The following is a 288358-nucleotide window of genomic DNA, read 5'->3' on the forward strand; positions in this document are numbered from 1 at the left end:
TGGGTAGTGAGATCTTCGAAAAGTTTGTCCCCTACTTTATATTTTTCTTTACTTTCCAAGTCTTCTACAATTAATAAGTACTGCTTTACTGCTTTCAAGGTAAAAAAATTTTTTTTGAAGTTTTTTCTTTTTTACCAAAAAATGTGCTTTGAAGTTAAGTGACTGTCTTCAAAAAGCTCTTGGTAAAATGCAAATCTATTACCTGAAAGGGACTGTCCATCACTAATTCTGCATAGTTTAGTTTGTCATCTTGGTGACTGTCATCCTGGAAAGCTGGATCGGGGGCTGAGAATTGTATTTCATTCATCTTTGCATCCTGTGAGCTCAGTACAGATCAAGGCACAGGGAGAGGCATCAAATGTGTATTGAATTGTACCAAGAACAGAGGAAACAACAGATGTCAGAGGAAATGGAACCCAGGATGAGCTTTGAAAGAACAAGGGTGATTTGGAAAGGCTCGGGGCAGAGTAAGCCCCAGGGGACGATGTACAGCGGGAGTCGCAGTGGCAAAAAAAGCAACATGATGGCCTTAAGCGCTGGTCTGGGGAGGGGAGCAGAGTCCAAACAGGGTGTGACAGGGGACCCTCACAGTTTAACCACTAGCCAGGCCAGTCTTGTAACACAGTAGTTTAACAACTTTGTACATCCTTCTGCTGAGCTCTGGTTTCAAAGTTCCTCCATTCACAGAGACACCAAAAGGAAAATGGAAGTTAAATGATGGAAAACATGCAAAACTTCTTCAAAGTTGGCTGGGTCTGCCCCTCCAGGCCTGATGACATGGCGCTGAGTGCTAAAGAAATCTCCAGGGAAATGTCAATCGCTTTCAAGTTTGAACAGAATCCCACAACAAGACTCGGGAATCTAGGGAGGCAACAGAAGGCACAGACAGGCAATCAGAGGCACAGAATGGAAGAAGGACTTTGACAAAACATAGTGACATGATGTGGTCGGGTTCACTGCCACCACACACGTACCCTGAGGAAATGACTTACATCAAATAAATGGAAAAGATACTTCCTTGATTTTCTCATTTGGGACAAGCTGCTTACACATATCATTATACATACTCATTTAATAAATATTTATTGAGTGCCTACCGTGTGTTAGGAGCTGGAAATCGGTAATGAATAAAGCAATACTCCCTGCTCTCCTGGAATATGTGAGCTGGAAGGAACATTCACTATCTAGTTCAACAGCTGCAGGTTACAGATCCAGAGAACGCAGCCTACGATGGAGAAGGGGTCTGACCAAGAGCACCCAGCTAGGGCACTTTCACCATCTTTTATACCAGGAGGTTTTGTATGCAACTCTCAGGGTTTTCTCTGCCTACTGTGATCCTTGTGCCCTATACTCCATTGATGAAAATTCTACTGACCCTCTAAGGCTTATTAAAATGTCAGCTAGTTTCTGTGAAGCTTTTTCTATGCCTTCCTTTGGGTTCCCATTGCCCTCTCTGCCTCTGTTATAGCATTTGTCAAGTCTGCCTTGAACTTTCAAGAGGATACACCTGTCCCGTCCACTCGATGCTGAGCCCCCTGAGGGCAGAGATGACCTCTCATTCATCACCCTACTCGCAGCGCCTAGCACCGCTGGGGGGGATACTGTTTATGCAGGAGCCACCAAAACCCAGACACTGAGCTAAACACTTCACACACACTGTTGCATTTAATCCTCACCCAACTCTCCAAAGCGGATATGACTTTGCTTGATTGAAAGATGAGGAAGCCAAGGCTCAGAGAGATTAACTAACTTGCTCGAAGTCACAATGCCTAGTGGAGAAGCCGAGATCCAGCCAGTTCTCTCTAGCTCCAAAGTCCATATTCTCCTCATTACGTACTGCAAGGTCCCTAAGCTCAAGGTCAAAGACTCTGCTGTCCTGTCTGTAGCACCTGGCACGGTGGTGTCCGACTGGTCACACAGACCAACCCTGAGTCAGTGTGGGAGGGGACCACAAGAGAACATGAGTAACGGGGGGTAGGGGCCACTGGGGGCACCATGGAGGCTACCTGCCAACAGAGGGCATGGAGTCGAGATACTGTCAGATACCCCTTACGCAGTTCTGCCGTTATAACAACCGTATCATGTTCAAGGGCAGAAAGCAAAGTAAACACATGGTAACCTGAAAACAAAAAGCAAAAGACAAAATGAACCCTACTATGACCATGACATAATTCCCAGGAGATAAAGTATAAAGACGAACCATATGGACAAGCAATGAAGCCAAGTAGGGGCTGGGAAAATGATGATGTGACTGAGATCCAGGGATAGTCAAGGACAAGGATGCTGGGACTGTTCCAGTAGCAGAATATGTAGAAGCGATCTCAGGGGGCAGTCTGGCACCCACCAAAAGGCTGAGTGGGACTGCTAAGAGTTGTCTCCCAGCTTTAGACATTTATTTCACTTCCTAATTCCCCAACCAAACCTCCTAGGGGACTGGTTTTAGTTCTAGGTCACTGCCAGCTCCCATCCCCCACCTCCTCCCATCCCCCACCCTACCCCACCCACCCCGGCTTTGCCTTGGCCTCACACACCAGATCCAGGTTCTCAGAAGCTCCAGAGCAAACCAGGGAAGGCTCAATGGATCCACATTTTCATCTCCAGCTAAGAAACGACCACATCTCTGGGAAATTCATAAAAACACGTGAGATTTTTTTCCTACCGGGTCCCTTCAATATTTCTTCAGTATTTACAAAAAGGAAAAAAAAATCTACCTCCCCATGTACGCTGAGAACCAGATAAGCCATGTGATTTCTCTGTGCATTGCCTTCTAAGAAGCTCTGAACTAAATCCAGTGTTTGTGTTTCACCCCAGGTTATAAGTTCCTTACAGGTGAAGAAGGGTGGATTTTTCCTTTCACTCTTACAGGGTCTAGCTCAGTGTTTAGTGAAAGGACTCAGGGAAGATTTGTGGGAGTTAGATGTTCAAAAGCACAGCGCTCCCACCTCCATCCTAAGATTTCCAACCTTCCTTTCGAGTTTTTAAAAATCTCTCTTAGGATATATGTGTGTTTATTGTGACCTACCTTAAATCCTTTTTGTAGGCAGGCAGGGAATGAATGAATAAACAAACAAATAAATGAATAACAGACTCCCTCCTGCCTGGGGGTACTTGCACAGGGCTTTGTCAGCTCTGCTTCCAGAAAATCCTCCCCAACAGAGACTGAGCTGAGAAACAACAGTTTGGGAGCTCAGCGGGTTTCCTTTTCTTTTTTTTTTTTAAACCTAGATAAGCTTGGGTGTCTCAAGTAAATTCCCCTTTGATTGGTATGTTTCATCAGTTGAACTCTAATTGGTGCAAACAGGTAATTTGGAGATTACGAGATTTATTCTTCTATAACAGTGATTACTGATTGCTAATGATAGTGCTGATTTTTAGGTATTTAAAACCTTGACAGTTACAATGTGATTTACTACAGTGTCTCCGAGACAGCCTTCTACGGATCCCTGAGGACAGAGACTGTGTCCCTAGTGAGCTCTGGCCAGTGCCCCATGGGCGTGTGTGCGTGTGTGTGTGTGTGTGTGTGTGTATGAATAAATGCTTATTAATATTAATAATCATAATAACCACAGACTGTAAAGTACACACTCAGAATACTGAGTCACTTAATCTGCTTGTAATTTCATGGATTTTAAAATATATACCTTCTCTTACCGATGAGATATTAGGATTATTAGCTTTGGAAATAATTGGCCTTAAAGGCACATCGTAGAATGACAAAGTCAACAACTCTCCTCCCTGACATTTGGAGACAGTTTGTTTTGGAAGCACTCAGAGGAGGTAGAACTACGAAGTAGCTGCCTTCCTGCCACCCCAGAGAAAGGAGCTAACCCAGACTGCCCTGGCCCAGTGCCAGCTCAGGAGCTGGGCGCTGCCTATGCATGCGCTCTCTTGTTATCCCGTGGTAACAGGCCAGGCACTGAAATGTCGAAACACCAGTGTGTGAGTGGATGGAAAGTGGCGGTGCCCAGACAGGAAAGTTACGTCCACCCAGAGAGCCATGCGTCTGATCGTACAGGACGAAGCTTGGCACACAAGCCCACTTGCCAACAAAGAGAGCAGAAGGGATCAAGTCAGGCCAACTCATTCAGAAATGTGCACCAATTACCTCTGGGTCAGGCATTGGACCCAGAACATAATAGCAACGTCCCAGCTTCAGTAATTATGTGATTTTCCTTTTTGTTAACACTTTAGGTGAATAACAGAATATGCCACCTCCCATTTCCTGCCTCTAAGCTGCTGCACAAGCTGTCCACTATGTAAGTTATACTGCACGTGCAAGACCTCCTCGTCAGGTAAGGGCCAGCTCAATGCCACTTCCTTCCCTGCTTCTTCCTTCCCTCTCCCTTCCACGCTGGGTGATGCCTCCCTTCTCTGAACTCCCATGAAATTCTGTGGGCACTCTGAAGTGGTGGGTGCACCCTCTCAGAGCAGCGCCAGTCACCTGGGCATGGGTACCCTCACTAGATTGTGAGCTCCAGCTCTAGACAACCAAAGACTGTTGTCCTCCCAACATGCTCAGCACACTTCCTTGGATGTAACTTGTGTTTCATAAAGCTAGTGATATTTTGACTCAATCAAAAGCTTTCCTCTAGGTTGATAGAATCATACATCTTTAGAGCAGAAATGGATCATTGAGGAAATCTATTTGACCCCTTCATTTCAGGGATGAAGAAACAAAGGCTCAGATGAATGGGCAGAGTCACTCCAGGAATTTCAGTAGATGGCAATGTAAGACAGAAGAAGACTTTTTAGCTAGAAGGGCCTGAGAAAAAGTATCCCCAGTCACCTACAAGTAAAAAATACTCCTCAACCTTTGCTCTCAGAAAAGAGCAGATCTTTCCATTAAACCCAATGCTCATGGCCACCCAGGTTTCTTGACTGTGAAGTGAACTCAACAACTGCCCTTTTGCATCCCATGTTCAGGGCCACAATGGGAATCTCAACGCCCCATCCCTGAATAGCAGTATACAACACTCAAAGTGCTTTCAAATGCATCGTTTGATCCTTGTAACATTTTTTAATGGAGTTATTACTTTTTACCTGAGAGGAAATTTTGGTGAAATGCCTTTCCCAAGGTCACACAGCTAGTAGTACATAGAAGAGCTGGAACTTGAACCCCGGACTTTTGATTTCAAGCCCAATGTTTGTGTTCTCTGTCCCAAAGCTGCCTCTCCCAGCTTGTCTCCATGGAAACAAGCTTCCCATACCTCCCTTTGGCCTGTAGCTTCTGGAGACATGTGCTTTAAGCAGGTTTTACCTTTTACCTTCCTCATGTAACCCTAAAACTTGTCCATCAGATTGTTCTCATTCTGCTTTTAAAAGTCTCTAAAAGCCTTGATATGTGAGACTTCCTGAGGTGTCAGCTAGAAATACAGGGCTATGATTTGGCCTGGATGGCATCAATACCTTGTCCCCTCAGACTGAATTCTAATCTACCACAATATGTTTTTTCCTGAAAAATTGGGAAAAGTTTACTCTTGCTTGGGAGGGCCCATCACCATCAACATGAAGTCACAACATTATCTTCATTTTTGATAGAAAAGAAACATGGAACGATTTGGCCCACTTCCACATCTGACTCATGCTTTCCCCCAAAGGAGAAAGGAACAAGGTTACAAACTAAACTGTCTGACTCTGCTTGGTCCCCTCAGCTTTTGCAACAAGAGGCAATATGGTCTTGAAACAAAAAGAATCCAGCTGTCATTGGCTGGAGTGGCTCTCAGTACAAAACAGCACTGGTGGTCCTGAAACATCTTCTAACAGATCAATCACATGGTCATCCTCTGGAGTTTTTGAACTAGGAGCAAAAAGGCATTTGACACTGCACTAACCCCTTACCAAGCAGGGGGAAGCAGCAGGAACCAGGCCAGATTGCTGTCCCTCCTTCCTCTTTTGAGAGGAGTTCTGGGTCTAACTGGTTCATGTTGGCTTTGACAGCTTTATTATGCTGTATTTGATCATTACATAAAGCTGAGGTAAGTCTCTCTTACTTTCTCTCCCTAAAGAACTTTTAAAATAACGAAGTGTTTTACAGAGGATCTGAAGGCAAAATCAACCATGACCACAAATCTTCATTCTCTAGAAAGTTCCTTAGTATTAAAAATTCCTTTTAGTATTAAAATTGCAATTACATTTTGCCTCCCCTGCCACCCTCCCCTCTCCCACACGGAGAGGCTTTGATATAATCAGCAGCACCCCAATCTACCTGATTTTGAGTGATTTCCATTCACACTCACACCCAGAGTCTTGCTTAAATATGATATAAGTCATCATTTTGCATCCATTATCAGGCATCTTCAGTGATCCCAAGAGAAGCTTGGTCTGATAGTCGTAAAGGTGAGGAGTCTGGGTTTGCTAATTACAAGTAGAACCCAGTAGAACTTCCCAGATGAGCAGCTGGGCATCAGCCCACTGGGCTGGTCCCCCGACTTTGCCGCTGTGTGGCCTTGGGTAGTCACAAGCCCAGCTGCCAAGAACATGTGCCAATCTCTGCCACCCTGGTGGCAGGGAAGATGAAGAGGGCAATGGGCCAGATGACTTCATGAATCTCTTACACCCCGAATGCGCTGCTCTCTTCTGTGACATCATAATCACAGGAGTGGGTGGGCCATGGAGCTTGTTCCAATTTGAGGGAAAGACTCTTAGCTACATGTTCTCCCCTTCTCCTTCCCTTCCCCACTTCTCCTCTCTAACTCCCACAAGCCAGGGCTAAGGCAGTGACATGCACCCAAATGCCATTTCCCCAGAGAAGACAGGCAAGGGGCCAGTGGCCCAAAAGGACACCTTGGGGTGTGTAGCACCTTCCCTGCATCAGGGAAGAGCCGCCCCAGTGAAGACATGCCTTGGCAGTGAAGAGGAGGCATTCAGATCACAGATGCAGTATCTCCTTCAGCGTCAAATGGCACCAGCAGGCACAGGCCCCAAACTCGAGACACCGCCTAGTAACCAAGCCAAGCCCTTGAGGCCATGACAAACCCTCCCAATGCTCAGTGAGCTCACAAACTAAAGCTGCCGACGGAACTATCCGTGGAGCCCATCCTGATATATGGGGCTCCAAGGTGGGGAGCTCTGGCTCTGTACACCCTTACTCAGAACATTCCCCCTGAGACTATGGAGGAAAGATGGGCCAACCAGAGCCCTTCCTTCCCTGTCTCCAACAGGACTATAACCCACACAGGGGGTTAGAAGGCACAGGAGGGCACCGAGTGCCCTCAGCGACCTAGTTCCACCCCTTCTCACCTCCACTCATCTGGTGCTTCAACTCCAGTAGGAAGGTTCTTCTCACATAAGTGTCATGGAGGTGGAGAGGAGAAAGTCACTGCATTTGTGTCCTAGGGCTGCCCTAACAAACTGGGTGGCTGAAAACCACAGAAATGTATTCTCTCACATTTCTAGAGGCTAGAAGTCCAAAGGAAAGGTGTCAGCAGGGCCATGTTCCCTCTAAAGTCTCCAGGGAAGATCCTTCCTTGCCTGTTCCTAGTTTTTGGTGGTGGCTGTCAATCCTTAGTGCCCTTTGGCTTGTAGCTGCGTCACTCCAATCTCTGCCTGTGTCGTCACATGACCTTCATCCCTGCGTGTGTTCACATGGCCTTCATATAAGGGCAGCAGTCATTAGATTTAGATTTACCCTAAATAATCCAGTATGACCTCATCTTAACTTAAAACTCAATCTGCAAAGACCCTATTTCCACATAAGGCCACATTTCTGAGATTCGAGGTGGACATGAATTTTGGAGCAACGCTATCCGATCCACTATAGTTATCCCAGCTTCCGAAGCCTATACCAGCTCCTGGTCTCTGTGCTTCATGTGCCAAACCCAGTGATTTTAGCATCTCAGGTGGAGCAAGAGCCCTGGGGTATATCTGGGGTACAGCAGCCCAGTAATCCTAACAGACCTGAAACTAAGAACATTCCCAGCAAGCAGACCATATTGCCTCTGGGATAACATCACCACTTCAAAACATTTTTGCACTCATCTTCTCATTTGATCTACCCACCATCCCAGCAAGGTAGGCAGAGCAAGAAAAATTAATCTCAAAATACAGAAGAAACTAAAATTCACAAAGATGGAATAACTTGCCCCAGGCTACCCTGATGGTTAGAAACATAACTGGGATTAGGATTGGGGTCTTCTCATGCTCAGTGCCATGTATGCTCCACCATCTCAGCCAGTTTACTGTCATAGGAGGAGACACCATCAAATAAGAAAAGTGTCACCACAAACCTAGAGTTCCCAATGTCCAGGCTATTCCTTAGGTGCTCAGTACTGAATTCATTTAGATAATAGACACTGGAGAAACTAGTATTAATAAAATAAGGCCTTTGTTCTCAAGGGGTTTCCAATCTGGAGAGGAAGACCAAAACACCTGAACAAGCACATAAAGTAAAATGTTATGCACATTATGATGGAAGACTGAAGAGGTCAAGTGGGGAACAAAGGAGGGAGAGGTCAGCACCGTCAGGAAAAGGGCAATTAGGAAAGGTTTCAAGGAAGAGAGAGCATCTGGCTAGTCTTTCCAAAGACATTGATGGTTCTAGATCAGAAAAAAATATTTGCTATAAAGAATAGTATTCAGACAATTGCAAATATGGATACGAACTCTTTATTAGATAATGAATTGTTATCAACGTTAAATGTCCAGAATGTGACTGTTATATCATGGATGTGTTAAAAAAAAAAAATCCAGGTTATCCTTTATTGAAGTCTTTAGGAGTAAAAAAAGGGTACTGGTGTCTACAATTTACTTTCAATGGTTAAGAAAATAATAACAAGATGAGTGTGCGTACATAAAAAGGCATACACGTAATACAGAGAGAGAGAAAAAGACGGAGGCAAATGTAGCAAAATGCTAATAATTGGTGAAGCCAGATGAAGGATATTGGAAGGTTATTGCAGCTTTCCAATACGCTTAAATTTTTTTCAAAATGAATAGCTAAAAAAGATCAGGATTGAGTGTGAACAGGAATGAGTCACTTAAGAAATAGGCTGAGGGCTTCCCTGGTGGCGCAGTGGTTGAGAGTCCGCCTGCCGACGCAGGGGACACGGGTTCGTGCCCTGGTCCGGGAAGATCCCACATGCCACGGAGCGGCTGGGCCCGTGAGCCATGGCCGCTGAGCCTGCGCGTCCGGAGCCTGTGCTCCGCAACAGGAGAGGCCGCAACAGTGAGAAGCCCGCGTACCACAAAGAAAAAAAAAAAAAGAAAAGAAATAGGCTGAAAAATTATTAGATTAAGGTGGACTAAATATCTTTGCTGCTTCGCAAGAAAGGAAAAAGAGGTTGATAGACCACCTGGGTGGCAGTTACTACGAGAAATGAAACTATTTCATCTAAAAAAAAAATTATTTGGAGTTGGACATGCAAGCTGAAGGGAGAGAAGGGGAGAAGCAGTGATGGGCAAAAACCCAGAAGCCCAGCCAGTCTGGATATGTGCTGGGTGGGCATGGGGGGGCCATTGGAGAATTGGAGCAAGAGCAGCAGCTGGAAAGGTTAGCAAGGACCAGATCACAGCCAAACTTGCCAGCCACATGAAGGAGCTTAAAACCCACCTGAGAACCAATTGGAAGTCACTGAAGGGCGTCAGGCAAGAGAGTGACTGAGATTTCCCACGTGTGGAGGGCGGCAGCAGTGTGGAGAGTGGGTTAGAGCAGAGTGGAGACCATATGTGAGATGTGTTACAAGTTATTTATCACAGATAATAAGTAAAGACAAAAGAGGATTTACTTACTTTAATAAATTACAGTGGATTCAAGGTTACGCTTATAATAATAGCACCTCGTTCATTCACCTGCATTCTAACTGCTTTATTGTACATCAGGTATTTATACCTAAAACAGAAAGTATGCCCAGCATGAGAGCATCACCCTTCGCGTGCATCACAGTCAAGACAAGATTAAGAACCACTGGACTAGATGGATGAAAGAACAGAGAGCATGATCCTCTGCACCCCTGCAAAAATCCAGGAAAGAAATGATATGGCTTGAAGACCAATGGTTTTCAAACCTTTGGCCATTGAATGCTCCTCAAACAATATGTAAAACAGATAAACATGCAATTGCTCTGGTTGAATCAGGGATGAGAAGCCCCAAGTCTTGCTTGATACCCTCCTCCATTCCAACCTCGGAAGCACCTAAAAGGACTCGAGTGAAACAGTTAGAAAGCCACTGGCCTAGACTGTTCAGGAGAGGATAGTAATGAGAGTCTAGAGAGGAGATGAGATATGCAGAAAGTTAGGAATCAGCTTCTCAGTTGAGTGCAAATAACAGAAAGTTATTAGACTAGTTGCTAGTGTTCTAGGTTTCTCGTTTGAGGGCCTGGGAGGAAGAGGATGAAGACAGGAGAAACAGGCTTTGGAGAAAAATGAAGTCTTCCATAGGCTGAATTGCAAGTGCATGTGGACACACCCTAGGTAGGCAGGGGAACAGAGGGCAGAGGAAGCTTAGGGGAGAGTCTACCTGGAGAAATAGATGGAGAGTTCATCAGTGATTGTGGGTAACTGAAGTCTGGGGGAAAAAAAATCCAGAAAACAACACCAACAAAAAAAAGATATGACAAGAGAAAAGGAGAGAACCTAGGATCGAATGATGATTAATACCAACATTTAATAGTTGGCTAGAGAGGCAGGAAGGTAAGCAGGTTCATGTCTTAAAAGCAAAGGAGGAGAAAGAGAGAACAGGGGTCATGGCTATACATTCTCTATGTCCCCAAAACACCAAGATTATACTCATAACGTAAGAACCATCACAAGGAATTAGGTGAAGAGAGCTGAAAACCTGTTTCTTCATTTCAACTGAATTCTAGGCTAGGGATTTTCTCATTTATAAATGTATCCTGTGCTTAACAGAGGCCCTGGAACATAAGAGCTTTATAAACATTTGTTGAATGAGTGAACTAATTAATGAATCTTTAAGAGCTATTTGGAGAAAGCATTACAATAGCTTTAAGAGCTAGCAGAACTAGGGAGAGGATCAGGGTAAACTTGAGGACCATCTGGAACGTTCCCCAGGGGAAGACACATACCAAACTGTGTGTTGGCTTCTGGAAGACCAAGCAGCCTGGTCATGTCCCACACAGGGCAAGATTTAAGGACAAGCAATGGAAACAAAGGAAAGTCAGCCCAAGTAGGCCTCATGGCCCAGGAGCACAGGTGGACAAAACTCCATGGAATGGAGCCAAAGGGCCAAGAGGAAATGTAAAGTAGTGGAGGTGCTTAAGAAAACCTAAGATAATAAAAATAGAAATTCTGGATTTGGGTTATCACTGTATTACCAAAACATATATTTGAGAAGTAAAACAGACAGCCCTGGAGGGAATAATGCCAACGCAGCAGGCTTGCCCCTAGAAACCAGGTTGACTTTCACTCCTCCTGACCCTATAAGCAAAATTGAAACTCCAGTGGTGTTTCCTTCTTCCCAACAACCAAATGGAGCAAAAGAATCTAGGACCATGGGGGGCAAAGCTTCCTGAAAGGAACCAGGTCCAGAGCCTGCCTATCTTTGCTGATCCTCTGAAGCTCAACAGGAAGGGCACCTCCTACTAAGCAGAAGCTTATTTGCTCCTTAAACAGGAAGCCATCAATTTCCCTCTTATATTATGGTAACTAGAAAATAACAGAAATTCACACTCTGCAATTTGCTGGCTAGAACTTGTGCATAATCTGAAAGGTGAGAGTAGCGTTAGGGCATGTTCCTGCTTGGGAGGATGAGGAACTGACATTTCTGCCAATAAATAATCTGTTGACCAAGAACACTGCTCAGCAGTTTTTGCCTCTGCCCTGTGACCCAATAAAGAGCACGGAATGGAGGACAGGTAGGAACTGAAATTCTTTTCTTATTATTTCTTCTGCGGTAGAGAATACGTTGACATTGCAGGTTATTCCTTTGGGCACACGTCTTCAGAGACTTCTGGGCATAGTGTTTTGAAAGTTGTCCTTTCCGATGCAACTTCCAAATGGTCTCAGCAGGAATTGGAGCATTTTGATCACACATCTCTTGGCTTCTCTTCAGTGTTTTATCACTTTGCTTGGTTTTAGAGAGTGTTTTTCTACCCATTGGACGAGTAAGACCAAACTTTGATCTAGATGAGAACTCACAAATGAAAGTGACCTCAAAGTTCCTGGAGAATGGAAGGGTGCAGAACTGCCTCAAAAGGGGAAAAAAGAAGGAAAATGAGACATGGAGAGAGGGGGTGAGGGACAGTTTGGAAGGATGCTAAGATTTTAATGTGGCTATCTCTAGGATAAGGAATGTTTTAATTTTCCTCTTTTGGTTTAACTGCATTTTCTACTTTTGCTTCAAGGAACTTATATTTAAGTAGTGGAAAAATAAAAGTTATTTTATGACAAAGAATCAAATTAACAAGGTCTAAATATCCTAAGGTAAGATTTCTTACTGCTTTTTTTTTTTTTTTAAGTTTTGGATGTGTACTGAAATATACACGACATAAATTTTACCATTTTAACCATTGTTGAGTACAATTCAGTGGCATTAAGTACAATGTTGTACTCAATGTTGTACAGCCATCACCACCATCTTTTTCCAGAAATTTTTCATCATCTCAAACAGAAACTCTATACCCATTTGATAATAACTCCCCATTCCCCCCTCCTCCTGCCCCTATAACATCTATTCTAATTTATGTCTCTATGATTTTGCCTATTCTAAGTTCCTCATAGTAGAATCCTACAATATTTGTCCTTCTGTATCTGACTTATTTCCCTTAGCATAACATTTTCAACGTTCATCCATGGTGTGGCATGTATCAGAACATCATTCTTCTTTAAAACTGAATAATATTCCATTATATATCTATGCCACATGTACCATCTGTTGGGTTTTTTTTTTTTCCCTTGAAATATCTGGGGGGAGGTAGCTCAGTGGTTTTCTTTTTTTATTGAAGTATAGTTGATTTATATACATACCACCTGTTGACGGACAGTTAGGTTGATTCCACCTTTTGTCCATTATGAATAATGCTGCCATGAACATTGGCGTGCAAGTGTCTATTCGAATCCTTGCTTTCAATTTTTGGGGGGTATATACCTAGAAGTGGAATTGCTAGATCATATAGTAATTCTATGTTTAACTTTTTGATGAACCTCCACACTGTTTTCCATAGCAGTTGTACCATTTTATATCTCTACCAGCAATGCACCCACTGTCCAGTTTCTCAACATCCTTGTCAACTCTTGTTATTTTTCTTTTTTTTGATTATAGTCATCCCAATTTGTGTGAAGTGGGATCTCACTGTGGTTTTGATTTTCTTTCCCCTAATGATTAATGATGCTGAGTATCTTGTCATGTGCTTGTGGTCCATTTGTATATCTTGTTTGAAGAAATGTCTATTCAGGTCCTTTGCCCATTTTTTTAAACTTATTTATTTATTTATTTTTGATTGCGTTGGGTCTTCGTTGCTGCGCGCGGGCTTTCTCTAGTTGTGGCGAGCAGGGGCTACTCTTTGTTGCGGTGCACGGGCTTCTCTTGTTGTGGAGCACAGGCTTTAGAGCCCAGGCTCAGTAGTTGTGGTGCATGAGCTTAGTTGCTCTGCAGCATGTGAGATCTTCCCGGACCAGGGCTCGAACCCACGTCCCCTGCATTGGCAGGCGGATTCTTAAGCACTGCGCCACCAGGGAAGCCCCCTTTGCCCATTTTTGAATTGGATTTTTTATTGTTGTTGAGTTGTAGGAGTTCTTTACAGATTCTGGATTTTTATTCCTTATCAGATACATGATTTTCAAATATTTTCTCTCATTCTGTATGTTGCCTTTTCAATCTCTTGATATTGTCTTTTAGCAGACAAAAGTTTTAAACTTTGATGAAGTCCAGTTTATCTAATTTTTCTTTTGTTGCTATGCTTTTATACCCAAGCCATTGCCAAATCCAATGTTATGAAAGTTTTCCCCTGTATTTTCTTCAGAAATTTCTATAGTTTTAGGTCTTATGCTTAGGTCTTTAACCCATTTTGAATTAATTTTGTACATGACATAAGATAAGCATATGACTTCATTCCTTTGCACAGATATTCAGTTCTCCCAGAATCATTGTTGAAAAGACTTTCCTTTCCCCACTGGATGGTCTTGGCGCCCATGTAGAAGGTCTTACATGCTTCCTATATTGTGAAAGACAAAGATTTCAATGCACTCTGTGGGTAAATGTGAAAATAAAATAGAAACACTGTATATTTGCATAAATGATGGCCGGGGCTGGGGGGTAATATAATCCTGTATTTATACAGTACTTTATGTTGTGAGGTAGTTTTGTGTCAATTAGAAAATTCATGAGTTTGGTCGTTGTACTGTCTGGGTTTGAATCCTGGCTGCATAATTTATAATTTATAAATTATAAGCTATATAAACTTGGGCAAGTCATTTAACTTTTCTAGGCCTCAGCTTCCTCATCTGTAAAATGGGATTGTACTATTCACTTCACAGGGTTGTTATGAGGATTCAAGGGGATAATTCATATAAAGGACTTAGCACATTTCCCGACACAGAGAAACTGCCTGACGCGTGATTACTATTGCAATCACATTGTCATCATTAACAGCATACATGGAGTGGTTTATATCCATTATTTCCTGTGATTCCCACCTAAACCCTGTTAGGCAAGCAGGAGAGTAATAATAGTCTCGTTATAGAGATACGTTAGGTTCAGAATGTATTTTACTGGACTAATGTCCAGTAAAGAATGTATTTTATTGGACTAATACCATGTGGCAAGTGGCAGAATAAGTGTTTTTTCCACGACCTGTAAAAGGGACAATATCAGAAACAAAGTAACTTTTACACAGAGATCTGGTCCCTGGGCCAATGTTTCTTTTATTAAGAAATTTGTCTGTCTTCACACATCCTAAAATAGAGATGGCTTACTGTTCTCTACCTTGGACAAACAGGGAAACAATGGGAGAGAAGGTAAGAGTCCTGCGTAGGGCAGACCCAGAACTAAGGGCAAATATTTTCAAGAACCAGGAACAGATTCAGAGCTACCAGAGTCTCATCAGAATATTTCTTCAGTAATTATAAAAGCCTTAAATATGAAATAGGAAATTCATGCACCCCACCTCCTGGCCAGATAGACGGTGTAAAGCGCTGTAGACGTGAGTTGCTACAAGCACAGGGAGTTGGTGCTGTCACTCCAGGCTTTGGCAAAAAGAACCACCTGAGCTGAAACTGATGTAAAGATGGCTGCTGAAATTCACTTAGGAGATGGTTACACTCCTAAGACGGTCTCCAAAAAGAAAGTGATTAGGTACCTACTGTGGACAAGATGTTTTAGGAGATGTGCAGATATAAAGTTGGTAATCTTTGAGAAGTTTCAAGACAGAGGGTAAAATAGGAAACAAGAAAGAACTACAGTTTACGGCATCGTGTATTAAGTGCCTTAAGAGTGTCTTGTGAAACTTCTATAATGCTGCTCCTATCAGCAAAGACAAGATCCCTAAGTTTGTCCAAAACAATGTCCCATTGCTTAGTCTCCATCAAAAACCTGCCTGATGGATTTAGCCTCTCTGTACTGAGCCCTCGTTATGCAAATCCTCTTCCATATCTTAAAGGGAAACACAGACTTCCTGATGTAATAATGGGATGGATGGTGAGGCTATACATTTATTTGGATTTACGACCTGGCGCTCTCTCCTACCTCCATCTGTGCCAAACCATGCGGGGACGCTCCTGATTAATCATCTCTGAATAAAGTACGTTACTGCAAGGTGCGTGTTCTCACTCAAGTGCTTTCGGCAAGACCCTGGATGGTTAGTGCAGAGGCTTCCAGGAACAGAGCTGCTCAGAGGGCATCAAATATTTGGCTTTTCCTGTACCTCACTGTTTTCTAAACCTGGAATGCCCTCGGGATCAGGGAGAATAGAAAAGGTAGGCAGGCTTGGCAGTCTAAGCCTCAGTGTGAGGCTGGGCAGATGTCAACAAAGCCACCTGAACAGGTGACTCTGTGGGTGGGATGTCATCTTGTTTGTCCTGAGGGACTTTATCCAGCCACAGGAGGCAGCATGAGATAGTGGGAAGGGGCAGGCTTTGGAGAAAGATGGGTTCAAATTCTGGTTCTGCTACTTAGTATGTGAGCCTGAGTTTCCAATTCCTTTTCTTGAAAAGGAGAGAACCCTATTATATAGCGTGGTTGTGGGAGTGTGCAAGCTTCTAAAATGGTTCCCAACTGTTCTGCCTCTTGGTGTTCACGTCCTGTGCAATTTCCCCTTGAGTGTATGCTGTAGCTAGTGACAAACAGAATTGGGCAAAAGTGATGGAATGTCTTTTCTGAGATTAGGTTACAAGAGGCTGTGACTTCCACATTGCCCCACTCTCTCTCTGTTTCATCTCCCTTGCTGCGAAGTGCCTTATGGGTTGTCCATGTGGCCAAGAACAGAGGACAGCCTCCAGCCAATAGGCAGCATGGAACTGAGGCCCTCAGTCCAACAGCCCCCAAGGAGCTGAATCCTGCCAACAACCCTATAAAGGAGCTCGGAAGCAGATCCTTTCTCAAGTCAAGCCTGAATCTAACGGCAGCGCGGCCAACATCTTGACTGCAGCTTGTCTGAGACCTGAGTCAGGGGGCCCCGCTGAGCCACAGGCAGATTCCCAACTCACAGAAACTATGACAGGGCAAGTGGTTATCGTTTTAAACCACGAAGTTTGGGAGTAATTTGTTATGCAGCGATAGATAGCTAATACCGTGGTATCGAGGATTGATAGCCAGTCCGTAAGTGGTACTTATGCTACTGTCATTAGCATGAGATGGAATCATTGTCTTCTAATCCATTTACAGGAAAGATGGTGGTGAAGATTAGGGGATGGAGGGAAGGAAAGAGATGACATTTTCCAGGAAATCATGAACTAGGCAGAAACTAAAACAAGAAATATAGCCAATGGCAACTATTTTGTAACGTGATCATCTCCCTTCTGAATAGTCCCCAAATATTTCATTTGTGCCATGATTATAGCCCCAGCACAGCAGGCTGTATGTTGTGTGGTTGTACCCTTCTCCCTTATCCCGTCCTCAAAGATAGGGGCCATGCCTTCATTTACTTGGTCCATCATCACGCCAAACACCATACTTTGCAAATAATGATAGTGAGACTAGCCTATAATTGTTCTTCCTCCTGTGTTTTAAAAAAGTATTCTGGTAAGCTTTTTCTTTCCATTCTTTTCCTATTGAAATCCGCTTCGTCCTTCAAAGTCTGTTTCATATAAGGCAGAAAGAGAAAGATAAATGCCATATGATATCACTTACATGTGGAATCTAAAATATGACACAAATGAACCCATATACAAAACAGAAACAGGCTCACAGACATAGAGAACAGACTTGTGGTTGCCAAGAGGGAGGGGGGTGGGGGAGGGATGGAGTGGGAGTTTGGGATGAGTAGATGCAAACTATTACATATAGGATGGATAAACAACAAGGTCCTACTGTATAGCACAGGGAACTATATTCAATCTCCTGGGATAAACCATAATGGAAAAGAATATAAAAAAGAACGTATATGTGTATATAACTGAGTTACTTTACTATACAGCAGAAATTAACACAACGTAAATCAACTATACTTCAATTCTAAAAAATCAATGAAAAAATTGTAAATCAACTATATTTCAATAAAATTTCTTAAAAATAAAAAAACAAACAAAGTCCATTTCATAGTTGTCCTTTTCCACATGGTCTCCCTGACTTCTAGCTCTTTTTACAATAATATTCACTCCCTCTGCAATGCTCTTAACAAACTATTTGTTCCTGCTATTAGTGCTCGCCTTATCTGGCTCTTGGTTAGAATGAGTGTGTTATAGTCCCTCTAGGTGGCAGCCTCCAGGCCAGCAGGGGCAATCTGTCTTCTCACCCTTGTGAGCTGCAGTGCCCACCCCAAGTTTGTGGCGGGTTCTCAGAACCAGTGGCTGAAGGAATAAATTCAAACAATTCTCTGAGGTTTGAACTAACGAATCTCTGAGAACAAGATGAGAGGGAAAGTCACAAGTTGTAACAGACTTTTTCAAAGCTGCAGGGGGCCACAAGTCCCCTCCAACCCAACCAGGTTTTCCGAGCCTGTAGGATCTTGCAGGTTTCTATTCCAGGCTGTGGATCCCTGCTGGCCTCAACCTCAGGACAAAGAAAATGAAGCTGTGAACATTGCACCAACAATGAAAGGAAGATTAGGTGAGAGGACACAGATAAACATTGTTAGAAACATAATTCAAGAGGTACAATAAACAAGCACTTCTGGAATTCATTAACCAAGGCCAACCTATGCTCCCCTGCCCCACTCCCTGCTCCAATACACCCGGGGCCAACAGGAATTGTACCTCCACACAGAACACAGTTCTGTACCAAACAGGACAAAAGCCTCTGGTGATTTCACAGTTCTAGCTTCTTTCTCATGCAACAGGGGAGGGGCAGCCAAAGATGCCATAAACAAGGGGGGAATGGGGAATGTCAGCAATGCTACTCTGACAGCAGCAGGCCATTAAAGAAGATGAAGCAGGGCGAGAACTCCCACAACCCATGCTGGGTGAGAGAATGCCTGTTGCCTTGGCAACCCCTCCTCCCTGAGGGCAACCTCAGCTCGAGGATGGCCAAGCCTCAGGCTAGGGAAGGACCAGGCCTCTCCACCCCCAAGTGCTCCCAGCTCCTGGACACGGGGTCTCTGCTTCCCTGGAGGCACCAAATGAGCCACAGACAGGTCTGGGTCTGGGCCTCATGGCTTCAGGTGCCCTCATTTCAAAGGCTAGTCAGCAACCACCTGTGCCGCCGGCCAGTCAGAATAACCGATGCAGGCTGGGGATTGGTCAGCACCTGCCTGCTTGGTGGTGATTGGTCAAAACTTGCCTGCTTACCTGACCGCTCAGTGCTGTCCATGAGCAGGGCTTTGAATTAAGTAAGTACATTTGTCAGGGAGGCATGTGTCTAGAAGAAGTGTGAGGTAAGAGGGAAGGAACGTATATCTCATGCCGTACAGCGTCCTGGGGATTTTAGCATAGCATGGTTTCTTTCTTTTGATCTTCACCACAACCCTGTGGGGTAGGTATAGTCAGCTCACTTTCACAGAGGTATTCATTCACTTATTTCAGAGACGTTTTGGGAGCACATATTCTGGACCCCACTCTGGGGAATTTTGGGGGGCAGAGAGATGAATAAAATGCAGCTCCTACTCTCAGACACCAGGAGAAGAGAGGAGGACCTCGTCATGCTCATCCTAGTAACAGTTAACATTACTGAGCTCTTCTGAAGCCAGGCACCGTCCAAGCCCTTCATGAGTGATAACTCATTTAATCCTCAGCAATTCTGTGAGGTAGGCACAGTGATTATCCTTATGTTACAGATAAGAAAACAAGCCCAGAAAGGTAACTAAATTCCCCCAGGTTCTCCCAGAGAGCAAATGGCAGAAGTAGGATTTGAACCCACGGAGTCTGGCTGTAAAGTCTACCCCCCCCCCCCAGGCACTATAGATAAGCAAGCCCAATGTGACATGTTAAGCACCAACTTAGAAATGTCCACCTTTCCACTGTAGTGAAGAGGAATGGGTAAGGCAGAGGATGGGAGAATCTAAGGCAGGAGACCATTTAAACAGGGCTCACCCAGAGCCCCGGAGGCCCACATCACTTCTGTTCTGAAGACTTTGGTATATTAAAATAAACACATAAAATCAAAGTTACAGAATTTTGGTATATTTTAAATGCTTATACTTAACAGATGATTGTCATGCATATGTGTTATAATGCAAGGTAATTGTGCTAGTCACAAGGTAATTCCAAGATTGTGAAAATACACTGATTCATTGTTCATTTCAGGTAGGATGGTCCAGTAACAGGACACAGACTAAGGCTGCATGACAAACATCTTCCTCTTGCAGTCCTGTCAATGTTTCTCTGTGACCGGATAAAGGTTTTCACTTGGAGATAATGTCAAAAATTTAAATTTTTTGCTCTCTGTGATTGAAGGTCTGGGAGCCAAATGGCCTTCTGGGTCTCCCGTGACTGGCCTTGAATTTCAACAATGTCTTAAAGCCAGAGAGGCAGTGCAGTGTGGTGGCTAAAAATGATATCCTACAGCAGTGTTGCCTGGGTTTGAGCCTCAGTTCGGTTGCTCACTAGTTGTGTGATCTTGGGCAAATTACTTAAATGGTATTTACATCAGTTGCCCCATTCATAAAATAAGGATAATCATGGTACCTACCTCCTAGATTTGCTGTGACTATTAAATAATTTAACACATGTCAAGTGCTTAAAAATGAGCCTGGCATATAGCAAGTCCTCAATAAGTATTAACCATCATTATCTTGAAGAGCAGGGATTTTAGGTGTACAAAGAATAAAAGACTTTCTAGTCAAAAGAATCAGTGTATACAAAGGCACAGTGGTGTGGAAGTACGAGAAATGTTAGGGGAACTGAAAGTAACTTCTTGTGGCTAGATTACAGATTCCATTCAAGGTCGGGTAAACCTGGGCTCATATGGGGCAAAGCCTTGTACGCCCAGATAAGGAATTAGAGTGAATTCTTTAGGAAATGGGGATACTGGTGAGTGGTAAGCATTGAGAGCGGAAGGCGTTGAGGGAGGTTCAAAATTATGTGACTCATACAGGCAGTACATGGAAGAACTGGGACTGAAAGGTTGGTCTGCTGCTGCTTTTAAATCCCATGTTCTCTTCTTTCCATGAGAATGAACTTGCTTACCCACCTTACCAGTCCATCGGCCCACGCCGCTCACACAATCATTTCATCCACCTTCTAGTGAAGCCAGACTGGATTTCCTCAGTAAACAACTCCTCCTCCATTTTTAGCCCATATGGCCCAGACATTTTTACCACCTCCACTTCAGGTGCTCACAGATGAGTCTGGTTCTGCCCATCACAGTGTCACACCCCCTAGAAACAATTCAAGAATCATCATCATCACCACCATCCACATTATCTGAGCCCTTAGCAGGTGCCAGGCACGGTTCTAAAAGGTTTCCATGTATTATCTCATTTCATCTTCACAACAACCCTTGAGAGGAAGCACTACTATTTTTTTTCTGTTAGAAAACTAAAGGCATTCTCACTCCAAAGTCCATTTGCTTAACTACCCTGTTACTCTGCCTCCTGCCCATCAGTCTGGGGGAAGATTGGCACCTCCCCGAAAGGCAGCTCACTAGAAGTATTGGAATAAGCTACTGTCTTATTGACAGGGTTACTCAGTCCCATTATTTAAAATAAATACAGAAACCAAGCCCACAATCGTCCTTCTAAGCCTCAAATATATGCTTACTATAGGAAGTGATGAACACACACACATTCATTCCTCAAACATCCATCATCCCTCCTGGGCCAGGTCCCATGCATGGCCCTATGAAGTACAAAGATGGATAAGGCAAGAGGCCAGCCCAGGGGCAACAGCACAGTCTAGTGGGAAGTCAGACTCTGCAGTGGCTCGCTTGTGAGCAGCAGATCCTAACCCTACCCAAGGGACTATTGGTCAGATGCAGAATTGGGGCTCCAGCCTGGCTGCTCCCCATATTAGATTGAGGCAGCAGGAAGAGAGTGGGTAGCAGCCACATGGGCAGTGTTATCATGCCATGATATGCCACGTGACTGGGACCCTACAGATGAGCTACTTTGACACTTCTTAATTTGCACCAAAAGCATGATGTGTTTGGCTTACAAAGTACACTGTCCTTCAAATGACCTCCAAATCCATATTCTACCTTGGAAATTAAGTATTACTTAGTGAATTTTTAAAGCCACACACTTTATCAATGGCAGGAAATTTGGAGGGTGGCGGCGGGGGAAGGCAAGGAGAACATCAAAATCACCCATCACCCCACCACCCAGAGGCAAACACTGTTCACTTCCTTCCAATCCTTCCTATATACATTTTTAACACAGTTGAGATCATACTGTATAATCAATTTTGCATCTTGCTTTTCAGAAATGTGAATTTAAAAGTCAAGCGCCCAAGAACCCCAGCTATCTCATCAACACTTCAGATGCCTCAGAAATGCATTGGAATTTTTAAAAATTGATTCTACGAATCTCCCCCCTCCACTTCTCTCCTGACCACGTGGGATTTGCAGCAGGATACACACGATATAGACACATCCCCTGAAGTGTAATAGATTTGAATTGCACACAAGTTGGTGAATGAATGTCTAAATAATTAGGAGGTTAATTAATCTAAAATAGAGGAGGATGAGAGAAATTTGAAGCTACAGATTCAACAGAGAGATCTGCAAGCCTGTCTTGCCAGTGAAAATACGGAGAGGTGAGAGACTGCAGCTATTTAAGACGGTAACAGATACAGTTACGCAAAAGGGCGTCAGATTCCTCAGGACCCATCGACTGGGCTGTGCGGTGCTTGTGGTCAAGAGGCCCCTCGGTAGCAGAGATCAAGAACACAGATGCTAAAGCTGAACAATCGAGGTTCAAATTCAAGTTTTGCTGCGTCTTCACTTTGTGACCTTGGGCAAATTATTTAATCTCTCTGAACCTCAGTCTTCTTATCTATAAACCGGATGACGTTAGTAGCACCCAACCTCACAGTGTTGTTGTAATGATTAATTAAGCCCATATATATAGAACATTCCAAATACATAATGAAATCTTAGTAAATGTTAGCTATAACTAGCTGGAAAGCAGTATGTCCTAGAGAAGTAGCCCTCTCAGATTTTTTGACTACGAGTCATGGTAAGAAATATATTTTCCATCACCACTCAGAACATACAAACATACGTGTTATAGTTGTATATATGGATGTATGTGTGTGTATATATATATATGGGTGTGTGTATATATGGAAATGCATATGTATATTTCATTAAACACAAGTTATCCTTACCCAAGCAACGCAGTCGTATCTTCCATTCTATTCTATTTCATTTTTGAAAATGCTGGTTGCAGTCCAGTAAAATGATCTCATGACTCACTACTGGGTCTTAGTACTTGGCAATTTGAAAAACACTGGCCTAATGGAAAGCACACAGATTTTGACGTTAAAAAACAAAAGATTCAAATCTCACCTCTGCCACCTATAGGAAAGTTTTTTTGTTTGTTTGCTTTTAAAAAAAAATCTGACCTTCAGTTTCCTCATCTGTAAAACGAAGACATTTTTGTGGCCATCTTACCAGTATATATTCTATGGCACAGGACTTGGCACTCAGTAGGTACCCCATAAGCTGTAGCTTTTATAATTGATCTGCTTTGCGGAGCAGTCAGGACTTCCAGAGAAGCTTGCCCCCATTACCAATGCCTCTGGGAGCTCCAAATGCAATTACCATGGGGCTTTGTCTCAGGACTGTGGAAGCCGCTTCTGAGGTCCATGATACTCTCGCTTAACAGCACGTTTCCAAGCCCTGCTATTTGGATTTGATTTTTTAAAGTACTTCCTTTATTTTAATTCAGACCCCAGGGACCTGGAAAGTACACCACTGCTTTTTCCCAATAAAAATCAGACCGGCAATAAGCATATTGCATTTGAAATGGTGAAGCTGGACGCGCCTTCAAAGGACACCGCATTAGGCCTTGGCTCACTCCCAGCCTGTGTTACAGAGTCGATTTCCCTAGAGGAAACTCGGCCAGAGCCTCACAGTCTGGTGGGCTGAAAGAAACCTTGGCTCTAACTAACTCTTTTACGACTGGGCCAGTGAGATACTAAGGGGAGAGAGAAACTGTCTGGCGACATCAACTGATGGCAGCAGGCTGGGACTCACACCCTACAACCCACCCCTCCTCCTGGAAGCCCTGAGCCAGAAGGGGTCATGCACCCTCTTGGTCTCCCCAGCCTGACCCTAGGAGAGCTCTTCTCAGTTATCAGAGGCATTTTCATTCCTGGGGAGGATACCCTCAATGTTGCTATGCTTATAAAACTATTTCAGTAGTAAAAAAAAATTTTTTTTAATATATAACATTTACTAGATGTCAGTCACCATTTTGATTGCTTCACACAACTTCACTCATTGAATTTTCACAGTCCTATAAAGTAGCTTTTATTATCATTAACTCCATTTCAAGTTTTAAAAAAACTAAAGCGCAAGGGGGGTTAAGTGATTTGCGCAAGTTCTCTTAGCAGACCTGAGATTTGAACCTAGGCAGACTGGCTCCAAAGTCTGTGACCTTAACTACCTTTGCCTCCTGATCATGACATGAATAGCTAACCTTTCTTGTGGGTTCACCAGGACCCAGGCACTGTCCTAAGCCCTTTATTTTTTTAAATTTATTTATTGGTTTATAGTTGACCTACAATGTTGTGTTAATTTCTGCTGTACAGCAAAGTGATTCAGTTATACGTATATATACAGTCTTTTTCGTATTCTTTTCCATTACAGTTTATCACAGGATACTGAATACAGTTCCCTGTGCTACACCGTAGGACCTTGTTGTTTATCCGCCCTATATATTACTAAGCCCTTTATATGTATCCACTTATCTAATCTTCACAACAACCTAATGAGTAGACGTTGTTATTATGCCCACTTCCTATGCAGTTCTATACCTGTGCCCAGAGCTACCTCTTCTGGAACTTCCATGACAGAGGAGCGTGAAGGATCCTCCACTGTGAAACAGCATGGGGACCGCGTTGCCTGAGGGAGAAGGGTTTTGCTTGTCCGTGGTGCCTGCAGCCTGAGTAAGAGAGGCTGCAGCTGTTGACCTGATCGCCAGACATGCATGTGGGGTTTTTTTCTTCCAGTTTTATTGAAATATAATTGACATACAGCACTGTATGAGTTTAAGGTGTGAGCATAGTGATCTCATTTACATACATCATGAAGTGATTATCACAATAAGTTTAGGGAACATCCATCCTCTCATAGAGATACAATATTAAAGAAATTTTAAAAACCTTTTCCTTGTGATAAGAACTCATAGGATTTACTCCCTCAGCAGCTTCCATATGCAGCACACAGCAGTGTTCATCATCTTTCTCATGTTGTCCATTACAACCCTAGTACTTATTTATCCTTTAACTGGGAAGTTTGGACCTTTCGACTGCCTTCATCCAATTCCCCCTCCCTCCACCTGCCTCTGGTAACCACACATCTGACCTCTTTTTCTATGAGTTTGTTTGTTTTTGAAATATAATTGACCTACAACACTATGTTAGTTCCGGGTACACAACATAGTGATTCATTATTTCTATACATTTCAAACTGATCACCACGGTAAGTCTAGTTAGAATCTGTCACTATACAAAAATATTACATAGTTATTGACTATATTCCCCACACTATATTTCATACCCACAAACACACATTTTCTAAAGACCTACTCCAGGCCAGGCATCTGGGTGAGTTCTGAGGAGTCAAAGATGCACTCAGTCCCTGCCCTCAAGCAGGTTACAAGCTAGGAACAAAAAGGTTCATAGCTACTAGATTTAAGCTCTTGCCATTGGTCAGACACAGTGTTCAGGGATTTCCATACATAAGATCACTGTCTCCTCCTAAAAACACTTCTCAAGGTCGATACAATTACCCCTGAAGTCAAAGTTGGGTGAAACCAAGCTTCATAGGTTTTCCGGACTGCAAAGCCCATATCCTCAACCACTATATCATACCCAACCCCCATCCTGGGTGTAGAACCAAGTTAAGTGGACATCAAGGTTATGACTCCAACATCCAGCCCAGCCACCCTCCACTGTGAAATAGCCTGTGATTTGACTCCACCCTTGGCTCCAGGACGGATTGGTCTAAACCAATCTGAATGACCTCACCCTCTTCCATGACGATTGGTTCACGTACCAGACTCAAGCCAATCAGCACACGGCATGCACGCATGTGCGTTTGAATGGGTTTGACTGATCTAATTAGAGAGAAGCTCAGGACGCTCTTCTGATCGTTGTGGGAAGGATCTTTCTTCCTTTATAAATGTGAGAAAGCATGAGGCGTGGTGACTCTTGGCAGCCATCTGGCCAGAAGGAAGAAAGACAGCCTGCATGGCGTCAACAGTAGAACAGGACAGAGGTGAGGGTATAGCAAAGAAGGAGGTAGAGCCTGGAAAACAATGCCTGAAGCTTACCTACCTCTCCGTTTCTCATTTATGTGAGTCTAGGGCTCCTCATTAATGTATAAAGTTAGCATACTTACTTTCAAAGGTGAACATCCCAACTAATAATAAGGTGTTTGGGAGAGGTTGAGGTTTATGAAGGTCACAGTTATTATCCTAAACTTCTTGTCTATTCACCAAGTCAGTATGACAAAACTACGCAAAAATCCATACATGAAAAAAATGTATACATGTGGCCAATAAAATTCTTTAAAAGAATTTAAATTCTCCCAAACGTAATATAAATACAAATGAATATGCAACAAACCGGAAAACATATTTTCAACCCATTTGACAATTAAGAAGCATATATCCATAAATTCGTATATATTAATAAGAAAAATAAGCACTTCTACAGAAAAGAAATGAACTTAAGACATGGAGAAAGAGAAACAATAATGAACATAAAATTATACCAACAGTGTGATACCTTGATTTTACTTGTCAGATAGGCAAAGAATAGAAGGGATGATAGTACTTAGGGTTGGAGAGGATGTGTGAAAACTCACACTCTTATGCTTTGCTGGATTCAGTGTAGATTGCTACCATCTCTCCGGAGGATAATTTAGCAATAAGTATCACAGTTTTTAAAATATGCATACCATTTGATTCACCTACTTCTCTTCTTAAAATTTTGTCTAAGGAAATAATTTAAATAGCATGCAAAGTTGTATGTCCAAGGATATTCATTGCAAATTTTTTTTTTTTGGTAATAATGAAAATTAGAAACTATCAAGTACGCAACAGTAAGTGGTTGGTTAAATAAATGTGGCAATTCCATATAATGGAGTTCCATGCAACTATTTATAAAGACAGAATAGATATATAAAAAATTGAATGACATACTGCTTAGTTATAAAAGCAGTTTACAAAAGAAAAAGATGTAGGCATTATATATATATGACATACATATATATAGAAATGGGAAAAGATATTTTATCTGGAGTCTAAAACTAGAAGCATATAAACACTGGAACATAGGACACAGATGGAAGATCTAAAATCTTTCGAATAGAAAGTTTTATTCTAAAAGTTGTTTTTTACAATTCTTTTAAAAATCCTATTCCTTTAATAATTTATGACAAGTTACAGATGGTCCCTGACTTACAGTGATTCAACTTAAAAATTTTCAACTTTACGATGGTCTGATACACATTCAGTAGAAACCACAGTTTGAATTTTGACCTTTTCCTGGGCTAGTGATATGCGGTACCATACTCTCTAATGATGCTGGGCAGTGTCAGCCAGCTTCCAGCCAGCCTCACAATCACGAGGGTAAACAACTGATACGCTTACAACCATTCTGTACCCGATCAACCGTTCTGTTTTTCACTTTCGGTACAGTATTCAATAAATCACATGAGACAGTCAACACTTTATAGTAAAATAGGGTTTGCATTAGATGATTTTTTCCAACTGTAGGCTAATGGAAGCATTCTGAGCACTTCCAAGGTAGGCGAGGCTAAGCGATGACGTCCAGTATGGTAGGTGGATTAAATGCATTTTAGACTTATGATATTTTCAACTTATAATTGGCGTATCAGGACACAACCCCATTGTAAGCAGAGGAAGATCTATACTGTGATGGCCAGAGGTTGATGTGCAGCATCTTTGTAACAGACTTGCTTGAACAGGGTGGAGCAGGTCATCACAGGTAGATCAAATGACCATGATGGAGGTCATATATGTAGTGAGAATCCTGCCTTCTGAGAGGAAGGTCACTTACCACCCTGCTGAAGCGGTGCCCCGAGTGCTCCAGGTGCCCCGAGTTGAAGGAAATTTGAAAGGAAAAATGTGTTAAGAGCAAGGAGTTGCTGCCAGTGGAGGTTTACAAAAGAGCCGCAGTTTCTCAAAAGCTATTACAAAAAATCCTAATGACGAGTGATTTTCACCACAACCCCATCTATAGATCAGGTAGGATTTCCTTATACATAAAAATTTAGTATGCATTTTTATTATTGTATAACACTTCTTTAAAAATGTTTTCCTAAAGAAAAGTGTGAAAATTCATAAAGAAAATACTGTATTGCCTTTACATCACTAAATATATAGGTTTTGTGTAAGTTTTTTCCCCATTTTCAGGTAAAAGGAGACATTTTCAGTGAATACAATTCGATGACCTTTGTAATCCATACTTCACGACATTCACAGAGCATAATTATAGTAAATAATAGTTTTTACATTTAATTATTTCTTACCAAATACTACGTATCATATCTTCCATTCTAATGTATTTTGCCATCACTGTGCTCCTTTAAAGTTAAGAATCTAAATCCCAGAAATGTTGTCAATGTAAAATAAATCAGATTCTGGACCTTCTAGATATCTAATCTGTGTGTGTGTGTGTGTGTGTGTGTGTGTGTGTGTGTGTTGTGAAAATATTAGCAGTGGTTGTCTGTGGGTGATTTAAATTATTCTGGATTTTGGGTGATTTAATTTTTTTGACTTGCCAACATTTTCTAATTTTTTTACACTGAGCATACTGGTAATACTGGTAGTATAAATTTCAACCAACAAACCCAGGTATTTAAGCAATGTTACTTTCTTAATTTCCTCGTGAGTGACTTTAATTCTTATTTCTAGCCCTTACTCCTCTTGTGGCAGAAACATAATCTTATTCAGATCAAATCACTGGGGGCTTACACAGTACCAAGCCACCGGAGGCCTCTGGTCCACCATTGCCACCATCTGTGCACACTGGTCACTTCTACACCCGCCTTGCCTGGACGGGGTGAGCTCTGGGAGGCTCTCTCAGGCCCCCCAACCTGTCTTTCTGAGCAGCCTCTTCTTGGCAACTGCTCCCCACCCTGCGGGAAAGTTCTGCAAGACTTGCTTCCTCCCAGGCTCTGCTCAAAGCCAAGGCAAGAGAAATGTATGTCCTTGCGTCCCCCAAGCCCATCGGGAGTGGCTGTCACCCCTGCCACTGCAGCGTGCCATCTGGGGGTCTGGGTGGGGCAGAGGGCAGGGCATAGGGTTCCTTCCACCCCTTGATCAATTAACACTCACTTTCTCTCTTTTCTGTCTGTTCTACCTCCCCTTTATCTCCCATCCCCTATTGCTTTTGTCCAGCAAACTTTATCTAGTCAGGGAGGCGTATGTTTGCTGGAAAAACAAAAACAAAACTGACTTTGCTCAGTCACATATGTTTCTAAATCATTTCTGTTTTTGTAAGTATAACCTGAAGAATTTGATTCTCTTGTTCTGATGATATGCTGTGTCACATGTCCTATTATACATATATTTAGTTATTTATTTCAAATACATAAATAAGTAACCTACATAGAAAACAATGGAGTTTATTCTCAATGTATTTTTATCTTGCACAATTATTGTATTATTATTGTAATGATTATAAAATTATAAGTGGTTGCACAATAATTGTATTATTATTATAATGATTATAAAATGATGTGTGAGCCATAATTTAATACTTCTTTTCCTCCATAGCAGGCACATATCTTCTATTAACTCTGCGGATCCTCAAAACAACCCTTAAAGTAGGGGCTTCTAAAATTCCCACTCCGTAGATGGGGAAACTGAGTCAAAGAGAGGTCATGTAACCTGCCGGAGGTCACACAGCCTGTTAGTATCAGAGCCAGGATTCAGACCCAGGAGTTGAGCTTCAGGGTCTTTGCCTCTCCAGACACTGTTAAATTTAACCTAAAATTAATTAATGATATTGTGTGCCAGTGGGAGGTGAAGCATCTGGCTGAGCATTACCCAGCTAGTTTAAGAGGTTAAAGGCTGGGAGTAGAACCCAGGTCTTGGGACTCCACAGCTCACCTTTTTCCTGTGCTTCTCTGCTTTCTGAGACTGACAAAGCTGATGACTTTGCCAACTAAAGCCAGTGCAAAACTACCAGTCACCTCACAGGCTGCCTGGGAAAGCTTTGCTCTGATTTGTAAGTCTAATCCCTAGTGGGACTGTCATTGCTTAAGATTCTTAATAGACACGAGTGTAAGGTCCAGCTCTCAGGTTCAAAAAGATAACTGCTCAAGTACAAGACAGGGAAGGGGAGATTTAGCCACAGCCAGTGAGAAATTCTCAGTGGGGATTTTCACTGCAGTGGAGCTGAGAATGAGTCAGTGTTCTAGATGTGGGTTCCCAGATGCTCTGGGGCTGTATTCATGCAAGTTTCCCAGTGTCCTAAATAAGGGACCTGAGGGTCCTGTTCTTATCTGTCCCACCTGAGCCTAGGCTCACTCTACATTTCAAAGGGGGCACAACCACTGGAGCCCTCGAGGAGGACTCCAAGTCTGATGGGGAGAGGGTTGAGCCATGTCATAAGAGAATAGGGAAGGATCTGAACCGGGGCTCTTAAGAATGGAACAGTACCTCGTTCAGGAGACATGACCACTGTTTGCAAAGTTCCGAAGTGCTATCATGAGAAAGAGTGAGAAGACTTGGCCGGTGGGGTCTAAAAGAGCAAACCTGGACCCAAGAGGTGAGAGAGATAGAGAAGAACCCAAATAAGATATTTAAACGCTCAAGCTATGGAGTTAGACAACCTGAATTTGAATCACCACTTAGCTGTTACTTAACCCCTCTGTGTGTCAGCTTCCTTGTCTGTAAAATAAGAAGAACAAAATCATCTACCTCGCAGAGTTCTTCAGAGGATTATATGAGATAATCCACGTAAAGTGCTTAGCATTTGGCATATGGAAGTGCTCTATAAATGCTATCTGTAGAAATTATTATTATCATAGTGGTACTCTTACTATTATTGCCAGGGCGACTGAGCACTGCGGCATGCTGCCTTAGGTAGTAACAAGCACCCCAACCCTGGACATGTATAAACACAGGTTCAAAGACTGACCACATGGTGAAGATGCTGTAAAGTAGATGCAGGGAGAACTAAAGCATCTCCAGGGCTCTGCATTCTGCCTCTTTCTGGAGCAAGTCAGAGTGCATTTGAGAAGAATCCATCCTTAGTCCACTCAGACTGCTATAACGAAAATACTACAGACTGGGTAACTTAAAAAACAATGGAATGTATCTCTCTGGAGATACATTCTGGAGGCTGGAAGGCCAAAATCAAGGCGCTGGCAGATTCGATGTCTGGTGAAGGTCCCCTTCCTATTTCATAGACAGCTGTCTTCTTAATGTGTCCTCATATAGTGGAAGGGATAAGGGATCTCTCTGGAGTCTCTTTTATAAGGGCACTTATTCCATTCATGGAGGCTCCACCCTCATGATCTAGTCACCTCCCCAAGGCCCCACCTCCAAATACCATCACACTGGGGATTAGGTTTCAACATATGAATTTGGGGGACACAAATATCCAGTCTCTAGCACCCCCCACCCCCATTTCTGGAGTCTAGGGAGCAGCCTCATGTGCCTGATGACACTGTTTCCAATGAGAGTCGCCAAGCCAGTCACCAGGAACAGTCTGGACTTGGCCCAGCAGAGAAGGCTCATTCCCTGGCAGTGACCTCCAGAGGTGTTGAGAACAAAGCACTCAGTAAGCGCCATCGCTGTGCCCACACAAGGTGCGACAGTGAGCCCATAAACACCTTGGGAGTGCCCTGGAGCAAATGCAGACAGAGGCATCAGGCAAATGGTCTGGCTGCTAAAGACTCTGCTGCCATTGTATTCATATGTTCTGTGCGTATCTATGGAAAGCTTGGGGGTGAGCACAAACTTAATGTTGAAGGGGCTCGTTACAGAATCCTGGAGGTGGGTGACTAATAAGGAGGGGGTACTGGGGAATGGGGGAAATGTGCTCCCTGAGTGGGAGGGGCTTAGGGAGGACGGTTTCTCTGAACCACCCTTGTAGATGGTGCCCATCCAGCCCTCACCCTGCAGGTCTTGGTCCAAGAGAGACACACAGCAGAGTGCTTAAAATGTTTGCAAAGTTCATCTCAGTGAGATGGTGAGAGCCCAGGGCAGACATCTTAGGGCTCATCACAAACAGTGCAGCTGGCTACACTGTGCCAAGGGACTGTGGGGAGAAAATATTCTCTTCACTTTATCAGGGCAGCTTCCTCAGGATGTGAGGCTGACCCAGGACAATGTTAGGACCGTCGACAAGAGCCTGCACCTATGGTGATAAGCAACCTGGCAGTAATAACATTTTCACTCATTAATAAATTAACTAGTTAATTAATTAAATGATATTTACTGACTACCTATTGTGATTGTTAATTTTACATGTCAACTTGATTGGGCCACCAGCTGCCCAGACATTTGGTCAAACATGATGCCGGGTGTGTCTGTGAGGGTGTTTGGGGATGAGATTAATATTTGAATTGATAGATTAAGAAAGCAGATGGCCCTCCCTAATGTGGGAGGGCCTCATCCAATTACTTGAAGACATAATGAGAACAAAAAGGCTGAGTAAGAGGGACCTTCACCTGCCTGACTGGTTGAGCTGGGACATTGGTCTTCTGTCTCAGACTGAAATTTACACCATTGGATTTCCTGGTTCTCGGGCCTTTGGACTCAGACTGTAACTTACACCACTGTCCTTCCTGGGTCTCCAACTTGCTGACTTCAGATCTTGGGACTTCTCAGTCTCCTTAATAATGTGGGCAATTCCTTATGCTAAGGAATCTTTATACATCTATATCTCCATCCTGTTGGTTCTGGAGAACCCTAATATACTTATTATGCATCAGACACTCTGTGCTCAAAATGCTTCAGTCAGCAGCCCCTTTAGCAGTGGACATCAGAGAAGAAAGAAATAGGGAGACACCACATCCAAGTGACTAAAGTTGTTCTTGATCACCTGTAAGGCATCCAGAAATAATTTGAGGGGTAGGGAGGACCGAGAGGCTGGGGATCCTAAAATACGGGGCAAAGGCCAGAGCTAGTGAAGGACCAGTTCATTACTCCTGATGGGACTGCATTTGAAACCCCAGAGTGCTGTAGGCTGGGGAAATGTGTGTGTGTGTGTTTGTGTGGTGTTTGTATGGCCGGGGACTGAATCCAGACAATCAAATGCCAAATCCTATGCACAACCCCCAACACTGTACACCACCTTTAAGAAAAGTGAAGGGCACAGGCCTGGATATTTAGAGAAGGATGAGAAAACATGCTGACATATAACGTTTGTATACGCATGTCTTTTATATATGCACAGAATGTGTATAGATGCATTCACACAAATACACATTACATACAGAGTTTTTAGGGTTCTTTAGGATTTGAGTCTTTGACCAAAATAGAGTCCTGGGTCTCAGGCCTTCTGGGGTCCTGGTATTCATGTGACCCGTCAGACAGAGCCCATGAAAGGAGAATCCTTCTCTCGTGCCCCAAATGCACCTCTGCAGACAAGACTAGAGCTGAGCTTCCCTTCTGTTTGATAAGGGGGCTCCCCTGGAATAGACCTGAACTTAGGGCAAACCTGCCCGGGCAGGAAGAGTCAGGTCTTCATGGCTCCTTGCACACAGAGCCATCGTAAGAGCTGCTGCCTAGTTTCTTGCCAAATCTCCGAAGCCCAGGTGTCAGAATTTCTCAGGCTGCCTCATGGTTTCTGTCCGTTGTCCTGACCTGGCTTCCGGAGACAAACACGGACTTTATTTATCCTACAAACACTTTTTTTTTTTTAACATCTTTATTGGAGTATAATTGCTTTACAATGGTGCGTTAGTTTCTGCTTTATAACAAAGTGAATCAGTTATACATATACATATATCCCCATATCTCTTCCCTCTTGTGTCTCCCTCCCTCCCACCCTCCCTATCCCATCCCTCTAGGTGGTCACAAAGCACCGAGCTGATCTCCCTGTGCTATGCGGCTGCTTCTCACTAGCTGTTTTACGTTTGGTAGTGTATATATGTCCATGACACTCTCTCACTTTGTCACAGCTTACCCTTCGCCCTCCCCGTATCATTAAGTCCATTCTCTAGTAGGTCTGCGTCTTTATTCCCGTCTTGCCCCTAGGTTCTTCATGACCATTTTTTCCCCCCTTAGATTCCATATATATGTGTTAGCATACGGTATTTGTTTTCCTCTTTCTGACTTACTTCACTCGGTATGACAGACTCTAGGTCCATCCACCTCACTACAAATAACTCAATTTCATTTCTTTTTATGGCTGAGTAATATTCCATTGTATATATGTGCCACATCTTCTTTATCCATTCATCTGTTGATGGACACTTAGGTTGCTTCCATGTCCTTGCTATTGTAAATAGTGTTGCAATGGACATTGTGGTACATGATTCTTTTTGAATTATGGTTTTCTCAGGGTATATGCCCAGTAGTGGGATTGCTGGGTCATATGGTAGTTCTATTTTTAGTTTTTTAAGGAACCTCCATACTGTTCTCCATAGTGGCTGTATCAATTTACATTCCCACCAACAGTGCAAGAGGGTTCCCTTTTCTCCACACCCTCTCCAGCATTTATTGTTTGTAGATTTTTTGATGATGGCCATTCTGACCGGTGTGAGATGATATCTCATTGTGGTTTTGATTTGCATTTCTCTAATGATTAATGATGTTGAGCATTCTTTCATGTGTTTATCCTACAAACACTTTCTATGGACTTATCATGGACCAGGAACTGTATTAGGCATGAAGAATTCAGGCATAAATAAAACACAGTCCTTTTCACAGAGCCCTGGAAATAAGTCAGTGTTTTTTAATCATAAGAAAGCAAGAAAACAGAAGGGCTGCAGAATCCATCACTAACTTACATCCATTCATATGTGACCAATCATTTCGTGAAGTCAGATTTTTGGAATGATTATTGATCCCACTCTTTTCTGCCCTTCCATAAGTAAGTTTGGAACCAACCAAGATATAAGACCTAGGATACAGATGGAAATCAAAATATTATCTTCGAAGGTGGTTTGAAGAACACGGCTTCAGACCTGTGGCCACAAGTGGACTTCCCGGCACTTCACTTCAGGGGTCAGTTTACCCATCCAGTAAATGAGCTGACCACCATGTGCCTGCTGCCTAGGGCGGAGCCTGCCCTGGGAAGCTTACCACCCTGTACTAGGTCTTAAATGTGTCCTCCCTGGAAGTGGATCCAAGAAAATAGAGAGATGGCTGAGCTGAGCATGCTCAGCTCCTTTTCTGAAACTTGCCCATCAGATAAGTCACTCCTCCTCTGCAGACTAGTTTGTGAAGGTGCATAAAGGCCAGAGTGTTACTTCTGTTGACACCCCTGAACTTAAGGACATGGGACAAAGGGAATGGAGGTTCTCCAGACACCTGGTATGTGTTGAAGTTATAGGCTGTTAATAATAAGAAGGTGAGTGTCATAGTCTGCTCGGGATGCTATAAAAAAAATACCACAGACTGGGTGGCTTAAACAATGGACATTATTTCTCATAGTTCTGAAGAACCTCATAGTTCTTGGAGGTTCAGAAATCCAAGGTCAAGGTGCTGGCATATTCAGTTCCTGGAGAAAGCTCTTTCTGGCTTTTAGACAGCCATCTTCTCACAGTGTGCTCACATGGTGGACAGAGAGAGCTCTGGTCTCCCTTCTTCTTCTTATAAGGGCACTAATCCCATCATGGAGGCCCCACCTTCATGACTTCATCTAAATCTAATTACTTCCCAGAGAGCTTACCTCCTTATTACCTCCATGTTAGGGGTCAGGACTTCAAAATATGAATTTGGGGAGGACAAAAGCATTCAGCCCATACCAGTGAACTAGGGATGGGTAGGCTCCTGGCTCCCATGGAAACCACAAAGGAAAGAGCATTGAATCTGGTGTCCAGATACCTAACTTTAAATCTTGACTCTACCACTTATTAACCAGGCCACCTTGAGAAAATCGTCTTCTCTCTCCAGGCCTTAGGCCTGTCCTCTGAAAGACAGGGATAATGATGTTCAGTCTTCTGCAGAGGGTTGTTGGGAGGACTAAGTTTGAGCTTGGGTATGGACAGATGGGAGGGGTTGTATCTGTTGTTGTAATTTCTGGTGCCCTCTGACCTTGACACTCTTTGTCCTGAGAAGGGGAGTGCAGTGCATGAGCCTACCTGCCTTGAAGTCTTACCTGGACAACATCTTGAACTACTTGAAGAAAGGACTTCCACCTACAAGGTCTGTTGAGTCTTCTCTGTTTTACAAGGTCTCTCATGAGTTTGTTCAAGACCAAACCACTGGACTGGACACTGCAGATTCTCCAGCATTCCAACAACCTCTAAGCCCTTGAGTGGCTCAGGGAAGATTTTGGATGACATTAGACTAGAGCACTATTGGTCTTGTTCTTCTGGTCTGCTCCCTACACTGCACTACACTACACTATGCCACACATACACACACACACACACATACTTACACACAACAGAGAATCCATCTCAGCTCCAATGGCTTGGTTGTTTTTCAAGTACAGAGAGAATTTATAAACAATTCCTTAGAAGTTAAAGGAGAGAGAAAAAAATCTTGTATCCTGCTCACAGTGGATTTTTTAAAAAATCTGAGTCAAGCTTTCTCTTCCCCTGACATATGATTATGATTTTTCTCTTCTTTTCTCCCAGTGGTTTCAAGTGCATCAGATACTCAATATGGCACTTGGTGGTGCTGCTTACTGACATCTGGTTCTCCTTCCAAGCACATAATAGGGTTGCCTTTCCTGACTCCTGTGGCTGGATGCCACCAGGGGACCAGTCCTCATTGGCGAGTGGTCAGCAGTGGTGGCACGTGTTTCTTCTGGGCCAGAGCATTTAACTATTTACCTACCATTCAAGTCCTTCAGAGCCCTATCCTGCGGTGGTGACGGGCAGTGTTCAAGATGGTGCCTGCTCCATCATGCAGACTCAGTCTCTCAAGAGAAGACAAGGAGCAGAGCCTCCGGCTGACATATGAGCAGCATGTAGGTGAGCAAGAAAGTCACCTATTGACATAGGTCATTAGAATCTGAGAGTTGTTCCTATAGCTTAACCTAGCCTGTTTCATCTGATCCAGCCCTAACACATGAGAAACTTCAAACCAATTGTCCTGATGCTGTTCTATGCCCTAAAGGATCCAAGTTGGCCATCGATGACACCAATTCATAGGAGTCTGGAAATGTCCTAGTTCTGCGTTGCCCACTGCATGGCCTGGCTTCAAAAGAAGACCATGCTTCCCAGAGAACTGATTTAGCCTTTGCATTAAACATCAGGCTGCTTCCTCTACCGCATGGCAGGTTTTCATCTCCTCTGAATAATTTTTTAGCAACTTGAGAAACTGCAATCCAAACATATAGTATTTTTGGCTGGAAATTAAAACACGTCACTTTTAAAACATAAGCAGCATGCCCTGAATGTTTATGGTGAAAAGCTCACTCCTGGCCAGACTGCAAAACTCACATTACCGAGAGGCAAACCCTGGAGCATGCTAGCAGTTTGCCTCCCAGTTCGTCCTTCCTACACAGCGCGATGACTGTGAATCATTTCTCCTCTGGCACATGGACTCCCAGGCTTTCTCTCTGCTTCATATCCAAGGGCAACTGGCTAGAATCTCCCCTCGCTGTAAAGGGACAGCTGCAGCGATGAAGAGACAGGTTTCTGTCCCCTGCACTGCCCGTGTGATGAGCCAAAGCTACCAGATCCAACAAATTTCCAAAGACACCCCACTGAAGGCTCAGCCACCGAGGCTCCTGTCAGGGGAGCCACCTTATTCCTTTGTTTACACATCCATTTATTTAAGCATCATTAGTTAATGCCTGCCATGAGCCCGTTGCTGGAAAAGGTGTGAGGAGGGACCCAAAGAAAAAGACAATATCACTCTGCTTCTTACGAGGCTGTAGCCCAACCTTTGAGGCACTTGCTAACATAGCTCATAAGAGAGAGACAACATCGGATGGAAATTTAGAGGAAGGTGAGGTGGCAGGGGCTCCATAAAAGGAAAGAGAAAGAAAGAACATTTTTGACTGTCTGTTACCTACATTTTGTCCCTCCATTTCTACCATACCCTAATGAGCTGGTGTTTCCTGTATCAGGTGTGGACACTGAACTTCAGAGCCATTAAGGGATTTTTTTCCAAGGTCAGGAAACAGTTGGAGGACTTCCCTGGTGGTCCAGTGGTTAGGGCTCCGTGCTTCCACTGCAGAGGGTATGAGTTCAATCCCTGGTCGGAGAACTAAGGTTCTGCATGCTGCACAACATGGCCAAAAAAAAAAAAAAAAGAAAGAAAGAAAGAGAAATTTGGAAGAGTTACGTTTCACTGCACTGGTAGGTTCCTCTGACTCCAAAACTGGCCTCTGTTGAGTAATTTAACCTCTCTAAGCCACAGTTTACACATCCATGAAACGGAGATAGAATCAAAGGACCTATCTCCTAGAGTTGTGTTGAGGATTAAATGAGATATCCATGAAAATAAAGTTCTTAATCTGGCACATGGTAAGTGCCCATGAGTGTTAGAATATAACTGTATTCTATGGGCACCTACTGTGTTGCAGACACTTGCTCGATTCTCACAAATATTATTCTTATCTTCCTTTTAAGGATAAGGAGAGTGAAGTTCAGACAAAGTAAAAACTTGCTTAATGTCACCTAATTGATAAGTAATTAGGGTTAGGACTGAGGTCTGCCTGACTAGAATACTGATGCTCTTTCTGTCGCGCCAGGGTGTCTCCCAAAGCTAATTCAGATGATCAAAAGCCCCCAGGGAATGAACGGTGTCCACCACTACTTTACGCACTGGGTAGTACTCAGGAGTTGTAGTTCTTTGTGTTGCCCAGGCAGCTCCACATTTTCCCAACCCTATGACCTCGGGCAAGGTATTTAACTTCTCTGAGCCTCCCTTTTCCCCATCTGTATAGGATCTATGCCATAGGACTGTTGTGAGGACTAAACAAGATAATGCATACGAAGTGCTTAGCAAGATGCCCGACGCATAGAAGAATCTCAATGAATGTGAACATTGATGATGATGTAATGGTGATGATGATGATCTGGCATCATTGACATAGCCTGGGTGACACACCCATGGGAGCTGCCACAAAAGAGGGGAAACGGTATTTACTCCAAGACTATTGCCTGCGCCAATGCACACTTCTGGTTAAACAAAGACTGTTTACGATGCAACAAATAAAGGAACTGTGGAGGATAATGATACCTACCAGAATTAGCGTGCTAAGAACATACATTTTCAAGGCATTGCTTCTTTACGTGACTTCTTAAAATGTTGGTTGGCGACAAAGCCAGAATTCTCTTATCAAAATGAAATCTGAAGAATACAATTTTCAGCTCAAACAATGTGGTTTATACAAAGCGCCACCCTTTCAAGTCAGATGAGGAAATATAAAACTGTTCTATAATATATATATTGTTTGCACACAAAAAAACATATGAATCCATGTTTCAAGTCAGGCGTCATTTGGCATCTTCAGTAAAAGGGGAAAACTTTCTTTTTTCCAAAGGAAACCCCCAAAGGAGACCTCAGGACCATATCAACGGTCCCTGTGGCTTCTCCCGAAATGTCAGACGATCACACTTACCTCTTTACTCACTGGGATGCCAGGTTGCTGGGAGACAGAGACCTGGCATTGATCACCATTGGTCCTTTTCATTAAACTGAGATACCTATGGGGTTGTTCCCTTCAGCAGTGGATTCAGTTCTACAGAAATGTCCTGAGAGCTCATTTAATGCTCAGCACTGTCTCAGGTACCATGAGGATGCCTAGAAAAGTAAGACCCCATCTTGATCTCAATGCACTCAGCATCTACTAGCATAGGGAAAAGTCAAGTCCCTGGAGGATAGGCAAATCTTTACTGTCACAGGACAATCCTGCATACAGCCCAGTCTTTCACTGCTCCTTTCCAGAGGGCCAGCTGTGTGCCAGGTGCAGTGCTAAGCATGGAGGAAAGAAAAGCAAGAAGGCACCCTCTCTCTCCTCAGGACGATCAGAGCCCAGGTGCTTTAGAAACGCTGTGGAATGAGAGAGAGCATCTAGCTAGGAACCAGAGAAGTGATTTTGAAAAGGTCTTAAAAGAATGATAACATTCAGCACATGACAGTTCTTTCCATCTAAGGACCAGGACCCAAAGTCACGAGGCAAGTTCTAATCTGTGGGTTGTAATCACCGACTGCACAGAAATTCATCACCTACCTTTGAACTTAGAGCCACTGCAGGCCACTCTTGACATCCAGGGGCTGTCAGCATTCAGCACCCCCTTCCTTTCAGCTCCTAGGTTTCCTAAGAGAATTCTCTCTTGTATGAAAACTTGTTTGGAGAGAGAGAACACAGCTCTCTTTGAGGAGTAGGGAGACCTTCGTCACCCCTCTCCCTGCCCAGGCTCAGGCCTTCTAGAAAGACATTTGGAGGATTCCAACCAGGTTGAGAACAGAAAGAAGAATCTTCCAGAAACAGCAACTCAAAAGCCTGAGGCAGGAATGAGTTTGGCCGGTTCAGGGAACCCAGAGTACGGTATGAATAAGAGCAATGAGAACAGAAGGGTGGGCTGGAACCAGTTTCCAGGCCTTGGGGGCGTTGCAAGGGGATCGGAGTTTATTCTGAAGCCATCGTGGGTTATCAGGAGGATGGTGGGGCGCGATGGCTTATTTTTTAAAGCATCCCTCTGGCTGCCCAGGGGAGAATGGACTGTGGAAATAGAGGCAAGACAGAAAATAGGGAAACTAGTGAGGGGGCTCTTGCTGTGGCCCAGGGATGAATTGGTGACAACTGGGACCAAGGGGATGTATCCTTGACATGGGAGAGAAAGAGTCGGATTCGGGTTGTAATTTACAGGGAATGGCCATTGAACTTGCTCATTGATGTGAGAGGTGAGGGAACGAAGAATCCAGAATGACTCCTGGGTGTCTAGGTTAAGCAAGCAGATGGACAGCGCTTTTTAATGAATGACAGTGCAGAGTACTATTACTAGGGGCATCTCCGAGAAGGTCATGTTTTGATAGAGGAAAAAAAAAAAGAGTTTTACTTTGAGCATTTAAAGTTTGAGATGTCCATGAAGTATCCAAGTAGGGTACTTCAAGCAGGATTCTCTGATCGTGGAGTTGAGTGTACAGGAAAGAGGAACAAATTAAAAATCTCATGTCTTTAGCATATAGATGGCATTTAAAACCAAGGAATGGATTGTCTCCCAATGAGAGAAATAGAGGTCCGGGATAAACAACAGGGTCCTACTGTAGAGCACAGGCAACTATATTCAATATCCTGTGATAAACCATAACGGAAAAGAGTATGAGAAGAATGTAGGTATATATGTATAACTGAATCACTTTGCTGTGCAGCAGAAATTACCATAACAATGTAAATCAATTATACTTCAGTAAAATAAATTAAAGAAAAAAAGAAAAAGAGGTCCAAGGGCTGAACCTTAGGATAATCTGACATTTAGAAGTCAAGCCTCCTAGAATAAGAAAAATCCTCCACGGGCCTTCTCCCTTCTTGACGTTGAAGGACGTCTTGAACGTCTTGAACGTCTCCCTCCCTCCCTCTGCACTGCAGGATCAACCGCAGTGGGGAAAAAGCGAACCCGGAAGACCATGTTAACCTCATTTGAATACTGTGTGTACATAATTAAAAACATTTGGCCCCCAAGATTAATAACTCCTTTTACATCTTCCTTTGACAGTCACTCTGATTTGTCGGGTGGGACTGGCGGGGTGGGTGCTTTTTGAGTTGATTAACACCTCCACGTTGCTTTGAGCAAAAGTGTGGGGTGGCGACAGAAAATGCCACATTGCAGATGCCCGACTTGGGAACGGGACTCTGACTTCACGCCTCTCGCTAGAGGCAGAGACTCACTTCTGACGGAGGGAAAGTATTACAAAAATATATATGTAACACATATTCTATTCCTGATTTAGGTCTATAATCTTATGAGCCAGACTGTAATGAATAAAGTTATAATTAGCCGTAGATGAAGAACACGCAGCCGTGTTTTCTAGGGTGCACTTTAGGGCTCCGATCCAATCTGCACATTTACAAGCTGTGCTATTTGCATCGACTGCTACGGACTCCACTCAGACAGAAGAGGCTGCATTATTGATGACAGTGTGCGCATCTTGCTTATCTCTCTACTACACCCCGTGGGGTAGGGAAGTGCAGGAGGAGGGAGCAGCCAGGAAATCCGGAAAACACTACCCCATCCTCACAGAATATTTCCCCAAATAGTAGCATCCATGTCTAGTCTATGCCAGAAAACCTCTGGCATTCTCCCCCAACTAGATCTACGGGATGGAATTGACATGAATTGTTGTAACGTGGGCTGTGTGACCTTGGGCAAGTCACTTCCCCTCTCTGGGCCCTCGTTGTCCATCTGCAACATAAGAAATTAGACTTGACTCTCTCTAAGGGCCTTTCCAGCTTCAACGTCCTGAGGGTCTATGATTCTATCAAAAGAAAACCAGATAGGATCATCAGCAGGCAAGGTCCATGCTGCTGACGAGCCTTGCCACCCATACCTCCTCTGTGTTTTGATGTGGAATGAAGCAGTGTGCTGGGAAATGTTTAACAACTGGCTCTCCAGTGAAAAAGCTCTGATTTGTAGTGTTTGCCAATTTCTGTGGTGTAAATACTCCCACCATGGTGGATTTCGACCTACCCACATGATGTCCCTAAATACCAAGTTGAGAAAAGATGCACATAACCGGCCCTCAGAAGCTGGCACTCCTGCTGACTGTCGCACAGCACTCATGGTATGTGTGGGAATAACTGGCAAGTCACCCTTTCTCTCTTCTCCTCCACTTCTTCTGGTTAAAAGATTTTAAGTAAAAGCTAACACCACGTTGCAGGTAAGGAAGAGACTGACTCTTATCCTTTGACTAGTTGCCCTGCAGTGTGGCCCTTGGGGCAACTGTTGGCTGTGGCCTCAAGGTTAAGAGCACAGGCTCTTGCCAGACAACCAGGGTCCAGATTCTGGCCTTGCCGCTTACCAGCTGTGCAGCCTTGCTCAAATGACTTAACCTTTCTGTAAAAGATGTGAAATGGTGATAGCAAACACACCTACTTCAGAGGTGTCTTAGCTTGGGGCACTATAACAAAATACCATAGACTGGGAGGCTTAAACCACAGAAGTTTATTTTCTCAGTTCTGGACGCTGGAAGTCCAAGATCAGGGTGCCAGCATGGCCATGTTCTGGTGAGGACTCTCTTCGTGGCTTGCAGACGAACACTTTTTTGCTATGTCCTCATGTGTTGGAGAGAGAGCGATGGTGACTCTTCTTATAAGGGCATCATTTCTGTAGCATAAGCGCTCCACCCTTATGACCTCATCTAACCTTAATGACCTTCTTAAAGTCCCTATCTCCAACACAGTCACATGGGCGGTTAGGGCTTCAATATATGAACTTTGGGAGAACACGATTCAGTCCATAGCAATAAGGTTGATATAAGGATTGAATGAGTTCATATATATATAATGGGTCTGGTATATGGTAGGCACTCAATAGATATTAGCTGTTGTTATATATTTTTTTTCTTTTTTTTTTTTCTTTTTTAGGGATTTCCCTGGTGGACTAGTAGTCGGATTCTGGACCCTCACTGCCATGGCCCGGGTTCAATCCCTGGTCAGGAAACTAAGATCCCACAAGCTGCACGGCACGGCCAAAAAAAAAAAAATATATATATATATATATATATATATATATATATATATATATATATATATATATAAAATTATAAATTTAAGTTTGAACCAGAGAATCAAAGATAAGACCAAAAGAAGGAAAAGAAAATTAACTTCAGCACAAATTTTATAAGTCTAGAATTCGATTTTCTTGCAAGAGCCTAAGACCCACCCTGGACCAACAAATGTCTAATCTGCTGATCAGGTCAATCTAGCAGTTGGCCTAGAAGCTCTGCCTTTGAATTTACTGTTGTGCTCCGGGCAGATCATCAGCTTTGAGTTAGAAATCTGAAGAGCAACATTTAGTGTGCAATCAGTTTTATCCTCTTTTGTGAACCCATGGCTGTTAACTGAACCAGCACAAAGGCCTGGAGTACTTCCTGCTTCTCCTACCTGCGATACCAGGATGTTCCGTTCCTCACACCGATAGTCAGACTCTGCGAACCAACCCTTCCAGTCTCCAGATGAGCTCTCCTCAGATAACATCTGAGTCTGTTGCACCTTGACGTGGCTTCTCCCCAGCCAGCCCCACCGACCTCCATACGTCCACCTGGGCTCTGGTAAGGAACAAGGGGAGGAAAAGAGAAGATTGGATGAGAGGAAAAGTAAGAAAAGAGAGAAGGGAATGTCCATTTCTTGAGCATCTCCTGTCTTCCAGGCAAGGAGCCAAAACCCAACTCTGGTGGAGTCTCCCAACAACCCTGTGAAACATTCAACAGAATTTCCATAAAACCCAGCAATTCTACTCCCAGGTATATATCCAAAAGCATTGAAAACAGGCACTCAAATACTTGTGCACAAACGTTTACAGCAGCACTACGCATAATAGTGAAAGATGGAAACAACCCAAATGTCCGTCAACACACAAAGAACAAACTATGACACATACATACAATGGAATATTATTCAGTCATTAAAAGAGAATGAAGAGCTGATACATGCTACAAGGTGAATGAACCTTGAAAACATTATGCTCAGTGAATGAAGACAGACAGAAACAGTCACATACTATCTAATTCCATTTATTTGAAATACCCAGAATAATTAAATCCACAGAGGCAAAAAGCAGATTGGTGGTGGCCAGAATCTAGGGGGAAGGGAGGGATGGGAGTGACTCCTCAATGGGTCCAGGGTTTCTCTGGGGATGATAATGTTTTAGAACTTAACCTAGATGGTGGTTGCACAACATTGCAAATGCACTTGGTTGTACAGTTTTTAATTGTTAATTTTAGGTTATGTGAATTTCACCTCAACTTTTAAAAAAGTCATTCCACGCTCTGTGTATTTTTTTTTTAAACATCTTTATTGGAGTATAATTGCTTTACAATGGTGTGTCAGTTTCTACTCTACAACAAAGTGATTCAGCTATACATATACATATATCCCCATATCTCCTCCCTCTTGCATCTCCCTCCCACCCTCCCTTTCCCACTCCTCTAGGTGGTCACAAAGCACCAAGCTGATCTCCCTGTGCTATGTGGCTGCTTCCCACTAGCTATCTATTTTACATGTGGTAGTTGGGTATGTTTCAGTTTATTTATTTGTTTTAGAAAAATGACTTCAGCTGCTTATAAGAAACTCAGAGCTCCACGCAAAAGTAGAGGCAGAAAAAACCTGACCCCCAGGTTTTTTCCTAATCACAGAGGTCTAAGAGCCAGCCCTGGGGAAGGAGAGGCAGGAGGAACTTACAGTGATCACTCTTCAGATGTGCCAGGAGCAGTGATGGGTCTTTTATTGACTTATTTCATTAAGTTCTCACACTTTGCCAGGTACGATACCACTTTCCTTGTGCTTATTACAACTCTGGTTGATTCTCCCAACAACCCTGGGAAACATACAGAAGGGCCATTGTTCCCATTTTACAGATGGGGAAACTGAGTATCAGGAACTGGTTTGGAACCCAAGTCTGCCTGACTCCGGAGTCTCTGCCTCTCATATCAGCAAGTGTCCCTGAAGGGCGTCAGTGGAAATGGCAGCCGATACTCTTACAGCCACACACACACCACCAGCACGGGCCCTAGGGAGAGTAGAGAGAAAAGGGGGGGAGGTTTGTGGCTCAGCCGTGTTCATCTTTCTTGGGCTCCCCTTTCCCTGCCCTTTAATCAATAGGGTAGAAATATGGCCCTTTTGAGTATAAATGACATCCTCCATGACAGTTGGGATAACAGCTTATGTTTCTGAAGAGAGAAAACTTCCTTTGGCAGCCTAAGGCCTGGGAGGTATTTGTCAGAACTTTTAGAATACTGGGTGGTGGGACTTCCCTGGTGGTCCAGTGGTTAAGAATCCGCCTTCCAATGCAGGGGATGTGGGTTCGATCACCGGTCTGGGAACTAAGAACCCCCATGCCCTGGGGCAACTAAGCCCATGCACCACAACTACTGAGATTGCATGCTCTGGAGCCCACGCACCGCAACTAGAGAGAAGCCCACACGTGCGCCACAAGGAAGAATCCACACGCCTCAACAAAAGATCCCGCATGCCAGTGAAGATCCTGCATGCTGCAACTAAGACCCAACGCAGACAAATAAATAAATTAATATTTTTTTAAAAAAAGAATGGTTGGTGGTGCCTTGCCCCGCCGTGGTCTAGGTTCTATGTGGATTGGGGGGAATCCTTTTTATTGCATTCCCTGGGTGCCGTGGTCTTCTAAAGGATGCCCTGATTTCCCCGAACAGGGCCAGAACCAGTTTCCCAGAACCGTGGCTGGAACACAGTAGGAGTCAGAAGGGGGTGTTCTGGCTTCTGGTCTTCACTCTTCTGCTCTGTGAGCCGCCTCACCCTAGACCAGCCTCTACCCTTCTCTCCTCACATGACCTCCTTGTTTCATCAATGTGGAAAAAGGAGGGTGCACTTCTGGCTTTAAGATGTCGATGATTCTCCCTCAACACTTTAACATTTGCCGAGGAACTTGGCAACGTGACCCCGGTACAGGTGTCCTCAAAAGTTGTGCATGAATGAGATCCTTGTTGTGAAACCACATGGTGTAGAGCAGAGGTTAAGGATGGAATGTGACTAACCAGCCTATAATTCATTGTGAACTCATGGATGTTTACAAAAAGTCAGGAAGGGAGAAAGAGGGAGAGAAGGAGGAAGAAAGGGAAAAGGAAGGAAGGGAGAAAGGGAAAGAGAATGGAAGTGGTTCAAAGCAGGCATGCTGGGGTCAGAAGCTGTGAGTCTGAGTTTGCTCTCCCCTTCCCTGGCAGCATGACCTTGGACAAGTCACCTGACCTTTCTCAGTGCTGCTCAGTTGAGCACCAGAAGCAGATCATGTTCTGTTTATCAGAGAGTCCGCCAAGTCCCCTGAAAAAGGGTGGAGATGTAAATATTTTTTTCAAGGGAATCTGAGGCCTGAGTCAAGGGTGGAAAGTGATGGAGGGCACCGCTAAGGGTGGCAGGTAGAAAAAGGAAAAGGGATCATTAGCCTGGAGACCCCTTGGAGGTCGTTGGATCCTAATTGTAATAGACACAAAAATCCCAGCTTGGAGCTGGGAAGGCCACGGTGGGATCCACGCCCAGTCTGCCAGGAGAGAAGCCCTGAAGGTCGCTGCTGAGGACGGAGGCAGCTGCTCTGGATTCCAGGGAAGCTACAGAGCAGACAGAGCCAGAGGATGAAGGCCCTGGACACAGGCGCTGGCGTATCGGACAAGGTCAAGGAGGGGGTCTGAGGCCTTGAGATCGTGCATTTGGAAAGGCGCATCCTTACGTGCTCACTCATTCCTTTCAACATTCGATACGTACTTCTGAAATCTCACTGTGTGCCAGGCACGGTGCAAGGTGCAGAAGCCCAACAGACTTGGTCCTCCAAGTTCTGAAGCTGCAGGCCTAGAAGGAGAGGCAGACGCTGAGCAAATAACCGTGCACGTGCACGTGTGATGATGAGCTATGCCAAGTGCCACGCGAGAGACGGGCCCCGGGCTTTTGACAGCATGCAGCAGAGGAACTGGGGCCAGTGGTGAGGGGGTGTGGGGAGGCTGGGAGAAAATAATGCTAAGATAATCAATTCCAAGTGATAGAAGGGTAACTGCTTTTGATTCTCACAAGGAGAAGCGTTGACCTTGGCTGCTCAGGCCTCGTTGGGTATGCATGTGGCTGTGCGGGAGGGTGTGCAGGAGAGGATTTGAAAATGCCTGGAGAGGGAGCGTGCCCTGCTCTTGTGATCATGTGTCCGTGCGGGTCTCAGTTAGGCTGCAGGATGTGCCCTCCCAGAGGACGCCAGCTGATTACTTGGGGGTGTATTTTTTACTTTTTTTTGTTGTTGTTGTTTTTGCGGTACGTGGGCCTCTCACTGTTGCGGCCTCTCCCATTGCGGAGCACAGGCTCCGGACGCGCAGGCTCAGCGGCCATGGCTCACGGGCCCAGCCGCTCCGCGGCATGTGGGATCCTCCCGGCCCGGGGCACGAACCCGTGTCCCCTGCATCGGCAGGCAGACTCTCAACCACTGCGCCACCAGGGAAGCCCTTGGGAGTGTATTTTAAAGCAACGTAAGCAGCAGCAACTGGAATCTGGGGTAGCCTAAAGAGGCTCCCCATCTCTGTCTCTTCACTTCATATCTCCAAATTTGAGAAAGAAAAAGAGAAAGCAGTTCTGTCTCTCAGTTTCCATGATAAACTTTTCCGTGATTCTAGGTGTGTTCCATGTGGAAATGTCTGTGCTGAGCGGGTGTTCAATCTTATTTCCCCTCCTCCTCCCTCTCTCTGTCTCCGGCTCTCTTTCTTTCTCTCCACTTCCTGCTCTCTCCACCTTAGCTCCATCCTTTTAAAAAACTGCAAACACAGAAGTCACCGAGGAAAAGCTTTTCCTCTCCTAAAACGTAGATTCGTGCCTCCCTTACAGCGTGGAGCGGGGGTGGGGGGGTGGGGGCGGGCGACTTCACTGGCCCAACGGACCAAAGCTTTGCTCTGCCTGGAAAGCCAACGGAATGACAAATCTTTGGACAAATTACTGATTTCTCATCTAATTTACATCCAATTAGTGTGAGTGAAATGAATCATGTGGTCAGCCCCTCAGGGGAAACATTGAGATAACAAATGCCCAGGGCTTCTTTCCTGGGGAACTGACAGGCCCTCAGGGAAGTCCATGATTTACCCCTGGGTCAGAGGCCCCCTCCCTTCCCCCAGGCAGGTTACAGAGCCCATAGATCAACCCTGCCCCCTCCTTGCAGCCTGGACAGGCCCAAGGGAGTTCAAGCTGGTAAAAAGATGGGTGGGTGGGTGAGAACCACATCTTCTGTTGCTTCCCCACAGTGGAGGTCCACGTCAGGTTAGAAGGCAGCGGTGAATTTTTGGAGCAAGTGACAATTCCTGGGCTCAAGGCCCTCATGCACAGAATCTCCACCATCCCACAGGGACCTCATGAGGCAGGTGGTCCGGGGCTCTGGTGACCTTAACTGACATTTGATGCCACTCACCTTGTGCCAGGCCCTGCCTTTAGTGCTCTGCAGCATCTCAACCCTCTTAGCTGTCACAAGCAAGTACCCTAGGAGGCAGGCACTACTATGACCTCCACTTTCCAGGGAGGGAAATTGAGGGTCCGAGAGGACTTGCATCGGGCAGAGGCAGGACCGTGATTTTTGAACACCTGCGGTGTGATGCCGGAGTCCAGGCAGTTAACCATTGTGCTCCGTGGGCCCCGTCCATTTTGCAGAGGAGGGAACTGAGGCTCAGAGGGGCCAAGTCATTGCCCAAGGTCACCCCACAGTTTTGGCCAGAGTGGGCAGGTCAAGTCTAGCAGTTTCCCCTGCTCAGGGCAGGGATGGAAACCCTAGGAGTCCAGGCAGGTGACCACCGCTTCTGGGGGTGAACGTGGATGGATTATCTGAGGTTCTCCCGGCTGCTGAGAAAAAAACCAAACCAAGCACACACCTTGCTACGCCTGGGTCACCACTTGCTTCTTCATGCACGAAGAGCAGCAGACGGATTTCAGAAATGTTTTTCTAAAACAAGAAAGATTCCTCTCTGAAATCGTTTGAAGTGGGAAGGCAGGGGCGCGCGAGCGGGGCGGGGGGGGGGCACGGGTTTCTTGTCTGAACGGTGCAGGGCTGCATGTTTAGGATGAGTTTGATCTTCCTGTGTAAACTTGTTTCTAGTCTGCTATTTAAAACCTGGCATATGGATGGGATCTCAGCTTCCAGTACTGGCAGTTCTTAACATTCACAGCGACTAAATAAAAAGGGAATTTTAAAAACCAAATGCAGTTTTACCCCATAACGAGGCAAAGAAATAACTACTAAGAAGTTAACAACTTCCAAACTTGGGCCCAGCCAACCCTCTAAATGTGGAGGCTTCTCCGACACAGGGTGGGGTGAGGAGGGAAAGGACCAGCATTTTCTGAGTACCTAACATAGGCCTAGCTTTTGCGCTGGGCTTAACCTTCGGGTCGGCCTTGAGGTAAGGGCGTGGTCTTTGCGGTCAGCCAGCCGGGCTTTGAAACCCAGCTCTGCCGCTCACCACCTGAGTGACCTTGGATAAGTTACTCACCCTCTCTGAGCTTCAGTTTCCTCTGCTGTAAAACAGGCCTGAAATAGGATCCTCAGCCCAGCTCTGCCACTTAACTAGCTGTGTGACTCAGAGGTCCTTAAACTCTTGAAGCAGGCTGTTTTGAGGTCTACATGAGCTAATGCTTGTTAAGCGTGGAGCGTGAGTCCTGCCACATACTGAGTGTGCAAAGAGATTGTAATTATCTGCACACCGATGGGGGGCAAGGGTATGAATTTCCTCATTTTTCAGCTTCTGAGATTACAGACCATGCTGTACGTGGAGGTGGGTGACCAGCCCATCTCTTTCAAGGGGTTGAAGGGAGGCCTGGGGCGGATGAGGAGAGAACAGAGCCTGGAGAGAAGGAAGGGAACTCCAGGAGGTAGAGGACTTACATCACTACGGGCAGGATCCATGGGAGCGAGCAGGCAGACTCCTGTCTGGGTCCCCAGTAACAACAGCAATTAAATGCCTGCCTGCCACTGTTCTAAATGCTATGCAAGTTCGGGGTTTTTTTCCCCTCCCCATGAGCCTTCGCTCATGGAAGTGGTATTATTAATTTTGAATAGGAAACAGAGGCCCAGAGAAGTTAAGGCCCAAGGTCACACAGCTAGACAGTGAGTGACAAGGCTGGGACACCAACCCAGGGAATCAGGCTTCAGAGCCCCACTCACTTTAGTGCCTCGAACAGCACAGGTCTTGGCACCAGGGGACATCCTGTCGCAGAGAAGAAAGAATTGTACCAGGGGAGGGAAAAAGCAGAAATAGCCCCTTTAGTCCAAGTAGACTATGGAGTCAGCTGTAAGCCCCCGACCAGCTCACTAGGGGCAGAGACCCCTCAGACCCATTCGGGATTCCTGGTACCACAGAGCAACCTGGGCCACCAGCGAGAGCCCCTGACCACCCGTACAAAGCAGGCCACCATGCCCTAGAGGGGTGGCTGCTCTGAGCAGAGTGACCAAGAGCGGCCCAGCGCTTTGCATGATCTCAGTTTCCTGTTCTGTAAAATGGAAAGATCACGGCACCTACATCATATGCTTGTCCACGAGGATGAAGTGAAGCAGCTAGGGTTCCCTGTTCTATGGTTACTGTTCCCAGCGAGGAAACTGAAGTTCAGAACAGTGGGGTGACTCTCCAACCTGCAGCAGGAAATGCGGCCAGTGCCAACCATGTTGGATTTGAATGGGGCGTAGGTATGTAGGTATGGGGAGCCCCGTGGTCTGCAGAACCATGACCCCAGTGATGGTCATGGCTGACTCGAGTCTCCCCAAACACATCAAACTCCCCTGCTTCTCGAGGGCTGCTCCCAGACACATCTCATCCCAGCTCCCCATCTCTCCAGAGCATCCCTTGGGAAGAAGAACTTTGTCCTGACGCGGAGATTTGCCCCCAGCGCCGAGGACACGCCTGCTTGGAGTTCCTGCTTCAGAGCCTGCCACTGTCAAGACTTATGGCCGCTGCGTCTCTCCCCCTTGCTGGGTCTGGCTACATCACTTATCTCCCCGACGCTGACCTGCCAGCAGCTGCAGGAGGCTCTCTCCAGTAAGATTTGATTAATGAGTTTCAGCAGCAACAAATCAGTCTTGTGGAGTAGCCCTCCCTCCCTGGGACGCACTCTCACAACAGCCGCTGCATACAAACTGCCCGGCAGGTGTGGGGCTGCCTCCCAGCCTTCCTGCCAGCGGCTCTGCACCACTGGTTCCGTGGGCCAGACCTGGCTGGACTCACCGCTCTGCACCTGGCTCTGCACCGCTGGTTCCGTGGGCCAGACCTGGCTGGACTCACCGCTCACCATCAGTATGCACTGTGCCCGAGTGCAAGCAAGAGGTGCTCGCCTTTTCCCCCTTATCTTCAAGATAATAACGTAATTATTATCGTAGCGTAAGTCATGATATCTACTACTTCTGGACTTACTGGATGCAAGGCACTTTGCTAAACATTTGATGTGATTTTAGTTAATTAAGCCTCTCAATAACCCTATGAAGTGGGACTTTTACTATCCCCATTTTACAGATGAGGACAGTGAGGTGTGAATGGGCTGGTATCTTGCCCAAAGTCACAAAGTTTAAAAGGGGCAGGGCTGGGGTTTGAACCTCGGCAATCCGGCCTTTAATTATACTTCTTCACGTGTTTGAAATCTTAAAACCCTTTGGAAATATGATGAAAGCTATGGTCCTTTTCCTTGGAAAAATGCACATAATATACACATATTGCCGTACAATCTCAGCATGTGCAGACGCACCCACCTTCAACCCCATCAGTCCTGAGGACCACACCACCACCACCCTCACTGTGAACATATGCACAGCCCTTACCCCTCTGGGCCTCTGTCTCTCCTGTAAGAACAGGAGACTGGGGGTCCCGTCTCCACCGGCCCATCCCTCTCCTACTCTTTATCTCAAATGCACGATACCCAAGTCCGCCTTCCCAATCTCATCTTCTCACTCCCCTCTGGAAAGTTCGCATCGTTGGAAGGCAGATCTGTTTTTCTCTTTGAGTTTCCAACCACTATATGTGCATCACCCCACCCCACCCCTTCTCCTTACCCTGACCATTTTATTGGAACTGTTTGCTTCTCAAGCAGTTACAGGAAGCCCATGGTCTGTCCACTCCTTCAAAGCATAATCTACACATCATTCAAGTGCATGTCCCTCCAGTCATCAGTGACCCCAAGTCACCTTCCCGGGAGACTTTCTGAAGTGGGTGTCCTGCTCAGCTCTCCTCAGATCCTCCACAACTCCTCTGGCCCCCCCCAGACCACCAGGCCTCGATCCCCACACCTTCCTTGCCCGCTGAAGGGGCTGTGGATCTCCCTGTTCCGGTCCCCTCTTTACCTTTTCTAAAGCCTTCACATCCCAGAAACATTTGTCAGGGACTTGCCAATAGTCACTTTTTCATCTGCTGGGGCAAGAGTCATCTTTGCATATAGATGTTTTGTAAGAGATGCTGCATTGATTATGTAAAGTTCTTCTGGGAATCGCCTGGCCACTTCTGGGTCCTCAGTGACCAGTGCCACCTCCAACACCCATCCTGAATCTCCTGGGTCAGAAGCATCAGACCACCTGAGCCAGGGGCCAGGGGCAGGGCCACAGCCCCAGATGGCCTCGCGGGTGGCAGGAACAAATGGCTCTACCCATCTGAGATGGACTCACATGGCCCACTCTACGTCGGACAGGCTGGCTGAGGAAGGTCCGTTTAGTCTGAGTATGGCTTGTTCCTCCACTGGAAATAATGATGATTCTGGTGAAGAACGTATTTTATATTTTGTAGTGTACAGAGTAAAGTGAGTCCTCCATGAACCATATTATCCTCATGACTGTGTGGGGGATGGGTTATCATGACGCCCACTTTACAGATATGGAGGGTAAGGCACTGAGAAGTGATTTGCCCAGGATAGCAAGGTTCACATGTGGCAATTCCAGCACTTGAGCCCAACTCATCCGACTATGAGATTGTACTTTTCCCCTTATATCCTGTTGCTTAAAGTAAGCTCATGGGAAAAGCGGCCTTTGTAAGGTGCTCTCAGATGTTCCCCTAGTCCCAGGGTCCTCCAGGAGCATGCAGGAAATGGCCTGGAGTTGTGTGCATTTGCGCTGGGGAGAGCTGTGAATGGCTATGTGCGGGCTGCTTGGGAGTCGTGGGGATGTGTCTCTGCGGTGGAGTGTGCACGCGTGTGGGTGGGGTGAGTCTCAGCGTGTGGAACGCAAGAGGACCGTGAGAACCTCTCTGTGGAGGTGTGCGCTGTGTGGCATACGTATAGGTGTGATGTCAGCCTCCTCTGATTCCTCCTCTGGTGGGTCACTCTGCCCTTTGCCTTCAGAACCCAGAGCCTATGAGTGAAGCCTCTTTGGACAAGAAGACCCAACGGCTCACCACTTGCAGACCATTTGGGGAGGCCTATAAAACAGGCGCCTTAAAACAAACCTGCCGGGTCTCCCTCAAAAGAGCTCCCCCCAATCTAAAAAATACAGCAGCTAGGGACTAGAATGAAAACACAACAAAACAAAAAGCAGACTCACAGATAGAGAGAGCAAACTAGCGGCTACTAGTAGGGAGGAGGGGGAGGGGCAATACAGGGGTGGGAAGTGGGAGGTACAAAGTATTGGGTGTAAGAGGCTCAAGGATGTGTCGTACAACACAGGGAACAGAGCCAATGTTTTGTAATAACTGTAAACGGAAAGTAGCTTTTCAAAATCGTATAAAAATTTTTTTTTTTTAATTTGAAAAAGCTCCCCCTTCAAGCTCAGGATGTGCCCCAAGGTTTTGGCGTTGGTGTCTGGGAAGTGCCTTTGGGATCAGTGATAACGTCACCCAGAGAAGAAGGTCTTGTAGGTTTGGGATGTAGGTACAGAAAAGCCCCAGGAGAATCAGGCCAACAGTCCCACAGGGCAGAGGTGGGAGGAGGGAGGAGCTGCCATGCCAGCTCCCTGTGGGACACAACACCTCCTGTCGCTGTGCCCAGGGGCCACGGGGAAGATCGCAGGACACTGAGGCCGCTCAGCCAGGCCGCTGGGGATCCTTTGTCCCAGGGAGGCTGAGCCCTGGGTGGGGTCTGGTGGTTGGCCCGCCACCTGAAGGCATAGTAATTAGTCCCTCAACTCTTCCTCTGGCCAACCTCCAGATATTGGGCTGATAGGATCTGCGAGACCTCCTCATTGGATGGCCCCTGAGGTCTTGCAGTGCCAGAGTCAGCTCAGAGAGAGGTCTGGAGGTCCTCCTCGGCCCCCACGTTGTGGCCTCTGCGACACAGAGCAGAGTCTGCCTTCGTGGTACACTTGCTGGTTTCCACTGGGCAGACACTCTGAAAGCAGCCCTAAACCATTCACAACTCTGAGTCCGTAACTGCGCTGTGAGAGGGAGACGGAGTCCAGTCAAGTTGCTGGGGTACCCAATATGGGTAAGCCACGGCCAGCAGAATTCCCTCTTCGCCTGCCCCCAGGCTGGCATCCCCTGCAGCAACTCTGGAGCTTTCCCTGGAGCTTCCTGCTCTGGCTCCTACCTGAACGTGGCATCCCCACGTGCCAATTAGAGTCACACCTCCCATTTAACCAGAAGCACATTTCCCAGCTTGTTCCTCCACCAGGCTGGGCTCCAAATGCTTCTCGTGGTTGTTTCCCGAAATCAAATCCAACCTCAAAGCATGAAGATTTGCCATTATTAAAGACGAGCAAAAGCATATGCCCCAGGCTCTGGAGAGAATTTCTAATGAGGATTCCAAAGATCACAGCCGACGCACGAGCTCTTGGAATCTGATGGGCCCTTAGCAGTCGTGGAGCCCCCTAATTACGCTCCCTGCACGGCTCAGCCGTACCCACTGCCAGGCTGGGCCTCGCGGCTCCCGCGACGACAGGAGTCTGTGTGATGTAGAGACGGTATTTAAAGCCAGTGTATAAAGGGAAAAACCAGGCATGGTCAAAATGACCCTTACAAATCCTTGAAGAGGGAGACCCATATGCCATCTCGGTAAGTCCAGCGCGGTGGGCTTTCCTTCAGTGTTGGAACAAATCACTTTTCTTTGGGTTAAGCGCAAGGTGAGGTTGTTGGCTTGATGTGAGGGGCCACGTTACAGGAAAGATGCATGTCTTGAAACACTAGAATCACCCTCAGGGTGATACTCACAGGAAAAGAGGCCCAGAGAACTGAAAGCCACTGGGAAAACAGCAGGATCTACCTCCCATCTCATGCTTGCTCTGGGTGCAGCTCCGTGAGAGAGATGGGGGTGGGAAGCCCCACTTTATTCTCTATACACACTCTGTTATTGTTATCATTATGCTGTGTGCACATACCTGGTTGAATTCAAATACACGAAGCGGGATCTCCCTGGAAGACTCATTCTGTGCATGACAATATGTTTACATCCTTCAAGGCTACTTCCGCATTCTAAATGCCACTTCTTCCAGGCAGCTTTCCCTCATTGCCATGGCAGGAAGTGGTGTCCCACAACTGTGCACTCCCAGAGTACCTTATCTGTACCCATCTGATCACCAAAGCCACCCTGTGCCTCATATCATAGTAACTATATGTATGTCTTATCTCCCCAAATATGCCACGAAGTCCTTGAGGGCAGAGTCCTTGTCTGTTTTACCTCTGTGGGCCCCAAATCTCCAATATACCTCCATCAGTAAACTTTGATTCAAAGACTAGATATATGAATAAATGAACTACAAAATTGGCTCATCTTGGGAAATAAAAATATCTCTACTTTGTTAAAACAGAAATGCTATACTCCTTGGACTTAAGACACGCTGGAGTGAGGATTTCCATTGTGACCTGACCCTATAGATAAGATGCCGTTGGTCAATGTGTGTCCAGACCATCTCCACTCCCATACTCCTCAAAGCTGCCTTCTCTAATAGACTCCTTCCGTTCTGATGCACCGTGTGGTGCACACCTGCCCTGGCAGTAGAAGTGGAAGCCTCACCCCAGAGCCCTGCCAGGTAGGAAGGACAAACTTTAATAGCCCCATTTTACACATAAAGAAACTAAGGCTCAAAGAGGCATGTGTCTGGCCTGCAGTCACATGGCTACCGAACAGCAGGGCCTGGATTTGTGTGAGCGGAAACCTGCTTTTTCTTCTCTTTCTATTTAATCACACGTTACTTCTGGATAGAGATGCCATTCTGTTCATAATAGGAATCCAGCTATGGTGGGGAGTCCTGCCCCTCCTAGACCAATGAGACACCATAGCTCTTGTCCCGTGGGAGTGCATGGTTAGAAAATAGTCTTGGAGGCTCCCCGCTGAAGGCCTGTGATGTAAGTGGCAGCAACCCCAAATGTCCCCTTATAGATGCCAGGTCACCTCCCTGACTCTCTGCCCAGATCTCTTGGGGTGCTGGAATCTCTGTTTTCTTCCACTGCACACAACTGGCTGGGTTCCCTTCCTTACCCCTTCTTCCCACCCATTTGCCTGTGACCGAGGACTGTCCCCAGTCCCCCAAAGGGATGGCACAGCACGAGGACTGAGGCTTTGGAGCAAATCTGGATTCAAATCTAGCTCAGCCTCTTTAGTACTTGGCTAAGTGTGAAGTCGCTTAACTGCTCCAAGCTCAGCTTCTTCATCTGTAAAATCAGGATAACACTCACTTCAAAGGTTTGCTGACATGACAGGAATGACATTTGTAGCTGAGGTCCCAGCTCAGATCTCATTTAGCTGGAATTCAGACCAGTCTGTAGGGCCTGCCACACGGTGGTTGAAAACAAGTTTCAAAGTCAGATCACCTGGGTTCCACTCCCAGCCCCTGCACTTATTCACCAACTGTGTGTCCCTGGGAAAGTTACTAACCGTCTCTAAGCTTCAGATTCCTCACCAGTAAAATAGGGATAAAAACAGTACCCCACTCGTGGGGCTGCTTTGCGATGAAAGGAGATAACTTACATTCACAGCTTAGCACAGTGTCTGGCACTTAACCAGAACACAATAAACGTTGCCCATTAATTATTAACCAGAACACAATAAACGTTGCCCATTAATTATTAGCCAGTATTAATTTTGCCAGTGAACTGGCAGACAAGTCCGGTAGGAGCTGATCTGCATGAGGTTTTGACTAAAGGTATAAGAAGGGAAATAACGTCCTGATGTCGCTCTGCAGGGCCGCCTGGTGCCTGAGCCCTGCGGAGGAGCAGGCAGCAGGTGCAGTGAAGGTGCAGGAGCCGTTCTCAGGTACCCGGGCCACAAAGGGAAACACAGGATCGTGTAGTGCCGCATCTCCAGGGACTCTGAGACATCTATTTACTAAGCAGCTACTATGTTCCCAGGCTTGTGCTTGGCGCTGAGAATTGAGTGAGCGCTGACCTCACAGAGTGCACAGTCTGGGGGTTTCCTCTGGACCTCCACTCGCACCCGGAGGCACCTCCCCGGGGGCGAATCCTAGAGGTCTTGGGGTGGCCCAGCCGCACAAGCAGGAGGACGTGCCCTCCCCGACCAGATCCAGGCTGCAGACATTCCTGGAGGAGTTTGGAGACACAGATCAGGGAACTGATGCTGCAGGGGACTTCCAGAAACAACGGGTGAGATTGTGAAAGGGCAGACATTCTACAGGAGGGAGTGAATTTAGGGCTATGATGCTTGAGGGACCACATTATTACCTAAGAGCCAGAAAAACAGTGGTCGGGGGACAAATGTGCAGAATGGGGGGCTACCTGCTCAGGAAGGAACGGTTTATGCCCCAGGCAGGGCCGGCCCACAGACCCAGACTCACTCGGTACATACTCCCACACACACCATTCCTTCTGCACATGTATGATTAAAACACATAGCCGCGCACACTGAGCTCCCCACGGTGCACTCAGCAGGCACGCGCCCCATGGGCCTTTCACACCCCAGGGAATCCTCTTCGCCAGCATCCCACCCCGGCTCCCTTTCCCCTCTCTCTAGCCCTCTGTGAGCTCTGGGTCCTGACAGACCTGGGCCCCAGTCCCAGCTCTGCCACTTAACTAGCTGTGTGACTTAGTAGAGTTCCTTATACTCTTGGAGCCTCGGCGTTCGTTTTCTGTAAAATAGAAATCATAAGAGTCCTGACCTCACAAGGTTGCTGGGAGGATGAGCTGAGCTGATGCGGGTCCGGTCCTTAACGCCGGCCCTGGAACATATCAGGGCTCACTCCCCCTCCCGCACCACCGCACGGACAACACGTCCCTCCGTGGAGCCTGTGTCTGCTACCGGCCACACGGCACACACCGTCCTGGGCATCACAGCAGCCAGCCTGGAAGACCATCCCACCAGGCCAGGAAACCACTACACACATCACCCCAAAGACCCCGAGCCTGGCATCCCTTCTCTTGGGGACCCTCTGGAAGGCCTGGCAGAGGCAGATTTGCCAGGAGTGCCCGTGGAGCCTGAGCCACCAGACACGGCCCAGGAGCAGCTCTGCAGACGAGGGCTGGGCCGGGTGGCCTCGGACCCAGAGGTGCCTCCCTCCCCTCCAGCCCATCCCTACGGGACTCATTCAAGACTCCAGTCTTGCATCTGCCTCCCCATCTTCCCCCATCGCTCTCCAGCAGCCCTCGTTATCTCAACTACTTTAAGAGAGTTCTCTTTTCTCCCCCTCGACTCCTCTGATGCTAATCTCTCTCCATAAATCATACCCTCTAATCTTTTCATCACCTTTCTCTGATTAAAGCAGCTCGGGGGCTGGGAGCCACAATCCTCTACTAAAACCCTTTGATGTCCAAACTCAGCCCGAGGCAGGGTGGCACCGGCTGGCGGCCCCCCACCCTGTGTGGCAGGCCTGGCACACACACCGGCCACGCGGCCACGTTCCTGACTTGTCCTGGGCTGCCGGTGCGGCCCGGCACCTCGAGGATTTCACAGATCTCTTCATGAATATTTCTCACTACATACTGGATGTCATTATTCTATTGAGAATCAATTAGCCCAAATGTTGTTATGACAGCTACAGAAAAATGATATTTTTAGCTTTGCTTCTGCTGCTCTGTCTCTTCACAGAATTATTGAAAACCTTAAAACTGATCTAGTGGCGACAGGGGCCTCTGTGGCAAGCCGAGAGCGATTGATCTGGGACTGGGGAATTATGGGGTGTGCTAGGCTTTTCTCAATGACGTAGGAGCTCGTCAGAAACAACTACCAGGATGCAAGGCAGAGTGTGACCTCGGGCAAGATACTTACCCTGTCTGAACCTCAGTTTCTGCAACTGTGAAATGGGAATAATAATCACCCTCGCCTTTGGTGTTGGGAAGAAGATAAAAATGTGACAACGCATAAAAATAATTTAGCGAGGCCTGTGACAGCACCACAGCAGGCGTTCACCACATGAGTGGCCCTACTGCTTTGTGGCTGCAGGAAGGCTGCCTAAGTTCAAGTCCCAGCTCTGACGCTTCATAGCTACGTGACCTTACATAGGTCACTTAATCTCTCTGTGCCTCAGGTTCGTCGTCCATAACATGGGATTCATCGTACCTACTTGATAATATTGTAAGGAGTAGGTGAACTAATACAAGCGAAGCACTTAAAAACCCCACCCGGCTAAAAAAGTGTCAGATCTTTTCAATGCAGGATGGCCGCCACTGTCGTCTGCTTCCCACCTTTGTTCAGCTGACCCCTCAGCCCAGAATCTTTCTCTTCCTATCCTTGTATGTTTACATCCTCTCAATGTTAAAATCGAGCTCAATTGTTACCTCAACTGCTATTCCTGATAGATGGGGATCAGGACGCTGGTTCCAATCATCTCTAGGTGACCATGGACAAGGCAGTTTACTTCTTTGTCTTAGTTTCCTTGTTGGTAGAAAAGGGATAATCATAATAGTTTCTTTACCCCTGAGATGAGGGGTTAGCCCTGTCCGGTTCTGAAGCTGGGTGGGCAATCCTGCATTCAAACACCAGTCCTCCCTGGATAGCTTCTAAAGATCACCTGCACACTTCCTCCCCCACCAGGAACAGTATTACAGATTTACAGCAAACAAGGAAGCTGTTTTACAAAAAGAAAAAAAAAGTCGTCTTTGGCCAGGAGGCCCCGGAGTGGAGTAAAAGCAGGGGGCAGTTCCAGGATGCCCCCTGCAGACACAGGTTCTGCCAAGCCTGGTGTCAGGAAAAAGGGGGAACCCATCTGAGCACCTTTGCTTGCAGCCAAGTCGCACCCCACTCTCCTGACCAGCGGATTTTATCCAGCTGGAATTTAACAGCATCTGATGGCTGACATCTTTTGGCAGAGAAAGGGCCAGAGGAGCAGGCTGGTAGGTTCCCTCAGGGACCCCCAGTGCACCCCGTATCCTGTGCTTGCCACGCCTGGTTCTCTGCCTGAATGAATCCTTGCTCTGTTCTAAGGCTCAGGGCGAATTGAATGTTATTCATACAGCCTCCACAATTCCTTCATTTGGGATTACCTACTCCCTCTTTCCCATGTCCCCCATTGCACTCTTTCTGGCCACTGCTGTAGCCTTTGTCATAGCCACCACCACTGACCCCAGTTCTTTGTGTGCAGGGCTGTCTCCCCTGCTGGACTGTTACCAAACAGAGAACCAAGACTTGACTCTTACGTGCTGAGTGTATTTGCTCTGTCTTCCTTGCCTCAACACTGCTCTGCTTCCCCGTCACAAGTGTCCTCTCTGGAGACTTCCCACATCCACTGTTAACCCCTCTTTGGCCTCTGCCCAACCTTGTGTCCATGATCACCTCGTACAGTCGTGCAGGCTGTGCACTGCACAACTCTATGGTGCCGTTCACGTAGGCCATACAAATAGCGCTCCTGTGCACCACAGCAGCCCTGCCTATGCTGGGGGATCTTTTAAAGACTCTGATTTTGGATACTCTGACATTTGAAGGCCCCACCTCACATAAAAACACACCCATAGACTTCAGTGAACATAGTTTCTTGCTGTGAAAATATTTTGAAAAAATATTTTATAATTTGACTTTTGAAATTATTTGGCTATGAGCAGCTGATTTACGTTTGGCTATGATTTTTCAGCAGTCATTCTTGAGGATTCTGGAGAAAAGAGAGAATTGAAGCTGTAAATGGGTTTCAATTGTAAAGCAGCTTTTATGTAAAGCAGTTAACAAATAACGAAGTTGACCTGATGTTTTATACACTTAATTTCTATAGACAATTTTTTCTCTTGCCGTTCTCTTTTCACATTTTGGGGTCAAAAGCACCGTGGTGTGCTACAAGGACAAAGGACAAGATAAACCCAAAGGACCAGTATTGCCGGAACACAAAGTTACAGGACTCCTATCACTCTGTCACAATGTGACCATTGCAATGTCCCAGCGCCCTCCCAAGCAGCATGCCTGTCCCTTTCCCATCCCATATAAGGAAGGACATTTGCCCCGTTTTTCTCCTGCTCAACACACTGAAAGTATACATACTCTGCCCGGTCAGCAGATGACTTGCAGGTTCCCTGGCTATAAAAACAGGCAAGAAACCCATGCTCATTGTCAGCTCTCCCTGGTCTATCAGGAAGTTGGCCCACTGTATTTCCTGCGCCCCTCACCAACTCTGCTCTTTGTTCTCAATAAGCTCACTCTTTTCTAAAATACTACATGTCTAGGGCTTCCCTGGTGGCGCAGTGGTTGAGAGTCTGCCTGCCGATGCAGGGGACACGGGTTCGTGCCCCGGTCCGGGAAGATCCCACATGCCGCGGAGCAGCTGGGCCCGTGAGCCATGGCCGCTGAGCCTGCGCGTCCGGAGCCTGTGCTCCGCAACAGGAGAGGCCACAGCGGTGAGAGGACCGTGTACCGCAAAAAATAAAATAAAATAAAATAAAATAAAATACTTTGTGTCCGGAAATTCTTCTTCCAACCGGCACTCGGACCACGGCAATCATTTCTTTTAGGATTCAGACACCTGCATAGGCCTCAAGCATGAGCACAGGCCCTTCCCTATAAGTCCGCACATGACAGACCAGTCTATAACTTTGAAAGACACTTTACTGAAGGATTAATGATAAACAGGTGGCTCCCTGCTCCCATTTATTCTTGCAGCTTAAGCGTAATTATTAATAGCACCCCTTTCACTCTCGATGGTGCCAGTGTGGGCTATCAATTGTATGGTCACCTCGTTAGAGGGAAGAAAGTACCATAGACAGGAAGTCAGCAGAGACCCAGACCTTCCCCAGACTCCCTTTCAGGACAGTCTGGAGGTCTTTCTCTCGGCCGCTCCCATGGGGTCCACGGAAGCTCACCTTCCACCCTCAAACCCACGCCACCACCTCTGTGAATGTTCTAGGGATTGCCACTGCTCGCACCACAGACAGAAAGTCTTTTCCTCGTCCCCACCTAACGCCCGCTTGCCAAAGTCCTCATTTTCTGCAGCACGAATGACATCTTTCTTAGAAGACTGACAATGGACATTTTCATTTCCTTTTGTGAAAACCCCACTCCCATCCACAAGGAGATGCTCTGGCCCTATGACCCCAACAATACAATCGCAAAATAGTTCCGCATTGATATACATCCCAGAGTCTTTAATCTACATATCTTTAAATCTTACCTCTCTCACAGAATAAGGCAGAATATCAACGAATCAGTGCATCAATTTCTCTTTTAGCACCAATCAGATTGTATTATGATTGTATCCATGGTGCCCCTCCCTGGACTGTGAGTTCTTAGAGAGAGACGTGGGTGCCTCATTCATCTCTGCCTCCCCAATGCCAGTCCCATCCTAGCCCACTGAAACGGTTACTGAAGGGTGAGGGAATGAATAAATATGACAGCAATTTGCTGTTCGACTATGAGCTCCTTGAGAGCAAGGACTGTGCTTGTTCATTTCTGTCTCCACCAGAGTATGTGACAGCTCATGGCAGAGGCTCGCCAGAGGGCAGAAGCTCATGCAACATTTGATTAGATGATAGATGGCTGGATGGATCGTGGAGTAGATGGCTGGATGGATCATGGAGTAGATGGCTGGATGGATCGTGGAGTAGATGGCTGGATGGATCATGGAGTAGATGGCTGTATGGATCGTGGAGTAGATGGCTGGATGGATCGTGGAGTAGATGGCTGGATGGATCGTGGAGTAGATGGCTGGGTGGATGGATGGGTTGGATGCCTGCTTAAGTGGGTGGATCTGTAGCCTGAAGGGTTGGTGTCCAGGGAGAAGATAGAGCTGCTTTGGTCTCTAATAGATTTTCAGGTCTCAGCTCCAATTCCCAGGAGTCTTGACTGTCATATGGTTCCCATCCTTGGATTTCCAAGAGAATTCGACATATCTTTACAGTAAACTCCCTTCTATTTGAGACAATTTAAGTGAATCTCTGTTTCTTCTAACCAAAAGAGCCTGACTCAGATAGAAACCCTCCTCCTGGGTTGGGGGATGGGCAGGAATTAATACTTTCCTCTTGATTGTTCATCTTAGGAAGCATAGCATATTCATTCCCTCTCATGGTCTTCCCCAAAACAGTGCTAGAAGGCTGGCCTGGTTATCAGAACCATGGTAGCTCAGTGTAGTTTAATGAACCTGTCCTGGGCGGTTCCTGTGCAGGTCTGTGCCAAGCACTGGGTGAACTTTTGTGAACAACCTGGTCCTTGAACTTGAAGTAGTCCACCAGCTCCTGGTATCAATTCCAACAGTTACTGTGTCATTTCAGGTAGGTCACCTTCTGTTCTGGGCCTCAATTCTCTATCTATAAATGCAAAGTTGGAAGGAGGTCACAGAGCCTTTCCTGCTTTAACCTTTTGAGGTTATATGACTTCCTCAAGGTCACTGATATAACCGCGCTGTAAACGCTCCCCAACCTTTGGTGGGATAACGGGCTTGGGCTTGCCAATCCTGTTGCAAAAGCCCACCTTCTTTACGAGCTTCCACAAAAGCGCAGAGAACATGTCGTGATTTTATCATTTTTCTGAAGATGCATGGGTTCGCACCCTCTCATAACTCGTGTTCTTCTTGCCACCCAGAATTCCTTCACATTTTCACATGTCTAAATACAGATCACCCTTCTAGGTCAGTCCTCTCCTGCAGGATACTTTCCCTGCTCCCTCTTTTGGAAATGTCCTCTCCCTCCTGCAGAGTTAAACACCTCCCGTCTTGCATTTCAGCAGGTCCTGTCTCCCTGGGGTGATCTGGTTTCCTCTCCAGGATGATGAGTTTCCAGAGGGCAGACAAGAACGGCTCTACTCATCCCTCTCTCCCAGCAAGGAGCTCACTCAGGGCTTTGCACACAGTAGACACCACTGAATGTTTAATGTTATGGACAGCTAGCCAGTGATCTTTATGACGCTGTAGAAAGATAGTTTATGACCTAGTAAATGTTCGCAAACCATTATCAGATTTTTTTTCAAGTCAATCACAAGACAGCAAGGATTATATGATATAACATTTTCCTAAAAACGTATTTGAAAGCGTGTAGGGAGATGTATGTGTGCCCAAGACATTCATTCAGGCAGCAGGATTTGGGGTAACTTATTTTCTTCTTTCAGCATATCTGTCTTTCTAAATGTTCTAGAATAAGCATGTATTACTTTCAGAATGGGAAAAAAGAGAAAAGCTATTTTAAAATAAATAATCAATGTTTGCTTAGTGAATGAAAGAACAGGGCTGTAGTGTGTTATCAGAGACTAATTTGAGCTGAATCTTGGGGCAGAAGTCATCCCCTGCCGGCCAAGTCCCCCTAACCACCCAACCATTGCCACTGGAACCCCAGAGAAGCTTCTAACTGTAGAATTCCTCCTAAAGAGTTCGTTATGACCATCCTGCTTCAGTAGGAGTCATAGTGGTACTGTTTTTGTTGACAGCAATGATGACAACCCTCCCACGTATACAGCACTTTACAAAGGAATTTTGCATACACTTCCTCATTTTCTCCTTACAATCCTACAAGACAAGTATTAACACCTCCTAGTAACAGATGAATAAACTGGGGCCTAGAGAGAAAAAGGAGGTCGAGGTCAAGGTCATGCAGCTAGCACCCACCCCCCCCCCCATCCCCGTGCATAAAAATTCCCTGGCTAACGGATCAGACCGGGCATCTGGGGTGACAAGGCACCCACGTTTCTTCGTGCCTCAGAGCGGTTCGATCCCCAGGAAAGCAGGTTTTGGGGACGGGAATTTCCTGCCTGGAGTCTGCAATGCTCAGGATGGCTCCAAGGAAGTTCCTCCCAGGAGAAAATCCTGCGTGAGGGGGTGTGTCTGCCACGGCCCCGTGTCAACCACTGTCTTGCAGCAGCAGTGCTGGCGGAAGGCAGGTGCATTTCTGCCGGAGACGCAGGCAGCGTCTGGAACTGGGTTGGGAATCCAGATTCTTGGAACAGAATCAGGGAATCCATTCTCTTGGGCTGTATTCTGGGAAGGAGAAGAACAGAGATGGCCCCCCAAGCTGAGGTTGCTCATGACCGAAACGACTTCCTGTCCCGGAAAAAACCCTCTGACCCCGATGCGACAGGGTCCTCAGAAATTCCCCATTTGCTGCCACTATCCCAACGGAAGTCCAATTCTCTGCTCCTCTGCAAATCTCATGCAGAATTGGGAGGCATCTACAATGAACTACATTTTCTTTATAAAATATAATTACGATAAGAACAAATAAAATACAAAGTACTAAGGAAGACAGTAAATACTGAGTTTGTATATAATTTCCAAATTAAATCCTTTCAGATGTCTTAATGAGAAATCTAAGTTTGCTCCCAGAAACAAATTTTTTCAATATCATGTATAAAACTGGAAATGATTACACACAATTGATCAAATGACTCCACACAAATAATCGAGACTTTTAATGAGGATCTTTTCAAATTCTTGACAGTTACCATCAACAAGAAAGTTTGTTCTCACATGTGAGTGATGACATATTTAAAACCATTTTAAACAAGGATTCAACACAGCGACTGAAATTATATCTACAGAATCAAATAGGTCTTTTCTTTATTGACAAAAGTAATGTTGGAATTTCTTGTGCTCAAGCAAACGGGTGCAGGATCTAGTTGAACTTTTTCACACCAAGCATTTCAAAATGATGCAACTCTATTCTGCAGACCAGCCATGCACTGTGAGAGCAGTCAGGCTGCAGAGAGTGCAGATGCCTCTAGAAGGACAAAGCAGTCAAGGGAGGACAGAAATATCCAGATATACTTGAAACAGAGAACCAGGGTCACCAATGGGGCTTCACCACCCCTCTGACCCCATCTTAACCGCACCGTGGGCTAGAGACACCTTGGGCACCTGGAACATGAACTCCAGCTACCCCACAGGGCCCCTTGTCCACCATGGACAGGGGGCTACTCCAAAATCGATGGATATAGTAGATGTCCAGCTGGAGAGCGCCTCCTTGACCACACCCAGCCCATCCCAGCCTGCCTGCCACTGCAGGAACCTCAGGGTCCCATCCCTCAAACCCCTCCAAGGAACCCCAGCCCAGACCGCTCCCTGCCAGAAAGCACCAGCTCACGAGTTCCAGATGTTCCAGGACCACCTGGCTACTCTGAGGGTGGGCGGGGATGGTATTTCTTGGCAGATCAAGTGAACGGCTCTGGCTTAGAGTTTCCACCTGCTAATAGAGACTGGAAGATCTAGAATTTGCCAGGAGGAATTTTCAGCCAGCTTTGGATCAGCGGTGGAGCGCTAAGACTGGGAGAAGGAAGTCCAGCGGAGCTGAGGAGAGCAAAAAAACCAAACTGGGCTCGTGCCCAGAGCTAACGCCATTGGAATGTTCAGCCTGCCCCGGTTGTCCCAAAAGACACAGGGATGATGGGGGCATGGTCCAGGTGGGATCCAAGAGCCCTTCCCCTCTCCTAGGGCCCCAGGGACCCTCTGAAGGGGCCTGAAAGTACACTGGGGCCAAGAATCAGGTTCAAATCACCATGGAGGCGTCAGTCATGGGAATGTGAGACATGGGCTGAGACCTGCATCCTTACTGTTTCTGCTGAAGGAGACGAGGTGGGAGAGACAGGGAGGGAAAACCGAGGTGGGGAGGGGTAGGAGAAGACCTAGGAAGAGAGCAAGGAAGGAAGAGCAAGACGAGGAAGAGAGCAAGATTCGAGGGAAGAAACAGATGGGGAGAAAGATGCAGAGCTGGACTCGGGAGAGAGATGGATGGGGAGAGGCAGAAACTGACAGAGATAAAGGGACGAAAGAGATGGAGTGAATTGGAGGAAGACATGCAAAGAACCTAGAGGGAGAGAGGATCGGGATGAAGAGAGAGCCAGAGAGGAGGAGGCAGGCGCTGAGAGGCAGCCTGGAGCAGAGAAGCCAGAAGCCGGGGAGACAGAGAGAGGGAGCGTTAGTAACAGCCTCGGTTCCTCAAAAACAAGATGCGAGCGCCCTTTGGAGAAGTCCACTCGGCGGAAACGCTAACTCCACCGGCAAGTGCAAATGTAAAGAGGGCCTGAGAGCACTTTGTGCAAATAGCAGGCCGGGTAGTGCTGCGCCGCGGTGCTGCCGGGCACCTCGGCGCCCCTGCGCCCTGGGCTGCGCGCTAATTCACTTTGCAGTCACCTCCCGGGCGGGGGCGGGCAGGCGCGGGGCAGCCGGAGTGAGCCAAGGGCACCGAGGCCTGCGAGGGCCGGGGCCGTGGCCCTGCCTAATGGAACAAAAGACAGATCAGCAGAAGCAAGGCAGGTGGGGCAGAAGGGGGAGCGCGGGCCCCGGGATGAAGTCAGAGGAAAAGTCGCGGAGGCGCGGAGGAAAGGATGCTGGGCTCAGCTCTGGTCCTGCGCTTCCGCCTGCTGGGTGGGAGACTAAGACCTCCTGATCTTCAGTTTGCTCGCCTATAAAATAGGAAAATAAAGCTTTTCCTGGTTACCGCCAAGGGTTTTTGTGAGGCCGAAATGGGAAGTGGTTTGGAAAGCAATAATGTTCATAAATGCTAACTAATGACGCTGATGATAATCGTAGCTAACCCTTTGACAACTGTGTGAGTGCCTGGCAGCATTCTAAAAATTTTATGTACATTTGCTGGTGTGATCCTCTCAACATCTCCACTTATGCCCATTTTACAGACTATAAAATTCAGGGGAATTCCACGGTGGGCCAGTGGTTAGGACTCCAGGCTCTCACTGCCGAAGGCCCGGGTTCGATCTCTGCCCTGGAAAAAGATCCCACAAGCCCCTCGGTGCGGGGGGTGGGGGGAATCAGGCACAGAGCTGTTGAGTTACTCATCCAGGGTCACACAGATTGTAGCTGGTTGGTGAACCTTGATAATTTGGCTCCAGAGTCCAAGCTAAACTATAGAGGCATATTTTATTAATTCCCACATTTTACCGATGAGGGAAAGGAAGTTCAAAGGGCTAGGGCCTTACCCTATGTCCCATAGGTGGTAAGTAGCAAAACCAGTACTTGGGTCTTCGGGTGCAGAGGCAACTGTGGAAAGAAGTGAACAGTGGGGGTCAGGTAGATTTGGGTTCAATGTCTTGTTCTGCCACTGTGTGATGTTGTGAGAGTTGCTTTAGTTCTCTGTGATAGGGAATGTCGACCAACTCCACGACATGACTGTAAAGATTAAATGAAAAAAGTGCATGAGGAGCCTGACATATAGTTGGCACTCAGTAGATTCATTTGGTCCGTATTTACCGAGCACCGTGCTGCGCCTTGAGGATGCAGTGATGAATAAGACAAGGAAGATCCCTGCCCTAGAGGAATTTGCCTTTTCATAGGGAGACAGATAACAAGTAAACAACCCATAGATTGTGACTAGGAAAGTTAGAAAGAAAATGAAGAGAGTGCTATAACAGATTCATAGAGGGAAACCGGCTCTGAGAGGAGATCTGGGAGAGCCTCTCAGAGGAAGTGATATTGAAACTGAAAGACGAGATGGGGCTAACCTGGACAGGAGCTGGGAATCATGTCCCAAGAGGGAAGACAGCCAGTGCAAAGGCCCTGAGGCAGAAAAGAAGTTGGCACCTTCTAGGACTTGGTAGCAGAAGCACAGGGAATGGGGAGGACAGTGGAAAAAGAGGGGTTCAGAGAGGCAGGCAGGAGCCTGATGCCACAGGGCCGTGTAAGCCATGGATTTTCTCCTAAGCTCAATCGGAAGTCACAGAAAGCTTTTAAGCAGAAGAGCAGAGGTGACATGATCCGATTTACGCTCTCAAAAATCACTCTGGCTACCAGGTAGAGATTGGAGAGGAGCGAGGGTGAAAGCAGGAAGTTGTTAGGAGGTGAGTGTCTATCCAGGCTTAAACAAAGAGGTGTCAGGGGAGATGGAAAGGCACAGATGGGTGCAGAACTGTTTTATCGTAATAGAAATGCAAACTGCTGCTCACCTTTTCATCTCTGATCAGTGCTATCTGGTCTCAGACTCAGTTTCCGGGTCTAGTAGAATGGGCTTCACCAGTTTCACTGGGATTGAGGGGCAGCGGTTCCCAGATATCTTCAGCTGACCTCCCTGCCCAGTTGCTTCCTAAGCTGAGTTGGGGGTCAGGCTGCCCATCACCCTGTGAAAGGCTATAGATCAACTGGCAGATCTTGGGACGGTGAGCACTGACCCCAGAACCAGAGACCAGCTTAGCTGTCGTCCATCCTCCTCCCGTCTGCTGCGTTAGGCCCATGAGGGTGCAAGAAGTGATCAGCCACGGTCCCTGCCTTCGAGGTGGGGTTTTCTGAGGGTGCAGGTCACTCTGGAGGAGATCTCAGGAGAACACACGGGGGATTATCCTGCTGTGTTCCTTTAAGTATTTGTTGTTGAAATGGAAGTTACGATCCATGCTAATTTGAATACAGAATCCAGGAAAAACACCCTCTAACCACAAAAATGAATATTCAACATTCCCACCTTATCTTCCTTGCTGTTTCTCAGCTGCATATTAAATGGGCCCTTCATGTGAAGCTGGCAGAGTGGTAGTTTTGCAAGACAGAATGCTGCTGGGCTAAGGTACTAAATTCAGAACATAAGTCATTCTGGGCCTCAGAATTTCAAGGATCTTACAGGGACAGGCCTAGCACCACAGGGAAGGTGCAAGGACTGGGGAAAGTCTGGATCAAGACCATGGAGGGTGTTGGGTGAGAACTGAATGGTCCTGACCAGCTCCCACCAGCCCAGAGGTCAAGCCAGTCCTGGCCTTGATGGGACTCACAGGGAAACCACCCCCGGAGAGGAACACCTGATCTGTGGTGGGCTCACAGGGTGGCCCTGCTAAATGAGTACTGTGTGCCCACAAGTGCCCCTGCAGAAATCCCACGGGGTGTGTTTACACTGAACACTTTAGCATGCCCTGGATTCCGCTGGCCCTTGGGAAACGCTCAAGGCACGGAGGCTCTGTTTACCTCCTTGTTCCAGCCAGACGGAGCTTCTGCGTACGCAGCTACGTGCATTCGACGCCCCATGCCACAAGGGTTCTGCGAACACAGCACTCATTTTCCTTCTCCTTGACCTTGCATTTGCTGTGCCTTCTTCCTGGAATGCCTTTCCTCCCAGTTGGACTCCTGACAAGTACTTGCTCCATGTAGCCTCCACTGGCATTTCCCAACTCCCACGCCTACCAGGTTCCCACAGAACCTACACACTGAGCAGTAATTACCTGTTTTCACATCCTCCACCAAACTCAGTTGTAGGTTCCCCAAGGGAATCTCTGCATCTGCAGTGCCTCGCCAGAACCCCGCACAGAGGGCTTGGGGTGAGACCTGTGGGTGACATAAGTGAAGAAAGAGTAAATCTGCTGAGTGACGGAATCAAGATCTCAAAAGTTCTTACTTGTTGCATCTGTGGGCTTAATCCAACAAGAGGACATTTAACAGAAGTAAATGTCATGTCCTGCACCTGTATTTCAAGCCAGTGGCCTCAGCATAGGAGAGGAGCCAAAGGGAGAACAGCGTCTTCCATGAAAGAAAAGCCTGGTGTGGTGGACACCGACAGGTGTGCAACAGGCTGCCGTAAACACCAAAGTCATCTCAGGCAGAATTAAGAGAGGTATTGTGCCTAGGACAAGGGGGGAAGTGTCCTGATGAATTCCAAAGAGACTCCAAATGACATCCTATGAGGAACATCTCAAGGGAATAAGATTAAGATCTTCAGATCTCCAAGGAGTTGGCCAAGAGAGACAAGGGCAGATGGGTTCTGTGGGGCTTCAAGAGGCAAAATAGGGCTGATGGTTGGAAGTTCACAGTAAAGAAGAAACACTGAAAGTCAAGCCTGTCCTAATATGGGTGGAAGTAAGCTCCCCATCCCTTGAGGTGTGCAAGTGAAGACAGGAATGACCACTTGGCAGGGAGGCTGTAGAGTCTTGCTACTTCTCTGGCCTCCTTTCCCACTATTCTCCTCCCTGTTTCCTGTGGTCCAGCCACACCTGACCTCAGGGCCTTTGCACTTGCTGTCCCTCTTGCCTGGAAAGCTCCTCCCCTAGATATGGGCATGTCTCCCTCCCTCGCTTCAATCATTTCTGCCCATCTGTCATCCTCAGAGAGGCACATTCCCTGACTATCCCATTTAAACCTAATATCTGTCTACTTGTTTATTACCTGCCTCTCCTACTACAATGTACACTCCTTGTGATCAGGACCTTGGTCTTACTCACTGCTGCATTTCCAGTGCCTAGAAAGGCCTGGCACTTATTAGGTGCTCATTAAATATTTGCCAAAGGAAGAAATGAATGATCTCATTTATTCTCCACCATAACTCTTGCTCAGTTTAATTCCTACAAAAGCTTCTCATGAAATGATATGGTGGAGGAAATCCTCCACCAATGGCATGTCCCATGGACAAGGCATGGAGACAAGCAAGGAGAGGGAATTCACCTTGACTGGGCACCTGCCCTGCCAGACACTGGGCCAGGGCCTTCATGCACATTGTTTCATTTCATCTCTATAACAATGCTGCGAGGTGGGACTATTCCCCCCAAAGTTCAAAGTTCAAAGGGCCATATAACATTAGGATGCATCAGTTGCAAGCAACAGAAACAATGCTTGCTAATGGAAGCAAAAAGAAAATTCAATAAAAGGAATGGGAACGTGTACAGGATTGAAGGAAAGGGTGGAGAACCAGGCTTCAGAGAAGACGGGGAGCAGAGATGAGCCCCCTCGGTCAGGGGAGGTGAGGAGAACTGACTGCCAAGCTCACGAACGGTGTCCGTGACGGGCAATGGGGTGGCCCGAGGGAATGGACACACCGTTACCAGACAAATGGACAATGGGTGCTGGACGGGCACAACAAGATCAGACCCTCACAGATCATGGGTCCCATCCCCTGGTTTTGCAGAAGGTCTGAGAGGTCAAGTGTGGTCACATGGGAACAGACACAGATCTCCTAGCTCCAGATTTGGTGTGACTGTCAAGTCTCATCAGGGTTTGGAATCCAGATCCGCTTTTATTTTTTTTTCCGGACAAGCCCTTAAGGAACAACTCTCGTTCTCATCGTATTTGGAGGTCTTAGCATCACCATGGACTTTCTGCCACAGTCTCTGATTCCAGGCCCTAAAACACACCCACACAAAGGCTTTCAGAAACTTCTTTCACTGCAACTCTGATGGCCACCGGATCTCCAGTGAGAACAAGCATTGCCGACTTCAGGAAGTGACTGTCATAACTCATTTATTTTTATGTCTATTATGAAGCCCTCCCGGGGTGGTATAATCCACAAATACAAGCCCGCTTCACCTCTACTAGCAGGGTTTAAAAAATGAAATTAGACATGTTTTTGAGGCAAAATCTCTCACAGTTAACTCCCTGGTTTGGCACAAATTCTCTTAGCATTCGTGACCAAAGGAGACTCCTCCAAACCATTTCCTGTCATCTCCTCTGAGCTGTCAACTTTGATTATTCCTTTCCTGGTGCTGTGCCTTGTCTTATACTAAAGGAATAATAAATACCTCCTTCCCCCTTTCTGAATCTAGGACTCCGGCACTTTTTCTTTCCTGCTTTCCACAAAACTTTGCAGAAAAAGCACAGAGGCAGTAAGAGCAGCTTCAATAAATCACCGGGGAAGGAGATTGGGACTATTTCTAGGCGGTGACCCAGAAACTGGCTGGTTGGTCCAACATTTGGTGAGGACTACTGCGTGCCAGGCTTCCCCCTATCTCTGCCCTGGGCCCCTGAGATGGGCCATTTGCCACCAGGTTTGGCAGGCATGCATCCCCCATAACGGCTCTCTGTGGTCCCACATGGAAGGCAGATTGAATAGCCTTTTTGCAATTCTCATCCCGATTAGTCTCTTTGGCAACATTTCTTCACCTTTTTTCCGTGTCTTCCTCATGCAAGCTGGGGGACTGGTTTGATGACTACCGACTCCAGTATCCAGAGCAGTATTTGACACATAATAGACACTCGATAAATAGCTGCAATGGATGAAGGAGTGACTGAAGAGGTCTCTCGTTTCCTCAACTCACACCGGCATCTCTGAATTTCAGCACGGGGCCTGACGCAGAGTCAGTGCTCTAAAATATATGATACGTTTGAATGAAATCCTCCTGCTGCCCCCCTCACGGCTCCTTGCCCTTCTCCCCAATGGAGTGTCATCCTCTCCTGCCTCTCTTTTGCCCCTCACTTTTTGTTTGCATTCCTTCGTGTCTTGTCCTTGCTATTCTACTCCCCCTCTCTGCAGGGAGAATGCTCTGGGAGTGATCTCATCCACTTCCACACTTTGGACTTGCACCCCCACACGGATGCATGAAGCTGAAAGTGGGAAGAAAAAAGGAAGAAAAGTGAAATTTTGGAGTTGGGAGTCCTCAGGCATCTCAGACCTTGGCAGGTTGAAGTTGTGGCAGAATAATGGACTGAAAATTAAATTTACATTTTGTTTTCCTGATGTAGGAGAATCAGAGAACTATGAGTATTTTATTCCCTGGAATTTTTCCTCACCACTTCTAAGAAAATACCCAGGACTTCTTGCCTTGGAGACATGGCATTGGCTGGGCTGAAAGCAAAAGTAGCCTGGAGCTTGGCACTTGTCTTTGAAAAAAAAAAAACTCGGTGAGATGATTCTAGATCGCAGTTTTTCAACCTCAGCACTGTTGACATTTTAGGATAGATAGTTCTTTGCTGTGCGGGGGGTCTCCTGTGCCTTGTAGGATGTTTAGCAACATCCCTGGCCCATAGATGCACTACCCACCCCTCCCACCCCCACTAGTGTGACAACTAAATGTCTCCAGACATTGTCAAATGTCCCCTGGTGGGACAAGACTGCCCCCGGTTGAGAAAAACTATTCCAGATTATCCAGAAAAGGAAAAGAAAAGAAAAGATAGAGGAAGGGCCTTGTGGAAATTGCCCAACTTGGGGACTGGATAGCTTCCCCTGGAGTGGGAAGGGGGATGCTCGAGGTTCCAGGAATCACAACGAGCCCTTGTCTCCTCCTTTGTGTTATGGGATAGGCTACTACCAGTAAAGACCATGGGTCTCTTTTCTTAGCATCCTCCTGGCCCAGCATCACCCCCAGGCCTTCCAAGGTGGCATCATTGTGTAGAAGGAAGGCAATCTGAGAGTCCCCAAAGGCACTTGGGGTGCTGCCTCCTCAGTCGCACACTGTCCAGATGTCTGCTTACATGCTTCCCCATCTTTCCGCACCTGGGTTCATGGACCAGTGATCCCTTTCTGCCCTCTGTGTCCTGAGCTGCTCTTGGCTGCCCCTTTCGATCAGGAGGCCAGATACCCTTGGATCAAATCTGTGGGAAGTTTGGCAGTTAATATTAGGATAACTTTTGACAAACTGCCTAAAGCACCCCCTGGATCCCGCAAATGTCTTTCGTCCTCCAAGACTGACTCTTCTGACAAAAACTGACACCTTTGCTGGATCTCTGCTCCAGCCTTGTCAGAAAGTAGTCCGCTACTGAATAGAAGAGAATAACACTGTTCTGTGACTGGTAATTCAACCCCACCTCCTCAAGATGATCCAGCGCTTTATGGAATCTCCTGCTCCACTGGGTCCTGAGCAAGTGACATTGTCCAAATACATCGGCACTTCCCACCCGCATCACTCACACATTTTGCCCTGAGCCCTCCCACTGGTAGACCCTGGGGAACTGCCTGGCTGGGTACCAGGAGCCCCACCCACCCCTCCCACCAGTGGATAGAAGATGCAAGGAGTTGTGCGGTTCTCAGCGTGGCCTGTGGCAGGCTCCCAGGGGCCCACTGAGCTGTCCTCTCCCTCCAGGTCCCTGGGATGGAGCCCTGTCTTGAGTTTCTGCCTGTTGGACTCTTCCCAATCTCTACAGGTTCTTCTCCACTTACACAGATCACCCTAAACCTTGCTCTGCAAAATCTTTTATGATAGGAAAGACTCTGGCCCAGAAGCCTAACTGGCCATGGGTCAAACCCCAAATCAGAGCTCTTAGAAGACTCTGCTGGTCACACCAAACCGCTTTCCCTCTGGCCTGTGTGTTATGATTCCTGGAGGGCACGTCCAGAAGGGAGTTAATTTCCCCACCCTTGGACGGGCCCTGTTCAGGTTTTCTTCCCTGTTTCCACACCCTCCATCCCCCCATCCCCCAATGCAGAGGTTCTAGATGCCCATGGCTGATGCTACACAGATGCCCGGTTGGTAACATAATCCCATAGGTTTGAAAATAATCCACCGTTCATATTGATTAAAGGGTTAGTGCCAACCTGCAGAAGAGTTTAAACACTTCTCTTAATGTCTGTTTTTCAGGTCCTAAATCAGCACACACTTTTTTGGGGCAGCCTCTGTGCTGGGTGCTGTGCACAGCACTTTCACAGATTCCATCCTTCTATGACCTGGAGAAAGGCATCCAGGGCTGACAGAACAAGAGCCCAGGAGCCAGAAGCAGAACACGAAAAGAACTCACGGGAAGGAGCAACCAGACAAGATGCCACGTCCTGGGGTCCCATTGTGGGCCCTGGACTTCCAGCAATGCAGTGAACAGAGCTGACACAAAAGGGCCTCCTACCTCCCAAGCCACATAGAAATGCTAACCAAAGCACAAGATCAAGATTACAAATGCTAGTCAAGTTTAAAAGAAAGAATTGGAATTCCCAGAGGTCAGATACAACAAGGGACCTCTAAGCTGAAGCTGGAAGCAGAAACTGATACTATGGTGGCCCACAGGGGTCTTGAACCTTGAACTTGCGGGCTGGGATTTTAATACTCACAGGGCAATACTGTGGCCTCCAGTCTGTGCAGGTGGAGAGCATAAAGCTCTCACAAAGGGTCAAGAAAAACTTTTTCCATCAGCCCAAGGAAGCATCAGGCAAATTGCTAGGGCTATGGATGGAAAAAAATTTCAAGTTGTCTGCAAGAATTCAAAATCCCAGATGACTGTCACGGATAGGTCTGATTTTATATTCCCTAGGTGGCGCAGAAGCCCGAAGCCCCAAGTTGCTTCTCTCTCTCTCTCTCTCTCTCTCTCTCTCTCTCTCTCTCTCACACACACACACACACACACACACACACACACACACACAAACACAGAGGATGATCTGAGCCATTAAGGACATTCCACAACCCAGGAAACAAACTGAATATCCATCAACAGGAAAACTAATAAATTATAGTGTCTTCCTACAACAGAAAAGTATTATGCAACATTTAGAATGAATGATGTATAACTATATGTGTCAACATGGATAAATTTTTTAAGAAACATAATTTTGAGTAAAAAGGAACAAATTGCAGAAAGATTATTCTTGTTTCTTTTCCCATATGAGTTTTATAAACACCTTGTCTAGTTCCCAGTCCTCCCATTTTCCCCCCAAAAGACCTGTTGGCATTTTTATTGGGATCATGTTAAGCTTATATGTTAACTTAGAAAAAAATTGACTTAGGAGAAATGAAATGTTTATGAGGTCAAGTCTTCCCATCCAAAAATATAGACAGACTTCCATTTGTTCAAGATTCTTTCCGTATCTTTTGGGGCTGTTAAAATTTTTTTTTTTTTCTTTCATGTATGCCTTGAACATTTCTTGTTAAATTTATTACTAGGTATTTTATCTTTTTGTTGATATTGTAAATAAGCTTGTGTCTTAAGTTATATCCTCCAACTAGTTGTATCTCTCTGTCCATCCATCCATGTGCATCTGTTGTATGTGTATATATATACATATATATGTTAATGATTTCTGTATATTTATCTTGTACACCACTACATTATTGAATTCTCTTATTCTTGGCAGTAGTTCCAAAATGTTTCTAGGTTTTCCAGATATATAATAATATCATCTGAGAATTGTAATTTTACTTACCCTTTTACAATTTTTCCATACTTCTAACCTCTTCCTCTTATCTAATTTCATTGACTGCTGCCTCCAGTACAATATTAAATAATAGTGCTGAAAGTGGGACCTCTTCCCTTGTTCCTGACTTTAATAGGAAATCTTCCATCATTTTCCCATTATTTATGATGCAGAGATAGATTTTTTTCATCTTAAGAAAATATTCGGGGGCTTCCCTGGTGGCACAGTGGTTGAGAGTCCGCCTGCCGATGCAGGGGACACGGGTTCGTACCCCGGTCTGGGAAGATCCCACATGCCGTGGAACGGCTGGGCCCCATGAGCCATGGTCGCTGAGCCTGCGCGTCCGGAGCCTGTGCCCCACAACAGGAGAGGCCACAACAGTGAGAGGTCCACGTACCACAAAAGAAAAAAAAAAAAAGAAAATATCCAGAGGACCTTCAAGATGTTGGAGGAGTAAGACATGGAGATCACCTTCCTCCCCACAAATACATCAAAAATACATCTGCATGTGGAACAACTCCTACAGAACACCTACTGAATGCTGTCAGAAGACCTCAGACTTCCCAAAAGGCAAGAAACTCCCCACGTACCTGGCAGTGTCTTGGTGGTCTGGCCTGGTGTCAGGCCTGAGCCTCTGAGGTGGGAGAGCCGAGTTCAGGACATTGGACCACCAGAGACCTCCCAACCCCATGTAATATCAATTGGTGAGAGCTCTCCCAGAGATTTCCATCTCAACACTAAGACCCAGCTCCACTCAACGAAGCTACAGTGCTGGACACCCCATGCCAAACAACTAGCAAGACAGGAATGTAACCCCACCCATTAGCAGAGAGGCTGCCTAAAATCATAAGTTCACAGACACCCCAAAACACACCACTGGACGTGGTCCTGCCCACCAGAAAGACAAGATCCAGCCTCATCCACCAAAACACAGGCACCAGTCCCCTCCACCAGGAAGCCTACACAACCCACAAAACAAAACTTACCCACTGGGGGCAGACACCAAAAACAATAGGAACTATGAACCTGCAGCCTGTGAAAAGGAGACCCCAAACACAGTAAGTTAAACAAAATGAGAAGACAGCGAAATACACAGCAGATGAAGGAGCAAAGTAAAAACCCACCCCAGACCAAACAAATGAAGAGGAAATAAGCAGTCTACCTGAAAAAGAATTCACAGTAATGATAGTAAAGCTGATCCAAAATCTTGGAAATAGAACGGAGAAAATACAAGAAACGCTTAACAAGGACCTAGAAGAATGAAAGAGCAAAGAAGCAATGATGAACAACACAATAAATGAAATTTAAAATTCTCTAGAAGGAATCAAGAGCAGAATAACTGAGGCAGAAAAATTGATAATAGACCTGGAAGATAAAATTGTGGAAATAACTACTGCAGAGCAGAATAAAGAAAAAAGAATGAAAGAATTGAAGACAGTCTCAGAGGCCTCTGGGACAACATTAAATGCACCAACATTAGAATAATGGGGGTCCCAGAAGAAGAAGAGAAAAAGAAAGGAACTGAGAAAATATTTGAAGAGCTTATAGTTGAAAACTTCCCTAATATGGGAAATGAAATAGTTAATTCTGGGAAGCACACAGAGTCCCATACTGCATAAATCCAAGGAGAAACACGCCAAGACACATATTAATCAAACTATCAAAAATTGAATACAAAGAAAAAATACTAAAAAAAGCAAGAGAAAAGCAACAAATAACATAAAAGGGAATCCCCATAAGGTTAACAGCTGATCTTTCAGCAGAAACTCTTCAAGCCAGAAGGGAGTGGCAGGACATATTTAAAGCGATGAAAGGGAAAAACCTACAACCAAGATTACTCTACCCAGCAAGGGTCTCATTCAGATTCAACAGAGAAATTAAAACCTTTACAGACAAGCAAAAGCTAAGAGAATTCAGCACCACTAAACCAGCTTTACAACAAATGCTAAAGGAACTTCTCTAGGCAGGAAACACAAGAGAAAGAAAAGACCTACAGTAACAAACCCAAAACAATTAAGAAAATGGGAATAGGAGCATACATACTGATAATTACCTTAAATGTAAATGGATTAAATGCTCCCACCAAAAGACATAGACTGGCTCAATGGATACAAAAACAAGACCTGTATATATGCTGTCTACAAGAGACCCACTTCAGACCTAGGGACACATACAGACTGAAAATGAGGGGATGGAAAAAGATATTCCATGCAAAGGGAAATCAAAAGAAAGCTGGAGTAACAATTCTCATAACACACAAAATAGACTTTAAAATAAAGACTATTACAAGAGACAGAGAAGGACACTACATAATGATCAAGGGATTGATCCAAGAAGAAGATATAATAATTTTAAATATTTAAGCACCCAACATAGGAGCACCTCAATACATAAGGCAACTGCTAACAGCCATAAAAGGGGAAATCGACAGTAACACAATAATAGTAGGGGAACTTCAACATTCCCACTTTCACCAATGGACAGATCATCCAAAATGAAAATAAATAAGGAAACACAAGCTTTAAATGATACATTAAACAAAATGGACTTAATTGATATTTATAGGACATTCCATCCAAAATCAACAGAATACACTTTCTTCTCAAGTGCTCATGGAACATTCTCCAGGAAGGATCATATCTTGGGTCACAAATCAAGCCTTGGTAAATTTAAGAAAATTGAAATCATATCATGTAACTTTTCTGACCACAATGCTGTAAGATTTGGTACCAATTACAGGAAAAAAACTGCAAAAAATACAAACACATGGTGGCTAAACAATACACTACTAAATAACCAAGAGATCACTGAAGAAATAAAAAAATACCTAGAAAAAAATGACAATGAAAACACGATGACCCAAAACCTATGGGATGCAGCAAAAGCAGTTCTAAGAGGGAAGTTTATAGCAATACAATCCTACCTCAAGAAACATCTCAAATAAACAACCTAAGCTTACACCTAAAGCAATTAAAGAAAGAACAACAACAAAAAAAAAACCCCAAAGTTAGCCTAAGGAAAGAAATAAAAATCAGATCAGAAATAAATGAAAAAGAAATGAATGAAATAATAACAAAGATCAATAAATCTAAAAGCTGGTTCCTTGAGAAGATAAACAAAATTAGCCAGACTCACCAAGAAAAAAAGGGAAAAAACTCAAATCAACAGAATTAGAAATGAAAAAGGAGAAGTAACAACTGACACTGCAGAAATACAAAAGATCATGAGAGATTACTACAAGCAACTATATGCCAATAAAATGGACAACCTGGAAGAAATGGACAAATTCTTAGAAAAGCACAACCTTCTGAGACTGAACCAGGAAGAAATAGAAAATATAAACAGACCAATCACAAGCACTGAAATTGAAACTGTGATTAAAAATCTTCCAACAAACAAAAGCCCAGGACCAGATGGCTTCACAGGTGAATTCTATCAAACATTTGGAGAAGAGCTAACACCTATCCTTCTCAAACTCTTCCAAAGTATAGCAGAGGGAGGAACACTTCCAAACTCTCTATGAGGCCACCATCACCCTCATACCAAAACTAGACAAAGATGTCACAAAAAACGAAAGCTATAGACCAATATCACTTATCAATATAGATGCAAAAATACTAGCAAACAGAATCCAACAGGACATTAAAAAGATCATACACCATGATCAAGTGGGTTTTTTTCCAGGAATGCAAGGATTTTTCAGTATACACAAATCAACGTGATACACCACATTAACAAATTGAAGGATAAAAACAATATGATCATCTCAATAGATGCAGAAGAAGCTTTTGACAAAACTCAACACCGATTTATGATAAAAAGCCTCCAGAAAGTAGGCATAGAGGGAACTTTCCTCAACATAATAAAGGCCATATAGGACAAACCCAAGACAACATCGTTCTCAATGGTGAAAAACTGAAACCATTTCCTCTAAGATCCGGAAAAAGACAAGGTTGCCCACTCTCACCACTATTATTCAACATGGTTTTGGAAGTTTTAGCCACAGCAATCAGAGAAGAGAAAGAAAGAAAAGGAGTCAAAATTGGAAAAGAAGAAGTAAAACTGTCACTGTTTGCAGATGGCATGATACTATACATAGAGAATCCTAAAGATGCTACCAGAAAACTACTAGAGCTAATCAATGAATTTGGTAAAGCAGGATACAAAATTAATGCACAGAAATCTCTTGCATTCCGATACACTAATGATGAAAAATCTGAAAGAGAAGTTAAGGAGACACTCCCATTTACCATTGCAACATAAAGAATAAAATACCTAGGAATAAACCTACCTAAGGAGACAAAAGATCTATATGCAGAAAACTATAAGACACTGATGAAAGAAATTAAAGATGATACAAACAGATGGAGAGATATACCATGTTCTTGGATTGGAAGAATCAACATTGTGAAAATGACTCTACTATCCAAAGCAATCTACAGATTCAATGCAATTCCTATCTAACTACCAATGGCATTTTTCACAGAACTAGAACAAAAAATTTCACAATTTGTATGGAAACACAAAAGACCCCAAAGAGCCAAAGCAATCTTGAGAAAGAAAAACAGAGCTGGAGGAATCAGTCTCCTGGACTTCAGACTATATTACAAAGCTACAATAATCAAGACAGTATGGTATTGGCACAAAAAACAGAAATATAGCTCAGTGGAACAGGATAGAAAGCCCAGAGATAAACCCACGCACATATGGTCACCTTATTTTATTTATTTATTTATTTTTTTGCAGTATGCGGGCCTCTCACTGTTGTGACCTCTCCCATTGTGGAGCACAGGCTCCAGACATGCAGGCTCCGCAGCCATGGCTCATGGGCCCAGCCACTCCGCAGCATGTGGATCTTCCCAGACCGGGGCACGAACCCATGTCCCCTGCATCGGCAGGCGGACTCTCAACCACTGCGCAACCAGGGAAGCCCTGTCACCTTATTTTTGATAAAGGAGGCAAGAATATACAATGGAGAAAGACAGCCTCTTCAATTAGTGGTGCTGAGAAAACTGCACAGCTACATGTAAAAGCATGAAATTAGAACACTCCCTAACACCATATACAGTAATAAACTCAAAATGGATTAAAGATCTAAATATAAGGCCAGACACTGTAAAACTCTTAGAGGAAAACATAGGTATAACACCGTCTGACATAAGTCACAGCAAAGTCCTTTTTGACCCACCTCCTAGAGAAATGGAAATAAAAACAAAAATAAATGAATGGGACCTAGTGAAACTTCAAAGCTTTTGCACAGCTAAGGAAACCATAAACAAGACGAAAAGACAATCCTCAGAATGGGAGAAAATATTTGCAAACGAAGCAACTGACAAAGGATTAATATCCAAAATATACAAGCAGCTGATGCAGCTCAATATCAAATAAACAAACAGCCCAATCCAAAAATGGGCAGAAGACCTAAATAGACATTTCTCCAAAGAAGATATACAGACTGCCAACAAACACATGAAAGGATACTCAACATCACTAATCATTAGAGAAATGCAAATCAAAATTACAATGAGGTATCACCTCACACCCGTCAGAATGGCCATCATCAAAAAATCCACAAACAGTAAACGCTGGAGAGGGTGTGGAGAAAAGGGAACCCTCTTGCACTGTTGGTGGGAATGTAAATTGATACAGCCACTATAGAGAACAGTATGGAGCTTCCTTAAAAAACTAAAAATAGAACTGGGTCTGATGACCCAGTAATCCCAGTACTGGGCATATGCCCTGGGGAGACCATAATTCAAAAAGACACATGTATCACAATGTTCATTGCAGCACTATTTACAATAGCCAGGACATGGAAGCAACCTAAGTGTCCATCAACAGATGAATGGATAAAGAAGATGTGGCACATATATACAATGGAATATTTCTTAGCCATAAAAAGAAATGAAATTGAACTATTTGTAGTGAGATGGATGGACCTATAGTCCGTCATACAAAGTGAAGTAAGTCAGAAAGAGAAAAACAAATACTGTATGCTAACACATATATATGGAATCTAAAAAAACAACAACAAAAAAAACGTTCTGACAAACCCAGGGGCATGACAGGAATAAAGACACAGATGTAGAGAATGGACTTGAGGACGGAGGGAGGGGGAAGGGTAAGCTGGGACAAAGTGAGAGAGCGGCATGGACATATATACACTGCCAAATGTAAAATAGATAGCTAGTGGGAAGCAAACACATAGTACAGGGAGACCAGCTCGGTGCTTTGTGACCACGTAGAGGGGTGGGCTAGGGAGGGTGGGAGGGAGATGCAAGAAGGAGGATATATGGGGATGTATGTATACGAATAGCTGATTCACTTTGTTATACAGCAGAAACTAACACAACATTGTAAAGCAATTATACTCCAATACATATGTTAAAAAATAATAATAAAATAATAAAAGAAAATATCCATCTATTTCTATTTTATTGTGTTATTTTAAAATCAAGAATTGATCTTTCCTTCTCATAGATGAATCATTTCAATACGATGAATCATTTAATTGATTTTTTAATGTTAAGCCATCCTTGCATTCCTAGAATGAATTCCACTTGGATGTACTCTACTTTTAAGTGCTGCTAATTCTGTTTACTAATATTTTACTTAGGATTCTAAAATTGATATTCATAAGTGAAATTAGTTTGGCATTTTCTTTTTATGTTCAATTTTCACTGAGATTTAGTCTCAATGGATTTCCTGATTCATTTAAATAATTGGGGTTTTTTCCTTTTTTCAATTTCTAGAACAGAGTAATTTATATTCAAATTATTTGTTTTTAAAGCAGGTAAAATTCTTCTGTGAAACCATTTGGCCTAGTGCATTTGGGGATATAACTCTGTCGACTTGCTCCATTTTTCCATGGATTATCATTACATTTAGAATGTTTTTTGTCTTCTGGAATTAGAAAATTCTATAGCCATTCTGTTTCAAATTTGTCTTTGTAGAGTTAAGCAAATGGTTTTAACGGTTACCCTGTCTCTGTGTCACTTCCTCTTTATTATTTCTTATTCTGTATATATTTGCCTTCTAAACGTGTTTCTTATTGGAGCTGTCAATGTATCTGTCTTAATGTTGTCTTTTAAACCTTTTTTGGATCTTAATTATCGACTGTTATTCTATTTTCTAAATCATTAAATTATTCTTTCAAATTACTTTGCTACCTTTTCCTTCTGCTTTCCTTAAGTTTATTTTGTTATCCTTTTCTAACTATGTGGCTTCGGTGCTGTGTTTTCATTCTTGTTTATTGAATTTAGGGTGGAGCAGTTAAGGCTATATACACTTTTCCTCTGGCACTTCTAGGCTGCTCCCACTGCCCCTCTACCCCCATACAGCAGGGGAGTTTTGTTTTCTAATTTTGTGTTATTTTCTTTTTTTTTTTTTTGTGGTACACGGGCCTCTCACTGTTGTGGCCCCTCCCGTTGCGGAGCACAGGCTCCGGACGCGCAGGCTCAGCGGCCTTGGCTCACGGGACCAGCCGCTCCGCAGCATGTGGGATCTTCCCGGACCAGGACACGAACCTGTGTCCCCTGCATCAGCAGGCGGACTCTCAACCACTGCGCCACCAGGGAAGCCCTATTGTTATTTTCTACCTCACTGTACTAATGATCTGACAATGATGTCTGGGGCTCATTTCAGCAGTACATATACTAAAAATGATGTCTGTACTTTTGACGGGGAGAGTTCTTGAGGTTTGACGTATAGCCTTACACATGGTCAATTTTTGGAAAGGTCTCAAGGGCACCTAAAGGAAAACTGTAGCAGAGGAGTTGTCTCTCTGTCTCTTTTTGTCATAGGTATGTCAACTTTGTTAACGATGTTATTTAGGTCTAATTTATTCATATTTACCTTTTATCTACTTACTCTGCCAAACGGAAAATAAAGTAAAATCTTCTACTGCTAGTGTGTTTCTTTCTCCTTGTATTTCTCATACATTTTGTTGTTTTGCATTTGCCTGCTACTTATTAATTAATTAAGGATCTAGAGTTGAGATCATCCTGGATTATCTGGGTGGGCCTTAACCTCAGTAACAAGTACTCTTAAGAGAAAAGAAGACACACAGAAGAGAAGGCAACGTGAAGACAGAGGCAGAGATTGGAATGATGCGTCTGCAAGTCGAGGAATGTTGTCAGTCACCGGAAGCTGGAAAAGGTAAAAAACATATTCTTTCCTAGGATCTCTAGAAGGAAACCTGCCAACACCTCAATCTCAGAGTTCTGGTTTCCAGAACTGTAAGAGAACACATTCCTTTGCTTCCAGCCCCCCAGTTTACAGTCGTTTGTTACAGCAGTCACAGGAAACTAATACAGCCAGTGTAAATCCTGCCTCCGGGGGTATGTGACCTTGAACTAGTCTCTGAGATGCAGTGGAAGGAACTGAGCTGGAAGAAGGTGTGACAGGATTCAAATCTTGGCAGAGTTGTTGTAAAACACTATGCTCTGTGTGTGGCCACAGAGGACAGGGCTAAGATCGAGGGTGCAAGTTTGGATCTCAGGGAAGAAAAAGCCTTTCTGAAAGTCAGAACAATCCAGACCCGGAAAGGTGCCTGGCTTGAGTGGTTGCAGGGGCCCCGCTGCTGAAGATGTGGAAGGAAAGGCAAGGACCCCCTGCATCGTGAATGGGAAGATCACGAGGCTGGAGTCAGAAAGACCTATTGCTGCTGCTCACTGCTGGTGACATCTGGCAAATGACTTAAAGTTTCTGAACCTCGGGAATCTCACCCATAGTATAGGGCTAATACAGCAGCGAGGGTTGCTGCGAGGATGAAGTGAGAATTACAGTTCCGGGAGCACTTGCTACATGCCAGGCAATCCGCTAAGCACCTCCACTCGTGTTAACTCATGTAGAGATGCTGAGTGTGGTGACTGGTACCTAAGTGTTCAACAAATGACCCCTATCATGATTTTGTGGTGGTGTTTTTAATGTCATGCTAAAATATTCTTGACCTGAAAGTGTCCTATGGATTGAATTTAGGGAATCCACACTCCCACCCCTCTTCAAGGTGTGTGCACAAGTTGGGGTGCGCTTTTCTGGAGCATGGATCCACAGCTGTCTTCTGAGTCTCAAAGGGAGCAGTGACCCAGAAAAGCACAGAATATCTGCAGTAGAGGGAATTGGCCTCTCGGCCGCAGGGATCCCTTCCAGCCTGGAACTGAATGAGATGGAGCAAAGCCTGCTGCATTCAAATGTGTGCCCAGCCCCAAATGAGCCTGGGCGTTCTGTCTGATGCAGGGACCCTGCTGCCTCCCATGAGATCCTCCTCTCTGCTCACTGCGGCCTGGGAGTGATCGGCACATTTTGGTGGGGGAAGCAATACGAGAGGACAAAAAGAAAATGTGCGATTTTGATGCACAAGGGGCAATTTCTAGAGACAATCCATGTTGCTCACAAATGCCCACCACCTCCAGCGGCTCCACCTGAAGCCCAAAGAGCATCACTTTCCATTCTCGTCTCTGAGATAATAAGTTGGAGAGACGCTTCATATTTCAAATCAAAACTATTTTCCAACTAGAGGAAAGTGGAAACTTTTCAGGCAAATTTCATATGCAGTAACACAATTTCCTCCTGTTCCACTTCTTTTTTCACCTAATACATGATAAATATTCAAGATCTCCTTGAGAAAGCGTGAGCAGAAAGTTGGAGGGGGTGGGGGGGGATTGGGGGGGGATCGTCACGGATGCTGGGTGGAGGCAGCCAGCAGCCCTACAAAGGTCCTTCGCCTTCAACCCCTGCCCGGTACCGGCCTCAGCTCTGCTCGGTACTGCCGCTGTCCCTGGGACAACCCTCGCTCCTATAGGAATTAACCCTGGCAGGGCTTGGGGCAATAACTGAAAACTAGTATCATCTGAATGGCTGTCCCCAGAATTCTTCTCAGGCAAAAACTATGGTCACTGGGAAGATGCCTGGAAGAGGTACTTGGTATAGAAGGTGAGACCCAACACAGGGATTAGTAGGAGGTTTAGTCATTTGGAGGCTTCCTTTTTCAGGGTTTAGAGGTCAGGGGACAGGTATAAGGGGACACAAGAGAAAGAAGCCTCACCACGGGGGATCTGTGGGCCCCAGCAGCCTGGTAGAAGGTTGATGACAAAAGAAAGGTGGTTGTGTTTGGGAACAGAGAGAACATCCCTTCTGCCAAGAGATAACATAGCTAGCTCTTCTCCACTGAGCACTGGCCACTTGCCCAGTACTGAGCTAACGCTTTACCTACAACATCACATTTAATCCTCACAGCATCACTATGAGGCGGGAACTATTATTATTCCCATTTTACAGACACAGAAACCAAAGTTCAGAGAACTTAAGTACGTTGCCTGAGATCATGCTGCTAGCAAAGTAAAACGTGAGATACCATTACACACCCACGGAATGGGACAATTAAAAAGATTCACCAGGGTTTCCCTGGTGGTGCAGTGGTTGAGAGTCTGCCTGCCGGTGCAGGGGACATGGGTTCGTGCCCCGGTCTGGGAAGATCCCATATGCTGCGGAGCAGCTAGGCCCGTGAGCCGTGGCTGCTGAGCCTGCGCGTCCGGAGCCTGTGCTCTGCAACGGGAGAGGCCACAACAGTGAGAGGCCCACATACAGCAAAAAAAAAAAAAAAAAGATTCACCATACCAAGTGTCGGTGGGGGGAGGCTTTGGCGCTCTCACACACTGTTGGTGAAAGTGTCTAATGGCACAGCCGCTCTGGAAGGCTGGCCGTGTCTAATAAACTGAAACATACACTTACCCTACGATCGACAATTCCACTCAGTTTTTTACCCAAGAGAAATGAACACATATGTCCACAACAAGTGGACAAGAATGTTCATAGCATCTTTCTTCATTAGAGCCCCAAACTAGAAAACTCCAAATGTCGTCAACAGGTGGATGGATGAATACCTTGGGTATAAACAAGGGAAAACTGCTCCGCAACAAAAAGGAGCAAAATACGAATACACACAATGTGGATGAATACGCTGAACAAAAGAAGTCAGATACAAGCGCGCATACTGTGAGATGACGGTGACAGAAAGCAGATAAGTGGCTGCCCCCTGGGGGCGGGTGAGCAGGGATTGATGGCAAAGGGGAGCGAGGGTGATGGAAATGTCTTATATCTTGATGGTGGTGGTAGTTCCATGGATGTAGACATTTGTCAAAACCCATCAAACAAACACTGAAAATGGGTGAATTTTATTGCATATAAATTAAATCTCAGTAAGGTTTCTTTAAAAAAAAATCCAAAGTGCTCATCATGCCTGTATGATCTGACCCCGATTCTCTCCCCCACCTCTCCCATGTCTCTCCCCCTTACCCCTTCCTTCTGGTCATACCAGCCTCCCTGCTATTCTGCACATCATTCAAGTACATTCCCATCTTTAGGGCTTTGCCCTTGATGTCCCCACTGCCTGCAATGCCCTCCCTGCAGACGTCCAAATGACTCACCCCCTCACCTCCTTCAGATCTCTGTTCAGAAGTTACCTACCATCATGGCCGGTTCTGGACCAGCACCGCACCCACACACCACACGCGAGCGCGCACGCACGTGCACGCACACACACAAAATAACACCCACCCCATAATTCCCTAGCCCTTTACCCTCTTTCTTTTCCATAGTGCGTATCACATCCTGATATATTATACTCGTGTGGATTTACTGTCTGTCTCTCCTAATAGAGTAACCCTCCATGACACCTGGGATTCCATCATGACTGACAGTTCTCGGAGGGTTAGAACAGTGCTTGGTGTGTAGCAGACAATCATTCCTTACTGAATGAATGAATTAGACCCTTCTATCAAGCCTTCCACACTGTTCTTCCCCTAAAAGAAAAAAAAAGAAAAAGAAAAAGAATCTATTAGTATCCAAAAGTTCTCTCTCAGAGACGTACCCACTCTACCACGAAACAGTCTTTTCCTCTGAAAATTAATAATAGTAATACAATAGTTTACTTCTGAGTTTTATCAATTGCCTTTGGGTATTTCCCCCATACTCAGTATTACACCCACCCACCCCCTCCAAGACCACTGAATGGATACTTGTCTTACATTTGTGTAACTAAGGAACCCCCATTATGGTTTATCACAGGATATTGAACATAGTTCCCTGTGCTATAAAGTAGGACTTTGTTGTTTATCCATTCAACATCCTGTGATAAACCATAATGGAAAAGAATGTAAAAAAGAATGTATGTATATGTATAACTGAATCTCTTTGCTGTAGAGCAGAAATTAACACAACATTGTAAATAAACTATACTTCAATTAAAAAAAAAAAAAACAGAAAAAGAAAAGAACCTCCAAAACCAAGAAAAATTTTTCCAAGGTGACTTCTGTCTTTGACACCAGAGACTGGTAGGAACTTTTAAAACCTGCAGGATCTCTCTACAGTATTTTTGTTCTGCCTCAATGATCACCCTTCTATATGTATATTATGTTTATTTATTTATTTATTTACATAATCGGGATTATACAGCATGATGACATATAGTTCAGTATCCTGTTTTTTCTCATTTAACATTAGAGAGTAAGTATTTTTCCATGTTATTAAAAATTGTTGGAAAATATAATTATTAATGGTTAGGGAATGTTGTACCATATAAATGTACCACAGTTTATTTAGCCACTCTCTTACTGTGGAATATTTAGGTTGTCTCTTTTTTAAAAAAAAAAAAAATTCTATTATAAATAATGAATGTCATTGTGTATAACTTTTGGCCTGAATTTCTGAGTATTTCCTAGAGGCAGAATCCTAGCCCTGAGGGATATGGGTTTTTTTTTTTTTTTTTAAGGTTTTAATACATAGTCCCAACTTGTATTTTAAGGTTTCAATACCTAGTCCCAACTTGTTTTTCAGAAAAGAGATGCCAATTTAAATGACCTACAATAGAATATGAGAGTGCTCTCTAGCTTCATCCTTGCTGGCATTGAGCATTACCATTTCTTAAATCTTTGCTGATTTGGTGGATAAAATGCTATTTTTGTCTTAATTTAAATTTCCTTGATTACTGGTAAAGTGGAACATCTTTTTACATGTTTATTGACTATTTTGTATTTTAATCTTCTGTGAATTGTTTATGCTATTTCCCATTTTGTAATTGAAGTGGTAGAGTTAATGAATTGTCAGAGCCCTCAGTAGAAAATAGTGATATTAACTTTTTAAGTTATGCTTGTTGAAAATCTTTGTTTGCCTTTATTTATTTATTTAGGCCATGCCTCGTGGCTTGCAGGATCTTAGTTCCCCAACCTGGGATTGAGCCAAGGCCCCGGCAGTGAAAGCGCCAAGTCTTAACCACTGAACCTCCAGGGAATTCCCCACTCCTTCTTGAACTATATACACCTTTAACTCTCTTTACTGTTACAGATGTTGCTTTGCTTTGGAAGAACTTCCCCATCCCAGGATGGCTTAAAACCCTGCTAAGTACCAGGAACATTGCATAAACTATTCCTGCCACCCTCACTTTGTTACTTTTTATTATGTAAAATTTTGAACATATACAGGAGAAGAGAAAATAAGTATATGGATTTTAGGATTTGCTTCAAGATAATCTGGATGGGGGGACACAGGGGAGGTCATAGATCCAATGAGAGGGGCCATGAGCTGATGACCATTGTCATTGGAGGTTCTTTCTACTTTTGTAAGATGATGTGACCTGGTTGACACCTTAGGGAGCCAAAGGACAGCCATTTCCTGGCCCCTTTCCTATGACAGGCACTGCCCTGGGAGCCTTGCATCATCCCTTTGATCCCTACATTCACACTTGGAGGAAGGACTCATTAGTCCCATTTTACAGGTGAAGACATTGAGACAAATGGATGAATCATGCAAGGTCACATGAGTGGCAAGTGCAGAACCAGGATCTGAACTCAGATCATCCTGACTCAAGTTTTGTGTTTTTCCCACTGGGCCATCCTATGTCCTTGGAGGCAGGAAATTAAATGGAAGGGAAGATAGACTTCTCTGATAGAGCTTGGCTTGCTCCCAGGTTCCTCCCAGGCATACTTCCAGGAGAAGGGCTCCGATTAGAAATTAATCTGATTTTTTTAAAAAATAAGAAATGTATGCAGCATGGTCACTATATTTAATAATACTGTATTGCATATTTGAAAGTTGCTAAGAGAATAGATCTTAAAAGTTCTCATCACTAGAAAAATATTTCTGTAACTATGTATGATGGACATTAACTAGACTTATTGTGTGATCATTTTGCAATATATACAAATATCGAATCATTATGTTGTATAGCTGAAACTAATAGAATGTATATGTTAATTATGCCTCAATTTTTTAAAAAAGAAAGAAGTGTAATACTTCTCGTTCAGCTGACTTTAGGGACCACGGTTCAGGCCTGCTACCCATTCATTTCATCAGTCCTTATTTCAGCAATCATTTTTAAGCACCAACAGTATGCCAGGACCTATGCTAGGATGAGAACTTAATTAAAAGTTAAAAGGACAGACAAATTAGAAGAGTCCAACACCAGCAATACCATCAGAGTCACCCCACCCAAAATGGTCCCCTGGACCTTACATCACAGACATTTGGTCAAGAACTTTCTTCCTAACACAACACTTAGATTCACATGCCCAGTGTATTAGTCAGCTAGTGCTGTAACGATGCTGCTGCATATTAAGCCCGAAATGTCAGTGGCTGATGACAGCAAGCATGTGTTTCTCCCTCATGTCTGCAGGTTGGTTTCTGGGGCCACTGCTCCATCTCCTACACCTGGGATCCTCCTCTTTCTATCTTCCCAAATATACAAGTTCACCTGTATACAACAGTCTGGCATGCAGACCCAGATTTTGATGATACCACAAGTGTTTTCAAGACACTGAAGCACTATATGAGTTTGAATCCTTATTAACAGTACCTAACTGGCTATTAGGTCTGGAAAGCTGAGGTAGGGATGGGACTGGGGACACAATTCCCAATTCCCTGGTTGTGACTCCTCCTTTGTCTCTTTCACTCAGGAACCATGTTGGAATTTGAAAAAGTGAGAGTGTTATCAGGATGGTGATGACCTTGAACCTGCTCTTTTTGTTGTTGTTGTTAATAAATCACCCACAGCCATGGTACTATATTCTTCACCGAAAATCCCTCATGGTACATCCTACCACTGAGAACTGCTAAATTACACAGCAGTGGGTAGGAATGGTAAGTCTGCTAGCTATTTGGACAGCATGTATTAGTTGAGCATCTACTATGTGCCAGGCACTGGGAAGATCCTGCTCTCAAAGGTCCATGTTCTAGGGTGGGAGGAGGGGGAGACAGGCAGCAAATGAATATATTTTTAAAAGATAAGTGCACTACATTCAAGGGAAATAAAGTATTACCATGGGCAGAGTGAGAGCAGGCACATCAGGGCAGACCTGCCTGAGAAGGATGATTAGAGCTGAGTCTTGAAAGGTCAGGAGTCAGCTGTGCACGTCTAGAAGAGCATTCCAGGCAGAGACCTGCAGGGACAAAACCTGAAACAGAAGCAGGTTCGGAACAGAAAGAAGGCCGCCTGGCTAGAGCAAAATGAATGAGGGAGGTGAGGTGGAAAGAGGGCCTTGGAGGCCTAGAGGAGGGGTTGGGCGTTTCCTCTAAGGCCAATGGGAGACCCTAAATGTTCCTCAGTGAATGTCATGATCTGACATTCTCTCTCTGCCGGCCCCAGGGACCACCCCATAGCGCTGGCTCACCTGGCTGACTGCATTTTCCATGGCCCCTCCCCCGACTGCACCTCCAAAGAGGAGGATGAGCCCCAGGGGTCCAAGGGAGCCAGCAGCTGCGCTTTCCTGCGAGAATCTCCAAGCTTCCACGTGCGATGGAAGCCACAGTATTTTCACTTCCAAGCAGCACTTCAGCACACACAACCATCCAGATCCACGTAGGTGACCCGAATGGTGAGAACAACGCCAGGTACTGGGGCTCCAGCTCACGGGTCGACTGTCCCTAAGCCGCCACCAGGCTCCAGTGGAGTCTCCTGGGTGCTGTGGTTCTCCACCAGATGAAATCCTCTCAAGCATCACCACCACTTGACAGCTCCTGAAGGGGGCTCAGCTCTCACCTGAGCCCCAGGAGGCAGCCAGGCCAAGGCGGCCCATCCCCAGTCACAAGGGAGGAAACCGAGGCACAGAGAATTGAAGTTTGAGGGCAGAGTCACAGAGGCCTAAAGGACAATGTCAGGAATCGAACCCGAGACTTCTGTTGCCACCTGTGCTCTCTGACCTCTTCCTCAGCTCCTGTAGTGGAGACAACCCCAAGGGAGCTCACCCCGTGCTAGGCACTGTCATGAGAGCTTTATACATATTAACATAAGAATCCCACGAGGTAGGTACTATCATTATCCCCATTTTACAGATGAAGACACTGATACCTGGAGAGAGTAAATAACTTGCTCAAGGTCAGACAGAGCTAGAAAGTGGCAGGCCCTAGAATTGGACCAGAGAGTCTTCACCACTCTGCTGTGCTGCATCTGACACTCATTTGTAGAAAGGAGAGAGGGAAGGAGGGAGGAAGAGGTGGATGAACACAGCACACTGCGTGTATATTAGTGGATACAGCTGCACGTAGGTGTACACACGCAGGTGCACCAGAATGCCTGTAGGCAGGTGGGTGCGTGTGCAGGTCTGCCTTTGCGTGAGGTTTTTGCTGAGGGCCTGTGTACCTGCTCTTTGTGAACATAAGCACATGTGAGCCTCTAGCTGTGTCTTTTTGTGTGTGTGTCCTCTCATAAGTGCAGGCGTGCACACAGGCACTGGTGTATTTACATGTGTCCATGCATATGGATGGGCTGGTCGGCGTAGGTGTGCCCACGCACACCCGTGTGTCAGGCGTGCAGGTATACATTCTCATTGTGTGTGTGTGAGCTTGAGCATTTGCCCTTGCAGCTGGAAGTGGTTCTGAAAGCAGGCACACTGGCTTATTTACACACTGGTGTCTGTAGCTGTGTTGGTGCCCGCAGCTGTGTTGGTGCCCAGGAGTGCACATCCCCCCCGGGGTCTGTTCTGCTCAGCCCACCTCCAGCCAGGGTTCCACGTGGGAGACCTAGGGAGCCCCGAAGTTATCGGAGCTTCCCTGCAGAGTCCAGTTCTGCACCAGCCTCCTCAGAAACTCAGCAGAAAAGCAGTTTTGAAAATGGAAAGATCGATACGTTCATTCCCTAAACCCTGAATTATTTCTCCCTTCGTTTTGGTGGGTTTGGAAGCTGCCTGCAGCAGTTTGGAAAGATGCTGCGTGCAACGCAGTGCAGCCTGCATGTGATCTGGTGCCCAAGGTCAGGGGAAGGTCAATTCCAGGTGAGGCTCTCAGAGATGCCACTGCCAGCAGCCTGGGAAGTATGGGCTGCTTCCACCCCGCCTCAACCCTGGCCCTGCTCAGCCTGAACCCACCTCTGCTGGCAGGTTCCAGGGAAAAGGGAGGGAGGATCCGCAGAGTGAGGGTCCTGGGGAGAGGGGACAGAGCGTTTGGCCAGGGCTGTGGGGTCAGGGCCAGAGTGGGGACACTGAACCCTCCTGCTTGTTTCAATGGGCCTTTGGTTTATAATTCCACACCTGAATTGAGTATCTCCAAATAGGAAATCCAGGATGGTACTGTCTTCTGAAGGGGTGGCTGGTTAGACCATGTTCCACTGGTTGTTCTGCCTCGGCTTGCATAAATTCAGGGATGGGCAACTCACCACCTTCTGAAGCCACTGGTTCCTATTGGACAGCTGTTAAGAAGTGCGGGCATTCAGTATTTCCTGATCTACTGTGCGCCCAGCACAAGGCCAGGTCCTGGGGTACAGAGGAATGTGGGGCAAAACCCGCATCCTCCTGGACTCACAGCACAGCAGAGGAGAGGCCCAACCCTATGTGATCCCTCTCACCATCCTGTTCCCATCTCAGCAGCTGTTCAGCCTCGTGGCTCCCTCTATCCTGGGACAGCCCTGCAGAAGGGCGCATACCCTTCTTCCTCTAACCAAATACCTCCATTTCTTTTACAGCTCCTCAAAGGCTGGGACAGAGAAATTTGTCTCCAATTCTCTCATCACATCCCTACCCTCACCCCCCACCTCACCCCCCATTGCCTCCTCTCCATCCCTTTGCTTCCCAAGAGACCCCCATAGGCAGAGGTAGTCATCCCTATGGGTTTGGCAAGGCTTTGGAATCCAGGCAGTTTTCAGGCTCCAGAGGCCAGATGCTGGGAAGAGAGAAAAGAAAGGAGTCCCTAGACAACTTCTCCAGGTAAGGCAAGGCTCCTGGGGCAGGCTGGGCCTCTCCAACTCAGGAAATCCCTAGACTCTCAGCCAAAGACAGAACGTAAAGTTCTGTATCGACACCAGCGTGAAGGTCACGTTTTACGACAACGACAGGACCAAGTGTCTGGCTAAAATGACGGTTGGAGATGGAGCGAAAAAGCAGAAGATTCATAGGGAGAGAGAGAGACAGAGAGGCCGACAGAGAGTCCAACAGAAATAAAGACACAAAAATGTGCACAGAACAGAGAGATTAAGAGAGAAATACAGAGACATAGAGGCAGTCACAGAAACAGAGTCTCAGAGAGAACAAAGATGAGAGGTACAGAGATCAGTACAGATAAAGACGATTCTAGAGACAGGGAGGGATGCTCATGGATTGCGTGAGCAGCTACAGGAGCAGGAAAAGTTGCCCAAGACCCAGAAAGCCAGGAAGACAAGCAGAGAGGCACGACCACATAACACCCATATTTCCTTACTATTCTCTTTCCTAATTCAAAAAAAAGAAGAAAGAGATTTGATTTGAGGTTACTTGCAGTAGAGATCCATGTGCACTAAATGGTGACCATAGAAGTAAAAATCCAAAGGCAAACTATTATGGAAAAAAAGAAAAATAATGATACTAAAGACCTAGGTGTAAAAACTGTTAGTTGAACCGTCTGTAGTAAAGCACTCAGTTGAACGCCCTTGTGAACCTACCTCCTCTTGATTTTGGGTTGGCCCCATGACCTGTTTTTAACCAGTAGGATGTGGTGGACGTGCCAGTTCGGAATCTAGGCTTTAAGAAGTCCTGGCAGCTTCTGTTTTTGGATGCTCTGGGGGAAGCCAGCCGCTGAGTGAGAGGTCTGACTGCACGGAGGCCAGCGTGCTGCTGTGAGGATGCCCCAGCTGACCATGTGGAGAGGCCACGTGGAGAACAGAGGCACTCAGACCGGAGTGAGAACCAAGAATCAGGAGAAAATAATAAAACAGCTGTGTGTTAAGTCATTACGTTTTAGGGTAGTTTATGATTCAGCAATAGATAAATACTGGGTTACTACAGTACCACTAAGTCGATCCAGTGGATTCCATCATTCTCTGACTGTTGGATGATGCGGAGACTTAAGAGTATCACTTTCCTCTGAAGAATCACAAATGATGCTCTCTGATGGTAAAATCAGCAAAGGTCCGACAACAGCAACAACCTTGAAAGAATACTGTCACACGCACTCACCAGCTGGAGGATGGCAAGGGCAAGTCTGCTGCTGAGCGCTGATTGGTTGATTGCTTGATACAGACAATCAGAGCTGTTTTTTATTAGCATTTACCATATGCCAGTTTATCCCATTTTACAGATGAGAAGACTGAGGCTTAGGGGTGTGAAATGACTGCCCGAGGTTTTACAGCCAGCACTCACCAGGGCCAAGATGTGAGCCCAGACTCCACCTTTGGGCTGTTAGTGTCCAGCTAAATCAGGCAGAATATACGAATCCCCGTCCAGGAGCTCTCAGTTCAGAGCCACCTTCTGCTTCTCAGAGACGCAGAAGCCTAAATGCTCACCAGACCCTCTTGTCCAGGGGAAAGGGGAGAGGATGGGCAGTCCTCTCACCGTCCCTTAGGGTGGGCTGACTCCTTGATGGGGTCCTTTATCCAGATCAGACCCCCGGGGGGATGAGTCCAGGTGAGCCTCCACACCAGGACCTGCGTCAACCTTGGCCCCGAGCACCTGTCAAGTGCACCAGCAGTTCCACGCCTGCTGGCTCCCCTGCAAGGCCCGGAGGAATCGTTTGACCCTGAAACTGGTTCCAGGAATACTTTTGCTCCCATTATTCTGCTGCCTTCCCTGACACCCCCTCCCCTCCCCCAGCACTTTATTTTTTTACACTAAACTTTCTCTGAATTCACCTGATTTTTCCCATCTCCTTTGCATTCTTTATAGCAATGGAGAAATAATCACCGCTTCTCCGGCAGGGTGATGGGAGTGTGCAGTATTAACTGTAAATCAGGCAGAAATTGGTGGACGGGGAAGGGTTTGATGAGGTGCAGAGACATTATATCATTTTAAAGCGCTCTTCTGGTCTCCAGTAATCCCCATGTAAATGAAAAGGAGATGACGTGCTCTCTCTCTGAGGCTGCCTTGAGGAACGCAGAGAAAATGCTCCTGGCAGGACACAGGGCAGACCAAGGCCAGCTGGGGCCTGATGGTGGGGAGGCAGACATGCCCGGGGCTGTGCCCCCAGCCCCTCCAAGCCAGGCCGGGCACACACCTCAGACCTGAATAATCCTGGCAGTGCTGTGACTTTTTGGAAGATGAGTACATGAGGCTACAGAGCAGGGAGGATAGAGCTGTGCCAACAGGCGGCAGGCCTGCATCAAACCCTCCACATCCCGTAGGCCAGTAGACTGGCCCCAAGGGGCGTCTGGAATGTATGGGGACTTTGGAGACTTTGTCTATTGCTGTCATGACTGGAGATACTAGAGAACTTGGTAGAAGCCAAAGATGCCAACATCCTATAATGCACAGAACACTCCCACGTAATGAAGAAAGGCCCCTTCCAAAATGACACTAGCTCCCCCAACCCATGCAGCCCTCATATAAAGAGCATGATTTTCCTGAAAAATGACTATCTATAAAGACCCATCACCACAGAGGCCATCTCACCAGGGAAAGGTTCATGCCCTCCTGGGTTCCTTTACATTTAAGTCAATTAGTCTAGGTTTACTGACTGCTGGCTTAACTGAATTCAACTACCTGTATTTCATCCAGTCTAAGATGTCACTGATCGTAAAGGGAATCATTGTTTCATACATTCATAAGAAAGGAAAAGTGCTGTGACACAATGCTTTCTCATCACTTAGATGTTTACTTTCTACTGTTGAAAGTATTATTTAATACTTCTTTAATTGTTAATACATATCAAGGAATATGATAAGTGTAAAGAATATTCTGAGTGCGATGAATTGTTCCGGTATTTCTAACCTTCCTATTCAGGGTCCAACTCTCTGGATCACGTTTTCACTCAGAGTCATCAATGTTCGTGTTTTCCCACCCAGTATTGCCCTCTGAGACATCAAGAACGTAGATGATGCCGGGTTTCTTCAAAGAGCACTCCACTAGAATCTCTGGATTTTCTTCTGAGCTGGATACCCATTTTGCATTTGTGATGCTGACTCTTTCTCGATCTTTCCAGAAGGTGTCAACAGACGGTTTTTAAACAATAAACTTATTTCCTTCCTCAAACGGTTGCAGAATATTTTGTTGACTGACCCACCGAGGGGCTTCTAGTGTCCAGTCAGGCTTCCCAGCATAACCACAAAGACTGCACTTGCTGAGTGAGTGATGGCTACATCGCCATCCATGCCCAAAGAAGGGTCCCCATTACAGAGATGCTAAAATGGGAAAAAGTGGGACTCTTAGACGCCATCTATGAAATGTATGATGTTAGAAAATTAGTTGGCCTGTATGGATACATGCCCAGAGTTAGCATGCATAGACACACCCGGGGAAGCTGCCTCAGAGACCACTGTCTGCAGACGTGCCTGGGATGCCTGTCCAGGGCAGCGTGTATAGATGTGCCTGTGTCAGAGGGCTGGCGGATTCAGCAAATAAAAACACAGGACACCCAGTTACATTTGGATTTCAGATCAAAACCAAATAATTTTTAGTATAAGTCCCAAATATTTCATGGGAACATTCTTATACTAAAAGAAAAGTGGGGAGGGGAGAAAGTAGCTGAGATTTATCCTATATTTTATCTGGCAGACCTACTGTGGTGCCTAACACAAAGCTCATATGTGCAGGACCTGGGTTCCTGCAGGACTCTGGCTGTCCTGCTGACTCTCCCCTCGAGCGTATGAGCTCAGGGTGTGAGTAAGGCAGGGATCAGGTGGTCTCACCGAAGCCCTCCTGGCATGTTTATAACAGCCTAGAATCAGCCTCAGTTTGATTCATTTATCGCTCGTACTGCACTTGGTCAATGATAAGGTTGGGATAACAGGGAGGAGATGGGCCAGCCCGGGGACCTGGGGGTCACAGCCCAATGCAAAGACAGACCTTCACAACCCAGGATCAGGCTCCGACAGAGACACCCAGCATGAAGCAGTGACTGCCCAAGGGGCTTGGGGAGGCTTCCCAGACCAGGATGTATTTTGGACAAGCAGCGAAGTGGAAAGAGGTTTCTAGACGAGGGAATGATTCGTGCAAAGCAGCATAAATATGAAGGTGCCTGGGATCTCTAGGAAAAGGGGGAAGTTCAGTGTGCCTGGACTAGGAGGTACCTTGGGAGGAAGTGTAGAGGGAACCAGCTTGGCCTTCTGGCTTTGTAACGTCATATCTGAGTGACCTTGGACACTTAGGTACCACTCTGAGCCTCAGCTTTCCTAAACATCAAACAGACAAGTACTCAGCCTCAGAACTCCTAGGGCACCAGACAGTAGGTTTGAAAACCACTTCTGAGTGCAGGATTCATGAGGGGTTTCAGACATGAGATGCCCATGATCAGAGCTGTTTTAATAATCGTAATAACAATAATAGCTCTACCTACTGATGGAATACTTACTATATGCTAAGCACTTTGCTATTATTAAAAGTAACGAAAACAGAAGCTACCGTATAGGTACCACACACCATAATGTCATGGCACTTGGTGCCAGACGTGGTGATAAGCATTTACTTGCATTATCTCATTTGGTCTCCACAACGTCCCTTCAAGCCTGGTTTTTATAATCCCCACGGCTCAGAAAATGAAACTGACATGCAACACAATGACCAGTCTTGCCCGAAGTGGCACAGACATTGTTGGCAGAGCCAGGACCGAAACCAAGATTGCTGACATTTAGGCCCAGTTGCCATTTCTCCCTGAGTAATTGAAACTCCTGAAAAGCCAAGGTTCCCTTGTGTAGCATATTCGGCAGCCTTCCCTGGGAGAAGGCAGAAACCTTGCCTCTCCAAGCACAAAGAAATGCTAGAATTAAAATCCCATGTGCATCCTAATTTCTGTGCATATTTTAAATGACAAATCAGGCTGTAATTAGAAAGCCCCGAACCCAAATTCAAGCCACATGCAGACAGGCTGTGACCAACAGCCGCAAAGGGGTCGGCTCAGCTCAGGGAACCAAGTCGCTGAACTGGAGGTCCCCAGGGGATGCAGCCTAAGGGACTAGAAGCAGGCGCCTGATTTCTCTGCCAAGTGCCTGCAATGACAGCAATTCTCTCAGTGCCACAGATTCCCAGGGAAGAGTCATCTGTAGTCCCGTTAAACTGACTAGGAATCATGTTCCCTGTTTCAGCATCATTCCTGAATCTCAGCAGTGAGTAAATTTGCTGGCCAGGCTTCCAAATCAACATGGACCTTAACTCTTCCACGATCATCCCAGATACTCCTGGCGGTCCTGGGGGTTTTGTTTCTTCCCTCTTCCCCTCTGACCACGTTTGGTCATAGCGTATTACGTGGATACAGTAGTGTCCGCTACTTTCAGGCCTCACCTTAGGGATGTTCTGAAAAAAACAGTTCAGGACATTTAGGCTCGTGAGGTCCCTCTGAAGCTAGGGGTGGCCTGGATGGTGGAAGAAGGCAGCCCCTGGGGTACCCATGATTGGCCTGCCCTGAGACAGGGCATCCTGCTGCCCCTGGCCTTGATGGTGTGATGGGTTCTCTATCACACCCGGCCCCTGGACACCTGCAGGGTGCTCATCCTCGGCCCTTTCCTGGCGGTTTCTCACCTTCGTTGGTATATTAGTCGGTTCTTTGTCACGAGCAACCTCAAAGTCTCAGTGGTTTACCACACACACATTTCTTTGCAGATTCGTGGGTCTGCAGTCAACCTAGGTTTGGCTGATCTACAGTGAGTTCACACAGACCAGGCTGGACCCAGGCTCGGGGTTGGGTTCAAGTCTCCCGGGCGTGTTGCATTCTGGGGCCCAGGCTGAAGGGGCAGCAGCTGCACAGAGCATGCTCTTTCCATAGCAGATGACAGGGGCACAAGAAGGGCTGAGGAGAAACAGGGATGTGACCTAGGTCTCAGCTCCAAGCCGGCATATGATCACTGCTCTCCATATTCCAAAGGCCAAAGCAAGTCATCTGACCCTGTTCGCTGACCACCAATGGGGCGGAGAAATACACACTGCCCGCTGTGGTTGCAGAAACAGCAGAGTCCCACGACAAAGGGCGGGGATGTGTCATTCTAACCTGGGGAGGGACTAAGGAATTGGAGCAACAAAGACAGCGTCATTCAAGTTCCTGCCAGGACACCCATTCCTACGTTGGCAGCGGGACAGCCTGGCGCACCTGAGATGAGCAGTGAGCCCAACACCGAGGCTGTGACTCTGTGCGCATCTGGAGCTGCCGTGGGAATGGGGGGTGGGGCTGCGGTTCCTTCCAGAGAGCACATGTGACCCCACTGTGACCCTGTGACCTCCCTGGAATCATTGAAACAATAGAACAACTTGAGCATCCGGATTTGCAGGCCCAGTATCTGGGCCCCAGGTATCCTGACTTGTCCTGGAGAACCCAGTCTTCAAGGGGGCAGGCTCAGGCCCTCACCCTCCAGATCCAGAGTCTCACTGGGCTCCCGAAGGACTCAGATGTCTCAGCATCCCAAGCCGTTCACAGCCCACCTCACAGACGGGATCTGCCAGACGCCCCAGAGTCCTGGTCCAGAGACTCCACACCAGGCTGGGAAGGGTGCCTACGGGGCCTCTCACTGGACCCCTTATGTGCAGATGGGGAAACTGAGGCCCAAGAAAGAAAAAGCGCCACAGAGGGTCAGTGGCAGGGCTCCGGCCTCCCACCTCAGTGCTTTCCCGACACCCCAGGGAACCCAATGGCCCCAAGGCCATCCCTCTACTGACCTTGACTCTGTCCTGACTTGGACTCTTCAAGAGTCCTGGCAGAAGCTTCTGGGCCAGCTCGTCTGTTTCTATTGTGGGGAATGGCATTTTCCCAGAGAGGATGAGCTGGTGACGGAACCAGGGACAGGAGCTCGGCCAAGAAAGCCCAGGCCTGTACAAGGGCTGATGGAGAAGCAGCTGAGTCTCAGCACCCAGTGAGCACCCTCTGTTCTCGGGGCTGCCGGCTGACACGGCTGCTGAGCAGCTGGAAGGGAGCAGGCTGGCCGGTCAGCTGCTGAATGAGCACCAGTTGGGTGTCAAGCACGCCAGGGCCAGCAGCTCCCCACCAAACCCTCGGGGACCACTGCCGAGAGCCGAGGGGCAGAAGGCAGCTAACTGGTCCAGGCTGCCCAACAATCCCTTGCTGCACATTCTGATGCCCTGTCAGTCAGCTGCCTTTGCCTTCCATTTCAAGGGCTTGGAGAAAACTGCCCACATCTGCTGAGAGGTTTCCCGTAAACCCTGGGGTGCGAGGGGACCTTATTTTCAAAGAGGCTCTGAGCAGGGACACGTTGGTGTGTTTCCCACAAGTGGTCCCAGGTGTCCTGACTGTGGAGAACCATGGGGACAGCCCCCCTACACACTCCTTCACACTCCTGCTTGTCCGTATTTTTAGACAAGAGTTTCCAAGTCACCGGAAAGCTAGTGAGATGTTTGTGTTGCCTTTTGCTTGGCAGCACCACTGTCCATTTAGGGCAGAAAGAAAAACTGTTAATAATACTTCATTTTTTCCACCCTTTAACCAGCAGAAACCAGACTTACGTTAGGGGAAGCAGGCGTGGATCTGAACAATGGGCACACATGCACAGCTGTCCCGTGACCTTCGTTTCAAGTACACGTGACACACAAAATGTTGAACTTGGAGATGCGATGAAGGAAGGCTGGAATTTGTGTAACAGGTTTGGCTGAGATGATATTTTGAGATACGAACTATCCAGTCTGTGGCTTTGCTCCCCTGTATTTTCCCAGCTCACTTCCACCCCCAAGCAAGTCGTCAGCACCATGGTTGCTGCCTCAGGGGAGAGATACAGCCGGGCAAAAACAGATAACCTGCAAATGGCTCTGGTCTTTGTGTTTCACAGGGGAAGAGGATTTCTCAGGGCCCGGACAAGCATCCTGGACAGGAGCAGGAAGACAGCTGAGCTTTACTCTCTAGCCCATCCTCAGAGGACCAGATAGAAACCACTTTGCCCCCTTCTCCCCCGCCAGGGCAGGAAAGAGAGACAGACAGAAGGAGAAGTAACACCTGTTCTCATCAGCCCCTCCAGGTGGGTCACCCAGGCAGATAGAACTGTGAACAGCCCATAAATCATTCCCCACCTCAAGCATGACCCGGAAGCTGCAGAAAGCCACTGGACCATATAGGAAGCCATAGAAGAGTGTTGTAGGGACAAATGACCAGGAGCAAGATGCCTATTCCTTCACCCTCCACCCCAATGCTTAGGCTCTGCCTAAGAGCCCAGGCAACTCTTCCCTGGGAGAGGAAATCCCAAAGGAAGACTGAGGTTGATTTCTACCCCCTCGAGCTCTATGAAATAAGAGTTCGGAGGCAAAAATTCAGTTTAGGGACTTCCCTGGCTGTTTGGTGATTAAGACTCCGCACTTCCACCTTAGGGGACACGGGTTTGATCCCTGGTCGGGGAACTAAGATACCACACAGCAGTGGCCAAAAAAATAAAATAAAATAGCTAATCGTAAAAAATTCAATTTAGTAATAGAAAAAAAAACTTTTAAGGAACTATGCCTTACACACGTGAATGGCTAGACATGCCAGCTGTGACCTTAAGCTTTTTTATGTCACCTTCTCAGAGGCCTTCCTTTGCCACCCTATCTAAAATAGCTCTCACCCCCTATTCAGCCTCTATCCTCTTAGCCTGCCCTTTCTCACTAGCATTCATCATTGTCTGACATTGCATTATATATCTAAGTGTTTAGTCATTGTCCTTATTCATGAGGGCAGGGATGTTGTCTGTTTTGTTCACTATTGAACCTGAAATGCCTAGAAGGGGGCCTCGTACCCAACAGTCTCAATAAACATGTTGAATGAATGAGCACATTGTGTGCTCAATGGTGACACCTGCTGGTAACTGGGATATTGCAGCCCAACTCTATTAAACCTTATCATTGCTTAAACAAAAGGAGGAGGTGCTTTTCCAGGTACTGTAAGCAATAGAACTGGGATTTTTTTTTTTTTTTTGCTTAAAACAACACAAATTTATTCTCTCATAGTTGTGGAGGCCAGAAGCTTGAAATCAAGGAGTCAGCAGGCCACACTCTATGAAGGCTCTAGAGAAGAATCCTTCCTTGCCTCTTCCAGCTTCTGGTGGCTCCAGGCATTCCTTGGCTTGTGGCTGCATCACTCCAACCTCTGCTTCCATCTTTGTCTGACCTTCCACTGTGTGTGCTCTCCAGTTCCGTCTATGTCTTCTCCTCTTCTTAAAAGAATACTTGTCATTGTATTTAGGGCTCACCTGGATAATCCAGGATGATCTCATCTTCAGAGCCTTAGCTTAATTGCAGCTGTAAGACTCTTTATTCAAATAGGATCACATTCACAGATTCTGGGTCACATGTCTTTTGGGGACCACCATTCAACCAACAACAGGTGCATAGGAGAAATTTTTCTGGACCTATGATACATACTTAAAAAGAAGCCTGGGGCTGGAGGTAGAAGAGAGGTGGGAGTGGAGCATGGGTCTAGTGAAGAAAAAGGGAACATGAGGTGGGGCTTTTGGCCCTCAGACTGCAGCCACCAAGCCTCACATTCTGCAGGGTAGTCACCTGCCTTCAGTTTAATTCTCCTATTCTCCCTCTTTTATTTCAATTCCCTTCCCTCAATTTTTTTATTGAATTTAAGCACCAGATGGGGAGAGAGAAAGTGAGGAGAGAGGACAGTTGCAAGAGAAGTATGAGGCCACCCCAGAGGAGCTTAAGACCAAGGTAAGGAGGTAGAGTGAGTTTGTCTTGACCTCCTCCAGCATCTACTGAGGACTTTGATGCTTGCAAAGCACTTTCCCAGTTATTTCTTTATCGGATCTCCCCATGATCTGTCCTGTCAGGCAAGACAGTCATTCACAAGCCCCATTTTATAAATGATGGAAGTTGAGCTCAGTGAAGGAAGTGGTTTGTCCAAAGCCCCTCCATCCCCTCAAGGGCCAGGCCTCACACCCAGGTCTTCTCTAATCTTAGACCTTCCTGTGTTTGAGTTTAGTGGTCTCCCGCTGGAGAAGTGAGTCACGCAGCTACAAAACAAGCAGTAGACCACATCAGAGCACCGGAATCTACAGGACTCTGGGACCCCAGGGGCAGGAGGGCTAACCCCACCCCCTACAAAAGTTTTCAATACAATTATAATACAAATACAATACAATTTTCCAATGCAATGTAATTTACAATTACAATACAATTTTCAATACAATTCCCATAAATGATATCACTTTATGGCTGGAAATTTGATAAAATGGGAGCGTTGAGTTTCTCCAGCTGGTGTCAGAAAGCCAGGTCCTTCCCATCAGGGCACCCACACCCTGGTCCTTGTAAGAGGAAACTGCTGACTGCAGCCCTGGGAATTTTTGCCCCAATTCATTATCAAACCACATGCAATTATCAAACTGTGCTCCCTGGAGCTGACCTTTAGCTGGGGAACAGCTATATTTAGAGAAAACGAGCCCTTTGTAATTACCCCCACTCAGATTGCTTAAAGGTCGGTTGCAGATGTGACAGTTTGATGGTGGAAAGGGCTGTTTCCAGGATCCCTGGATAATTATTCAAACCAGACAATTAGCAAATGTTTTCTGCATATGAATCCATCCCTGTTGTTCAGCCCCAGAAGTGAGTCCAGGAGGCTCACCAGGCCAAAGTTGGCCCCTATGGATGTAATAACAACAGTTCTCTTGTGCACATCCTTTACAGTTTACAGAGAATTCTTTTTTTTTTTTTTACAAAGGACTTTCTATCTTACCTCATTTACTCCTTACATCAGCCTTATATGAAATACATATTCCTACTTTACAGATGAGGAAACTGAGGCTCAGAAGTTAAGTGGACTTACCCATAGTCACACAGATGAGTCAAGACTTAAATACAGGTCTTCTGACTCTCTCTTTTCCCTAAGAAAATCTCTCATTCAGCAAGTATTTATTGACTGCTTACTTTGCGCCTGACCTTGTAGCGGGCTGCAAAAAGGAAAGGAAGACCTTAGCTTTGTCCCTCGTGTTTGAAACTCCAGATGCTGGAGTGGGTGGGGGCGTATATGAACCTTTGGAGCCCTGGAGGTAGCAGCATCTCTGAGTGTCCATAAATCTCCCTGCAGGAAGAACTTTGGACATCAGAAATTATGAATCAATCTCTCTGAAGAGGTTAAGAGGGCGTTTGGGTGTAAATCAATGAAAGACAATGGATGAAGCCTCCAGATTGAGAGGGAGGAGAAGCATGAAAATGAAGGCAACCAATATCGTCAACCAGCACATTTAAAGGAATGAAGTAATGAAATGACACATGTTGCCTGATCACAGTGTGAAGAATTCACGATGTGAATGACATTCCTTCAAGCATAATTTTCTTGGTTTTAAAGGATGCACCCAGAGCCCAGAGGTTCCAAAAAACCCATGGAAAGACAGCTTGGGCAGGGAGGGTCTTTATATCCCACTTTCCCTTCACCCAGAGAAACTCCATTTACATTTGTTGTACATTTTGGGCTTCCATTAAATAAAGAAGTCCATGATTTTTGTTCTTTTTTTTTTTAAAACAACTTTACTGGAGTATAATTGCTCCACAATGGTGTGTTAGTTTCTGCTTTATAACAAAGTGAATCAGCTATACATATACATATATCCCCATATTGCCTCCCTCTTGCATCTCCTTACCCCCTCCCTATCACACCTCTCTAGGTGGTCACAAAACACCGAGCTGATCTCCCGGTGCTATGCGGCTGCTTCCCACTAGCTATCTATTTTACATTAGGTAGTATATATTAGTCCATGCCACTCTCTCACTTCGTCCCAGCTTACACTTTCCCCCATCCCGTGGCCTCAAGTCCATTCTCTACATCTCTGTCTTTATTCCTGTCCTATCCCTAGGTTCTTCATAACCTTTTTTTTTTTTTTTAGATTCCATATATATGTGTTAGCATACCGTATTTGTTTTTCTCTTTCTGACTTACTTCACTCTGTATGACAGACTCTAGGTCCATCCACCTCACTACAAATAACTCAGTTTGGTTCCTTTTTATGGCTGAGTAATATTCCATTGTATATATGTGCCACATCTTCTTTATCCATTCATCTGTCGATGGACACTTACGTTGGTTCCATGTCCTGGCTATTGTAAATAGAGCTGCGATGAACATTGTGGTACATGACTCTTTTTGAATTATGGTTTTCTCAGGGTATATGCCCAGAAGTGGGATTGCTGGGTCATATGGTAGTTGTATTTTTAGTTTTTTAAGGAACCTCCATACTGTTCTCCATAGTGGCTGTACCAATTCACATTCCCACCAGCAGTGCAAGATTGTTCCCTTTTCTCCACCTCCTCTCCAGCATTTATTGTTTGTAGATTTTCTTGATGATGGCCATTCTGATGGGTGTGAGATGATACCTCATTGTAGTTTTGAGTTTCATTTCTCTAATCATTAGTGATGTTGAGCATTCTTTCATGTGTTTGTTGGCTATCTGTATATCTTCTTTGGAGAAATGTCTATTTAGGTCTTCTGCCCATTTTTGGATTGGGTTGTTTGCTTTTTTGATATTGAACTGCATGAGCTGCTTGTATATTTTGGAGATTAATCCTTTGTCACTTGCTTCATTTGCAAATATTTTCTCCCATTCTGAGGGTTGTTTTTTCATCTTATTTATGGTTTCCTTTGCTGTGCAAAAACTTTAAGTTTCATTAGGTCCCATTTGTTTATTTTTGTTTTTATTTCCATTTCTCTAGGAGGTGGGTCAAAAAGGATCTTGCTGTGATTTATGTCAGAGAGTGTTCTGCCTATGTTTTCCTCTAAGAGTTTTATCGTGTCTGGCCTTACATTTAGGTCTTTAATCCATTTTGAGTTTATTGCTGTATATGGTGTTAGGGAGTGTTCTAATCGCATTCTTTTACATGTAGCTGGCCAGTTTTCCCAACACCACTAATTGAAGAGGCTGTCTTTTCTCCATTGTATATTCTTGCCTCCTCTATCAAAACTAAGGCTACCATATGTGCGTGGGTTTATCTCTGGGCTTTCTATCCTTTTCCACTGAGCTATATTTCTGTTTTTGTGCCAGTACCATTCTGTCTTGATTACTGTAGGTTTGTAGTATAGTCTGAAGTCTGGGAGCCTGATTCCTCCAGCTCCGCTTTTCTTTCTCAAGATTGCTTTGGCTATTCGGGGTCTTTTGTGTTTCCATACAAATTGTGAAATTTTTTGTTCTAGTTCTGTGAAAAATGCCATTGGTAGTTTGACAGGGATTGCATTGAATCTGTAGATTGCTTTGGGTAGCAGAGTCATTTTCACAATGTTGATTCTTCCAATCCAAGAACATGGTATATCTCTCCATCTGTTGGTTTCATCTTTAATTTGTTTCATCAGTGTTTTATAGTTTTCTGCATACAGGTCTTTTGTCTCCTTAGGTAGGTTTATTCCTAGGAATTTTATTCTTTTCATTGCAATAGTAAATGGGAGTGTTTCCTTAACTTCTCTTTCAGATTTTTCATCATTAGTGTATAGAAATGGAAGAGATTTCTGTGCCTTAATTTTGTATCCTGCTACTTTACCAAATTCATTGATTAGCTCTAGTAGTTTTCTGGTAGCATCTTTAGGATTCTCTATGTATAGTATCATGTCATCTGCAAACAGTGACAACTTTATTCTTCTTTTCCAATTTGGATTCCTTTTATTTCTTTTTCTTCTCTGATTGCTGTGGCTAAAACTTCCAAAACTATGTTGAATAAAAGTGATGAGAGTGGGCAGCCTTGTCTTGTTCCTGATCTTAGAGGAAATGGTTTCAGTTTTTCACCATTGAGAATGATGTTGGCCATGGATTTGTCATATACGGTCTTTATTATGTTGAGGTAAGTTCCCTCTATGCCTACTTTCTGGAGGGTTTTTATCATAAATGGGTGTTGAATTTTGTTGAAAGCTTTTTCTGCATCTGTTGAGATGATCATATGGTTTTTCTCCTTCAATTTGTTAATATGATGTATCACATTGATTGATTTGCATATATTGAAGAATCCTTGCATTCCTGGGATAACCCCACTTGATCATGGTGTATGATCCTTTTAATGTGCTGTTGGATTCTGTTTGTTAGTATTTTATTGAGGATTTTTGCATCTATGTTCATCAGTGATATTGACCTGTAGTTTTCTTTCTTTGTGACATCTCTTTCTGGTGTTGGTATCAGGGTGATTGATGGTGACCTCATAGAAAGAGTTTGTGAGTGTTACTCTCTCTGCTATATCTTGGAAGATTTTGAGGAGGATAGGTGTTAGCTTTTCTCTAAATGTTTGATAGAATTCACCTGTGAAGCCATCTGGTCCTGGGCTTTTGTTTGTTGGAAGATTTTTTAATCACAGTCTCGATTTCAGTGCTTGTGACTGGTCTGTTTATATTTGCTATTTCTCCCTGGTTCAGTCTTGGAAGGTTGTGTTTTTCTAAAAATGTGTCCATTTCTTCCAGTTTGTCCATTTTATTGGCATATAGTTGCTTGTAGTAGTATCTCATGATCCTTTGTATTTCTGCAGTGTCAGTTGTTACTTCTCCTTTTTCATTTCTAATTCTATTGATTTGAGCCTTCTCCCTCTTTTTCTTGATGAGTCTGGCTAATGGTTTATCAATTTTGTTTATCTTCTCAAAGAACCAGTTTTTAGTTTTACTGATCTTTGCTATCATTTCCTTCATTTCTTTCTCATTTATTTCTGATCTGATCTTTATGATTTCTTTCCTTCTGCTGACTTTGGGGTTTTTTTAATTTTTCTTTCTCTAATTACTTTAGGTGTAAGGTTAGGTTGTTTATTTGAGACATTTCTTATTTCTTGAGGTAGGATTGTATTGCTATAAACTTTCCTCTTAGAACTGCTTTTGCTGCATCCCATAGGTTTTTTGGGTGGTCGTGTTTTCATTGACATTTGTTTCTAGGTATTTTTTTATTTCTTCTTTGATTTCTTCAGTGATCTCTTGGTTATTTAGTAGTGTGTTGTTTAGCCTCCATGTATTTGTATTTTTTACAGATATTTTCCTGTAATTGATATCTAGTCTCATAGCATTGTGGTCGGAAAAGATACTTGATACAATTTCCATACCAAAGCTTGATTTGTGACACAAGATATGATCTATCCTGGAGAATCTTCCATGACCACTTGAGAAGAAAGTGTATTCTGTTGTTTTTGGATGGAATGTCCTATAAATATCAATTAAGTTCATCTTGTTTAACGTGTCATTTAAAGCTTGTGTTTCCTTATTTATTTTCATTTTGGATGATCTGTCCACTGCTAAAAGTGGGGTGTTAAAATCCCCTACTATAATTGTGTTACTGTCAATTTCCCCTTTTATGGCTGTTAGCAGTAGCCTTATGTATTGAGGTGCTCCTATTTGGGGTGCATAAATATTTACAATTGTTATATCTTCTTCTTGGATTAATCCCTTGATCATTATGTAGTGTCCTTCTTTGTCTCTTGTAATAGTCTTTATTTTAAAGTCTATTTTGTCTGATATGAGAATTGCTACTCCAGCTTTCTTCTGATTTCCATTTGCATGGAATATCTTTTTCTATCCCCACACTTTCAGTCTGTATGTGTCCCTAGGTCTGAAGTGGGTCTCTTGTAGACAGCATATGTACGTGTCTTGTTTTCATATCCATTCAGCCAGTCTATGTCTTTTGATTGGAGCATTTAATCCATTTACATTTAAGGTAATTATTGATATGTATGTTCCTATTACCATTTTCTGAATTGTTTTGGGTTTGTTATTGTAAGTCTTTTCCTTCCCTTGTGTTTCCTGCCTAGCAAAGTTCCTTTAGCGTTTGTTATAAAGCTGGTTTGATGGTGCTGAATTCATGATTTTTAAAAACATTAAAACTATTAGTTTATAGACTTAAGCATATGTATGGTATATAAAGACGTTCATAAAATGCCATAGGTATCAACGTCACAATTTTTTATTTAAAGAAAAGGTAGTCATCAATAGTATCTTCAGTTAAACAACTCATCTCAACTGACTGATCAATCATCATTCTAAAAAGATGAAATTATCACTTAAAATAACAATGCTAATATTGATCAGTAACATCTGTTTAGAGTTTACTGCATGTCTAAGTACTTCACAGGCATTTGCTCATCTCCACAACCCTGTGAAGTGGGTACAATGGGTCCTAATATCATCCCCATTTTATAGGTGAAGTCACTGAGGCACAGAGAGTTCACAGGAGGTGATTCGCATGGGATCATGCACTTACGTTGAGCAACACTAACTGCCTTAAGATTGGTTAGTGGTTCTGCTGAGGACCAGTAGCCAACGTGAAAGAGGTGAAAGAGTTCTGGTAAACTTCCTGCTCCATCTCAGTCACCAGATCAATAGGAATGTGGACACCTTCCCCACCCACTGTGACCCACTGGTGAGATGAGCTTGAGAAAGGTGGGCTGCAAGGATTAGATGGAGTGGCGCTGAGTCTCCTTCCAATTCAGAGATTCTGTCTTTTCCATGATGTGCATTTGGAGATGGAGGGCCTTTTGAACAAGCCAGGCATTGAGATAGCAAGCTCACAAGGGCACACTAAGGTGAGGGGAGGGTAGTAACAACAGCTTCATTATATCACCAATTAAACCTCCACTGGGGAGAAATTAATCCCTTGTGTAAGCATGAGTTTGAGATTCGCTTGTGCTAAGCTGGAGGACGGCAGGGGTGGAGAGAGGACAAATTGGCAGTGTTCATAAATTTTAGGATAAACTCCATCATAGTTCGACTGTGTAATTCTCCAGGGAAGATATTTATCCAACCCTTCAGAAGCATTTATTTATTTACAAACAATATTTATTTTTCCATTTATTATATCCGGTTTCCATCATTCTATTCAGTAATGCAAATTCCCCAAGACCTGCCCTGGTCCAAGGCCCTTCTGTCAGCTGATGTTTGCTCAGCAGCATCCCAGGGTCAGGCCCTAGACTAAGCTCTGGGGATGCAGTGGGGAAAGAACTGTGTGGAACTCACAGTCTAGATCTGCACTGTCCAGTACCTGTGTCTATTTAAATTTAAAGTCAAATTAATGAAACGTAATTAAAATTAAAAATTCAGTTCTTCAGTCATAGCGGCCACATTTCAAGTGTTGAACATGTGGGCAGCATTGAGTCCTGCAAAACAAGGGCAGGCACAGGACATTTTCACCATCTTGGAAGGTTCTATGGGCAGCCCTGGGAGATGAAACAATGCCCATATGGGGTGGGAGGTAAGCTTGCTTGCATTATTAGCTATTCTGTAGAGTAATGGTTGCCTATCTTTCTAAATATTCAATAATTCTGTGTTTTTAACCAATTCACTCTGGTCTAGCTCAGATTAGTCTGAATGAGTGAGGTAGAGTAGTTCTCAGATACATTTGGACACCAGGAGCTTAGCAGCAAGAGAATTTGGGGAGGGGACATAAAGCATGGTCACAACCAGACGGCAGCGTGCAGTGCACCTGCTCATCTGAGCACATGCATGTATATGTGGACTCATACACACACACACCCACACACACACACATGCGCCTGCATATATCTACTCACTTAGAAATACACACATAGACAAACACTGGCATGCACAATCATTCACACACACACTCAGACATGCACACTCTTACACACACACAATTTTACATGCAATCACATCCAACTCTGGCAGATACACTCACATACACACACACACACACACACACACACAGTGTTGTACACAAACGCATCCTGCATTACTGCTAGGTTGTCACACATGATTGAGTTGGCTACGGTTAAGTTCTGTGGCTTTTTGCTATCCTGATATAATACAGAAACAGATGGGCCAATTTTTCTTGCATTTTCCAGATTCAAGATAAATGCTTGGGAGCTCCACCGCAGCCCTGTCCTTGGGCTCCATCCATTCATTCACCGTTCAACAAACATTGATTAAGGGCCTAGAAATCGACGGAATCACAGAGGAGGGTTGGCAACTAAACCACAAAAATTGCACCGTGAGTATCAGACTCAGCCCGGGGAGGGAGAGGGTGTCATCTAACGGAAGGCAGGGTCCCCGGTCCCTACCCTGGGACCAAAAATGCAAGCGTCGATCCTACTACCTCCCCACGTGTCCCTGCCAAGGATAACAGGCTGTTGTTGAATGGGGGATTAAATCTCTAGTTGGTGTGGTTTCAAAGGTAGAGAAATCTGCCAGCTTTGGTCAAACCTGCTCCTTCCTCTTGCCTGCACCTTCAAGCTCGCCCTCACACCCAGCACTTGCCATCAGCCCACGTGTTCCCTTCTTAAAAAGACCTCGCTTTATTCCACAGCCCCACTTCCCCACCGCCAGCTATCGTCTAAATTGTCTTAGTCACAGCAAAACTCCCCCAAAGGATTGTCGACCCTTACCTCTTTCTCTTCCTGGTGCTCACTGATTCTTGGACCCACAGCACCACGACTTCTGACTCTGCCTCCACAAAACTGCTCTCCCCGGATCGCCAGTGGCCACCACCCTATTAAGTCTGACAGTCACCTTTTCATTCCTTCTCGTGCCACTGTGCTGTACATTATGTGGCTGGTCAATTTCTTGAGCGTTCCTTCCAGTTACCAAGTTCTGCCATGTGCCACATGGTGGACATGGGAGAAGCTTGAGTCTCAGGTCCCACTATCCAGGGACTCAGGGTTTAGTTTGCCTCTCTGGGGAGGCTCTGTTATGATACTTTATGATGCCATAAACACCCATGGTTTGGGAGGAAATTATGTCCTCCAGCAAGGAAGGGTCCAGCATGATGCCATTTACCCTGTAGCTGAACCCCAAAGTGTAGCCTTGCTTTCTTGGCAGCTTGAACCAAGGGCAGTAGAGGAATTAACTGATGGATTTGGGGAAGGTACATAGGAGCTAAGGTTTTATAAGCCCTTGTTCTGGTTTGAATTGTGTCCCCCAAAAGATATGTTAAAGTCCTAGAATACCAATACCTCGGAATGGGACCTTATTTGCAAATAAGGTGGTTGCAGATGTAATTATTAAGATGAGGTCGTATTGGAGGAGGGCAGGTCCTTAATCCGATATGGCTGATGTCCTTATAAGAAGATGGCCATGCGAAGACCAATACTGAGGCTACCGTACGATGGCAGAGGATTGAAGTGATGCATGTAAGGCAAGGAACACCTGGGGCCACACGAAGCAGGAGAGGCGTGGAACAGATTCTCCTTCAGAGCTTTCAGAAGGACCCAACCTTGCTGCCCATTGCTGTTGGACTTCTAGCTCCCAGAACTTGAGAAAATAAGTTTCTGTTCTTTTTAAGCCGCTCAGTTTTTGTATGTTGTTAGGGCAGCTCTAGGAAAAAAATACAGTCCTGCTCTTCAGCTTCTGAAATGGAGCAAATCACAGTGAGGCAACTTTGCCTGAGGCCACCAGCTCCCTGCACCAATGAGACAGGCAGAACACACAGAAATGAGTGAGCTGCGACATCCGCCAGACCCAAGTTCAAGTCTTGCATCCAGTGTGACCTAAGCAACTGAGCTGCTTCACCCTCGGGGACTCAGTCTTCTCATCTATAAAATGGGCTTCATGTGTGGGATCAATAGATCCCATATTTGTGATCTCACCAGCCTTTGACGAGAAAACAAGGTCACGTTGACTTCTCATGACCAAACGATTGTGGCTCCAGGCCTTACCAGCTCGACAAATGGAAATTAGTCTCCCCAAACTGTCCCCCATTTTTTTTCTCGAAATCGCCAGAGGGAATCTCACACAGTCTCACAAAACCAGACAGCTGCCCTCACCATTTGGGATCAGCCCTGTTCCTCCTCTCCCACCTCAGTTCCACCATCCCCCTTCCCCACCCCATCACCGTGAAGCTACCTAGGGAATCCCAGCCACAGGGAGTGTGGTCAACAGCTGCCTCAGCTCCCTCGGAGGCTGCCTCAGAAGCTTCACCTTTGTCACCCTTCCTGCGGCAGCCTGCGCCTGGTGACCGAGTGACGTGGGGGCGGGAGGGTGACCATTTCTACCAGATATGGACACTCAGCTGAAAAAACTCGTCTCAAAGCCCCTCATCAGGGTGGCCAAGGCCTGGCTGGGCTTGCACCAGAGCTGAGCTTCTTCCCCACCCTATCCTGTTCGCACTCCCTCTCCTCCAGAGATGCCAATCCCTCAAAACACCTCGTTATCAACATCTGCCTCTGGATCCTTCGACCCTCAACAAGAGCCTCGTCACCACACTGTCCATCAAGAGGTGGCCATTGCCTGTGCCCACAGGGCTGCTTCTGGCTGTTTCCAAAGCCACCAATCTTTGGGGTCCAGGCAGAGATGGGGAGAGGTTCACCCTCCAAAGCAGCTTTGCTTTGCCCAGAGCATAAGTCTCCCTGGATTTCTGTCCATTTCTGTCCAGTATCTCTGGCACAGAATCTTATCAGGTACCTCATGAGAAAAGAGTCTGTCTATCCCTGGCCTTCTCCTCCTGGCCAAAATGCTCAAGCCCAGACCACACAAGGGACCGGATGAGAAATAATGCATGTTATCTTCTCCCACCTGGTGCCCAGAACAGCCCTCCCCTGCTCCAAACAAAAGCTGCCCGGTAAATCAATGGTTACGTTCCAGACCTAGGGTGGGGGGAGGTGGCTGGAGAGAATGAGGGGAGGAGAAGGAGTAGGTCCTATTCTGCATGTCAAACACCTATAGCCCGGAGCCGGGTCCACAGCAAGCGTCCAATAAATGACAGCTATTAGCATCATGATTATTACTATGAACCACGAAGCTATCACCAGTAGTCGGTCTGCTGGCAGCAGGAGGCCGCGCGGGCTGGGCTGCTCCCTGCTCCAGATCACTAACCCAGGCTAAGTGGTGGTAATTATGACTTTGAGGAATACTAGTAACAGTGCCAAGTTCCAGAAGAGCTACAGCAATGAGTGGAGAGGACTCTGGTTCCGCTCCGGGCTGCAAGGCTGAGCAACCATTTGCACAGTTGGCCGCGTGGCATGATGGGTGCAGCACGGAGACACCATGGGAAGACTCTCCCCCCCGGCAACCAGGAGAGGAGAGCCCCCTGTAGACACACAGCGGAAAGGGGCCCAGCACCCTCATGCAGCCGGACCACGGGGTCCCAAGCCTGTTGCCACGACCCCCGTCCCGGGTACCTGGGCCCTGGGCCAGCCCTTCTGTGGCTAATTAAGGGTCTCTGCTTGGGCCTTGCTTCACAGGGAGCCGCAGATCTCCACGCAGCCTGGTCCAGCCCTGGCCTGCACGCTGCTGCCAATTGTTTTGCCATGAAGTCACCACTGCCAGATGAGGCCTCCCGGGAATCATCAGGCTGCCTGCACAGGGGCGCCAGAAGCCCCGTTACACAGGAAGCTCTGGCCTAAGGTGTCACTGCCTTCCTTTTTAGAAAAGTGATTCCTTCCTCTCTCTCTCACTGAAAATTTGCCCCTGCCTTACCCTGAATAACCAATGGGTAAATAGGCCCAGTGAATCTCAGCTGCTGAGTGAGTAACTAAAAGCTGTCTTTCCTGCAATTCCCCTTGCCTCTCTTCCTCCCCACAGCTGACGGACGGTCCAGTGAGACAGGCTGGGACCTGGGACCCTTTGCCACAATGCCTGCACCTGGACAAATCTCTCCTCAAGCAACAAAATACAAAGAAACTATAAGGGACTAAAAATAACCGCATGCATGTGCAGTTGGTGCAAATTCTGGACAAAAGACACAAAAAGACCAAAAACAAGACCAACTGCCACTTCTGAAGAGCCAGGAGCAAAAGCAAGGTACTGCGCATGTCCCCTGCACTCAGCACCACCAGGGGCTGGGCAAAACACCTAAGCCATCCCTCCAGTGACACACCCCTACCCTCACCCCATATAAGGAACCAGCTCGCACCCCCGTCGGGGAGCGAGCAAACAAGGGAATCCGTCACTTGTTCTTGCTGCCCCCCTGCTGGAGCAGGGACCCCGATAAAGCCTTGCCTGGATTTCTTGTCTGATCCCTGATCAATTTCTATTGATTAAGGAGACCAAGAACCCTGGTCAGTAACACTGGGACAGCAGGACGGGACAAGGCGGGGCAGGGCCCCGCAGTGAGCTCCGGGTAGCCCAGCACCCAGACTCTGTCTCCTGTCTGTTCACAGCTCATCGGTTCCCTCCAGCTGGAAAGTGAAGGGAGGAGCCCTTCCCAAATTCCTTCTGGCCAGGGCCTTGAAGTTGTGCAGAACGTTTTTGTTCAGAGTGTGGAATGTGTTTCCCCCTCCACGTGATAAAGCAGTGGGATCTTTATCGCCGGCATCCATTATCTGCTACTTCCCTCCGAGTCCACACCCCCTGAGATCCAGGCTCATTGGACCACCAGGCTCTTCCTGCCTCCAAGCTTCTGGAATATGCTGTTCCTTCTCCTGGGAGGCCCTTCTCCCTCATCCACCTGTGAATTCCCAGCCCTTGGTCAATGCCAATCTCAAGTGTCACTTCCTCATTGTAAGTCTCCCTGACCCCCCACTCCCATCCCACCCCTGATACCCACTGATAATGATCACTCCCTCCTCCGTGCTCTTACTGCACCTTAACTTTCCTCCTAACTTGGCAATGCACTTGTCAAGGGCAATGCACCCCTCCAAGCTGCTCCACTGTGGGGGACACTGACCCTTCCGTCTCTGTTCCTCTGGCCTCTGGCAATTGGAAAGCATGCTTTTTTTTTTTTTGCGGTACGCGGGGCTCTCACTGTTGTGGCCTCTCCCGTTGCGGAGCACAGACTCCGGACGCGCAGGCTTAGCGGCCATGGCTCACGGGACCAGCCGCTCCGCGGCATGTGGGATCTTCCCAGACCGAGGCACGAACCCGTGTCCCCTGCATCGGCAGGCGGACTCTCAACCACTGCGCCATCAGGGAAGCACGGAAAGCATGCTTTTTATTCGTTGCAATGATATAAAATGAATACAGGTAGAAGGAAAGGACAGATCAATAGAAAGAAAAGAAAGGACTCAGAGAAAGTGGAAAAAAGACAGAGAAAGAGAGAAGGAAGGAGAGAAGGAAGAAAGAAGGAGGGAGAGAAAGAGAAGGAGAGAGAGCTAGAGAGACGGAGGAATGGAGATAAAAGTGATCACTTGTGGACCTGGCCCTTTACACCTTCTGTGGGAATTTCCTTGTGCCACGTGCTGATCCTGAAGACCAAGGGAACCCTGCCTTGGGGGACACCCAGGTGGCCGTAGGAAGCACAGGCAGGAGCTCCAGAAAGGATGTACCTGGAGCTGTTGGTGTCAAGCCAAGCCTGAAGTGAACTATATGCCAGAGTCTAGCAAAATCCCTGGGTTGAGCACCACTTACCCTTCATGCTTTCTTCTCTCTCCATCTTCCAGCCTGTCCACCTTTGGCCCTGACACTGACCCTTGACCAAGCACTCCTCTGTCCTGCAAGAGGTATCCCGCCTTTCTTTCATCCTCTAGCCTACATTAAAACTAAGAATATTCTCTTAGTGCTGGCGCCCTCTCTTACTCCCCAGTCATGTCTGGCTTAAGATATTAAAATTGTAAATTTGGTGACAGTGTAAATGATTTCAAACTGATTCCTAATTAATTGTTCCCATGCACTAAAGTGAGACTCTTTCCTTGTTTTCAGAGAGCAGCACAGGAAAATGTGACCTGAGCCTGGATCCTCATTATCAAATGTGAACTAGATGGAAATTTTGAGTGCTTTTTAATTTATTCATTAGTTTTTATGGCCACATTTCTCCAGTGAATTGCCCCTCTAGGATGGGACAGCAGGGCTAAAGGATTTATAACATGTGCTCAGACTTCGCCCCTCAGTTCACAGTTCTGGTCCTCTAGCTGGATGCTGGGAGCAGTTCCCACTCTCACAGACTCCACACACTTTGGAAATCTGCAGGTCTTTTCATAGCCAGTAACTTGAGTCTGAGTATATACTTGGCAGAACCTCCCAGAGATGGATCCTGTTTCCCTGTCCTGCATGTAAGCCATCAGGGGCCTAGCAAATGCCTACTGAATGAACAAATGAATGAAACACATAAATGGAGGATCGAATGAATGGATCAGTGAATGAAAGCATAAGTGAATCAGGAAATGGGGAGACCCACTGAGCCCTTGAGGATTCTCCAGACATCCAGGGAGGCATGCCTGCAAGATCAGCATTGTTCCTTTCATTTTAATGTAAACCAGCCAAGACTTCATGATCAACTTCTATCTCAGACCCTCAAAGACAACTCACATTTGAAGTTGGGACTGTGTGGGACCAAGGGGTCCAATGAAGACACCAGGTCCTGCAGCAGGAAGTGAACTCCCCTCTGATGGGCTTTATAAGCAAACACTAGATATGGTGAAGATGCTCCTCTCCTCTGATAGGCGTGGTCCCTTCCAAGTCTTGAGTTTCTCTGTCTCCATGCAGGTGGAAGATTGTCACCCACGTCTTTCCCTTTAGCTTTTCCCTTTGGGTGACACTCTGTACCTGGTAAAAAGAAAGTATTCAGTAAACAATAACTATACGGCATTCATCTGTGAAATGACAGACTGGATTCCGCAGCATAAAAATTCCATAGCACCCCTTAATGATACTTATCATAGTTGCACTTATCATGTATATATAGCAGTGTTTGATTAAAGCCTGGTTCCCCAAGAGATTGATATTTCTCATCTTATTTTAAGAAGAAGTGTCGTGTGGTGGTTAAGCGCATGAGCCAAGTTCATAATCTGTCCCTTCTACCTATGCTGTGTGATCTTGGGCAAGTTACTTAACCTCTCCGTGCCTCAATTTCCTCATCTGTAAAAAGGATGATGGTACCTCTTTTATGGAGTTGCTGAGACTGTTAAGTGAAATAATTCAACGAATGCACTTTGAACAGTGCCAGACACATAGTAAGTAATCAAACTGTTATTATTTTAATGGGAAAACTATAGGGTCACAATTATTTTTCCTCAGAATTTTATAAATATTTTCCATTATATTTGAGTATCATTTGAAGATAAATCAGACAACAATCTGATCCTCTTTTCTTGTTGCTTTTTCTGTCTGATACTTGTAGGATAAGCTCTTAAGTTTTGAATTTCCTTCGGTGTTTCTTCCCAACCCTTGGTGCATATTTTTATTTGAAGACGTGTTTATGCTTTTCAACTCAAAGACATTTTCTTCTAGTGTTTCTTCGATCATACTTTCATTTCTATAAAGCTCTCTGCTGCTGGGATTTCCCGTAAATAGATGGTGAATTTCCTGTATCTGGCTCTCTGTGCCTATTTTTGGTTAAATTTCCCCATTCTTTCTAAAGTTCTTTCCTTTTCCTTTAACATTTCTGTTCCTCCTGCTCATAATCTTCATTTGAGTCTTGGAAGAATTTCTCAAGCTGGTTTTCTAATTAATTCGGTTGGTTTCTGAAGTTTCCATTCAGCTATGCACAGCCTTGATGGGGCAGAAAGAAATGGAAATCATGCCTTTCCTTTTTAAGAACTCTTTATTATTTTCAGATTGATCTCTTTAAATCAACATAACAGCATCTCAGCTCTCCCTGAAAATACAAGTATCAATAAAAGGTCTTTTTAAAGTTCCTCCCTTCTTCCTGAAAGTATTTCTTTTGCTGGGTGTTATTTGTGCTGAATGTTCAGATTGGTCCCTCAGTCCCTCTCTTTGAATCACTAAGTCTTTGCACAGCACCAGCAGCTTTTCACCATTTGCCCATATACTCGTTGATGATGTTTATGGTTGGTTTGCTTTGGATGGTCCATTGGTGATAAGTCACTATAACTTCTTCCGAACATGAATGAGCACAAGTAACACTAGAGTTTATAAATCAGAATTAGCTTCAGCTACAAGGGACAGAAAGTTGAAAATGACAGTGGTTTAAATAAGATACAAGTTTATTTCTCCCTCAGGTGAGGGAAATCCAGAAGTTGTCAGTCTAGGTTTGCTATGGTGTTCTACAGTGTCAAGGGCACTGGCTCATTCAACCTTGCTGATCCTCCTTTCTCAGCATATGATCTCTATGTCATAGTCCAAAATGGATGCTTTGGGACTTCCCTGGTGGTCCAGTGGTTAAGACTTCACCTTCCAATGCAGGGGGTATGGGTTCGATCCCTGGTTGGGGAGTTAAGATCCCACATGCCTCGTGGCCAAAAAACCAAAACATAAAACAGAAGCAATATTGTAACAAATTCAATAAAGACTTTAAAAATGTCCACATCAAAATGGATGCTTCTCAGGGTATATGCCCAGTAGTGGGATTGCTGGGTCATACGGTAGTTCTATTTTTAGTTTTTTAAGGAACCTCCATACTGTTCTCCATAGTGGCTGTATCAATTTACATTCCCACCAACAGTGCAAGAGGGTTCCCTTTTCTCCACACCCTCTCCAGCATTTATTGTTTGTACATTTTTTGATGATGGCCATTCTGACAGGTGTGAGGTGATACCTCATTGTAGTTTTGATTTGCGTTTCTCTAATGATTAGTGATGTTGAGCATCCTTTCATGTGTTTGTTGGCAATCTGTTTATCTTCTTTGGAGAAATGTCTGCTTAGGTCTTCTGCCCATTTTTGGATTGGGTTGTTTGTTTTTTTGATATTGAGCTGCATGAGCTGCTTGCATATTTTGGAGATTAATCCTTTGTCAGTTGCTTCGTTTGCAACTATTTTCTTGCACTGTTGGTGGGAATGTAAATTGATACAGCCACTATGGAGAATAGTAAGGAGTTTCCTTAAAAAACTAAAAATAGAATTACCATATGACCCAGCAATCTCACTACTGGGCATATACCCTGAAAAAAACATAATTCAAAAAGAGTCATGTACCACAATGTTCATTGCAGCTCTATTTACAATAGCCAGGACATGGAAGCAACCTAAGTGTCCATCGACAGATGAATGGATAAAGAAGATGTGGCACATATATATATAATGGAATATTACTCAGCCATAAAAAGAAACAAAACTGAGTTATTTGTAGTGAGGTGGATGGACCTAGAGTCTGTCATACAGACTTTCTCTTTCTAAGAGAAAGAGAAAAACAAATACCGTATGCTAACACATATATATGGAATCTAAAAAAAAAAAATGGTTCTGAAGAACCTAGGGGCAGGACAGGAATAAAGACGCAGACGTAGAGAATGGACTTGAGGACATGGGGAGGGGGAAGGGTAAGCTGGGATGAAGTGGGAGAGTGGCATTGACATATATACACTACCAAACGTAAAATAAATAGCTAGTGGGAGCACAGGGAGACCAGCTCAGTGCTTTGTGACCACCTAGAGGGGTGGAATAGGGAGGGTGGGAGGGAGATGCAAGAGGGAGGATATGTGGGCATGTATGTATACGAATAGCTGATTCACTTTGTTATACAGGAGAAACTAACACACCATTGTAAAGCAATATACTCCAATAAAGATGTTAAAAAATAAAAGGATGCTTCAACTCCAGCCATGAAGTCCATAATCCAGCCAGCAGTAGGAAGGTGAGGAAAAATAAAGAACATTTCCTGAAAATGACCCTCACCACTTCTACTCACATTCCAGTGGCTAGAACTCAATCATATGGCCATACCTAGTTGCAAGGGAGGATAGGAAATGTAATTTTTATTCTAGGTGGCTACTTGACCAGCTAAAATCCCCATTGCTATAAAAGAAGGGGAGAAGAGGTAATAGGGTACAAATGGAAGTTTCTTTCTTTATTATTCTTTTTTTTTTTCTTTTGCAATCGTGGGGTGGCTGCAGGAAGATTGAGCCCTGCTCTTTCTTCTCTTGCCAAAAGATCCTGACGTAGAATTGTTCCCTTCTTTAATTCCATCTGAACTAGGAAGAATCAAAGGGCTGAAGCAGAGTGGATTTGCTTCATTCACTCCACCAACCACTGAATAGCAGAGTGAGCTGTCAGCACCTGCCTCTGTTGGCACTCTCCTCCTCCATTTTTATTTTTTTAAATTTTTTGCAAAAACTGTCGTATGTTGCAGATAAGTGGCTAAGATCAATTTGCGGTTTTCAGAGATCCTGTAGAATGTCCCTGTTACATTGGTTGCAGCACTTCAGCGGAATGATGAGAAGAAATACATCTGAGACATGGTTGGCATCTTGGTTCACGAATTTGATCCTATGATTCCACTGCTTACAATCCTGCCCTCTCTAAGCTCACAGAAGATGTCTATATCATTAGTCCTTAGGGAGACACAAATTAAAACACCATGAGATACCACTACAAACTTACCAGCCTGGCTCAAATTTCAAAGATGTAGAGCTCCTGGTAGGAAAACAAAACGTTACTACTTTGGAAGACAGTTTGCTAGAAATTAAACATACGCTTATCATCTGACCCAACAATTCTGCTTCTAGGTATCTACCCAAGAGAAATGAAAACACGTGTCCACACAAAGATTTGCACGTGAGTGTTCATAACAGTTTTGTTTGTAAAACTAGAAACTAGAACACAATCCAGGTGTGCATCAGCAGACAAATAGATAAAGAAATGGTGGAAATTGATACACTGAACTACCTACTCAGCAAATGAGCCAAGTACTGATACATACAACAACATGGATCAGAAACACAGGGCAAAATTCTAAAAGAAGCTTAGCGAACCTACAGGGTGACAGAGATTAGATCAGTGGTTGCCTGGGCAGGGGGTGGGAGTGGGGATTGAGTGTGAAAGGCACACGGGGACTTTGGGGAGTGATGAAAACATTCTGTACCTTGATTATGGTGGTGTTTGCTTGAGCAAATACATTTGTTAAAATTCATCAAACTGTACACTTACAATGGGTGCGTGGGTACATTTTACTGTGTGTAACGTAACTCAGTCAAGTTGATTTAAACAGAAGAAAAACTTGCCCTGCTTCCTATGTCCTAAAGGATAAAGCTCAAACTTTCTTAAAAACTCACAAAGTCTTTCATGATCTAGCCCCTGCCTCCTTCTCCAGGCTTCAGAGATCCATGGGATCACTGTGAGAAGCTACTGCGCAAAACTCTAACCAGCTGTGTCTTTGATGAAGAGAGTACCGTGGGAGGAGAAATCCATTATTGCTTAATAAATGCAGTATTCTTGGCAGACACTGTCTTTCAGGTCCTGGGATGTAGAAAAATAATAAAAGGAGACCTAACTGGCAAGGAGGCTGGGGAGTGCTGAAAGGATGCTCTCTAAGTGCCCCCAGGTTTAACACCTAGACATCAGCCCATAGCTGTCCAGCGGAGGTTACCCACTACAGTAATAGGCTCCTTTAGAAAGTATTTTTGCCAGGACAACCCTGTTCTTTTCCTTCTTGAGAACAAATTTTAAATTTAGAAGAGAAAAAACTCCCTCAGATACTTTCAGTCACTCATTCCACACTGCTCATAATTTGTCACCCTGTCTTGAAATCTTCCCTTGCCTGGCTTGGCTTTGATGTGTTCAGCATTTAGTGAGCTAGGCAGTGGATTATGTGCAAAATGCATTAACCTCTCACATGGTTGTAAAAATTGCCTTATTAAAATACAGCTAGGGCTTCCCTGGTGGCGCAGTGGTTGAGAATCTGCCTGCCAATGCAGGGCACACGGGTTCGAGCCCTGGTCTGGGAAGATCCCACATGCCGCGGAGCAACTGGGCCCGTGAACCACAACTACTGAGCCTGCGTGTCTGGAGCCTGTGCTCCGCAACAAGAGAGGCCGCGACAGTGAGAGGCCCGCGCACCGCGGTGAAGAGTGGCCCCCCGCTTGCTGCAACTGGAGAAAGCCCTCGCACAGAAACAAAGACCCAACACAGCCAAAAATAAATAAATAAATTTATTAAAAAACAAAATAGAGCTGAATCCTACTTAATAGCAATAACACAGAAGCCACTATGTTCGAGAGATGCTAATGACCTGTGGTCATTCCTTTTGATTTTAGAAGGTTGAACATTTGGAATTTGTCCCTTTTTATGAAAACTTTTAAGTGTGGATAACTGCTGGAAAATCACACAAGTGAAAATAAGTTTCCAGCACCACGGATAACCAGAGCACCAAGAAGTTTCCATCATCTTCTTTTTTTTTTTTTTTTTTTTGCGGTACGCGGGCCTCTCACTGGTGTGGCCTCTCCCGTTGCGGAGCACAGGCTTCCGGACAAGCAGGCTCAGCGGCCATGGCTCACAGGCCTAGCCACTCCACAGCATATGGGATCTTCCCGCACCGGGGCACGAACCCGTGTCCCCTTCATCAGCAGGCGGACTCTCAACCACTGCGCCACCAGGGAAGCCCTCCATCATCTTCTTAAAGCTCCATCACCCCGACACAGCCTGAGATGCTGAGGGCACAGATACAAATGACGAAAAGGAAAGGACTGGGCTTCCCTCGTGCCGCAGTGGTTGAGAGTCCGCCTGCCGATGCAGGGGACACGGGTTCGTGCCCCGGTCCGGGAAGATCCCACATGCTGCAGAGCGGCTAGACCCGTGAGCCATGGCTGCTGAGCCTGCTTGTCCGGAGCCTGTGCTCCGGAGCCTGTGGGAGAGGCCACACCAGTGAGAGGCCCACGTACCGCAAAAAAAAAAAGGAACGGACTAAGACCTAATATTTGCCTATTGCTTTCTTGCTTACAAAACTCTTTTTTACCTATATCTATTGATTTAATTCACATAACAGACTTGTGAAGTAGGTACTATTATCTCCATTTTATAGATGAAAAAATTGAGATTCGGAGAGGTAATGAATTTGTCCAAATTTTCACAGCTGATAAGAGGAAGAACTAGTACTTGGATCCAGGTCCTCTGAATTTAAGTCCCACACCATCCCACAATGCTGTTTTCATATATATCTTTAACAAGAGTCACCTCCTTCTGAAATAGAAGACAAGGATGATGCTTGCTCAATAATAGTTGAGTTTAATGGGTGTTGAAAAATGGCAATGCTTTGGCCTCCCCCCTTTCCCAGCAAAGAGGTTTCCCATGCCAGCATCTGTCATCTCTCATCAGGACCATGGTTTCCTGCCAGTCCTTTTCATAGCTATAATAATAGGACCAATTATTATGTAATAAAAATAATAACAACAACAGTAATAATAGTAACTGCTGATCTTACTGAGCATTGAAACTGCTGTCCTTTTGGAGCACCCTGTCAGGCACTGCTCAGTGTTTTGCATGTCTTATCTCATTTAATTCTCACCACAATGTGGTATTCTTACTACTCCCCATTTTCCAGATGAGGAAACTAGGGATCAGAGAAATTAAGAAAACTGACCAGTCATGAAGTCAAGCCACAGTGTAGGTTACTTATACAATTGGCTCCAATGTTCCATCCCTCCCTGTAACAATGTGACTTTGTAGGTCCTCCCATAAAGAAGTGGGGACATTTCTTGAATCCAGTCTCCAACCTGATTTGGTCAAGAGGATGCAGCAAAAGTGATGATGTGACAGTTCAAAGTTTGTGCCCTTCTACTCTCGGTCAGAACCCTGCCATCACCATGACGACAAGCCCAGGCTTACCCACTTGTGGATAAGAGACTACACGGAGCCCAGCTGATTTGGCCCAGCTCAGGCCATTCTAAATCAGCCAGCCCCCAGCTGACCCACCAGGTGACCACAGACACATGAGCAAACACAGGCAAGATCAGCCAAGTTGGGCCTAGATCAACAGAACCCTCCACCAATCTATAGACTAATGAGAAATTATAAATTACGTCGTTTTACCCCACTAGATTATGGGGTGGTTTGTTACACAGGAATAGCTAACTGATACAAAATGCAAGCAGGATTGAAACCTAGGTCTTATACATTCTGTAGCTTGGACTCCTTCTTATACTTTGTATGGATAAGTCATGTCTTTCTAAACAATCCCAGCTTGCAGCGTTGGGAGAAATGTCAGTGTCATCCCGGGGGAATAGGATAAAATATCTTGGGCACTGAGACTTTGGGCCATTGTCTATTTAGGTGGGAAAGTGGAAAGACTCAGATGACCTGAGTTCTGAATACAGCTCTGCCACTAGATCTGCATAACCTTGAACAAGCCACTCATCTCTCTAGGCTTCAGTGATCTTATCCATAAGGTGAAGAGGTCAGGATGTCTTTGCTCAAACAACTACTGTTTGCCCACAGCTGCTGTGTTAAGCAATGTGACACATGCCAAGGATACAAACATAAAAACCCCATCCTCAAGAAGCTCACAGTCTAATGGAGACACAGACATTGCAAACAAAAAATTGCAATGTGTAGGTATTGTAGAAGACAGAACAATGGACCCACAAAGAGGTCCACATCTTAGTCCTGTGTCTGGGAATATGTTACCTTACGTGGCAAAGAGCAATTTGCGGATATGATTTAGTTAAAGATCTTGAGATGAGGAGATAATCCCAGATTATCCAGGTTATTGTAATCACAATATAATCATAAGTGTCCTTAGAAGAGGGAGGCAGGAAGGTCAAAGAGAAAGATTTGAAGATGCTACACTGCAGGCTTTGAAGATGAAGAAAGAGGCCATAAGCTGAGAAATACTGGCCCCCCCTTGAAGCTGGAAAACGCAGGGAAGTGGATTCTCCTGAAGAGCCTCCAGAGGAATGCAACCCTGCCAACACCTTGATTTTATTTTATTTTATTTATTTATTTATTTATTTTGTGGTACGCGGGCCTCTCACTGTTGTGGCCTCTCCCGTTGCGGAGCACAGGCTCCAGACGCGCAGGCTCAGCGGCCATGGCTCACGGGCCCAGCTGCTCCGCGGCATGTGGGATTCTCCCGGCCTGGGGCACGAACCCGTGTCCCCTGCATCTGCAGGTGGACCCTCAACCACTGCGCCACCAGGGAAGCCCCCAACACCTTGATTTTAGATAAATAAAACCCGTTTTGGATTTTTGGCCTCCAGCATAGGAAGAGAATAAATTTTTATTAAGTCACTGAATTTGTGGTCATTCACTACAGCAGCAATAGGAAACCAACACACCGCCTGGCTGTGTATCTGGTCCCTATGACATCCCCTGGCATTAAGAGTTGCTTACAGGTGATTCTCTGGTGATGCTGCCTGTGTCAGGCTCTGGGGAGCATCTCAAGGAGGTCTCTTTGGGGTGCTAAGTCCCATGGCCTCTTGCAGGCAGACCTGGGGGTAGAATGTGGTGAGATATCTCTGGCTGACCACAAACTCCACCTCCTCGTGGCTTCTGCTTGCTCCTGTCCAGCCACCTGGTTGTTCCAGGCTGAGGCCGAGGGCCAAAGAGAGGGCCATGGCACGGTCCCTGCCCCTCAGAAAAGGAGGCACCTGACAGCACGGAGTAGTTGAGCATGTCCCGTAGCCTGGGGCACTGGGTGGAAATGACTCCACCTTCTCCCTTCTAGGTTTTTGATGAAGATCCACCCAAATACATTTCATACCACCACCCAGTTCACACGAGTGTGCGTGTGTGTGTGTGTGTGTGTGTGTGTGCAGAACTAAGGTCTTTGCAAGATAACACTTAGTACGTGTGATGCATTCTGAGTATGTTTTACTTTACCATGTTTTGCTGTAAAAATGTTGATCCCAACTCATTAAAGTGATTTCTCAACCCACTGCTTTTAAAGCATTGCGTCAGCACCCCCTTATTGGTCTCTCTGCTTCTAGACAGTGGTTCTCAAGTAGGTATTACAGTTGCCCAGGAACTTTTAAAAACATGCCAACATCCAGGTCCTTCTTCCAGAGATTCTGTTGTCAGTGGTCTGGGGAGGAGCCCAGGCACCAGTATTTCTGCAGAGCTTCTCAGGTGAGGCACCCACACAAGCAGGGCTGAGAACCATAGCTCTAGAGCCACCCCACCATCGTTTGAACCTGATGAAAGCCGATTCGGGCCAGGACACCTACCTGCTCGGAATATTTCATTGCAACACACACACACACACACACACACACACACACACACACATACTCTCTCTCTCTTTCGGATAGGGTCAGTTCCAGACTCCTTGTCAGAGCCTCCAAGGCCTTTCATGAATGAGGCCCCATCAGACCTTTGCAGCCTTGTCCTCCTGACACCACACCCCACTTCCTCTTGCCCTAAAGCATTCTGATGATTGTTTCCATCTGCTGCTTCTCGGCTGGAAAAGCCCTTCCCTGTGCCGTCCTTCAAGCCCCAGCTCAGGTCACATCCTCCTCCCCTCAGGAGCCTCCTCCCATGTCCCCGTTGCCCTGAGTCCAGCACCAGGATACAGTCCTCACCACTGTGTTCGGGAATCACCTGTTTACCTACGTTCCTTCTTCACTTGTGCATTAACTACGCTTTCCTATTTTCTGTATTCTCCGTGCTCTGGCATCTAGGGCCTCGCTTACCAGAGAGAAACTGCCTCTCCCCGGACTTGCTAATTCCTAGAGAGAGCACAAGACCCCCCTGCAAGTGAGCCTCTCAGGTCAAACCAACCAGTGCAAACTCACTCCCCAGCCACCTGCTTTATCAGGCTCTCTTGGGGCTCTTACACTCGGGGCTAGAATCACCACAGAGCCAGGCACCAGACGACTCAGGACAGCCCCTGCACTCCCGAGCCCACTGATATTATTCAAATTAGCCATTCTGAAGCCGGTTTACTCTGCCTTGCCGGTTCCTCCCCTTCTCCCCTCCAGCCTCCTGAGTGACACGTGCTTCCCCATTTGTCCCTGGGAACTGCGAGTAACACACTATCTTCTCATTGGCAATTGTGTGCTAATCTGTTGGCCTCACTATACCTGAATAACAGTAAAGTCTACATTTTATAACAGCTCCTCTGTGAATTCCCCCAGCACATTCTGCTAACCTTGCCTTTCAGTGAGCACTCCCTGGGTCACAGGTGCTGCGCTTGGCGTTTTCCCTGCACTATCTCATTGACCCTCAGCAACCCAGTGAGGCAGGTACTGACCACTCACAATTCACACAGGAGGGAACAAAGCCAGCAACTGACAGAGCCAGGATTCAAACACAGGTTTATCTGGCTCCCAGGTCAGCTCAAGGTTACCCCCTAAAGGAGTGGTCTCACACTCAAAGGCCCCAACCTCAACCACAGGACCCTTGCAAACAGGGCTGCTAGGCATGGGCGTGCAGTTTTCACAAAGGCACCCGGCAGGGAGCAAAGGGACCAGAGGTATCTGCCTCCCCCTGTTGCCACGCGGGGCACATTTGAGCTGCTTCCTTCCAGAAGGGGCTCCATTTTCTAGTTCCCACCAAGGTATCATTTAGACAAGACTTATCTAAGAACTGTAGTCCATTAATGCCCCCAATGATGCCTACTAATCTCATTTCTCCATTGCATTGTGCGGAGAAAACACAACGTGAAGGGCATCCCAGCACAAACATCGAGCTGTCACAGATGTGTCAAACCAAGGCTCAAGGCTTCGAGCACTGAGATCAATCCTGCCCCTTCCCTTTAATTAATTCTCTCATCCCCTTTGTGCTTAACATAGACAGCCTCTTTCTCAAATGAGTTCATTTGTCTCTCTGAAAGAGGATTCCCCGGAGATGCGTGTTTCTGAATAAGTCTTAACTTTTTTTGTCAGTGTAATGTGTGTGATTATACCTTTCCACTTGAGCTCTGTTATAATACCAAGTGGTCCTTGTCCCTTGAAACTGGCCTTAAGAATTACAAATGATCCCCCGGTGAGCACTTAAGGAGCAGCCTGACCCTACCTACTGTGAGACAAGCCAACCCCTCCTGCCTTATGAGCAGTTCACTTACTTATTGCGCTAACAGGGAGACGGAGTTCACCCAAAGCAAAGTTCAGAGCGCCTGCTTTTTTTTTTTTTTTTTTAAACATCTTTACTAGGGCTTTCCTGGTGGCGCAGTGGTTGAGAATCCGCCTGCCGATGCAGGGGACACGGGTTTGTGCCCTGGTCCGGGAAGGTCCCACATGCCGCGGAGCGGCTGGGCCCGTGAGCCATGGCCGCTGAGCCTGCGCGTCCGGAACCTGTGCTCCGCGACGGGAGAGGCCCCAATAGTGAGAGGCGCGTGTACCGCAAAAAAAAACAACAACAACAAAAAATCTTTACTGGAGTATAAGAGCTCTTGCTTTTTAAAAGCCATCTCTGAGCTCTTCCACAAGGATGTCATTCTTACAAATGATATATGCATGCAGTATCGCTACCATGGACAACCTCAGAGAGACTGTGGGCATTTAGTGGGGACCCAGAGATGGTACCAAAACAAGCATCCTTGTTGCTCCAAATCCTTGACCACGAGAACCCCTGAAGTCACCAAATGAGGGCCTCTGTGTCCTGGAACCACAGCGTAACACTTCCCCCAACAGAGTGAGAGAGCCGCACAACCTGGCCTGGGAGCTCCAAGGCTGGTGGCCCCTGTGCAGAAGTTCTGCTGACCCTGCCACTGGACCAGAGCCCCAGCTGCCCTTCCTATATCCATCTGGCTTAAGGGAGGGCTGAGGAGCAGTGCACTGAAAGTCAGTCCAACCAGGAATTGTTGGGTACAAAGGAACGAAAATGTGTTTTAGCAATCACGGTGCACCATATAAACGGTCGACAAACATGAGATTCCATTGCGAGCATAACGCTTGCCTGGTACCTCTCCACCCTGCTTCACACCCGCCCCCATCCCTGTAACTCGCTCTTGCTCTGGGATTGGGTACCGTGTGTTTTTGGTTTGGGTTTTGGTTTGGGTTTTGCGGTACGCGGGCCTACCACTGTTGTGGCCTCTCCCGTTGCGGAGCACAGGTTCTGGATGCGCAGGCTCAGCGGCCATGGCTCACGGGCCCAGCCGCTCCGCGGCATGTGGGATCTTCCCGGACCGGGGCACGAACCCGTGTCCCCTGCATCGACAGGCGGACTCTCAACCACTGCGCCACCAGGGAAGCCCGGGTACAGTGTGTTTTTCATCTCAACTCCTCCACTTACTGACTGTGTGAACTTAGTCACATTGTTCACCCTCCCTAGGCCTCAGTTTCCTAATTTGTAAATTGGAGGTAAAAGTAGTTCTTACCTTGTAAGATTCTGAAGAGTTCATGAATGTAAAGGGCTTAACTCAGTGCCTGACACAGAGTGATGGATGCACAATCCAGCTTCATACTTCCTGCCCTTCTTATGTGCTGTTCCCTCTGCTCAAAATTCCCTTCCCTCTTCTTAGCCTAGAGAATTCCTACTTACCTTTCAAGGTTCACCCCTGCTGCTCCTTCTTTTAGGAAGTGTTCCCCATCCTCTCCAAGCTTCCTCCATGGCCTCCTCCACGCTCCCACACAACAGTGCTTCCTCACCTACGACAGCATTAACCACGCTCGGGTACCATCGTCTTTTCACAGTTCTCACTGAACTGTGACAACCTGAGGACAGGAATTTTGTCATCCATCTTTGGATCCCCAAATTATGGTTCCATGCCTCTTACAAAGCAGACACTCAGTAAAGATTGGCCGACTTAATTTAAGTAATGAATTAGTTATGCTCATTAATGAGGGAGAAGCAAGGAAAACACGCAGAGGAGTCCAACAGTCACACAAGGCATAGTCGGATTAAGCATCCTTTTGAGCAGTGTTAAGTCATAAACCCTACAGCTGTGATTCTCTACCTTACTGATTTAATTCATCTGCAGTAGGACCTGGGCATCCTATTGCTTTTAGTGTTTCACATGTGATTCTGCAGTGTAGCCAGATGTGAGAACTACTACTCTCTCATCCTGTCCTAGGAGTTCAAAGGAGGGGCAATTCCTAGGGTTTCCCATATCCACACAGCCCAGCCACATCCCCCGAGGAGTGGTGTCTACCCACAGGGGCTGGTCCTTCGGCTCTGATCTGGGAGCTGAGTATCATGTGTAGGGTAGAGCCGTTTAAGAAAAGGGGGTTGGACAGACAGATGGGGTGCAAAGGACAGGTGAGAGGGGTGTGAGCTGAGGAACAAGTCCCAAGTCAGGCCAAACTCATCATCTTTCAAGACCCAAGTCAACCCTCCCTTTTCCTGAGACACCTTCTCTTGGGCACCTCCATGCCCTGAGGCTCTCTGCGGTTCTCCCCAGCTCGGCGCTCTCCTGTGTGCATCGTTCCTGAATCTTCGGGAGCCTAAAATGATGGGTGAATGCCAAGGTAAAGTGAAAAGTCTGAATTACAGAGTGTTTTAAAAGCAAAGCAGGTTAACTGCCTTCACATGTAAAAGGTTCTCCCACTGAAACCTAACAGAGTGGACCCAAAGCTGCACTGAGGGAAACGGAAGTCATCTGCAATTAACACAGTGTTATATGTAAACAGCAGCCTCAGAGTAGTTGGAAATAGTCTGTTTGCTTGTGTGAATTAACATTCCCTTGCAATATTATGGTAACAACGGCCTACCTTAGTTTCCCTGCACTCTCTACCTAATCTTGTTTACACTCTTATTAATAGTGAAAAGGAAGCCCTGTTTTCACTGGCTTCAAATCATCCTAGGCTGCGAACTACTGAAGTCTGAATTAAAGGGCTTGAACTGTATGCATTTGCATCCTGAAGTTGTCTCATCTTCCCCTACACAGGCTTTCCTTCAAGGACCGTCTCTCAGATGACAGAGTCTCCTTCCTCCTGGCAGATTCTATTACGATCCTGTTTACAGACGGGAAGGTGGAGGCACAGAAAACTGTTGCAAATTGTCTGAGTTGCACAGCATTCAAGCTCAGGGAACCTGCCCCAGCGCCTGAGTTCTTAATCATGAAATTTCTGGTCCTGGAGAGAAGCTTCAAATTCCAGCTCTGCCATCAGCTGTGTTCTCTTCCACAAGACAGCATGCCTGACCAGCCCTGGTGCTTCCCCATGTGGCCCTGCATGGCATGGCGTGCCCCCGTCTCTTGGGAACTCTGAGTAACAAACTACCTTTTCCATGGCAATTATTCCCTGATCTGTTGTCTCACTTTACCTGAACCTGGTTCCACATCTGTGCAACAGGGACAATATCACTGACCTCTCAGGTTTGTTATGAGGATGAAATGAGATGACGCATGTAAAGCACTTAACACAGCATCTACTACACAGTAAAAACCCAAGGAAAGGCAATATTATCACTGGCCTTGTTCCCACTGGTTATACTCTTCGCTCCTAACTCCCACACTTTACAGGTAAGGAAACCAAGATTCAGAGATGTGTGACATAGGCATCCTGCCCAGTGTCACGTGGCAAGTGGATGATGGGGCAGCACTGGAAATTGCATCTCCTCCTCCAACGGTCGCTTTCCCGCTGCCAAATTCTCATGCTGGGGTCCTGCCATCCCCTCTACAGATGCTGTGAATCATCAGGACCAGGCTTTACACACACACACACACACACACACACACACACACACACACACACCCTAACTCTGTTTTCTCCCACTAAGGAGGTCTTGTTTTTGAGGCACAGATGCAGATGAAACCATCAAGGTTTTCCTTTACCTTTGCTCTCCAGTTTTCCACATATGACACCCATAACAGCATATGATGTGAGTACACATGGCTGCCCCTTTAAATCCTGTAATCAAAACCATTCAGGGGAGCAGAGTGGGCTCCATCCAGGTCCACTTTTCTTTAGCTCTCTAGTTCTTTTCTAATACTTCGAGGGTGGTGGGTAGGGGTGGAGGGTGCCTCCACTTCTCTCATTTCCCCCAAAAGTCAGCAGCAGCCGCTGCCAGGGACCCTACTGCAGCTCAGAGCACAGATGGAGTGGAGGCCTCCCATCCCTCCTCCTACACCAAACTCCATCTCCGGGCTGTGATGCTCTTTCCTGGGGCAAGACCATCTGATATCCAAGTCTTTCTGAAATTAAAAGACCTTGGATACAATTTGAGCAACACAATAATTTAACTAGCATTGGATTATAACCCAAAGTATAAAACAAATCTCGAGTCCATACAGAGATAAATAAAGGCTGCATGAATAAATAAATGGGGAGAAGAGACCAGTCTCCCATGTAGAAGAATTCCAAATAATTTATGCAGATGCTCTGTCCTCAAGGAGTTGGAGCATAACTCCCCATGCTTGCATGTGGGTTGCGCCTGGTGACATCCTTCCAAAGAAGACAGTACAGAAAAGGGGAATAAAGAGTAACTTTTTGGTAGAGAAACCTGACCAGCACAACTTCAGCCAGGTGATCAAGGTTCACATCAATATGATAATTAATGTGGATTGCGTGTACCCTTGAGATGATGGGATGAAAATGGCGCCTCATCTCTGGGGTCTTCCTCCCCAGAACCCAAAACCCCAGGCTAATCATGAGAAAGATATCAGACAAAGCCCAAATGAGGGACATTCTACAAAATACCTGGCCAGTACTCCCCACAATGGTCATGGTCGTCAAAAAAAAGAAAATCTAAGAAACTATCACAGCCAAGAGGAGCCTAAGGAGACATGACGACTAAGTGTAATATGGGATCCCAGGGGGGGCATCCAGGAACAGAAAAGGGCATTAGGGAAAAACTAAGGAAGCCTGAATGAAGTGTGGACTTCAGTTAATAAAAAGGTATCAATATTGGTTCTTTAATTATGATAAAGGTACCATACTAATGTAAGATATTAATGATTGGGAAACTGGGTATGGGTTATATGGGAACTCTCTGTACTATCTTCAGATTTTTTCTCTAAATCTAAACTATTTCAAACAAAAATTTATTTTAAAAACAAAACCAAAAACAAGAAAGCCTCCTTAGATAGTCCAGGACAGACTTGCTTCTGTTACATGACCTCAGAATCATCAATAATGCTGGAGGGCCCTTTGTTCACCAGTCTCAGAATTCTCGAGGGGTAGGGGGAGTGGGGGAGGGAGGTCGGGGACTGAGTATGCAGGCAGAGCCTGCCTCCCTTCCCCACCGGCCTCCTTCTCATCTTCTTTATACCCTCACCTTCCACAGAGTATTTTCCCTGAATCAAAGGATTCCTCTGCTCAAAAGAGTGAAAACTTCTGACCTAGTCCAGATCCATCATAAAAGGTCCAGAGAGAGGAAGGAGCATCTTCTGGGAATTCACCAAGTTCATGACAGAGCTGGAGCTGGAACCCCACATGGTGGGCACTTGAGACCATCCTTCAGGTGTTGCCCAGGCTCTCACCTGTGAGCCTGGAGCTCCTTGAGGCAGGGAAGGGCCTGGTTCATTTGTGTCTCTGGAACCCAGAAGAGAACTTGGGACAGGGACCCAACAATTCCTCTGGAATGAATGAATGACACTGTTCCCATCACACGATCATTCTAAAATGCCAGGGCCATGTATAACTGAATCACTTTGCTAGACACCTGAAACTAACACAACATTGTAAATTAACTATACTCCAATATAAAATAAAATTTTTTTAAAAAAAGAGGTAAACCCTCCAAAAAAACCCAAAAAACAGAAAACGAAATGCCAGTGCCATTCAAACCTAGAAAATTCTGACATTTCAGATAACTGCAAAGTAGAGGTCTCCCTGGTCCATGTCCATATATTTGCTTTTATTAAAACAGCCTCTTCTCTATCTTCCAGTGAGTCTGTGTACTGGAGACTGGCTTTAGACATTCGTGCACCCAACCATTCACTCATTTTAAAAGCTTTATTGAGTGACTCCTACACATTATGAACAATAGCAACAATAATAACTCAAACAATAACCACTCACTGAGCATCTGCTGTGTGTCAGGCTCAGTCCAGGCATGACAGATACAGCCCTGAACAAGAAAGACACCACAGTCCTCCCCTAAGAGGGATCCCTAATCGTTCTTCAGTGCTTCCTGAGTGCCAGGCATTTGTGCTTAGAATCTCTCATTTAATCCTCACAACAGCCCTAAGAGATCAATACTATTGATGTTCCCATTTCCTTTCTTTTTCTTTAAAAGTTTTTTTTATTGTTTTTATACAATTTTTAAAGGTGAACACGCCACTTACAGTTATTACAAAATATTGGCTGTTTTCCCCATGTTGTATAATACATCCTTGTAGCCTGTCTTACACCCGATAGTTTATACCTCCAAATCCCCCAACCCTAAATTGCCCCCCACACACTGGTAACCACTAGTTTGTTCTCTATATCTGCAAGTCCACTTCTTTTCTTTTGTTATATTCACAGTTTGTTGTATTTTTTCCACATGTAAGTGATATCATACAGTATTTGTCTTTCTCTGTCTGACTTATTTCACTTAGCATAATGCCCTCCAAGTCCATCCATGTTGCTGCAAATGGCAAAATTTCATTCTTTCTTATAACTGAGTAGTATGCCATTGTATATATGTACCACATCTTCTTTATCCATTCATCTGTCGATGGACACTTAGGTTGCTTCCATATGTTGTCAATTGTAAATAAGGCTGCTGTGAACGTTGGGGTGCATATATCTTTTTGAATTAGTGTCTCTGGTTTGTTTTGTTTTTTGATCTATACCCAGGAGTGGAATTGCTGGGTTATATGGTAGTTCTATTTTTAGTTTTTGGAGAAACTTCCATACTGTTTTCCACAGTGGCTGCTCCAATTTACATTCCCACCAACAGTGTACAGGGGCTCCCTTTTCTCCATATCCTTGCCAACATTTGTTATTTGTGTCCTTTTTGATGATAGCGCCATCCTGACAGGTGTGAGGTGATGTCTCACTGTGATTTTGATTTGCATTTCCCTGATGATTAGTGATGGTGAGCATCTTTTCATGTGCCTGTTGGCCTTCAGCATTTCCTCTTTGGAAAAATGTCTATTCAGTTCTTCTGCCCATTTTTTAATAAGGTTGTTTGATTTTTTGATGTTGAGTTGTATGAGCTGTTCATATACATTGGGTATTAATCCCTTATCGGTCATATCATTTGCAATCATTTTCTCCCATTCAGTAGGTCGTCTTTTCATTTTGTTGATGGTTTCCTTTGCTGCACAAAAAATTTTTAAGTTTAATTAGGTCCTATTTGTTGTCCCCATTTTTCAGATGAGGAAGTGGAGGCCTAGTTACTTGTCCAAAGTCACTCAGTCAGTAAGTAGTCGAGCTGGGATTTGAACCTGGGCACTGCTTATCGAGAACACTTGTTCTCATTGTCCACACAAGGGAGTCAGCGTGGGCCTTGGTGGCCTGGCTGGTGCAGCACACACAGGGCACCACAGTCAAATGAAGAAGGAAGCAGCCCTTTATTCCCAGCAACTGGCCACGGGTCCAGCATTCCTTCTTCACCTCCTCACATGCAGGACTGTGTGGGGATGCTGAGGCAGGAAGGAAAGCTCTGCCAGGGGGTCTAAACAAGGCTTCCTTCCCCAGCACTCCTGAAGCTGAGCCGGGAGCCCCTCCGAGCCGCCCGCGAGACTTCCTCCCGGGCTCAGACACAGAAGCTGCAAAGAGAGGAGGGTAGCGGAGCGGGTGTCTAACGGGATTAACAGGCGGAGGAGGTGCAGAGACTCTGTTCCTGCCTCGAAGACACAGACACCCCACCCACTAGTACAATTTGTTCTAGAGGATGTCCTTACTCTGACCAGATTATCAACAGGGACAGGAGGTGCACAGTTAAGAAGGGACTAGAGGGGGGCCCTTTCCCAGGCGTGAAGGGAGAAGCACAGTGCTGTCTTATCTAGGAGCAGAGAGGAAATACGGGGAGAGGGGAAGAAACGTATCCTCATGGCACTGTGGACCAGACCTTGAAATGGGCACAGGTGACACGAGGAGAATAAGACGAGGTTCCTGCCCCACAGTGACTCACACGAGGGTGAAATTGACTAAAACTTACACATGAATAACAAGCCAGCAGGGCTGGATGAGCTGGTCAAGGGATGGGAGGGGCTTCCCGGAGGAGGGGGCAGGCCTTGGTTCCTCCAACCCAGCTGGGTTTTGAAGGGTGTGTTGAAGTTCTCCACCCAGAGAAGGGGAAAGAAGAATCTAGCAATAAGGGCACGGAAGCGTCAGTCAGGAGTCTCTCAAGAGGCGGGTGTGCCTGGGGCGCAGAGAGTCCAGCAGGAGAGTGAAGAAACGTGCCTGGGAAGATGGGCTGGAGCCAGACTGTATCAGGCCTCATGTGTTGCTGGCGAGCCCAGGGATAAGTTTTGAGTTTCTTGGTTTTGTCAGGAGAGGGGAGCGTTGTGGGTTGGTGGCTTATGTGAGCATATTTGTGATTCAGAAATTTATTCTGACAGTCGTTCTGAAGAATTCATTGTCATTCAAGTAATTATTTGGCACCTACCCTGTCCCTGACACTCCTCAAAGGGCTGGAGATAGAATGGTGAATGGAATAGATACGATCCTGGCCATCATGGAGCCTGTGGACTGGCAGAAGAGATAGACATTATACAATTTCATCCCAATCATAACAGACCAATAGAGGGAAAGCCCAGAGGGTGATGAGTACATATATCTAGGAAATATATAATCTACTAGGGATATGAGAAGGCTGCCCTGAACTAGCAGCATTGGAGGTAAGACCTGAAAACTGAGAAGTATCTGCTCAGGAAGCAGGAGTAAACTGTTCCAAGTGAAGGAATAGCGTGTTCAGAGGCCACGAGGCAGGAAGGAGGATGGCACAACAGAAAACCACAGACGTGGCCAGGTGCCTGGAATACAGCAAACACAGGAGACGGTGGCTTGAGGTGAGGTTGAGAAGGGAGACAGGACAGGGCCTTGAAAGCCATGGTAAGGATTTGGGACTTTATCTCACTGTCAGGGTCAAACCGTTAAAGGGTTTTAAGAAAGACTGTGACAAGATCCCATTAGCATTTTGGAAAGACTTTTCTTCCTGTTACATAAAAAACATATTGGAAGGATGCTCAGTGAAAGCAGGGTGGCAGCGGGGGGAGCGGTCCAGAGGAGGTCGAATGAGGAGGATTTGATGATTGTCTCTTTTGAGGTGAAGAGGAAAAGGGAGGATGTGATTCTGAGGATCTGAGCTTGGAGGGAGGGACAGATGACAACTTAAGATCAGGAGGGAGCCCACAGGAGAAAGAGCAGATGTCAACAGAGACCAGGAATGTCTACTCGAGAATTCCTACCACCCTCACTATTAAAGAGCAAGAAAGCAAAGGTGAAGCTTTCCGAGAGGAAGGAGGAACTGGGCTGGAAAAAAGACCCAGAGAGGCAGTAGGCACCCTGGCACCTCTAAAATCCACTCCAGGGGAGCTGGCAGGGAGGGATCCGGAGTCTTATGAGCTGCTGTCCTGACCCCAGAGGGACGCAAATGTCCTCCCATCTGGCTACATGGAAGCAGAATCAAAGGCACAAAAGTTCCCCACTGGCTGACATTTTGGGGAGCTCACAGAATGGCGAGTTTCTCCTTACCAACCCCGCCACCAATGAGGAGCTGAAACATATTGTACCCATTAGAAAAGAAATGCAAATCCGAAAGTCAGGCATTTGTGTCCATGACAACAGGGGGAACGTATTTTGGCAAATCTGAGTTCATTTATATTCAAATAAATATTTCAGTCTATGACTCCGGCACTTTTTTGCATGAGATATTTCAGAACCATATTGAATGTTGCTCTCATGCTAAGAACTTGAGAATTAAAATGAGGGCCAATTTCAGAGTCTGTCAGACTCCAAGATTTGGGGTTGGTTTTACCTCAAGGAATGAAAAGGAATGATAAACTGGGGGTGGGGGGGTGATTCAGCACATTTGTATATAAACTTTTTCAACTGGAAAGGCCAGTTCAGTCTTGTCCCACGCAGCCCATTCTTTGTACAAATGGGAGAATAGACCCAAGAGCAAAACATTCTAGAACTCAGGACTCCTGATTCTTGGACCAATGTTTTCTTCTGCCCACCCAGACCAGCAGTTAGAATAAGAAGAGTAGCAAGGATAAGATCTCAGTACATCATCAATTGTTTCTCTTTCAAGGGACGTTGTTTTCCCCTAACTATAAAAGCAATATATGCCTTTTGTGGAAAATCTGTGTATTACTAAAAACTCTAAGATATTATTTCTAGTAAATCCTGTAATTCCCCATAAAATTACCAGTAACATTTTAACATTCCCTTTCAGGCTTTTTTCTGTGTATACATCTTTTACATAGTTGAAGTGTTAGCATACATACAATTTTGCATCAGAAGCATTAATTACCCTGAGTCATTAAAAACTCTGCATATACAAAAAAAACGTAACAGATGAAGAATATTCCACCCCATAAATATACGGTAAATTTACTAAATCATTTATTTAATTCACTGTTGGGCATTTGGGTAGTCTCCAATTTTTTTATCTTCTAAATAACACTGTGTTGGATACCTTTGTGTCTACATCTTTATTTACACATCAGATTATTTCCTTGGACTAGATTTCTAGACATGGAATTATGGATCTAAAGAGTATAAGCATTTTAAAGGCCCCTGGCGTATGCCGTGTTCCAGAAAAGCTTGTATGGTTTGCTAGTGGAATGGGAAACGCTAATCTCACCCGCAGGTTACACAACACTCCAGACATCAAGGAACACAGGGCCCAGGGAGGGTGAGATGAGAGAGGCCCCAATAAATAACCTGCCACCACGATTTACAGGAGTCAGGAGAGGTGTGTCTGCCCTCACAGTGGGGAAGTTTCCTTCATTAGATGCTGACTGCTCTCTGGGCAAATCTCCCACATGTGTCCCTTTTGCTGGCTCCTGACTCTGGGCTCTCAGAGGTTCTTCCTCATCCATTTATATTCCGTGGCCCCATCTGCAGTGGGTGTTGAAGCCTATTCCCTCCTTTAAGCCCGTGCTGTGCAGGATCAGGGACTCAGGAGTTGATTTAAGGCTAATCGGGCAAATCTCTCTTGAGCTCATCTCCTTCTTGTAATACATTGACAAAAGCAGGGAGTAAATCCAACGCACTGTCCCTTTGGCTCTCTCCAACTGTGTCCCCTAGAGCAACAGGCTCAGTAGACACATGGTCTGCCTTCCAAGTTATCACAGGTGGCAGTTTTACCAAAGGTTTGGCTCCTGTATACCATGGTCCGTATTTGCAGCCTCCAAGATCGGTTTCCTTGCTGCATGCCACCTGATTACCAAGGCAGGGTCGCATATTTAAAATTTTTATAACAGCCGTATCCCACGTCCAGTACCAAATTCTGTATTAGTTAAGGTAATGCCATCTGCTGGAGCATAAAACCCTCAAAACGTTAGTGGGTCAACAGATATCTTGACCCACATTAGTATTAGTATATAATACTAATATTTTTTAAAATTTCCTTGAAGTCCAAAAAAGGGGTCTTGATCTGACCCTCAGTGGGCTGCTCTCCTCCACCAATGACTCCATTTTCCAGGTTCTTTTTATCTGATTGTTCTGTCATTTTCAATCCTTGCCTTCTGAGGTCACCCTGCTCATTGGTATCAAGCCGGGAGAGGGACAGAACATGGAGAATTGAATGCTGGAGATTCTTACGGCCGGTCTGGAGTGGCCCACATCAATTCCACTGATGTTCCATTGGCTAGAACCTAGTCACAGGGCCACACTAAACTGCAAAAGAAAATGAGACATGAGCCATCTCTAAGCCGAGGAGGAAGGCAAATGGCCTCTGGTGAATTCATAACTGTGTTTTCCATACATTTCAAGGTCCAACCCCACACCTGGACGGTTCATCTTGTTCACCTCTCCCTAATCCTGGCCCTGTCAACAGACCCCATCTTTAACTAACATGCTGGTATTTTGTTCATCATAGAATTTTTTTTTTAAATTTATTTTTGGCTGCGTTGGGTCTTCATTGCTCTGCGCGGGCTTTCTCTAGTTGCAGTGAGTGGGGGTTACTCTTTGTTGCAGTGTGTGAGCTTCTCATTGCAGTGGCTTTTCTTGTTGTGGAGCACGGGTGCTAGGCTCTTGGGCTCAGTAGTTGTGGCTTGCAGGCTCCAGAGTGCAGGCTCAGTAGTTGTGGCGCATGGGCTTAGTTGCTCCGTGGCATGTGGGATCTTCCCAGACCAGGGCTTAAACCCATGTCCCCTGCGTTGGCAGGCGGATTCTTAACCACTGTGCCACCAGGGAAGTCCCCATCATATAATTTTTAAATTAATTTTGACTTTTTAAAATATTATTTGTCTTGATGACTGAGTTTGGGGCATCCCTTAAATTTTGCATCAAGGTGAGTGTCCACTCAGTTCACCTAGATCCCAACCCTGCTCATGTTGCAGAATCAGGAAGAGGAACCCTGGTTGACACTAATTTTTCCCCAGTTTGTGGGACTCATTTTCCACTTTCCTCTTTTTGAAAGAACAGCTCACCCATGAGGTTCCTCCATCATTTATTATCCCACATGTCATTGTGGAAATAGCATTAGATATGGAATCAAGTCCTAGCTCAGTCACTGACCAGCTAGCTGTGTGGCCTGGCACAAGTTGCTTAACCTCTCTGTGTCTGCTTGCTTATCTGGACAATAGGAATCACAAGTCCTGGATCATGGGGTTCCTGGGCTAAATGAGACAACACATGAGAAAGACCTCAGGCCCAGGCTCATGGAGGCATGTAACAAATATAGGAGTCCAAAATGTTTACTGAAAAGCCCAGCCCAGGCTATGTTGTGTATGACATACAAAATCAAATTTCTGTCCTTGTGGATTTTACACCTTAATGGAATCATGTGTGCAAAGAACCTTGAGAAAGAATCAAACCCTCTGCACATCTACAACCACAGAGAAGCCAGGTTGTGGTCTCACTGTCCTCAATATTTACAGTTTTAAATAGACAGCTTGGTGGAGTAGGAGAGGGAAGGGAGAACGGGGGAATCTGGGTGCAGTGGCTGGTAACATGGCTTCATTTTAAGTACCATGATCCACCTAGCAACACCCACCAGCCTGAAACTCCACCATGCCTCCTGCCAGGAGCTCTTTTCCAAAAGGTTCCATGGTTCTTGCCACAAAAAATTTTTAGCACATTTAAACCAGCATTTAGAGCATAGATTAAAGTGGTCCTGTGACATCATGCATGGAATATATAGAAACCTTCCGTGAGCAGAATATTTGATTCAGCCTCCTTGTCAACCACACATCTGTCTGGAGCAGCTGCAGGGAACAAGCACTATTCCGGGCACTGAGGGCAGAAGCAGAGGGAGGGGCGTAGCCTCTGCTCCTGAGAGGCTCACAGTCAAGGTGTGAACGCAGGATCAACACGTGCAACAAAGACACGCCCTTATTACTCAGAACTCTTTGGGCTGTAAGTGACAGATGCCCAATTCAAACTAGCTTAAGCAAGGAGGCAGTTGATTAGGAGAATGTTGGGATGTCCCAAAGAACCTGAGGAACAACCAGAACCCAGGACCTCTCTTTGTCTCCCTTTCTTGCGTGACAACATTTTTCATCTCCTTGTGGCTTGGCTTTCTCCCCTACACACACACACACACACACACACACACACACACACACACACACACACACACACAATGGAACACATGTCTGGGCTGCCAATAGCTTCAGAGATTGAGATGTGATGACCTCAGTTGCCTCCAGAGACAGACAAATCTGACACCCCTGGTTCTGAATCCAAAATTCCTAGGGAAGGCATTGATGGTTTATTTTGAGACAGGTGCAACCCCCGGAACAATCAACTGTGTCCAGAGATAGAATTACAGCATGGCTCCCATGATAGTCAAGGGGACAGAGGAAGAGCAGTTCCCGGAAAAGTGGAGCTGCAGAGATCGCCTACCAACCGCACAGGGTCTGCACAAGCAGAACCAAGAGAGGGACTCTAACAGGAGAACACAGAAAGAAGCGAAAGACCTCAGCATCAGGACTGCTGTAGTCAGGGATGGCTTCTTGGAAAGGGAGGGCCTGCTGAAGCAGTATTACAAGGATGGTACATCAAGGCACCTTACACAAAAGAAGACCAAATGCCCTTGAGTTTCCTCCCTTCTCCTGCAGAGGGTGAGTATGAAGGAGAAAGAGGATGAAACCCTCAGAAGCCAGCCCCAATATTTTCCAGATACTGTGGTAAGCTTTTACCTGCATGATCTCAATTAATCCCCACAAAAAGCCGGTGAGGGAAAAATGAGTATCCCATTTTACAGATGAGGAAACTGAAGGTAGCAGAGAATAAGTAACTTGCCCCAGATCACACACCCTTAAGTGGAAGAGCCAAGTTTTGAGTCAAGTACATGTGATGCCGCCTGGCCTGATTTGGTACCCATCCCCTGCTGCACCCACCCTGACAGCACTGGTTCCTGAATAAACTGGTGTTTATTCATTTCCTCTGGAACACTCTTTCGAGAAGGTGTGTTAGTCCGGGTCCTCTGAGATTAGATGTGCAAAAATTTGCTGGGGAAATAATCTGCAAAAGAAAGTGGGAAAGGTGCCAGGAGAGGCTGGGATGTAGGTCTCACCCTGATTAAAGGAGAGAAGGAAGGAAGTTTTGGAGAAAAGCATCTGGGACTACAGTGAGATTTCAGGGAAAATGCAGCAGGATGTGAAGGAGTTCCCAAGCCAAAGTTAACCATCAGAAGGGCCCCATGTCTCCTAGGAACAAGCCTGCCTTGGTATCCCCGCCATGTTCAGTCTTTGACTGGGGACAGCCTATAGGAGGCATGGCCTCAGGCCAGTGTGCAAAGGATTTCAAAGCCCAGAAAAGGGGCTGCTGGTCAGTTACATTCCCAGCCTCCAGAAACCTGAGAGGTGAACTCTCACAGCCACCACAGAAAGGCTGCTTCAAACTAACATCCATTTTTAATCATTATCTGGAACATATGAATGTCTTATTCCCATTGTAGGGGGATCAATAAATGATTTAAAAAGCAAATGATGAACTCTTTGGTCCCTTTCTTTCTTCCATGATTGGTGAGTGTCGCCCTGTTTTCCCATTTATCCTTGGACAGTTCAGCTCTTTTCTAGCCTTTGCCTTCCTCATTGTGTTACTACCCAATAATGTTATTTCTTTTTCTATTTTTCTTGGGGGCTGGGGCCCCCTGGTATTTGTTTTCTTTCCAGGTGTATGTATGATTGTAGATTTGATCCCAGAATGACAGAAACCCCAAACTGTAAGACTTTAAACCTTACAATGTAGTCCCTACTGTGGGCATCCAAAGCTCTCACTCCCCAATAACAATCCTCACTATAATTTCTTGCAAACATCTCACCTAATAAACTGCAAACTCCATCAGGGTAGGAGCTATGACTAACATACTGTATCTCCAGCTCTTTACTATGGTGCTTGGCTCAATAAATCGTTCTTGAATTAACCAATCCCCCAATCAAGTCTAAACCCCTTTGATGATGGATTAATTGGTTTATTTTTACTCGGTGACGATCTAATGATATTTCAACATTTCCAGATGATCCATTTCACTTGACAATGTGCCTGATTGCAGTTGATCCCCATTGCAAGCAAGCTCAACTCTACCTGTACTTTCTGGGCGAGGACTCCGGGAGTACCTGAGACAGCATGATCTCTGCCATTCCTTATCCTACCACTGCCGTCATCAGCCCCCCGCCACGACCACCACAAGGTTGCCTTTGGACTTAGTAGAGGAAGCATCTTCTACGCCATGGAGGCCTTTAGAGGTTTGCATATGGAAGGCTTCTGAGGAGTGTGGCGTGGTCAGAGTTGAGATTCAGTAGGCTACATCCCAAGTCAGGGAGCAGGATCGATCACAGAGGAAGCAAATGGAAATCTAGAAGCAAGAGACCATGACATCCAACAGGTGAGAAGTACAGCGTCTTACGTTCACCTAAGTCACAAAATAATTTAGGTCAGTAATTTACACGTCCTGCCCTATGTAATAATGAAACCACTAAACCTGATTTAAAATGAAAGATTTTCCACTCTGCCCACTCCAGACTATCACAGGTAAGAAGCCTGCCATCCAAGCAGAGGGACATGGTAGACCTCTTCTTTTTCCTCAACTGTGCTTCTACTCCCTTCCCATTTGCTACCCACCCTTCTGACTCCTCCAGGGATGGAATGCAAATTGGGGTAAAAGGAGCCAGGAAGTTCTCTTTTCACTAGTACATGGAGATCTAGCATTGCTGTGCTCTGAACTTAGCAGATGTTTAAAGCTGACTTCTTCCCTTTTGCTTTTGGGTTCTCTGGGGCCCCCATTCTCTCTCAGGTGCTGTCCTCTTGACAAGGGCAAACGTATCTCTGCTTAAGGCAGTCACTTGCCCTTCTTTAGTCCCAAGGCATTGGGTGACACCTGTAGTTTCTCTCTGCTGAGGTCTGGTGCCCAGGTGACCCTCCTGGACAGGACCTCACACTGGCTTTCTCTCTTGCACATTCTCAGGAAACTCTCTTGGATTCTTTTTTCTTTTTTTTTTTAACATCTTTATTGGAGTATAATTGCTTTATAATGGTGTGTTAGTTTCTGCTTTATAACAAAGTGAATCAGTTATACATATACGTATATCCCCATATCTCTTCCATCTTGCATCTCCCTCCCTCCCACCCTCCCTATCCCACCCCTCTAGGTGGTCACAAAGCACCGAGCTGATCTCCCTGTGCTATGCGGCTGCTTCCCACTAGCTATCTATTTTACATTTGGTAGTGTATATATGTCCATGCCACTCTCTCACTTTGTCCGAGCACTTTGTCCCAGCTTACCCTTCCCGCTCCCCGTATCCTCAAGTTCATTCTCTAGTAGGTCTGCATCTTTATTCCCATCTTGCCCCTAGGTTCTTCATGACCAATTTTTTTGTGTTTTTAGATTCCATATATATGTGTTACCATACGGTATTTGTCTTTCTCTTTCTGACTTACTTCACTCTGTATGACAGACTCTATGTCCATCCACCTCACTACAAATAACTCAATTTCATTTCTTTTTATGGCTGAGTAATATTCCATTGTATATATGTGCCACATCTTCTTTATCCATTCATCTGTTGATGGGCATTTAGGTTACTTCCATGTCCTGGCTATTGTAAATTGAGCTGCAATGAACATTTTGGTACATGACTCTTTTTTTTTTTTAGATGTTGGGGGTAGGAGTTTTTTTTATTTATTTTTATTTTTGTTGTGTTGGGTCTTTGTTTCTATGTGAGGGCTTTCTCTAGCTGTGGCAAGCAGGTGTCACTCTTCAGCACGGTGCACGGGCCTCTCACTATCGCGCCTCTCTTTTTGCAGAGCACAGGCTCCAGACGCGCAGGCTCAGTAATTGTGGCTCACGGGTCTAGTTGCTCCGCGGCATGTGGGATCCTCCCAGACCAGGGCTCGAACCCGTGTCCCCTGCAAGAGCAGGTAGATTCTCAACAACTGCGCCACCAGGGAAGCCCACATGACTCTTTTTGAATTATGGTTTTCTCAGGGTATATGCCCAGTAGTGGTATTGCTGGGTCGTATGGTAGTTCTATTTTTAGTTTTTTAAGGAACCTCCATACTGTCCTCCATAGTGGCTGTATCACTTTACATTCCCACCAACAGTGCAAGAGTGTTCCCTATTCTCCACACTCTCTCCAGCATTTATTGTTTGTGGATTTTTTGATGATGGCCTTTCTGACGGGTGTGAGGTGATATCTCATTGTAGTTTTGATTTGCAATTCTCTAATGATTAGTGATGTTCAATATCCTTTCATGTGTCTGTTGGCAATCTGTATATCTCCTTTGGAGAAATGTCTATTTAGGTCTTCTGCCCATTTTGGGATTGGGTTGGTTGTTTTTTTGATATTGAGCTGCATGAGCTGCTTGTAAATTCTGGAGATTAATCCTTTGTCACTTGCTTCATTTGCAAGTATTTTCTCCCATTCTGAGGGTTGTATTTTCGTCTCGTTTATGGTTTCCTTTGCTGTGCAAAAGCTTTTAAGTATTATTAGGTCCCATTTGTTTATTTTTGTTTTTATTTCCATTTCTCTAGGAGGTGGGTCAAAAAGGATCTTGCTGTGATTTATGTCAGAGAGTGCTCTGTCTATGTTTTCCTCTAAGAGTTTGATGGTGTCTGGCCTTACATTTAGGTCTTTAATCCTTTTTTTTTTTTTTTTTCTTTTTGCAGTACACAGGCCTCTCACTGTTGTGGCCTCTCCTGTTGCGGAGCACAGGCTCCGGATGCGCAGGCTCAGCGGCCATGGCTCACGGGCCTAGCAGCTCCGCGGCATGTGGGATCTTCCCAGACCAGGGCATGAACCCGCGTCCCCTGCATCGGCAGGAGGACTCTCAACCACTGCGCCATCAGGGAAGCCCCTTTAGTTCATTTTGAGTTTATTTTTGTGTATGGTGTTAGGTAGTCTTCTAATTTCATTCTTTTACATGTAGCTCTCCAGTTTTCCCAGCACCACTTATTGAAGAGGCTGTCTTTTCTCCACTGTATATTCTTGCCTCCTTTATCAAAGATAAGTTGACCATATGTGTGTGGGTTTATCTCTGGGCTTTCTATTCTGTTCTATTGATCTATATTTCTGTTTCTGTGCCAGTACCATACTGTCTTGATCACTGTAGCTTTGTAGTATAGTCTGAAGTCTGGGAGCCTGATTCCTCCAGCTCCGCTTTTCTTTCTCAAGATTGCTTTGGCTATTCGGGGTCTTTTGTGTTTCCATACAAATTGTGAAATTTTTTGTTTGGTTCTGTGAAAAATGCCAATGATAGTTTGATAGGGATTGCATTGAATCTGTAGATTGCTTTGGGTAGTATAGTCATTTTCACAATGTTGATTCTTCCAATCCAAGAACATGGTATATCTCTCCATCTATTTGTATCATCTTTAATTTCTTTCATTAGTGTCTTATAATTTTCTGCATACAGGTCTTTTGTCTCCTTAAGTAGGTTTATACCTAGATATTTTATTCTTTTTCTTGCAATGGTAAATGGGAGTGTTTCCTTAACTTCTCTTTCAGATTTTTCATCATTAGTGTATAGGAATGGAAGAGATTACTGTGCCTTAATTTTGTATCCTGCTGCTTTACCAAATTCATTGACTAACTCTAGTAGTTTTCTGGTAGCATCTTTAGGATTATCTATGTATAGTATCATGTCATCTGCAAACAGTGACAGCTTTACGTCTTCCTTTCCAATTTGGATTCCTTTTATTTCTTCTTCTCTGATTGCTGTGGCTAAAACTGCCAAAACTATGTTGAATAATAATGGTGAGAGTGGGCAACCTTGTCTTTTTCCTGATCTTAGAGGAAATGGTTTCAGTTTTTCACTATTGAGGACAATGTTGACTGTGGGTTTGTCATATATGGCCTTTATTATGTTGAGGAAATTTTCCTCTATACCTACTTTCTGGAGGGTTTTTATCATAAATAGGTGTTGAATTTTGTCAAAAGCTTTCTCTGCATCTATTGAGATGATCATATGGTTTTTCTCCTTCAATTTGTTAATATGGTGTTATCATGTTGATTGATTTGCATATATTGAAGAATCCTTGCATTCCTGGGATAAAGTCCACTTGATCATGGTGTATGATCCTTTTAATGTGCTGTTGGATTCTGTTTGCTAGTATTTTGTTGAGGATTTTTGCATCTATGTTCATAAGTGATATTGGCCTGTAGTTTTCTTTCTTTGTGACATCTTTGTCTGGTTTTGGTATCAGAGTGATGGTGGCCTCGTAGAATGAGTTTGGAAGTGTTCCTCCCTTGGCTATATTTTGGAAGAGTTTGAGAAGGATAGGTGTTAGCTCTTCTCTAAATGTTTGATAGAATTTGCCTGTGAAGCCATCTGGTCCTGGGCTTTTGTTTGTCGGAAGATTTTTAATCACAGTTTCAATTTTAGTGCTTGTGATTGGTCTGTTCATATTTTCAATTTCTTCCTGGTTCAGGGTTGGAAGGTTGTGCATTTCTAAGACTTTGTCCATTTCTTCCAGATTGTTCATTTTATTGGCATATAGTTGCTTGTAGTAATCTCTCATGATCCTTTCTCTTGGATTCTTTATCCCAGTAGAAGGGGGCACAGAGCTTCCAAATGCAGCCACTTCTACTAGGCTGCCACACGGTGCCTCAGCCTGTCTCTCGACCTTTAGGTCTCTTAGGTATAAATCAAACACCCGTTAACTGTATTTCTCAAACTAGAGGGGTCGAGTCTCCAAGTGACCCAATAAGCTCTTTCTCAAGACTCGAGGTAAGAGGCAGGTATCCCACAATCCTCCCTTTCCCTTGGGGCTCACAGCATAGCCCCAGCCCTTCCCAAAGCTCCTTTTGCCCAAATCTTCCTGTCCCTGTGGTCCTTCTCATCTGGTTTATGGTTAAGAGTCAGATCCCCCCTTCTCTGGGGAAGGAAGGTAGAACTCACAGCATGGCTTCCTCTGAAGAAATTCTTCCCACAAACCCTCTCCAAATCTCTGATTCCTTTCCATTTTATACCCTCAGTGTAGGTGAGGAGTTCAAGAATTATCAGCCATCACCCTTGAAAACTTTTCACATGGTTCAGCTCTGAGTTTCCCAATACAGTAGCCACTGGCCGCAGGTAGCTAGTGAGCACTTAAAATGTGCCCTGTTGGAATGGAGATGGCTTGTAAGTATAAACTATGCAATGGATTTTGAAGACTAAGTACAAGAAAAGAAGGTAAAATATCTCCTTAATGATTTTTTAAATGATTAAGTGTTGAAATTACAGTATTTTGGAAATGCTGTAATAGTGTGTTAAAGGAAATATATTAAATAGTGTGTTATTAAATATATTAAATAGTGTGTTATTAAATATATTAAATAGTGTGTTAAAGGAAATATATTTAAATGATTAAGTGTTGCAATTACAGTATTTTGGAAATACTGAAATAGTGTGTTAAAGGAAATATATTATTAGAATTAATTTTGCCTGTTTCCTTTTACTTTTTTCAAATAGCTACTAGAAAATTTTAAATACATGGTGCTCTTAAGAAATGACACCAAAAACATGATCCATAAAAGAAAAAACTGATAAATTGGACTTCATAAAAATTTAAAATTGTGCTCTGCCAAAACACTCACAAGAGAATTAACAGGCAAGCTACAGAGTGGTAAGAAATATTTTCAAACCACGTATCTGACATAGGATTTGTAATGCAGAATATACAAAGAATTCTCAAAATGTAAGAAACTGGAGAAGGAACTTGAATAGACACTTCACCTAAAAGGATATAACAGGGTCAAATAAGCACATGAGAAGATGTTCAACATCACTAGTTATTAGGGAAATGCAAATTAAAACCACAGTAGATACCACTTCACACGCAGCAGAGCAGCTAATATAAAAAAATATTGACAATACCAAGTGCTGGTGAGGATGAGAAGCAACTGGAACTCTCATAAATTGTTGCTGGGAATACAAAATGGTACAGCCACTCTGGAAAAAGTTTTGGCAGTTTCTTATAAAAAGACATGTACACTTGCCATGTATACCCCAGCAATTCTACCCCTAGGTTTTGATGTTTATCCTAGAGAAATGAAAATTTGTGTTTACACAAAACTTGTATGCAAATGTTTATAGCAGCTGTTATGGACTGAACATTTGTGCCCTCTGCCCCAAATATCTTATGTTGAAATCTAACCCCCAATGTGATGGTATTTGGAGGTGGGGCTTTGGGGGGAAATTAGGTCATAAGGGTGGAACCCTCATGAATGGAATTAGTGCCCTTATAGAAGGAACCCCAGAAAGCTCTCTTGCCTTCTTTTCTGCCACGTGAGGATACAATGAGATGTTGACAGTCTGCAACATGGAAGAGGGCACTCATTGGAACCCAACCATGCTGGCACCCCAATCTTGGACTTCCAGCCTCCTGAACTGTGAGAAATAAATTTCTGTTGTTTATGAATTACCCAGTCTATGACATTTTAGACAGCAGCTTCATCTATGATAGCCAAAATCTGGAAATGACTCAAATCCCCTTCAGTGGTTGAATGGATAAACAAACTGTGGTACATCCATACATAGAAAACTACTCACAGTAAAAAGGAACAAACTATTGATAAACACAACTTAGATTGAATCTTATAGACATTACGTTGAGTGAAAGAAGCCAATCACAAAAGCTTACATACTGTATGATTCCATTTATTTGATGTGCTTAAAAAGACCAACTGTAGGGATGGAAAACAGATGAGTGTTGCCAGAGATTATGGGTGGGGGGAAGGGTGTGATGACAAAGGGATAGTCCAGAAAAATATCTGGGGGTGACAGAACTGTTCCTTAATCTGTAATGGTATATAATATTCCATGTGTTAAAATCCTTGGAACTGAACACTATAAGAAAAAGAAACTTAATTTTACTGTTTTAAAATTTAAAAATTTTTAAATTACACTGGTGGCTTATATTCCTATTGGATAGTGCTGGTCTAGCCCCTCATTTAGAATGTTGTATCTGTTTGCCTTGAGCCAGAGCAGAAACTTTCATCCTGACACCCTGCTCCCCTGATGTCTCTGTACTTCCCTCAGTGGCAATATAATTTCTCGTATAGTTGTCTATCTCCACCCCTGGACCATAAGCACCATGTGGGCAAGGATGTGATCTTTGTGCCCTGTTCCTGGAATAGAGTAGATGCTCAGTAATATTTGTTGAATCAATCAATCAATATCAATCAATCAATCAGCAGACTACATGCTTGAGCTTTTGGAGAATTAAGATAAAATATTAAATGTGGTGCTTTTTTAACTCCTCTCCCATCCTCTGACTATCACAGGGTCCCTGGGCTTGGCCCATGATATGTGAGAGCTGAGACTGGAGGTGAGAGTAGGCCTGATCAGCCTTTAGCCAAGAGCCAAGGAATGGGGAATTGATGCCCAAGTCCTAGGCAAGGGCAGCCAGAAACCTCACCAAGGAGGTGGGAGGGAGATAATGGTGTGGGATCTAGATTCACAGGTGAACCTCAGAGAGGAGACAAGACAGTTCTGTAGATCTGGAAGGCAGGGTCTGGAAGCCAAAGCCTCAGGCAGGGAAGGAGCCTTGTCAGTCCACAGTATCAGCTCACATTCCTAACACTGTGGCTTATTATTCTTTGGAAGGTTGATATTCTCAAAATAAGTGGGGGAAATAGGATGCGTGCTGTCATAGATACAAAGTGGCCATGTTTTCAGCCTGGCGCATTTTCCAAGGCAAATGAAAATTGTTATGAAAACAATTTATACCCAGCAGACATGGATGATTGCCCGTGATGACCTTTTGCCAGAGAAAATGGGTCTGATAAAGAAAAAATGTGGGCTCATTAGGACAAATTAGAAAAAGCAAATGATTGCTCTTAAATTATGGAAACTCCAAGACTGGTGAATCTCTCTGTCCTTTTAAGACATAAAAAGAATAAAACACAAAAAGAAATTGTTTATTCAGAGAAAAGCATTGCAATTTGATGAGGAGAGGTAGTTTTGTTTCTTGGATGGTCTGAAAATGAAGGTTTTCTGTAAACTAAATGAAATTTAATTGGCTTATTAACTCTGCTATGAATTCTCCTTTCATAAATCTAGCAACGACTAAAACTAGAAGAGAAAAACAGCATTGAGAGTGAGCAAAATTACACTTAACGTTGTATAAACGCTATCCAAGGGATATTTCCATCAGTGCAACATGAGAGAATTGGGGGCACAACATGGGTGCTCTTCCACTAGAAGAATGTGGTTGCCCAGAACTGCAGGAGAACAGTGGGAGTGGAGACCTCACTCAGGAAAGTTTGAACATTCTCCTACTCCCCTGACAATCAGCCCCAGGCATATTGCCCTTTTCAGTTTATAAAGTGCCTACATTAACTCATCAAACGCTCACAGCAGTTCTTCTCATTCATATACACCCATTCCACAACTGAGGAAACCAAGATTGGACAAAATTAATTTATCAGCTAGTAAAAGCCACCGGCAGGAAGAGAATGTAAGACTCTCCATGCTCTCTCCCAAGTGGTCCCTTGCTCTCACCCTACTTAGGTACCTTTGATGCACCTGAACCAGAATTTACTGATTCACACATCTCTCTGTTGGGAAAAGCAGAGGGAAGGCCAGGAAAGGAGGGATGGGGAAAGAAGAAGCCTTTTCCATACAAATCCAAGCAGAGCTCCGGAAACAGTACTCAGAGAAGAAATATGTATCAGAAAGGATAACCTAATTCCCCCATCAGACAACCCCCAAATCTCAGTGTTTAAGCACAAGAAATGTTTATTTCCTGTTCAAGTTGTAGTTCAGTGCAATCAGTGAGTGGGGCTCTGCTCCATGCGCTCATTCAGGGACTGGAGCTCCTTCCATCCAGTTGCTCCACCACCTCTTAGGAACTAAGCATTCTTCACTGGATCACTGCAAAAGCCAGAAAACCGGACAGAAGGAGAATGTGGAGGGTCTCGGACGGGGCCGAGCCTGGTAGCAGTATAACCACTTCAGTCCATGTTCCACCGACCAAAATGAGTCACATGATCCCACCTCCACGCCAGGGAAATGTAAGTCATGGAGGAAGGGGAAAACACAGATGTTGACGGAGCACTAACAGTCTCTGCCAGAAATCTTTGTGTCTCTTTGAGCATAAGATATTTTCCCTGGTGCCCGTGGAAGATCCTCTCTATGAGTCCCCAGCCAGACCCTCACACCTCTGGGTGATTTCACCAGTGGGACCACCTGACCACACAAGGCCAGACACAGGGCTTTTATTTTTTCAGGTTGAAGAAAGTGGAACTTTCAGGCTTATACAGCAAAATCTCTCCATATATTTTCTTTCAACATAGCTGAGTGAAAGGGCAAACAGAAATTTGAAAGCGATGATTGCTTCCTTTGTGGGGGAGAAGGATACCCACTGAGTTGGGAACATATATGAATTCTGATTTGCAATCATTTCCACTATTTATGAGGTCACTGGACTTACTCCTGCTGAGTCCAATTTACAAAGAGCTTTGGTTGGATCAGGGAAAGGAATATTAGAATCCCATTGACTTGGTGATGGCCCGAGGACTGTGGATACCAAATGCAAGGAATGTATCAATGAACTGCACGGGAGCAGACTCCTCCCCATCAGCTCCTACACGCTACATCCAGATGGATGGGAAGATAGATCTGTCTAGGGAAACTATTGGCGTCGGGTGTACCAACTTTGTGATTTGACTACACACCCCAAAAGCAGACGGGGAATATTCCAAATTATAAAAACTTGTAAAAAAAAAGATTCATGACGCCTAAGATAAACGAAAGGGTTTTTCTTACACCATCATCACGTCTCACTCCCAGGGCAGCTGTAGGATGCTGTGTGAGCACCGGTCTCTCTAATTCTGACCCCTCTCTGGTGCTCTATTGCCAAATCCCCAACATTCTCCTAAATATCCCACAGGCACATCTATTTCAGCGTGTTCACATCTGAACTCATCTCTCCATCCTGGCCCAGCCCCCCCACCCCCCACACCTGCTTCTGCACCTCCATCACCATCTCAGTAAACAGCGCCACCCCATACAGCCACCCAAGCCACTGACCTAAGAGCGAAGGATGCCTCCCACTCCTTCACCCACGGCTCCACTCGATCCTCAAGTTCAGCCAGTTTTACCTCCCAAACGACCCTCAAATCCCTCTCATCCATCCTGGAATAGAACAACTGCTTCTCCACTGGATTTTCTGACAGTGAAAATTGCCACTCCACCCCACTGCCACCATAAGAAATCAGCCCAGCTGCAACACTCCCCCGCTTAAACCCTTCCAAGGAATTCCTTCACTTGCTAGTAAGGCTCCTTCCCAGTCTGTCCCTGGAGGCCCTCTCCAGTATGATCTCTGGTCATTCTGCCCATAGCCCACTCACCCGTGCTTTTGTGATACCAGGTGCCTTGCAGTTCTCCTGACTTTCCTCCTGACTCTGATACTTGCTATGTCTCTTCTTCAAATGCTGCCCACCTCCCACCCATTCTCTATGGAGCTAACACCCACCTGTCCTTAACATGATGACCAACTCATTTGAAAGCCTTTTTAGAACCCCCGTCTAATGTACTCGCTGGTCTTCTGGAGTCTCATCACCCCCGTGCTTACCTCTGTGGTATCACCTGGGATGTTGTGGGGTCATCAGCAACCTTCTTCCTTCCCATCTTCCTCTCCACACCCCATCCTGTGGGATCTTTGAAGCAGAGACACTGTCACTCGATCTCTCTCACTTCCGGAACAAGTTCTGGGGAAGAATAGATGCTCGGTACATGCCTGACTGCTGAATGAGCACGTGAATTAGTAAACAAGTTATGTAGAAAGTGTAAAACCCTATTCAGATGGATTCATCCCCCAAAGGGGTGGAGAAAGGGTGGTAAGAAGCTGAGCTCGGGGCACGGACTGCTCAGACGAATCAAATAATCCGGACAGTTCAGTCACCACGTGCCCAAGAGATGTGCGTTATCAGAGAAATGAAACATATTCGCCCACCCCCAAAACCCAGTCATGCTGCAGGTACACGCTTTGAAAAAGATTCTGTACAAATACAAAGCAGATATTCTCACTGATACCGTAGTCAAACAGAGTAAACCCAGAGGGGAAAACAAAATCCTTTGTGAAAACTTCTGTTCTTGTCGCGATTGCCTAGTGCCGAGGATCAGACACTTACACAAACCAGCGTGAATCAAAAGGTGGCTTGGGGGGTTCTGATTATTTGTTTGTCGATGTTGTTTCTAATGGTCCCAAAGTAAGGTTGTATAGAGCTGAGAAGCACAGCTCCGGACAGAGACCCCATGGATCCAAAGCCAGTTCTGTCACTTTCCGACAGTGAGACAGAGGCAGGCAGTTCCTTCTCTGAGTCTGTGTCCTCACCTTCAAATGGGGTGAGAATAGAATGGAGCATAAGGTTGTCAGGGAGGCGATCTGAGATCATGTATGTAAAGACCGAGCACAGCCAAGGAGGGTGACGTGAGATGACGTATGAGAACGTTTATTTGCCAACACAAATAAATGCCTGCTCACCAATAAATGTTCTAATTTTTATTCAGGAGAATGTTCCAGAACCTCCTGCAGAAGAGGGTGAATGAGGATCCCAGCAGTCGGCATCTCCATTTTGCCTTCTCAACTGATCTACCTCATTTATCTCCCTCCTCAGGCTGACCCCCTCCATTGGCAGCCTCTGTGTCCCCATCCTCCAGCCTGGCGGGGTCTCCAGCCTGCCATGACCCTGACCTTCCCAGGGTTCCTAGTGAAGCAGCCCCAGGAAGAGTCAGTCTCCCTGAGCACCAGCACGTCATTCTTGGGAGAAAGACAACGCTTGGAACAGCAGGAGATAAGATGTACAAACCTGGACCAGCTATGTGTGGGGGGCAGGGAGGAGGGCGGAGAAAGGGCGGAGAAAGGGCGGAGAAAGGACAGGGTTACCTCTCATCACCACGAGTTTTAGGAATCCCAGCCTCGCCACTTACAAACTGTGTGAGTTGGGCACACAACTTAATCTCTTTGAGTCTTATTAAGTGCCTTATTCAGTGAAGTGAAGATAATCCTGTATTTTTTCACATTTTAGCATCCTGAAATTGAGATGTGCCTTACAACTGATGTTTGTGTTTAATGTGACAGTGGCCCTGACCACCCCCATCCCTAAATTAATACATGGATGTTGTGTCTTAGAATCAAGGAATTACGAACCAAGACCTATTGCACAAGATTATGCTGCAGATTACATGAGCCAATGCCAGTAAGGGCTTAGCAAAGTGTCTAGTATATGGGGAGATGCCAATAGAGGGTTGCCATGTTGTCACAAACAGGGCACTGAGACTCTCTCCCTGTGAGCAGGCACCTAAGCAGAAGCGGCTACTTTTGGAAGGACGTATGTCTGGGAAAGGCATGACTGACATGTCAGACGGCTCCAACCAGGTAGGAAGCTGGCAGTCTGAGAATTTGCTGAGAAATAACCACAAGTTCAAGAGTGGAGTCTTATTTGAAACAGGGCTTGCTAAGAACAGAGGGGCTGGGCAGGGCAGTGCATGGAACCTGGTCTGAGAGTAGGAGAACTGGGTCCCAGTCCCTTCTGCACCACTGCCTCGTGGTGTGACCTTGGGTAAATGCCTTGGTTGGGCTCTCTCAGAATTAGACCCAGCGAAAGGGGTCCAAGTGCAAGTGGTTTGTTTGGAAGGTGAGGGAAACACTGGCAGGGATGTGGGGAGGTGAAACAGGGAAGGGAAGGCAAACAAGAAAGGGTGCATTATTGCACCAGTTACTGCAGTGGGCAATGGGGCTTCATCCCACTAAGGAAACACTGGTGTTCAGGGTAGACATGCAGCCAGCGTTATCCCATCCTCAGGGAGCAAGGAGACTGAGTACTTATGTACCAGCTCCGGTCAGTCATTGGTTAAGGACTGCTCCGGAAGATCACTTAACTCCCTGGGCAGTTTTGTGAGGTGCAGAGGTAGGAAAAGCGAGCTTTGACAACCAGGGAAACCCTCAGGCACAGAAATGCGGGTTCTGGCAGATGTGAGTTAATGTAAGTGGGCTGAAATGGTAACGACAAGGAGAAATGGGCAAGATACTAACAGCACCTACTGCAGAAAATGTATCCCCGTTAGTCTCAGTTCCCCATCTGTGAAATGGGAAAAATACAACCTAACTTGAAATTTTATATTTCTATTCTTTGCTGTAACCCTATATCTTCAACCTGGGTATATCAATCTAGATCCAATCAGGAGAGAAAAAAACACATAGTAATTTAAACAGGGAAAGTTTAATATAAGAAATAGTAACGGGGCTTCTCTGGTGGCGCAGTGGTTGAGAGTGCGCCTGCCAATGCAGGGGACACGGGTTCGTGCCCCGGTCTGGGAAGATCCCACATGCCGTGGAGCGGCTGGGCCTGTGAGCCATGGCTGCTGAGCCTGCGCGTCCGGAGCCTGTGCTCCATAACAGGAGAGGCCACAGCAGTGAGAGGCCCGCGTACTGAAAAAAAAAAAAAGAAATAGTAACTATAGCAAGTGGGAGTACATCAAACTAAAGAGCTTTTGCAAAGCAAAGGAAATCATCAACAAAATGAAAAGGCAGCCTACTGAATGGGAGAAAATATCTGCAAATTATATATGTCATACGGAGTTAGTATCTGAATATATAAAGAATTCATAAAACTCAATATTAAAAAAAATCTCAGTAAAAAATGGACAGAGTATCTGAATAGACATTTTTCTAAAGAAGACATACAGACGGTCAACAGGTACATGGAAAGATGCTCAACATCACTAGTCATCAGGGAAATGAAAATCAAAACCACAATGACAGGGGCTTCCCTGGTGGTGCAGTGGTTAAGAATCCATCTGCCAATGCAAGGGACATGGGTTGGAGCTCTGGTCCGGAAAGATCACACATGCCACGGAGCAACAAAGCTCGTGAGCCACAACTACTGAGCCTGCACTCTAGAGCCTGTGAGCCACAACTATTGAGTCCGTGTGCCGCAACTACTGAAGCCCAGGCATTCTAGGGCCCGTGTGCCGCAACAAGAGAGGCCACCACAATGAGAAGCCTGCACACCGCAATGAAGAGTAGCCCCCGCTTGCCGCGACTAGAGAAAGCCCTCTTGCAACAACCAAGACCCAATGCAGCCAAAAAAATAATAAATAAAATACAATTAATAGATCAGCAATGCTTGACCACCTGGAATCCACATGCTAGTGACCTAGACTAGAGCTTTAAAAAAAAAAACAACACAATGACATATCAGCTCAACCTGTTAGAATGGCTGTTATCAAAAAAACAAGAGGTAACAAGAGTTGGCGACAATGTGGAGAAAAGGGAACCCTCCGGCACTGTTGGTGGGAATGTAAATTGGTGCAGCCACTATGGAGAACAGTATGGATGTTCCTCAAAAAAACTAAAAATAGAATTACCATATGATCCAGCAATCCCACTCCTGGGTATTTATCCAAAGACAACAAAAACACTAATTCAAAAAGATATACACACCCCCATGTTCACTGCAGCATTATTTACACTAGCCAAGATATAGAAACAAGTGTCTATCAACAGATGAGTGGATAAAGATGTGGTACACATATCCAATGGAAAATATTGTTGATTCAGCTATAAAAAAGAATGAAATTTTGCAATTTGTGACAACATGGGTGGACCTTGAGGGCATGATGCTAAGTGAAATAAGTCAGCCAGAGAAAGACAAATACTGTCTGATCTTAGATGTGGAATCTAAAAAGCAAGCAAACAAACAAACCCAAGCACGTAAAGAGAACAGAGTGGTTGTTGCCAGAGATGGGAGGTGGGGGGTGGGCAAAATGGGGGAAGAGGTCAAAAGGTACAAATCTCCAGTAATAAACTAAGTAAATCCTGGGTATGTAATATAGTGAGCAGCATGGTGACTCTAGCTAGTGATACTGTATTGCATATTTGAAAGTTGCTAAGAGAGTAGATTTTTTTTTTTTTTTTTTTTTGGCGGTACGCGGACCTCTCACTGTTGTGGCCTCTCCTGTTGCAGAGCACAGGCTCCGGACGCGCAGGCTCAGCGGCCATGGCTCACGGGCCCAGCCGCTCCACAGCATGTGGGATCTTCCCGGACCGGGGCACGAACCCATGTCCCCTGCATCGGCAGGCGGACTCTCAACCACTGCGCCACCAGGGAAACCCGAGAGTAGATTTTTAAAGTCTTCATCACACACAAAAAAATTGTTTGTAACTATGCATGGGGACAGATGTTACCTAGACCTATTATGGTCATCTTTTAGCAATACTTATATCGAATCATTGTTATACACCTGAAACTAATATATTATATGTTAATTATACCTCAATAAAAATGATGTTTAAATTTTAATAAAATTAGAATACAAAACAAACAAAAATACCAGTAACTATAACAGGAGTAACAAGAGTTATTTTTTTTGTTTTTGTTTTTTTGCGGTACGCGGGCCTCTCACTGCTGTGGCCTCTCCCGCTGCAGAGCACAGGCTCCGGACACGCAGACCCAGCGGCCATGGCTCACGGGCCCAGCCGCTCCGCAGCATGTGGGATCCTCCCAGACCGGGGCACGAACCCGTGTCCCCTGCATCGGCAGGCGGACTCTCAACCACTGCACCACCAGGGAAGCCCCACAAGAGTTATTTTTATAAGAACAAGAAAGGGTAAGTAAAGAGAAGCGTAAAGCATATCAGAGTAGCAGCTATAAGGAGTACCAGGACCACCCAAGGGCTGAGATACAGCCCCCAAGGAAGAGCCCCAAACCCTCACCCCTTGTGCTGAGATCCAGAACTTGTTGGAGAGGGTCTGGGTGAGTTCCATGCAGAGGCAGAAGAAACAGCCCTCTTTCCAGCTCTGTGTCACATCTGGACCTAAAGCCTAAAAATGTGTAACAACAATTTTCTTAAAATTCTGTTCATGATTATCTTACCTTGGGACAAATGAAAAATCCAATAGTGGGCATGTTCATGTTCTCCAAGAGCTGAGATAAGAAAGCAAAAGGAACTTTATGTTCATGGACAAATGCTGAGGTAAACACGTGTTTGTTTCTGGCATGACTATATTTTGATGTACTAAGAAAGACAGAAGTGGCTGACCAATGGGCAGCTGGACCCTCACTTCTACTAGACAACGTTGGGAGTGTGAGAGCCAATGGGAAGCGAGTCTCCCCCTCAGTGTAGGGAAAGATGGACCAACGAGGAGCCAGGGCCCTCGTTTCACGTCAGAGCAGAACACTAAAGGCAGCAAGATCCAGACCTAGGCCAGGGCTGCTGCATGTGTCCTGCTGGTGTAGGTGACATTCTGAGACCCCACTTAATTTGCCAGTACTGGGGGAATTCTCTCTTTGCCTCACATTTCCAACTCAGGTCATAAAGGGGGCTACGTCTCACAACACCCCACGTCCTCTGGACATCCCTGCACTGAATTCTCTTGATGGGAGAGGGATGGCTAATCTGACTGGTCAGGTCTAGACATTCATCGGACCATATTTTAGGAGTGGACAAAGTTTCTGTGGTTGATGGCAAGAACTAAGACATCCCCTCCCTCCTGCACACAGGATTTTTACGCTTCCTGGGCAAGCCTAGCTGTTCCCTAAGCTCACTCTGTTCTACACGTGACTGAGGGAATGAAGCAGAGCCCCCGTTCTCCCTATCGGTTTCAGAAACAGACCCACCTGCATGTTTGTTTCTGAGATGCAGCCTCATTTTTGTCTTTGCATTTCATAAAACACTCCAACATCCTTGTAATTAACTCCCATTTTTTGCCAACTCCAACTGAGTATGTAACATTTGAAAGCAGTGGTTTTAATTTGTATGGAGAAAATGACAAATAAGCAACTTTGGGAAAGAGAGAGACCAATGATAAGCAGACCCTGCTTCTGATGAAAGTAAAGGGGGGAAGGACAATGACAGAGTCCCAGTCACAGCCCCAGACAGCTGGAACGCACATCTTACTTGTCTGGGTAACACTGAGACCTGGCTGAATTTCTTGGATTCCTGCATTAACAAGCCCCTGATGCCAGGTGCCAAGAAGTAATTTAGCCGTGGTCCAAAGGCAGCCACCTCCATCTCAGGGGAAGGAAGCCAGATCTGAAAGGAGCTCCCCTAAGTTCAGGAAGGGAAATTGGAAAGAGAGGATCTCAGTCCTCTCTTCCCATCACACCCCAAATCAATAGGTTTCTGCCCCAAGTGTGTACATATGTAGGGCTAAATCCCATCAGCACATTTGGGTGTTTCTCCAGCTGCCCTTAGACTCTTGCTAAGTCTGGGGCTATCTGCTAACATGAAGTCTCCTGTGAAAAGAGTGCTGTCATCTTCTCTCTCTAACCCTCCTTGTCCTAGAGGCCTGTACCCTCCCCTCTGCACTGTCCGGGTCTCCCTCTGTTTTATACCCACCTTCCTCAGTGTAGAAATGAAATCCTCGAGCTAGTTAATGCTCACTCAGCTTTCACCTCGAATGTCACCTCCTGTGAAGATTTCCCTGATTCTCCCAACCTAGGTAAGTGTCCCCAACATCTGTTCTCATAGCATCCTACATCTTTCCTCTACAGCCTTAACAACATTTGTGATTTTAATATTTGGGTGAGTGACAGGTGCCTGACTTCCCCACTGGACTGTTAGCTCCGTAATGGCAGAGACTGTATCTGTTTTGCCCACTACTTATTTCACATACCTGAATATAGTAGATACATAATAAATAGTCGAATGGATGCAGAGTGGTCAAGGCTGTGCAGTCAGCCCAGCTGGGTTTGAATCCCAGATCCAAGGGAATAATGTGGAATAATAACAGTATTCCTAGGGGCTGTAAGGGGGATGAGATAAAGTGCTAAGAGCAGTGCCTAACATACCGTAGGTGCTCGGTAAATATTTGCTAGTATTAGTATGATTGCCATTAGTCTGAATGTGTAGGTGGGTGAAGAGAGAGGGGTGTGGACTCTGTTTAGCTGGGGTCACTGGTGTATGTGTGTGTACTGGGGTGTTGGAATGGGCACTGGCCTCCATCAGTGCCACTCAGACCGAAGGCTCATATTTCTGGAACGGGTCAGCTTATCAGCCCTGCAGCTAACCAGATCATGCTCTCTCCAGAGCTGGGTGACCTTGGAATTACCTCTCATTGATATTTCATGGCCAATTAAGCGGCTGGGGATGAACTGGCATCATCAGAGCAATGTCATCAAATTGTCACTTTAAAGTCATCCATGTTGCTGAACAATGAGGTGAGTGAGAACACCAAAACGGAAGAATCTATGGTACCCAAAATAAGAGAGCAAGGTGAAACGTGGATGCCTGTCAGTGAGGACCACAGTGCTTTCCAAACATTTTTACCGTAACAGAGGCTTTTTACCAGGAGGCCATCTTACAAAAGATCCGATCCATAAAACCAAGAGCGGAACAGACTTAGTTGAACTGGGCGCCCTGATGGCCCAGCTGAGCTGTTTCTGAGCTGACCTATGCTTTGGTGGGGAATAAAAGCATGTCCATAGCAGCCAGGAAAATCACTTCTGTGTCGCCAGGGTCAACTTCACGGGCACGTGACCTGTGCAATCACCCAGGACCCATGCTCAGAAGGGCCCATGCTAGGTGTAATGCTCTGCTATCATTATCTTGAAAGTCTTCCTTTTTAACCAGGGGCCCAATGTTTTCATTGGGCTCTAAGCCCTGCCAATTACATGGCCAAATCTGGCGCTCTGTAGGCATGATCCTTCTCTCTGAGCTTCCCGCCTTTGGGGCTCGTCTGGGGAGCTGGAGATGGAGCAGGGAAGCTCATAGTGGTCATCCAGCAGGTCTAAGCTGAGTAGACTCCTGGGCCTTGGGGTCAGACAGATTTGGTTTTTACATCCTATGCTACCTACCGCTGTATGACCATAGGCAAGTCAAGTTGCCTCTCTGGGACTCAGTTTTCTAATCTATCAGATAAGGACAACACTCCCTTCTCCCCAAGATTACAGTGGGATCCAGTGCTACACCAGACGGCTCCCAACATTTGTTGCCACCACCAATTTCCTTTCCTTAAGCCTCATCCTCAAAGGTCCCTTTTAAAGATCCTCAGAGCCATCTGTCATGTTGGTTGACCACAGGCTCTGCTCACCAACATGCAGACGTACCTGACCAAGCGCTGGGAAAGGAGGCTGCTTTCAGAAGGACGTCCTTCTCTCTGCTAGCCTGCCCATCTACCACAAGGCTGGGGTGACCTCTCAAAACCACCATGAGTTTCCTACTCCCTCCAGGTTCAAGGTTAATTCTCTCAATCATCATATTCCAGAGCTGAGGAGTTGGGTCTCACCTAACTCCCCAGTCTCCTTCCCTTCCTCTCAGCACCTGCACACAGCCCACTGAACTTCTCAGGGACCTTAACTCACTTTTACATCCCTCAGGACTTTTGTTCATGCTGATGCTTTTCCTAAGGTACCTTCCCTGAAACTCCACCCTTGAACACTCAGAAACACTCCCCTTGAAGATGCAGTCCCCTCTGAAATACTTCCTGCCTCTCCCCCCACTTCCCACTTGGCCCCCTATCCTCCCACACAGTCACCATGAGTCTTACTGGACTGTTTATGTATCTATTGCCATGAAACCACGGTGAAGGGCATGGGCTTGAGGACAGACCACCCAGGTTCAAATCCTGGCTCCACCACTTCACAGCTACATGATTATAGCAAGTTCCTTAACCTCTCATGCATCAATTTCCTCATCTATAAGATGAAGATAATAGTAGCACAATTTCCCATTGTTGCTGTGGAGACGAAATGAGTTCATGAACTCCAAAACCCTCAGTAAAATTCTAGTTATTGTTATTATCCTTAAATCAATATTCACACACCACTTCCTACATACCCGTCACTGTGTGGGGCACTGGGGATGTAGTGGTGTATAAGACACACACCATCACTGCCTGAATTTCCTGTCTTGTGGGTGTGGTGCTTTTAAAACAGCCACAAATTCCTTGCCTTCTTCCGATTGAGAGGTGGGGGCAATGTTCGCTCCTTGAATCTAAGAGGGCTTGTGAATATTTCAACCAATCAAGTATCATGAAAGCATTGCTATATAACTGCTGAGACTAGGTCATAAAAGGTCAAGCAACCTCCACCTGATTCTCTCAGTAGGCTCGTCCATGCTAGCCACCATGGAAGAAGTCCACCTTCTCAGAGAGGCCACATCTTGCTGTTCCAGTAGACGGCCAGCATCAATTTCAAGCCACATAAGGAGGCCATCTTGGTGTCCAGCTCATCTGAGCCTTCAGATGACTGTTGCCCCCATTGCAAACGCTCAGGTGACCCCAAGTGAAAACTGCCCAGTAAAGCCTGCTCCAAATTCCTGACCCTCAAAGTCATGAGCGAAATAAAATGGTTGTACTTTTACACCACTACAATTTGAGGTCATTGCTGTGCAGCAATTTCTACTGCTTGGTTGTGGGCTCCTCAAGGACAGAAGTCATGTTCTATGCACCTGTACCCCTCGTGTATATATTGTCCTGCCACCCATGTGCTGATAATTCTCCTATGTAGTTGTTATGACTGAGGAACCCTGGAAGGCTGTTCTAAGCAAATCTGTGAGTTGGAAACAAATTGATCATTTAGAGACGTTCTGAGATACTTCTTAGAACTGAGCTCAGTTCTTCTAGGAAAAGCTGCTTAGCCAAGAAAATTGGTGATGGTAAATTGCCATGTATGCCATCTGTGGTATGCAGAATAATGGCCCCCAAAGATGTCCATGCTCTAATCCCCAGAATCTGTAAATATGTTATGTTAAAAGGACAAAGAAGAATTAAGGTAGCAGATGGAATTAAGGTTGCTAATCAGTAGATAAGGAGATAATCCTGGACTATCCTGGTGGGCTCCATATAATCTGAAGGATTTGTCAAAGTTTGAAAGGTTTGAAGCAGGAGGCAGGAAAGTCAGAAAGAAATATGATTATGGGGCTTCCCTGGTGGCGCAGTGGTTGAGAGTCCCCCTGCCGATGCAGGGGACACGGGTTCATGCCCCGGTCCGGGAAGATCCCACATGCCACGGAGCGGCTGGGCCCGTGAGCCATGGCCGCTGAGCCTGTGCGTCTGGAGCCTGTGCTCCGCAACGGGAGAGGCCACAACAGTGAGAGGCCTGCGTACCGCAAAAAAAAAAAAAAAAAGAAAGAAATATGATTATGGAAGGATGGTCAAATAGATATAATGTTGCTGGCTTTGAAGATGGAGGAAGGGCCTATGATGAGCCAAGGAATGTTGGTGACCTCTAAAAGAGAAAGCAAGAAAATGGATTTTCCCCTAGAGCCTCCAGACAGAAACGCAGATAGAAACCAACATCTTGGTTTTAGCCCAGTGAGATCCATGTCTGATTTCTAACCTACAGAAATGTAAGATAATACATGTGTATTGCTTAAAGCCACTAAATTTGTGGTAATTTGCAACCGCAGCAATAAAAAAGTAATACACCAACTTTACAGGGATATCTTGATTCGCCTTTCTCCATCCAACTCTATAAGGGTCTCGATTCTTTAAAAACAAGGCCTCTTTCCTCTTTGCTTCTGCCTGCTCCCCCCAGCCCCATACACACTAATTCTGTGCTTTGCAATGAATAGGCAAGGGGAAATCTTGCTGAATCAATGAATACCCTTATTAGCCAAGATTTTGGAATACGCTTGATTGCACTAGAATATATCAATAGTTAACAGCAAAATGATTCAGAAGATTCTGGAGTATTTCTCTGATGATGCAGAAGATCTTTTCTTTGCAGCTCAGAGGTCACAATCATGGGAACCAGTGTGTAAACATACAAAGGCACTGGTTAATCCCTTCTGCTCTTGAGGATTCTGAATGCTCTCAGGTATCTAAAAACAGCAGGACCTTGTTGCTGGGCCACAGGAAGCAGCATCCCAGCGAGCTGAGGAGCTGAGCCATTGTAGTCCCAGCTCCACCATTTCCTGGCTCGTAAGGCTCTCCTGGCCTTGAGTACGTTTCTAGGCCCCTCTACACCACAATGACTTCCTAAATAAAATGAGGAGCTTGGACAACGTTATCCCCCAAAGTCCTATCTGATGTCAGCTTTTCTGGCAACTCCTTTCCAGCATTTGTCATTTCTGGCATGTATAAATGCTCAAGAAATTGGACCACACACTGGCCCTTTTCCTGATGACTGACATGTCTGGTATTTGGGTTTCAAGGTTGTCTCCTACTGATGGAGTGAAGGAAAATACACAGCCCTGATTAGAAATATCGCCTCATAACTTAGCTTCTTGTCCCATGGGGGAGGCCTACACATTGGAAGAAGGAGTCATAGGGCCCAGGGAGCACAGAGGTGCAACGCAGAGGGAGAGCCACAATCAACAGAAGGCTGAGGGTCACCTTTAAATACTTCTGAAAGAGACACCAGGCTGAAGACCATGATTTAAATCCTTGCTCTAATTCTTACTCTGAGCAAGTCACTTCTCACCCCTGAGCTTGTTTCTTTCTTTGTTTTCCATTATAAAATATATCATACAAAGGAGAGTTTAAAACACCTATGTATTGTTTGAAGAATCATAATGAAATGAAAATCCATGTACACACAGCCCTGGTTAAGAAATAGAATAGTGTCAATATCTTAGAAGCCCCCTATATACTCCTTCCCTGACTTATACCCTTTCCCATGGGTCCCACCCCACCCTAAGATAACAACTATCCTCAATTTGTTTTAGTCATCCCTTAGGTTTACTTAACCTGTTTATGAGTTGTCTATAAATAGAATCATACTATAGGTGTTCTCCTATGACTTCCTTCTATCACTCAACACTTGTTTGTAAGTTCATCCTATTTAATGCATATAGTAGTAATATATTCTTTTTTATTTTAGCATACCATTCCATTGTTTAAGTTTGAAACAGTTTCATTATTTGTTATACTAAAGATAGGCATGTTCACAGCATCATGAACACTTTTGTACACATCTCTGGTACACATATACAAGAGTTTCTTTAGGGTATATCTGGAAATGGATTTGTTGGGTCATAGCATGTGTGTGTTCAACTTTGCTAGATAATTCCAGTTTCCCGAAGTGGTTGCCCAAATTTACATTCCCATCAGTAGTAGATAGAGTTTCTGTTACTCCACATCCTTACCAAGTCTTGGTACTGCCAGTCTTTATTTTCTTCTTTTTTTTTTTTTGGCAATCTGATGGACATAATATCACTGTGGTTGTAATTTGCAATTTCCTGATTATCAGTGAAGTTGAGCATCGTTTCATATGTTTATTGCCCATTCATGTTTCCTCTTGTGGAAAGTATCTGCATATGCCTTTTACCTACTAGTCTATTACAAATGTATTATTCTTACACATTACAGTCATTCTTCGTATGTTCTTTATATTAATCCTTTGCTGGTTATGTGTGTTACAAATTTCTTTTCCCAGGGTGTGGCTTGTCCTTTCACTCTGTTGTGTCTTGTGATGAATACATTCTCAATTCTAATATAGTCAAATTTATTAATCTTTGTCTTTATAATGTGCATGTTTCATGACCTCAAGATTATGAAGTTATTCTCCTATGCTGTGTTTTAAACATTTTCTACTTTTTCCCTCTATTTTCAGTGATTTAATCCACATAGAATTTATCTCTTTGTAGATTATGGGGCAAAACCCAATTTCCTTTCTTTTTTTTCAGTAAGAATTATCAATATTTCCAGCACTTTGAACTGAATATTCCATTCTTTTCCCACTGATCTGCAATGTTCACTCTATCAAGAGTCAAGATTCCATGTATGCATGACTTTTTTTCTGGGCTCTTTCTTCTGTGGCATTGTCCTCCTTACCTATCACTTCCTTGATTACAATAGCTTTATGATAAATTTTGCTATCCAGTACAGAAAGATCCCACCCCCCCGCTTATTCTTCTTCTTTAGAAAGATCTTGGCCCTTTACTGTACTATATAAATGTGAGAATTAGCTTGTCAAGTTCCTACCCCGTTGTAAATCTAATTGGAGTTGCATTGAATCAAAAGAGCAGTTTGGTAAATTTATATCTTTATAATATTGGGTATTTTGTCCAAGAACATGATATATCTATTTATATCATGTTCTTAATTTAACATATTTCAATAAGATTTTATAATTTTCTCCATAAAAAACATTCATAGCTTTTTTTTTAACGTTTATTCTTCTTATCTCCATTTCTTACATAAGAAGTAATATCCTACACAGCATGGTGTTACATCATAGCTTTTGTTAGATTTAATCCTAGGTATTTTTCTATTTTTTGCTAATGTGAATGGTTTATTTTAAATTAATTTTTCCAACTCACTGTTGTTGGTGTATAAAAATTCAATTGACTTTTTTAAAAATAGATTTATTTATTTTCTTTATTTATTTTTGGCTGCGTTGGGTCTTCGTTGTTGCGTGTGGGCTTTCTCTAGTTCCAGCAAGCGGGGGCTGCTCTTTGTTGCAGTGCATGGGCTTCTCATTGCAGTGGCTTCCCTTGTTGCGGAGCACAAGCTCTAGGTGCATGGGCTTCAGTAGTTGTGACATGCGGGCTCACAGTCTCTAGAGTGCAGGCTCAGTAGTTGTGGTGCACGGGCTTAGCTGCTCCGCAGCATGTGGGATCTTCCCAGACCAGGGATCGAACCAGTGTCCCCTGCATTGGCAGGCAGATTCTTAACCACTGCACCACCAGGGAAGTCCCTCAATTGACTTTTGTATATTGATTTTGTATCCAGCAATGCTGCTGAAGTCTCATTTTGATTCTAATTTTTTATCTATACTTTCTTTTGGGTTTTCTACGTAGTCAGTCACAGGTCTGCAAATAATAACTATTTTTGCTTCTTCCCTCTTATTCTTATACTTTGTATTTAATTTTTTACATCTATATCTTTGCATGAACCTAGCAAATGGGATAAGTTTTACCATTATTCCTACTTTTACAAATGAGGAAACTGAGTCTGAGAGAGGTTAAATAACTTGCCTAAGGTGTCACAGCTAGAAATATCCAAAGTCAGGACTCAAAACCCAGTCTAGCCATTCCAAAATCCATATTTTTATCCCCTATGCCATGGATTTCTTTTCCCTTCCCCATCACACAAATACATTTGAGGTTTTTAAAAGAAAATCTTGGCACATAAAAACATTGATCTGTCATTGAAGAGAAGGATTTTTATTACTTTATTTCTTTTAAAGAAAAAAAAAGTTTATTTTGAATTGGTCAATACATCTGTACCATCTTGGAGCCAGAAAAAGAACTATAGGGGGAAGGGACATAACACATTGTTTTCCATATGTTTGCTCATTCCATCCTAATGGCAACCAGAAAGTTGAGTGTTAGTGGCCTAGTTCTGCAGCTGAGGAAACTGAGGCTCAGAGAAATGAATATAAAAATGCAATGACCCAACAAAGGAGCTTTCCATGGCAAGCAGAACAGCAATACGTGTATATTGCATTAGAAAAAAATTGCGAAAGCCTCCAAGCATAATTTGCAACTTAGTTTTACAGCCCCAGGTAAATACAAAAAGATGAGGCCTGGGAAAGGTCTCTTGTGTGTTCCCTGCAGGTCCATGGAGATGAAGAAACAACCACTCCGTCGAGCTCTTCATGGAGACTGGAAAAGAAAAGAACTGGGAAGTCCTGTGTTCTTTTGCATGCACGCATGCATGCATTCATTTAATAAGTATAGTATTTATTAAGGGCCACACATCTGAGTCCTGGAGTTAATGTTGGGAATACAGCTGGGAAGCCAGGCACAGTTCCTGCCCTTATGAAGCTTTCAATCCAGCAGAAGAGTCAGGCATTAAACCAGTAATCACTGGTTTGCATCATGGTACCCAACTGTTGGGTACCGTGGAGTTGGTACCCAACTCCAGACCCCACCATCAAACAGGAAATCTGTTTGAAGCTCATGCAGACAACCGTTTGAAGCTCATGCAGACTGTTTGAAGTCATGCAGACTGTGCTATGCTCCCAAGTATCTCCAAGTCCCCTTGTGGAAGCTGCCACAGCCCCACGGCAGGCAGGTGACCCCCCTTTCTCCCCCCCCACCGCTTGGTTTCCTGCAGCCCTGATGTTGCTGAGATCCTGTCCATCAGAGTGCCAATCGCAGGGGAAATTGAATCCGGAGGCTCTTTCTAGTCGTGTTTGCTCACTTTTTTCTTAGCATGATCTTTGGTTTCATTATATTTAGGTATTTCTTTGATGTATCCATGCACCAGGATAAAAAAAAAAAAAAAGGAAGGTGCCTCTTTAAACCAAGCGTGAAATGTATTAGGAACTTAAAGTTGAGAATAATGGGCTTTTTTTTTCCCCCTTCTGGAAAGCTAGCTTACAGGAGGAAAAAAAAAAAAAAATCCATTCAAATAATTTCGTTTAGTCCTAAGTATAAAATAACCGAAGTCAAGGTGTCTCTGCTGTTATTATTTTTCTGATGTTTCTGACACCCGCGTGTGGAGTTCTCCGGCATTCGCAGCTTCCAGAGCTGTGAGCTCCCACTTGGTATATTCGTAATACTCCTTAATATTTTCATTTTGATGTAATTTGCGGCCCCAGCTTTTTAAATATCCGCTCTGTAATAATGTTTAATTTCAGGGGTCACTCCGCCAAGGAGTATATTAAAGCTTATAAAACTCATTTCCAAAGCTCAAATATCAAGCTGTGATCAGGTTAGGAGGGCAGCGTCTGTGAATATTTCATCTTTTATCACGCTGATAATAAGGAGATGACAGAGGCACATTATTACAATGAGAGAATTGCTCATTTCAGGCCTGGTGCTGGAAGCTGGGGTCTGCAGTGTGTATTACTCAATAAGAGCAATTCTGATATGAAAAGCAAGTTTACTGAGGCACCACTGTGTCTTATTTGATTGGAATGAATAATATATGGAACTGCCGTTCGGGCGGCTGCCGGCCGGGGGAGGGGAGACTGGCACGGAGAGGTGCACTTGGGATAGACGGCGAAATAATTTATCAAAGGATGTGTTTTACGGCCTGAAAATAAAGTTAAGATAACCACTGTTTATTAGAATCATTATTTCGGAAATCTGTATTCTGGAAATCTTCAACATGTGCCGGCTTACGCACGAGAAAAATCTTGATCCGTTGTGTTCGGCTGGTGCAGAGGCCTTGTAATTATCTATCTGCACACAGGAACTGAGTGAATTTGACACCCGGGCCGATTCCTGCCACATTCTCCATTGGCAACTTTCATTATTGCTTTGCATCAAGCCAACTTCATCAAGCGGGAACCTTAAAACGCTGGTCTTTCTGGGTACTGAGACGATGAAAAACCATCGAGAGAGTATCTTTTGGGTCCTGGAGAAAATCAAGAATGGACCACCTCTAATTATTGCCCCCCACCCTACCACCACCACTGCACCCACATCCATTCTCTCCTCCATCATTGTGGAAGAAGGGTGCCCCCGCCGTTAGGACTAATCCTCTCTGAGGTAGGTCACACCCTTTCCCACCTGTTCTGATCCCCCCCTAACCCCGGTAGTACCATTCTCCCATCTCCAGTGTCTTTAAGGGCTCCCCTTCAGCTGGTTCCTTCCCTTCAGCCCATGAATGTGATCAAATCCCTCCCATCCTAGTAAAAAAATATCTTTCTTGATCTTCCATCTCCCTCCAGCTATCACCTTAGGTCTTGTCTTACCCTCTCATCCAAGTGTCTCATTAGAATTGAATACACTTACTGCCCCACCATTCCAGTGAGACCACTCCCACCAAGGTCATGGATGACCTGCTAATTACCAGATCTGCTAGGCACTTTTCATCCTGCACCTAGTTTGACCTCTCAGCGGCATCTGTCTCCCCGTTTCAGGACGCCAGTCTCTGCTGGTTCTCCTCCTTCCTAACTCCCTATTCCTCCTCTGGTTCCTCTCCTGGAAACCCTTCCTGCCCTCCTTGAAAATAACAGTGTTCTGCAGGATTGCCCCCTTGCCCCCTCCTCACTCTGCCCTCTCTGCTGGGCAGCAGCGTTCACAGCTGTAACTGTAACTAACACACATTGGCTGCTGACTCATGACATGATCAATAGTAATTGGGGGCTTCCCTGGTGGCGCAGTGGTTGAGAGTCCGCCTGCCGATGCAGGGGACACGGGTTCGTGCCCCGGTCTGGGAAGATCCCACATGCCGAGGAGCGGCTAGGCCCGTGAGCCATGGCCGCTGAGCCTGCGCGTCCGGAGCCTGTGCTCCGCAACAGGAGAGGCCACAACAATGAGAGGCCCGCGTACCTCAAAAAAAAAAAAAAAAAAAAAAAAAAGTAATTGGTTTGTGATCCAACCTCTTTCTTGGAGCTCCAGATCCATATATCTAACTGGGTACCCCACTGGCACTGCAAACACAATAGGTGGAAATTTTAACAAACAACACACACACACGCACGCACGCACGCACGCACGCACACACACACACCCTCCTTCTCCTGATTTCCCTGTCTGAAATGCAGACAGAACCCTGAAGGCAGTCACCCAAACCAAAATACAGGCCATCATCCTCAGCACCTTCATTATCCCCACGCCCCACTTACCATCAATCAAGTCCTATTGATTCTTTTATTCTGTAGAAAACAAATAGATCTTTTGCCATTTCTGATTATAAAAGTAATACATGTCTGTTAAAAGTTTTTCAAATTGTACAGAAATAGCAAAGAAGGTAAAAATCACCTAATACCCTCCATCTGTAGATATTCATTGTTAACATTTGATATACTATACACACATCTAGACTTTTCTTTTTAATTTGGACATTCAGCCAGTCGACATTTATTGAGCGCCTATCATTGTGTTGGGTATATATATATATATATACATATATATTTCCTTTCTTAATTAAAAGATGGAATCTTAATATACACAAGCCATCTTTAATTTAACTAGGCACATCTTTCCATTTCAATTAATATAAATCCACATAATCCATTTACATAGTTTCATTGTATTCCATTGAATGGCTATAGCATAACTTGCTTACTTAATTGGGTTCCTACTGGTGGACATTTAGGTTGTATCCAAAATATGAAATTATCACTTATATGTAGAATCTAAAATATGACACACATGAACACATCTATGAAACAAAAATGAATTCACAAATATAGAAAAGAGACTTGTGGTTTCCAGCAGTGGGGGTGTGGAGGGAAGGATTGGGAGCTTGGGATAAGCAGATGCAAACTATTATATATCGGACAGATAAACAACAAGGTCCTACTCTATAGCACAGGGAACTATATTCAATATCCTGTGATAACCATAATGGAAAAGAATATGAAAAAGAATATAGATATATGTATAACTGAGTCACTTTGCTGTAAGGAAAAATTAAACAAAACATTGTAAATCAACCATACTTCAATAAAATTTAAAAAAAACAAAATTTGATGTTATCAATAATTTGCAATAAACATCTTTATACACAAATCTTTTCTCATTTGTTTAATTATTGCTTTAGAATAAATTCCTGGAAGTAGAATTGTGGGATCCAGGAATAGGTACATTTTTAAGACTTCGGATAAATATTAGAAAATGTCTTCCAATGATATTACAACAATTTGCTCTCCCATCAACAATATGAAAACTTCCTTACACCCTCTTTGACACTAAACGTTATCAATCTGTTAACCTTTGCCAATCTTCCAAATAACATCTGTTATTAGTTGGTTTGGATTTACTTTATTACTCCTGAGATGGAACATCTTTTTATACTTTTCTTGGATATTTCTATTTCTTTGGTAAACTGCTTGTTCATGCCCTTTGCCCATTTATGAGATAGTTCTAAATTTTCCTCTTTATGTGTATTAACTCTTTATATGTAAGAAATAACAGCCTTTCATCTATCATGTATGTTGCATATATTTTTAACCAGGTGGTAATTAGCCTTCAATATTTGTTTATGACATCCTTAGGACAGCAATTAACAATTTCTATATAGTCTAGTAACTTTTTTTTCATGGTTCCTTCTTTTGGGGTCATGCTTAGAGAGGACATTCACACTAGCAAATCTGAAAAGATAGAAAGATCTTTGCTTATGCTTCCTTTCAGTTATCCTTAAGCTTTAATTTTTACATTTTAATATTTTTCCTTCCAAAATTTCTCTTGGTGTAATATTTATTAATTTTCACATACAGGAAAGTACTTAAATCAAAATGAATGTGGGATTATACTGCAAAAATTTATGACCAAAACAGAAACTCTCAGCAAACTAAAAATAGAAGGAAATTTCTCAACCTGATAAAGGACATCTGTGCAAAAACAAACAAACAAACAAAAATACAGCTAACATCATACCTAATGCTTTTCTTCTAATATCAGGAAAAAGGTAAGGATGTCCACTCTTACCATTTCTGTACAGCATGTGTTACAAGTCCTGGCCAGTACAACAAGAAAAAAAGAGAGAAAATTAGAAATAGAAGGCAAAAGTATTTGAAGGGTAGAAGTTAAATAATCTTTTCTTGCCAATGACATAATTGTAGAAAATTCTAAAATAATCTTTTCTTGCCAATGACATAATTGTAGAAAATTCTAAGGAATCTACCAAAAAACACCTAATGGATAAATAAGAAAAATTAGCAGTATCACAGAATAAAAGACCAATACATAAAAAGCAATTGTATTTGTAGGCCCTAGCAATAAACAATAGGAAAATGAACATTTTTTTAAATGATATGATTGCAATAGTGTCAAATTTTTAAATGTTTCGAATAAATTGAAAAAAGATTGCAATATCTCTACATTGAAAACTATAAAATAGTACTGGGAAAAATCAAACAAGATCTAAATAAATGGGGAGATTTACCACCGTCATAAATTAGAAGAGTCAATATTGTTAAGTTGTTCATTCTCCCCAAAATGATCTATAAATTCAGTACAATCCCAATCAAAATACTAGAGATATTTTTTGGGTACAAATTGACGAAGTGATTCTAAAACTAAGTGGAAATACAAAGGATCTGGAATAGAATGGCTGAAACAAAATGGGGGAAAAGGAGCAAAACTGGAGGATTTACACTAGCTGATTTCAAGATTTACATTATAAAGCTCCAGTTATGAAGATAGAATGATATTGGTATAAGGGTAAACATATACATCAATAGAACAGACTAGAGAGTCCAGAAATAGGCCAATGTATATTATGACCAGTTGATTTTCAGCAACATAGGCACCAACATAACTCAATGGAGAAAAGACAGTGTTTTAAACAAATGGTGTTAGAACAGCTGGATTCGAAAAATCCTGAAACCCTCTGAAAGAAAAGGGAACTCAACCTCTACCTCATCCCATACACAAAAATTAATTTGAAATGGATCATAGACATAAACCTAAAACCATAAGATGTTTAGAAGAAGTCATAGGAGGAAAATCTTTGCAATTTGAGGTTAGGCAATGATTTCTGAAACAGAAAGACAAAGCGTTAGTCATAAAAGAAAAAAAAGGTGGGCTTCCCCGGTGGCGCAGTGGTTGAGAGGCCCCCTGCCGATGCAGGGGACACGGGTTCGTGCCCCGGTCCGGGAAGATCCCACATGCCGCGGAGCGGCTGGGCCCGTGAGCCATGGCCGCTGAGCCTGCGCGTCCGGAGCCTGTGCTCCGCAACGGGAGAGGCCGCAGCAGTGAGAGGCCCGCGTACCGAAAAAAAAAAGGATAAATTAGGCCTCATCAAAATAAAACACTTCTGCTCTCTAAAAGACACTATGAGGAAAAGGCAAACCACAGGCTGAGAGAAAATATTTGCATCACATATATTTGTCAAAGAACTTGTATCCAGAATACATAAAAAACACTTATGGCTTGATAAAAAGAAGATAAACTACTCGATTTTTTTTAATGGGCAAAATTTGAACAAACACTTCACAAAAGGAGGTATAAAAAAGGCCATAAACACATGAAAAGATATTAAATATTAGTCAACAGAGAAATGTAAATTAAAACCACAGTGAGCCACTTCACACCCACTGGAATGGCTAAAATCTAAAAGACGGACAATTCCAAGATCTCATGATGGGTCTGCGGAGGAACTGGAATTGTCATAGCCTCCTGATGAGAATATATAATGGTACAACCACTTTGCAAAAAGTTTGTGAGTTTCCTACAAAGTTAAACATATATAGCCTAGAAATTCCACTCCTATATATTTATCTAAGAGAAATTATATATATGTATATAATATATATCAATATATAAACTATATATAATGTATATATTTATAATACATATATACTTGTATATAAATGTACATATAAGTTACATATACAAGAGAAATTACGTATATACATACGCATATAAAATAGAGAGACTTGTACATAAATGTTCATAACAATTGTATTCATAATAGCCCCCAAACTCTGGAAACAACCCAAATATTCATCCACAGGTGAATGGTTAAACAAATTGTGCTGTATGTAGAAAATAGACCACTACTCTGCAATAAAAATGAACTACTGATACATTCAACAACATAGTGATTCTCAAAATAATATGCTGAGTTAAAGAAGCCAGATAAAAAGGGGTATGTATGGCATGATTTACGACCCTCAGTTTATGTGACTGAAGAGGTAAAACTAATCAACAGTGATAGAAATGACAGCTGTGGTTACCTGGCAGCAATTCGGCAATAGGGACACCAGGAAACTTTTTGGGAAGACAGAAATGTTCTGTATCTTTTTTTTTTTTTTTTTTTTAATGTTCTGTATCTTAATTGGGGCGGCAGTTACATGGGTATACACCTATATCGAAAGTCATCAATCTGTATGCTTAAAACATCAATTTTATTGTATGTAAGTTACACCTCAATAGAGTTGATTTTTTTTAAAAAGCATTAGAACAGGATTTTGACAGCTTCTCGAGGCTTGTATCGTTTCCTTATAGTGCAAATTCTTTCTGGCTTTTTTTTCTCCTACATTGCTTAGTAAGAAAAGTATGGGCAATATATGACAGACTATATGAATCAAGATTCCTTTGGTTTTAAGTAACAGAACTCCAATTCAAAGTAGTTTAAGAACAGAAGTTGAGTGACTAGCATGAGGACCTAGGGGAGACCTGGCAGTGACGCTGTTCTTCGGGCCTCTGGTGCCCTCTGTTCCAAGAGTATTGAACCCCTGGGCCCTCCAGCGCCCTTGTTATGGACAGTGGTGAGTAGAGAGGAGTGATGCACAGCTGCAAAGAGGAAGCTGGGTAACAGCTTGCCACCAGGGCAGGCTGGGAGTGTTTCTATTCAAACCATTTTTTCCATTTGTCCTTTTCAGAAAATGATGTCCATGAAAGACATGGAGAAGAACTTCTGGTGTCAGACCTTGGCAGAAGTCACTGGAATTGCTTCCCCTAATCGTGAGGGTTCTAACACCTCTCTTCCCATATGAAGAGAAAGCAGGGCAAAGACGGAACATGATTCTTCTTTGACCATTAAAGTTCCCAGAGGAGACCACTTATTCTGTGTTGCAACGGAAGTTCAACTAGATGGATTTACAGTGGCCAAATAATATGCCCTTCAATGCCCATGAGATGTGGGCTTTACTGGACTTTTATTGTTGGCAGCATGTCTGAACCCCCGTGAGAAGGGTATCAGGGTCCGCCTCTTGGCATTCATACAGACACCCAAAGACTAAGGTACTGTGTGCTCACTACAGGGCCAAGCTCTTGGCAGTGCTGGGAGGAAAGATGAAGGAAGGGGAGCGAGAGAGGGGGTGATACAGGAAGTCACACAGTTATTCTCCAGCCAAACAGCTCACTGGAATTGCACACTGCCTGTTCCACATCTTTGCCACACTTGCTATGCCTTGGAGAACTCTCTCTTGTCCCCTCCACCTCTCTCAGTATCTCCACATGTCCAAATATCACCCATCCTTCCAGACGCAGCTGTGGGGCTGGTCCCAGGGCAGGGTGAGATGAGGCCACCCTCCATCACATCCTCCAGGAGCTCCCCTCACCCACTCAGCCACTCCATTAAAAACCAGCCACACTTATTAGCAAGTCTATGGCCTCAGAAGCAGAAAAAGGTGTTACTCATCTCATTTATTGGGCATATTATTCTCGTCAAAGGCTTTTAGAGAATTTTGCTAATGGCTCCGGGACTATACACACCATCACAATTAAGACAGAGCTAATAAATTAAGTTTTATGGACATAAATCAGCAGGTATGCTTATTCAGCTGTTACACCTCACTTAGAATTGGGCTTCGCACCTTAAGATGAAGCATGATTTCCATTGAGGAGTTGTAATGGCCTTGTTAATGGAATGTTAATTACCTCGCTTGTTGGACAGCAAGATGTCTGCTCCTGCTCTCCTGCCAACAGTGTTCTTAGAGAAACACATTTTTCCAACTTTGTGTCACTATGGCTGACAGATCTCACTAAACCCCCTCCGTCATCCCCAGAATGACAGAATAATGAAGACAGAATGAAGTTCACCAGCCCGTGAAGAGTCAGACAAACAAAACCTTAGGTGATCATAGTGATGTATGCGGTCTACCCTCCCCAAAAGACACTGTGGTGGAGAAGGGACTTTGGGCTAAGGGTCAGAAGGAATGGCTTCTCACCTGCCATCATAGTGAGTTCAGACTGCCATACACTGGCTTAAACAACAATCATTTATTTCTCACATTTCTGGAATCTGGGAGTCTAAGATCAAGGCACCAGTAGATTTGGTGTCTGGGAGAGCCCACCTCCTGGCTTACAGAAGGCTACCTTCTCCCTGTGTGCTCACATGGCATTTCCTCTTCCTATAAGGGCTCTAATCCCATCATGAGGGCATCACCCATCTGACCTCATCTAAACCTAATCGCCTCCCAAAGGCCCCACCTCCTAATACCATAACATTGCGGGATAGGGCTTCCACCTATTAATTCTTGGCAGGGGACACAAACATTCAGCCCATAACACCTCCACCCCAACAACAGCTAGCATTTTGACTTCAGGCAAGCCACTTACACTCTCTGGGCCACAGTTTCTCATTTATTACATGATATAATAAAGTGACCATGGATAAAACTGAGTGAAAAACACAACCCTTAGAAAGATATCAATATTGGACCAGTTTGTGATAATTTTGCCAAGACTATAAAGGGTGGGCCCAAGACAGCAGTGCAGGCAGCCTCCACGTTTTGTCAGCCGCATCAGGGGCCAAAGCAGCCCAGGTACCAGCAGTGCGGGAAGGCAGTCAGGTTCATCGTAGTCAACTGGGGGGAGGGGGGCAGGGCGGAGGGGACATGTGCATAGCCTTATCATCAACAGTGTGAGCTACCATCAGGGGCACTTTGGACACAGGAAAGCAGGACTATGCCATGAGTATACCTTGAAGAGCAGTATTTTCCAGCAAGAAGATAAGTGACAATTGAACTACACGGGGGTGGTGAACCTGCCCTGGCCTTGGACCAAGTTGGTTCTAAAGACCTGCTCAGCAAAGGAAGGGCTCAATCAGGACCTAGCACACCTGGGCCCAGACCTCCTGTGCCCCCAAGTGTCTGTGCCATATTAGACAAGTCCATACCCTTCTCTGGCCCTAGTTTCTTTCTTTCAACCCAAAGATCTCAAGGTCAAACAGCCTCTTCCTCTAAGAAATATCAGTTAAAATTGCTTCAGAGCAGCCACCGCCTTTCTTTACTTCATCTAGGGGAGAATTCTCAGACCCAGGACCTGCTGGAAGAATTTCTTTGCATCCATTTAGCATATCAATTCTCACATTTTCTTCTTGAACTTAAGAGCAAAGGACTCAGAGAGCTGTGCTTTTGTCTCTTCAATGCAGAGTTTTGCATATTCTCCTGGGCTCTTTGCCCTTGAGTTACCCACCACAGACCAGCCCTGCTCCCTGGCTGAGGCGGAGGCAGGCCTCCACAGCTAACTGGGGCGGCTGCCCTTCCCATACATCCTCCCTCCTCCTGCAGAGAGTGAAAGTCCAGCCCAAAGTGGGATGCAGAGAAGGAGTATGGAATGGGGAATAGGCAGTAAGAACCCCAGAATGGGGGGGAGGGTGTTGCAGGTGCAGGGTAGTTGAGTAAAAGCAACGGTTTGCAAGGCTCATGAGACAGAATCAAAGCAAATGATTTGAGCTGCTGGACTGCAAGAGGCCTGGGAGCCAGGTCTCAGGGGTGAGAGGCTCTCACACAAGCTGTCGCATATTTCAATGTCAATAGCATCCAAGAGGCCCTGGGCTCCTCACAAACGTGGAAGAGGGAAGGAAACCCAGTCTGTGATAAGGTGCCCTTCCTACTCTGCGGCACATTGTCCTTTACTCACTCTGCAATGAAACTGCAACCCCAGAGGGAGAAAGCTGCTTCTTACCAGGAATGGCCTTTGGAGGTGTCTCCATCAGTTGTTGTTGCATAACAAACAATCCCAGTCACACACCACGATAAGCATTCATTTAGCTCAGGCATCTGCAGGTCAGTTGGGGGTCAGCTGATACAGGCTGGGCTCAGCTGGGCAGCAGTAAGTTGTAGGTTGGGTCTGAGCCTTTTCCCCATTTCTCTCATAGTCCTTAGTCCAGTGGACTAGCTGGGGCATGTTCTTCTCATGACAACAACAGAGGCACAAGAGAGCAAATGGAAATATGCCATGTCCCTTGAGGCCTAGCCCAAGCTGGCACCCTATGGTTTCTGCCCATTTCCATTGGCCAAATCAAGTCACATTCCCAAGTTCAAAGTAGAGGGCCAGAGAAATATACTTTGCCTTATAGAGAGAACTGCAGAGTCATATGACAAAGGCATAGATACAGGGAAAGGTAAAGAATTGGGGCGTATAATGCAATCCACAAAAGGAATGAGTCCCACAATGCCTCATGGTTGATGGGACATTTTTCACACTTTCCTTAATTTACTCTTTATAACAACCCTAAGAGACAACGATTATAACTCCATGTTATAGATGAAGAAACTGAAACTCAGAAAGAGAAGACATGCCTGAGATCACACCATCATTAAGCATAAGAATGAGTACGCTGGGACTTCCCTGGTGGCGCAGTGGTTAAGAATCCGCCTGCCAATGCAGGGAACACGGGTTCGAGCCCTGGGCCAGGAAGATCCCACATGCCACAGAGCAACTAAGTCCATGCGCCACAACTACTGAGCCTGCGCTCTAGAGCCCACAAGCCACAACTACTGAGCCCACGCACCGCAACTACTGAGCCCATGTGCCACAACTACTGAAGCCCCCGCGCCTAGAGCCTGTGCTCTGCAACAAGAGAAGCCACCCTAACGAGAAACCCGTGCACAGCAACGAAGAGTAGCCCCCGCTCACCGCAACTAGAGAAAGCCCGCACCCAACAACAAAGACCCAACACAACCAAAAATAAAAATAAATAAATAAAATTTTTTAAAAAAATGAATGCATACACCAGTCTCTTCATCCAAATTCAAGTCCAGAAATTTTGCCATAACTTCAGTGCTGGCTTTCCTTAAGGAGACCCTAGAGCACCTGGGATTTGTGGAAAGATCCCTCATTATTTATATGTCTCCCACTGTTATATAATTTTATGGACAGCCAAAGGGACCTTGATTTTCTTAACCATAAAGTAAAGAATTTAGATGAAATCAGGAACAGCAAATATCTGACATGCATGCTGCCACTAACCATTCCTACATCCATGGCCGACATCACTAATCAATGATGGCACTCTTTCCTCATGAGTCTTAGACTTTTTCTCCACACAGCATTGTGGACAGTCGCTGCTACTGAATTGGAGAGGACACAGAAGATGAAGACTGTTTTTAAATGCTGTATAAACCTTTTCTGAGGCTCATCCAGCCCCAAAAGGCTATGATTCTGAAACCAGCAACAACAGCATGGAAACAACAGCATAGAAAGGCCACATGGCTGGCATCAGCAGAACTGATTCTAGCTGCAGCTCGGCTATAGCTCGCTCTGTGTGGGAAAGAGAGCTAAATTTACCTGAGCATTTGTTACATCAGTTTTGTGACCTTTTAAATCATTTATTTCAATTCCATAAACATTAATGGAGGATCCACTGAGTGCCAAGCACTGCTGTCAAGGGGATAAAGAAATGAATGGAACACCGTCCCAATCCTGGAAGGAAGGTAGGGGGGTAGGAGATGTTCTGATTTCTGAAGTCCCGTCCAACATTAATACTCGACTAATATGTCGCTAAAAAGTACAAGACGTTGTCGTGGAACTCATAATCATGCAGACTCCACAAGCTTGAAGATCTCCCAGGCAGGAGTGGGCGTTACGGATGAGAGGATCTGACCTTAGAGTGAGGGTTACCATGTTCCACTGTTCTCCATGCTCCCAGAGTAGAAGGCAAATGCCACTTTGAGGCCAAACCTTTCCAGGCTCATCTTTCAGATTTTAGGGTGTGAGTCCCAGCTCTGCCACTTACTAGCCTCAGAGCCTTGAGCCATCCACTCACTCACTGAGGCACTGGTTTCCTTATCTGAAAAAGAGGGTTCATCACCACCGCTGCTGTGGTGGGTATCTGTATGCTATTCAACAAGTAAACGCCTGCAGCACAGATGCCGGAATGAGTTCACATCCCTTTCCTTCCTCTCCTTCACATGCCCCATGCCCCATGCCCCAGATCAGAACTTTTCCACTTCTCCTAGCTGCACAAGGGAGTCCCTGGAGCTTCTAAGAAATAGAGATGCCCACGCCTGACCCCAGATCAATAGAATCAGAGCCTTTGGGGATGGAGCCCAGGGAGTCATCCTTCTTAAGTCTCACAGGTGACGATGGTGTGCAGACACCGGTGAGAACCACCACTCTGGTTGTGTTAGTCAGGATTTTCTAGAGAAGCAGAACCCATAGGACATAGAGATAGAAATAGAGATAGAGACAGAGATGATAGAGAGAGAGAGAGAGAGAGGTAGTAGGTAGGCAGGTAGATAGATGGATAATAGATAGATACATAGGTAGATGACAGATAGATAGATATAAATAGACAGACAGATAGATAGATGATAGATACATAGATACATAGGAAGAGATTTATTATAAAGAATTTGCTTGAGATTATGGAGGCTGAACAGTTCCAGGATCTGTAGACAGCAAGTTGGAGACCCAGGAGAGCCAAAGTATAAGTTCCAGTCCTAGTCCAATTTCAAAGGCAGGAGGGGCTTCCCCGGTGGCGCAGTGGTTGAGAGTCCGCCTGCCGATGCAGGGGACACGGGTTCGTGCCCCGGTCCGGGAAGATCCCACATGCCGCGGAGCGGCTGGGCCCGTTAGCCATGGCTGCTGAGCCTGCGCGTCCAGAGCCTGTGCTCCGCAACGGGAGAGGCCACAACAGTGAGAGGCCCGCGTACCGCAAAAAAAAAAAAAAAGGCAGGAGACCAGTATCCCAGGTCAGTAGTCAAGCAACAGAAATTCCTACCTCCTCAGGCTCTTTGGTCTATTCAAACCTTCAGTGGATTGGATGAGGCCCCCTTTCTGCTTCACTCAGTCTACCAGTTCAAAGGTTAATCTCACCCAGAAACACCCTCACAGGCACACCCAGAATAATGTTTAACCAAATATCTGGGCACCCCATGGCCCAGTCAAGTTGACACAAAATTCACCACCACAGTGACCTCAGCCAACTTCTCCAGGCTTCCTAGATTCCCCATCTCCCTGGCTTTGCTCGTGCAAAGTCTCTTCTGCCTGGAATGCCATCTCCACAGCCCCAGCATTTTGCTAATCCAACTCCGCTCACCAAACTCAATGGTCAAACTCCCTCTTCCAGGGAGCCTCCCATGAGCCACTCCTGGGTTTCTGAGAGCAGAGCAGCTCCCAAATAACTGGGATGGCCCAGAGACTTCCCTCAGCTCTGCTTCTGTGTAAACCTTGCCCCACCCTATGAGGCAGGGAGAGCAAAAGGGGCAAACCCTTGGGAGAACCAGAGCGAAGGGTCCACCGGAAAGTGGGCTTTGGGTCACCTGCTGCTATTGATCAGGGACCAATTTGTTTGGAGATAAAGACAAAAAAAACCTGGATGTCCCAGCAGCAGCAGGCCTGTGGGCATCACTGAGGTCATGTAACAGAATTCTCCAGTTTCTCCAGCCCACATCCACATCCCTCCACCTGCCCACGGCACACTCCAGCCCCCTCAAATGTCACCCTTTTTCTGCAGAGAAATGTCCAAGGAGAATGCAGACTCAGCTGCGCTCACAAGCAGCGCTCTCGTGTTTCTGTCTCTGCGCCTTCAGGGCTGTCTGGGGTGGCCCTCACCTGCCGTCCCTCCTAACATGAGGCCACGTTGCGTTCCCAGTAAAGGCAGGAAGGGACTTGTCCCCGGTGCCACCTGTGCCTTCTGCCCCAGGTTGAAAACAGCTCAGCCCGAAGGCTCTAATGCCGGCTCCCTGGGCCCCACGGGCCAGACCCCAGGCTGCCCTCTCCATCCTCTGCCTCTGACTGCAGACCCGCACGTGGGAGCCTCGTCCTGGCCAATCAACCATGCGCGTGGATGGACAAGCAGAGATGTGACCTGCCCACGCTCACAACTAACCGAATTTTCCTTTACGCTTCTTGGCAGCACGATAAGCATTGTTCAGAATCGAGGCTGGGAGAAGCACTTTGGACAAATCGCTGGAAGAAATCTGGAGTCTGATCCCCACTATCCCTCAGCTGGTTCCCCAGTAACACCCCACCCCCAGCTCTGTGAATTCTCATCTTAGCCAAGAGACAAGTGGTTTCTCATCTTTGGGAATTTTCTTCTCCTGTTCATGCTTTGCTTTATTCAAATATCTAAAATTTGTCCTGCACATATATTCTCTATTTCACCACAGTTATAATCCTCATTTGCTTCCTTCCCCAGAGGCGTCCAGGGGCCCCTTGACCCACCAGCCCCTTTTTTTCTCAGTGTATCAGCCATATCACCAAGATCTCTCTCCAACAAACAAAACATCGTCAATTTTTCTAGCGGGACTTGGGGCCCTTGTTTGCCCATGGCGGATCTAGGGCCTGTTTAGTTCACTCTGCTCCATCTTCTTCTCCTTTTCTTTCACACACACCTGTGAATTTGTTGGGGCACCTGGAAGGTGGGGCTAGTGCAAGGAGAACGTTTCCCTACTTGGAGTACCCATCACACCAAATGACCTTCCAACTGCAGTGGGAGAGGGTGGAAGGGGGCGGGCAGTGTAGGTCTGTCTTGTGAGTGGGTGTGAAGTTTAACAGGTATGTGTGTGTGCCAGGTATGCTGAATGATGTGTGTGGTGTGTGACTTCCTGTGGGGGGAGGGTGTGGGTGCCCGTGTACATGTGTGGAGCATATCCTGCCTGTGTGTGAAAAACAGCGGCTCACCTGTGTACATAGGATGCAGGTCCCTGGTATATACAGATGGTCCCAGATTTACGATGCTTCCATTTATAATTTTTGTACTTTACCATGGTGTAAAACGATACACATTCAATAGAAACCATACTTCAAAATGAATTTTGGTCTTTTCCCCAGCTAGTGATATGCAGTACGCACTCCCTCGTGATGCTGGGCAGTGGCAGAAGCTGTAGCTCTCATTCAGCTATGAGATCACAAGGGTGAAAAACCGATACCCTTACAACTCTCCTGTACCCAGACAACCATTCTGTTTTTTACTTTCAGTACAGTATTCAATTACATGAGATATTCAACACTTTATTACAAAATGGGCATTGTGTTAGATGTTTTTGTCCAACTGCGGCTAATGGAAGTATTCTGAGTATGTTTAAGGTAGGCTGGGCTAAGTGATGACGTTCGGTAGGTTAGGTGTATCAAATGTATTTTTGACGAAATATTTTCCATTTATGATGGGTCTATCAGGACATAACCCCACCCTAAGTTGAGGAAGATCTACAGTATATCTGGTGCTTGAGCTCCTGTGCATGTAGGAGGTGTCTGCTCTCTGGGGAGGTGACATGTACATGAAAGGATAGGATGGGAGTGTGGGTTTGAAGGGAGGAGGGATGAGATCAATGAGAGAACACATACTAGTCTGGTAGGAGGTAATTCAGCCCTTTGTCGGACAAGGCTGTCAGGCCTGCCCCAGTGCAGAGAAATAGGAAGAGTGTGAGCTCTTTGGAAAGGGGACCCCAGGTGATGAATACGCTGATCCCAAGAAGAAAAACATCATGAGTCAGGGTTGGGCCCCAGAGACCTGCAGGGTGGAGTTTGGGGCTCAGAGTGGGGCTCGGGGCCCCCATTGGGATAGATGAAGGGAGGGGCAGCTCCAAACAGGCAGACAAGGCAGGTGCTGGCCTACCACAGCCTTCAGGAAGTATGGCACAGAAAGACATGGGTTCGAATCCTGACCTCTGCCACTCCCTAACTGTGTGGCCCCAGGCAAGTGACTTAACTTCTGTCAGCCTCAGTTTCTTCATCCACAAAATAGAGTGCTCTAAAAATTAAAATAGAGGAACATACAAAAGGAGTTAGCACAATGCCTGGTACACAGTGAGCACTGAGGAGGTGGCCATTATGTTGTTCTTACTGTTATTTTCCTCCAAAGCCCCACCCCTGCTAGCATCACGGGAGCCTCTGATGGAAGACTGAGGCTTTCCAGGCCAGGAGGACGTGGAGGGTTTACAACACCTCCTCCACCGGGTGTGATGCCTTAGCCCTGGGATGCATGCCCTTGGGAGCATATGCAGTGCCCCTCCTGCTCCCAGTCAGAGCTGGGGTCCGCCTGGGAGGGCAGCAGTTGTTTGCGGAGGTGGCATGTGGAGTGTGTATGTGTGTTTGAGGGCAGCTGACTACCCTGCGGTTGGACCTCCACCCAGCCCGTTCCTACAGCCAAATCCTACCAAGCGTCTGTTCATTCATCCGCTCATTTCATGGATGAGAACCTGTCGGGCGCTGTCCTAGGTGCTGGGGACGTGATGGTGATCGCAGTATAGGCTGAAGGTGTTCAGGCATTCCAGAATAACATGCCAGCTTTAAGTATCAAAGTATCAATATTTTTAATATTAAAAATACAATTTTAACTGTATTAAAATACAATTTTAATATTTTATACTTACAATTGTGTAATACAATTATTCCAGTATTTTTAAAAATTTGAAATCTGAATTATTTACATCTGGAGAGATACCCAGAAAATTTTATGCTATATCAAAATTTCTAATTGGCCCAAGAAACACTCCTTTAAAAATCCATCTGTCTATATTCCTCCCCTGTTATTGTGAAAATCCCATGACCAGGATCACTGGCTGGTTGGCCATTGTTTGCTTTTTCCTTCAGTTGGTTGGTTTGAGTGATATTAGTAATTTATACTCCTCCTAAAGCCAGTTTGGGTTCTGCTGTTCTTCGGAGAGCCTTGGAGGGGTCTCCTTAGAATCGGGATGAGAGGACACATTAAGGCAAACAAGAAGAGGATATGGCAGCAGAATTGGGGGATGGGGGAGGGACAAAGAAAGAATGAGGTTCCCAGGTCTTCCCAGCTTCCTTTCCCTGAGATGAGATTCACTCTTCTCCCCTCCCAGAAAAGGGCCAGATCCCTTGTTGGTGCCTGATTCCTCCTCCTGTAGGATAATTTATTTCAGTTTGTTTTGATTATCGTTCTCCTGAAAGAATAAAGTTTCCTCAGTCCTCTATCCTGGCTTTCCCTTAGGAAGAATTTAGGACAAAGTATAGATGACTTTGGTGGCCATACCTTACCTTTTTAATGAAATGTCAATAGTTGGGTCTTTCTTAAAATACCATATTGTTATACTATCATTTTGATCCAATGCTACAGCTATAACTACTACAATATGATGATGAGCAAAACTCTCTACCCTCAAGGAGTTTTTACTTTAGTAGGGGAGACACAATAAAGAAGTGTTAGACGATTCCCACCAGACCTACTGAGCATTTGAAGTGGGACTGCTCTAAATTGAGGTGTGCTACAAACGTAAAATATACCCTCAAAAGACTTTATGCAAGAAAAAAGAATGTAAATAATTTTTGTATAGAGTACACACTGAAATAATACTACTCTGATATTTTGGGTTAAATAATACATATTCTTAAATAAAACATATTATCAAAAACTTTTTTAAAACATTAAAAAAATAAAGAAGTGAGCATATATGTAACATAATTTCAAATAGTGTTATGACTGGATTGGTTTTTTTGCTGCATGACCAACCATGCTAATATTTTATGATTTTTAAAAAATGACTATTTATTTTTGCTCATGAGATTACAGGTCAGCTCAGCAGTTCTAACAGTCTGGTCTGGGTTCCTTCATGCATATGCAATTGGCTCCAGGGAAGCCCGGTGGTTCTGCTTCTGGGAAAGGCTGGCTGTTGGCTGGGGTGCCTCAGTTTTCCTCCACAAGTTCTCTCATCCTCCACCAAACTAGCTCAGTCTTTTTCTCCAGGAAGTTGCTGGCATCCAAGAGTAAGAGCAGAAGACGACAAGGCTCAGAGCTGGCACACCTTTACTTCCCAAACATTCTATTGGACAGAGCAAGTCATAAGTCCAGTCCAGATTTGAGGACTGGGGAAATAGACTCCACATCTCAATGGAAGGTGTTGCAAAGTCATATTGCAGAGGGGTGTTGATGGAGGGATGGATAATTGCAGCCATTGTTGCAATCAATGACATGGGTAATAAAGAAAATAAAAGGAAGTAATGGGATAAGAAAGTGACAGGGTGAGAAGCTTCTTTATATTAGGTCAGAGAAGACCTCTCTGAAGAGAAAAATTTGAGATGAGACCTGAGTGATAAGAAAGAGCAACTATGCTTCACAGATTAGGTAGAGGAGCACAGCATGTGCAAAGGCCCTGAGTACGTAAAAATCTTAATTGTGCTCAGGATTCAGAAAGAAGCTGGGTCTACCTGGGATAAATAAATAGATGGGGGAAATGCTAAGAGACCAAATTAAAGAAATAGGGGGTAATCATATTTGGCCTTATAGGTATGATAAGATATTTGCATTTTATTTTAAATGTGATAGGAAGCCATTGGAGGGCTTGAAACAGAAAAGTGAAATGATCTGATTAAAATTTGGCTACTGTGGGGACGATAGGCTAAGTTGGGAACAGGCCAGAGTGGAAGCAGGTAGAAGAATATTGTAATAGTCCAGACAAGAAATTCCAAGACAGAGACCAAGGTGGTAGCAGTGAAGTTGTAAGAGTTGGGATGCTCTGGAATACATTTTTGAAGCAGAGCCTGCAGGACTTTCTAATGGATTCGATCTTAGATGAGAAGAAAAAAGAAGTGAAGGTGACTCAAAGTTTTTTCCTTAAGTTTCTGGGTGGGTGATGCATTAGTGAATGAACCTCATTACTAAGATACAAAGACTATGAAAGAAACACGTTTGGGAGAGGAGTAAGTTGAGAATTTTACTGTGGGCTTGTTAAGTGTAAGAGGCCTGGTAGAACAGGGAAACATACTCAATATTTTGTAATAACCTGTAAGGGAAAAGAAACTGAAGAGGTATATATATATATAAAAATAACTGGATTACTGTACTATACACCTGAAACTAACATGATATTGTAAATAAACTATACTTCAATAAAAACAAACAAATGAATAATTTTTAAAAGAGGTCTGGTAGACATCACAGAGGTGTCAAATAAGCTAATCAGATGGGTGGGTCTCGAATTCAGAGGGGAGATCGCGCTGGAGATATCTATTTTATAGTCAACAGCATATCTAGCATGAGGCTAGATAAATCTACCAACGAAGATAATAAATAGAAAAGAGAAGGGGACCTATGCCAATATTCAGAAGTAGATCAGAAAGAGGAAATAGAAGAAAAGGAGATTAAGAAGTGACCATTAAAGCAGGAAAACAAAAAAGAAAATAAAGTATTTCTAAAAGGAGGGAGTGATCACTTCTGCTTCCAGCCAAGATGGAGTAACGGGACCAGATACCCTTACATCTTAAACTACTAGGAAACCAAAGCATTGTTTCATAATAACAAGTTTTAAGCATTGTGCAAAAAAGCAGTACAGAAACTTGATCTCTGAAAGAAGGCAAACAAGCAAGGTTGTTTGTCGACTGTACCAGCTCACCACCTAGAGGCATTTTCCAGGCCTTAGCAAAGGGAGTGGAGACCGTAACAGAACCCAGCAGTCTGACTGAGTAGAGATGCCAGAGATGAAAGTTCAGGGAAGCCAAGGCAGCTAGAATTTGCAAGGCTGAGTACCAGAAGGGTGGGACCTTCACAAAGAGAGCGTTTCAGAGATCTGCACAGGTGTCCCCTCAAGTCTGTGGCTGCATGTGCATAAGCAAAAACTATCCAAAGATGGAAAAAGAACTATCAGGAAAAACATAAGCAGAACAATTCCCAGAGTTCATGCAGGATCGAGAACAAACTTCATAACACATGGGGCTTTGGGTAGAATCCTCAAAAAGGAATTGCCTTAGTATTGGTGCTAAATTATACCTAGACTAAAAGCTGCTTTGTACCTGCCATAAAAAAAGCTTAACAAGGGTGAAGAGACCCATAGTTCTGAGTAACTATGCACAGGAAAAAATCCAACACTACTTAAATAAATACAATTATATCCAGCAAGTCCGGGAAAAACTCTGGACCTGGCTAAGAGGCAAGAGACCATTGTTTCGGGGTGCGCGAGGAGAAGGGATTCAGAGCACCGCCTAAACAAGCTCCAGAGATGGGCGCGAGCCGCGGCTAACAGCGTGGACTCAGAGACGGACATGACATGCTAAGGCTGCTGCTGCAGACACCAAGAAGCCTGTGTGTAAGCACAGGTCACTATCCACACCTCCCCCTCCTGGGAGCCTGTGCAGCCCGCCACAGTCCCGTGATCCAGGGACAACTTCCCCGGGAGAACACACGCCATGCCTCGAGCTGTTGCAACGTCTCGCTGGCCTCTGCCACCACAGGCTCGCCCTGCATTCCATACCGCTCCCTCCCGCTGGCCTAAGTGAGCCAGAGCTGCCTAATCAGCCGCTCCTTTAACCCCGTCCTGTCTGGATGGGGAACAGATGCCCTCAGGTGACCTACATGCAGAGGCAGGGCAAAATCCAAAGCTGAACCCCAGGAGCTGTGTGAACAAAGAAGAGAAAGGGAAATTTCTCTCAGCAGCCATAGGAGCAGTGGATTAAATCTCCACAATCAACGTGACGTACCCTGTATCTGTGGAATACCTGAATAGACAATCATTCCAAAACTCAGGTCGTAGGCTTCGGGAGCAACTGTGGACTTGGGGTTTGCTTTCTGCATCTGACTTGTTTCTGGCTTTATGTTTATCTTAGTTTAGTATTTAGAGCTTATTATCATTGGTATATTTGCTTATTGATTTGGTTGCTCTCTTCCGTTTTTATTTTTTTTACATTTATATATATTTTTTCCCTTTTTCTCTTTTGTGAGTTTGTATGTGTATGCTTCTTTGTGTGATTTTCTCTGTATAGCTTTGCTTTTGCCATTTCTCCTAGGGTTCTGACTGTCCATTTTGGGTTTTTTTGTTTGTTTCTTTTGGGTTTTTTTAGTATAGTTTTTTTTTTTATTTTTTTTGCGGTACGCGGGCCTCTCACTGTTGTGGCCTCTCCCGTTGCGGAGCACAGACTCTGGATGTGCAGGCTCAGCGGCCATGGCTCACGGGCCCAGCCGCTCCGCGGCATGTGGGATCCTCCCGGACCGGGGCACGAACCCGTGTCCCCTGCATCGGCAGGCGGACTCTCAACCACTGCACCACCAGGGAAGCCCTTTTAGTACAGATTTTAGTGCTTGTTATCATTGGTGGATTTGTTTTTGGTTTGGTTGCTGTCTTCTTTCTTTCTCTCTCTTTTCAATTAATTTTTATTTTTAATAATTTTTTTCTATTTTAGCAACTTTATTTTATTTTTTCTTTCTTTCTTTTTCTCCTTTTTTTTCTGAGCCGTGTAGCTGACAGGGTCTTGGTACTCTGGCTGGGTGTCAGGCCTGAGCCTCTGAGGTGGGAGAGCCAAGTTCAGGACATTGGCCCACCAGATACCTCCCAGCCCCATGTAATATGAAACAGTGAAAGCTCTCCCAGAGATCTCCATCTCAATGCTAAGATGCAGCTCCACTCAACGACAGGTAAGCTACAGTGCTGGACACCCTATGCCAAACAACTAGCAAGACAGGAACACAAACCCACCCATTAGCAGAGCGGCTGCCTAAAATCATAATAAGTTCACAGACACCCCAAAACACACCACAGACATGGTCCTGTCCACCAGAAAGACAAGATTCAGCCTCATCCACAAGAACACAGGTACCAGTCGCCTCCACCAGGAAGCCTACACAACCCACTGAACCAAACTTACCCACTGGGAGCAGACACCAAAAACAATGGGAACTATGAACCTGCAGCCTGCAAAATGCAGACCCCAAACACAGTAAGTTAAGCAAAATGAGAAGGCAGAGAAATATGCAGCAGATGAAGGAGCAAAGTAAAAACCCACCAGACCAAACAAATGAAGAGGAAAAAGGCAGTCTACCTGAAAAAGAATTCAGAGTAATGATAGTAAAGATGATCCAAAATCTTGGAAATAGAATGGAGAAAATACAAGAAATGTTTAACAAGGACCGAGAAGAACTAAAGAGCAAACAAACAATGATGAACAACACAATAAGTGAAATTAAAAATTCTCTAGAAGGAATCTGTAGCAGAATAACTGAGGCAGAAGAATGATAAGTGACCTGGAAGGTAAAAGTGTGGAAATAACTACCACAGAGCAGAATAAAGAAAAAAGAATGAAAAGAATTGAGGAAATCTCAGAGACCTCTGGCACAACATTAAATGCACCAACATTCGAATTACAGGGGTCCCAGAAGAAGAGAAAAAAAAAAGGGACTGAAAAAATATTTGAAGAGATTATAGTTGAATACTTCCCTAATATGGGTAAGGAAATAGTCAACCAAGTCCAGGAAACGCAGAGTCCCATACAAGATAAATTCAAGGAGAAACACACCAAGACACATATTAATCAAACTATCAAAAATTAAATACGAAGAAAAAATATTAAAAAGCAGCAAGGGAAAAGCAACAATTAACATACAAGGGAATCCCCACAAGGTTAACAGCTGATCTTTCAGCAGAAACTCTGCAAGTTTCAGCAGAAACTCTGGCAGGACATATTTATAGTGATGAAAGGGAAAAAGCTACAACCAAGATTACTCTACCCAGCAAGGATCTCATTCAGATTCAATGGAAAAATTAAAACTTTTACAGACAAGCAAAAGCTAAGAGAATTCAGCACCACCAAACCAGCTTTACAACAAATGCTAAAGGAACTTCTCTAGGTAGGAAACACAAGAGAAGGAAAAGACTTATAATAACAAACAAAAACAATTAAGAACATGGTAATAGGAACATACATATTGATAACTACCTTAAATGTAAATGGATCAAATGCTCCAACCAAAAGAATGGATACAAAAATAAGACCCACAAATATGCTGTCTACAAGAGACCCACTTCAGACCTAGGGACACATACAGACTGAAAGTGAGGGGATGGAAAAAGATATTCCATGCAAATGGAAATCAAAAGAAAGCTGGAGTAGCAGTTCTCGTATCAGACAAAATAGACTTTAAAATAAAGACTCTTACAAGAGACAAAGAAGGGCACTATATAATGATCAAAGGATCAATCCAAGAAGAAGATATAACAATTTTAAATATTTAAGCACCCAACATAAGAGCAACTCAGTACATAAGGCAAAGGCTAACAGCCATAAAAGGGGAAATCGACAGTAACACAATAATAGTAGGGGACTTCAACACCCCACTTTCACCAATGGACAGATCATCCAAAATGAAAATAAATAAGGAAACACAAGCTTTAAATGATACATTAAACAAGATGGACTTTATTGATATTTATAGGACATTCCATCCCAAAACAGCAGATTACACTTTCTTCTCAAGTGCTCCTGGAACATTCTCCAGGACAGATCATATCTTGGGTCACAAATCAAGCCTTGGTAAATTTAAGAAAATTGAAATCGTATCAAGATCTTTTCTGACCACAAAGCTATGAGACTAGATATCAATTACAGGAAAAAAATCTGTAAAAAATACAAACACATGGAGGCTAAACAATACACTACTAAATAACCAAGAGATACAAACAATACACTACTAAATAACTGAAGAAATCAAAGAGGAAATCAAAAAATACCTAGAAACAAATGACAATGGAAACAAGATGACCCAAAACTTATGGGATGCAGAAAAAGCAGTTCTAAGAGGGAACTTTATAGCAATAAAATCCTACCTCAAGAAAAAAGAAACATCTCAAATAAACAACTTAACCTTACACCAAAAGCAATTAAAGAAAGAAGAACAAAAAAAAAAAAAAAAAGAAAGAAAGAAGAACAAAAAAACTCCAAAGTTAGCAGAAGAAAAGAAATCATAAAGATCAGAACAGAAATAAATGAAAAAGAAATGAAGGAAATGATAGCAAAGATCAATAAAAGTAAAAACTGGTTCTTTGAGAAGATAAACAAAATTGATAAACCATTAGCCAGACTCATCAAGAAAATAAGGGAGAAGACTCAAATCAATAGAATTAGAAATGAAAAAGGAGAAGTAACAACTGACACTGCAGAAATACAAAGGATCATGAGAGATTACTACAAGCAACTATATGTTAATAAAATGGACAACCTGGAAGAAATGGACAAATTCATAGAAAAGCACAACCTTCTGAGACTGAACCAGGAAGAAATAGAAAATAAAAACAGAAAACTCACAAGCACTGAAATTGAAACTGTGATTAAAAATCTCTCAACAAACAAAAGCCCAGGACAAGATGGCTCCACAGGTGAACTCTATCAAACATTTAGAGAAGACCTATCCTCAAACTCTTCCAAAATATGGCTGAGGGAGGAACACTCCCAAACTCTTTCTACAAAGCCACCATCACCCTGATACCAAAACCAGACAAAGATGTCACAAAGAAAGAAAATTACAGGCCAATATCTCTGATGAACATAGATGCAAAAATCCTCAATAAAATACTAGCAAACAGAATCCAACAGCACATTAAAAGGATCATACACCATAATCAAGTGCGGTTTATCCCAGGAATGCAAGGATTCTTCAATATATGAAAATCAATCAATGTGATACACCATATTAACAAGTTTAAGGATAAAAATCATATGATCATCTCAATAGATGCAGAAAAAGCTCTTGACAAAATTCAACACCCATTTATGATAAAAACCCACCAGAGAGTAGACATAGAGGGAACTTACCTCAACATAATAAAGGCCATATACGACAAACCCATAGACAACATCGTTCTCAATGGTGAAAAACCGATACCATTTCCACTAAGATCGGGAACAAGACAAGGTTGTCCACTCTCACCACTATTATTCAACATAGTTTTGGACGTTTTAGCCACAGCAATCAGAGAAGAAAAAGAAATAAAAGGAAACCAAATCGGAAAAGAAGAATTAAAACTGTCACTGTTTGCAGATGACATGATACTATACATAGAGAATTCTAAAGCTGCTACCAGAAAATGACTAGAGCTAATCAATGAATTTAGTAAAGTAGCAGGATACAAAATTAATGCACAGAAATCTCTTGCATTCCTATACACTAATGATGAAAAATCTGAAAGAGAAATTAAGGAAACACTCCCATTTACCATTGCAACAAAAAGAATAAAATACCTAGGAATAAACCTACCTAAGGAGACAAAAGACTTATATGCAAAAACTATAAGACACTGATGAAAGAAATTAAAGATGATACAAATAGATGGAGAGATATACCATGTTCTTCAATTGGAAGAATCAACATTGTGAAAATGACAATACTACCAGAAGCAATCTACAGATTCAATGCAATCCCTATCAAACTACCACTGACATTTTTCACATAACTAGAACAAAAATTTCACAATTTGTATGCAAACACAAAAGACCCTAAATAGCCAAAGCAATATTGAGAAAGAAAAACAAAGCTGGAGGAATCAGGCTCCCTGACCTCAGACTATACTACAAAGCTACAGTAATCAAGACAGTATGATACTGGCACAAAAACAGAAATATAGATCAATGGAACAGAATAGAAAACCCAGTTATAAACCCACATACATATGGTCACCTTATCTTTGATAAAGGAGGCAAGAACATACAATGGAGAAAAGACTGCCTCTTCAATAAGTGGTGCTGGGAAAACAGGACAGCTACATGTAAAAGAATGAAATTAGAACACTCCCTAACATCATACACAAAAAAAAAACTCAAAATGGATTAAAGAACTACATGTAAGGCCAGACACTATAAAACTCTTAGAGGAAAATAGGCAGAACACTCCATGACATAAATCAGAGCAAGATCCTTTTTGACCCACCTCCTAGAGAAATGGAAATAAAAACGAAAATAAACAAATGGGACCTAATGAAACTTAAAAGCTTTGGCATAGCAAAGGAAACCATAAACAAGACAAAAAGACAACCCTCAGAATGGGAGAAGTATTTGCAAATGAAGCAATTGAAAAAGGATTAATCTCCAAAATATACAAGCAGCTCATACAGCTCAATATCAAAAAAACAAACAACCCAATCCCAAATTGGGCAGAAGACCTAAATAGACATTTCTCCAAAGAAGATATACACATTGCCAACAAACACATGAAGGGACGCTCAACATCACTAATCATTAGAGAAATGCAAATCAAAACTACAACAATGTACCACCTCACACCGGTCAGAATGGTCATCATCAAAAAAATCTACAAACAATAAACACTAGAGAGGGTGTGGAGAAAAGGGAACCCTCTTGCCCTGCTGGTGGGAATGTAAATTGATACAGCCAGCATGGAGAACAGTATGGAGGTTCCTCAGAAAACTAAAAATAGAACTACTATATGACCCAGCAATACCACTACTGGGCACATACCCTGAGAAAAACAATATTTCAAAAAGTGTCATGTACCACAATGTTCATTGCAACTCTATTTACAGTAGCCAGGACATGGAAGCAACCTAAATGTCCACTGACAGATGAATGGATAAAGAAGATGTGGCACATATATACAATGGAATATCACTCAGCCATAAAAAGAAAGGAAATTGAACTATTTGTAGTGAGGTGGATGGACCTAGCGTCTGTCATACAGACTGAAGTAAGTCAGAAAAAGAAAAACAAATACCATATGCTAACACATATATATGGAATCAAAAAAAAAAAAAACGTTCTGAAGAACCTAGGAATAGGACAGCAATAAAGACACAGACGTAAAGAATGGACTTGAGACATGGGGAGGGTGAAGGGTAAGCTGGGACAAAGTGAGAGAGTGGCATGGTCATATATACACTACCAAACGTAAAATAGATAGCTAGTGGGAAGCAGTTGCATAGCACAGGGAGACTAGCTCCGTGCTTTGTGACCACCTAGATGGGTGGGATAGGGAGGGTGGGAAGGAGACGCAAGAGGGAGGAGATACGGGGATATATGTATATGTATAGCTGATTCACTTTGTTATAAAGCAGAAACTAACACACCATTATAAAGCAATTATACTCCAATAAAGATACTAAATAAATAAATACTTTCTATCAAAAAATGCAAAAAAAATGGGAATTAATTAATTTATTTATTTAAATAAATAAAATACCACCCTCAGTCTCTCTCTATCCCCTGGGCTTTCTTGGTTATTGTTCATAGTGTTTAGCATTAAATGATATTAAATTATCAGTTTTCTTTTTTGTGAATTAGCTTATTGTCTGTCTCATCAGCCAGAATATAATTTCCATGAGAGCCAGGATTTGCTGTCCTGTTGACAACCATATCCTCAGTTCCTAAGCACTCCATAGACACTTGAATAAATGAATGCTATACAAGTCTTACTTACTTTTTGTTCATAGCATTTAGCACTGTTCACAATTATAATCTTATGCAAATATTTTACTCATGTTTGCCTCCCAGATAGACTTAAAGCCCTTAGAGGGCAGGAATCACATCAGTTTTGCCCCCAGTTGAAACGTAAGTATTTAGCACAGTGCCTGATACAGAGTGAGCTTAAAAGTATTTGTTGACTGGACTTCCTTGGTGGCGAAGTGGTTGGGAATCCACCTGCCAATGCAGGGGACACAGGTTCAAGCCCTGGCCTGGGACCACATGCCACAGAGCAACTAAGCCCGTGCGCCAAAACTACTGAGCCTATGTTCTAGAGCCCATGAGCCACAATTACTGAGCCCACATGCCACAACTACTGAAACCCGTGCACCTACAGCCTGTGCTCTGCAACAAGAGAGGCCACTGCAATGAGAAGCCCATGCGCAGCAAAGAGTAGCCCCCACTTGCTACAACTAGAGAAAGCCTGCATGCAGCAACGAAGAGCCATTGCAGACAAATAAATAATTTTTTTAAAAAAAAAGTATTTGTTGACTGAAATCAGTGAATGCAGGATTTAATAAATGAAGGCATGAACAGAAAAAAAATAATAATAATATCTAGCAACCCACAATGTACAATTAATAACATCTACTATCTAATCAGAAATTAACAGATATGCAAAAACATAGAAAACAGAATTTTCTCCATAAGAAGAAGAATCAGTCAGTAGAAACAGACCCACAGCTGGTGGAACAAGCCGACAAGGACAGCAAAATAGCCATTGTAAATATACTCCATTTTTCAGAAGGTAGAAAAAAACATGACCATAATAAGAAAAATATAGAAGAAATAAAAAAGAAGCAAATGCAAATTCTAGAGATTAAAAAAATACAATATATGAAATGAAAAATACACTAGATGGGATTACAGGATGTTTGACACTGCAGAAAAAAGATCAGTGACTTTGAAAAGATAGCAGTAGAAACTGTCCAAAATGAAGCATTGAGAGAAAAGAGACTGGGAAAAAAATTGGATCATTAAATCCAGATCATCAATAGAGAACAAAATCAAGTAGTCTAACATATGTGAAACTGAAGTTCCATAAAAAGAGGGAGGGGACTAGCAGATACAACATTTGAAGAAAAAGACCATGTATTTTTTTCAAATATGGTGAAAATTATAACCCCACAAATTCAAGAATTTCAATGAACTCTAGGCTGAATAAATCTCAAAAAAAATTCAAGGTATATCATGATAAAAATCCTCAAATCCATGATTAAAAAAAGAAAAATTTTAAGGCAGCCAGACACATTATATACAGAAAAACAAAGACGAAAATGACAGCAAGGGACTTATCTGGTGGCACAGTGGTTAAGAATCCACCTGCCAATGCAGGGGACACAGGTTCAATACCTGGTCTGGGAAGATCCCACATGCTGCGGAGCAACTAAGCCCATGTGCCACAACTACTGAGCCTGCGAGCCACAACTACTGAGCCCATGAGCCACAACTACTGAAACCTGAGTGCCTAGAGCCCATGCTCCACAACAAGAGAAGCCACCGCAAGGAGAAGCCCCCACACCACAATGAAGAGTAGCCCCCACTCACCACAACTAGAGAAAGCCCGTGTGCAAAAACCAAGACCCAATGCAGCCAAAAAATAAATAAATGAATAAAATTTATTTTTTTAAAAAATGACAGCAAACTTCATGTCAGAAGCTATGCAAGTCAGAAGAAAATAGAAAAACACCGAGACGGTAAAGAGAAAAAAACTGTCAACCAAGAATTCTTTAACCCAGCAAAAATATCCTTCAAGTCTGAAGATGAAATGCAGGCTTACCACAGAGATATTGCAGGTTCAGTTCCAGACCACTGCAATAAAGTGAGTACTGCACTAAAGAAAGTCACATGAATTTTTTGGTTTCCCAGTTTACGTAAAAGTTATGTTTACTATATTGTTTATACCATACTGTAGTCCATTAAGTGCGCAACTGTGTTATGTCTAAAAAAGCAATGTACATACCTTAACTTTAAAATCTTTATTGCTAAAAAATGCTAATTATTATCTGAGCCTTCAATGAGTCATAATCTTTTTTCTGGTGAAGGGTCTTGCCTCGGTGTTGACTGCTGACTGATCAGGTGTATGTGTATCTTTGTGCATGCGGTGACACTCATCCACCCCGATCAGGAAGAGGGTGTTGAGCTCCATGAGCTCCTCATCCTTCAGTCTGCTCAGCACCTTCTGCAGTGGCTCAGCTGTACAGATTCAGGTCACAACTCCAGGCCAGGTGGCTAAAGATGGTTGCTGAAGGTTGGGGTTGCTGCAGCAAAATCATAAAATAAGACAATCAATTGGCTCATCCTTTCATGAACATTTATCTGTAGCTTGCAATGTTTTTTATAGCATTTGACAGTAAAACTTTCAAAATTGGAGTCATTCCTCTCAAATCCTGCCACTGCTTTATCATCTAAGTTTACGTAATATTCTAAATCTATACAGCATCTTCACCAGAAGTAGTTCCTATCTCAAGAAACTACTTTCTTTGCTCCATCCCTAAGAAGCAATCCCTCATCCATTAAAATTTTATCACAAGATTGCAGCAATTCAGTCACATCTTCAGGCTCCACTTCTAATTCTAGTTCTCTTGCTATTTTCACCACATCTGTAGTCACTTTCTCCGCTGAGGTCTTGAATCCCTGGAAGCCACTTGTGAGGGTTGGAATCAACTTCTTCCAAATGCCTGTTAATGTTGATGTTTTGACCTCTTCCCATGAATTATGAATGTTCTTAACTGCATCTAGCATGGTAAATTCTTTCCAGAAGATGTTCAATTTACTTTGCCTAGATTCATCAGAGGAATCACTATCCATGGCAGCCATAGCCTTACAAAATGTATTTCTTAAATAATAAGATTTGAAAGTCAAAATTACCCCTTGATCCATGGGCTGCAGAATGGATGTTGTGTTAGAAGGCATGAAAACAACATTAATCTTGTTGTATATCTCCATCAGAGCGCCTGGGTGACCATATACATTGTCAATGAGCAGTAATATTTAAAGGAATCTTTTTTTCTGAGCCCTATGTGTCAACAGTGGGCTTCAAATATTCAGTCAACCATGTTGTAAACAGATGTGCTGTCATCCAGGTTTTGTTGTTCTATTTACAGAGCACAGGCAGAGTAGATTTAGCATAATTCTTAAGAACCCTAGGATTTTCAGAATGGTAAATTAACATTGGCTTCAACATAAAGTCACCAGCTGCATTAGCCCCTAACAAGAGAATCAGCCCATCCTTTGAAGCTTTAAAATCAGACATTGACTTCTCCTCTTTAGCTATGAAAGTCCTAGATGGCATCTTCTTCTAATAGAAGGCTATTTCATCTGCACTGAAAATCTGTTGCTTAATGTAGCCACCATAATAAATTATCTTAACTAGATCTTCTGGATAACTTGCTGCAGCTTCTACATCAGCACTTGCTGCTTCACCTTGCACTTTCATATTATGGAGACAGCTTCTTTCTCTAAACCTCATGAATCAACGTCTGCTAACTTCAGACTTTTCTTCCACAGCTTCCTCACCTCTCAGCCTTCTTAGAATTGAAGAGAGTTAGGGCCTTGCTCTGGACTAGGCTTTGGCTTAAGGGAATGTTGTAGCTGCTTTGATCTTCTATCCAGACCACTAAAACTTTCTCCATATTAGCAATAAGGCTGTTTCACTTTCTTAACATCTGTGTATTCACTGGAGTAGCACTTTTAATTTCCTCCAAGAACTTTCCATTTGCATTCACAACTTGGCCAACTGTTTGGCACAAGAGGCCTAGCTTTCAGCCTATCTTGGCTTTCTGCATAAGCTTGGCTTCCTCGCTAAACTGAATCATTTGACTGAAAGTGAGAGACATGCAACTCTTCCTTTCACTGGAATACTTAGAGGCCATTGTAAGGTTATTAATGGGCCTAATTTCAATGTTGTTGTGTCTCAGGCAATAGGGAGGCCCAAGCAGAGGGAGAGAGAAGGGGAAACAGCCAGTCAGTGGAGCAGTTAGAGCATATACAATATTTATCAATTAAGTTTGCCATCTTATATGGGTGCAATTCATGACACCTCAAAACAATTACAATAGTAACATCAAAGATCACTAATCACAGATCACCATAACAAATATAATAATAATGGAAAAGTCTGAAATATTTCGAGAATTACCAAAATGTGGCACAGAGACAGAAAGAGAGCAAATGCTGTTAGAAAAATGGTGCCAATAGACTTGATCAGTGCAGGGTTGCCACAAACTTTCTATTTTTTTTAATTTATTTATTTTTTTGCAGTACGCAGGCCTCTCACTCCTCTGGCCTCTCCCGTTGAGGAGCACAGGCTCTGGACGTGCAGGCTCAGCGGCCATGGCTCACGGGCTCAACTGCTCCGCGGCATGTGGGATCTTCCCGGGCCGGGGCACGAACCCGCGTCCCCTGCATCGGCAGGCGGACTCTCAACCACTGCGCCACCAGGGAAGCCCAAAACCTTCTATTTTTATAAAGCACAGTATCTTCAAAGAGCAATAAAGTGAAGCACAATAAAATGGTTATGGCTATAAGGATGATTTAGACAAACAAATCTCAGGGGGGTTATTGGCAGAAGACCTGTACTACAAGAAATGATAAAGGAAGTTCTTCAGGCAAACAGAAAATACCAGATGGAAATTTTGATCAACACAAAAGAATGAAGCATACCAGGAGTGGTAAATATGTGGGTAAATATAAAAGACTCTTTTTTCTCATCATTAATCCCTTTAGAAACTAATTGACGATTTAATTTAAAATAATAATAATGCATTTTGGAGTTTATATTACACATACAAGTAAAATTTATGAAAACAATAGCAAAAAGAACAGGAGGGAGAATACTGTTATAAGGTTCTTATACTATATTAAGTGGTACAGTATTGTTTGAAGTTTGACTGTGAGAAGTTAAAGATGCCTATATAAATTCTATATCAAGCATTTAAAAAATATAGGGACTTCCCTGGTGGCGCAGTACTTAAGAATCCGCCTGCCAGTGCAGGGCACATGGGTTTGATCCCTGGTCCGGGAAGATCCCACATGCCACGGAACAGTGAGCCACACTACTGAGCCCATGTGCCACAACTGCTGAAGTCCGCGCACCTAGAGCCCGTGCTCCGCAACAAGAGAAGCCACCGCAATGAGAAGCCTGCGCACTGCAGCAGAGAGTAGCCCCCACTCGCCGCAACTAGGGAACGGCTGCGTGCAGCAATGTAGACCCAACACAGCCAAAAATAAACTAAATAAAATAAATAAATAAAAATATAGCAAAGAGACATAGCGAATAAGCCAATACTGAGGATTAAATGGAATCATTTTTTAAATTCATCTGTTATAAAAGAAAGCAAGGAAAGAGGGGAAAAAAAGAACAAAGAACATATGGGCAAACAGAAAAGAAATAGCAAAATAGTAGATTTAAACCCAACCATATCAACAATTTTATTAAATATAAGTGGTCTAAACAATGCAATTAAAAGGCAGTAAGTGCCAGACTGGACCCATCTGTATGCTATCTACAAGAGACTCACGTTAACTATAAGGACATATAGTTTGAAAGTTAAAGGATATTTATAAAATATGCCAGGCTAACACTAATAAAAAGAAAGCTACATTCATAACAAGTAGATTTTCAGAAAAATCACACACTTAGAAAACACACCACTCAAATCAACACAAATTGTTTTCAAGTCCACATGAAACATTTACGAAGATAGTATTTGGGCATAAAACAAGTCTCAAATAAATTTAAAATTATTAAAATAATGCAAAGTATGTTCACTGACCACAGTGGATTTAAACTAGAAATCAATAACAGAAACATATATTTTACCTAAAATCCATCAAATATTTGGCCTCAGCTGAACATCACAGCAGATTCAAAAGTGCAGCCCCTGGAGCCCAGCAGCCAACTGTACTCACAGCAGCTCGTCTGAAGGGAAGGCTCAGCGGTCCACCTCCAATGGCCACCATCACATGGCTGACTTCATCATAAAGGAGGTTTGTTCTCAGAGGACTTTTCAAATGGGTGGTAAAGGGATGATGAGTATGAAATAGTTGAGAATAAACCAGGAAGGTGTAGATCAAAGCAAAGCTATTACAACTCAAATAAGAGTTAGGACACTTCTGTTTTCTTTTCTTCTGGCATTGTTTGGTTTTGTCAATTGATAGTTGAGTAAAGCAAGTTGGCTTTTTTTTTTGGTTTATTTCTTATGGTTTAAGAAAAATGCTGCTGAGATATTTTCCTGAAATTGATTGTTCAATCGAAGATGTCAATGAAAATTCAGGTCCGGGCCTCGTCTTGGTCTGAGATAGTGGCTGAGGTCAGAAGAAAGGGAAGTCTGAGCCCAGCATAGCTCACAGCCCTCACACTTTGCTCCAGGTGTCTACAAACTCATTATGGGTCCTGAGGAGCTGAATTTATTATGATCAAGAGCCAGTCGAGAAAAAAACAGCAGCATCAGATTCTTCAGGAAAAAAAACAAAAAGAACCCCACAAGACTATGGAGCACTGAAACTGAAATATGGAGTCAATATAACATACAAAGATGAGAAAGGAGGGAAAACCCTTGAAGAAAGAATCTGTCCGGTGTAGAAGGACATGGTCTAAATCCTCTTGAATTTCCAACCCCTAGAAGGTGCATAAATGTTTGTTGAATGAATTAGTGAATGTGCAGGAGGGCAACCTCCCGCCCACTTCAGAGGGGACTTTGGGAGAACAAAACAGAAGCCAACCCCCAATCAAGAGGGACCAAAAACAACTTCCAAAGACCCAAAGCCAAGAAGCCAGTGTTGGAGGAAAGGGAAGAGATGAACACTGAACTGGGCCATGGGATGGGCAGGAGGAAATCATAGAGGTTCCCTGGAAGCAGCAAAAGAGGTCAGCAAGATGAGGTAGGACAGAAACCCTCAAGGAACGCAGGGGAAAGGACTGGGAATAAACCTCTGGTGGAGTCTGAATCAGGAAGACATTGTTTTTTATTATTCCAGGGGTCTTTTATCCCCAGGCTGATGGGACCAGAAGAATCTTGCTTAGTACAGATTGACGCATCTTTCTCACAACAGCAGTGAGGAGAAATAATTATCCCAAGGAGGAGGCGAGGTGAAGGTACAAGAAGGAGAACTTCCAAAAGGAAGGAGTGGGATGCTGGGATACAATGGGGGAGAGGTGAGAAAGGGCTCTCAAGGACGCAGAGCATGAAGAGAATGGTATCAGAAGAAGAGATGCCAACGTGTGAGGGTCTGTTTTTCCTGGGAGGGGAGGTGGGGAAAGGCAAAGGATTCAGCTTTTATATCTGAATATAAATGATCCAAATTCCAGGACACCCACTTCCTGGCTGTGTGCAAGCCGTTTGACCCCTCTGATTCACAGTTTTCTTGTCTATAAAATGGGCACATATATAACATCTATCTCAAGAGGAGTTAGTAGATATCAAATAAGATAATGCTGGGGCAGGAATTTTACAGGACCATCCTCAAGCCTTCCCAAAGCCCACCATTGCCCAGCACAGAACCATGTGCAGCACTGGTGCTCAAAGACCGTTGGTGACCAGGCTTTGCGAGGCAATGGGACCCTGGGATCAGGCCTCAGAGGGGAGCTAATTGGAGATCTGTGTTCTCACACACTGGCGGAGGCAGACGCCAAAACCAGCCTCTCGCGAGAACAGGCTTCTCAGAGCCCTCTTGTCCCCTCTTGGTGTAATACCAGCAAATAGACTGTGTGTTCCCCAGGCCAAGTGCAAGACTGGCAAAGCAGGTGTGAGATTAGTGGCTTTCCTGTACAACAAAGACTTTGCTGCAGGCAGCAGAATTCAATATGCAAACCCCAGCACCCAGGCCTCAGACCCCACCCTCCCAGCTGGGTGGACAACGGCCGCTGGAACCTGGTAATGTATGCACGCTCCAGCTGCTGGGCCCAAGTTATTATTCATTATGGTTTTCTATTACCCAGTGATAAATGACTCCCCCAGGCTGGCGTTGCCCCCAGAATGCTTATTACATCTCACTTAAGTAGGCGTTGATTTAGCTTAAATCGGCTGTTCTGTTCAGCCCAGGCCTGCCCAGGCTCTGCCTGGAAGACTCCCTTCACCAGGGCTTAATTGAATTCTAACGACTCGTGGCCTCCTATTAGGGAGGGGTGGGGTAGGAGACCTCATGCAGGGCCACAGGGTAGCCGGAGCCCCAGTGGTCTCTCCAGCCCTATGCAATCCTAATTTGATAAAGGTCTTCCCTTTGACTCTAGACAATAAATTGTGGCAAGCAACTCCAATGAGGCCGGAGTCCTCGATGGACTTAGCTCATCAAGAAATGATGAAATCTCAGGTAGAAGCAGCCCATAGGGTGTCAATACGACTGTCCCTAAATCCTGTCCCTGGATCAGGCCACTCAGGCCATGGTGTCTATCAGCTGCCCTGATCCATCTATCAAATTGTTTGCCACAGTGACAGAGCCAGGGCTGGGCTCTTCATAGGAATTCAACATAGCTGGGCCACACTAAAGACATTGTGGCCACAACAATTAGGACCATTCCTTCATGTGGCACAGATTTTTTTTGAGCCTATAGTGTGTTCCAGGGGCTGGTCTAGGCACTAGGTACATAATAATGAACAGAACAGACAGTGCTGTCTGCCATCATGGAGGTCACAGTCTAGAGTCTTGTTTATTATTGTCAATTATGTGCCAGACATTGTTTTACGGGCTATATGTGTCCTACCACATGTGTCACCACAACACTGTACTGTTTTTCCTGATTTACAGAGAAAGAGACTGAGGATTGGAAACATTCAATGATTTGCCCAATGTCACTGAAGTGATAAAAGGTTGAAAGCGACGGTGCAGAATGAACAGAAGCTTATAACCACAGTGCTGTACTTCTCCTATGTTGCTGTATTGTTATACATTGCTTCACCATTCTCTTTGCCTAGCACATCAGAGGTTAGGATGCACGTTTCACATTCGTTAATAATCCCCAACAACTTCTTGAACAATAGATATTCAAGTCACCATCTCATAGCTGCAGTGGTTAAGAACAGGGGCTCACGATAAGGTGGATCTAGATTAGAATCTTTGCTCTGTCTCTTCCTAGTAGTATGACTTTGGGGAAGTTATTTATCCTCTCTGAGCCTCCATTTCTTTGACTTTAAAATGGGAGATAATAATAGTACTATGTCAAAGGCTGTGAGAATTAAATTGGAAATTAGATGTACAGCACTTAGCACAGTGCCTTGTGTATAATAAGCTGTGGTCTTGAGTCCTTAGCAGAAAGGAGGCAATGCCCAGGAGATCAACCATTCTTGGTGGGAAATAAAGCTGTCTTCAGTATGGAGACAGTCCAGGAGGGTGTTAACAGGAAGTCAGACCAAAGTCCTAGGAAGACCTAGTGATGTTTGCAAAACAGAATTCCTGCAGGGACAGAGGCTGAGACTCAGGAATTAAAGGGCATGGGAGGTTATTTGGGTTATTCTGTATCGTCTGCTACTGTCAGCTTTTCTTTCTCCTATAGTAAAGCTCTTTTTGAAAAAGCAGGGGAGCCAAGGGAAGGGACGTTCATTAAATAGCAATAATAATAATAGCAATAACGATAATAATGAGGGCTGGCACTTATCGAGCACTAAGAATGTGCCAGGTCTGCACTCTGCTTGATATACCTCAACCCATTTAACTTCACCACAAACCTCTGAGGCAGGTACCATCTATATCACCCATTTTACAGACAAGAAAACTGAGGATGGACAAGATGAAGGCATCTGCCCGAATAACGTAGCCACAATTAGTAAGTAGCTAACACTGGATTCAAACCCAACTGTGTCTAATTCCAAAACCCACTATCTTACCTCCTGGGTTTACTTTTCCTCTCACCCCCACCCTCTGAGGAAATCGTTAACAACACAAACCAGATGGGAACCTGAGGCAATTTTAGAAGCCCATTGCCTTCACTTCATGCTTAACTTTTCAGAGCCCCACAGCTGAGGGAGCACAGAGAATGGCTGAAAGTTGGAAACCAGCACTGAGCACCTTAACGATGGTCAGAAACCACAGAGCCATTAACAACTAGCTGGGCAGATAATAAAAACGGTCCAAACCATCAATCACGTCCTCAGTGTAGTCTCCCAGCTTTCATTTTTATCGTTGGTTTTTTTCTTTTAATTAACAGTGGAAAGCAACGCTGTATCCAACTTTTTCCTCCCTGAGCTTCCGAACTTGCTACCCAGCTTTGTCTGGAGCCAGAAGGGAGACCCGGCAAGGTGTAGAAGCGGGGATGCTGCAGAGGGAAGAGGGAGGTCCGGGTGCCTGTTATCCAGCCAGGTCACCTCCTGGTGTGCAGCGCCTATGGGGCCCTGGAGTCAGTCCCTGGCGGTTTTCCAGTGTAGCAGGACACACACACAGGTGTCCACCACCCCCATGCCCCTGGGGCACATGCCACATGCTGCCCAGCCCTCCCTGCATTGATCCAAGGCCCAGAGAACGTCTTCTTTAGACAGATCACCTTTGGCTGCTAATAAGGTTCAGCTATGGAATTATTCACCAGCTTTAAAAAAAAAATACATCATTTTCATCATAAAAAAATAATATAACTAAGTTAGAGAAGAACTGAAAAATAGAAGAAAAAAGAAAGAAACAAAAATAAGCCGTAATTCATTTGACCTGACACAACTACTATTAACATTCTTGGTGTGTTTCCTCTCCCCTAAGCTCAGGGTTTTACCTCATTGTAACAGTGGTACTCTTGCAATTGTGTATCCAATTTTTTAGCTGCTTAATATTACATACTTAACATTTTTTTGCATTACACCCAATCTCCATAATTGTCATTTTAGTGACTACCTGGTACTCCATGGAGTTGTGCCATCATTTACTAAGCTTTTCTATTTATGAGCTTGTCACTACCGTAAGTAATGCTGCAATGAACATCTTTTTTTTTAATTGAAGTATAGTTGATACATAATATTATATAAATTATAGGTGTACAATATGGTGATTCTAAACTCTTAAATGCAATAACATCTTTGAATTTATTGTTTTCTTCCCCAATCTTTGGGATTATTTCTTTAAGATAACTTTTCAACGTAAAAGCAATTTCTGGGTCAAAGGTACCAATTTTTTGATTCAGTGTTAATGCTACAAGCATAGGAGAGTATCTTGTTCACTGCAACATCGTCAACATTGATGTTATCTTTTTATTCTCACTTACTGGTTCAATAAAAAGATGCCTCTTTGCTGTTGCTTTTTTATTGCGGTGTAACTGACATATATCACTATATTAGTTTCAGGTGTACAACATAATGATTTGATATTTGTCTATAGTGTGAAATGATCATCACAATAAGTCTAGTTAACATCTGTCACCATTCATAGTCACAGATTTTTTTTCCTGTGATGAGAACTTTTTTTTTTTTGCGGTACGTGGACCTCTCACTGTTGTGGCCCCTCCCGTTGCAGAGCACAGGCTCCAGACGCACAGGCTCCAGACGCACAGGCTCAGCGGCCATGGCTCACGGGCCCAGCCGCTCCGCGGCACGTGGGATCTTCCCGGACCGGGGCACGAACCCGTGTCCCCTGCATCGGCAGGCAGACTCTCAACCACTGCGCCACCAGGGAAGCCCATGATGAGAACTTTTAACATTCACCCTCTTAGCAAACTTTCAAATATGCACTACAGCACTATTAACTGTAGTCAGCATGCTGTACATTACATCCCTAGGACTGACTTATTTTATAACTGGAAGCTTGTACCTTTGACTCCCTTCACCCATTTCACCCACACCCACCACCCCTGCCCCTGGCAACTACCAGTCTCGTCTCTGTATCTATGAGCTCGGTTTTGTTTGTTTAGATCCCACAGACAAGTGAGTTCATATGGCATTTGTCTTCCTCTGCCTGACTTATTTCACTTAGCATAATACCCTCAGGGTCCATCCACGTTGCTGTAAATGGCAAGATTTCCTTCTTTTATGGCTGAATAATATCCCCTGTTATATTTAAGAGTTAAAAGCTTTGGTCTCAAGTAACCTGGGGTTGAAAATATAGTTCTGCCATCTCATGAGCTATGTATGTTGCCTTGCTTAGTTCTCTCTAGTCCCCTCCAGTCTTCTCTTCTGTACAGTGGTGATGATGGTGTCACCTCCCTGCTGGGTTGGCATTAGGATGACATGAGAAGATTCATCTTAGTCCAATTCCTGGCATATGATTAGCAACACACGTCTCTGGTTGCAGTTTATCAATAACTTTAAAAACTAAAAAGTCTGATTATGCAGTCCATAAACATTTATGGAGGCTCTGAGGATACAAGAATCAACAAACCACAGGTCTGGTCCTTGAGGAGGCCCCAGTCTGGTAGAGGCTAAACAGGAAGAATAAAACAATTGCTTAGTGTTACAATTAAGCTCAGGAACTGCAGGAGCTCAGAGCAGAGCCATACGAAATCTGGGAAGGTCGGCAGCAAAGAGGGCATTATAGGAAAGGCACAAGATGGGCACTAAAGAATGGGTAGTGTTCTCATGGGTAGACATTGGAGGGGGCACACAGGGAGAGGCATTCCAGGTAGCGCGGAGAGCATAAGCAAAGGTCTGGAAGTGAGGAATTTCACCCAGAGTGGATCTAGGGAACAGCAATTAGTCCCACTTGGTTCATGGGCAGTTGATCTGATTCCAGAATGAGCCTGATCCCCTTGCTAACTCCCTTGCCTTCTCTTTAAAGCTAATATTCAACATGGCCCACTTCGGGGGAAGGGCATTTAAATTATAAAGCTTCTCTCTTAGAGCTGACTCTTAACATGCCTTGAGATCAAAGGATGTTAATAAATAAGACCATCCCATCCAGAACCCCAGAGCACTAATCAGCGTCTTGTCAGTTGGAAAGGCCTGACAACTGGGGAGGGAAGAAGGGTTCCAGCGTCTTACCAGGCAGCCTTACTTTTAGAGTCTCTTTCTCAGGGTCCGCCTGCTTCCTCTGTCCAGGGTTCCAATAAGGTATTATGGCTGGAAGCAGTAGACATAGCTCAGCTCCAAAAGGGAAGTATGAAAAAAATCCATCCTCCAAGATCTAATACCATTTTCACCTCCTCAGTCAAGCCCTCCACCATCCCCACCCTTAATGGATGACTTCCTCCTCAGTACTAACACATCCCTTCTTCATCCTCTCTGAAGCCCCATCCACACTCATTATTCAGTCAGCTCCAGCCATATCTTATCTCCTATACTTACCTGCTAGATGGCTGTCTTAGTCCGTTTGGGCTGCGCTAACAAAAATGCCACAGACTGGGTGCTTAAGTAACAGGCATTTATTTCTCACAGTTCTGGAGGCCTGGGAAGTCCAAGATCAAGGTGCCAGCAGATCTGGTGTCTGGTGAGGGCCCACATCCTGCTTCATAGACAACTGTCTTCTGGCTGTGTCTTCACATGGAAAAGAGGGCAAGGGAGCTCTCTGGTGTCTCTTTAATAAGGGCGCTAATCCCATTCATAAGGGCCTTGCCCTCATGACCCAATCACCTCCCACCTCCTAATACCATCACACTGGGGTTCAGGTTTCAACATAGGAATGGGGAGGGGGGTCGACACAAACATTCAGTCTATAGCAATCGCAAATTCCCTGAGGGCAAAATGTGATCTGTTTGTCTTTGCCTTTGTTTCTTTCATTCCCAATCAGAACCCCATTCCAAAGTCACTGAAGTAGAAAACACTCAAGCAAACAGGGATTTACCTGGACACAGTTTGAAAACTGACCATGGAGAGCAAGACTGGGACCAGGAACCCAAGCACTTAAGCATTTTTAAGCCTCTCTCCTCTCTCTCCTCCTCCCTTTTTCTCTCCCATTCTCTCAACCTCTCTTCACCCTCTCCCTTCCTCAGACCCACCAGACCTCCTGTCTCCTCTCCAGACATTCATTTCCTCTTTCCTCTCTGTAGACTAGCAGCTTCTTCTTGCAGAAGGCCCAGAACAGCCTTCCTAAAACTTCTCAGTTCAGTTCAGCAGCTTTGACTGACCCAGACTCACGGAGAATCACATTGACCCCGCTTGCATCAGATGTGCACCCCGATCCAAGAGTACTCATGATATCTAACACCTATGGAGCAGTTTCCTAAGTACCAGGTACTGCTCTAAAGGCTTACATGTATTAACCCATTTAATCCTTATAACAAGCCTTTGAGGTGGACACTACTGTTAGCCTCATTTTACAGGTAAGGTAAGTACCATAAGAAAAATCTGGTTTCTATGCCTGAATTCAGCTGGTAATGGAAGAAGCCGTGACATAAACCCAGGGCATCTGACTCCAGAGTCCAGGCTTTTAACATTATACTATATTTGTCTTGGACATTGTGAATAATGGACAGAGCCCAGTGGGAAACTCATCCTCAGAGGTGGGCAGTTGTCAAAGAAATAGCGCCCTTAAAAACTCTTTACTACTGCTCAAAGTAGTGGATGGATGGATGGATGGAGGGATGGATGGATGGATGGATGCCTGGGTGGATGGATGGATGGATGCCTGGGTGGATGGATGGATGCCAGGGTGGATGGATGGATGGATGAATGGCTGAATGGATGGATGCCTGGGTGGATGGATGGATGGATGGATGAGTGGATGGATGGATGGACGGATGCCTGGGTGGATGGATGGATGGATGAATGACTGGATGGATGGATACCTGGGTGGATGGATGGGTGGATGGATGCCTGGGTGGATGGATGGATGGATGGATGCCTGGGTGGATGGATGGATGGATGCCTGGGTGGATGGATGGATGGATGGATGCATGAGTGGATGGCTGGATGGATGGATGCCTGGGTGGGTGGATGGATGGAAGGATGAGTGGATGGGTGGAAATTTGGCATGCTATCTCCTCATTGCTCAGCCCATTCCATAGCAAAAGACTCTATCAGGTAGATTACAACTCTGACTATGTCCTTGAAGTTTAAAAGGAAGAAGGAAGAGAGGGACTACAGCTTTGTGTTCCCTTACCTTCAGGGCTTTGATGTAGAAGGGACAAAATTTGAAATTCCTTGGCAGAAAAAATAACCCACTCCTGCTTTTATCCACTGGATTATCTCAAGTGAGGAAAGAATGGCAGAGAATGCTTAGAATATAAAGAACAAAAGTAGTTAGGCCATTAAGGAGAGGAAGAAGAGAAAGGCTGGGGTTCTTGGAGGTTTCCAAGTCGGGGAGAGACCAGCTGGCACCAGCACCCATGATGGAGAGTTGCTGTGATGAGAAGGTGTGAGGTGTGGGAGAAGGTAACTGAACACTAAGATCTGTGGCCTCTGGACCCACATGAAGAGGCTCCTGTGACCAAGCGTAGCAGAAGTGCTGAGGAGCACCGCACCTGCTACACACCAAGCAGGCGGGGACAAAAAGCTAATCCACAGACACCAGAATGGACTGAAAACCAGAGTGGCCCAGGTAAGACCCTCCAGGCTGCTTGTACTACTCAGCAGTGGAAGGAAGGTAACAAGCAGAAACCCAGCTGAAGACTTGACATTGCCTGCCTAGAGGGATGGGTACTCAGAACAGGTTAAGTCTGACTTACAGAACTGAAAAGAAATGTGCTGTCTCTTAAACTCTCGAGTTGTCATTTATGTACCTCATATGGTAGCACTTCCTGATGCTCAATAAACCAGTGCTTGTCCCAGGTGGGGCCAGGCTGTGTGAATGCTGCTTCGCCTTCCCCCCGATTATCTTCCCAAGCTGATGTTGCTTTGCCTCCCATGGACTCTAAATACAGAATATATCAATCCTCTACTTAAAACTCTTCAATAACCTTTCTTGTCCTCAGAATAACATCTAAACTCTTTAGCTGGCTTACAAGGTCCTTCACAAGCTGTCATGTCCCCAGCCGACCCCAGCTTCATCTTCCCACAGCCTCTTCCCCCAAAGTCACACTGCCCTTCTTTCCATTTCTTGAGCAAGCCCTCTGTCTCAAGGGCTTTGGGCCTGCTAGTCTCTCCACCTGAATGCTTTTTCTCCCAAACACCCACACCTTCTCAGAAATCACACACACACACACACACACACACACACACACACACACACACACACAGAGACACACACACCATCTCTTACTGTCCTTCAGATCTCAGTCTTCCTTGAATGGCTTCAACATTGCGTCTGAAAATCCATGTGCACATTGAAAGAGGTTGTGGTTTCATTCCCCTGGCCCTTCCAAAAAGCGTTCTTATTAAGTCAGTCGTTCATGTTCTAATCAATGGTACATATTAGATTTTTAAAACTACAGAAATTGTGGAATAAATGAAACATAAGCCCTCTGCTCCTTCCCCTACAGCGCATTCTTCTCTGCTTCTGAGATCAGCCCATTCACTCCCTTGTCCCCTGAGACCACCCTGTCTGTACTGAGTTCTGTTGTAGTCACCTGATCCATGGCCACCCTCAGAAAACTGCAACAGGACTGCCTTCTTTACGAAGCAGAGGGGCAGCCTGCCCCACCATTTCATCATGGAGTGCCTCAGCAGCACAGGTACAAAGGTTCTGATGTCCTGACCCAGGTGACAGTCTCTGATCTCCAACAATCTGAGCAGCCAAGCACACTGGTGGAGTTTTCTACAGAAGAACCAAGTTCTTCCATGTTCTAGACTGAATTATTATAGCCAGAGGGAGCCATTCATCAGGTCTGACACTGCAGGAATCTTCCTAGGCAAACAGCTTTATTGCTGTGTGAGATTAACCCAGACTGTAGTAATTTGTAACAAAGATAAGAAAATTGCACTGGTCTTATAGAAATAAATCTGAATTCCAGAGTGGACAAAGGGGACTTCAACTTGAAATCTGCTATTTCAGATAGAATCAAATTTATAACAGCCCCTGAAGAGTACAAAACCCAAGTGCAGCTTCCTGTTGGAGGTGTCAATTCAAGACCCAACATTATAAAATCAATTTAGCTGGAATTCCTAACAAGCCACAATCCGAACCCCACCTAACTTTTATGGAAGATTATTTGAGAATCATTTCCTCATCCATCTTCATGATATGAAATGTCATGGGGTACCCAGTGAGGGAGGGGATGTGAGGTCAGGGAACCTGCCTCTTACCAACTGTCAGAACTCGATGAGCCAGAGACCCCTCCCAGAACTGTTGTGAGGATTAAATGGGATACGAATGTGTAAGTGGAATACAGATGTCAGTTATTAATGAGAGTCTGTTAACCTAACAGATACCATGGGTTGAGATCTTACAACCCACTGGACAAGGAGTTAACTTCACCAATAATCCTCCTTCGCGTTTAATCCTCCCAATAATCTTATAAAAAGCGTCCTGTAAGAGAAAGACAAATATCATATGATATCCCTTATATGTGGAATCTAAAAAATGATACACATGAACTTACAGACAAAACAGAAATAGACTCAGTGACATAGAAAACAAACTTATGGTTACCAAAAGGGAAAGGGGAGGGGGAGAGATAAATTGGGAGTTTGGGATTAACATATACACACTACTATATATAAAATAGATGATCAACAAGGACCTACTGTATAGCACAGGGAACTCTACTCAATATTTTGTAATAACCTCTAAGGGAAAATAATCTGAAAAAGAATACATATATATATAACATGCATATATATATAAATGAATCACTTTGCTGTACACCTGAAATTAACACAACATTGTAAACCACCTATACTTCCATTAAAAAGCGTATACATACAAAGAAAATTGCTAAAAAATTAAAAAATGGGTCCTGTAAGTACACGTCTCCATTTACAAATGAAGAAACTGAAGGCCAGAGAAGTCATAGAACCTACCCGAGGTCACACAGCTGGTAATTGGCAGGACAAGGATCTGAACACCTGCCCTTGTCTACTGTTCAGCGCTCTTTGCTGTGCAGTGATCTCTGTATTAGCCACAGAGATAGACAAGTGATGATCTGGTGGTGCTGAGCCCACAGAGCACACAGCCTGGCTATACACACCCATAAGTAAGTCCCTTTACTACATTAATAATAAGTAATGTGCATCAAGTGTTTGTGTGTGCCAGACGTGGTTCTAGGAGCCTTATACAAATCTCCTTTGGTACTTACATGACCAGAGGGGGAGGTGGACACTATTATTACCCCACTGTATTGATATAGAAACAGGCTCAGTGAGGTTAGGGGACTTACCTGAGATCATGCGCTGCTAAGTAGTAGAGCCAGGAAATTAACCCGGGCTGCATTCTTACATTTCTATGATAGATGCTATCAGAGAAAAATGCTGGAAGATCCAGGGAAATATGGGCTTGAAAAGGGGTCAAAAGTCTCGCCAGAAGAGGTAACTCTTGAGCTGGAGGTTGAAAGAGAAGCAGGAGTTTGTCTAGCAAACAAAGGGGAAAACCAGGCAAAAATCTCAGATTGCCCTTGGGACGCTGAACAACCCAACTCGTGCTGCGCTGGGTACAGTTGCCGCTGCCCAGCTGTATGACACGAACAGGAAGACAGCCAGCTGCACTGAGCTGGCTGTCAGAAGTGTTCATCTAGAGGGCAGGGGCCCATGTGACTCATCTCTACACCTGCCTGGCCCAGAGAAGGCTCTCAAAACCCTTCTGTGGACTTGACCCGAATCCATACAAACTTGGACCTAGAAAAGCTCTTGACGACTGGGTCATCTAAGGGCCTCATTTTACAGGTAGCAAACTGAGACCCAAAGAGGGAAAGAATGAGGGAGACTCTTCAAATTCCATGTGTACCTGGGCCTAGAGGTTCCCAAGGCAAAGGGGGCAGGAAGGAAGGAGCATGGCATCAGGGGAACTAGCCTTCAGTATGAACTGAGTCTGGCTGGAGGCCTGAGTTAAGGTGATGACTAAGGACAGAAACTATTAGTAGGAGGCCACATAGCATGGAAGTTGTTGCCAGGTGGACCTCAGGTTGACGTGGGGTTCTGCCTCCTACTGGCTGCATAAGCTTGGACAAATTAACCTCTCTGAGCCTCAGTTTCCACATTTGGAAAATGGAGATACTAGCCTCCATCAGAGGATTATTGTGAAGATTAAGGGGAAGGATGCGAATAAAGAAATCAACACTGTACCTGGCACATAGTAAGTGCTCAATAAATAGTACTGACTACTAGGGTCCCACTTACACCTTTTTTGTCAACCCCAATCAGCAGCCTGTTGAGCTGATTCCCCTCCCATGCCCCACCCCATTCATTCATCCCTGCTCTTCCTGCCTGTCAGAGCCTCTCCCTGGAACTCAGAAATTCTATAAAATTGGTGTGATTCAGTGGTGACTCAGCCCCACTAAGATCCCTAAAATGTCATCTCAAAGAAAAGAAGAGGGAGATGTGGATTGATCTCGGTTTGTGAGTTTACTTTCACCAACAGGTGTGGGCAAAAGGCCCATAGGAAAGTGGTCCCATCCCACCCCGCAGCCCTCCCCTCACCCCCTGTGTGAAAAGGTAAGCCCACTCAGGAGTGGACCCCTCTTTACTGTCCTCAATACACACGGGTCTCTAAAAAACAAGAATACAAGTTCCAGGATTTTGCAGTAGAGCACACACGCTCCTTCTAGCAGTCTACCAAAAACAAGTTTGGAGAGGGAGTGTTCATTTTTAGAAATTTACACAAGAAAATTTCCCAAGAACGCTTCCCACACAGGGGTGAGTGTGTCTCTGGGTCATTTGCCAGCAACTCCCTACATGCAGTGACTTCCCCCAAAACCGTTCCTCCTCAAGGGTCCATCAAGACATCTCTTTCATACTTTGCCCGGAAAGAAAGTAAATATTTTTCAATGAAATTCAGCGATCAATTAAACACCATCTCTCTTTAATATGAACGTTGAACCAACAGCGGCTGCAAATTCCAACAAGAATACTTAAAGCAATTAAACTTTAGCTACTTTTAAAACAAATTCTTTTAAATGCTAATGACCATTGTTTTCGCGCTTGATAAGTAAAATTTTGTGTCGAGCAAGGTTAGATGATTGCAATGATTTAATTGTGCTTCTCAAAGAAAGGAAAATGTTAAGAAAAAAGCTAAGATGGACCTCTTACCACACTCCTACCGCAAAATGTCCTGTAACAATAGAGCCGTGATTTGCTGAAATTAAAATGCTATTATGGTGAAATTAGGGCTTCAATATTTTTAGCAGCTTTAATAGGCCTTGCATTTTAAGGGACATCTGATAATAGATAATTACATTTCATCTTAAAGAAACTGAGTTGTTTTCTTAAGGAAAATACTTTTCTTTCTTCCAGAGAGGTTAAAGCCGAGCCATCATTAGAAGCGGCACCCAGCCCGAGATTCCTGCCTCAGCTTGGGAAATAGAGATTAGCATATAAATAGCCTTCGGTGCCTGCTTGATTCCAGCTATTTTGCGTTTCAATGTGGCATCAGAATGCACTTAGCAAGAAATGTTCGAGAGGAGAAAGAGGTTTGTAATATGTCGCTTTTATCGAGGGGGGATCTTTAAGTATAAAAGATCATCCACTCCTCTGTGGACTTTTTTCTTTTCTGTATCCTTTCAATGCCCCAATTACAGACTCCAAGGAGCCCACAGTCCCCCTAGAATGCAGCCTTAGTTTACGCTGCAGCTCTCTCTCTGGACCAGGAAAATAAGTCAAAATGGTGCACGGGAAATGAGACAAATACACGGGCTTCCTCCCAGATTCGGTGGGAGCCCTCGGGGGGCACAGCCTTGCCCTTTCTCCTCAGCCCCATGCTACCCATCAGCAGCGGGGACGGGGGACAGCTCCTGGGACCCGTTTGCTGGAGCAGTGAGGGAGGCTCCTGGCTTTCTGCCTGAAGGCTGGCCTCCCTCCTGGGAAATTGCAGGGACTTGGCACTGAGCCTGGGGCTTTTTCTGCCCTCGCCTCCCCAGCCCCACGCCCACCCCTACACACACACACACACACACACACACACACACACACACTCGGGCTGACTGCAGGTCAGGCTGAGTCTTGGGCAGCAGCAAGATGAATCTTAAAGCCCACACTTCCTCTAGTTTGGCACAGCTGTTTCAAAGGAAACAATTTTTCCTGGTTGTGGCAGTATCAGAGGAGCTTGGGCCAAGCACATGGTGGCCTCTAGCCTAGCTTCTGGCATGTCTTGGACCAACCCGACGCCCTGGGTTCCAGTGCCAGCTCCCCTGCAAACTTGTGGAGCAATCCTGCCAGCTCTAAGCCTGAGTCCCCCCCATCTATAAAAAGGAGAATCACAAACCCGGCCCCATCCACTCACGGGCCATCATAAGAAAGAAAGAAGAAAGGAGATGTGCCCGAACTACCTAAGCTCCCTCCCCTGAGTGTTAAGTGATGAGGGTGTTGGTGAGACAGCAGCTCACTCTGCTCCCAGGGCTCCGCCAAGCCTCCCAACTGGAAGTGAGAGCGGTTAAGGAATGATTTTTTTTTTTTTCAGGAAACCAGTGAGGAGGTGACAGCCCTCAGCTGTCAGACCAAATGCACCCATCTGCGTTGTTTGGAAGGGGTGTGTGAGGACAAGGGATGGGACTGAAGGTGAGGACAGACCAGGCATCAAGTTCCTGTCTCCCCCCTGGTCTCACCTGGTCTCATCCACTCCCGTGGGTCTCTTCTTCGCCTTCAAATAGGAAAACCAACAATGGGAGGTATCTTCCAGGGATGTTTTGAGATTCACAGTAGAAACCTGATGGAAAATCTTCAGGAACTGTAAAGCCTGAGGCATTTGTTTACTTCTTTTCCTTTTGCAAGTGGAAGGAGAAAGCAGAGCCCCCGCCCAAGGCCCAGAGGCAACAGGGCTGGGCTAGGTACCCGAAGCTCATTCCCTCCAGCCTCTTCCCTCACCACGTGGGCCCGGGGCACTCGCTGGTCTCTACAAAATTGGCCCAGGCTCTGCAGGGGCCCTCACAGGCTGTACCACGTCCCACAGACCCCATGGGCACTGCCTGGCTGGAAAGGTCCCCACCACTCCCTCAAGGGACCTGGTAAGCAGAGGATTCTGACCCACCTGCCATGGGGGGCCCCTTGCCTGGTCTCCTCAGTGAGAAACGTGCCAACAGGTAGAATCTTTATTTCCTCCTGCTCTGGGCCACAGCTGCAAACACTCAGTGTTGACGGAAGAATGAAGCTGATTTGGGGCTTCACCCATGAAGACCAGGTTTTCCTCCCAAAACGCTATGTTGGAAAAAAGATGGCTCCTTTCAAGGAAACTGAAGGGGTTACTTGGGTGGCTTGATAATGTGCCGACACGGTGGGATAGAGGGTACAGGGGCCTCAGGCCAGAGGTCCAGGACCTGGTCTGCTCTCTGCTGCTGGCCTTGGGTAGATTATTTCCACTGTGTGACACTTCCCCATCTATAAAGTGAGGGTTCTGCATCAGACAGTCTCCAGGGGCCCTTGATGCTCAGACATCCTTTATTTCCTGTATTACTGTTCTCCTAGATTTTCTCTGTCCTGAGCACTTTTCACTCTAGCCAGCATGCCCAGCATCATCTGTCTTGCCAACCCATGCAACTGTAATATCAGCTTCCACTTAAAGGATCTTTGAGGTACAGAGAAGTTGACTGTCTGACCCACAGTCACAGAGCTCTAAGTGAAAAGCCAAGATTCAGCCTCAGGCCTTGACTCAGTTTCAGAGCCCATGTTCCTAATTATCACACATTGAAGCATTTTCCTGGGTGACTGCCTAGTTACTGTTTACAATCAACAGGATTGTAGGACAGTCTGTGTCTCTGGTGCCTCAAATTGTCATCCAAAATTTGATACGAAGAACACTAATTCTACTTAATGTTAATGGTTCTCATTGAAAAGAAAAAATTTCATGATCAAATGAGTTTGACATTGAGTAAAATAAGTAAACCATTTCTTTTTTAATTGTAGAACTTCTCCAATCTTTTAAGATGTGAATAAGGTACACTTTAAATCTGTAAGAGGGGGACTTCCCCGGTGGCGCAGTGGTTGAGAGTATGCCTGCCAATGCCAGGGACACGGGTTTGATCCCTGGCCTGGGAAGATCCCACATGCCACGGAGCAACTAAGCCCATGCGCCATAATTACTGAACCTGCACTCTAGAGCCCACGAGCCACAACTACTGAGCCCGCAGACCACAACTACTGAAGCCCGCGTACTTAGAGCCCGTGCTCCGCAGAAGTCACCGCAATGAGAAGCCTGCACACCACGATGAAGAGTAGCCCCCGCTCACGGCAACTAGAGAAAGCCCGCGTGCAGCAACGAAGACCCAACGCAGCCAAAAATAAATAAATATATTTATAAATCTATAAGAGGGAATAAGAGTGTAATGGTTTTTCCCAAACCTATTTGTACACAGACATCCCCCCTCCTTTTATGTTTCTTGAGCAACGTGTGTTCCACTAACAGACTAGGGTTCTACAACTTTATTACTCAAAGTGCGATCCCCAGACCAGCAAGACTGGGCATCACCTGGGAGCTAGGTAGAAATGTAAAACTTCAGACCCCACCTAGACCTGCTGGATCAGAGTATGCGTTTTAACAAGATGCCCAGGTGGTTCATGTGCACAGGAAAACTCAAGAAGCATTGGTGTGCAGTACACATGTAGGGAAACATGGCTGATTCATCATGGTCTGCGTCCATGCAGAAGCCATCAAGCCAGAAAATCCAGCAGTGAAAAAAGTATCGGGCATTACTGGCCTCATGTGGACCAAACAGCTGTATTTGGAATTAAGTTTCAATGCTGTAACATCACACAGCCACAATCCAAGAGAGTTCCCAAGACAGAAAGTCTCTCCCTATTCCTAATGGGATATAAAAATTGATAGAGATGGAGGGATGATCAATATTCTTTGCTAAAGGCCTTCCTAGAATGCGGACATAAAAAGCATACCTCTTCGGGCTTCCCTGGTGGCGCAGTGGTTGGGAGTCCGCCTGCCGATGCAGGGGACGAGGGTTCATGCCCCGGTCCAGGAGGATCCCACGTGCCGCGGAGCGGCTGAGCCCGTGAGCCATGGCCGCTGAGCCTGTGCTCCGCAACGGGAGAGGCCACAGCAGTGAGAGGCTCGCGTACCGCAAAAAAAAAAAAAAAAAAAAAAGCATACCTCTTCCTAAAATGTGACGGTCTTTTTTTTTTTTTTAATTTGAGCTTTATTGAGGTAAAATTGACATATAAAATTGTAAAATATTTAAAGTGTACATCGTGGGACTTCCCTGGTGGTCCAGTGGGTAAGACTCCATGCTCCCAAAGCAGGTGGGCTGGTTTCGATCCCTGGTCTGGGAACTAGATCCCGCATGCATGCCGCAACTAAGCTCCAGCACAGCCAAAAATAATAAATAAATATATACATATATATATATATATTTTAAAGTCACTTGGAATAGTCCTCTGTGTGGTTATAAAAAATAATAATAAAAAACTAAAGTTTACATCGTGGTGATTTGATGTGCATATACATTGCAAAAGGATTCCCCTTATCTAATTAATTAACACATCTACCATCTCACATACTTATCTTTTTTTATAGTTATTTTTAACGTCTTTATTGGAGTATAATTGCTTTACAATGGTGTGTTAGTTTCTGCCTTATAACAAAGTGACTCAGTTATACATATACATATATCCCCATATCTCTTCCCTCTTGTGTCTCCTTCCCTCCCTCCCTCCCTATCCCATCCCTCTAGGTGGTCACAAAGCACAGAGCTGATCTCCCTGTGCCATGCGGCTGCTTCCCACTAGCTATCAGTTTTACGTTTGGTAGTGTATACATGTCCATGCCACTCTCTCACTTTGTCCCAGCTTACCCTTCCCCCTCTCCGTGTCCTCAAGTCCATTCTCTAGTAGGTCTGCATCTTTATTCCCGTCCTGCCTCTAGGTTCTTCATGACCATTTTTGGTTTTCTTTTTTTTTAGATTCCATATATATGTGTTAGCATACGATATTTGTTTTTCTCTTTCTTTTTTTCTTTTTTGCCTGTGAGAACATTTGAGTTCTACTCTCTTCAATTATACAACACACTGTTATCAACTATAGTCACCATGTTTTACATTAGCTCCTCGGACCTTATTCATCTTATGGCTGAAAGCTTGTACCCTTTACCAACATCTCCCTATTTCCCCCACCCCCAGCCCTGGCAACTCCTTTTCTCCTCTCTGTTTCTGCAAGTTTTTTTTTTTTTTTTTTAGATCCCACGTATAAGTGATACAATGCAGTATTTGCCTTTCTCTATCTGGCTTATTTCACTTAGCGTAATGTCCTCAAGGTCCATCCTTTTTGTCTCAAATGGCAGAATTCCCTTCTTTCTCATGGCTGAATAATTTTCCCTTGTATATGTATACCACGTCTTCTTTCTCCATCATGTATTGATGGACACCTTAGTTGTTTCCATATCTTGGCTATTATGAATAACGCTGCAATGAACATGGGAGTGCAAATAACTCTTTGCTATCCTACTTTCATTTCATTCCATGATGTCTTATATAGAAATGGAATTGCTGGATCATATGATAGTTTTAGTTTTGGGAGGAGCCTCCACACTCTTTTCCATAGTGGCTGCACCAGTTTACATTCCCACCGACAGGGCATAAGGGTTCCCTTTTCTCCACATCCTTGCCAACACTTGTTATCTCTTGTCTTCTTGATAACAGCCGTTCTAACAGGGGTGAGGTACTATCTCACTGTGGTTTTGGTTTGCATTTCCCTGATGATTAGTGATATTGAACACCATTTCATGTACCTGTTATCCATTTGTATGTCTTCTTTGGAAAAATGTCTATTCATTTCCTCTGCAGATTTTTTAATCAGTTTGTTTGGTTTTTTCTTTTTTTTTTTTCTTTTTGCTGTTGAGTTATGAGTTCTTTATATATTTTGGGTATTAACTCCTTAAAAGATTTATGATTTGCAAATATGCTCTCCCGTTCTGTAGGTTGATGGTTTTCCTTTGCTGTGTAGAAGCTTTTTAGTCTGATGTTACCCCACTTGTTTATTTTTGCCTCTGTTGCCTTTGCTGTGAAGGTCTTTTAATTCTTAGGAGTACACTTCTATTTCCTTTGATCTGTTCTCAATCACAGAAGTAGTCAAAGTTACTGGACTTTCCTGAGTTTATCACCTGGGATACTCCTGGGAAATGACCCAATAGTCCCCACTCTGGCATCTGAGAAGACAGCCTCAAGGGCACAAAAGCTTGTCTCAAGGTTTTAAAAATCACAGCTGAAATGACCCACTCATGCAAGATAAGACCTATGCCTGGAGAAAGCTGCCTTTGTTTTTGGCTGCAATTATTTCAATTCACGTGATCACACTCTCTCAAGTTGACCTGACATTTCAAGCTGCAGTTTGATATATCCTTGCTCAACACAAAATGGGGAAACAAATTAGTTTTTAACTTAACTTCAGTGTTTGGGGGAGACAAAAATTTTTCAAAGTATGTGTGCAGAGACATTCAATAACTGGCCTGAAGACACAGAGCTTGTAAGTGATGGCATCTGGATCAGAACACAGATCTGTCTGACTCCCAAGTCAGGACTCTCCCCACTATGGAGGCAGCCCAAGGACACACACGCGTTTCGTCATACTCTTCATCTTTGCCTCCTATGGAGTTAATTCTTCTCCAAACCCCTCCTTGTATAATGCAAAGTACCATGTCTCCCTCCCCACCTCTCCAGAACAGATTCTGTCTTTGGGTTTAGAATCTTTCATACATCTTCACTGAATTCCTTTTTTCTGGTGCTGCCCAGTGTACCAGCAGGCCAAGATTTTTTTCCCATTCTAAAGTCACATGCAAATCAGTTTTTAGTGCTCCCCACAGCTAGGATGAGTCTGCCTCCCTTGTCAATGAGGAAAGGGCCTTGTCAAGGACTGAACTGCCCAGACCCCTCTGGAGTCCAGGTAACTAGGAACATGTCAATCAACTTGGATGCATCCCACAGCCAAGATATCCAACATGGAGCTTCTAATTGCTCCCCAAACTTCCCACCTACAGTATGGAATCACCATAAATTCAGGTTGGGGGAAAATGTCTATTCCTCTCTATTCTTCACCCCCCCATATCTTATCTATCAGCAAGTCCTTTCCACTCTACTTCCAAAAGATATGCTACATTCATCACTTCTTGCCTTCACCACTGTCACCACCAGGTCTAAACTATTGTCATCTCTCACCTGGACCACTACAAGAGTCTCCTGACTAGTCTTCTTGCCTGTACTCACACTCACTCCTGTGCCTTTTCTACAAGGGTGATCAGCCATCAGAAACAGCACAAGGTCAAGTCATTCCCCTGCTTAAAATCCTTCCCTAACAAGAGGTGAGCTCCATGAGCTCTGGGACCCAACTTTCATATTCACCTCTGTATTCCCAGTGCCTACTACAGTTCCTGGCACAGAGTAGGTACCCAGTTGAGTATTGCTTGCATGTATGAATCAAGTCATAACCTTAACTGCAAACGATAAGAATTTTCTGTTATGTACATAAAAGTGGCTCTAGTTCTTTTTTGGCTTTTCTTTTCATTCTAACATTGTGGTTGTTCCTCTCTGGTTTCTGAGGAGATGTCAACATATCTAGACTCTGAGCAATTTATTCCTCCCCTTCCTTCCAGCCAGCAGAGGCAAAGTAAAAGGAAATGCGACTTACACGCACAGATGCATCTCACTTCGGTAATGTTGCTTGAGAATAGATGGGAGATTATGCTGATTGAACTGAACATTTTCCATTTTTATTATTTTAATTATAAACATAAACTATTGGGGGTAAAATCAAATGGAAATCTGCCTATCAATTTCACAATTAGCATCTCATTTCAAGAGACCAATCAACTCAAATGAAGGCCAGTGACCTTAATCTTTCCCCAAATACAGTGCTTGATTCCTCTTATTAGTTGAAAATCTCCAAACTATGAAATATTTGGGTTAACCCCATATTTGCATCAATGACGCTATTACCACATTTAATAAGTCAAGGGATTTTTGTGACCTTTGTGTTACGGTTGGTATGGACGAAAGCAGAAGACTCAGGCTGTGCAAATCAAGTAGGAAGAATAACAAGGCCACTGAAATAGGACCTCTTTTTTCATTTATTTTTCTAAGACTGTGGAAGGAAATGTGATTTTCAGTAGACTTATTTTGCCACCGATTAGCTAAAATATAACCCAAGAGGAGAGTAAATCCCAGAACTCAAAAGCAGCTAATTTTAATTATAAAAGTCTTTTAAAAATCCAACCACAGGGCTTCCCTGGTGGCGCAGTGGTTGAGAGTCCACCTGCCGATTCAGGGGACACGGGTTCGTGCCCCGGTCCGGGAAGATCCCACATGCCGCGGAGCGGCTGGGCCCGTGAGCCATGGCCGCTGAGCCTGCGCGTCCGGAGCCTGTGCTCTGCAATGGGAGACGCCACAACAGTGAGAGGCCTGTGAACCGCAAAAAAAAAAAAAAAAATCCAACCACAAAAACCCTTCTCTTTGTGATATAGGAGGGAGATTTTTTTTTTTTTTTTAGAAAGGAAACAGAAAAAGACAAATTTGACCTGGCAAACGATGCACCTGCAGAACATCAGTACCCCTGCAGGATTCAGAACAAGATCATATTTGGCAAAGCTAACTTCTCCCCCCAAAAATACAAGTTTCTACCTAGGTAAACATGGGAGATGTATAAACAGGTACCAACCAACCATTAGAAGTAGACATACTAATGGGCTTGTTAACAGCTATCTGGATAATTTCACTTTGGAGTAGACGTGGGGCGCACGAGATGCCAAAACTACGCATGAAATGTTCCAAGGTCAGCCAAGAAGCTGCCAGTCTTGTCCGCCTGACTCCATTGATTGATGTGCCTTGAGCGGCTCTATCAAAGTCTTTGCTGAGGTGACGGATTTGTCTTCACCTGGCCTGCATTGATGATTTGCTGGATCTGTACAGCTAGAATTCTTAAGCTGCAAGAAAGAGAGACCAACATAAGCTAAGCTGAGGCAGCAAAGGGGAATTCATCCAAAGGATGTAGGACTGTTTCCCAGAACTCAAGAAGGCCCTTGTTCTGTGTTTCATTTCTGTTCTCCCCAGCACACCTTCTTCTCAGTTCACGAGGCAGAAGGAAATGGCCATCCCTGGCTCCCAAGTTCCCACCTAGTTTATTCTAGAGACCAATCCAGCCTGTACTAGAATCTTTAGGTCTCAAGTTCTGCGGAGAAATAATGTGAATCACCTAATTTGGATTAGGTATCTGTTCTAACACATCCAACTGTGGCTGAGGAGGGTGCTGCATGGTACAGACACACTACAGGGATTTGTAGCCAAGGATGAGGGGGGCAATTCAAGAAGATCACTGTGAACTGGGCAGAATCCCCCAGAAGGTATCCAGTAAGGGACTGTATTCTCACAGCCAGAGACAACTGAACCAGCCTAACACACGGAGCCAAGTGGTTCCCATCGTACCTCTGGTCAGACCGTCTCCTCTGGGTGAGAGGTTGGCACCCAGTAGGGATTGATACCCTGCAGCTGTACAACATTCTGAGAGAGGAGCCCTGGCTACCCTCTCTGAGACTGCCCTGCTTTCATCTTCTTCATACTGCTTATCACAATCTATAATCCGACATTTATTTGTAAACTTGTTCAGTGAGCATCTCTGTCTACCACTCAGCTTGACACTCGATGAGGTCAGATACCATACTCGTTTTCTATCATATTTCTGGCACCATGCCTGGCATACAATGGATTCTCACTAAAGAGCTGAATGAATAAATGAATGAATGAATGAATGAAGTGGAGGAGGCCAGGGAAGTTTTTCCAGATGATCTGGTACATGAGTTGAGGTTTGAAGGATGAACAAGAGTCTTTGGGGAGAACAAGTCAAGAGACAGTTCCTGGAAGAGAGAATGACAGGTACAAAGTCAAGGAGCCACATAGGACAAGTACCATGGAGATCGTGAGGCGGGTTGGGACAACAGATCTGGCTAAAAGGGGAGGTGGAGGCCATCTCATGGAAGGCCTTGTGTAGAGCCTGGAGGATTTGGAGCGAGGAAGTACACGTCTAGATTTTGGACACGTCTATCTGACGGGAGTGTGGTGGTTGGATTTGGGGCAGGAAGGTGAGTTAGGAAGTCTATGCAGTCATCCAAAAGAGAAAAGAAATGGCGGTGGGAATGGGGAGGAAAAGAATTTAAGAGTTATGAAGTAGAATCAGCAGAAATTCAGAGGGTAAAATTTTCTCCATTTTATTATATAGTCATTTATGCACTTCTTATCTCCCCTGCAAGACCATGAGCTTCTTGACTCTGTCTTCCTCATCCCTGGGCTACCAGGGCTTGCAGAGTGCCCACCTAACACACAGCAGGTGTGTGGAAGAAACAAACTAAAGAATGATTGAATGACCACCACTAACCAATAGTGGCAACAGCAAATTGGAGTGGGATGCCAAACAGTGTCCTTGGAGGGTGTCCTAGAACCTCCCTACTTGTATGTTTATCCTGCCTCCAAACATGCGTAGAGCTCCTAACCTTCTTTCATATCCACCTCAATCCCAGCACAGACCATGGCTCAGGGTAACATCCCTGTTTTGTTATTTAATTTTAACTTTTTTTGTTTTATGGAGATACAGTTGACATACAGCACCATGTAAGGTGAAGGTATACAGCATAATGGCATGATTTACATATACCATGAAGCGATTCCTCAGTCAGTTTAGCTAACATCCAACATCTCATATAGATACAAAAAAAAAAATGAAAAACCCAGAAAAAGATGGTTTTTTCCTCATGATGAGAATTCTTAGGATCTATTCTCTTAACACCTTTCCTATATATCATACAGCAGTGTTAACTATAGTCATCATGCTGTACATTACATCCCAGTACTTATTTATATTATAACTGGAAGTCTGTCACCTTTTGACTACCTTCATCTAATTCCCCATTCCCCACCCTCCACCTCTGGTAAGCACAAATCTGATCTTTTTTTCCATGAGTTTATTTTGATTTGCTGTTTTGTTATTGCTGTTATTTTGCTGTTTGTTTTTTAGATTCCACATATAAGTGAGATCATACGGTATTTGTCTTTCTTCGTCTGACTTATTTCACTTGACATAGGACTGCCAAGCTTCGTCCACGTTGTCTCGAATGGCAGGGTTTCCTTCTTTTTTATAACACTCTTGTTTAATGGGCTAAACTGGAATAGACTGAAATGGAATAGAACAGACCTCCTATTCTTTAGAAACTACCTAATATACAGACCTGAAGGGCTGGTTGGCAGAACTTCCCCTCCTGCAAAGACTGCGGGTAGATGGGCAGGAGTCTCTGCCCAGGGCTCCTGGGAGGATGGCTGAACCTACCTGAGCTGCCCATCTCAGCTAAGCACCAGGAGAAGGCAGAGTAAAACCCCTTCAATGAACCAAAAAACTGTGGCACACTTGAACGAAGACCAGAATCCCAAAGCCTCTAAGAGCCAGACTGAGCCTGAACTAATACCAGAAGCTCTGACCTTAGGAAATGACGCAAGTGAATGAAGGGTGTCCCGGCTCTGTTCTCAGTAAACATAAGATGAATGAATGAATGAACTTATAAATGAATCCCTTCTACCTATTCATGGCAATTTTTTAAGAAGAGTTAAGACTAGAAGTGTATACTTTTTAATGAATACAGATATTAAATTTTACCTGGGGAATCTCTTCATTATTTTCTTGATCTATATTATTTCAAGCCGGAAAACAGTTCATTTCAAACACTGGTTTCATTTGGATAAAAAGTCATAGAGGGAAATCATAAAGTAACTGGATCACGTCATACAGCCTGACGTTCTCCGAGCTCGGAGCAAGCCTGGCCTTTCAACCTTCACAGCAAACCATGCTGTCACCTGCACATCCATCGGTGGCAGCGGCCCCAACAGGAAGCAGAAAGCCCAGGGGGAAGTAATTAGCCCATGACTGTTTCACGCCTTACGTGTGGCCTCAAAATTGCCACTGTCCTCTCAGTCAGCATTTCCCTGTAACTAGTTCGATGGAAATTCTCTACACGTAACGAACTAGTTTGACTGAATTGAGCATTGTGAAGAGGAAAAAAGGAAAAGAAAGGAGAGATCTGCATTTTGTTTAAAAAAAAAAAACTACACAGCACTATAAATATTTGGCAGGTTTTCTGATGTCTTTTTGTTTATGTTGATTTCGCTTATAAATATTTCCTCACGGTACTGAAAACCTCTGCCCAAACATTACTTTTAGCAGTTGCATAATATTCCTTCCAGTAGCTGAGCCATGGGTTTTTTAATCACTAGGTTGTTTGGGTTAATCAGAGGTGTCTCCACATCGTTAAATCACACACGATGCTGTAATGCCTCTCCCTGTGCATACGGCTGTTTCCATATATCGGTTAACCAGCCGGGATGAATTCTGGGACAAGCAATTGAGGGAGAAAATGGACACACTTGTGCCCATTTTCTAAAAGAAGACATTGCCTTTGTGCCCTGGACAGATTAGGAGGCGGAACCGTGACTTCTGAGTCCCGTCCAGCTCAAAGAACCACCTAAACCAAAATTCCCCACGATTGGCTGTTTCAGAATCTCAGGGGCAGGGCCCAGGCATCTGTATTTTTCAGTCCCTCCAGGGGAGGAACCACTGTGCCACGTCCCACACAGAGAAATCCCTCCCAGGGGCGCAGCTCACAGAGGACTCTTCACTGAAAATGACTGAAGCCAGTTATAGGTGATTTAAACAGCAAAAGAAGATTATCTGGTAGCTCACAGCACCAATGGGGAGAAGCAGGTTCAAAAGCAGGGAGAAACCCAGGAAGCCAGGAATCCGGGTAGAACATACCCTGGCCACTCCTGGAGCCGCCACCTCTATCTGCTGGTCCCACGGCCATCAGGATGCATTCTGATCTGTCCCCTACCTCTGGGCATCACTCACTCCAGAATCAGTGCCCTGGGCCAGAGCACTGGGTCGGCTGAGCCTGGACCACGTGCCCATGTACAGGGGTACCCGAGCCCCTTCCTTTCCTGTACGGGAGGCAGAGCTTTCCCTCCCACCTGCCCCCCAAATAGGAAAAGTATTCGAATACCAGGCAATCCCAGAAGACAAATATCTTCTGTACACGCCCTTGACCTTTCTTACTTGTCTCGATTTCCATAAGAACCCTGAGAAGGAGGCAGAGCAACACTTACTCCCCATCTCACCAATGAGGAAACTGAGGCTCGGAGTGAGCCTTCTGATATGAAAGCTCTTTCTGCTACTCAGAACTACCTGTTGTTTTTTAAAATTTTATTTATTTTATTTTTGGCTGCATTGGGTCTTCGTTGCTGCGCGTGGGCTTTCTCTAGTTGTGTCGACGGGCTTCTCATTGTGGTGGCTTCTCTTGTTGCGGAGCACAGGCTCTAGGCACGCAGGTTTCGGTAGTTGTGGAGCGTGGGCTCAGTAGCTGTGGCTCGCGGGCCCTAGAGCGCAGGCTCAGTAATTGTGGCGCACGGGCTTAGTTGCTCTGCGGCATGTGGGATCTTCCTGGACCAGGGTTCAAACCCGTGTCCCCTGCATTGGCAGGTGGATTCTTAACTGTGCCACCAGGGAAGCCGCAGAACTACCTGTTTGTGGTCTGCTGCTGTGAAATGTTGACAATGAATGTGTCTCACTTGAGCAACGTATTATCAGAAGAGCTTGAGCCATCGCAATCATTAGGTACTGTACTTCATAAGTGTACTGATCTGCACATCATTTGTCTTATTTTGTTGTTATGGTTAATACTTTTCGCTCCTGGAGAAAACGCTCGGCACAGTGAGCTCATCTGTTCTGCCATTGAATGTATTAACACCTCAACACGTGGACTAAAACTTAGAGGTGAAAAATCTGGTCCTAGCAGCCAAGACCAAATATCATTTATCTTAACGCATATTAGGAAAACTATTTGAAAATGCGACTTTGAAGTTCATCGGAAACAAAAGTGTTTATTGCATTGTTTGGAGGACTGTCTTACTCAGTTCCGGCCGCCATAAGAAAATAACCACAGATGGGGTGACTTATGAACAACAGAAATTCATCTTCTCACTGTTCTGGAGGCTGGAAGTCCAAGGTCAAAGCACCAGCGTGGTCGTGTTCCAGTGAGGGCCCTCTTCCTGGTCCACTGCCAGCATCTTCTCCCTGCGTCCTCACATGGTAGAAGGCGAGAGGGTCTCTCTCTGGCCTCCTTTTATAAGACACTGATCCCATCAGGAAGGACCTGATCTCACAGCCTAATCACCTTCCCAAAGGCCCCATCTCTAATACCATCACACTGCGGGTTAGTGTTTCAACATATGAATTTGGGGGAGACATAAACATTCAGACCACATAAACATTCAGCAGAGGATGAGGTCTCAAAGAAAAAAGCTGGAACTCATGAATTTGTAGAGCTGTGCCAAAGCTCAGAGGCACCTTGTTCTTCCTATTTGTCTTTTTCTGGACTTCAGGAGCCAGCTGAAGGGGTGCAGGAAGCGGTGACATTGTGACACTGGTAGACCTTGAGATTGGAGGCCACAATACACTATAGGGAGAAAGAAGCACGGAGTGAGGTTGGTACCCATGGGAAACACAGGGAACCAGCAAGTGATGAGGCATTTCTGACTTGGCCTCTGGACGAAAGGATATTTTGACATGGCTAAAACACAAGCCATCAGTATTCCATCCCTTTATTACCAGCACTGTGGGTGACGGACAGCCTTTCCTAATTCTCAACCCTCACGCCAGCCCTCAACCCCAAGAATCTGGTGAAATTAAGTAATCAGAAATGGAGTGTGGCACACATTTTTTTCAACAAAACAATTGTATGTAACGATATATTCTAACTTATGTTTGTATGTGTATAGGAAAAAAATCTAGAGTACAACCCACAGTACTGTCATCTCTAGGAGTGGAAGGATTATAAGGGACAATCACTTTCTACATTATATATTTTTGTAGGTTTGAATTGTCTTCAACAAGCAACAATTTCTTTTGTCACCAGGAAAAACCAAGAAACAGTAAAGATAAATGTCATCTTTAAATGGTAGCTTTCCAACCTGTCAAACCAAGCTGATACGGGCACATTAAAACATCTCTTCCCACAAAACAAGCAATAGCCCTGATTAGGGCCACAGAAGAAATGGAGTAATATCGTGCCTTCCCACCCTCCTGCCAAGCTGTGGTCACTGGCTTATCCCCCTGAACTGTCCCAGGCTCACTAGGATCCCAAGAAGAAGCCTTTTGGCGATATTTTTAGTTGGAAGATTTCAAATGCCAGTGGATTAAAATGGATCGATGGATGAAGAAAAGACAGTTTCCCAGGCTGTTGTCAGAGGAGAAAGCCCATCCTCTGTGGCCATTTCCCCATTTCCCAGGGACTCAATAGAGAAATGTGTATAATATATAAATAATAGAACATCGAGGTTGGGAGAAGAATCAGGGAGTTCCTAATGATCTGACTAGAAGATGAATGAGGGAAGAAATAAGGTGAATGTGAAGCGTCTGGATGGTTATTAGAATTATGAGCAAACGGCCCTGGGCTTTTAAGTCGAGTCCTGTCGCTCTGGAGTTACTATTTAGAGATGCACAACACGAGGGAAGAAACTTTTTGTGCTCAGGCTTCTCCGCGGAAATGTCAAAAACGTTGTCCGGTTTAAAAACTGACTTAATGACGTTAGTGTCTCCTGCCTGAGCCGGGGAGAGACTTGCGTGGGTGCCAGATGTCAGCACACAGTTCCTCTCTCGCCCCGCCAACGCATCTGTGCCTCCGAGTCCCAAGGGGCGGGGTGCCTGCCCAGGGAGCCGGGTAACATCCTAAGGTGTGGCAAGCCCCAGGCCTCTGCCCCAGGCCCCGGTGAAGGAGTCCAGAGGAAAGGCCAGCTGTCCAAACAATTCAGGGGTCTGCCCCACCCTCCGCTGGCAGAGGCAAAGGCCTGGGGATGCAGGGCTGCTGCCTGACCCACCTGGCAGCACGAGACCCACACGTGAGCAAAAAGCTGATATGCCACAAAGAGGCTCCCAGAGCCAGCAAGGGCAGAACTGGGCACCGGAGCTGAGGGAGCAGATACATGGGGGCCTCCTGGACTGGGGATCCAGCTGTGACTAACCCCGCCGTCCCTCCCCCCACCCCACCCACCTCATAGCCTGCGGCTGAAACTGACAAATGACTACAAATAAAGATATGTGATAACAGCTCTAAGGAAAAGGGAGGATGTTCTGAGAAGTCACAGCCAGGAGACCCGGGTCAGACCCGGGCTTAGACTTCCTCAGGGAAGTGGCATTAGGTTGGAACCTACAGGCTGGGGAGGAATCAAGTGCTCCAGGCTAAGGAAGAGCATGTGTCAAGGCCCTGGGCTGGCCCTTCAGATGATCACTGAGTGGAAAAAAAAAGTAACGTGACTGGAAAGTTGTGAGCAAGGGCAAAAGAGCAGCACAGACGGGGCTCGGGTGCCAGTGAGATGGTGCAGAGAGCAGTCAAGAGGCTGTGCTTTGGGGTCGGTCAGTCTTGGTTTCAAATCGTGACTCTACCAGCTACCAGCTGTGTGATCTGAATAAGTGACTTTACCTCTCTGAGCCTATCTCTTCAAACATACAAAAAACTGGATGACCCCTACGCCTCTAGGTCAATGTCAGGGTTGAGTACAACACACACAAAGTGCTTTCTTGGCACAGTAACGGCCCATGGTAAACTTTCATAGTTAACGTTCAATGGACGAAAGTCAGTGTTGATGCTGAGACCATCCAGTGGTTTGGGAGGGCCCAACTGTGTGTCTGCCCCTAGTGCCATGTGCCCTGGTGTAACTTTTTAATGCTCGCCCTGACCTCTGACATCCCGACACAAGCCCTGCATCTTCGAAGTAATTGCCCATGTCGATCTCCTGTTCACGCCTTCTTCTGCTTCACAGCTGGGCCCGCTGGGGCGCCCACTTCCACCTCATCCCCCTCCTGCTTCTGTTCCCTACAGCATCCTGGCTGGGATGGGTGTTTCAGGCAGCCCCAGGCTCCTCCAGGAGCTAGCGTAAAGCCAGAGCCCCCAGCTCTGGTCCTAGTGGCTCAGCCATGATCGCTGGGCTCCACCGTCGCTCAGAGTTCCAAGAGCAAGTCCTGGACATGTGGACCTCCTGCCCCACCCACCCCAGCCTGGCCCCTCTCAGGTCTCAGAGACCTGACTATTGCCTGACCTAGAACCTGCGAGTTTTCTGCCCCCAGCATTGGGATCACATCCTGGTGGCCTGGACCTGGCCCCTCCTTGAATCCTTCCCGTCAGTCTCCTGCCCATGAGAGGCAATCGTAACCATGGGCCACAGCACGGTCACATCCAGACAGAGCTTCATGGGCCAACAGCCGCCTGGAGGAGTCCCAGGGTCCTCATCAACTGCATTCCTGCCATCCAACCCAGTGGGCCTCCCAGGACCACAAAGGCCAGTGTCCTATCAAGCAGCCACACTTAGGACCCAGGGCTTTGGGTCACCCTGGCCGCTTGGCCTGGACCCAGCTGCCTCCTCACTAGCCCTTTGCCCAAGTCCCATCCTCATGCATCATCCCTGTACCCACCTGAGCTAGAAGACCACATGGATTTCCATTCTAGCATCCTCCCTTTCTCTCCAGCCCTCCTCCAAATCCAAACTTCACCCTCCAAAGGGCATCATTGTTAAAAACACGACCCCAAGTCTCTAGAAGAGACTCCTGGGAAATATATCTTTTAAAACAATAGATTTTTAAAAATAGCTAAGTTTGTTGAGCATTTGCTATGCATCAGCTACAGCTTAAATGCTTTGTGTGCATTTAATCCTTGTTTTAAAAAGACCCTGTGAAGTAGACACCACTATTACCTACATTTTACAGATAAGAAATTGCAGTTCAGAGAGGTTAAGTAACTTTCCCAAGATCACACAGCAGATAAGTGGGATGCTGAGATTCAAACTCAGAGCTGTCTGACTTCAAAGTAGGCACTCTTGACCATTGCACCACACTGCCTTCCCAACATCGCAACACCAGGCACCCCAGAGATTACGCCATTTGACCCATCTCTACACATATGAGAAAACTGAGCATCAGAGAGAGAATTGGGCTTGTCGAGGACACAGTGAAGTCGGGGCAAAGGCTGGAGGTTTGCAGGCTTACCAGCCCAGGGCTCTGACATACACATCAATCATTCCAGTACCTGCAGGGTAAGCAGAGGTTATGTAACCAATGACAGCGGCCTCTAGTCTCTGGAGGATTATTCTAAGACTTTCGACAGAGTAGCTGTTGTCCAGTACTATGCTAAGTTGAGAAAAGAGCTAAACTCTGTCTGCTCAGAAATATCCTGGGGAGATGGATATTACTTCAAGAATGTTCCTGCATTGACAGTACACTGGGGGCCCTTTCTAGGGTCCCGAAGGTTTCAGTGAACTAGCAAAAGCTGCTGCACGTACTGACACAGGGCATGGCAGGATCCAGAGCCTCAGCCCTCTTGCACTTCATTTTTTTGGAGCCTAGGTCTTGCCTCCCTCACTCCATTTTTCAGAGCCCAGGATTTGGAGTCCAAAGACCTACCTTTTGGTCTACACAAGTGATGACAATAATTGGCTCCTCTCCTAAGCATCTGTTTCACCAACTGGCCACATTCATAGCCCTAGAATGGGCAGCCTGAAGTGCCATGTGTCTACCACATCCACAGCTGATTGGCCGCAGATGGACACCTGAGCCAAGCAGGGTCGATCAGATGATCTCCTCCTGAGACCCTGGGATGAGGTCTCAGAGCCTGTGGCGGTTGGCTCTGGGGAGTGGAGCTGAGAGGTCAGGAGACTCGAGACTGATGCTCCCACCAGTCTGAAGGAATCACAACGAGCCTCGTGCAAAGAGACATGTGAATGGAAGTCAGGCTGTGGAGAGAGAGGAGAAGGAAGAATCTCTGCAGTGATGAGAGGTCGTGAGGCCCCGCTCCTGCGGGGAAGCTGGGCAGAACGGCTCCATCCTCCCCACAAAAGCACCGGACAACACCTCATACCCTTCCCATCTCCAGCGCCCATAGCCACTGCAGACATGCCTTCAATTCCAGGGTTCCTGCCCCTCACTTCCAAGCCGTTCAACCATCAAAGCAAGTGAGATCCTTCCTCAGTAAACATTCCTTCCATACCCCTAGCCACAAGCAGATAGGGTGAGTCATTTAGATCATGATCCCCCCACCCCCTTACACACCTTCGTACCTGGCCAGACAGCTTTCCTGGGACCTTGGCAGTAAGGTCTTCTTGAAGCATCTGAGCCATTCTAGCTCTCTGGCTCACGTTGGTCCCGGGAACGGCACTTGCAGTGGACGTTTTCAGCTGCTTAGAATCTTTTCTTTTCTAAAACTGCCCAAACCCCAACAGCTGAGACTGTCAATCATATGGCCCCACCTCCCCAGCCCAGGTTGGCCAGTCAAAATACCCCAATCCCACTAAACTCAGTGATTGGTGGAGGTGTGGGCACGTGACCCAAGCCGGCGGAGCCTCCCTGAGCAATTGATCAGGAAGAAGCCGTGAGCAGGGTTGAACGAGGACAGACATGTCCAAGGTAAAGGTGAAAGGCACAGTGACAAGTTGGGGGAGGGTTTTCTCTTTCTTACATGAGCCATGACCAAAACATCTCTCAAGACAAATATGAGACGGCTATTTCCCTTGTGCTGGTAGCATTTGGCGGAGCCGTGTCTTAGGAGAGACTGTGCGAGGTTGCAGAAAGACCTAAACCATGAAATCTCAGAGGCATAACACAATAAAGGTGTATTTCTTACAAAAAGTCAGGTGTGGGTCAGGCTGCCCACTTTTTTTTTTTTTTTTTTTTTGTGGTACGCGGGCCTCTCACTGTTGTGGCCTCTCCCGTTGCGGAGCACAGGCTCCGGACGCGCAGGCTCAGCGGCCATGGCTCACGGGCCCAGCCGCTGCGCGGGATGTGGGATCTTCCCGGACCGGGGCACGAGCCCATGTCCCCTGCATCGGCAGGCGGACTCTCAACCACTGTGCCACCAGGGAAGCCCCAGGCTGCCCACTTTTATCTGGAATGCTTGGCTCCAAGTTCTCTGTGGCACACCAGCTTTTGACTACCTTAGCCCAGTGGCGACACGTGTCACTTCTGCTCAGTCTGTTGGCCGAAGTAGTCGCGTGGCCCCAACCCAGCTGCAAGGGAGACTGGGAAATGTAAGAGGGTATACAGATACTGGATGAATACCAACTGCTATGAGCCATGTGAAATTTAAAAAAAAAAAATCTAATATTATTTGAGCCAGAGTTCTTTGCTTTGAATTTTCTCCAGGACCCCACAGAGCCATGGCTTTTAGAAGGGAGGCCAGAACCCGGGAGCCTCGTTTTGTTTATCTTGCCCTAAGGAATAACCACCCAATTTGCCTCTCCAATCAAACCCCAGCTGGGCACCAAACTTGTCCCATCCCAAGACACTGACTCAAGGACAGGGCTCCCCTGCCGCCACCCCAGGACAGACAACCAGACCTGTGACCTTCTCCCATCACCCGTCCGGGAGACCTGGGGCTCGGGCTGCAGAACTACACCAAATCATCTAGGCTGAAACCTCCGTGAAAAAATGCCCTTCGTGAGCAATTAAGCCAACACAAGTTGGCCCAGAAAAATCAAGGTTCCCACAAGCGCAGGATCTTGATCTTGAAGGAAGACAACATTTCTAGCCTTGTACCTCTTCATCAACACAATTATGCAGAGGCCATTGCCAACAGTGTCCCTGCTAGTCTCTACCCAAGCCCCAGATATTGCTCAAATGGTAACAGCCTAATTAGAGAAGGAGAGCCAGGAGGGAGCGGAGGCAGTCACAGCGCTGTTTTTCAGAAGGCCACATACCTGCAAAGGAGCCACTGGGGCAAGCGGAGGGCCCTCCGGAGCCCGGAGCTCAAGGTGAGGGGGAAACCGCAGCTCCACGCTTGGAAATCAGCACCGCCTCCTGTGAACAGCGAACTCTTCCTGTGTCTGATGAGCCCATTTTCCGCAGCTGGAAGGGGCCAGCAGTGGCAGGGAGGCCTTTGATGTGATTCACTGGAAGCCTGATGCCGGCACAGAGGCATTCTGTTGCAGGCTGAGCCCTTTCATCTCAGCAAAGGGGGTCACCCCCCCTCAATCGCGGGCCCACCTGGAAGACAAGTCTTTTACAGCAGCGGTGCTGGAATCAGCTGTGGAAGGAAAGCAGATGGTTTTGCTTTTACTCATCTTGATCAAACTAGCCCGGAAGCTGTGTGGCTTCCTGGAGGATGAGAGGGGTGGGTGTGGTGGGGGGCAGGTGTGGGGAAGCGGGGATGTCACCCTGGAATAGATTCCGCAAATGTATTCATTGGTAGAAACATGAATGTTCTTAAGGAAGCCATCTGACTAAATTAGGAAAAATGGGTTTTGATCAATGGGCAGAGTTAGACCAAACTCCCCGCAATAATCAGCAGCGCTTCCCCCAGTCACTGCCAACAACGCAGTTCCCTCTGCTTGGGTAGCCAGGGGGTCAACTGAGGACCACAGGATGGGAGGGGCGGGGAGGTGGGAGCAGGGGAGAGCCTTCTCAAACTGCCTGGGAGAGGGCAGCCACCCTGAGGATGGAGAGGGGGGCCCTGGAAGAGCCTGGGGCTTCCTCGCTCTCCTGCCCTCTCCTGGATTAAACACACCTTCCATTTCCCATCCACTTCCCTCTGCTTGGGACTCAGGGCCGCTGGGAGGCAGCTGATGGAGGACAGAACCCTATGATGATTCCATACAGTCCCCCCTTTGACCTCTTACCTCAGCGTCAGCCTCTCTCTTCCTGCCTCCACATTCCTGATTTTGTCCCTGAGCCAGATCTTTCCACGCAAAGCTTGTGTTTCACCAGGAAACTTCTGCCCTACAGTGTCCCATTTTCTCCCTGCCACACCCTAAAAAGTCAACAGGGTATCATAAACCACCACAAAGACGCGTACACCACATGCTTTCTGTTCATTTATCTTACACAAGAAGAGACCAAGGCTCAGGGAGGTTATGCAGTTGGCCCAAGTTTACCCAGCTAGTAACTGCCAGAAAGAATGTAAACAGAGCCTACCTTAGAGGTGTCAATTATGGCCCATAAAACCCTTCATCCCCCGACCTCCCAGCCCACACACCCTCATACCAGCTGTTCACTCAGCATCCCTGAGAAGCCAGGGCAGGGCCAGTGTGTTCATTCACTCAACAGGATGTACCAACAGATCCTAAGCAGAGCCTGGGTGTGTGACTGAGAAATCCTACACACACACACACACACACTCACCTTTCCATCAGCTGATTTACAGAGCAGCTAAGGAGGTTTCTGGAAAAAGAACTCAGAGAACAAGGTTTCTGGAAAAAGAACTCAGAGAACGTCGGCGTCTGGGACACAGCAGGCTGTAGGCAGGCGTGTTTGGGGCTGGTGCAGAGGTCAAGTGCCAAGGAGGGCCTGTGGGTCCAGCGAGAGAATCCACCCAGGGAAGAGTCTAGAGCTCCAAGGCCCTGAGGACCAGAGAGCGGTGCTTCCAGGTGGCTGCTTCTTCCACCTGCCCCCACCCCGCCCAGCCCACCCATCCCAGGAGAGAGAAAGGCCGTGAGGCCTAAAACCACAGGAGCTATAGAACCTTGACACCCAAGCACCCCTGCTTTGGACTCCCTCTCAAAAATGCCAAATACAACAAAGGGGACAAAATTCCCCAAAGCAGAGTGACAGGCACAGTCCTGAGGGGGGAGGGATGGTGGTCTCCAGAGAAGAGCAGTGCCCCTGCAGCAGAGGCCCCAGGGCCATGGTGGCCTATCTCAGCCAGAGACATACACTGTGATGCTGGGGGGCAGAAATAGGGGCTGCGCAGCACCACAGTTTAAAAAAGCTAAATGATATCATGGGAATGCAGTGTGATACCGTGATACCTGCCGAAGCCCCAAAGTGTGTTGGAAAAGACAGGGTCCGAGTTCTTGTAGTTCTGCGGCCAGAGGCTTGGGCACAGGAGAGCCGGGTCTACACAGTAAGGGGGCCTCATCTGCACCCAAAGGTTGTGAGTCCCAAAGACATTTGAGTTACACAGCTAGTGCTAACCGACCCCCATTGCGGCCCCAGTCTTGTACCCAGGGAATACGGGCATGAGTCCCTTATCGCTTCTGCCCTCAAACTTCCCAGCTCAGTGGAGGTGAAGACAGATGATCCGAAGATTGTAGTAAATGCTCCAGAGTCATAAGCACGGTGAGGGAGCAGAGAGGGAGCGATGCTACCTGGGTGAGTCAAGGGGGGCTTCTGAGAGGAGGTGGCATATGAGTTGGGTCTTGCAGGTGAGTAGGAGCTCATGAGGTGAAGCTGGGGGGAGAGCAAGCCGGGCAATGAGAAGAAGCTGCGTGAAGGCCTGCAGGGGGAGGGCACTTAGGGCTCGGTGCAGCTGGAAGGCCCAGCGTCTCACCTGGGGAAGGGGCACAAGTGGCGGGGGGCGGGGGTGGAGGCAAGCTGTGAAGCGTCTGAGGCCATGCCAGGGCATTGACCCGCACTCAGAACCCAGACATGCGATGGTGTCGGGGCCTCCTCTTCTCCCTCCTTTTGCAGTGGACACCCTGGGAAGACACCCCAACTCCCAGGGCTTTATCCAGAGCAGGAGAGACACCGCTTACGGCAGGGACTCCAGAGTGACCTGTTGTGAGCCCATCAAGTTTTGAGGAAGAGCAGAAGTGAGAGCAGGACAGAGCCACACAGCATTGCTGCCCTTTCCTTCCAAACCTGCCTCGCATCTCAGGGGCACCAGCTCCCCTACCTCTACCCCATCATCATCTCCAGCCCCCTAAGGAGAGGGAGGGAACAGGATGAATATGCAGCGCACAGCAAAGCGCCATTATTCAGATGAGGGACCTGAAACCAGACAAGGAAGGAACTTACTAAGTCGCAGAATGGATCTGAGACCAGAACTCGAGGCTCCTGACCCCTGGTTAATGGTCTGTCTGCTAACCCAATCCCCAGCCCCTAAGAGCTGTGGGTTTGGAGTCTATCTTTTGACCATTAAAAGCTCCTGAAACAAAATCTGTTTTGAGGTAAATATGGCCTCTGGGAAACCATGGACCCCTTCACTCCACAAGGCCGGGGAGACCCTAACCCAGTGAAGGATTTTTCAGGCCTGAAAATTTGCCCAGTGATGCAAGCGGCAGGAGGACAGGAGGCTATGGAAGTGGTCATGAGGTCTCCAATTCTAGTTCCCCAGTTAGCTGACTGTCCTCACTGTAACTTACCTGAACTCAGGTGACATCTCAGCTGTCCCCACCCTCAGCCACACACCCATCATTTCTCACCCAAACCACTGTAACAGCCACCTAACTTCTCTCCCTTCCTCCCTTATCACCATCCCTCACTTCCTCTATTCTCCATGAGGCAACCACGAGAGATCTGTTGAATGCATACCTGACTGTGTTCCTGTTTAAAACCCTTTAAAACCTCCCCATCACTTGAGAAAATAACTGAATTCCCTCATGAGCCCTCCCTGATTGAGCCTTGCACCTCTCCCATAGAGCCATACAGGATTTCTTTCACTTGGTCTAAACATGCCCCACTCTCTCACCTCTGGACCTTTGCACACGCTGTTCTCTCTGCCTAGAACACTGTTCCCAACTCTCTACTAACTTCCATAATCGTTTAGGGCTCAGTTTAAATGTCACTACCCCCTAAGGGGTCTTCCCTAATCATCACTCACTCACCCTGGGTCTCGGATGAGCTCCATGTTTTCCCTTCTATAGTGCCCAAGTTTCCTTGCGGAACGCTTATCACCCCTGTTCTTAAATTCTTGTCATATATGTGTCTTTCTTCCTTGTTAGACTATAAGTCCCAGGATGGCAGAGGCCGCGTCTGTCTTGTTCTTCTCTGTATTGCATTCCTAACTCCAAGTACAATGTCTCGTTCAAAATAGAGGTCAATTAATATTTGATGAAGAAAGAAAGTAGAAGAAGGCGAGAAGGAGGGAAGGAGGAGGTCTTGTAAGAGCTGCCTCCCTTCCCTGACTGAGCCAACTGAGAAAACTGCCTTCAGTAACACTAAGGAGGAACGGCACTGTACGGTGACTTCATGGTGACCCATTTACTCTTCACAAAAACGCTATGAGGTGAAGACCGTCATTGAGCCCATCTGAGGAATCTGAGGATCAGAGAGCTGAAGCAATTTGTCCAAGGTCACACAGCTAATAAGTGACAGCATTGGGAATTGAATTCAGGTCAGAGTCCAGAGCCTGGGCTTTTAACCAGTACAGTGCACTCCAGGGAAGATACAACCCGGTCGTATAGGCCGTAAGGATCTTCTGTGTGCAAGACTGAGTTTGCCATGAAATAAAATAGGCATGAAGCTGCCTCTCCAAAGTGAATTACGTGGAAGGAGGAAAAGTTTAATCTTGAAACCCTTAAAATATATTCACATAAAGCCCGAACCAATCGCTCTTAAAGACGCCAACCCCTCACATATCACCTGTTATCTGAGCCAGAGAAGGGAAGTAAAATCCTCACTTGACAAGTGTGTAAACCGGAGAGATAAGAACGGTTAGAAACGACTGTGACCTCCAAGACTGTGGGGGAGAGTGAAGAGAAATGAAGATTTTATTCTTAAGATGTTTGGGCCCAAGAAAGGAAAGCGCCTTTCTCCCTCCATACCCAGGAGGTGTGCTCGGGGGAGTGGCCGCTCAGTCCCCTTGGCCGGGCCAAACCAGGCCTCCCTGGACACAGGAAGAAATCAGGAAAGCTGGTAAAGGTCTCTAACTATAGAAACATTTTCCGTTGTTTCTCAAAGGTCTGAGCCCTCCTAGGGTGCATAGCAAGTCTGGGGATGGTGTGGCGTTCTCTGTGGGTTGACTACCTGATGTCATCCCCGCCCTCCCTGGTTTACAGAAGCCCAATTTTCTTTTTGGTATCAGGAGGTTACAGACTCATGCAGGTGTATTTTGATTGGTCTAAGCCAATTGAGGTTATTCTACCCCTCCAGCCAATGATTGTTTAGGAATGGGGATAGAATGTAATTCTAGCCACTGAGACATAAGAGGTTGGTGGTGGCAGTGGGGAGGTGTCTGCTGGAGCACTTCTGGGATCTTTGATCTTAAAGAGAGTTGTCTGGAGCTGCTGCAGCCATCTTGTGACCATGAGGAAAACAGCTGAGAAGACATGAAAAGAACTTGAGTCCCTGGTGAGGTCAGTGGAAGGCAGAAATAACCAACCCTGAAATTGCCCTAACTCCAGGCTTCTTGTTATGGAGCATTAAACTATCTTGCCTAAATTTTTTAGATTGGGTCTTCTATTTCTCATAGCTGAAAGAAACCTAATTGATACATGTTGGGGAAAAGCACTGATCTTGGAGTTTGAATAGATTCAAGTTCAAATTCCAATTCTGCAGCATGACTTTGGGCAAGTCCTCAGACCTCTGTAGCCTCACCTTCCTCATCTCTTCCTGTAGGAATAGAATTAAATTCATTCACTTGACAAGTATTTATGGATGTCTAGTCTGGAGGCTACAAGATGAATGGCATGGTCCCTACCCTGCAGGGGTTCAATCTGGTAAGAGAATCCTGACATTTGCCCAAATAAGTACCATATTTCCATTAATATATAATAGCATTGATTATTAATGCAACATTATTTTTGCACTAATAAGAAAGAAAAATGCTGCAAATGAAACTAATACAATACAATGTTTTTTATTACTGAATTTTTATTTTATTCTCATCTAATGAACTCTATTCAACTTAATTAGACATTTTTATATCATATGTCATTCTTGGGCATACACATAAAAAGAAAACTATCAGCAAAATTAATTGGTTAAGGTCTCTAAAACTTCTCCACAGAGTCCAAATCTCCTGAATCACTTTTCTACCTAGAGTGGTTTATGGCCACATTTTTTTTTCATATAACATTGTTCTCTGTGACATCAAGAGCATAAATGATGCTGCATTTCTTCAAAGAAGGGTCCGCTACCATCTCTGGGATTTTCTTCCAAGCTGCTGACACCCATTTTGCATTCGATTCTAGACCTTCTTGGTTGTATTAGAAGGTGTCAACAGAAGATTTACAAACAAGAACCCAGACTCATATTCCTTCCTCCAATGGTCCCTAATTGGTTTATGACGGGACCATGGAGGGGTTGGTGTTGTCTGCACGAGTCACCAGGAATAGTGGTCCCCTTCTGGCCTACGTAGGCAACGGTGACCACATCACGACTGTAACCCCTCCAACAGCAATTGTGACAAGGTCATGCCTGCTGAAAATGCATCGCAATTGCAGAGATGTGAACACGTGGGAAATCTCAGAAGTGATGAACTACAGTAGTTTGGTAATTGTGCTCTAGTGTGACCTGGGCTTTGTGGAAGGGGAGAACATTTCAATTGTTCCTTCAAGGGCAGAAAATGTCCACAAGGAATGATAGGTAGAGAAGGCATTCTGGGAAGAGAAAAGAGCACCTGCAAAGGCACAGAGGTAGGCAGAGCACAGGGGCACAGGCAGAAACCAGGACAGGCGAGGTTGGGGCTTGCAGTGAGTGCAGGGGCTGCCAGGAGACCCCGATGGCAACCCTCACAGATTCTGAGCAAGAATTGCACTTCTGGGCTTCCCTGGTGGCACAGTGCTTGAGAGTCCGCCTGCCGATGCAGGGGACACGGGTTCGTGCCCCCCGGGAACATCCCACATGCCACGGAGCGGCTGGGCCCGTGAGCCATGGCCGCTGAGCCTGCGCGTCCGGAGCCGTGCTCCGCAGCGGGAGAGGCCCCGACAGTGAGAGGCCCGCGTACCGCAAAAAAATTTAAAAAAATAAAAATAAATTAAATTTAAAAAAAGAATTGCACTTCTGCTCACTACCATTTCTTTCCCCTCTCACTGGGTTCTCGGGCAGCCTGGCCTTAGAAGTGCCGAGAGCCTGGCCCACCACACTCTGGCAACCTTCCTTCAAACATTTTAAGACATTCAGAATCCATGCAGAGAGGGGAAAGCGGGGGTCAGGAGCCAGGCATTGTGACCCATTAGCTGCGTGACTTTGGGCAAATTACTTGTCTGAGCTTCAGTCTTCGTTGTAAAATAGGAACCAGTAACATTACCTACCTCACAGGTTAGCTGTGACAATTAAACAAGGGAAGGTGGCATTCCAAAATTCCAGTGTTTGGAATTTTTTTTTAATACAAATCTTTGTGCTTTTATTTAGTTATTTATTTATTGGCTGCGTTGGGTCTTTGTTGCTGCGCGCGGGCTTTCTCTAGTTGCGGCGAGCAGGGGCTACTCTTCATTGCGGTGCGCGGACTTCTCATTTTGGTGGCTTCTCTCATTGTGGGGCACGGGCTCTAGGCGTGTGGGCTTCAGTAGTTGTGGCGCACGGGCTCAGTAGTTGTGATGCACGGGCCTAGTTGTTCCATGGCATGTGGGATCTTCCGAGACCAGGGCTTGAACCCATGTCCCCTGCATTGGCAGGTAGATTCTTAACCACTGCGCCACCAGGGAAGTCCCTGGAACTTTTTTTTACATGGCCTTTTATCTTCCTCACTCCTTTTGGTCTACACAGAGGAAGCGTGTCTAAATACTTCTGGTTTTTTGCTGGGCGCTTTCCCCTCCTCACCCTCATGGGTGAGTTTAGGAGAGGATCTGCCTGGCATAGCCCAGTCTGTCCTCCCTTCCTTATCAGGATCTTCACATGCGCTCTGCTATTCTCTCTGCCACACTGGGGGCCCACAGTGCTTTAGGGCACAGCAGCCTGTTGATGGGTCCACGCTAAGGATGAAGAATGGATTTGAGGGCAAACAGAAAATACCTGGCACATCACCAGTAGGAGACTGGCTCACTAAATCACAGAATACTCATACAATTGAAAAACATTCAGCCATTAAAAATCACGCTGAGAAAAAATACTTATTGAAGAGGAACTCATTCCATCTTTCAGCGAAAAACTACCTATAAAACATACAACATAATACAACTTTGGTTAAAAATATATAGACTCGCAAAGAAAAAGCTTAAGGAGGTTATGTCCGGGTGACACAATTGTGGCTAAATTTTTTTCTTCTCTGAATTTTCATCATGTCCATACTGAACATTATTGGGGTTTGAGCAGGCTCAATAAATACTTCTGGTTTCCCCATCCAGCCTCTGAACTAACTAAAGAGAATACGAAAGAGTAAGACAGGTAGAAATCAAAGCATCAATTTTATTACTGATATTGGCAGGGCTGGAAGGGGGGCTTAGATGTACAGTAACAAGGGTATTCCTCAAATTGAACCCCTGATTAGACAGACTTACACAGGCAGCGTGATCAGCTGCCCCTACAGTGAAGGCAAATGGCCGTGACATCAACAATAACAACGACAACAATAATCGTCATCATCACTACTTACTGAATAGTTACTATGTCCTAGAGAAATGTGCTAAGTGTTCTATGTACATTAGCACATTTAATCTGAAAACAACCCTGAGAGATACGTTTTATTATCCTTTTTCAGGTGAGGAAGTGAGACACATAGGTTAAGTAATTTTCCCAAAGTCACATGAGGGGTGAGCTGGAATTCGAACCCAGGCTCTCTGAGTCTGAAGTCCGAGCTCTTCTTACTTGGATGGACTGTCTCTGAGGGCATGTCTACACCAGGATTTGAAACAGGCTCAAAGTCATTCACAAAAGAGATTTCCCAACTGCTTACGATGAGGTCCCTGCTGATGGGACAGCCGCCCAGACTTTGTGGGTGGTACTTTGTCCTGGTACAGAACACGGCATTACGGGAAATCAGCTGGTTGCGGATGCAGACAGTCTGGGACCCCATTAAACGGTTATGTGACCCCAGAAACATTCACCTCCTTTCTGGGCCTCAACTTCTCCATCTGTAAAGTGAGGGCGATAGGTGAGTTGGATTGGCAGGCCCCTTTCAGCTGTGATACGCAGAGATCCTGGGGGCTCTAGGCCCCAAGCCTCGGCTGAGTTGTCGTCCCGCTGGGCCTGAGTGGAGCAGAGCCCAGGTCTGCCCAGCAGAGCACACCCTGAGCCCGTGCGAACGGGTCTTGGTCAGAAAAGAAGTCTGGTTCAGAAAACAACATGGTCAGCCAGCAGATGTCTGTTCAGCTGAATCCAGGAGAGAGCCAGACAAGGACAAGTTAATACGTAATCAACTCTTTCCCCCAAATCTCTGAGAGGCCTGAGAGTGAACCCAGGTCAGCCCCACTGTCAGGACCACATTGCAAAGCAGCCGTAGTGGGTATGGAAGTAACTCTGTCCACTTCAAGTGACTACAGGAGGCAGAAGGAGGTGCCACCACCGTAGCCAAAGCAAGAGCTTGAGAAAATGGTGGGACACTTCGTAGCCGATATCATATAAGTGATGCCCCCGTGGAAGAGGACTCCTTTCAGCCCTGCCCCCAGCATCCCCATCAGCCCTAAAGGCTGCAAACATGAATGAACGCCTGAAACTTCCTGCCCGAATGCCTTCTCTCTGGATGGAAGCAGCCCTCATCCAGATCAGAGACCGTCCACAGGCTTCCTCAGCCTGCGCCGTGTTCAGGCTGCCTCCCAGAGTTCCCGGGAGATCACGCTCCGGGTGACCACGTGGGCTGGTTCTTCCTCCTCACCACGCGCCCCCCCCCCCCCGCCCCCCAGTGTTTCCTGGGATCAGCTCCCAGATAAACCACTGGGACTTGAATCCTTGTTTGGTGATTTTGTAATGAGTCAGCCTGACTAGGTTAATCTATATTTTCCAGAACTCCATTTCCCCAATGTTTCCAGTTAAGGTCGGCCGCAAAGAAACTCCTGTGGGAGGTTTGGAGGGTGGGAGGGAAGCAGCGGCTATTTCGTGTTTCGCACACACTGTGGCTGAGGGGCTGACTCACCTGCCGGTGGTGTGAGATCCACCTCTGCTCCACTTTCCTCTGGACCTTCCTTCACTTCTCTGATGGCCAGGTCAGGCAGATGTGTTTAGCTTTGTGACAAAGGACTCCCGTCTTACCAACAGAAGCAACAAGAACAGACCCTGATTTCAGAGCGTTCTTGCGGGGCTCCCAGCTCGAGGGTGCGGGCTCCCGCTTGTCCTTGCCCTCCCTCCCTTTCAATCCGTCTTCCCTCCCCGACTGCCTGCCCTCCAGACACCAACCTCCAATATCAGGCTCTACAACTGCACCTTACAGAGACTCCCACAATGTATAAAGTCCAATCCTTGTAACAAATCCCCTAAATGTGGATATATAACCTCCCAGAAGAAAAACCAGAGACAAAGTTTAGTATTAAAGTATTACTCAGGGGCTTCCCTGGTGGTGCAGGGGTTAGGAATCCACCTGCCAATGCAGGGGACACGGGTTCGAGCCCTGGTCTGGGAAGATCCCACATGCTGCAGAGCAACTAAGCCCGTGCGCCACAACTACTGAGCCTGCACTCTAGAGCCCGCGAGCCACAACTACTGAGGTCCACATGCCGTAACAGAAGCCTGCGCACCTAGAGCCCGTGCTCCGCAACAAGAGAAGCCACTGCAATGAGAAGTCAGCACACCACAACAAAGAGTATCCCCTGCTCGCCACAACTAGAGAAAGCCTGTGCGCAGCAACAAAGACCCAATGCAGCCATAAATAAATAGATAAATAAATAATTTTTTTTTTAAAGTATCACTCAGGGTTCGGGCAAACCCTACTAGGAGACGGACATGATGGTCTTGCTTCTTCCTGGTGGCAGCAGCACTGCTCTGAATGAATCCTCACCAATACACCTTGTTTCTGGGGAAACCCAAACCAAGATAGCCAGGAACTCCCAGGACCTATGGGGATAAATCAGCTCCAGGTTCCCATGGGCAGCCTGAGACAGAGCTAGGGACATAGCATCCTTAGAACAATAATTGGGATGTCATTTTGACCCCTTCCCCTGGCTAATGGGGCCCATATGCTACACGATCAAGCTTGATACTCACATCTCACACTTCCTCCTGTTCTAAGAAACAACACTGGCGTACTCTCCAGCATCCAACAATAAATATTTCTCTTAAAATGTCAACAGCATTAAAAACACTTTGTTTTTAAGTGGCGGCATATTCCCTGGTGCTCAAAATCAAGAACCTCAGTGCAGACTCAGCCTATTTTTCAACATGATTCCCCAGGGTTGACTCAGAAAGGAGGTCCCAAGAGCTAGAAAAGAGCCACACAGCCCTCTGTCCAGTTAAAGGAGTTAAACAGTCGGCTGAAATCAGGCTGGGATTTTCTGGGGATTCTAGGGGGTTGGAACCCATGAAAATTGGGGATTCTCCAGCTTCACAATCAGCATCGCTAAGCAAAGCTGTTTGTTCGCTCCTCAGCTTTCCCACAGGGCTCTGAGCAAACATGCGTTGGCCCATTTACCACCAGCTTGTGTGTGTTTCTGCTCCAGCCGACCCTGAGCTCCTCAAGGGCAGGATACTGACGGCAAGCCAGCATCCCTGGCCCATGAGGCAATGCGTGGGTATTCAGTGAATGAGATCAAAGGTCCCAGTTATCAAGGCTCTTCCGGTGGCAGAGCACTGACCTTGGAAGAGCCCTCCGAGAAACTTCTACTCCAACCTCCCCCCCTACAGATAAAGAAACAGAGGTTCGGGAAGGAGAAAGTCACACACAAGCTGTGATCTCCCTGAAGAAGAATGACGGCTTGTCTGTCTCTGTTTTCTCAGAACCAGCACAGGACCTGACACAGTATAGGCATCAATACCTGCTGAATAAAGGAAGGAAGGGAGGGAGGGAGGGAGGGAGAGAGGGAGGAAGGAATTCGGGTAGTAGTAACACACCTAGAACAGAAGTCATACCTCCTGACTGCCAGACCCTTGCTCTTCCTTCATGCCTCCCCAGCCCACCCTCAAGCTCACATCTGATCAAAAATACAATTGTCCTTCCATTGTTTAGCCAGAATTCTCTTGGAATATTCACCCAGAATCCCCTGGCTTGCCCACCCAGAATCCTGGCTCCTCATTCAGGAAGTAGAACTTTTGGGAATACCACCAATCAAAGGCATTTTGAGGGCAAAGGCGTGAAAATCCTAGTTGCTAGGGTAGCTTTTCCGAAGTCCATCGGACAAGGGTCTCCAGCTGTGAAAAGGAGAGTAGAATGAAGACAGCTTTCAGTCCTCACCACCACCTCCAGCCCTGCGTTCCCCACATAATGGTCACTGGGAGATATTAGCATCTAAATTATTTTAAGGAGATATAATAAGATTCACCCAGCAGGCCATTAATGACAAAAGAGATTATTACTGGAAAAAATCCAAGACTGACTTAGAGCAGAGTTGGTTCATCTAAATGACCCTTTCCCTGCACCTCAGATGATCCTGGCCCCCAGAGATGATTCAGATTTGAAAAAGTAACTGCTGTGGAACATGCTCACGTTTGTGCAAGAAGGTCTTACAGAAGGAATCTCCAGAGAATTAGGGTCAGGAGTGCATAGCAGTGAGATAAATGAGATGTTCCCTGAATCGTAAGAATCTGCGGTGGCAGAATTTACAGGAAGCATTTCCAGTCTCCATATTTGGCAGGCGTCCAGCCAGAGTTGTCAAGTATTAGATTAATTTTAATTCAATGCAAAAAACCACATTAGTGGAGTGTTGCAATTGAGAGTTGAAACATACAAAAGCCAAGAGTCCTTGAAGTGAATCATTCCAAAGCCTGAGCATCATTTCAGGCGTCCATCAAAAGAGGCACATTCTTCATAGCATTCCCCAGCTATCTGCCGCCTTTCAGTCAGACTACTTAGCCAGGTGAATGAGCCACCTGGCAGTGACCTGAAGGGAGGCAGCTGTTGATGAATGTTACTTCACAGGTCCTGGTCACAGGAGTTAAAGTTCAAACTCCTTGATATGGCACCCAAGACCCTCCGTGATCTAGCTCCAAATGCCCTTCACAGCCTCATCTTTCAGTACAGTCTTCATGTGTTGCAGACTGTAACCACACCAGCCCTTTGATTACTGTTGATAATCTTCCTGCACACTTAATTTCCACTCACAGCCCTGGAAGGGAGCAGCCCAGATACCATGTGTTACCAGGGCAACCCTTGTTGTTAAGGGGGCAGTCAGGAGCACGTGACCCAGGGAGGCAGTCCATTGGCTAGCCAACAACCAATCAGATTTCTCTTGGAAATTTGAACTAAGAGACACACATGGTAGTTGGTGGGCAGTAGTCTGGAGCCCATGGATGGGGAAGACATTTTGAGGTAGTATGGAATGGTGAACAAGCAAAGAGAGTCACCCCATGGAGAGAAAAACACAAGATGCCACAGGATGGAGATGGAGAGAGGATGGGCCTGGATTCCTACATCTGTCTTGAGACTCCTCACTGGGCTTTCTTCTCTTGGGGCCTGTGAGGTACCCCTATATCCTGATGAGTTCTTTCTCTTACAAAACATTTGGAGTAAGTGGCTTTCATGGGTTGCTTGAAAATACTCTCACCGGGAATACAAAACAGCAGCCCCCTCGATGTAGGCAGTGCCTGTCATCCCACTGGTCAGCCTGTGCATGTTAACAGGATGGCCCATATGATGGTTTCCCCCGCAAGTCTGCACCCAGGAGTAACCCTCCAGCACCCTTCTGCTGAGCTTGCCTCATCCCAGGCAGGAAGCCCTTTGGGTGATATATTAGTCAGTGTTCTCCAGGAGAACACAACCAATATGATATATATTTATGTATCTCTCATATGTAAAGAGATTTATTTTAAGGAATTGGCTCGCATGAGTATGGAGGCTGGCAAGTCCAAAGTCTGCAGGATGGGCTGGCAGTCTGGAGACCCAGGAAGAGCGAGTGTTGCAGTTCAAGTCCAAAGGCCATATGCTACAGAATTTTCTGGAAGCCAATTTTTTGTGCTGTTCAGGCCTTCAACTGATTGGATGAGGCCTACCCACATTACAGTGAGCAATCTGCTTTACTCATCGTCCACCCATTTCAATGCTAATCTCATCCAAAAGCACCCCCTATTATTCAGAATAATATTTGACCAAGTATCTGGTCACCATGGTCCAGACAAGCTGGCACATAAAACTGACCATCACAGGTGGTATCTATTTTTTTTTTTTTTTTTTTTTTGCGGTACGCGGGCCTCTCACTGTTGTGGCCTCTCCCATTGCGGAGCACAGGCTCCGGATGCACAGGCTCAGCGGCCATGGCTCACGGGCCCAGCCGCTCCACGGCATGTGGGATCTTCCCAGACCGGGGCATGAACCCGTGTCCCCTGCATCGGCAGGCAGACTCTCAACCACTGCGCCACCAGGGAAGCCTGGTGGTATCTATTTTTAAATGACCCTGGTCCACGGGATGTAGGCCCTCGTTCACACCCCTCTGGCCTGTGGAAGTTCAGTGTGGCCACAGCCACTTGCGCCAGCCTCTCAGCTGCAAACTGTACTCGAGCCCATGCTGGACGCCACTCCACTGTGTGTCTCAAACTCCAGGAGTAACATAGGCCCTCTTTTCAGGCTTAGGATAAGGATCCACTCAGTGGATGAGGCCGGGGAGGGAAATGGCATAGCAGTCCAACAACCTGTTCAGAAAGACAAGTTCTCAATTGTCTTAGAGGCTAAGCCAACTCCAGGAGACAGAGGACCATGTTGACATCTTCTACACTAGCTCCGGTGAGTTTCCCTCTGCTGTGAGACCTCCACTGTGGGCCATGTCTCTGCCTTTGCTCACACCCATCCATCGACCAAGAATGCTCTCTCTTCTCCTTTCTCCAACCCCCATGAAGCCAGCTATTATGTGGGAGAAAGACAGAAAAAAGGCAGAGTTCCTCCACCACCCCTCTGTTGGTTGTGAGCAACCCAGCACTGGCCCCAAGCCTGCATTCCCCACTCCACAAAGCCAAAGCCCTCTGGGTGCCCAGGCCAGGGCTCCTTAGAAGGCAGTCTGAAGACCATGTCTCCTTCCTTCAGCAGGCTTCTTGGGGTCTCAGCCCCCACTGACAAGCAGCTTATCAAAGTATTTCTTTATTGTCTCCTCCCAAGAGGATTTCTAGAAAATGCCATCTTCTTTATCAGGTTACAGGTCCAGTGATGCCCCTTACACAGCTGCCATCTGCCCAGCCGCCCCATGCATAATCCAGCTCTGGGTGCCTGGGAGGATGAGGGCTGGCCTGACCCAGCTGGACCTCATGGCATCCAGGGGAACTTGGGGTGACCTCCCCTGAGACCTTGGAACACCAGGAGCAGAAGCCACAGGGGAAGTCGAGGCCCAAGTGCCACCAGAGGAGAATCAGGTAAGCTGTGACTCCAAGAAGGGCCGAGGTGGAAGGTGGGCTGAGCCCAGGGGCCTCTGGTCTCCTCCTTGCAGAGGCAGGAGAGACCTCAGAGATGACCAAGCCCAAGATGCAGGGATCTCTAAAGCCTCCACTTGACCGCTCCAGTGACCAGGAAAAGAGGAAGACACTCACGTCTGTCGAGACCTACCACGTGCCCTGCACAGGACCAAGTGCTTTACACAAAGCGCCCAACCAGGATTCCCAGCAGCCCTGTGAAGTTGATTCCATCGTTACTGTTTTCCTCACAGGACAGAGTTGAAATTGAGGCTTGGAGAGATGGAACGACTTGCCTATGGCCACTCAGCTGGAGCCAGGGTCCGACTCCAAAGTCCATGCTCTTCTCCATTGCACCCTAAATTTTTAAATTAAACATTTATTAAGCACCTACTACGTGTTAAGCTTTGCACTGGAAATTTTCACTTGTAGTTATCGTATTCCATCTCCATGACCGCCTGCAAGGTTAGTAGCATTAATCCCTTTTTACAAATGAGGAACCAAGGTCCAGAAAAATCAAGCACTTTGTCCAAGTAGTAAGTGGTAGAGCCAGGGTTTGAACCCAGATTTGTTGATCGAGTCCAGCACTCTCTCCATGATTCCAGAGCTGATGGGAAGCAGCTCAGTACCTCACAGCAGACCAGCCTACATACATTGGGGAAGCTCCAACAGAAAATTACAAAACACCTGGGCCAGCTCAGGTGGGTACTAGAATCCAAGACTTAGAGGAACCCAGTGGTGCAGAGATACCCATTTTTAAACCAGCACTCCATATGGGAGCTGGTATTTGGCCACCACGAGTAATACGCTGCTGTTAGAAGGGCAGGCGGAGGCATGAGCAAGTCAGCTTCCTTACTAGACCTCATTTACCTCTTCTGTGTAAGAGTGGGGGGACCAGAGTTAGGATGGTAAATAACCAACTAATATACCCCATCCTGTCTTCCCACATCCGTGGAAGACATTGCTAATGAAGCACTGCATCTTTCCTCCCAACACAGCCTCCAAATCTTTCTCAACACAGTATTTCAAGCCATCACTACAGACTATTTGACTATGAGACTGTCTGCCAGCCCTAGATAGGCTCTGTGCTTCCAAATATAGATATAAGTCTACAGCATATCCACCTCTGTGCCAGTGAGCGGACCCTCCAGCCTCCCTCTTTTACTTACAAGGACAATTGTGATTATACTGGGCCCACCTGGATTATCCAGGCTATTCTCCCCATCTCAAAATCTTTAATTTAATCACACCTGCAAAGTCATTTCTGCCATGTAAGGTAAGATATTTACCGGTTCCAGGGATGAGAATGTGGACATCTCTGGGGACCGCTATCCTGCCCACCACATATACCTCATGCGATTGCGTCTAAGTGTCAGATAAAATAAAGCAGGTACACAGCTTAAACCCAGTGCATAGCACTTAGAAGCCCTCAATAAGCATTACCTATTATTACCCTTATTTTCCCCACTCCCACCCCATACCTATTGCAAATAAGGGTTCAATAAATATTAAATATCATTGTGATTGTTATTGTCACTGGGCCTCCCAGCACTGCTGGAGCCAGGGTCTGATTCCAAAGGCCAATGTCCTTCTCCATTGCACCCTAAATTTTTTTTTTTTTTTTTTTTTTGCGGTACACGGGCCTCTCACTGTTGTGGCCTCTCCCGTTGCGGAGCACAGGCTCCGGACGCGCAGGCTCAGCGGCCATGGTTCACGGGCCCAGCTGCTCCACGGCATGTGGGATCTTCCCAGACCGGGGCACGAACCCGTGTCCCCTGCATCGGCAGGCGGACTCTCAACCACTGCGCCACCAGGGAAGCCCCCCTAAATTTTTTAATTGAACACTTATTAAGCACCTACCGTGTGTTAAGCTTTACACTGACACTTTCGCTTATCGTTATCTTAGCATTCCTCTACTATGGCATTTCTTGTGCTATACTGTACTTAATTTGTTTATGTGTTTCTTCCCCCATCTCTTCAAGGAAAGCAACACAAGGCGGGGCAGCACCGGCCTCCCACAGGGCCTGGCATAAAGTGGGCTCCCAGAAGATGGTCCAGGAAGGGCTGAGTAACGGCCAGACCCTGCCCCTCTCAGGGGATGGGGTACGGCATTGTGGGGCGGATCCCAGGGCTCTGATTCTCAGGACAAAAGTGGGGGCCACTGTCCAGGCTTCACAGGTGGCCCAAGACTAGCCACTGTCAACCTGCAGGGCTGGGCCGGGGAGGCTGAGCACTGTGAGACCCCAACTCCTGCGCCCTGTTAGGATGGAGTCTTGGGGAGGAAGGTCCCACACCAGCAGTTAACCTGCATGCGCGGGAGCCACACGGGGAGCAGAGTGGGAGCTTGGCCTGCATTTGTTCCTTTGCCCAAATGCATGACTAGGTTGTCAGCCACTGGCCTGGAAAATTTCCACTTAGCAACATCGCTCTCTACTGTTGGGAGAACTAGCCCGGGGAGACGCGAGACACCTTTGTTCTCTGAGCACCACTCAGTGTACTTGAAACCGAAGAAGAGCAAAGGTAGCACTCAGGAGCCCGGAATATTTTAAGTCTTTCCTCTTGCAATAATAAGAGGGGTGTGGGCAGGGTAACGTACTGAGTGGTTAAGACTCGGTATTCTCCCTTTGCCCTCCTTGAACTTGTGTCATGAAGGCGGCCAGGCCCTTCAGTGCCTCCTTTCCTTGGGGAGGTTTGTTTGATGACAAGAGGTCCAGAAAGGGCGCAGAGGTTGCCTGTGAAACAATTCCCGTCCCGGCTTTCATTTCTTAAACGCTGAACTCTTTGAAGGAATCTGTAATTCTCTCCCTGCCCACATTTTCCAGCCTCATCTCTCTCCCGTTCCCCCGCCCTAAGTATGCACGTGCACGCGTGCGTGCACTCGCACCCACTCAGACACAAGTGCATGTACACATACATGTGTGCACAGCCACAAGTGTGTATGCATGACCACACATGCACCCACATACATAAGCCCACGCGCCCAGTGCATGTTGTGTGTATACATGTGCACATATATGTTCCTGTGTACACACATGTACGGTCACATGGCCATGTGCGTACACACACACATACACATATGAGTGCACACACTATGCTCTGGTTATACTGAAATAGTTGACTTCCTGAACTCACCGTGCTTTCTCCTCTCACACCTCAAGGCCTTTGTACCAGCTGCATCCCCTTTCTGGAACATACTTTACCCCTTTTGTACCTAGCTACCTCTTCTTCTTATACCAGGTCCACAGTTGAACTTTCAGCCCTCAGCACTGTAAGCGCCTGTTTACTCCCCTGCCCAAGCAACAAAGTACACAAATCTATTTTGATGACCTTGATATTCCCAGCACCTAGCATGGGCCTGTTATGACTATCTGTGAAATGAAAGGGTAAGTGGATAGATAGATGGATGGATGGACATAGAATCAAATCAGTAGTTCATACCCAGGCACACCCCAGGGAAATTAGTTGAGCCCCAGTCCCCTCAGGGTCCCACAGGACATGTCTATGTCCCAAAATGGCCATGACTATTCCCTATGTACCGCCTCCTCCAGGGCTCTTGGGGCACCTTCAGGGTAAGGGATTAGGGGGTACCCCATCATTTAACTATGATCTGGAAATACCTTCAAGATCTCCAAATAATTAACATTCCGTCAGGTTGGGCTGTTCCTCTCTTGGACATTTAAAAACACTGTGACCCGAAGTGAAAGCCCATTGCTGATAGCATATCAGGGTAATCTCCAGGAGATACAGTACCTTGTCCCAGTCCAAACTGATGGCCATGCCAACTTGAGAGATAACAGGGTGAGGGCTCCCGGGAGGAGCTGGTGGCTGAGGACGGTATGAAAAATGAGTGCTTTCAGCTGGTTTCAGGGCTGCTTTGTTCTGGGATAGAACAAATGAGGCTCCTGCCCTTGGGGAAGTACGGTGTAGACTTCTCTCTCTGGGGAGATACCCGGAACGGGAGGAGGGTGCATAACCCAGAACACTGGTGAAACTTAAGATGTCACCTCCCCACTTCCCCACTCCATCCCCGCCCCGTGAATCTGGCACCTGAGAGATCTCACAAAACCAGCCTCCTTAGAGCCTCACTTTCTTCTCCATCCTTCCATCCCCAAACCTGCTTCTCCTCCTGGGGTCCCCACTGGGTAATTGGGGCCGCCATCCACCCTCTCGTAGGTCACAAACCTCAGTCTTCACCAAACATCCCCTTTCTTACCCTGCCCCTCCCCCACCTCATGAGCAATAAACCCAGTCAATCCTTTCTCTTAATAACCCTCTAAGTGTCCTTTGCCCTCCTCCCCAGCGCCCCAGACTGGACCAGCCTCATCGTTCCACTCTGAACTGCTGGAAAAGTACTTCACAGGTCCCCCCTTTTTCAGCCTCTTCCAAACTCAATTCATTCAGCCGGAGTCAACCTTGCATTTGTTCTTTTGTGTACTCTGTTGGGGGCTGAGAATACAAATGCAAATAAGACACAGAGCTGATTATATCATTCTCCTGTTCAAAACCCCTTGATGGCTTTCCACTGCCCACGCAAGAGTCCATTCTCCTTAGCACACCAGGCAGGGCCTTCCCTGATGAGTCAACCTCTTCACATTAACCTTCTTGGCCACAGCCCCGCCCACACACCCACGGGTTCAAACAGCACAACTCGGCCATCCCCACACCAAGCCCTCTCCTGCCTCCAGGCCTCTCTTTCTCCCGTTTCTTTCTTTCTTTTCCCCTTATCAAATCCTTCTCATTCTTCAGTGAGAAATGGCTCCAATGACATTTCTTCTGTGGAGCTGCCATAATCCTCCAGGTTGGAATTAATCACCCAATTCTCTTCGCCTCCAAAGCATAGTTCTAATACCAGCATTATAACATTTATTTCTTCCAGGTTCGTGGTTTAGGTAATGAGGTGGGGAAATTATTATCTAACGGCTGACACCAGAATTTCTCTTAGGAAGGAAAATGTTGTCCTTTGGGAAAATACCTTGAACTCGAGCCCCCAGGTCCCTCCCTTGGGGTTCAAGAAAGATGGGAGGAGGATTCTCATCTTTGTTCCTGAGTGCAAAGGTGGAGGAGGGAAGGTCTCCCTTTAATACTGCGTCCCCCAGGGTCCTCTGTGGGGGAATGGTCCAGAGTGGAGACATGAATGGAATGAGGGGATTTGGGGGGAAAGGCATTCCAGGCGGATGGAACACAGGAGTGAAGGCATCCTGGGCTGAAGCAGCGGGAAAGGTGCAGGGAACTAGAAGCTGTCACTGGCATGCAAACTTCTTAGGGACATAGTAGCTGCTTAGGGCCACCTGTGGATCTTGTCTTCAAGACCACACGAGCACATGTGCATGACAAGTTGTTTTTTTAAAAAATTTTTATTTTTATACAATTTTAAAAGTTACTTTCCATTTACAGTTATTACAAAATATTGGTCATATTCCCCATGTTGTACAACACATCCTTGAGCCTCTTACACCCAATAGTTTGTACCTCCCACTCCCCAGCCCTATACTCCCCTCTGCCCCACTGGTAACCACTAGTTTGTTCTCTGTATCTGTGAGTCTGCTTCTTTTTTGTTATATTCACTAGTTTGTTGTATTTTTTAGATTCCACATATAAGTGATATCATATAGTATTTGTCTTTCTCTGACTTAGTTCACTTAGCATAATGCCCTCCAAGTCCATCCATGTTGTGCAAATGGCAAAATTTTGTTCTTTTTTATGGCTGAGTAGTATTCCATTGTATACATACGCATCTTCTTTATCCATTCATCTGCTGATGGACACTTAGGTTGTTTCCGTGTCTTGGTTTGCGATTACATGTAAGGCCCACCTGGATAATCTAAGATAATCTCCCCATTACAAGATTCTTAAGTCAATCACATCTGTAAAATTCCTTTTTGCCATATAAGGTAATAGTCACAGGTTCCATGGATTAGGACACACATATCTTTGGGGGGCATTATTCAGCCTACCGTTGGGCTGCTATGAACATTGGGGTGCGTGTAGCTTTTGGAATCAGTGTTTTTGTTTTTTTCGGATATGTACTCAGGAGTAGAATTGCTGGGTCATATGGTAGTTCTATTTTTAGTTTTTTAAGGAACCTCCATACTGTTTTCCACAGTGGCTGCACCAACTTACATTCCCACCAACAGTGTACAACTTGTGCATACAAGTTTTGACCTGAATTTCAGGAGCTCACAGACTTTATGAAGCCTAGCCACAAAGGTCTGGTGGGAAGGAATGAAGCCTGTACATAGACCCCAGGTTAAGAATGGCTGCACTAAAAAAAAAAAAAAAAAAAAAAAGAATGGCTGCACTGAAGCATAGTGAGTGAGACAGGAAGAGGCAGAAGATGAGGCTGCAGCCACAGGCAGGAGACGTCACACGGACGGACCCGGGCTGCCACATCAGGGGACTTGGGCATAGTTCTAGGTGCGATGGGCTGCTGTTCATATACATTATAAAAGTCATTGCAGGATGCAGCAAGATTTAGGAAGAGATGCAGATAAGAAATGATGAGGAGTAGTAAGGATGGGGAGAAAAGAGGACAAATTGGAAAAACATCTTTTTAAAAAGGGGGTTGTATTAGTTTCTGATGGCTGCTGTAACAAATTACCACAAATTCTTGTGGCTTCCCCTGGAGTTCTGGAGGCCAGAAGTCTGAAGTCAGTTTCACTGGGCTGAAGGCAAGGTGTCGGCAGGGCCAGTCCCTCCTGGAGGCTCCAGGGGAGAATCCACTTCCTTGCCTTTCACAGCATCTGGAGGTTGATGCATTCCTTGACTCGTGACCCCTTCCTCAAATCACTCCAGTTTCTTGTTTTGATCGACACGTCTCCTCCCTCCTCTTCTGTAGTCAAATCTCCCTCTGCTTCCCTTGACGAGGATGCTTGTGATTACATGTAGGGCCCACCTGGATAATCCAGGATCCTCTCCCCATTACAAGATTCTTAAGTCAATCACACAGAATTCCTTTTTGCCATGTAAGGTAATAGTCACAGGTTCCATGGATTAGGACACACATATCTTTGGGGGGCATTATTCAGCCTACCACTGGGCTATACTGACAGAACTTGGCAATTTATGGGATTGTGTGAGTTGAAGGGAAGGGAGGCATCCAAGAGGGCTCCAAGGTTTCGGCTTGGGCTGCCACCCAGTGCTGGCTCCATTAACCAACGTTGAAGGCAGAGAGGAGAGGCCTAATTTTAGATGGGTCCTGCACACCACCTAATGTGTGTATTCAAGTCTAGGGCTCAGGGGAGACTTCAGGAATGGACCCAGAGATAGGAGAGCACCACATATAAACGATGGTTTAAAATGCGGGCTAGGAGAGTGAAATCCTGGAGTGAGAATAGCGGTGGGGGGAGGACAGAGCCCAGAGGGAGAGGGGAGAAGAGGACCCCGTGAAGGCAAACTTGGAGCAGCCACCGGAGATGCTGGAAGAAAACGCAGTGACTGCAGAACCGCAGACACCACGGGGATTTTCAAGATGAAAGGAGTCATTCCTGGCGGCCGAGTCTGCAGAGATGAGAAATAAAGATGAAAACAGAAGAGGTGCTGTTGGATTTGGTTATTAGTGGGTCAGGGGTATTCCAAGGGGAGAACAGTATTGAGGACATGACGGAGCCAAAAGCCAGACTGCAAAGGATCATGAAGGGGTGGGATGGGCAGCAAGATAGGGGCAGGGAATTAAGAGATACAAACTACTATGTATAAAATAAGCTACAAGGATATATTGTACAGCACAGGGAATATAGCCAATAGTTTACAATAGTATAAATGGAATATAATTTTTAAAAATTGTGAATCAACTGTATCTCAATAAAAAAAATGTTTTAAAGGATCACGAAGGGAATGCAAACCATGAAACCTGCTGAAAAAGAGACAATGACTTTTAAAATAAATAATAGCGGACATACATTGAGCGCCTACTCACCTATCCGCCTGCCTCGCACTTGTTATCTCATTTCTTAATCTGCGTGATAATCCGATGGGAAGTTACTATGGTTTCATCATCTCCATTTCACAGATGAGGAAACCGAGGCTCAGCAGACAGAGTAGCTTCCCCAGCGTTACCACTAACCCCGGTAATAGAAGTACCAGGCTTCAGTCCCAGCCTGTCCGGCTACAGGGCCTTTATACTGAGCCACCAGGTACCTTCACACACTCCTAGCTGGTCCCAGCAGCTGGGCCACCCCAGGCTCTGTCACCAGACTTTGAGCAACCCATACATCTGACTCACTCCTCTTCATTCCCCTAGGGGCCTGGAGGGTCACTTAGTGTTTACACAGGGGAATCTAGCTTATTTGTACAAACTTCCATGTAAAAATCCTTCCTGCCCCGGAGTACCTGTAGATGTCCTCATGAGGATGTGTCAGAAGCTGTGGCATTTCATCCCAGCTTCTGCCAAGTCGAGGCACAGCAGCTGTCACTGGTCTCCCTGGAGACCCCTCGGCAGGTCCACCAGGCAGTTTCACTTGCGCCCTGGGACCGCTGAGCTCAGAGCCCACGCAAAACACAACGAGGACTGCCCCACATCCCAGCACCTGGGGCCAGGCCACCCGCCACCTGGGGTCACACAGCATTTCTGGGAGACCTTCTGCCATCTGCCCAACCTGGCTGTTCCCCCAGTGCTCCAATCACACCAGTGAGGCCCCTCCCACTGTGGGTGGCCACCAGAAGGCGGTCTTTCCAGGACCGACCAGGTCCACTCTGACCCCAGCCTCCAGTCTTAGCCCCCGCCCCATCTCTGCCAGGTTGAGAAGGCAAATGGCTGTCCTGCCTAGCAAGGCTCCCACCAGAAGTCTAAGACGGAGTAAGAGTGGGGAGGAGGAAAAGGAGACAATCTCTTTTTACTTTGTGTTCTTCTCAGGTGTTTGGAAGTTACACCTTTGCCATAGATCTATATAAAAATTAAAGCGGTTAAGAGCACAGGTGCTGATGTAAGACACCTGGGTTCAAACCTAGCTCCTCTGCTTACAAACTGGGTGTCCTGGGTGAATTATTTTACTTCTCCATAGCTCAGTTTCCTTATCTGTAAAAATAGGATAATACTAATAAAAGCATAGCAAGTACTTCACCCCAGTACAATAGTTAAAAGACACAATCAATCTGGTTTTGAATCCCAGCTCTCTTATCTATTAGCTGTGCAGCCTTGGGCAAGTTGCTTAACTGTTCTGTGCCTCAACTTCCTCATCTATCAATGGGGCTGATGATCATAATTGTATCTACCTCATAGAGTTATTCTAAGGATTAAATGAGTTAATGTACCTAAATCACTTAGAAGAGTGTCTGGTACAGAGTAAGCACTGTGTAAATATGAGTTATTATTATTACTTAATAAATAAGTACTAGCTATTAGTATAAATATACGTTATGGTTATTTTTACATAAATAAGATTATACTGTGGATATTCTGCAGCTTCTGTTTCTTATTTAGTGTGTCTTGTATTTCTTGGAGGCATGTTCACGTCAATATTGAAAGATGTGTCTTGCTCTTTTTAAACCACTGCACCACTGGCTCACCACACTGAACCATAAGAAGGAAGTACCCAGCTTATTTACCTATTCCCCTGTTTTACCAACATCTGTTTTAGCACTTAGGTTGTGCCTAATTTTTTGCTTTTATAAACAGCATTGCAGTGTTCACCCTTGCTCTCTGATGACCTGCGTGCGTGGTTCTCTGGGATAGATAACTACAGGTGGCGCGGGGGCAGAGGAGGGGGCTGTAGGGTATGTGCATTTTGAGTTTTGATGGTCGCTACTCACTGGCTGTCCAGAGAGTCTCAGCCAACCATCCACAGTGCATGAGAGCATTCATTTCCTCACCCCTTCCCAACACTAGATATTTTACCCATATTTATAAATTTCTATCAGTCTTAAGGGAGTCAAAGAAGATTCACTTTACTGAGCTCTTTCCCATGAGGTTGAGCATCTTTTCATATGTTTCTAGCTATTTATATTTCTCTTCTGTGATCTGTCTGTTTACAGCTTTGCTCCGATTTTCTGTTGGGTTGTCTTTTTTGTATTGATTTTTAGGGCTTGGTGATTGATTGGATGTGGCGAATGTGGAAGTCAAGAGAATTGAAAGTCATACTGGTCTTTGGGTTTAGGCAAAGGTGGAGACCATGGGGCCATTCACTGGCACAGGAGAACCGAGGGGACAGTGCCCAGGTGGGGCTGGTGAGCACACAGTTGGATAGAGGCTGGGGCTCCAGCCTCTAAGCTGCTGCCACGTCCTCCCCCCATCATATTCAAGGGAGCTTGGCCCTGAGTGGGACCCTGAGCTTGGAGAGCCCCAGACCAGTAGCATCAGTGACCATCATTCACCAATAGCCAATAGCCATTGAGTGCCCACCATACGCCAGACACTGTCCTAGGCAGTGGGAACACAGCAGTGAACAGACAGGCAAGAACCCTGCTTTTGGCGAGTTTATATTTTAATGAGAAGAGGCAGACATCAAAGAAAATCATAAATGAACACAGACAATTTCAGATAGTAAGTGTGGTAAAGGAATAAATCAGTAATATGATAGAGAGTCCAAATGGGGAGCACCTTGGGTTGGGTGGCCAGAGGAAGACTTTCAGAGGAAGTAACATTTCATTCTAGATCTGGGCGGTGAGAAGGAGCCCTACCCAGATCTGGGGGAAGGGCATTCCAATAAGCGGGAGTCAAGGTCAGAGCCAGCTAGAGGCCGGATGTTACAGGAATGGAAAGAAGACCAGCATGGTGGGAGTGCCACAAGTATGGGGGGTGGAGTGGTATGAGATGAAGTTGGAGAAATGGAAAAAGGCCAGATCAGGTAGAGGCCCGTGAAGCCATGGCAAAGAGTTTGGAGTTTATTCTCTGTGAAAAGGGAAACTCTTAGATGCCTCTAAGGTTCTACTTAGTGACAGTCAGGATATGATTCCTGCTTTAGAAAGCCACTGTGGAGAGAATAGATTATAGCGAAGTCAGAGGAGAAGCAAAAAAGACCAATTCAGAGGCTATCGAAGTAGTCCAGTGAAAGTTGGTGGTGGTTTGGATGCGGACGTTAACAACAGAGATGACAATAAGTGGAGAATACACAGCTATATTTTGGGTAGAGCCTACAGAACCTGCTGATGGACAGATGTAGGGAGCAAAGGAAGGAATGGAGTTGACACCTTGTTTTCTGATCTGAGAAACTGGATGAATGGTGGCCCTATTGACTTAAATGGGAAGATGGTGGGGGCTGGTACTACTGATTTGGGCAAGAGCAAGAAGAAAACCAAGTGTTTTATTTTGGTTGTGTTAAGTTCAAGATGCTTATGAGACATCCAGTGGCCCTGTCAAGTAGGCAATTGACAAGACTGGAGCTCAGAGAAGACCCAGAGCTAAGAGTTTAAATCTGGAGCCTTCTGCAAACAAATGGTGTAGTGAATATTTATTGCTCTGTGGCTTAAAAGCCAACCCCAAAGAGCAACCAGATCTCCCTCTTGATAGAATTCTCCTGTAATCTTGGCAGGAGGCTAATTCCCCATCTACTGCAGCTCTGACCAAAACAGCTGAGCTGGGGAATGTGTGGGTCACTAAAGTCTTTTGCATCTCACTTCCTTCCTGAGGCAGGCACGTGATTTACGATGGGCCTATCAGACCCTTGTACCTGGTGCTTTGAAGCTGGAGCAAGTGCCTCAAAGACGGAGGTTGTGTTCAAAGGTCAGAGTCATGGTGGTGGCCAGGGTGCATGAGGATGAGACCCTCCCTGAGGCCTGACCTTCGTTGAGGTTTCTGCTGCCAAGTCCCCACCTGTTTTCCAGGCCTGGTCTCCCATCTCCCATGTAAACTGGGAGCACCCCAACAGACTTATTTCTTTGCTCACAGTCAGGAATCCTGACCAATATATATAATATTTAAGGTCACGTGGCTGGATGAGACCACTCGGGGTAACAGCATAGAAAAGGAAGGATGGACGGGTGGATGAGTTCTCTGATAGATGAGCTATGTTTGGAACATAGACTTGGAGACTGCTGCAGATTGAACTGTGTCCCACCAAGATTCATGATGAGACCCTACACCCCAGTACGATGGTAGCTCAAGATGGGCCCTTTGGAAGGTAATTGGGTTTAGATGAGGTCATGAGGATGGAGACCTCACAATGAGATTAGTACCCTTATAAGAAGAGACACCAGAGAGGTGGCTTCCTCTCTTTTTCTCCATGTGCATGTACTGAGGAAAGGCCATGCAGAGACAAGGAAGAAGGCGGCCATCTACAACCCAAAGAGAGAGTCCTCACCTGACACCAACCTTGCTGGAACCTTGATCTTGGACTTTCCAGCCCCCAGAACCATGAGAAATAACTCCCTATTGTTTAAGCCACCCAGTCTATGATAGTATTTTGTTATGAAAACCCCAAGCTGCCTAAGACAGAGACAAAAGCTCTAGGGAAGCAACAGCTCCAATCAGGGAAACAGCTAATGATCTTTCAATAATTAGCCCAGCCTGAAGCATTTTTTTCCCAAGAGCTAGGATAGTTCTCTAGGATAAGGAGCAAGATAAGGCCTCCTAAATGGGGATCCCGGTGTGGTAGGAGATGCGGTGTTTTCTTTAAGGGCAGAATTGGGGTCGGGGGATGAGAAGAACAGTCATAGGATTTGTTGTCACCAGTATTGCCTCCGATGACTTAGCCCCGGGAGATGACCTGTCACAGCATGGAGGGCAAAGGCAACGTTCCAGTGATGAAGAGGTTAAAAAAAAGCGGAGGGAGGGCTTCCCTGGTGGCGCAGTGGTTGAGAGTCTGCCTGCCGATGCAGGGGACGCGGGTTTGTGCCCCGGTCCGGGAGGATCCCACATGCCGCGGAGCAGCTGGGCCCGTGAGCCATAGCCGCTGAGCCTGCGCGTCCGGAGCCTGTGCTCCGCAACGGGAGAGGCCACAGCAGTGAGAGGCCCGCGTACTGCAAAAAAAAGAAAACAAGGTGGGGGAGATGAACCCAGCCAGAAGGAGGAGAAGCCCCTGGGACCCCACACAGAGCAAATTTTCCTACATTTCCATCCTACAGCACGAGGTCATACGGAAGTCAGATACCCATAAAATGGGACCACTCATAGCACTGTAGGGCCGGACCAGCACCAAGAGCGTTAATCCCTATCAGTGCTCACCACCACCTCCGTCACCATGTCTATCACCCCTAAGTCCTCTCTGCGGCACCTGAGCCCCAATCCTCACCCCCCAGCAGCAAGAACAGTGGCCGCAGCAGGGGAGTGAGCACGAGGAAAGGAAGTGAAGATCCAGGTGATGGGGCCAGAGTCTGTGTGGACTGGGATAGGACCTGCTCTGAATACCGGGGGGAGCACCCTGGGGCTGGAGACTGAGCAGGGATGAGCAGCGCTGAGGGGAGATAGATGGATAAGCACGAGGGTTCCCACCTCGTATCTATACGTTGGATGTGTAAAATCTGAAGGTTCCCAGGACTGTAGCTTTCAAAGTTTACTGTGCATCTGTATCGCCCCAGAAGCAGATTCCCTGGAATCTGTATTTTTCATATGTCTCCTCTCCTTCCCCCTTCCAGGTGATTGAGAAATTTCAGCCTTAGCCAAAACCATCTTAAAAAACCTACTTATCACATATTCCACCTTCAGTAGTATTTGACAAGTTGGAAAGCATCATTTTAAGCTGGCCCTTCTGTGGAGAGAGAGAGAGAGGAGAGAAAAGAAAAAGGAAGCAAAAGAATGAAAAGAACAAACCTCAGAAAAAATTTCCAAGTCAAACTGCAGCTCCAGTGACTATAACCTTTAACCTCCATCATAGCTTTCAAGTGTCAATCCAAGCGCTAAGCTTGAATTATCTGACCTTCAGCTTCAAAGAGCCACAGCAAAAAAGGTCAGAAGAAAAACTACAGTACATTGCAGTACATTGCAGCAAGTCTCCCTGCTTCAGATACTTGAAAGGTAGAAGACCTTCAAAGAGGGACACAGCCTAGAGAAGTCACCCATTTAAAATAAGAGATCCAGGGCTTCCCCGGTGGCGCAGTGGTTGAGAGTCCGCCTGCCGATGCAGGGGACACGGGTTCGTGCCCCGGTCCAGGAAGATCCCACATGCCGCAGAGCGGCTGGGCCCGTGAGCCATGGCCGTTGAGACTGCGCATCCGGAGCCTGTGCTCCGCAAAGGGAGAGGCCACAGCAGTGAGAGGCCCGCGTACCGCAAAAAATAAATAAATAAGAGATCCTCAGCTGAGCAAGACAAGGCTTTGCTCAGCTTACTTGCAACTTAATTTGTCCTTATTGTTTAAATAATTAGAAGGAATCTCTGGAAACCACACAACTGTTCCCTCACTCCCGTGCTTCAAACCTTTTGATAGCTCCCCAGTGTCTTGAAGTATCTCCCCCAAAGTGTGACCTGCAGGAAGGGCTGTTAGGTGAAAAAAGGGCTCCTTATGGTAAATAAGTTTGTAAAACTCTGTGTTCAACCAAGTTAAACAGGTTTTGCTCCTACAGGACTTGTCAGAGCCCTTATGATGCTCACGTGCATTGGTCTCTGCCAGGACTGCAATATCGAAGCACCTCCATACCTGACTTGACCACCACGGAATCCCAGTTTCGAGCAGCATCCCTCAGGACTGTGGTCCCGTGGAACACCTTTAAGACCGACAGCATATCCCTGAGTCTGGGTTCCACACCTGGCCCCAACCCATACATGGAGCCTCACCACCTTCCTTCCACACACGTGCGCCCGCACCTGAGGTTCTAACCACAACGGCCACTTGACCTTTACGAAACACTTGGAACATTTTCATGCCTTGCTCAGGCCGCTCTCACTGCCAGGAAAGCCTTTCCTCCTCCTCCTTGCCCTTAAACTTCCACTCGTGTTTTCAGTCCTTGCTCAAACACATGGCCTCTGTGGACCTTCACCTGCTACCACTGCGAAAGTTAACTGCTTCCCGCTCTAGGCTCTATCACAGCGCTGATCGACCTGCACTGTGATTAGCCCAAGTCCCTCTGTTATTAATTGAGAGCTTCGAAAAGGCTGGGAGTGTGAGCCGACTCCGGAAATGTGTGTTGGCAATACTAATAGCTTCCATCTGTTGGCACCTCCGAAGGCCAGGCATTATTGTATGCTCATGACATGCATTAACACATGTAATCTTCACAACCCCACTCACTGGGGAAGTACCATTATTATCAATTATTATTATCCTTATCTTATAGATGAGGAAGCCAAGACACGGAAGTTACCTTGCCCAAAGTCACATGACCGGCGAGAGGCAGAGCAGGGATTCAACCCTATGCTCTCAAACATTATATTATTTAAGAGCAGCAGGGGTGAGCCTGATTCCAGGGTTGGCTGATTCAGAAGCTGCACTTTGTCACCAAGGACTCAGGTTCTTTACATCTCTCCACTGTGCATCCTCAGTGAATCAGTGCTGCCCTAGGGCTGGCTCCCCTCATGGTGCTGAGAAAGTGGCAACAATTCCAGGCATCACATCCAGACACAACAATGTCCAGAGGAAGAAAGGGAATGTGGAGCGGGAGCTAACAGCATTGTCTCTGGAGTCAGACAGCTTTGCTTCCTAGGTATGCGACCAGAGGCAAGTTAGGCATATGCAAAGATACAGCCGAGATGGAATGGGCTGTCTTGAAAGGAGCTCCCCATCTTCTCTCTTTCACCTCAGGTTTTTTGCCTATAACATCCTTGTACCTCTTCTTTGTCTAATACATACCAATTCTTTCTTTAGGAATGAGCTTCAACCTCACCTCCTCCAGGAAGCCTTCCCTGATGGTACCCCCCAGGAATGGGTTCAATACCCCTGCTGGGTGCCTCTGAGTACTCTGTACTTACCCCATTGTTGTACTCACCCCACAACACTGTAATTACTAGTTTTATTACCTTCCACACTAGACTATGAGCTGAGGGAAGGCAGGAAACATGAATCTTTTCACCATCCCCAGTAACTGCTCCAGTACCTGACACAAACAAGGAGCTTAAAAAATAGCTGCTGGGGCTTCCCTGGTGGCGCAGTATTTGAGAGTCTGCCTGCCGATGCAGGGGACATGGGCTCATGCCCCGGTCCAGGAAGATCCCACATGCCGCGGAGCGGCTGGGCCCGTGAGCCATGGCCGCTGAGCCTGTACGTCCAGAGCCTGTGCTCCGCAACGGGAGAGGCCACAACAGTGAGAGGCCCGCGTACCGCAAAAAAAAAAAAAAAAGAAAAAGAAAAACTACCTGCTGGACAGCAAAGGAAACCATAACAAACCAAAAAGACAACCTATGGATTGGGAGAAAATATTTGCAAATGATGCGACCTACAAGGGCTTAATTTCCAAGATATATAAATAGCTCGTACAGCTCAATATCAAGAAAAAAACAAACAACCCAATCAGAAATGGACAGAAGAAGACCTAAATAGACATTTCTCCAAAGACATACAGATGGCCAACAGGCACATGAAAAGATGCTCAACATCGCTAAGCATCTTTTTATTATTATAATTATTATTGTTTTATTATAATTATAATTATATAACTATTAGAGAAACGCAAATCAAAACTACAATGAGGTATCACCTCACACCAGTCAGAATGTCCATCATTGAGAAGTCTACAAAAAACCAAATGCTGGAGAAAAAGGAACACTCCTACACTGTTGGTGGGGATGTAAATTGGTACAGTCACTATGGAGAACAGTATACGGGTTCCTTAAAAAACTAAAAATTGAGTTACCATATGAGCCAGCAATCCCAATCCCAGGCATACATCCAGAAAAGATGAAAATTCTAATTTGAAAAGATACATGCACCCCAGTATTCATAGAAGCACTACTTACAACAGGCAAGATGTCGAAGCAACCTAAGTGCCCATCAACAGATGAATGGTTAAAGAAGATGTGGTATATATACACAATGGAATACTACTTGGCCATAAAAAAGAATGAAATAGTGCCATTTGCAGCACAGCATGGATGGACCTAGAGATTATCTGAAGTAAGTCAGACAGAGAAAGACAAATATCATATGCTATCACTTACAGATTTAATCTAAAAAAAATGATACAAATGAACTTATTTACAAAACAGAAACATTCTCACAGACGTAGAAAACAAACTTATGGTTACCAAAGGGGAAGAGGGGAGGCATAAATTGGGAGTATGGGATTAACAGATGCACTCCACCATATATAAAATAGATAAACACGGACCAAATGTATAGCACAGGGAACTACATTCAATATCTTGTAATAACCTATAATGGAAAAGAATCTGAAAAAGAACAGATATATATAATTGAGTCACTTTGCTGTACACCTGAAGCTAACACAACATTGTAAATCAACTATACTTCAATAAAGAAACAATAGCTGCTGGATGTTCAAGGGGAAGACAGAAGGTCGCTTAAGTGGGGTTGGAGCACGGGCTTGGCAGTCCAGTTACATCATCCTCAGGCCTTGAGGTGGGTACTTCTTGGGCACACCAGCTTGTCCTTGTTCAGGGGTATGGGGGAGCCCTGGGTCCATGTCCAAAGAACAAGATGACCCATGTGCAAGAAAAATGTCTCCTTAACTTTTCCCCCACCATCTGGGATAAGCTTCCCCAGAATGTAGTCAGGAGTCATGGTGCAAAGCACGAAATCTTGGGTCACACAAACCCTAGAGGCTCGAGTTCTGACACCACCACTTCCCGGCCATGTTCTTGGGAAGGTCTCTTCACCTCTCTGGGCCTGATTTGCTGCATCTGTAAAATGGGGTTAAAAAGAACACTTCCTCCAATGGGCAGTTGTAAAGATGAAATGAGGCAAGCTCTACAGAGAGCTGGGCACATGGTAAATCCCCAGTCAACAATGGCTCCTCCTAGCAGTGTGTACATTCACAGTGACAAAGCTGTGCAGAACTGGTGGCCTATTTTATAACCATATCTCTGGACTTAGTCTCTGGAGCCCCGAACAGACTTACGGTTGGGATGGCATGATGCACTAAGGGTGGAAGGTTCGCTGGTCGGACAACTACTGTCCCTCAACAAAGATGAACTCACGAAGCTGCAGATGAGGTCATCGGCAGAACTGAAAAATGCAGGCCGGTGGGCAGGCTGAAGCCAAGCTCTCTAAGTACTAACGCCCAATTGCATATTGAGTTGGGGAAGTGTTTTAGGAACAGTACGCTCATCAGTTTTTCCTCTGGGACAGTTTTAGGAAACCCTGCAGAATAAGTTGCTCAAAAGCTCATCAATATGTTGAAAGGGAGCTCAATGAGGCGTCGGGACACTTTAATTCTTATCCAGGTTCTGCCACCAGCTTGTTCCCAGACCTCAAGAGGGTCCCTGCCCTGCATTGGCCTCAGTTAACCTCAGCGACCTCAAAAGTGCCTCTGAGTTCTGTGGCAGGTCTTATAGCACGATGGCTGAGGTGGCAGCCTTTACTGGGTTCAAATTCCAGCTCTACTACTTAGAAACTGTGACCCTCAGTCAGTCACCCAAGCCCTCTAAGCAAATCTCCAACTTGTTTCATGTGAATTGGGGATTAAAATTGTACTGACTTCACAGGACCTCTATCTCCTACCAGCTCTTATGAGGATTAAAGGAGGCAATTACATAAAGCTCTCAGCCAGTCCCCGCACAGGAGCATTCAGTAAGTGGTAGCTGTTATGATTATTTCGAGGCGGTAATCTCTTGGCACTTTTGATGACAGTGAAACCTAGGAAAGCCTTGCACAGCCCGTGCCTCTGACAGAGATGCATAAATCCCCGCCAAAGAGGGACGTCACAGCCCAGAGGGCAGTGAGGGACTCTGTCCCAGGGCTTTGTAACTTTCTGCATCATTCGGCCTCCTTTTGAACCAGTCGAGCACCTTATCAAGGTCTTTGGCTCTGAGCCTCCATCAAGTTCAGCATCAGGTGCATTTTGCTGCTTAACGGATGGCTTCTATTCCCAGAAAGGACTGACTCCACCTCAAAAAGAAAAGAAAAAAGTGCTTATAGGGTTTGGGAAAGTGACAAGCTGTATGTTGTATCCATTCCTCATTTGTAATGTTCTTTTTTAAAGGGAAAAAGAAAAATTTTGCTCTGCCAGTGGTTAAAAACCTGGGCTGGAGAATCAGACAGACTTCAGTTTAAATCCAGGCTCTCTACCACTCACTATCCACGACCAAGAGCAAGTTACTTCATCCTTCAAAGGCTCATCTGTCTCATTTGTAAAAGGGGATGAGAAATAGAACCTATCTTTCGGTGGCATTAAACATGATAACGCAGGTAAAGCTCTTAGCATACTATCTAGCATAAAGGAAGTACTCAATAAGAGTGTGATATTATCATCACCCAGAAAAACCAGCAGAGAGTTAAACTAGCAAATGATGAGGTTGAGAGGCTGTGAATATTCATTAGGTACCCTACCAGGGGTGGTACTTAGCTAGCTGGTAGACACTAGCCCAGCACAGACAACCAAGTGGTTACTCAATGGCCCAGACATCACACAGGCCTTACGTTGTTCCAGACTGACAGAGTCCTCGCCTCCCTCCCAGCCCTGCCCTTTCTCTACTTGCTGGGCGACAGGACAAATTCCTTCCCTTCTCTTGCCTATCAGAAGTGAGAATTGCACTGGAGGGCCTTTCACTGTCTAAATCCCTATAATTTAAGGATTTGTGCTGCTATTTACAATAGCCAAGACATGGAAGCAACCTGAGTGTCTATCAACAGATGAATGGATAAAGAAGATGCGGTATAAATACACAACGGAATATTACTCAGCAATAAATAAGAATGAAAAATGCCGTTTGCAGCAACATGTTGGGACCTAGAGATTATCCTACTAAGTGAAGTAAGTCAGACAGAGAAAGACAAATATTGTATGCTATCACTTATATGTGGAATCTAAAAAATGGTACAAATGAACTTATTTACAAAACAGAAACAGACTCACAGACATAGAAAACAAACTTATGGTTACCAAAGGGGAAGAGAGGAGGGATAAATTGGGAGTTTGAGATTAACAGATACATACTCCCACATATAAAATAGATAAACAACAAGGATTTACTGTACAGCACAAGGAACTATATTCGACATCTTGCAATAAACTATAACGCAAAAGAAATCAACTATAGTTCAATGTTTTACAAAAAGGATTGTGCAGAATCCCTAAGCAATTGCTGTTTGCACATTCATCTGGTTGCCTAATCATGTCCCTAATGAAGTCTTTAAAGTTATTTAAATTTGTCACCTTTAAGCCTTAGAGTAGATTTGGGGAGACAAGATGTCTTTCAATTTGTTTATACTCTGCCTTGGGACCAGGCTTTAGTGTCACGGAGCCTGGGCCAGCTCCCAGGCCTGCCACTTTCTAAGTGCAGGGCCCTAGGAAGGTCACTCACCTCTCCTGGCCTGTCTTCCTCAGCTGTGACAGGAGACTGAGGCCAACTTCCCCATGGACCCTGTGAAGATTCCAGAGGGGAGGAATGGTTCAGAGGAGGGCAGAGGAGTCAAGCCAGTCTGTGCCAAGCATGTCTCTGGGCTCTGGCCAGCAAGGTGGGAGAAGACACCCACTCTGTTTTGCTGGATTTGCCCCCGGCTGTTTGTGGCGCCGTCTCTGACCATCCATGAGAGTGGGCTCCTCCTACTAACAGTCAGCACAGAGGAAGCAGAGAAAGAAACCAGAGCAGAGGACGACGCTCAGCCCCAGTGCCCATCCACGGCGCTTCCTATGACGTGGGGCAAAATGCCATCTTCTTGTTTAAAAATAAAAATTAAGAGAGATTTTCTTTTTTTCCCAAAGCAGTTATCACATTCCACTACACTATGTAAGGTATCCGTTTATTATGTTGACTGTTTGCTGTCTGTCTCTCCTCACTAGAATAAGCTCCACGAGGTAGGGGTTTTGTCTCTTTTGCCTGCTGATACATCCCTAGCACCCAGCACAGTGCCTGGCACACAGTAGGTGCTCAATAAATAGCTGTTGAATGAATGAATGGATGAACAGCCTTTGAAATCTGGAGAATGCTGCCATGTCTATAATAATAACTATCAATGGTTGCTCATAATTTTTTTTTCCATTTGCTGACTGGATTTGCCATTTGGCTGGTAACCTGAGACACGGCCAGATGCTCCTCAGACCTCAGACAATGGTTAGCCTTCAGTGCTTCATCTCAAAGGCAAAAAGCAGCAACAGGCAACAGGGTCTTAGCATTTGGAGGTTCTTCCCCCGAGAGCCTGTCCCTAAAGTGCCGTGTGTCTCGGGGTCCTCACTTTGACTCTCTTCTCGTCTCAGTCTTCATGGTCTCCCTCAGGAGCCCACCCTCTCCAGGGCTGAAATACCCGTCTCTGTGCTGACACCTCCCAGACCAGTCGTCCAGCCCTGACTTCCGGAACCAGATAACAAGCTGCTTACCTGACTTTTCCACTCGGATAAACTGTACACAGGACCTGTGCGAAGTGAAACTATGAGGGGCCCCTCATAGAAACTCTATGATGAATATCAAGACAGGGACAGCAGATCGTTAAACTAAGCATGGAATCCTTCTGAGCGCAGGGCAACCCCCGAAGCCAGCCTTGACTGCAGACATTTCTAACTCAGCATGTCCAAGATTCAGCCCATCGTCTTTCTCTCACCTCAACAGGCTCCTCCTCCAGCCCTCCACCCACCCAGTCACTCAAGTAGAGTGCAGCCCTTCACCCTATCCCATCACCCAAGCCTATCGAATCTACTTCCAAGAGGCCTCTGCCATCTCTCTCTGTCTCTCCTTTCTCTCCTTTGCTCCCCTAACCGAGGCCAAGGTCATCCCTACAACAGCCTCCTAGCCACCCCCTGCCTCCCATCTCCCCCCTCTCCAAATCATTCAGCAGATCACTGCAGAGTCTCCTTAAAGTGCCAAACCTTGACATCAAGTCCAGACTCTTCGACATGAAGCTAAGGCCTGAGTGATGTGACTGCCGCTTCCTTCCCCGGTTTACAAGGCCACGCCCCTGAACTTTGTTTAGATCCTCCCCATGAGCCATTCTTGTGGGTTGAAACACCCTCCCTCTCACCCAGCACCCTCTCTCCTTCATTAGGGTTCTTCCAGAATGGCTTCCTTGACCACTGGAGACCCAGGGGGCATCTCTCCTCCAGGCTCCCCGAGATTTCCTCTTCCCCATCACAGCATTAGCCATGAAATAGCATGATTCCTGTTTGCTGGTCCGATCCCTCAATAAGTGGTAAGCTACTGAGGGTGTCTCTCCGCTCCCCACTGCCGTCCTTGGACTGGCAGATACCTGGTTCTTTAAGGCCACTGTAGCTCTAACTGGGGCAGGTTCTAGGTAGCAAAATGGAGGACGGTGACCTTCCAAGTGATGGACCAAAAATAAATAGATAAACAAACAAGTTCCATCAACCCACCTGCTTCAAAGTCTCTCTAGAATACATACGAGAGACATCGACCGCACAAACTCTGATTTATTATAGGACACGCAGGTACGTATTTAACTCCAGGACGGGGAGGCAGGGGTGGCACGTACAATCACACTCACATATTTTCCCTCCAATATCCAGCCCCACCCCCACCCCAGTCCCACTCCGAACCTTTGGGGCAGGACAATTGGGGCTGTCTGGGGCAGCACTCATTCGCCCTCGGGGCAAGCTAAGATGCCGCTACCATCCTGTGTCCTAATAAATTTCCTTCTTATAGAAACAGAGAGGAAAACATACGCCTGGATGAGAGGCAGACATTTGTACTCCCTATGACTTCATTTTCTGGTATCCTGATCATTTAAAAACTTGAACAAGAACAGGATGTCTTCTCTTTACCCGCATACCTAATTATCAAGACTACTGAAACTGTTTATATCATTTTAGGGAAATAAGATAAGAAAACATCTTAAGAGGAAACATGACCTATCCTTTAAAAGATGGACATCATATGCGGGAAAACATTCTGAATGAGATCAATATAAACAGGGTTCACTGTATTTTAAATAGCAGGATTTAAGTAGGCTTTTATTCATAACGGGATGGACAGTCCTTTAAATTATGCTGAAGCATCAGGGGGATAAAAGGAGAGTGAGAAGTAAGCGATGGCCCGGAAAGCCTGTCTGTGGATCCTATATGAAGCAAAATTAAAATGCATTTTTCCAGAAAACCAAACAAATTATAAGTAGGAACAATTAGGTGATGACAATTCTTCTAATAGAAAGTATATATATTTCTGTTTTCCTATTTATAATAGAGCTAGAAGGTGTCAGAGCCCTCCAGTTACATGTGGGCTGGTTTGAAGTTAGGCTTTAATTTAGGATAAAAATACTCAGAGAAGAAATGAGGGCAGGGACTTTGGTCTAGATAGATCTGTAATGCACCAGCTAGTTAGTTCCAGATTTTGACCGTGAAACCACAAGGGAATAAACAGCTCATCCTGAGAAATCTGGGGTTCTGAATTGTGAAGACATTCTTCTCACCTCTAAAAATGCAAATATCATTTAAGGAGCAATCGTTACAAGTTATGTCATCAAAAGGCATGCTCAGAGACATGTTTATTTCTTAGGGAAAAAAATAGGGAGTTCTGCTCTAGTTTGGACTTCGGAGCCCAAGTTTACCAAGTAATGCTCAGCACCATCTTGCAGGACTTCTGGTTAAAGGTGCCATTTTGATTTTAATGGGAAGATCAGTTAAATCTACAACCCAGGCAAGCTCCTACCTCCTCTCCTCCATCTATCCAGCGAACAAGCCCGTAGTAAGACCAGCATCCGGAAGTAGTCAACAGACGTGGGTATTTCTAATCTACCCATAGAAAACTCTTCAGTTAAACAAACAACAACAAGAACAAAAAAAAACAGGCTGGCTAGTCATCTATTTAAAACCGCGGCTGACATGATAAATGAAACAGAATAAATGTATACAGCGAGCGAGCCTCCTCGGGAACACGGGGGGACCGGAGTGCTTCTGCTGACAGCGACTTTCCCGTCAGTGGCCTGTCTCTCGTGGAGGCAGCTGTCAATCACGGGCCAGCCCGCGCTCCCGGGGGAGTTCATTGTGCCCGCAGACAGTTGTGGAATAACTGCTCCTAGGCGTCGGAGCAGCAGATGGAGTGTATCTGTCAATCATTGTCACTAATTATTAACTTCTGTCACTCAGAGCAAGGCAACATCTCGGCGCCTGATCCGCTGTGATTTGATCTGCTACGCCACCTCGGAGACAGACAGAGCAACCCTTCATTCCGGTCACACTCCCAGCACTTTGCTGGGTCAGCCGCGGTGACTCAGTGTTCGCGCCCCGCAACCGGCTGGCACTCGTGGATGCGCACGCGCACGCGCACTTGGGGGCTTCGGGAGGTGCTGCCACGGTGAGGGGCCTCCTCCAGCTCATTAATTACTGAGGCAGGACGGTTTTATCTTGGCCGCTGGCAGAACCGGGGCCAAAGTGTAAGAGAAGACCAATTTGGAGGGTTTTCTTCTCTTCACAGCACCCTGGGAGCAGCGATTATCAGCCAGGTTCACACTGATTATAGTCCTATGATCTTTTCTCAACCCTCTGATTTTGGAGCTGGAGATGTCAGACTGAATAATTAATTAAGGCATCTGTAGCAAGCTTTGCAAACGGGAGCTGCAACCTAAGGGGGTATTTGCTACCTTGGGTTCAGAGAGCATCTTCGTGACAAGACTGGGAAGGAGGCTTCGAGATCTTCAAGGCCAACATGACTTGCCCAAGGTCACACAGCCCACTGCACTGGCACCCCCAAGGTGACCTCTCACCTGAGCATATATCTGGTGCTCAGACGTTCCTGGCTGCTGGGCCAGCTGCCCTCCACCAGTTTGGGAAGATGGGCAAGGCTCCCTTGGAGAGGCTGAATCAGCATGGTGGTCACCCACTCATGCTCTGGAGTCAGACCACTGGATGACCTTGGATAAGTTGGATAAGTTGCTTTACCTCTCTGAGCCATGACTTCCTCATCTGCAAAACAAGGATAACTCTAGAACCTTCCTCAAAGGCAGGCTGCAAGAGTTAAAATGAGAATATTCCAGCTTAAAGTACCCAGCACAGTGCCTGCCTGGCACATTTAAAGCTCTCAATAAATAATAGCAATGATTAGACCAGTGCGGGGGCTGGTCTAATCTCAAAAAGTAAAAATTGGATTTTAAGAACCATTGGGAAATGCTCATCAATTATTTTTTTTTTAAGTGCAAGTGACTAGATTGACATTAGCTCTAAGTCTAACGAACCTAGTTGTAGCTCCCATAACTAGGTCCTTAAGGGCCTGCTTTTGTGGACTGACAAGGCATGTGGTAAGCATACCAAGCGTTTATGTGTAAATAGTAATGCACACCTGGCTGGTTCTCTTCAAAATCAGTTGTCCGGGCTTCCCTGGTGGCGCAGTGGTTGAGAGTCTGCCTGCCAATGCAGGGGACGCGGGTTCGTGCCCCGGTCCGGGAGGATCCCGCATGCCGCAGAGCCGCTGGGCCCGTGGGCCATGGCCGCTGGGCCTGCGCGTCCGGAACCTGTGCTCCGTGACGGGAGAGGCCACAACAGTGAGAGGCCCGCGTACCGTCCTCTTAGGTAACTAAAGCACTCCCCCTCACTTGGTTGCCATTCCTATTTGCTTTTGCAAACCTTTCTCAATGGAAGCTGCTCTGGGGAGTTCTAGCCCAACCTTGATTAGAAACCAAACCAAATTCTTCCAAACCCTCAAATCGCAAGGTTTGACTGCATTTGCAAAAGCACCCTACCGCTTCCAGCACCTGCTAGGATGCTCTAGGCCACCCAAGATGCAAAGCTGGTACCTCTCCCAACCTCCAAGGGTCCCACCAGACCCACTGTTCCAGTTACAATGGCTGTGTAACAAATTATCCTAAAACACACATTTATTACCCTTGTGGGTCCTGCCAGTCAGGAATTCAGACAGGGCACAGCAAGGATGGTTTGTCTCTGCTCCCTGGGGCCCCACTAGATGCTGAACAAGTCGGGGCTCCTCAAGCATCTTTCTCTTTCTCCATGTAGCCTCTGCACATGATCTCTCCAGCACATGAGCTTGAAGGTAGTCAGATGGCTTACATGGCAGCCCAGGGCTCTCAAGGGGCATGGAGAGAACAGGGAGAGGAGGGGAGGGGAGGGGGAAGGGAGGCTACCTATCACCTTCTATGACATAACCTCCCAAGTCATGAAGCCTCACTTGCTCCACGCTCTCTTGGTCAAGGCAGTTACAAAGGTCCACCCAGGTTCAAGGAGAGGACCAACCTCACGTTGTAAGATGAGTGAGAGTGGGATGCTTTTTAGTGGGGCCATCTTTGGAAATGACAATCTGCCACACCCTCCGTGAACACTCTCCTGGAGGCTGGAAGTCAGACTGACACCATCTCCAGGGAAGGAAGGCTCATGGCTCCAGCTGTGGGCGAGGGTGTGAAACCTGGGGCCTCAATCGAAGGTCACCCATAGACCCTCTGAAACTCTGAGTGGGAAGAAGTCTTGAGGATGCTACCTTGACATCATGCTCAGCCCCTGCACACAGTGGGTTCAATCACAGCCAATGCCTTTGCCTGGCATTTACCCTGCCAGTTCCTTAGAATGAGTGATGTCTCCGATGCCTGGAATGTGCCATTCTCCTCCTGCCTCGGGGCCTTGGCACATCCTCTGCTGGGAACCCTCAGGTCACCTGGCAGAGTCACATGGGCAGGGTCCCACTTCACCCCAGCCTGTGGCTGCCAGCAGCCTTGCTCAAAAAGAGCCCAAGTTCATTTGTTCTTTCCTGCACGGGCTCTATATGGGCTCCTTCCTGCTCTCTGCCAATAAACAGTAAGCCTTCTATGCATGGTGAGGGATGTTAACTAGATTTACTACAGTGATCCAGTGATCATTTCACAATATATACAAATATCGGATCATTATGTTGTACACCTGAAACTAATATAATGTTTTATGTCAATTATACCTCATTAAAAAATTTTTTTAAAAAAACAGTAAGCCTTGCTATCTAAGCAACATCAAATTCTGTGGGCTTTCCAGTTTTATGCCCCGAGTATAATCCAGCCCTCCAGCCTGGGTAACCAGACCCAGGTCTCATGCAGACACTGTCCAAGAGAACTTTCTGTAATGATGGAAATTTTGTGCTCTATCCAGTTCAGTAGTCGTCAGCCACAGATGTCTACTGAGCACTTAAAATGTGCAGCTGAGGGACCAAATCTTCATTTTATTTTTGTTTCATGAATCTGAACTTACTTACATTTAAATAGCCACATGTGACTAGTTGTTACCGTATTGGACAGCACAGATTCCATTCCTGCCTCAGGGCAGGCCTAAATTCTAAGACAGAGAAGAGATTCAAGGCTCAAGGACAGCCCTACAAGAGACAGGCTCACCTCTATGCCTTTGAATCCCCTGAGTCCTGACTAGCTTGGAGCATCATTTAAAGAAGAGGAAAGGTCTTCCCTGGTGGCACAGTGGTTAAGAATCCGCCTGCCAGTGCAGGGGACATGGGTTCAAGCCCTGGTCCAGGAAGATCCCACATGCCGTGCGCCACAACTACTGAGCCTGTGCTCTAGAGCCCGCGTGCCACAACTACTGAGCCCGCGTGCTGCAACTACTGAAGTCCACGTGCCTAGAGCCCGTGCTCTGCAACAAGAGGAACCACCACAATGAGAAGTCTGCGCACCTCAACAAAGAGTAGCTCCCGCTCGCCCCAACTGGAGAAAGCCCACGAGCAGCAACGAAGACCCGATGCAGCCAAAAATAAATAAATAAAAATAAATAAATTTATACAAAAAAAAAGAAGAGGAAAGAAGAAATTACAAAAGGTGAGCTCGAAACCCTTCTTTACTGATTGCTCCATTCAATCCAGTCTTTTCTGAAAATTATATTCAGACTGCTTTTCTCGCTAAATATTAGAAGGCCGAGGAGCTGGAATTTAGCAGCAGAAAACCAACAGGCTTCTGCCTTGGGCATGCTCTCCATCATCCCGGCACCTGCCCAGAAAGCAGAAAACATCTCAGGCCAATTTTTTGTCTTTTAATTCTGAAAGACCAGAATGCAGGTGGTGAAAGGGTATGCAGAGTGTGCTACCAAAGGTATCTGAAAACACCAGGACCTGCCATCAACCTAATCTGGGGCAGACAGCGGCTTCAAGCAGAACTAATGGCTCAGTTACAGACCTCAGTAGTGGGTGGGACTTTACCCTTTTCCTTACTCTGATAGCGGAGGTTTTTCCCCACTCTGCTATTGAGCGGAAGGAATTTTGTAACAATGTTAAATTATTTGCCAGTTCTGAGAGGGGGGAAAAATCAATTGAAAAGGAATCAGGGGGGCTTCCCTGGTGGCGCAGTGGTTGGGAGTCCACCTGCCGATGCAGGGGACGCGGGTTCGTGCCCCGGTCCAGGGGGATCCTGCATGCCGTGGAGCGGCTGGGCCCGTGAGCGGTGGCCGCTGGGCCTGCGCGTCCGGAGCCTGTGCTCTGCAACAGGAGAGGCGGCAGCAGTGAGAGGCCCGCGAACCGCCAAAAAAAAAAAAAAAGGAATCAGGGAGAGGGTAAAAATGAATTTCCTCATCATTGGTGCTGATCATTGAAGATGGGATTTTCGCCTGCAGAGCGACTGCAGAGAATAACAGTCCTAGGGCATTTGATAGAGGAAAAAGTTCTCTCTCGGTGACGATTAATGTTGCCATCTCCCACCCCTTTCCTGCAAAAGGGGCTTGGAATTCTTCAGTTCAACCTCTAGCCTGGTGGAGCCCCCGCAATGTCCCACGTTGTGGTGCTCGGCAAAGGAGATTTTATGTGGAACCAGGTGCCGTGCTCACCACGGACAAATGCATACCGCTTACGAAATACAAATGCATTTTGTGCTCCCTGCAGACCTTTCTGGGGAAAGCCTGGCTGCCCTTCCTTGCGATAGGTCTCTTTCTAGAAAATGGGGAAACGAACTCCCGGACCCCAAGCCTCCTTCTCCGCATCCCCACCCAGTATTTAGCCAGGAGCCTCCTGCACCGCAAACAGGTCTCCATCTCTGCTCTTATATCCTCTGACAACTCGAATTGCTAACAATATTTCCGTTTGGAGAAACTTTTATAAAGTATTACAATCAATTCAATTTCATTAACACACTTGAACCTCTAAGTTCACCACAGTGGAAAACACAATACTTCTCTATTACATCAAATGTCTGGTCAGATATATATCACAGGAAACTGAAACCAGAGGCACTGGGGGACCCTGTACATCCCAACTTAGCAAAAGGAATTATCTGACAGTTGGAAATGAAAAACTACTAATAAACATTGCGGTTTATTGAAAAGTTTAAACAATAAGATTAAGGAAACTTCTGCAATATTAAGAAATGTATATTATCCTACTTTACCTCGCTTGGGGAATTCCTCAAGGATTTATTATTCTGTTACACCACCAAAAAGCCTGTGTTATGTTAAGGGATTCTGCCTTCTTCCCTGCATTCCGCATGAATCTAAAATTAAGAGGCAATCTTTCTTCAGCACGTTGTACTTCCCTAAATTAGGTTTGGTTTCCAGTGCAGAATTTGGAAGTCGGTGTTTTTCCTCCAGGTACCATTGGCCCCTAATAATAAATGCTCTAGAGAAAAGAGTCCCCTTTTCTCTGTGTTTTTGTTGTTCACACTGAAATGTATGCCCGTGAAGCTGGTGAGAATGCTGGGATGGGAAGCTGACCTCCAGGGCTCAGGGCCCAGGGTACAGAGCGGTGGGGAGGAACCCGGGGCTGCTGCAGGAAGCGGTCGGGCCTTTGACCAGCCAGGAACAAAGAGGTCCTTAGGTGTTTCAGGCTTCTAGAAAGCAGCCTCCAAAATCCTCAGAGATCATAGGTTGAGCGGCCTGACCCATAGCAGGTCTCGCTTCCTAGATTACCTTGTTCCCTGCTTTCCCAGCTCATCTCTCAGTGGGTCTCCATTGGACCCCCAGCAGCAGACCAGTTCTCCCTCCAGGTATGAGGATCCTGTCAGGATCTAAAGCTCCAGATGGGAAAAGAACTGAGCCCTTGACCAGCCAGCCAACAGACTCTCAAGGTTCAGATGCCTCCACTATAAATAGGGGGTATTAATAATGTCCGCCAGATGTAACCCCTGCCTGGGGGACCTACAGAGGGGCTTTTCAAACCTTCCCAGGATGTAGGTTGAGTCCCCAGACTCACACACCTATGGTCTGGATTCTGCTCCTCCACAGCATCTCTGTTCTGTCCCACATCACCCCAGGTGCAAAGCTCAGCCCCTTGACTAGTGTCCACTAGAAATCCATTCACTCTCTGCATTTAGTGAGTTTCAGTAGAATCTATGAGGAAGGGAGTGGCAAGGGGAGTGGGGAGAGAGGAGAGAGAGGGGCCTCATCAGACAGTACAAAGCATGCCACCTCCCCACGCCACCCGCATCCCGCACTGCCAGTTCACTGATAATCCCACGGCTTCTAAGTAGCAATGATCATTCCACCACCTGAGTGACACTCCCTCTAGCAGGCACTCTTGTCTCTGAACTGTCTGTGCAACGGGGTGGGGGATAAAGCACCCAGAGTCATGCACACTCTTAGCCTCCTGGGAGGACCAGCTGCAGGGCTTGGGGAAGACGGATACAGCCTTTGGCTAGGATTTGAAGGTTTCACTGCTCCACATTGCTGATTAGCACCTGCAGAAGCTGAATCTATAATCCTGGTGCGGATCATGCCAGCCCAGTCTAAACAACAGGGTATTTAGATCCAGCTGGAGAGGATCCATGTGAAGACCAGGATAAGGAGATGTGCATTATTGTCTCAAGTATGCCTCACTCCTCAGGTAGCCTCTAGAAATCTGTGTGCCTCTGAACCTCAGTTTACCCCAACGGCAAATGGGCATCATTCTGTATCCATACTGGCAATGAGTGGTTCTTCACCGGTTTGGCATCTTTTATCATCTGAAACTCCAAACCAAAACTACTTTCCAGTTCCAGAATCACTTTATCTCACCAACCTGCTGCTGCAGCCATTTAGTCCTTCCCCTTCCCCTTACAACTGAATTAGGTAAAGACCTCTCTGTCTCTTGAATGCCCCCCTCAGTTTGAGGTGTGAGGGCAGAGCTTGGCTCACGCAGGTTAGCTCCTTTAGGACTTGCTTTCATCCACTCTGTTCATGTTAAAAATGTCCCCAGATGCATTTTAATCTCCATCTGCCATTATAGGGAAATTATCCCCCAATTTTTTTCATTATTACATCTTGTAGTTCTAGAACGTAATGTTTAACCATCAAACCTCAAGACAGGCTTGTCCTTCAAAATTCCAAATCTCTCCTCTCTTGGAAATTTCTGCATATGAATTGTTAGCTGAACACCCAAAAATCTAATGGTTTGCACTGGTATTCAACTGTATTTTTTTTTCAGCACAATAGAATTAACACTCAAATCTGACTTTCCTCGGGACCACAGGAAGTGACCAGGCAGCTGCATTTCTTATCCAAGGAAGGTCATTTTGCCAAATTGGACATCCCAATGTTGCCCTGATATTCCCACAAAATTTGGGAAAAGTTGCCAGTGAAGCCAAATATAACAGAAAACACTCAAACACACTACAGTACCTACTCATTGTGACATTTGGACCTGGTCTAGCCACAGCTTCCACATAATCTAAACCCTCTAATGCGGAAACCTCTAAACCCAAGCACACCCTCCCTGTGCTGTGTGGAAAAGATGGGGGTGAGCTGCAAAGACATGCATGTGCTAAAAACAATAGAGTTCATCTTCCTGAACATTAGAATCCTCCTCCTTTTTTCACAAAACCTCTGGGTGAAAAGAAACAGCATTTTCTCCCCATTATCCCATTGCTCTTCACAGCCTCCTGTGAGGTCAGTATTGTTGTCCCCATTTCATAGATGGGGAAACTGAGGCTCTGAAAAGCAGTGACTTGCCAGAAATCACACAATGAGGGAGTTGCAGACGTGCGAAATTGTACTCAGGTGTATCCAGATTTAAAGCTCTTCTCAATGGTTATTCGTAGTCCAATCCACCCCCACCCACTCCCCATACCCACCACCATCATCCAATGCCTGAATCCCTTCGGTGGCTTCCACATCTAGTGACCATCCTGCCTCTGCTTGAACACCTGCAGAGATGGGGGCTCACGCCTTTCTGAAGCAGCCTCCGTCCCCCATCAGCACCCTTACTCTTTCTTGCCTCTCCACTGCGGAGAGCCAGGAAGACTTCCACTCCCACTGCGGTAGGATGATAAGAGGGAAGCCTTAGAGCTAGCTTCTAAAACATTAAAATTAGAAACAGTCTTTCAAAACAAAGGGAAACAGACAATACAGCAACAGCCAGGAACCTAGCCTGCTCCAAAG

This window comes from Delphinus delphis, chromosome 1 (genome assembly GCF_949987515.2).
Source record: "Delphinus delphis chromosome 1, mDelDel1.2, whole genome shotgun sequence".
NCBI lineage: Eukaryota > Metazoa > Chordata > Mammalia > Artiodactyla > Delphinidae > Delphinus > Delphinus delphis.